Source organism: Nyctereutes procyonoides, unplaced genomic scaffold (genome assembly GCF_905146905.1).
Source record: "Nyctereutes procyonoides isolate TBG_1078 unplaced genomic scaffold, NYPRO_anot_genome, whole genome shotgun sequence".
In the NCBI taxonomy this organism is placed as follows: domain Eukaryota; kingdom Metazoa; phylum Chordata; class Mammalia; order Carnivora; family Canidae; genus Nyctereutes; species Nyctereutes procyonoides.
In genome coordinates this window covers 65,609,326-65,895,000 of record NW_026575051.1, presented here as the reverse complement: position 1 = coordinate 65,895,000, position 285,675 = coordinate 65,609,326, and the positions used below count along the sequence as shown (strand labels likewise).

Genomic DNA, 285,675 nt, shown 5'->3' with positions numbered 1-285,675 from the left:
CTCATGAATAAATAAATAAAACCTTAGAAAAATAAATCTCTAGGTTGAAGTATATTGACATCAAATGGATCTCAAACACTCCCTCTTTAAGATTGAGGCCAGCGTGCTTGGGAAGGTAGGAGGTCTAATCACTATAGAGAGATAAAAACTCAGCTATATTTTCATCTTTCTGCAGGAAGTGTTTCATATTAGATAAACAATTTGGGTTTATGCAAGATTAATAATAATCAAGGATTAGGTAATTAAGCAAATTCATTCAAAATCAGCTTTGTCCCTTGGCCTTCAATCCACTGATTTTTTTTCTTTTTCCTCATGTCATTCTCAGTCCTGTGCTTGGGGAGTGATCTGTTAATGCACCTGCAGGAGTTTGGGGGCAGGATTGTTGAATAAAGATTGTTGTAAACGTTAAAAAAAAAAAAAAAGAAGTGTCAGTCATGGGGACGCCTGGGTGGCTCAGGGGTTGAGCATCTGCCTTTGGCTCAGGGCATGATCCTGGGGTCCTGGGATCGAGTCCCGTATCGAACTCCCTCCATGGAACCTGCTTCTCCCTCTCCCTGTGTCTCTGCCTCTCTCTGTGTGTTTCTCATGAATAAATAAAATCTTAAAAAAAGAAAAAAGAAAAAAGAAGTGTCAGTAATGCCTCCCCACTTGGTCACGATGGCTGGGGCAGCGCTGAGCTGTGCAGTCTCACATGATAGGATCTCAAAGCAGGGAAGAGAGGGGCAGGGCCCTCTCCAGGTACATCTCTTTATGCAGGAAAGGGGAAAATTTCCCAGAAGCTCTTTGGGTGTGTTGTCCTCACATCTCACTGTTCAGAACTGTGTCACATGCTCACACAGCAGCCCCTGCCAGGGATGAATGGATTACTCTTACTATGATTGACTTACATCAATCACGGTTCACCCCTTGGGATTTGGGGGAGGATTTCATCTTCTCTGCACACTTTGCTGCTGCAACCTGAACCAAACTGAAGTTCTTTGCAGCATCTGTTGGGTAGATGCTGACAACATCCACCACGATGGTCTGGGTGAATGTAACCTAATGAAGAGTGTCTCGTAATAAGAGATTTTGAAGTCAGCTCATTCTCATTGGAACAAGAGAGCTGAAAGTAATGCCGAGGCCAAGGGCTCTAGTCTGGTGCTAACTCTCAAGACCATGTCCATGGTCCATGGTCTCACCTCTGTTCATCCTAGCTGCCATTTGAATCACCCAGGGAGCTTCAAAAGCCAGCTCTGCCCAGCACCCCAGATGTTCTGATTCTGTTGCAGGAGAGAAGGCCTCAGAAGAATGGGTTTTGTGGTTTTTAGAGCTGTGGAAGATGCTGGAAGGTGCAGCAGCCATCGTGGAGAGCCCCAGCCCTGCCGAAGGCCACAGCTCTCTAGCTGGAGGGCCTCAGCCAGCACCCAGCAGGAAGCAGAGGTGTAAAAAGAGTCCTTGGGTTTCATAGAATAGGACTCTGCATGACCCAGAGATGGAAAAAAAGGATCTCACTGACTCTTGCGCTATCCTTGACCTCCCTTCTGTTCCCATGCCATCTTGGGCCCTTTTTGTATCTAGTCTCCAACTGGCTCCTCAGACCCCACTCTATTCTCCCCCTGCTCTGAGGCCACCCTACATTCAGCAACCAAAGGAACTGTCGCAGACCACCTTCCGGGACGTGCCTGCCTCTGCTCAGCGTCTGCCTGCAGACCACCAAAGGAAATCCAGATCCTTCCTCTGCGGTCTGTACTACAGCCTGTACTTCCACTTTATTATAATAACTAGGATCTATCTGAGAGATCTAACAGACCCTGTGCTAAGCACCTGGATGACATTAAATCAGTAATCTTCCAACACTAAAAGCACAGCTATTATCCTCACTTTACATGCACGGAAATTGAGGTTTAGTGCCCTCACTAGGTCAGGTCACACAGGTGGTAAAAATGGTGGTTCTAGGAGTCAGGCCCAGCTAGTCTAAGCCCAGAGGCCGCATCCCTAAGCAAACACCACGTGCTCAGCCAAGCCGACTACTGCCGTCACCTGGACTCTCCCTGCATCTCCCCCCTTCTACGCTTTCCACTCTGGGTGGGGCCTTGCCCTTAGAAAGTCTGGGTGCTCAGCGATGATGCTTATGGAACCCTAGAACAATCGCAAGGAGGCATCTACCTTGGGGTAGTCCACAGGAGAGAGAAGATGAACTATACCTGCCCACCCCCTCCTGCCTCCTGTCTCCCATTGGTCAGGCTCATGGTGGATCGAGTCTGGATGCTTCTGCGGCTTTTTAGACAGTGCCCCACAGCCTGGAAAGAAGAGCAGTGCCTCGGACTGAGGAGGCCCAGAGGCCAAAGTCGGAAGGGACAGGCTGCAGGCCTGGGCAAAGTAGAGGGAGAGTGGGCTGGGGGTGAGGCTGGGGTGGAGGTCACTCAACGGCCCAGAGCAGGTGAGGGTAGTTTGAGGCAGGAAGTGAGAAACGTGCTACGGTAGACAGAGTCCTGAGCTGGGAGTTAGGACACCTTAACTCAAACGCTGCTTCTGCCACTGTTCCCCTGGGTGCCTATGAGCACATCACCTGATAGCTGCCATGTTCCCACCTGTGAGATGTGGAGGTTGAACTGAATGACCCTCGAGAGACAGCCAAGCTCTAGAATTTTCCAGAATGGGAGAGGCTGTGGTCAGAGACAGGGGGCTGAAGTTTAGAGATTTTGAAGGTGACTCAGTTGTGACAGCCAGATAATGAGGTCCACGGTGTGGCCTGGTGGGCTGCTGCTGGGGCACGTGAGGGTGATGGGGGTTACTGACAGAGCGGGGAGAGAGGGAGAGAAGAACCCAACCTGTTAGTATTTTGTTCCTCAAGACTCCTGTGCTATGCTAACAACACTTGTTTGCTGGTGTCACCCCCACAGAACCTGCAGCGCCAGAAAAGCCTCTAACTCCCAGAGGCTCGAGGCTGCAGGACAGATAGGCCTCCTGCTTCTCTTGCGTGGTGAGAGCAGGGAGTTGCCCTGAGAAGCAGCCCCCCAACTAGTCTGGAGACCCTGTGGGCTTGGCAAGGGTCACCCACGATACTGACTTTGCTACTTTTGGGGGCTCTCGAATTCAGCTGATTTTTTTAAACGATATATTTATGTACTATTGAGTTACCAGCCCAAGAATATATCATCTTGACGATATAACAGGAAGGAAATGTAAATGGAGAAAAGAAAAGCGGAACTTAACTGTGGGAATTCAGGTGATCAAGGAGCTATAGAGCCCAGCTTCAGGCTTACATTTTCAGCCAGAAGGAATCCTAGCAGGCCCCAAATCTAACTGAAAGTATTTGGGCTTCTAATAGCAACCTCTTTAAGGGCTAAAGATGTAATGCACGTATCTTCATTGAGATGAGATTAGTCGTGCAATTCTTCATGCTATTCAGACAAAAGATATTACATAATAAATAGGGTATATACAATATTACCTACCAAGAATGCAGAAGAAATAGCCACAAAAAAAATAAAACCTCATGATAATCACTTGTGCACTCGCAAAGCACTTTTCTTCAGCAGAGCTCGAAACACATTTCATAGAACTAAATACACCTACACCCGCGTGTACAGGTGAAGCAGAGGAAATCCGAATATGGCCTGGGACTATATCAAGGGCAACATCCTGGCTGTGATATTGTGCTGTAGGTCTGCAAGGTGTCACCTTTGGGGAAGCGGGCAAAGGGTGCGTGGCACTCTCAGAACCTCTCTCTATTATTTCTTACAACTGCATGTGAATCTACAGTGATCTCAAAATAAAAGGTCTAAAATAAACCACTTCGCTCTCTCACTTCCTATTTCAGTTCTGCAAGACTCCTCGCTGCAAACATAGAAGAAATATGAATTGGGAAATAAACAGGATGATCATTTCGCGATGCAGTACGGAAAAAACCAATTTCTGTCTGGAACTTGGGAACCAGTGGGCTGGCCTTCCCTGACCAAGGAAAGTGGATTTTAGCATTGAAAGTCTCAGCAGGGGATCCCTGGGTGGCTCAGCGGTTTGGCGCCTGCCTTTGGCCCAGGGCGCGATCCTGGATTCCCGGGATTGAATCCCATGTTGGGCTCCCGGCATGGAGCCTGCTTTTCCCTCTGCCTGTGTCTCTGCCCCTCTCTCTCTCTCTATGTCTATCATAAATAAATAAATAAATCTTAAAAAAAAAAATGTCTCAGCAAAATCACCCTGTCTTGGCATTTCCTAAGTTCACACCCAGAGATTGTTCAAATGAACAGTGTGTCAATCACAGTTTTCTTAACATTTCATTTTTTAAAATTTCAGCTTCAGTGAGGTATAATTGACTTATAATTTTTTTTTAACATTTCAGTGTCACAGTTTCGATGAGGGTATAGAAAGAAATGGAAACTTTTCCTTTTTTCAACCATATTTGATGTTGAGAGCTCAAATTAAGAGAACGAATTTTTGGCATAGACAGCGGTGTTCAAAGCAGTTCATTTTCTATCAGGAGTGGAGACCCCCTGGCTCCACTGGCCGCAGCTGCCCCGGGCCACACAGGGTTCCCACCTCCCATGCCCTTTAATTAAGCTGCAGGGGACCAAGCCCCCAGCCAACCAGGGCTCACCGCATCACCCACCACCTCCCATTTCGGCCTAGCACCCACATTAAAGCTCTGCCAGGCTTTGCACTAAGTGGCTTAAGTTCTTAAGAAGCCATGTGACCACACCTTGTACCAGCTGGTCCCCCAGAACAGCACCCAACAGAGTGCACTGCACTTCTCCAGCCAGGACCCACCCTGGCGGCCTGATGCGCTGGGAGGAAAGCTCCTCCTAGAGGGAAGAGCATCATTTCATGGCCCCAAGCGCCCAGTCCAGGAGTCCTATGCCCACACACCACCCTTGCTTTCAAGGACCTTTCCAAGAGGGAAGATTATTGCCTCTGTAGGAAACTCTGGAAGATGCTCTCAATCCTCTCTTTTTTGGTTATTGTGTTTTTTGGTTTTTGGTTTTTTTTGGTTTTTTTTTTCTGTATATTTTTTGTTTCTTTGGGTCACAGGGAGGAGACCCCTGAGGAAAGGAGAATGGGAATGCAAAGCTAAATGGAATGGTAAGCCCCCGAGAGCAGGTGTTGTCCCTCTTGCTCACCTTTGGGTATCCTCAGTACAAGCATGGGAGCTGGAATGGGCCGATGTTCACTAGCTATTTGTTGAATAAGTGAACGATTGAATGTGGGCTTGCGAAGGTGATATTCAGGGTCAGAATATTATAATATGTAACCCTTATGATCCAGGATGTCTTTCCACTGACAGTCACCCCCGGTCTCCTGCCTGTTATTTCTGGGCTGCCCATGGCTCAGCCACCTCCCTGTGCTTAGGGACGAGCCCGCTCATGCTCCCCTGCTCCCCCGTTCTCACCATCTCAGGGCCCCTTGCTGCCCCAACTGCAGGATTGTATGGTCCTGTCATCCTCCCTACTGGTGCCACTCTGGGGTGGGACAGGCTCCCCTGATTCTATGACACCCGTCTCAGTGCCCTGAGGCTCAAAACCAGTTCACAGGCCTGGCTAAGAGTCAGACTCTCCTCCACCTATCTCACTTTCCCGTCACACCACTTTTTTCCCCTCTCCAAGTCAACAAATTCCTTCCTTTCCCATCAGCCAGAGCCAAGGGTCATCCTGCAAATCAACTCCTGCACACAGGTACCTGCAGAGGCCACTGGCTGGTGGCCCAGATCTCAGCAGAGTCCTATCCAGGAAAGAGCCCCGGGCTCAGGGCCTGGGGTCCAAGGTCAAGCCTCACGTCTTTCTCTCAACCATTTCATAATGTGAGAGAACTCGTGGGAGCTCCATGGCTTCAGTTTCTGGGTCTGCAAAGTAAAATGGGTTTTAGCGGTCTCTGGTACCATGAGATTTATGAGGGAGAAGTGAAGACAAGAAACACAGGAAGGAGACCTAGTGGCCGGAAATCAACGGTTACTAGGAAAGGCATGGAAGGGAGTGGGCATGGGAGGAAACCGTCCACCCAGGAGCTCACGTAGCAAGCGCAGAGGTCAAAGACACCTCTCAGGGTAGCTTCACCACTCAGGTTCCAGGACCTTCGGCAGCTGGGAGAGCAGCTATGGCTCTTTTGTGCAGTCCTATAGGATAGCTGGCCATACTCCAGATTTTTTGTTTCTTTTATTGCTTGAGCTTTTGGTGTCATATCTAAGAATCCATTGCCAAACCCAAGGTCGTGAAGATTTTTTTTCCTGTTTCCTTTTAGGAGTTTCATAGTTTCAGCTCTTTGGCTCAATGTCTTCAACCCATTTGAGTTAATTCTCATATAGTGCTGGTAATGGTCACACTTCATTTGGGTGTACTTTTCCAGTTGTCCCAGTTGTTGAGGAGGGAGAACGACTTGGCGGCAACCATACATTGTGTCACTTAAATGTCCTTTGACCCTGGACCAGGGGAGCCTGAGTGGAGAGTTTCAAGAAAAGGGGCTGTAAGATCCCGAGGGTGTGAGCTTAATGCACAGAGGAAGCAAAGCCTGCGCCCCCTCAGCCAGAACAGCATCAGCAGACACCTGCCGCTGGCTGGCCTGAGGCTGGGGTGGGGTAGTGACAGAGAACAGGTGGCTTTGGGGCAGCAGCAAGGTCAAACCCCAGGAGGCAGCAGCAGTGGTAGCCTCAGGCCACCAGAGGGTGGAGCAGAGGAGGCTACCAGGTGCGAGCACTGGCACAGGCCTCCGCTGCGCAGGTTCCCTCCAGAGGGGCCTCTGCGAGCAGAAGAAAGGATTTTGAGGACATGAGTTCCAGCATTTCTATTGGTGGGCCCTTGGAGCCAAAAACTATTTTTGTTACTTTTTGCCTGTCCTCCCCCAGGATGGCACAGCTTGGAGAAGCAAGAGTTACAATTAATTTCCCTTTTCAAAATGTGGTTCAAAAAAGAACATTCTGTTTCCAGGACCCCGGCTCTCTGTGAGAAATTCTATACTAGCATTCAAAATTAAGCCACATTTGCCAGAATGTAAGTTTCTTTCAATGGCTAATTTTTTTTTTAAAGTGACTGCTTATGTCTATAGCAGAGAAAATAACAAAAAAAGAGGAGTAATTTATCTGAAAAATAGCAGTTTTAATTTTGGAAAGGGATTTCAGAGAGAACCCTATGTAGTTCTGTAATATTAATCTATTTTAAATTTTTCAAATGTCAAAAATAGAGTTTACATTTACTGCTACAAATTTGGTGAACGTTTTTCATTATGCACTAAGCAGAAAATTTGAAATTAAATGTACAGCAATGTTCAGGCAAATGAAAAAATCCCCTCCCCCAGGCCATCCCTTGACATAACTAGGACAATCCAATATAATAACCCTCTAAAAGGATTAATTCTGCCTAAAACCAGCTCCTGAAAAAAAAAAAAAACCACATGGCACTGTCTGAAACATTCTTGATAATGTGCACATCCTTATTACATTTGCAATCCACGAGCCTGGTGCTGACTCCGTCTTGGAACACTCTAGACAATACTGAATGAGGGAATCTTTACACTCAGAATCATAGGAGAACCTCAATAATAAAGTATACAAAATAAAGTGGTAATAAGATTTCATTTTGCTTCTATTAAATTAATTAAATATTTAAAACATATTCATTGCTGGAGGGGGTGTAGTAAAACTGGTCCACACCAGACATTGCTGATAGCAATGCAAAATAGCAATTCCAGGCCAATCCATTCAAAATATTCATATGATTCAGTGATTTGCATTATCCAAAAGAAGGACAATGTTTTACACTTGTTAAATACAAAATTAATATAAGAATATTTATAAGCTGGCAGCCTCCTAAATATCTAGTAGGGGTGGTTGGTGGTTAGGTAAAATATGTTGTACCCACTTAATGAGTATAAAGGCCCAGTCGAGATATGCAAATAATGCAATGTTAAGAGGCACAAGCAGCTCTGTCGAGGCAGGGGGAGAGTCAGAATTGTAAATGCAGTTCCTTCTGTTATTGGAAGTTGCATTAATGTTTCCATGATGGGTTTTTTTTTCTTTTTCTTTCTTTTTTTTTTTTCCTTAATAAAAATGTGAAATAAATTGCAGGCAAGGTTCATTTCCTTTTAGTTATTTGTAGGAGGATACAAAATTAAGCATTTACAGTATCTCATTTTTTAAACCTTTTTATTTATGCTTGGCTGGACTTGGCCAGACTGGTCAGTGATTTTCTTCCACGCAGTATTGAGTTACACCCACCCACTAGGCCAAGGGGGAAAATTCTCAGGGTTTGAAGGCAATTTATTGGAATGATGAAGGAGAGCAAGAGGAAGAACAGATTTTCAGAGAAAGGTAAGAAAGTCCTTGAGCCATCCCAAAGGAAGCCAGGTTTGGCAACAGGACACCGATTCTGGGGCTCCGTTCACTTTTTCTTCTCTGTATTGGGGGTGCACTTAACAGAATACAACCCAATGGTGCTTTATAACGCCAAGTACCTACTGATGCCCTACCATGGTAGACGTGGTTTTGCCTACCCGTGGCACTTTCCACTTCTTCCTTGCTGAGTTCCTGGTTCCAAACAACAGAACCAATTCAAGCTAGTTTAAGCCAGAAAAGAATTTATTTAGGTGGAACTAAGGAACTCACAGAATCCCACAGAGGGCTAGAAAATCAGGTCTAAAAGCTACATAACCTGGAACAGTACCCAAATTATGCCACCAAACTGCACCCATGGAGACCTGCGGCCACTGCCACCTATAAGGTGGGTGCTATGTGCAGAATCATACTGCACAGTTATCTCTGAAAACCACATGATCTTTCTGCAATGCTCCTCCACCTTCTTCACTGGAAAAAGGATTTTGCCTGACACTTAATTCCTTAACTTTGCTCTATTCTAAATTTCCGTCTTACGTAGATATGTCTGATTAGTGGAGTCCAGGCAACATACCTGCAGCCGAACATACCTGCCTGCTGGTGAGTTTTACTTCCATCCTGGGTGTATCCAGGCCTCATAATGTGGGAAATTTCTCAGTATAGGGAGCCACAAATATGACAAATGTCTACAAAAATTTACCCAACTTTGTCCAGGCGGACTATATATAGATAGATAGATAGATAAATAGATGATAGATAGTTGTTGTTGTTAAGCCAGTTACCGAAATTCCATTTTCCTTGATGCAAAAAAAGGCATGTGACCCAATTCTAACCAGTAAGGTACAAAGAGACATCTGCTGAGGGACTTCTGAGAAAAGTTTCTTAGCTCTTAAAAAGAGACACAAGGACACAATAGTCCCCTTGTTCTGCCTCTGGATGATGGTGTGTGGGGCTTTGAAGCCTAGAGCTGCTCTAGCCATCTAGTGACTGACACAATTAAAATGGCAGAGCAGAAAGATGGAATTCATCTAAATTCTCGATAGCATTACTTTGCTACTGACTCAATCAACTCATCTCATCTCCACATTATTTGTTAGGTGAAAAATACTTTTCCATATTATTTAAATCAATGGAATTCAGGTTATCTTTGCAGCCGAAGGACCCTGAGTTATGTTATGTCTGAGATAAACAGGAGCATAGGCATGACTCTTTCCCTCAAGACTTTACATCTCCAACCAAGTGACTCAAGGATCGAAGATAGCAATGGGTGCTCATTCATTCCAGAAAATCCCCACTCCAGCCCTACTACCTGGCCAGGTCAGCTGAGTTGTTCTGACTGTCTGGTTGCCCAAAGCTGCCCTGGAGGAAGATCTGTTCTGTTTCTAAAGCCACCATGTTCCCAGGAAATAAGAGATTTCAAAACTCTTGGTAGGCTGGCCAGAGACATTCCAGGGTGAAAGCTTACACACTTGAAGAAAATCTAAATTAGAACCTTGTGAAAAGTCAGTTCTACAGTTCCACTTCTTTCTCTAAGGATTGCTTCAGTGAATTTTTATGGAGACTTTCTTTATACATAGAACCCATTTATTTCTTCTTGCCCTCACCCCCAAATTGGGGTTTTTAAATTATGAAATAAAAAGGCTGGCATAAAACAGGCTGCAAAACATAAATTCATCAAGAAGTTTTTACAGATGAATCAACTATTCATGAAACACTTATGTTTATAAATTTCAGAAAATATTGATATCCCAGATCTTCGCTTGTTGGGGACTTGACAATTATTTGAAGTATTTTTTTTGAAGTGTCTTATTTCCAGGAACTGTTATAATGAGTACCATGTGACATCTAAGGGTAAGAGAAATAAATATTGAGCATGTGGAGGAAAAAGAAAAACATTTCATTCCTTCATTTGGAACTTTTTACTTACATAAACATTTTCCAATTGTGGTAAAATACATATAAAATTTAACATACTAACCATTTTTAAGTGTCTAGCAGAATTTTAAAAATTAGACAATTTAATGTTTTGGGTTTATCAGACATATTCTCATGCAGTTTGCTGGCATGAAGACTTGTGAATTTTCTAATGAAATCAAATTTTTGAAGCTGTTCTCTAAGGAAATGTTAGTTATAACGCTCAATACACTTCCTCGTGGGGTTTCAGCTTTCTCGCTTCTATTTCTGAAGATTGAAACAAATGAAGATGATCCAAGAAATAAAGAGAAGCACATTCCTGGTGAAAGCCACTTAATTTCTCATTTTTAACCTCCAACTAATTAAAAATACTAGATAATGTTCAGTGGATCTTGCTATAATCGAAAGGGATTACCTATCGATTATTATATTTTTAAAATTTATTATGGAAAATTTCCAATGTAGACAAAGCAAACAGAACAATACATGAGCCCCCGTGTACCCAACTCCCAGCTTCAATAATTGTCAGTGTTGGGACGCCTGGGGGGCTCAGCGGTTGAGCGTCTGCCTTTGGTTTAGGACTGATCCTGGAGTCCTGGGATCCAGTCCTACATCGGGCTCCTGCATGGAGCCTGCTTCTCCCTCTGCCTGTGTCTCTGCCTCTCTCTCTCTCTGTCTCTCATGAATAAATGAATAAAATCTTTTAAAAAAATAATTGTCAGTGTTCTGCCATTATGGTTTCAGCAGCATCTTCAACACCCTCCCCTACACCCAGTTAGTATAATTGTTGCTGTTGGTTCCTTTAGGTCATCTCTACACATTAAAATACACAAATGTCAAATGTACAATTTTGACAAATGAATACTCTCACACAACCTGCACCCCTTTCCCAATGTAGAACATTTTCATCCCCCAGAACGTTCCCTCATGTCTCCTCCTAGTCATTCGGAGATAGCCACCCGTTTGATTTTTTTCACTTCTGGTTATTTTTGTCTGTTCTAGGATTCTACATAAATGCAATCATATTCTTTTGAGTTTGCCTTCTTTTGTTCAGCACAATTTTGTGAGGCTCTTGCATATTTTTGAATGACTCTTTATTATTGTTGAGCAGTATTCTCCTGTGGGAATATGGTTTTTATGGTGGAAGAATCACTGTAAGAAGGTTCTTACTATCTGATTGTGGACACTGACTTGCTTCCAGCTTTTGGCTGTTGTGGAGAAGGCTGCTATGAACATTCTCGTACAAATGTTTGTGTGTGTGTGTGTGTTGTGTGTGTGTGTGTGTACGTGTATGTAAAGTTTTCATTTCTTTTGGATAAATAAATACCTAGGAATGGATTTTTTGAGTAAAGGTGCAGTTCTATGTTAATTGTATGACACCGCCAAGCCATTTTCCAAGTGGTTGTACCATTTTATAGTCCAACACATACATCCAACATTATACATTAACACATGAGAATTCCAGTTACACCATATCCTTGCTAACATTTAGCTTTATCAATCTTTTAAATGTTAGTCATTCTGATGGATATGGATGGTATTTCATTGTGGTTTTAATTTCCATTTCCCTGATGACTAATGAGGTTAAGCACTTTTTCATATGTTATTGGTTAGTTGTGTGTCTTCATTTGTGAAATGTCTGTCCAAGTACTTTTCTTTTTAATAAACCAAGTTGTTCATTTTTTGAATTATGGAGTTGTAGGGATTCTTTTATATATTCGGATGCAAGACCTTTGTCAGAACATGTTTATGAATATTTTCTAGTCTGTTGCTTTGTCTATTTACTTTATTAATGATGTCTTTTGACAAGCAGAATATTTTAATTTTGATGAAGACTAATTTGTTAATTATTTTCTCTCATGGTTTTTATTTTCTGTGTCCTATCTGAGCATTTTTTTTGCCAAATCCGAGGGTGTAAAGATATTATCTTGTGTTTTCTTGTACATGATTTTTTATTTTAGCATATATATATATGTATATATATACATATATATATATATAGTCCATCTCAAACCAATAATTGTGTATTATGTGAGGTGAAGGTTCGTTTCTCAAATGTGCATATCCAATTGTACCAGCACCATTTTGAAAATACTATCCTTTTCTCATTGAGTTACTTTGACACCTTTCTGAAAAATCAATAGACTGAATATGTGGGACTCTATTTCCTGATTCTGTTTTGTTTCATTCATTGCTATGACTATCTCTATGCTAATACCACACTGTCTTTATTACAGTACTTTTATAAGGTATGTCTTTTATAGTAACTCTATTAGTTTCTAATGCTGCTGTAACAGATTACTATAAACTTAGTGGCTTAAAACACAAATTTAGTCTCAAAGTTCTGGACTTTAGAAGTCTGAGGTGACTGTTAAGGGGGTAAAATCAAGATGTTGTCTGGGCTGGTTCCTTCTGGAGGCTCCAGGGGTGAATCTTTTGGATTCACCTCTTTTGGCTTCCAAAGGTTGTCAGCATTCTTTGGCTCATGCCTATGTCATTCTCATCTCTGTTTTTGTTATGATATCACCTTCTCTGACTCTCATCCTATTGCCCCTCTTATACAAACTCTCGTGTTCATCCTGCCAGAGTAATCCACAATATTTTCCCATCTCAACATTCTTAATTCATCTGCAAAGACTCTTTGGCCAAATAAGGTAGTATATTCACAGGTTCCAGAGACTAGGACATGAACCAGTTCAACCTACCACAGTAGTCCAGTCCTTCGTTCTTATGCAAGAACATTTTGGCTATTTTAGGCCTTTTTGCATTTTTATAAATGTTTTAGAATCATTTGTCAATTTATATAACAAAAGCAGAATCCTGCTGGGATTATGGTTGAGAGTCATTGGATCTATTCATTAATTTTGAGGATTAATGAGACATCTTAAAAATATTATATCACCCAGTATAGGAACATAGAATAACTTTCTGTTCATTTAGGTGTCCCTTAATTTCCCTTAGTAATGTTTCAGAGTTTTCAGTGCAGAGGTTCTGTACCCATATAGAAGGTCTTTTACTAAATTTAGTTCTAAAATAATTTATAATTTGTTACCATTATAAATGAAGTAATTTTGGGTTTTCATTGTATTGTCCAATTATTTTCTGCTAGTATATAGAAATTATCTTTGTTTATAGATTTTTATAAACATCTACAAATAGGGATAGTTTTGCTTCTTCTTTTCCTTATGTTTATAACTTGAATTTCAAATCTTGCCTTATAATGATGGCTAACACCTCCAGCAAAATGTTGACTAGAAATGGCAAGAGCAGATATTCCCCAATCTTAGAAAAAAGTATTCATCTTTACAACAATAGATATGGTATCAGTTGTAGGATTTTCAGAGATATCATTTATCAGATTGAGGATGTTCTCTTGCGTTTCAAGTTTTCAGAGTTGTTTTTTAAATCATGAATGAGAGTTGAGTTCTGTCAAATGTCTTTTCTATTGATCATCTTTTTGTTTTCTGTTACTACAGAGGGATACATTTGTTGAAATCTTAAATGGTAACCAATCTTGCATTCTTTGGATAAAACTTTGTCAGGATGCATTCAGTTAAGAGTTCAACTCTTGGGGCACCTGGGTGGCTCAGTGGTTGAGCATCTGCCTTGGCTCAGGTCATGATCCCAGAGTCCTGGAATCAAGTCCTGAGACAGTCTCCCAATGGTGAGCCTGCTTTTCCTTTGCCCATGTCTTTGCCTCTCTTTGTGTGTCTCCTATGAATAAATAAAATTAAAAAAAAAAAAGAGTCCAAATCTTGTTTTCGACTTAGCGCATGATCTCAGGGTTGTAAGTTGTAAGATTAAGCCCTGCACTGGGCTCTGTACTGGGCATGAAGCCTTCTTATGATTCTCTCTCACTCCCTCTGGTCCCCTCCTCCCTCCTTCTATTAAAAAAATAAAAATAATTCTTGTGTCTAATATTCATGAGGTATATTGATCTTTAATTTTCTTTTCTGTTAATGCCTTTGTCAGATTTTGGTATCAGGGTTATGCTGGCCTCATAAAATTGTATTTTTCCACTTATTTTTAAAAGGATTTTGTATGAAGTTGTATTATTATTTTCACTAAATGTCTGATAGAATTTACCAGTTTATATCTTCTTTCAATTCTTTAAATATTATATTCCATTGTCTTCTAGCTTTTCTTCTTTCTTAGTATAGGAAAATGTAATTTGTATTATTGTTCCCCTGCGTGAAATGTTTTGTTCTACTCTGGAAACTTCTAAAACTTTTTTTAAATCTTTGGATTCCATGAGTTTTTGTATAATGTGCCTAGATATGGTTTTCTTTTTTTTTAAATTTATTCATGATAATCACACACACAGAGAGAGAGAGAGAGAGAGGCAGAGACACAGGCAGAGGGAGAAGCAGGCTCCATGCACCGGGAGCCCGACGTGGGACTTGATCCCGGATCTCCAGGATCGCGCCCTGAGCCAAAGACAGGCGCTAAACCGCTGCGCCACCCAGGGATCCCTAGATATGGTTTTCTATCCCACTAGTCATATATTTATTCCACTTAGAGTTTATTCAGCTTCCTATATCTGTAATTTTAGATTTTTAAGTAAGTTGGGAAGTTTTTGACTTTAACTTCTTCAGGTATTTTTTTCTTCTTCATTCTCTCTCCTTTCCTTCTGGGACTCCAATGGTATATTAGATGATTTGATAGTATCCTACAAGTCTAAGACTTTGTTTTCCTTCAATTTTTTTCTCTCTGCTCTTCAGAGTAGATCGCTATTGAATTGTCTTTGTTATCGACTTGCTTTTCTGCCAACTCCAATCTAGTGTTAAAGCCACTGAGTGAATTTATTATTTTAATTTATGTGTTTCTGCTTTATAATTTCCACGTGTTTAATTTGTACAGCTTATTTATCTGCTGAGTTTCCCCCATCTGTTCACTTACCATGTATTATTTCCATTCACTCCTTGAACATAGTTATAATAGCTGCTTTAAAGTCCTTGTCTACTATTGCAACTTCTCAGCATTAGAATTTATTAACTTTTTTTTCTTAAGTGTGGGTCACATATTCCTATTTCTGTCATATCTAGTGACTTTAAAAAATGCAAGTGGATATTGTAAATGATTCAGTGTGAAGACTCTAGATTCTTTTATGTTACTCTAAAGAGTAATTTTTGTCTTAGCAAATATTTAATATTATTAAACTCAAACTTTAAGCTTTATTTTCCCTGTGATGGGAAGCAGATGAAATATAGGTTGTTAATTTTGTTTCTAACTGCTGTTTTTCCATCAGAGCTCTGAGATCTCTTCACAAGTACATCATCCAATGGTCAGTCTAAGATTTTCTTTTTTTTTGCAGATTTTTTCTTATTTACTGCCTCTGGGCCTCTTTCTCTTCCTAAATCTTTTCTCTCCCCCAAACTCTGCCATCTGACTCTTCAACTCAGTGTGATTGGATTTCTGCTGCCCCTGGGAGAAGGTTGCACACAGATTGAAAGTTATCTAAAGCAAAAAACTCCTGCATGGGGTGCCTGGGTGGCTCAGTCAGTTCAATATCTTTCTTTGGCTTAGGTCATGATCCCAGGGGTCCTGGGATCGAGCCCTATGATGGGCTCCCTGCTCAGGAGGGAGCTTGCTTCTTCCTCTCCTTCAGCCCCTCTCCCCACTCATGCTCTCTCTAATTCTCTCAAATAAATAAATCTGTGGAAAAATAAAAAAGCTGCCACCAATATATATATATATATATATATATATATATATATATATATATATATATATATCACCAGGGTAGATTCTTTTCTGGTTTCTTTCAGCTTTGGTCATTCTTCAGTGCTTTTTTTTTTTTTAAGATTTTATTTATTTATTCATGAGAGACTGGAGAGGCAAAGACATAGGCAGAGGGGGAAGCAGGCTCCCCATGGGGAACCCGACATGGGACTCAATCCCAGGACCCCAGGATCATGACCGGAGCCAAAGGCAGACATTCAACCACTGAGCCACCCAGGCACCCTTCTTCAGTGCTTTCTAATAGTCATGTCTATAATTTTTTTTCTCCCAGATAACACTAGTATTTGGGAAGGCTTATCTAAACAATGTACTCTGTCACTGTTAGCTATGATTTTTAAATACGTTCAAAATAAGGGGTGCCTGGGTGGCTTTGTTAGTTAAGTATCTGCCTTTGGCTCAGGTCATGATCTCAGGATCCTGGGATTGAGCCCCACGCTGGGCTCTCTGCTCAGCAGGAAGTGTGCTTCTCCCTCTCCCACTCCCTCTGCACTCTCTCTCTCTTGAATAAATAAATAAATTCTTTTAAAAAATACATTTGGAATAAAAAGAACAAAACAGAAGTATCAAAATTCAAGATTCAAGATAACTACAAAGCTATAGTAATTAAAACAGTATGGTACTGGCACAAAAATAGACACAAAGATCAATGAAACAGAATAGAAAGCCCAGAAATAAACCCACACTTATATAATCAATTAATCTTCAACAAAGAAGGCAAGACCATGCAACGAATAAAAGACAGTGTCTTCAACAAACTGCATTGGGAAAACTAGACAGCCACATACAAAAAATGAAAATGGACCACTTTCTTATACCATACACAGAAATAAACTAAAAAATGGATTAAAGACCAAATATGTGAGAACTGAAAGCATAAAAATCCTAGAAGAGAGCACAGGAAGTAATTTCTCTGACATCAGCCCTAGCAGCATTTTTCTAGATACATCTCCTAAGGTAAAGGAAACAAAAACAAAATTAAACTATTGAGACTACATAGAAATAAAAAGCCTCTGCATAGCAAAGGAAACAATCAACAAAACTAAAAGAAAATCTACTGAATGGGAGAAGATATGTGCAAATTGCATATCCAATAAGGGGTTAGTATCCAAAATACATGAAGAACTTATATAACTCAACACACCCCAAACCCAAATAATCCAATTAAAAATGAGCAGAAAACATGAATAGATGATTCTCCAAAGAAGACATCCAGATGGCAAATATGCACATAAAAATATACTCCACATCACCAACCATCAGGGAAATATAAATCAAAACCACATGATATATCACCTCATATCTGTCAGAATGGTTAAAATGAAAACACAGGAAACAACCGATATTGGCAAGGATGTGGAGAAAAAGGAGCACTTGTGTACTGTTGGTGGGAATGTAAACTGGTACAGCCACTGTCGAAGACATTATGGAGGTTCCTCAAAAAAATTAAAAACAGAATTATCATACTATCTAGTAATTCCATCATTGGATATTTACCCAAAGACCATGAAAGCACTAATTCGAAAAGACATATGCACCCCTATGTTTATAGCAGCATTATTTACAATAGCCAAATTATGGAAGCAGCCAAAGTGTCCATCAGCAGATAAATGGAAAAAGAAAAGGTAATATGTACATATACTCTAAGTAGATACAATGGAATATTACTCTGCCATAAAAAAGGAATGAAATCTTGTCATTTGCAACAACATGGTTGAATGTAGAGGGTATAATACTAAGTGAAATAAGCCAGAGGAAGACAAATACCCTATGATTTCATTTATATGTGGAATTTTAGAAACAAAACAAATGAACAAAACAGAGACAAACAAAAAATCAGACTCTTAAATATAGAAACAAACTGGTGGTGGTTACCAGAGGGCGGGGAGGGGGATGATGGGTGAAATAGGTGAAGGGGATCAAGAGTATACTCACTGTGAAAAGCACCAACTAATGTATAGAATTGTCAAATCACCATATTGTACACCTAAAACAAATATAACATTGTATGTTGATTATACTGGAATTTAAAAAATAATGAATACATAAAGTATGTTAAAAATATTGAGAATGTTTATTGAGAAGTTCAAAATTACCCAGATGCTCATATCTGGAACCTGGTTATATAGAGGACAACCTAAAGGAAAATTTGGATCTTGATATGAAAAAATACAAGGATATATGTATCTCCACAAGCTGCTGTCTCTTGATAATTGCTGCTGATAATCCCATTGTAGGTGACATAGGACAAAGCAGCCTGGGGAAGGTGGCACAGGCCACCTTGAATGACAAGCAGTGGGTACCCCACATCTAGCCCCTTGGCACAAGTAACTTGCCCTCAGGGTTATAGCCAACACCAGTTGGAATGATTTATGTGGAAGTGGGACGGTGGAGTGATACACGAGCAGACACTGTAGGCTGTCCAGAAGCAGAGCAACTTTGGGAATGGTGTAAAGAAAAGTGCTTCAACTTTAAGGACACCCAATTTCAAGCATGTTAATTGGGTTTACATTTGCCAAAGGGCTGAGGGAGGGAGGATGAGTGATAGGAAAAGAGGGAAGAGAACGTATTCCTATTACTTTCATGTCCAAGTTTCCTAAAATGACTTCTATCATTATTCCCTTTATAAATTAAGATCAAAGCTTAGTGAGGTAACTGGTTTAAGTGACTCCAGTATGTGTCATGTACCACTAGGGCAAGAGTTGTAAATTTTTAGAAGTTGGAGGTCAAGTTGCTAAATCCTTTGCCTCTGATGGATGACAAAGTGGTCCCTACACTGTGCAAGAGACACAGAGATGGTGTCATTGTCTTAACATCTCTGATTCTGCTCTCTATACTCACCATCTATTAATCAATCAATCTTCTCGTCAAGTAATTAGAGTTTTAAGTGGGCTGAAAAGCCACTCTTAAAAATGTTCTATTCCTGGGAGGCTTATATGTCAGTCGTGCACGTCATTGTATTAATTATTTTACTTCCATGGCTTTCCTCCTAATGGCTCTCTGAGAGAGACTGTGTCATCTTTTCTCCTCTTTGGGAAAGGAAGAGAGACAGTTGGGGAGTCAGGGGGCCCCGGCAGAGGACCCTGAGAGAAGCACACCCACACCGGGGCTTTCAGCACCAGAGAATCTCCTAGTGTCTGGAGGGCAGAAAGAGGAGAGATGGCAACTGTTAAGAATATGTTCAAGACTCTTTGGCCCTTTTTGACTTCTCTAGGATCTTTCTGGGTGTAATTCTCACTACTAGGACCCCTGCTGACAATCCTGCATGTGACAGCGACACTGCCACGGAGAATGAGTTCTTCTTTCTGACCTTTCTCACCAGTTTTGTTGGGCTGACTCATGAAAAGAATGGGTTGCTGCACAGCAGGTTATTGACCCCCCCTCTATCCTACAGTTTCAAACACATGGTGGTTCACCATGGCAGGCACCAGAGTAACTAATCGAAATGGAGAAAACCACTGAGAAGTGGGGTGCAGTATTTTGCATCCAAACACTAAAGAATTAGGTTTGATTTTATTTTATTTTTTAAGATTTTATTTATTTATTCTTGAGAAACACAGAGAGATTGGCAGAGACACAGGCAGAAGGAGAAGCAGGCTCCCAGCGGGGAGCCCCATGCGGGACTCCATCCCAGGAGCCCAGGATCATGAGTTGAGCCGAAGGCAGATGCTCAACCACTGAGCCACCAGGTGCCCCAAGAATTAAGTTTGATTTTGAAACACACCGTGAAATTCATCACCAGTTGTATTCCCTTCTTTGCTTTGGTCCCCAGGAAACTCAGATTCAAACTGAGAGGTTCAAGAATTTTTTTTTGTAAGATTTTATTTATTTATTTGAGAGACTGAGAGAGAAAGAGAGCAGGGGGAGGGGCAGTGGGACAACTCTGCACTGAGCCCGACTCAGGGCTTGATTCCATGACCCTGAAATCATGACCTGAGCTGAAACCAAGAGTCGACACTTAATCAACTGAGCTACCCAGGTGCCCCCTCCCCAATTTTTTTAAGTAGCCTGCATGCCCAGTGTGAAGCCCAAAGAGAGGCTGAGATGACCCTGAGATCAAGACCTGAGCTGAGATCAAGATTTGGATAGTCAATGGACTGAGCCACCCTGGCACTCGGACAAGTGCAAGAACTTTGAACATGCACGTCTGTGTACTAACTTTATCTTTATCTTACTATTCCATCTTTTTTCTCCTTTTCCCCTATCTCTGTTAGTTTTTAGTTTGCTATATTGTGTATATTTGTATAAAGCCAACTCAGATCCTTTTGGGAGTAAGGTGGGGGAAATAAGTCCTCTTCAGATTGTCTTTTAATAGCCTGAGTATGCATTGTTATTTGGCACAAAGAACTAGAGCTTTTTGGTACACTTTGTCAGAGGAGTTACAGAGTAAGCCTGGCTTTTAAATAGGAAAACGTTTTTAAACGTGCCCCGTAGTCTCTTGCCCATCTCAAAGCCCAGTCTCCTTTGGGTTTTTTGGTTCCTTCCTATTCAGATCAAATTGCTCTATTAGCTTTTGAAAATCCTGATTTAACATCGTGCTCCAACTTTATAAAGTGTCAACCAGCATCTCCCTAACTCTTTGAAAGTTAAAATTAGAGAAAATAAGAAAAATTGCAGAAACATTGTACTCCAGCATGCCAAAGTCATAAAAGCTTGCTTTGAAAAGCGATTAAAAGGTGGGCTTCTCTGGCAGGTTGTGGAACTCCGACCCCCTATGCCTTACACAATTAGCACAGACGGTTTCCATGAATCGTTGAGGTGCCACTTTCTTGATAATGTCCTTATAAAAAATTTGACCCACCACCAATCAACGTGTATTTATCAAGAGTTAGCTACGTTCAAGATATTATTCTCGGCATCCCAGGAGTCACAAAGATAAGTAACGTCAGTTCTTGCCCTCCAAGAACCTACAGTGTAGGAGTTGCGAGGCAGTACAGGTGGAGAGGTAGACATAAAAATAAGTAAATACACATATTGCAAGATAGAAGCAAAGAGATGATAGGAAGACAGACAGCATTTGTGAATGTAGAAGAGAGGGGTTGGTTTGGGAACTGGAATGAGCACCGGCTTCATGGAAGAAGAAGTTTCATTATTTCCAGTTGGGGAGCAGAGAGGAAGGATCAACGAGGCCCACTGAAGCCTGCCCTTGAATTTAGGACTAGAGGCATTTACTCTCCATTTTGCCAGAAGTGGTGGGAAAGGGGACACTAAAGAATTTGCAACCAGAGAATTGTGTGCTTGACAGCAAAGAAATTTTCATTTCATTTTATTTACACCACAGACTTCCAGATTAGGTTTTGTGGTGGCTTATGACAAAACCATAAAACTACTTTAAAAAAAAAAAAGAAAGAAAGAAAGAAATGGAATGAAAAGCCTAACTCCTAACTTACACTTCTGCAAACTGATACTGAACCAGTTTATTCTTGAGCCCTCATGGCCTTGTTTTGATTCTACACGGTATATAAATAACTTGAATCATGGACAGAAGTAACCAGAAGTCAAATAGCACGTTGGGGGCGGGGGGGGGGGCAGCTCCCCTTAGCTAAGCAACCTGACGTTTTAACTTGCCTGCCTTCATTTGGACTGCTGGGGTCCACCTCCAAGAAGAGGGCTGGCCTTCCAACAGGATTGTTACACAACAAGCCTCCTTTGATTTTATTTTATTTTATTTTATTTTATTTTATTTTATTTTATTTTATTTTATTTTATTTTATTTTATTTTTTTAAGCCTCCTTTGATTTTAAAGAATTCTTTCTCTGACTTGCAGCTTTCCTGACGCGACTGGATTCCCTGTCAGGACTAGCCCTTAAATTAAATTGGTTCCTTCACTTCTCTGGCCCCTAAAGTTAAGCAAACAATATGTCTCTAATTTCTCTTTGGGGTTCTCATTCTCCAGTCAGACTTTCTGCTCTGGTTATATTATTGATGTGGCATTTTATGTTCCCAGAATGCCTCCGTGGCTGTCCTATAAAATAAGACCTCTACTACCAAAAAGGATGATTTCAGTGACATTCCCATTGCAGAGATTTTATTAGTGGAGGGGAAGTTAACATAGAGGTAGAGGGGAGGTAAGGGGTAGGAAATAAAGCTGGGAGTTTCGTACAAAGAAATCATTAAATGTGATCTAAAGTGCTGTCACTTGTATGATGAGGTATGAATCTAGGAGTCTGGGCATCAAAGACCTGCAAGGCAGGGACAGGAAGGAGGTGGTCTGCCTTTAGGTCAAGAAGTGAAGGTGAGCATTATCCTCTCACTGGCTTTTTTGGGATCAAACTCCATCCTACCTGGGCCACCCTTAGGCTCTGGCTCCTTATGCCAGGGTTCCCTGAGGGCCAACCAGTCACTACACAGGCCTAGGACAATTCCAGGGGCACTTATTGACCTAGGGCCATTGCCTCTAACATGGAACATCTCCCCTCCTACCTACTGAGACCTAAAACCCCATTAAGGAGAGAAAAAGCCTTTCATTTCATTTAATCATAGAAGGCTTAAAAACGCAAATCCTGCAGTTGACGACGATGACGACTCCGACTCCTCCTCCTCTTCTTCTTCTTCTTCTTCTTCTTCTTCTTCTTCTTCTTCTTCTTCTTCTTCTTCTTCTTCTTCTTTCTTCTTCTTCTTCTTCTTCCTTCTTCTCCTTCTTCTTCTTCCTTCTTCTCCTTCTTCTTCTTCTTCTTCTTCTTCCTCCTCCTCCTCCTCCTCCTCCTCCTCCTCCTCCTCCTCTCTAGATTTTATTTATTTACTTGAGAGAGAGAGAAAAACAGAGAGCACAGAGGGAGAAGGAGAAGCAGACTCTCCGCTGAGCCGGGAGCCCAACTCAAGGCCCGATCGCAGGACCCTGGGATCATGACGGAGCCAAAGGCAGATGCTTAAGCAACTGAGGCACCCAGGTGCCCCAGGGTTAACACTTCTTACAATCAAGCAGGATACCTTATCCTTCCCTCTAGCCAAAGGTGGCAGCAGGGGACTGGAGACTCACCTGGGGGTGGGCCACCTACAGAGAGGAGGGAGCATTTGGAGAATGAAGAGTCGGCCTCTGAAGAGGGACCTGGAAGGCATCACAACTCCGGGGAGTCACCCGGTTACCTTCCCTGGACCCAAGACAAAGCACGCCGTGCCTGGGGTTGGCCCAAGGAAGGCAGCGCTGGGGCACACGTCCCCCTCTTTACTTGGTTACACAGATCCACCCACTCATCCTAGCTAGCCTTGTGTCATACGGGGGAGCGTCTACGGGTTCTCAGTCATTCGCCAGTTATCTGATGGCAGGCTTCACTGGGTCAGCACAATTGGGGGTGTAGGTCCAGGCACCGCTGGCTGCTGTTTCACACAGGAACCTCATCTCTTCGTCTTGATTTTGCCAGAGAAGCAAGTGTACTTGGTGTGCAGGTGGATCTCAATTTTCTTGATCATTTTCCTGAGAGAGGTGCCCTAACCGGTCCTGGGCCTGTTGACAACTCAGGTACCCACCCCCGGTGCGTTCAGCTGTGTCTCTGCCAGCTGCCTGGGAGCCCCAGGAGGGAGGGACCCCCTTTTACTGTACTGTCGGCCAATCACTGTTTAAGTTGACTTCATCCCCAAGGACGTTTGGTAATTGAGGTGGCATGAAATTTGCTATTTTAAAAAAAGGCTCATTGGCCAATCAGAGTGGTATTTCAGTCATTGACACATTAATAAACAGATACAGAAGGAAGCAGAAGGTGGGCTGCTGGGGAGCGGGCGGGGCTGGGGCGAGAACTCTTGGGGAGCAACGGGCCCCCCTCCTGCCGCCCTAGCAAAGGGTACTTCTCTCCTCTCCCCCCCCCCAGCCTTGCTGCCTCACAAAGGAGAGGAGCTGCTCACTTCACCAGAAGTCTCCTTGGCCATCATCGCACCCCTGTGGAGCGTGTATTGTTCCGGTGAGGCCATGCTCTAGGCCCCTGCCTGAAGCCACGCCAGTGCTAAGGACAAGGACGGGGAGGAGGCCAGGCCCGTGAGACTGTGGAGCCCACACTCCTGGCCATCCCCAGGACCTCTGCTGCTCCCCCAGGGCCTGTGGAGGCGGCATGGCCACCTCTGGGAGGACGTCTCTGTCTTGTACCCCACCCCACCCCACCCCTAAGATGTTTAGCTCACAGGTAGAGAAGAGTCTAGCTTGTATCATCTTGAATATCCATCTGTTCCCCTGAGCCAGGAGACTTGCCAGGGCCCGAATACGGCTGGGGGCAAAGTCACTCTGCAGCCAGGGCTGTGGTGGGCAGCCTGACCAGGGCCCAGAGGGAGAGGGTGACAGGGACTCAAAGAGAGGAAGGGGACCCAGATCCATGGGGAGGGGCAGTGGGTCCCCAAATAGGTTGGGAAAGAATGGACCAGAAGTTTGTAGGCAGCTGAGACCAAGAGGACACCCAAGCAGCCCAACCACAGCTTGGAGGTCATGGAGAGTGTTCATACGTACAGACCAGCGTGAGACCAGGGGAACCTCCCTACCTCCAGTGGCCATGACAGCCATAAAGCCTTTTCTGTCACCCCCTCCACTAGATACCTTCTAAGAGAGGAGCAGAAGACAGAGGGGAAAAGTCCAGAAAACTGAGCAACTGAATGTGAAGGAGCCCTAAAGACAGTGTTTAAATCATTGCATCTAAGTCTTAAACTAGTCAGACTCAATCTGGCTTCTCTTTATCACCAACCAGTGGGTAGGGGCCTCGGGAGGACCGAGATAGACATTTTCTTTGCACATGTGAGTGCAGTAAGTAAATCAGAAGTCATTGCAATTGCTCCCTCAGTACCACCTAGGCCATACTTGGCAACCTCGTCCTGTTTGTTTTCCATAAACTATGTCACATGCCCCTTCTACAGGAGGCCCAGCAGACATCTGGGCCATGGTGTGGGTTGTCAGGCCTTCTTTGGTGCTGTCCACAGGACTTGGGGGGATGCCCGGCTCTCTCAGGGTCCTTGTGTTCCTCCCTTACCAAATTATATTTTCAGAACATGGTCTCATCTCGAGGCACGAAGGCCTCTGTGCTAACCTGCCACTTGGGGTTCCAGAGGGCGGAGGGTATAGAGCAACTCCAGGTTCAAAAGCACCAAGAATCCCAAACTTGGAGGTTCAGAGGCTTAGAGCTCATTTCCAACGCTCTCACTTGAAAAAAATGCTGGCAACTGAGGCTAACCAAGTGATAAGTCAAGACTTGAACCCAAGTTTAGTTGCTCCCTGTGCTTTGGGACAGAGCATGAGTGGGGAGGACCACATGGAAGAGACCAATTCTGCTCACCTTTTTTTAGTTCCCTGCAGGCCAGGGAACCTGCTTACAGTTCGTTTATTCTTTTTTTTTTTTCTCCTTTAATCAAAATTTAAAATGAACTTTACAATGTTAATTAACCTTTCCCACTGTTTGGCATCTTCCTCATCCCTGTGCTCTGTATTCCCCTGACAACAAATCATACCGTTTGCCTATTGATCAGCTGTAAATCAAACCTTTTATAGCCTATTAAATCACACCAGATCGACTAGGTTGGTTTCACAAAGTCAGCGTTTTGGACAAACATTGCTCCTTTCTGACTACCAGCCCTAGAGAGGGGACAAGAGTTCTCTGTGCAGGGCCCACAGACATTCGAGAGCCGACCATATTGAAGGCTCCAAGCTAAATTTAGCCCGCCCAGCTGGTTGTCATTCCAGCTACTGAGTGTGGGCTTGCCAACAGCTGTATTTTAAGCTGAGCCCCCAATTTCCCTCTCTTTGGCTTTGTTGTGTTCTACAGGATTTGGGTTTAGCTACCAAAACCATAAAGAGTTTCCTTGTGGTCTTTTAAGTAAGCTCACCCAGAGAGAGGAAGAGCGAACTACCTAGTGCTGACATGGGAATTTGTGGTTTTGGGGGCCTGTGCGGCCAGTTGGAGGACCTTCTCTGATCACCTGAGTTAAGACCGAGGAAGAAGGAAGGCCATGACTACAAATTCACACAACCAGAAAACTTACATTTTGCATGTCAATTATTCTTAATAACCTGAAAAAAATTTTTAAAGGCCTACTGCTAGGGCACCTGAGTGGCTCACTCAGTTGAGCGTCCCATTCTTGGTTTTGGCTCAAGTCATGATCTCGGGGTCATGGGACCCAACGCTGTGTGGGGCTCCCCACGCTGCAGGGAGTCGGCTTGAGATTCTCTCCCTCTCCTCCCTCTGCACCCTCACCTCCGCTCTCATGTGTGCTCTCTCTCTCAAATAAATAAATCTTTTTTAAAAAAATAAAAACAAAATAAATAAAAAGGCTTACTGTTAAGAAACACTTCCTCAAATTTCAAAACTCTATGCTTATGTACAACACACTATACATAGCATGCCACCAGCTGGGTAGGGAAATAGGAAATATATGTTTGTATATGCAAATAATGTCTCCGGAAACATTCGCAAGGAACTGGCAGTCCTGGTTGCCTCTGGAAAGAAAAACTGACAGACTAAAGGCCAAAAGGGTCCCGTTAAATTTTTTTCCTGTGGGTATGGATTACTTACAGTTTCCATGCTTTAAAAATGTATTATTTGGACAGTGTGCTCTACCTGGACATGTAAAGTCACGGCTTCGTTATTCTGTTATTGCCACAGTGGTTTGTAATGTAGCTTTTTCCAACTCAGAAACTCTGGGGAAGACCAGGCAAATGCCACAGATGTGTGAGCATGAACTTGTGGGTTCACACTGTGCACACACACGGAAACACTTTGTATTTTTCAGGACGTCGTTGCACTAACGTAGGCTTTAAAAACAGAGTACTGAACGAAAAAGCAAATATGTCCAAATTTAATAGTCCTTAATTCTGCATGGTGAGAATATGGGTCATGTCCATTTTCTTCTCTATCTTTCAACCCAGAGTTTTCTCTTAAAAATAGAGCCTGAGTCTGTGTCTTTAAAAAGCAGTGTCTTTTCAGAGCACCTGGGTGGCTCAGTTGGGTAAATATTTGACTCTCGATTTCAGCTCGGGTCTTGATCTTAGGGTCATGAGTTCAAGCCCTGCATTGGGCTCCATGATGGTTGTGAAGATTACTTCAAAATAAATGGATGGATGAATGAATGAATGAATACATAAATAAATAAATAAAATTTTAAAACCAGTGTCTCTTTAAAGCAGGAAGACAGTAAAGGAATCCACACAGCAGCAACTCACTAAGCATGGCTATTAAAAAGCACCAGGATTTCTTTTCATTTCCACTTATTTGATGTCATTCAGGGGTAATTTGCTACTATCATTCAGATTTGCTACTATCTCACCCTTAGAGCTGCTCATTTCAGCTCAACAGACGCTTCTTTTTTTTTTTTTTAGGATTGTATTTATTTATTTGAGACAGAGAAAGAGAGAATGAGCAGAGGGAGGGACAGGGGAAGAGGGAGAAGCAGACTCCCTACGGAGCAGGGAGCCTGATGCGGGGCTTGATCCCAGGACCCCGAGATCATGACCTGAGCTGAAGGCAGACGCTTCACCAACTGAGCCACCCAGCTGCCCCTCAACAGATGCTTCTTGAAGGAGAATGTAGGGCTTGCAATGGGCCGGGTGATGCGGGTACCAAGATGAATGAGACCCAACATAGCTCTCTTCATGTGGGAAGTAATTATCCTTTCTCTAAGACTTTTCTGAAACAAGAAAACTTCTACACTGACTCTTAAACTTTAAATAAAACACTTCTCAATCACCAGAGTTACATGTAGCCAAGAGCTTATGTTCTCCTCCTGAAGTCTACCCACACAGGATTATTATTTCTGCTACCGTCCTTGCTCAAAGCTAATTCAGGGAACCGAGAATGAAATTTCTTACCAAACTAACCAGAGTATCTTCTACTTACTTCAGCATTTTCACCTCTTGAGCAGTTGTGACTTCAAGGTCAAGGTATTGACTTTCAATAACTCCCTTTACACCCACTGGAACAGGGCTGACCGCCCAAAGGAGCTTGACAAACACTGGCTGAGGTAGAGGAGGGCACAGGTGAGAGAGGTCTTGGCCCTTGAGAAGGCTTGATGAGAGCCCCTGGAAGCAGCAGGAAGGTTTTGGAGGTAGGGAGGGGACTTGAGGGCCTCCAAGTTGCTTCCAGAGAAGTTTCTGTGTTGCATCGTCCCCAATGAGGCAGCCTGCAGCCACCTGACCCTGCATCATGGCGGACTGTTGGCCCTCACAGAGCCAGGCCAACCTGGGAACCACACTTACCTTGGAATAGCTGGCGAAGCAGAAACGTGGAAGTAGGAAATAGAAAAAGGACTCTGAGCCACTTGAGTTTTTTCTTACCAGCACCATAAAGACTCTTGATCCTGAACTTTAAACACACCTTTTTAATACGCACCTGACCCTGAATTGTCAGCATACCCAAACCTGGGCCAACCCCTCCCATTAGTTTTCAGACTGAAAATAGGGCACCATCTATTGCTCAAGCACGTCTCGTCATTGCCAATTGGCTCCAGAGCAAATCCACACTTTCTAATCCAGCTGGCCCCGTGGCGCTCTTCAGGAGCCACCGACCTACAGACTCCCCTTGCCTGTCACATACAGTTTCTCCCCCATTTTGGCCTTTTCTCTCTAGAGGGGTGACACCATCTCTTTTTTCACTAGAAGAGGGGCCCTCTATTTTGTTTTTGCTTCCTCAGTTTCCCTTCTTTGTATTCAAAAATACATTTCACCCACTTCTCCTTGTCACAGACGGACTCTAGAACAGCTCCCAATAATCCTTTCCACCTGATACTCAGACCCTCGTGACATTACCTTCCCCTGAGCGTGGGTGGGGCCTGTGACTTGTTTCCAACTGGTGGAATATGGCAAAGGGGATGTCACTTCTGTGGTCACGTTACTTCACGCCATGACTTCCTTCTTGCCTGCAGACTCTCTCTATTGACCCTCCTTTGCAGGGAGTTATCCACTGTATGGAGAGGCCCACGTGGCCAGGAACCGAGGGCAGTCTCCAGTGACAGCCAGCATGAAAGGGAGGCCCTCAGTCTCATGGTCCACAGGGAACCGAATGTCGTCAACAGCCATGGAAGCTGGGAAGGTTCAGGAGAGACCCTGAAATAGAGGACATGCCCAGATTCCTGACCCAAGGAAACCATGGGATAATAAATGTGTGTTGTTCTAAGTTGCCATGTTTGTGGTAATTTGTTACACAGCAGAAGATAACTAATACACTCCTCCTTCCCTCCTTTCTCAAAATCATGAATATCTCCCCAGTTCCTTCCTAGTCCTGCAACCCATCCCCATCTGCCCTTGATCCTACTCCTCTCTCTCTCTCTAAGGTTATTTGTCCACCTTCTGAGTTATTTAAATTCACATCTCCACCCATGCTGTCCCCTCACACCCACAGTGGAGATTAGCTCACAACCCTGCTGATCACTGAAATTAAGGCCACTGGACTCAGGGTACGTAAGGGCTGGCCTGACACGTCCACTGTTTCCCCAGTCCACATGTGTTCCTCCCTTCCCAAACCCCCAATACCCCTTCCTCCATTCTACTTTTCAGCTGATGATCTTGTTTCTGATTTCCCAGGGGGAAAAAGAAGCAATCGGTAGAGGGGCACTTGGGTGGCTCAGTGGTTGAGCATCTGCCTTTGGCCCAGAGCATGATGCTGGGGTCCTGGGATCGAGTCTCACATCGCGCTCCCTGCAGAGAACCTGCTTCTCCCTCTGCCTGTGTCTCTGCCTCTCTCTGTCTCTCATGAATAAATAAATAAAATCTTTACAAAAAGAAAAGAAACAATGGGTAGAGAATACCCACATTTAACCATTCCTGCCACTGCTTCTGCCAACTTACCTTCACCTGGGACCACATGCACTGCTCCCCTTCTGCTTCTCCCAACTAGGGATGGAGACCTCCTCTAAGAGCAGCCCCTCTCTGTACAACAGATCCCACGCACTTGCATCTCCCCACGTCCCTAGCACCGACATCCCCGTCAGCTCTCTTGCATCACCAGTTTGTCCCTCTCCAATGGGTTCTTTCCATCAGTACTCAAACCCCTATCATTTCTCTCATCTTAAAAAAAAAAAGCAAAAAAGGAAATACTTTCTTGGTCTCACATCTCTCTCTAGCTGCCATTCCATGCTTCCTACTCATCTCTGCAGCAAAATTCCTCCCAGAAGCTGTTTAAATGCCCTGTCTCTCACTCCTCTCTTCTCATTCTCTTTTGAACCTCCTTTGGTCAGGCTTCTCCACCCCCTCCCCCAATCTGCTCCATTGCTCCCCTCTGATCACCAATGACCTCCCCCTGGCTAAGCCAGCGGACACTTCTCAGCTTCCTCTCACTTGACACTGTGGCAGCAAATCCTCCTCTTTGAAACACTTTCTTCTCTTATCCTGAGGGCCTCTGGCTCTCCTCCCGCATTGCTGATTATCTTCCCCTCCCTTGCTGGTTGATCTTTTTCTCCCCTGCTGTCAGTGCTGGGGGCTCCAGAGCTCAGTGCTCAGATTCTCTTTCCCACGGTAGTTATTTCCCAGCTGATCTTCTCCATGCTCACAACTTAAATACTTCTCCCCTGCAGAAAACTCTCAAATGATTGTACCCAGCCTGGCAGACTCCCCTGAGCTCCAGGCTCACGTTTCCAATGGCCTACTCCACGTCTCCACTTGGATGTCTAAGGCCATCTCAAAGTCATCCCGTCTACAACACAACCCCTAACTTCCAACCCCAAACTGCTCTTCCTGCGTTCAGCAACTCCATCATTCACGTTGCTAAGGCCAAACACCGTGGAGTCATCCCTGATTCCTCTCTTCTCTCATAGGCCGCATCGAATCCGTGAGTAGATCATGCTGGCTGCAGTTGCAAACTACGCCCAGGATCCAACTTCTCGTCACCTCCTCCTCTTCCACCATGCCAGTCCGAGCCACGCATCACCTCATACTGCAATAACTTCCTTCACGTTCACCCAGCTTCTACCCTTGCTCTTTACCCCGCTGTGCTCAATGTACTAACTACGCTGCTCAGTTTCCAACACAAGTCAGGTTATGTTATTCCTCTAATGAAATTTCAGGAGCTTCCCACATCACTTGAAATAAAAGTTGAAATGCCTCTACAGTCTGCCAATGAGGTCATATGTGACCTGTCCACCGCCCCTCTTCTACCGCTCATCATCTCTCTGAATTTTCCCACCACTGACACCCCTACTCATTCTGCTCCAGCCACTGACCTCCTTGCTATTCCTCTACACACAGGCATGTTTTCCCCTCAAGGCCTCTGCCCTTTCTGTTCCCTCTATCTGGACTGTTTCCCCCCAACAGTTATAGGTACTTTACCATCTATAAGGTCTTATGCTCACATATCATGTCTTCAGCAAGGCCTACCCTGTTGAAAACTGCAACACCTCCCACCCAGTGTCCCCTTTCCCCTTCCGTGTTTTACTTTTGTCTTTATCACTATAGGATACTCTCTATATTCTCCTTATTTATTTTGCTTTTGGTTGTCTGCCTCCTGCCATTAAACATAAACTGCTTGAAGCAGAGACATTTTATTTTCTTGTTTAATTCTGTACCATGAGTACCTGGCACATGGTAGGTGTTCAGTAAATACTTGTAGAATAAATGTTGTCGTTGGCCAATGTCTGGACTTGGGCTTACAACGACGATGGGTGGCAGAGGGGGACTAGAGAGAAACCCAAAGCCCATGCTCCCTCTCTACATTCACTCGACTAATCACCTCTGTTTGGATGAGGCCCCCACATCTCTACCTCTGATCTCCAAATTCATATTTTCAGGTCTCATTTAACACATCAGTGAAAAACTCCAAATGCCCATATTCTGAGTTTGTACTCCATGGAGTACTGTCTTCGAGTTTCTGATCTCAGAAACCGTGCACCAATACTTGCCATTCGTCCTGTTATCCAGGTGAGAAGCTGACCGATTACACTCGTATAAACATGTGAGTACCCCTCCCGCGCCACCCGGTAGGTCAGACCTAGTACCACAGGCAATGCACATAGCCCCTTCCTTCAAGGAGCCAAGTTTGATAAATAATCATTGTGATAGAGATCCTACTGTGTACAGGATGCTATTGTTCATTTTTCCAAAGTGGAAATACCTCTCTTTTTATGATTATTAAGATGGTATATGTTCAAAAAAATAGTACATGTGCATTATAAATGATTTGATCAAAGAAATAAGTGAAATGGAAACTCTAAGTCAACTATAATCTCACATTTAAGTCAGAACTTGTTAAGTCTTGTTAACTCGAACTTGCTAACAAGTTGGTGTATATTCCTCAGACAGGTCTCTGTGCAGATTTAAAAATAACAAACACTCACTGAATTCTTATTATGGACTAGGCACCATGCAATGTGCTTTAGGATGAACTCATTTTAACCTCACAAGGATCCTCTGAGGTAGGTACTATTATTATCCCCATTTTATAGACCAGGAAACTGAGATTTTGAAAGGTCAGATAAGATCCCATAGGTTGTAAGGTACCTATCTGTCAACGAAGGCTGAGTTACACCACGGTAACAGCGTCTTCAATATCTCAGTGGCTGACATTACAACAGGGGGTTGTTTCTTGCTGATGCTAATGAGCCTTGCCAATCATGTGTGGCTCTGCCCCATGCTGTCTTCATCCCAGGACACAGGTGTCGGCCAGAGAGCATCTCCTATCAGGGACTTAGCTAATCATCAGAATACAGAGAAAAGAGAATATCATAGAAGCAAACAATGGCTTGTGAAATGTCTACTCACAAGGGGCATGCGTCACTTGGGCTCTGATTTCGTTAGCCTGAACAGGTCACATGACCAGCCTGCTATCAATGAATGGGGAAAGCAAAACCTTCCCCTGGGGAGAGACTGTAAATATTTCCAATAATAACACAATCCACTGAAAGTACTGGGCTTACGTTTTAATCCAGCCTGCCTTTAGAGCTTAAAAGCCCAACTAGTATGCATATATATATGTATTTTTTAACTCTAAAAGTCAGAATTCAATGCACATTGCCACTTGACCGTGTTTATACATAGTCTGTATCAGACCGCGTGCTCTATGTGTTGATGGAGACTTAGAGCACTCCTTTTTTAAGGCAGCAGAGTTTCATATGGGAAATCTTCCACTCTGCCTATTGAAATCCTCTTTATCTCTAATCCAACTCAGAGGCCTCCGTCTGGGAAGGAATCATTGCCTCCAGAGCACTCCTGTTCATTTGGTTTATACTTCACTTTTGTCACGTATGTGTGTTGTCTTACAATTATTTGTATACGTGTCTGTTTCCTTAGCTAGATTTTGAGGCCTTAAAGCAGAAATTTTGTCTATCTGGAGATAAAGATTTTTATCCTCCTGTGTCTGGGCATGCTTGACCGAGATGAGATCCTGTCCGTTGATTTTGCAGTATTGTGGAATTAGGCTCTTTGCTATCTCCATCACTTTATTACCTAAATTGCTTCTTTTGTATTATTTAACATCAGGGGCCCCTGCAGAATTCATGCAGAATTTGCTACTAAGGGGTCCTTGAATAGTTCTGCTTTCCATACTCGTTAAAAATTGCAGCAGCAATAACCACATGAGAGAACCAAAATGGTAAATAGATATTAATGTTATTAATACCTCCCTTCTCACTCTCAAAGGGAGAGTGGCGCAAGAGAAACACAATCCAAATATAACAATTGCTCTGAACTCCTCATATCATCACCAAGCTGTGCCCTCTCCTCTCCACAGCAAAAGTTACTAAGTGAACTGTGGCTCATCTTTAAGAATAGAGCTATGGGGGGAACAAAAAAATAGAGCTATGGGAACGGTGCTGGGGGAGGAAGGAAGCACGGAACACTTGCAAGTCCTCTGAGACTCAGGGTCTTGCCGTATGTACTCGAACAAGCACAACCCTCTCAGGGTTGACAAACTCCTGTTCTTGTGCCCAGAATGTGGTTTTTTTGGTTTTTTTTGTTTTTTTAAGAGTGGCAAGCAAGAATGGATTCCTAATCTGCATCACAACCAGGAGTGCCAGACTTTGAAGGAAAGCCCTTCTCCAACAAGAGGCCATGGCCATCTGAAAGAAGAGCCACTGTCCTGGGGGATCCCTGGGTGGCTCAGTGGTTTAGCACCTGCCTTTGGCCCAGGGCGTGATCCGGGAGTCCTGGGATCGAGGCCCATGTCGGGCTCCCCGTGTGGACCCTGCTTCTCCCTCTGTCTGTGTCTCTGCCTCTCTCTCATTCTGGGTCTCTCAGTAATAAATAAATGAAATCTTTAAAAAAGGGGGGGGGAGGGAGGGCACCGTCCTAAGCAGGTGGGTGGAGGTTCCATCTCTCTGGGGCGGGTTTGCCCAGAGACAGGTCTTGCAGTTATTAACGCGCCCTGTCACCAACAGGAAACAGGGTGTCCTCTCCACCTCGTTCTTTCTGAGCACCTGCAGAGGTGGCACGGTGTGGCCTCTCCCCCGAGAGACCCTAAGGACAAACATTGCATCCCCTCTTGTCCCCAAGCCAGCTTCGGCTACAGCAGGTGTTTCGGAAAAGTAGGTGTGAGCAGAGCCCCCAACACAACCAAACATGCCACAATTTTGGAAAGTGTGCTGTGTATGCAGGTGAACCGTCAAGTCCTTGCCGGTAAGAAGATCCTCTCAGGGGCCTCCCCCTCCTTCCTCGTGGCCTGTCCCCTGCCTCAGCCTCTCAGGGGCATGGCCAGATTTCCGCTCCGACTGCAGTCCCACCAGGCTCCGGCTGCAGGGTCTCAGGCTGGGGTTTGAAACCAGCTCCCTGCCCGCCCCGGGGGCTGTTATCTCCACTCAGCACGCTGCTTCCCGTCACATATCCTGTGCCAATGCTGTGTCAAGCCCATGTTACATTTTTCAAAATGCCTTTAGCATCATTTCCTGAGCCTGGACATTTGCTCATGCTGCAAAACGACGTCCAAGCTGAGAGCTCTGTTTGCAAGTTTCACGCAGGGTTATTGGGACCACAGACTTTCAGAGGCAGGAGCAAACCCTTTTCTCTTATCAGGGCGAGAGACGGCCTAGTTTTCCGGTGAAACCCAAGCATTGCAGACCAGAGCGGGTTTGTGTGTTCTTATCTAAGTGGAGACCTGTTCTTCCAGTTGAAAAAAAAAAAATCATGTAAGTATATAATCTAGCATCAGGTTATTTTGTGCAGCCCTTCTTCCCTTCTGGAGGTTGGGAGGAGGCAGCGTGTGGGGCTAGGAGTCTGGCTCAGGGTGCAGGTGGCCGGGTGCCTTCATCCCTGCTCAGCCTTGGCACAGCTCCCCGTAAACAATGCAGCCTGGTGAGATTTCTCCTTTCCCTTACCTTTTCCTCTAACCCTTGTGGCTCAGTTTGCCTACATCATCCTCGATGGGTTTAAATGACCAATTGTGCCATGCTTTCCTGGATACAGATGGAGGCAGTGCCCTCCCCCATTGGCTGGCCTCTCACTACTCAAATGCAAGAGGTAGACCGTGGGGGCCAGGGGCTGCCAGAGGTCAGCTGTTGCTAAGGTTCAGTGGGTTTTCTGTCTCTAAGGGAGGGAAAAAATAAAAGGCCTGTCCTGAGCATGGCAATACTTGCATGCCTGGATGATGTACTGTGGTGTGCTAATCTTCCTATGTCCAGGGTATTAAAGGAAAAGATCATGCACAACCTTTATTCCCTCCTGTTGAACTGCAACCAGACAATAAAATCAAACAAGGTGGTTAACTGATAGAATAATTTCAGCTCAAAGAAAAAAAAAAGAAATAAAAGATGGATAGGAAATCTCTGGAAACTGCAGCCTTTCTCTTTTCATTTTATGGATAAGTTAGCTATATCCTTGGGGCAGTAAGACATTGCATAAATATCAAGCTGAGTTTAACTTCACTGTGCTCAATAACGAACGTTTTTAATTATTTTCATAGTTCTTTTTTTTAAAGCAATGAATTACGAGTTAAGCAGTCTGCTAGGCTATAGTCTTCAAATAATTCTTGCGAAGAAAAAGACTAGAAGAGAAAACTGATTGAAGGGGGTGAGAGTGAGAGTAATGTAACCCACTGGAATCATATCATTCTAGAATTTTAATTAAGTAAATTTAAAAGCACCAGAGAGCCATCTACACAAATAATAGGCTGAAAGTTAGCAGGCTGCGTTTAATACAGCAATCATCTTTCAAAGGAACACTGGAAAACCTTAACCCTATCCATGCAACCTGCAAGTAAAGTGAACACATGGAGCAAGGGATGAGCAGAAACAGAACCCCTAGCTTCCTACTCAGAAAAAACATAATTTAAATCTTTGTAGAAGAAGTGAGGTCTGCAATAAAGTATAATGGAAATTACACACACACCTATACCGAGAGATTAAGCCACAATCAATTTAAAAGATAAGAATATAATTGAAGGCTCATTCTGTTTTATAAGGCACAGAACTACTGCCCATAGAGTCACTTACTCCTATGGCTGGATTCTTGGGGTAGACTCTATGTGGTCCAAGTAGTTACTTTTTAGCTAATTCAGGTCTCTTTCCAGTCTCTTTCCAGTCAGGCCAGGCCTGGGCACTCCTACTGCTTAGGGGTCAAGCCCCAAAGAACTACATTCAAGAACACACAGGTGATGATTTAGAAAAAATAATCCTCTTTGGACATCCCTGAGGCCACTAGATGGAACACATTTACCATCCTAGCAGCATCTGAATGCAGGCTTCCATGTCTTAAAACAAAATTTGATCACTTCCTTATCCCAAATCATTAATGTATGACCCATGAGTTAGTGGCTTTACACTTTGGGGTTTCCTAAATGAAATGTCATTTTCCTTGCTGAGATGAAATAATGCTGGATAGAGTGTTTGTCACATTAACCTTTACACTTTTTGCATATTTAAACTATTTTGCAGTTCTGAAAGTGTATATACCATTTGATCCAATAATTCTACTGATAGTAATATTACTCTATAGATATGCTTATATATAGGCATTGCTTGAAATAAGGAAAGATTGCAAACACCCTAAAAGTTCTTTAAAAAGGGCATGGATCCGATAGGGGGAAATCATGTTGCTCGTCAAAAGAATGGGGTAATACTGATTGTATAACTTGGGATCATCTCCACAATTCATTATTAAGAAGATGAAAGTGGGGCACATGGGTGACTCAGTCAGTTGAGTATCAGATTCTTGGTTTTGGCTCAGGTCATGGTCTCATGGGTCATTGTCTCAAAGGTCATAAAATTGAGCCCTGCCTCAGGCTCCGGGCTGGGCCAGGAGTCTGCTTGAGGATTTTCTCCCTCTGCCCCTCCCCCAACTTGTATATATGTTCTCTCTCTTTCAAATAAATGGATAAATCTTTTAAAAGAAGAAGAAGAAGAAGAAGAAGAAGAAGAAGAAGAAGAAGAAGAAGAAGAAGAAGAAGAAAGACAAAAGTGAGGAGAAGAGCGTATAAAATACTACCACATGTATTTTTTTTTAACAAAAGACTTTAACAAAAGTACATGCAGGGAATATCTCTGGAAGGCTACTCCCCAGTTCTACCTCCCAAAAAGATAACAGCTGTGGCCTCCAGGGAGGTGTAGGGGACAGGAATGTGAGAGGAACTTGCTTTAATATCATAGCCAGGTTTTTTTTTTTCCAGTTTAAGTCAGCTTCTTTGAGATATATTGGATGAGTTTTGACAAAGGAATGTTATGTTCTTCTGTACTCTTTGATTTTGTCCATGTGTTACAAAAAATAATTTTAAGGAAAAATATCTGAGCTAGATTCTTCAGAAGTGCTATGGAATAAAATATGTATATAAGATACCTTCTTTGGTCTGTGAACTAGTAGTAAAAGTGGCCACTTTGGGAAGATAAGTTATTCTGATCTTATAGGTAAATGTCCTGTATGGTAGTGAATCACCTGAGAAGTCATGGAGGTCCCAACAGTGAGATAGTGGGCGGTGGGTTTAGGGAGGTGACAAGGAGAAGCCAGAGGGCTGTTCTCACTTCTATGAGCTAAAAGTATTTGCTCCTATTTATGGTCTGAATGGTTGTGTCCCCAAAACATATATGTTGAAGCCCTAACCCCCGATGTGACAGTTTGGGAATTGGGGCTTTGGGGAAGGGATTAGTTTTAGATGAAGTCATGAGAATGCAGCCACATGACAGGATTAGTACCCTTAGAAGAAGAGTGAGAGACATCAAAGCTTCCTCTCTATCCTGTGTGAGGACACAGCAAGAAAATGATTGTCTACAGACCAGGAGGGGACCCTTACCAGAACCCAACCTTGTTGGCATCCCAATCTCAGACTTTCCAGCCTCCAGAAACGTGAATAATGAATTTCTGTTAAGATACCCAATCTATGGTATTTTGTTATGGCATCCCAAATTGACTAATACAATGCAGTTCAGAGGATGAGACCAGAACTCTATTTTATAATCACTGTATCAAAATTCAAAGAGTTCTTTTTGAAATGTTCAATTATGGCTCAATGCTTCCAGATCCTTCTGAAGATATTTGTGAATTAGTCTGTGTGCTAAATCCGAGGTAATGTTCTTATTGTACCTTCTGTCACCTTAGGTAGTGGAATTCCATTTCATCTCCAGTGGTTTGAAATTTGTGATGCCAACTTGGTTAGGGTACTTTGGCCCCTGCTCTATCAAGAAGGCCCTATGAGGTCCAAGCAACAGAGGAGGGAGGAGTGTGGTAGAGTTAAGCGGTGGGCTGGGAAGGCCACAGAGCAGGGACATGGTACATTAACACCATCAGAGGTGAGGCTAAAGGCCAAACCTGTTTGAGGAAGAGGCTGGAGACATTGACATGGTCCTGCTTGAGCTACCTAAAGGGTCATCAGCTTGTGACCAAACACTGTCATGTCATTCTTTAGTTGTTTCACATTTATGCAGCCTCTTCTGACCTACAATGCAAGCTTCCCAAATGAAGAGAATCTTTTTTCCTCTGTCTCCTCTTCTGTTTCCCTCTCTTTTTACCCCTAAGCACTCAGCAAACATGAAGAAAGGAAGAGGTGGGAGAGAAGGAAGGGAGGAGGGAAGGAAGGAAGGGTAGTATGAGCAGAACTATTGCCTAAGTGCCAGGGGAATTGTTAAGATAAGTATAAGGTAAGTTCAAAATTGAAATTAAGCAGAGCTAAAATTCTGAATTTCAACCTTTTGGACAATATATCTAGAGGTTTTACATACTAGATTGATAGGTGGAAGCTTGGACACTGATTCTAGGAATCACTGAACAAAGAGGAGTCAGTCCTCTGCAACTTTGAGTCTCCCCACATCCATACGGTAAAGGCAAGACAACTTTCCTGATGGATCCAGCTTCACCACTGCCTAGTTGTACAGTCTTGAGCACTTAACCCCTATGCTTCATTTTCCTCATCTACAAAATGGGTCTAATAATAGTACTTCTCTCACAGACTTACTATGAAAACTAAATTTAATATATATGATATATAGGGGGCTTGCGCCGCAACCATGGTGGACATCATGGAGTTGTCCAAGTTGCACGTCAACGACAGCACACTAGCTCAGTTCATCGACAGGCCGGTCTGCTTCGTGGGGAGGCTGGAAAAGATTCATCTCACTGGAAAAATGTTTATTCTTTCAGATGGAGAAGGAAAAAATGGAACCATTGAGTTGATGGAGCCCATCTTGGCCTTTACAATGAAGCTGTGAAAATTACCCATGAATTTCCTCAGTTTTTTCCTTTGGGGGTTGTGCAATATGATTGATCTTGATGAGCACATTGAAGACTGTCATAGGAAACCCCTGATATTTGAGGGAGATTTCTGTGATTTTTAATATTTAACATGTTCTCTTTTTTATTTCATTTACCTAACCTTATGAGATATTGCAATATCCCACTTTTAATGAAACCTGTCTGTATATTGAAACTTAAGTCCTCTTAAAGAATCACGTCTCCAGTAATATGGTCAGGTCAGATGCAAGAACAAAGCAGTTGCCTTGAATTTAGTTTTCTGTTTTATTAATAAAAGCTGAAGTGGTAAAATATATATATATGTATATATGATATATAGAGAGATGTATTAATATATGTCTGCTAAGCAAAATATCAGATACACAGAGACCATATGATAAATATTAACTATTATGTTTATTAATATCACTAAATTATTTAAGTTAATAGCTTAAATGGCTTAGTAATATTAACAATGGGATCATTATTGGGCCTATGGCTCAAGCATTAGATCATGATGACGTACAATAGTGTGTTGCAGCTCATAGGTGAATCAATCTTGTTTAATAAAGAGGAGATTTATTCCACATTCTGGTGGCTGTACCCATCCATGAAAAAACCCAAATACATTACACATATAGGGATGTTAGTCACCAACATGTGCTAACAGGAAAAAAAAATCCCTTTTCCTGTCATAATTATCACTAAGGAAAGAATTCATGAGAGCAGCCTAGTAAAGGCAAAATCTGCCCTCATACCCTGAGCACGAGGCAGTCTCATCTTTTGGAGATACTGAGTGCCCCATCAAAGGCAGAGTAATCCCTGCAGCAATACAGTATAGTCTTCCAATGGACTCATCTATCTAATATGAATTCAATTTAGAGGACACTGTCAGACAGAATTAAAAATCTTAGTATGAAAAATCACAAAGAAAGTGTGTTTATAACAGTTCCATTTTGATTAAATCCATTTTTAAGCGTTTATCTTTTAAGAGTCCTAGAAGTCTTGCTTATAAGGTGTGCATCCCAGATAGGCTTTGCATGACACCATCTGCTGCAAGAAAGGACCCAACAATGTTTTATCCTGGGCCTTCGATAGCTGTCCAAGGGGACTGCTGCAGGAGAAAGTGCGTGAAATATCACTTACCACAGACATTTCCATAAGCAATTATTCTATCCCTTACCTAGATTAATTATTAATTTGTGTATTTTAGGGAGATCAGAGTTACAGCAAAGGGTTATGATGGGACATGACTAATGAGATGATCTCAAATACTAAATGGGGATAGCCCACATAATGGCACCCATTCTGATTAAGATTCTGACACAAGAAATAATACTCCTTTATGAAGCGCTTGCCAGTAGCCAAACTTTATATATATGTATGTATATATATATATATATATATATATATATATATATCTTATCTTTGGTTTCTCATGTTGATGCTGATGGGTTTATTTTACAGATTCTGAGATTAAGATTCAGAGAAAATCAGTGAGGTTAAAAGAAATTGCCCATGTCCCACAACTGATTAATGGCAAGCTGGCATTGAAACCCAAGTTCAGCTGACCCCAAAGTATATGGTTTTTTGCATCCTACTGATCTGTCAGGTTCAACAGCTAAAGGTATAAAATATGTGGTCTTTCCCCCAACTATTTTCAGAGATATTCCCCTAGCATAGGTCCAATCAATTAACAAATATTTATGTTAAAAAAAAAAAGTATAGCCACTGTAGGACCATTCTAAAAGGTATAATTGGAGAAGGTATAGTGTCTTTGTGGGATTTTGTTCCCCTGAATGAAATCTTAGTCCTCCTTTTCAGATTTAATATTCCTTTTTGAGGAGGGTTAATCCTCTTATTTTGTATTAAATCAAAAACCACAGGAAGGAAATAGAATATAGATCCGAAAAAGTATTCAAAGTGTAATTCAGAATGAGATTTTTATAAGACAAAAAGAAAGATAATGAGAGAGTAAAATGAGAAAGTATATTCACAGGAGTTCTAGAAAGAGACTAAGGCTACCATATTTAAATGGGAATAGCTGAGAATATTCTAGAATTAGTAAGAAAAATAAATCCTCTGATTGAAAAAGCACAACAAATGTTGACTAGAATAAATAAAATAGGGCTCACTTAGATATATATTGTAAAACCGTAAACCTCAAAAATAAACCTTAGAGGAATGTAAAAACAGCGAGTAAAAGAGGTATATTGTCTGCAAAGGAACAACAATTAGGCTGAGAATTTACATCTCAGCAGCAGCAAAAATTGAGACCAAAATAAAATAGGAAAACATCATCTTAAGACCTGCTGACATAGTATTCTATACCCACTTAAATTACAATTCAAGAATGGGGATGAAATAAAGACAGTTTCAAACAAACAGAGAATTTTCCACTCACAGGCTAAATGAAAGAACTACATAAAGAAGTACTTCAGGGAATAGGAAAAATGAACCCATGAGAAAGGATTCAATAAGTAATAAATTAGCAGTGCACAATCTAAAAATAAAATTAAGAAAAAAATTCCATTTTACTAGCATCAAAAACAATAAAATACTTAGGAACAAATTTAACAGAAGTACAAAAGTACAAAACTTGTACTTTGAAAACTATGACATTTTTAAATGAAATTAAATAACTCCTAGATGAATGGAAAGACATCCCATGTTCATGGATTGAAAGATACTATTGTCAAGATGACAATATTCCTTCATTCATCTACAGATTCAATACAGTGCTAACAGAATCTCATCTGACTTTTTGTGCAGAAATCAAAATATTAAAATTCACATTTAAGTACAAGGGACTCAGAATAGTACTCTGAACAAAGAAGAACAAAGTTGGAAAACACACTTCTGGATTTTGAAACTTATTACAAAGTTACAGTAATAAAGACAATGTGATACTGGATTAAGAAAGACATATATATCAATGCAAGAGAGTCCAAAAATAAACCCTACAGCTATGGTCCATTGATTTTCAACAAGGGTGCAAAATATTCGATGGAGAAAGAATCATCTTTTTCAACAAACGTTACTAAATAACTGGATAAGTATGTGTAAAAGAATGAAGTTGTACTTCTTCCTCAGTCTATACACAAAAATTCACTCAAAATTAATCATAGATGCAAAGGTAAGGGTTAAAAGTATAAAATTCCTAGAAGAAACATAGGGATATATTTTCATGACTTTTGATTAGACAAAACCTTCTTAGATATGATATTAAAAGCACAAGCAACAACAAAAAACATATACATTGGATTTCATCAAAATTAAAGATCATTGTACTTTAAAGAACACCATTAAGATAATGAAAAAAAAACCTCACAGATTGGGAAAATATATTTGTAAATCATATATCAAGTAAGTGACTTGCATCTATAGCATACAAAGAACTCTTACAACTCAATAATAGAAAGATAAACAACCCAATTTAAAAATGAGCAAAGGATCTGAATTCCAAAGAAGACACACAAATGGCCAATAATGTATGAAAAGATGCTTACCATCATTAGTCATAAGGGAAATATACACCAAACAACAATGACAACAATGATACTACTTTACACAAACTAGGAAGGCTATAATAAAAAAGACAATAACAAGTGTTGGTAAGGATATAGAGAATTTAGAATTCTCATACATTGCTGGCGAGAATGTAAAATAACACAACCTCTTTGGAAAGCAGTCTGGTAGTTTGTCAAGAGACTGAACTGAGGGTTACCATTTGACCCAGTAATTTCATTTTTAGATATGTACCCAAGGGAAATTAAAGTCTGTGTCCAGGCAAAAACGTGTACACATGTTCATAGCTGCATTATTCGTAGTAGCTGAAAAGTGGAAACAACCCAAATGTCCATCAATCGATAACTAGATAAATAAAAAGTGGTATAGCCATACTATAACATTCAGCCATAAAACGGAATGAACCTTATAGACATTATGTTAAACAAAAGAAGCCAGACACAAAAAACCATATATTTTATAGCTTTGTTTTTATGAATGCTTAGAATAGACAAATCTATGGATATAGAAAGCAAGATTAGTGGTTTCCTAGGACTGGGAAGGTTGAAGGAAAATGGAGAGAGACTGCTGATGGATATGAGGTCTCTTTTTGGGGTCATGAAAATATTCTAAAGTTGATTCTGCTGGTAGTCACAACTGTGAATACAGTAAAAAACACTAAGTTGTAAAGTTTAAATGGATGAATTGTACAGAAGGTGAATTACAGTTGACCCTTGAACAACATGGATTTGAACTGGGTGGGTCCACCTATACATGAATTTTTTGTTTTTGTTTTTAACAAATACGGGGTAGTATTATAAATGTATTTTCTCTTCCTTAGGATTTTCTTATTAACATTTTCTTTTTTCTAGCTTACTTTATTGTAAGAATATAGTATATAATACATATAACATACAAAATAGGTGTTAATCTGTTTATATTATTGCTAAGGCTTCCAGTCAACAGTAGGTTATTAGTTTTGGACAGTCAAAAATTATACGTGGATTTATGACTATGTGTGGGGTCCGTGTCCTTAACCCCGGTGCTGTTCAAGAGTTGACTGTATATTTCAGTAAAGATGTTTTTAAAAAAGCAATAGAGGGTAAAGAATTTGGAAAGTATATGGTCAAATCTAAACAACCATTGAATGTATTAAATAGTAACAAAAGCATCCACAGATGTTATAAAAAAAAAAAGATGGAACTAAACTACTGCAACAATAATTGGAAACAGAGGAAGAATGATTAAAGCATCCAAGGTCCTTATTTTGTTTGAAAGGAAAGCAAGGGCTACTGATCAACCGGTAAGATTATAGAATAGTATGCTTGATAAATTTAAAGGTAAATAGGAAAAAATAGCAATAGAATCACTTGAAGGAAAAAATTGGTTAGTTCTATAGCGGAAAAGGAGAAAAAAAGAACAGCATGGGGAACAGGGAACACACAATAGAATAATAAATCCATCACAATATGTAATCATAAGAATGTAAAAGGACAAAGTATAGAAGTTAAAAGACTGAGATTCAGGTTTACATAAACCCAGCTGTACCTACTGGGTTTTTTTTTTAATTACATATCCTGGTAATTAGGATGAAATTGCACTTGAATATTTTTCCTTGTCATGTTCCTGACTTCAAATGGGATGCTCTTAGCATTTCACCATTAAGAATAACATTTGTTGAGGGATGGGTTAAATGGGTGATAGATATTAAGGAGGCACTTGTTGTATTGAGCCCTGGGTGTTATATGTAAGTGATGAATCACTAAATTCTACACCTGAAACCAATTTTACCATATATGCTAACTAACTAGAATTTAAATGAAAACTTGAGATTAAAATAAAAAAGAATAGTATCTGTTTATGATTTTGGTACTCTCTTTCAGGTTAAGGAGTTTTCCTTCTTAGTTCCCTAAGAGAAATTATATTCAGAAGCTGAGAGAAAATAACTGTCAACTTAGAATTCTACACACAGTTAAACTATCATTCAAGAGGGAAGCTGAAGTCAAAAGATTTCAACGCTATAAAAGAGCTATATGGTGCTTAGATGTAAGTCTGACGATACATGTGAAAACTTTTATGGAGAAGGCTCTGAAAGTTTATTGAGAGACATAAAGGATAACCTAAATAAATGGGGCAATAGGACCTGTTCATGTATGGGAAGACAAGAGCTTACCAATAAGCATTCTCCTAGATTGACACTATCTATTTAATAAATTCTATTAAAAATCTCTGGAGAGTTTTCTTTTTTACTGACCTGGATAAACAGATCATAAAGTTCATGCAGAAGAATAAAGGCTCAAGAACAGCCAAAACAATTTTGAAAGAGAAAAAGAATTCACCCTACAAATATCAAGACTCATTGTAAATTAATAGTACTTAAAATTCTCTAGTATCGGTATCTGAATAAACAGATCAATGGGACAGATTTTCTGTAAAACCTAGAGACATTACCATATACATAGGAACTTGGAATATGACAGAGGGGACATTGTGAATCAGTAGGGAAAGGATGACTATTTCATAAATGGCCCTGGAACTACCTGCTAACAACATTTTTAAGGGAAAAATTATATTCACACCTCACAGCATGCACAAAAATAAATTTCAGATGTGTTAAGGGAAAGTTGTAAACATTTAGACAAAATACAGGAAAATATATATGACATCCTAGTCAGGCAAAAAAGCAAAAATCATGGAAAAGTGATAAATTGAACTACATAATTTTTAAAAACTTCTCCATGACAAAGGACACCAATAACAGAGTAAAAAGACAAGCGCTTAGAGAAAATATCTGCGACCTACGTTTCCAACCAAAGTATCCGAAATGTATAGTCAGTTCCTAAAAATAAGCAAGATGAAGAGAAATAACAAAACACTAAAAAGGCAAACGATACGAAGAAGCAATTAGCAGAGGATAACCTTTGATGGTCAATAGACACAAGAAAATGCACTCGACTTCCCTAGCAGTGGAGTAAAAGCGAATTAAAACAAATAGATATTATTTCACAACTATTAGAGTGGAAAAAAAATGTTTAACGCTGACATTACCAACAATACCAGTTGGTGAGAAGAGAGAAATAAAAACTTTCATCTGCTGCTAGTGGGAGTGTAAAATTATATAACCGCTGCAGACAGCAATCTGGCGATATCTGGTAAAGTTAACGTATAACCTATGAACAACTCCACTTTTATGTACCTAGAAGTTCCTGAGAGATACAAGGGCCCAAGGAGATTAAAAAAAAAAAAAAAAAAAAAGAACATTCTTTTCAGCACTTCATGCCATAGCTGAAAAGTGAAGACAAGCTACCTGACCTTCAGAGGTAAAATGGGGGATTAAAATGTGCATTATTAGGGCACCTGGGTGGCTCAGTGGTTGAGCGTCTGCCTTGGGCTCAGGTCGTGGTCCTGGAGTCCCGGGATCAAGTCCCGCATTAGGCTCCCTGCATGGAGCCTGCTTCTCCCTCTGCCTGTGTCTCTGCCTCTCTCTTTCTGTGTCTCTCATGAATAAATAAATAAAATCTTAAAAATAAATAAATTAATTAATTAAAATGTGTATTATTTATACAATGCCACACTGTACAGTAGCTAACATGAGTGAACTACATCGATGTCACCTGCGTGGATAAATCCAAAGTATACAATGATAAGCTAAAAAAGATGCAAAGTGAATATTTACTTGTGATATTAATTCATAGAAAATTTAAAATAAGTGAAACAATAGTACCTACCTATCATTTACAGATACGTTAAAGATACCAAAATCTTACCAGGTATTATTCACACCTCTGAGGAGGAGAGAAAGGAGCCTCCTAATCCTGGTGTCCTGCTACTACAACACCTAGAGAGGTCCTTGAACTTACACATAAAAGATAGAGGATTTTTGGAGAACTGAGCCACCAATGAGCACTATTTGTGTGCCGATATATAAAGAACCCTGAAGACATTCGGTGGATTCCAGGATCAATGGCTAGTTCCTCTTCACTAAGGAATGAATCAAGGATAAAAACCCTCCACCAGCGGGGCTAAGAGGATTGCTCGGGCCGAGCTCCCATCTTCCCTTGCAGATTCTGGGTTGTTTGCTCTGCAGCACCTGCTCTGCTTTGCACTGGGACATCTCCCTGTGGGTTTCCTTAGCGTCCACCAAAAGTACAGCCTGACACCCCAAGCTTTACCTGCTGGCTTCTGTAGAGGATTCTATAGCTCAGCTCTGCCCCTGACCCATGCCCAGGGCCTGCCCTTGTGCTCTGCTGGGGGGGGGGTAGGGGGTGCTGCTTCCCTGGCTGGGCTTAACTTTCCTCTAGGAGCTGCAACTCCAGGACAGAGGACCCTTAAATTCCCCTTGGCCTGGAGTTACAGGACGGTGATCCTTCCTCCAGTTCCTCCAGTCAAGATGTGGACACATGCATGCTTTCATATTCACACGAACACATTTATGTACACATGTACACACGTGCACAAACTTGCACCCACAGAGAAGCACACACGTACGCGACTACACCAGTCCCCTCTCTGCAACAATCCCTCAGAATCCAATATTGGGTAAAATATTGTGTGGCAGGTCTGATTTTATAACGGAGCACAATGAGAATAATAGAATTTACTCTTTATGGACACACAGACCTCAAACACCAAAGGACAACCGTATGAGACCATTGAAGCCACTAACGCATGATACACCCCCTCCTCTCAATGAGCTCAAATCCTGTGAATTTTCTTTGTCATTTTGGGAGCAGAGTTGATTCAACTATGCCCTCCAGTGCTTAGCCCATTACCATGACCCTCCCGGGAGGCTCCTGCCTAGTTCTAGTTGACTTTACTTCTCCCCCTCCCCAACCCGCAGGGCCTGATTCCACTCTCCCTGCCCTCATAGGCATCCTCCTCTGGAATGTGCTCGATGTTTGCCCAATTGTTAGGTATCCTATTGCTTGTCTGCTCGGATGGCCCAGCGAGATGAGGTTGATCTGATTCATTACCCGGATTCATTTTTATTAAGCAGCCGCCACATGTCAGGGGTCGTGCGGGCGTGGCCTCTGCTGTGCACCCAGCAGCCAAATGATGTGAACGCCTGTTTAACCTGATGGTGGGTCCAGAGGTATCTGGTCCATGATTTTCTTTAAACCCACAACTCAGCTCACAAGCTCAGGCCCTTGCAGGAAAGCAGTGCTCTTTAAATCGGGAGGCTGCGCATTTGTCACGAATGAGTGTATTTGTCCACAGGCGGTGGGTGTGCAGCCTGTGCCACGAGGACCCCCTCCTTCTGCAGGGGAGATCGTGGCTGGCCCAGCCCCACGTGCGTGCGGGCTCCCCTGGAACCTGGCCCATAGGTGGCAGTCTCCCATCATCGTTCCTGGACCACAAACCTCAGAAGGGCAGACTGCAATCTAGGTTCCTTTGCTCTTTCCTTCCGGTTTCCTAATAGTTCAGGTGCCCCCCACCAACACCCCAGCCCGCCAGCTGCCCCTCCGCCCCACAGCGGGTGGAGCCCAGAGCAGGGGAGGGCAACAGGGAGCAACCTCACCTGGAACCGGCCAAAGTCAGAAGGGCCCGGTTGTGCCACCTTCTTTGCGACTGTTTCGGAATTGCAGGGAGGGCCTCCTGCAGAACTGCTCTGCAAATGGCCTGAAGGAGGGCCTTTGACTCCAAACAGAAGATAAAGCCTTCTCAAATTGTCATAATTTTTTACAAAGCAGTCAAGCTACTGCAGGTCTTTATCCGCCCTGCTTTGTCTTGCCGCTCCCCTCCCTGCCAACACCTGCCCACAGATCTGGGATTCACCTTCGGGAATGGCTTGTGATCATTCTCCCCCAAGTAGGCCAGCCTCTGTGACAAGACAGAGAGTAGGCCCAGGCAGAGAGGAGGAGTGTGTGTGTGTGTGTGTGTGTGTGTGTGTGTGTGTGTGTGTGTATGTGTGTGTGTGTGTGAGAGAATCCTATCCCTTTTGTGCAGGTAATTCTAAGTAGGAAGTCTGAGAGAAACCAAGACACCAAGCAAAGGGTAGCACATTCTCACCTTCCTTCTACCTTGTTCCACACCAGAGACCAGAAGGCAGGATAGGGAAACACCAGCCCAGCCACAGGCACTTTTCGGAGAGCCTGCCCACAATCAGCCAGCCCCACAGGCCTGCCACCCACTGTTTATGGGGCCAAAGGGAGTTTCAAGCATTAGCAAGTGTTGGGACGCCTGGGTGCCTCAGGGGTTGAGTGTCTGCCTTTGGCTCAGGGCGTGATCTTGGAGTCCCTGGATCGAGTCCCATGGGCTCCCTGCGTGGGGCCTGCTTCTGTCTCTCTCTCTCTCTCTCTCTCTCTCTCTCTCTCTCGCTCTCTCTCTCTCATAAATAATAAATAAATAAATAAATCTTTTTTAAAAAAGGCATTAGCAAGTGTCAAATCGCCTGAGGCCAAATGGAGTGGTTCATTAGCATTTGTAAAACCCCCCTCAACAAAAATGTAGACCCCAGTGCTGGGGTGGGTTTGGTGTATTCCACTTGAATTAGCAAACAGAATGCTTTCTTCTTATTAACACCTGGCGCAGGAAAGGACTTGCTTGAAGTGGCCTCTCTGGGCTTTCTAGGTGCTTCTCCTCCAGGACTAGAAACCTAATTAGATGCCTCGTCTCCCCCTCCTTCCCCAGAGGTGGGTAGGGCTCAGCGATTGTTGGTTTGGTTTGGAGGAATGAAGATACAGGAAGTCCCAAGTGTTACAGAAAGCATTCCTGAGTCAGAGGGAGTCAGTGGCCAGCCTGCTCTAAGGGAGAGCAAGGTCGTCCAGACCGGAGCCTGGGGGAGGTGGTGTGTCCATGGTGGTAGAGGGGCTGATGGAGGAGGTGAAGGCAGAGAGGGGAGACATAGAGGGGGAATGGGGGGGAGACGGTTGAGGTGGAGGGTCAAGATGGAAAGAGTGCAAGGGGTGGAAGAGGGGCTAGGAGAGGCCTGCCAGAAGCCTGGTTCAAGCTGCAACCTGACAGAGCCATGGCAATGGGAAGCCTCTGCCACCACCAGAGTCCTCTGATACTGTCTTAGATGTTTGGCCAGTCTGTGGCACGCACCTGGACTCCCCGGGGCTGGTTCTTAGGAACCAGAGCTCATGTCTCCTTGCTAGGCTGACTTCAGGGGAGACGTCCCTGCAGTCTAGCTGGGGGTGTCAGGATGTCCCTGGTGGCTGGAAGCCTGCGAGGGGGCAGCCAGTCAAGAGTGCTGCCCTCTGGGCACATGCCCACAAGGCAGCTGAGGTCACGTGGTTTTCAACCCTAGTTGAACATTTCTGAGATGGGAAGATCCGGTTATTTAGGAGATAGACTCTCTCAGGAAGGTCCATTGTCTCAGCGGCTATATTCACTTATGACACAGGAAATCATTTGTTGAAACCAACATTGCAAAGATACTGTGGATGGAAATATTGCAAAACAATATCATCATCATCAACAACAACAACAAGATTTCAGGTTAAATTCTTATCTGGATCAGACCTTAGTCCATCATACTTCCGTGATGGTTCACCATCCTGCATCTGCCTTGACCTTGGGGGTGATATCAACATGGGAAATGAATGCAAAATATTTGAGAGCTTATGATCCCTCCTCTCTTTAGACCCTTTCCCTTGACAAGCTCTGTGAATTTGGCTTTTCTCTCTCAGGAGGAAAAAGAACGGCCTGAAAGCAGCTCCAATCCTCGAACTCTGTAAAATGAAGCCTTAGCAGGGTATTTAAATTCTGCTGGGAACATGAGCCATGCGGCCTTCCCACTTCATCTCCTACCACTGACCTTTTATCAGACTCATCCCAGGTGTCCTTGAAATACCAGGAGCATTTCCACACCTCCCCGTGTCTGCTGGGCCCTCTCACCCTACTCCACCTGCCCAGAGATCCTCCTTATCCCTCAAGGCCTGTCTCAAATTTCACTTCCTTCCTGAAGCCTGATTCCTCTGGAGTAAGTTACCTAACCCCATTCAGTGCTCTCTTGGGCTCCTGGAACCTCCAGGGCATCTTCCGTGCACACAGCCTGGTGGGGCAGGCTGCGCATCTGGCCTGCTTTCTCCTTCACCATCTTAAGCTCCTGGGGAGGGTCATCCATGTCGCGGTGTATCTCCTCTAATACCCAGCCCAACGTTACCCAGTTAGAAGAGCTCAACAATTGTTGGTGGAATTTGCAGTCAAACCCTATTAGCTTACAAAAATAAACACAAATGTCAGGCCTGATCCTTCCCTATTCAATGTGAGAGGCACCACTAATTCACTTTTAACAGAAGAAAATTAGTAATTTAAAACTAAAAATGAATTAGCTAATGAAGAGAAAGACAAAGAATGCTCAGCCCCTCTGAAATTCAAAGGCTAGTCTGTGAAAATAAGGAAATGCCAAATTTGGCAAATTGAATTAACAAATTTAGAAGAAATTACAGTGCTTATTGTAATTTAGAAGAATTACAGTGAGACATACATTCTCAGGGCTGCTGGCAGGCCACTGAGGACAGCCTTTCTCAAAGTAATTTTTAAAATGTTTCAAGAACCTTAACAATCTTTATTCACTTTGATCCAGTAACTGCAACGAGAATGTTTTGTAAGGTAAAAAGCTGTGACGCAAAATGAAGAGTTGTGTTTATTCTTACATTCATTGCAACCGGCATGATTTCTGACACTGAAAAGTTGGAAATAACCTAAACATCTGACACTATGGAAATGGTTTAACAAATAATGGTGGATCTGTATAATAGTATGCTGCTGGGCATTAATATGATTTTTTAAAATATCATCGTGGGAAAATGCACGTGATACAGTGTAAACTGAAAAATGAGACATAAAACTGAATATATATTAAGATCTCAAATGTGATGTCACATATATAGGTATATACATATTTATATACCTATATCAATATGTATATCTATATACCTATATACCTATGTACACCTATATACCTATATATGTGTATATAACCTGTGTTATCTACTATGATCACATAGTGGCTAGTGGGCACTGGAAATTTGGCTAGTGCAAAGCAAGAGATGCTGGATTGGATTGGATTTCAAAGACTTAGTATGAAAAAAATAATGTAAACTACCTCATTAATAATTTTTTATTGGTGACTTAATGAATGACAATATTTTAGACATATTAGGTTCAATACACTCTATTGTTAATCTCACCTGTTTCTTTTCACTTTTTTTTAACCTGCCACTAGAAAATTTAAAATTAGACATATAGTACACATTCTATTTCTTTTGGACCATACTGTATTAGATGATTGCATGTCTTAAAACAAAGAAATGTCCTAGTTGAGGTTATCCCTGGGTTCTGGAATTACAGGTGATTTTAGTTTTATTCTTTAAACTCAGGGGCAGCCCTGGTGGCTCAGCGGTTTAGTGTCACGTTCAGCCCAGGGCATGATCCTGGAGACCCGGGATTGAGTCACACGTCGGGGTCCCTGCATGGAGCCTGCTTCTCCCTCCGCCTGTGTCTCTGCCTCTCTCTCTCTCTGTCATGGATAAATAAATAAAATCTTAAAAAATAATAAATAAATAAATAAATAAATAAATAAATAAATAAATAAATAAATAAACTCAGTCTGTTCTTTCACTGTTTTCTGAACGAGCATCTATCTCTAGTGTTTCACTTCTTTGGGGGAGCTTTCTCCAACCTCCCAGAGCGGCATTAGATGCGTGCATGACTTACAACCCTTCTGTACAGCACTTACTAGAGTCTGAAATTACATGCTGTCTGATTCATGCCAGCCTGCTTGGCCGACCATAAGGTCCATGAGTCTGGAACCCATGTCTGTTTTGCTCACCTTTATGTCCCTGGCACTTAGCAAAACACATAGTATAGAGTAGGTACTTAATAAAATACTGGTTGGATGAATGAATGAATGAATGAATGAACAAATGAGTGAGTGAATGATTAAACAAAAAAGCATTCAAAGCCAGAAAAGCTCAAGTCACCACAACGGTAACATCAAAATGATTCATCATATAAGAGACATATTTGCAACCTTGGACCAGGCAGGAATGGTCAGAACAGATTTTGGAGCTGCTGCGGCCACCCAATGTGCTTCGGAGAGCACAGTGATCGAGAGCCTTAGCTGCTGTGCTCTGAACCCACCAACAGTCCTGAGGATGCTTTCCCAGGGGCTCCCAGCCAATGACTAAGTGTAGTGGGGAGACTAAGGCACACCCATTCCTGAATGAGGTGGGACTCTTCTGACCGGCAGTTTAGCTCAAGGACTCCCATTGGCCTCGCCAGAACTTCCTTCCTTCCTTCCTTCCTTCCTTCCTTCCTTCCTTCCTTCCTTCCTTCCTTCCTTCCTTCCCTCTCTTCTTCTCAGGGGTCAGACCCTCATCACCATCTGAGGGCTCTCCCTGCTGCCTCTGACTGCCTCCCCATCATCCCCAGGAAACCACTTGAGCATCTTATCTCATCTGGGGTTTGCTTCTCAGAGGACCCAAATAATGCGTTTGCTTCCAAAATTTAAAAATCTATGTTATTTACTTATTTGAATGGGCAATCCAGACACATTCTACAAAACTCGAACAGCATAAAATTTACAAGGAGGGTGTATTATCAAAGGAAAGTTGTCCCAACATCCATTTCTTCCAGCCACCTAATTATCTTCGAAATTTCCCATTCCACTCCTAGAAGTCAATCTCTGTTCTATTCTTCCGGACTATAGCTACACCACTCGAACATTGCCTTAGTCACTTGAGGGTGGATCTTGACCAGTGCTCCACGACTATATATATATTATACCTCATTCTTTTTATGGCTTTATCGCATTCCTTTGTATTTGCCTTACAACCCCTCTGTACAGCACTTAGTAGAGTTTGCAATTACATGCTGTCTAATGTACAGGCTATATTTGCCTGTTTCCATATTGATGAACGTTTAAGTATCTCCAATATTTCACCATGATTATTGTACTGTTGTAGTTTGTCTTTTAATTTAGGGACAAGTGTACCTGTACATGAATTCCTCTAGAAAATGTGCAGAAGTGGACTTACTGAATCAAAAGAGGTGGATATGCTAAATTTTCTGAATTGCTCTCCACACAGGCTAGACCTATCTATACCTTCACCAGCATGGATTCACACCTTTGCCAACACAATATGTCATCAGTCTTTTCCTCTTCATCAGTCTGACAGGTTTAAATGTAGTTTTGCATTTATCTTATTGAAAGCAAAGTCAAGGGGCACCTGGGTGGCTCTGTGATTGAGCATCTGCCTTCGGCTCAGGTCGTGATCCCCGGGGTCTTGGGATGGAGTCCCACATCGGGGTCCCCACAGGGGGCCTGCTGGCCTGCTTCTCCCTCTGCCTGTGTCTCTGCCTTTCTCTCTGTGTCTCTGATGAATAAATATATAAAATCTTAGAAAGAAAGAAAGAGAAGAAAGAAGAAAGAAAAGAAAGAAAAAGAAGAAAGAAGAAAGAAAGAAAGAAAGAGAAAGAAAGAAAGAAAGAAAGAAAGAAAGAAAGAAAGAAAGAAAGAAAGAAGAAAGATAGAAGAAAGTCAAGAATCTCTTCATACCTTTATGAACCATTTTATTCCTTTTCCATGTACTGTGTTTTCCCATCCCTTGTTAATTGCTCTATTGAGTGTTTTTGCTCTCCTAAGATTGATTTGTCAGTGCTTTTTATACTTTAGGAAATTTACACTTTGGTTGAGATTACAATGTGCTAGATTTTTCCCTGTTAGAACTTGACTGGTCTTTACTTTGTTGATGGTGTTTTGTTTTGTTTGGCTGAGAAGAATTTTTTTAAATTCTCAAATTAGTTAAATTTATCATTCTTTTCCTCTTAAGACTTTGACATTTTGAGTCATACTGAGAAAGGCTGTCTTCACTCTGAGATTTTTAAAATAATTCCAGAAAATATTTCTGCAACTTATTTTTTACATATTTTTAAAAAATGGGTAAAGTTCGTCTATGTTTCCTTCTTCTTCCCTTCCTCTCCCCCTCCTTTCCTCCCTTCTTTCCTTTTAAACATTTACTCTTTCATCATAATTAACATTTTTTCATCATAATTAACATTGATATAAGGTGTGAGTTAGGAATTTATGCAAAAGACTAACTAGTTATTAGCCAAATCCATTTCCCCCTCTTGGCTACAAAGCTAGACTACATTTTTCCTCTTCCCTTGAAGTTAGGTGTGGACATGTGACTGAATCCTGGCTAACGGAATGTGAGAGGAGGTAAAATGACCTCCTCATCATCTCTCTTTTCTTATCTGTCATGTTGATTTGCCATGGAGAAGACTCTGGGGGATCTAGAGCAGTTCTGTCCATAAAAGTGAGACATATTTGTCATTTTCCATTTTCTTTGTGCCATATTAAGTAAACAAAAACAGGTAAAATTAATTGTAATAATACATTTCATTTAACCCAGTATATATCTAAAATGCTATCAGTTGAACAAGTAATCACTGTAAGATGTATTAATGAGATGTTTTACATTTTTTTCATACCAGGTATTCAAAATTTGATGTGTATTTTATACTTATGGCTCATCTCACTTTACATTGGCCACATTCCAAGTGGAATCAGGCACAGTCTAATCAGGCCAGTGATCAACGTATTGGGCTGCAAAGCTCTAGAGAATATCTACGTGAAGAGAGCTTGGGTCCCTGAATAACCACATGGAAAACTGTACAACAGTAACCGCTAGTTGTATTACATACACAAGAACAAACCTTAATTGTGTTAAATCACTGAGAACTTGGGGTTTGTTACAGCAGTAAGCATGGCTTTCTATAACTATCTATAATATAGGATCCTAATCTACTTTTTTCCAGGTGGCTACCATTTTGTTCCAGTGCTACTTATAGAATGATTGATTACTCCCATCAACTACTTGAAGATCATCTTTCTCATTTTTTTTTTATCTCTCTCATTTTCTATGTATTCACAGTTTAGGGTTTATTCGTGGACATTCAACCCAGGTCTATTCATCGATCAATCAGTATTGACCTATTTACTCCCTAGTATCCTACTGTTTTAACTATTACAGATTTCTTGTTCCCTGTGATTCTAAGGGGGATATTCTTTTTTTTTATAAATTTATTTTTTATTGGTGTTCAATTTGCCAACATATAGAATAACACCCAGTGCTCATCCCGTCAAGTGCCCACCTCAGTGCCCGTCACCCAGTCATCCCCACTCCCCGCCCACCTCCCCTTCCACCACCCCTAGTTCGATTCCCAGAGTTAGGAGTCTTTCATGTTCTGTCTCCCTTTCTGATATTTCCCACTCATTTTTTCTCCTTTCCTAAGGGGGATATTCTAAGGCAGAATTCTAAATAGACACTCAAGATTCCTCCTGCCTGGCATATATATCCTTAATAATCCCTAGGATTTGTGAATTATGGGGTAGCCACCCCCATGATTAAGTTATATTATCTGGCGTAGTTAAGTTTAAGCGGTGAGATTATTCTGGGTGGGCCTGACCCAATCAGGTGAAACCTTAAGGAGAACTGCGTTCTTCCTGGAAACAGAGGCAGAATATGAAGGAAATCAATACCAGGAAATCCCTCACTTCTGTCTCTGAAGATGGAGGGGGCTCTGTGGCCAGTAATAAGGGAAGCTTCTAGGAGCTGAAAGCTCTTGCTGACAGCCAGTGAGGAAATGGGGTCCTCAACCTTACAACCACAAGGAACTAAAATTAGACAACAATGGGATTAAACTGGAAGCAGATTCTTTCCCAGTCCTTCCTCTAGAAAGGAAAGCAACCTGGTGGACACCTGAATTTTAGTCTCACTAGACTCTGGGCTGAGAACCCTGTTATGCCATGCCTGGACTTCTGACCTACAGAACCGTGAACTAATAAGGAAGTGTTATTTTAAGCCACTAAATTTGTGGTAATTTGTTTTGCAGCAATAGAAAACAAATACACCTGTTGTATCTGTTCTTTTTCAGATCTTTTTTTTCTGGTTACTAATCATTTTTTCAGATAAACTATAGAATCAGCTTATCTGATTCTAAAAGAATATTCTGTAGTATTTTTATTGTCATTGTTTGGCACTTAGACATTAACTCAGGGTGAATTGACATCTCTATGATGTGGAATATTCCTACCCCAGAACATAATATGTCTTTCCATTTTTTCAAGGTCTTCATTTGCATTTGAAAGTTATATCTACATAGTCCTTGAACAATTTCCCTTAAAATTTATTCCAATTTACATTTTTGTTTCTATTGTTATGAAGTATTTTTTCCATCACATTTTTAACTGGCTATTATTTCTACATAATTAGATTACTAATTTTCTAATGTTAACTCTGTACCAAACTTCCTAAATAAAATTTAAAGATTTTATTTATTTACTTATTTGAGAGGGAAAGAGCATGAGCAAGGGGAGGGGCAGAGGGACAAGCAGACTCTGTGTTCAGCAAGGAGCTGACAGGACTCGATCTCAGGACTCTGAGATCATGACCTGAGCCAAAGTCAGACACTTAACCAATTGAGCCACCCAAGTGCCCCAAATTTCTTTTGGGCACTTCGGTGCCCAAAGGTAAAAAATTACTTTTTAAGATTTTATTTATTTCTTTTTAATTTTTTTAAAGATTTATTTATTTATTTATGACAGACAGAGAGAGAGAGAGGCAGAGATATAGGTAGACGGAGAAGCAGGCTCCATGCAGGGAGCCCGATGTGGGACTCAATCCCAGGACCCTGCGATCATCCCCTGAGCCAAAGTCAGACGCTCAACTGCTGAGCCATGCAGGCATCCCAATTTTATTTATTAAGAGAGAGCACACTAGCAGGATGAGGGGCAGAGGGACAGTGAGAGGGCTCCCTGCTGAGCAAGGAGCTGACAACATGGGGCTCAATCCCAGGACCCTCAGATCATGACCTGAGCAGAAGGCAGGCAGTTAACTGACTGAGCCCCTAGGTACCCCTCTTACTAGTTTTAATAGATTGTTAATTTAATCTCTTAGATTCTTCAGGTAAATCCTATTACCTTCAAAGTGATAATTTTGCCTCCTACTTTCAAGCTTTTATACCCCTAAGTTATTTTGTCTTATTCAATTATGTTGCCTGGTGTTTCCAATACATTGTGAAATAATGATAACAATACTTATTTTTATCTATTTCTTGGTTTTAATAAAATTATTCCTTTTATTCTGAAATTTTACAGCAGTATTCATGGGCAAGATTGTGCTTTGATTTTATTGTTTTCAGGGTATCATTTTTGTTGGGTTTTAATATCAATGTTACACTGGTTTCATTAAAAAGAACATGCACTTTGGATTCTTTTCCCTTTTTTGGAAACATTTTAGCTTGCATTGAAATTATTAGTTCCTTAAAGATTTTGTAGAACTTGCCCAAGAGGCAAGGCCTGTTGCTATGTGTGGGTTAGTTCATTAATAATTTTGTAATTCCTTCATGTTAAATGGTTTGTTTAGATTTTCTTTCTTCTCTGACCAATTCTGGCAATTTATATTTTCTAGGAAAACATCCATTTATCGATTTCATTTTCATAGAGTTAAGCAAAGCAGCCATTTATGATTCAATTTCATATAAAAATTTTTCATATTTGTGTTTTCACCCCCATTTCCTGATTAGATTACCTGATATCTAGCTATATCTTATGTTTTTCCACTGAAGAAACAGTTCTTGATTTTCTTTATTCACTAGTATTATAATTTTTGTTTTATATATATATATTTTTTAATTTTTATTTTATTTTATGATAGTCACAGAGAGAGAGAGAGAGGCAGAGACATAGGCAGAGGGAGAAGCAGGCTCCATGCACTGGGAGCCTGATGTGGGATTCGATCCCGGGTCTCCAGGATCGCGCCCTGGGCCAAAGGCAGGCGCCAAACCGCTGCGCCACCCAGGGATCCCTAATTTTTGTTTTTTAATGTAATAAGTTAAGCTTTGATCTCTAGTATTCTTTCCATCTGCCTGCCTTGGTTTTATTATTCTTTTACTAACTTCTAGAATTGGATCTCTAATTTATTTTTATTCTTTATTGTTTATCGATATAAATTTATAGGATTTTGAATTTCTTTCTGAAGCTCACTGACTTAGCTATATCCCATAGTCCTGACACATAATATATGTATTATCATTACTTTGTAGATTTTCTATGCTTTAATTCCCTCCTTGATCAAAGAGTTGCTGGAGAGTTTAAATTCTCCAAATGATAAAGTTTTTAGATTTGTAATTATTTAAAAATGAATTTCCAGTTTTATTGAAATATTGTTAGAGAATTTGACCTGCACTATTTCTTTCTTTCTTTTTTTTTTTTTTTTTAGATTTTATGTATTTATTCATGAGAGACAGAGAGACAGAGGGGCGGCGGGGTGGGGGGGCAGAGACACAGGCAGGGGGAGAAGGAGGCTCCATGCAGGAAGCCCGACATGGGACTCGATCCCAGGACTCCAGGATCAGGCCATGGGTTGAAGGTGGTGCTAAACCGCTGGCCACCCAGGCTGCCCGACCTGCACTATTCCTATATTTTTCAAGTAAATAAAATATTCTTTCCATCTAATACAGAATCACATTTTTGTGACTATTGCATGGGTACTTCAAAGAAGATGTCTTCTCTAATACAGTGTTTGAATATATATTCATGAGCTCTATCTTACTAATTATGTTATTTAGGACTCTACTATTTTTATTTTTATGTACCTGTCTGGGCCCAGATATAAAAAAAAATTAAAATCTCCTACCATTAATATTTTTCCTTTAATTCTCTTTATGTTCAGTAGGCTTTGCTTCATGAATCTGTGGTATATTATTTACTACATATTTATAATTGTTAAATGTCCATTGTGATTTACACCTTTATCATTCTAACACAGCATGCTGTGTTTCCAATGGTTAATTTAATGTTGAACTTAATGCTTGTTGCCTTAAATTCAACCTGGTTTGATGTTTGGGATGTCGATCCCATTTTTCTGTTATTTGTCTTTGTTTTGTATGATTTTACCTATCTCTTTGTTTTCAAGTTTCAAAGACACATGTAGTTCACATATATACATTTATCCATATCTCATTGGGGTATTTTACTTTGATATCTAGTTAAGTCTGGCCATTTCTAACCACGGGGATGTTTTCCTCCCTGCTTTCTGCCTCTTGCCTTCCATACCAGCTCCCCTACATTCATTTCTTGAGCTATTTCTGTTCTGCCTCCACGGGAACTAGCCTATTAGCCTCCCTCACCACAGGCATCATACGAGACCACAATAAACACCCTCTGAGCCTAAATCAAAATGCAGAACACTTACTTAAAAATTGGGTATGAATATGTTATGTGTATACTTCAGACTCATGAGTAATGTTTATATAAACAATACAATATAAGTGTACACATATTTGGCTATTTTGGGTAGAGGCCCTAGAAGGAATATTGTATTTAGGAGATTTCCATTTGAGAATCCACTGAAATTGACATCATTTTATTTAAAAACCATCAGATGTATTTGAAACATAAAAGCAACTGTTTGTTCATGATTAGAGTAGTTACTGAAAACCATGTTCTGATAAAAGTTCTGGTTAAATATCTACGTTTGGGTAACAAGCTATTCCAAAATTCAGCAGTAAAAGACAATTACTGTGGTACAGATTCTGTGGGTCAGGGATTTGGAAAAGGCCAGGCAACAATAGCTTGTTTCCACCTCAAAATGTCTATAATCTCAGCTGGGATGCCTTGGAGGTGGAGCAACTCAGCAATTTGGGGTAGAAACCATCTGGAGGCCTCTTCACTCATGTGTCCAGTGGGCCCTCAGTTGGGCCTGTTAGCTAGAACACCTACATCTGGGCTCTCCATGTGGCTGGGATTTCCTCACAGCTTGATGACCTTGGACTTCTTAATGCAGCTCAGAGCTCCAAAGGCAAGAATCCCAAGGGAACCGAGCAGAAGCTGCATTGCCTTTTATGGCCTAGCGCCAAAAGACACAGAGTGTAATTTTGGCCTTACCCTATTGGCCAATCAGCCACTAAAGTTGATGAACTAGTCACAAAGGCCCAGATTCAAGGAAAGATAGTCACTCTAACTCTCAATGGGACAAACATCAAAGAATTTTCAAACATGTTTTAAATTCATCACATTGGCATGGCCTATCACTAGGCGCGCGCTCTCTCTCTCTCTCTCTTTCTCTCATACACCATCACACACAATCACATCCATTCTCACAAACTTATATAGCTGCTTATAAACGCTAGCTGTCAGTACCGGTAACTCAACTGTAGTGGTAGTTTTTGTGGCACTTGGTAAGCCAAAATGCCAAAACTGAAAAAGTAAAATATATTGCCTATTCACAAATAACAAATCCAAGATCATTCCTATTCCCAAAATATCTACAAAACACAAGGACAGAAATTTTAAGTGGAGTTACACAAGGTAAAAGGCCAGAGTCATTGCAAAACTGTATAACTTGCCTCCAGTCCAATGTGTTGGACTGGCTTCAGAGCCTCAGTGGCTTCACCTTCATTAATTTTTTCCACAAACCTGCCAGGTTTCTTTCTTCCTTGACATTAGGATTATGTATCTTTTGCTAAAATTTACAGATGCAGTGTTTCCTCTCTCCGTGATTCCATGACTGCTACATTTGCTGTACCCACACCAACTTCCCATCCATTATTATTACTTTGTTTGTGTGACTCTATACTTCATTTAATGGGCATTTATCAAGCACTGACCATGTGCCAATCTCTGCAGTAGATACCCAAATGACAGGTAGACAGAGCCTGGCTGTACCCGACATCTGCAGGCAGCTGCTGAGGTTCCAAGTGCTAGTGACCAACACCCCCATTGATAGAGAGGGAAGAGTTAACAAAGGCATAGAGGTAGATGGAGCAGGTGGCATCAACAGACTAACCAAAATGATGAAAGAAAGGGAAGGAAAGGGAAGGCTTCAGCTATAACAGAGGAATGGTTGGGACTCTGGCAGTGGCAGAAATTTTATGCGATCCACTCCTCTTCTTGCTCAAGGGTTCCTAGAGCCATGCAAGGGAGGGAGGGACATTGCCATTTGGATGATGGGGGCCTTTGATTCCAGTGACACCAAATCACATTATTAACCTGATCCACTTTAATAAGAGTCCTCAAGCTGGTGAGGACTTATATCTTATATCTTTTTGAGGCAAATGTAATTTTTTTAATCTCAAAAAGAATTAAGTTAAACAACCAAAGAGAAGATACATAACAACTAAAAAAAAAATACACAAGACAAGCATGGAGCAGTTGGTCCTCAATTTCCCTATTACCATGTACATTATCCATGAGCCGTGACTTAGACTTTGTTAATTGCAACCAATGAGAAAGAGCTCACCACCCTAAAGATGGGCTCTTCCTGTATCTTTGACTTTTCTGTGTTGGTCTTCTTCTCTGGTTCCTCTTTTTCCCTCATCTATTGATAGTTCTTATGGTTTTTGTGAGGTTCACCTCTCTTCATACTCTACTTACTCATCAATAGCCTTGGCTTCAACTACCATCTACCAGTTGCAGTCTTTGCTTAGGTCTCTTCAAAAACAGAGCCTGAGGCAAGGATTAAATACCAATGCTTTATTTGGGAAGTGAGGCGGGGAAGAACGGGAAGCAAATGCAAGATGATACATCACCACACTAGTCATTGCTTCACAATGAACTGTGAAGAGACACACAGGTTATAGCAAATATGTCTACTTGGCCACATGGATATTTCCAAATGGGCTATCTGGATACACAATACACATCAGTTCACAAGACATAGGCAATCCCTTTGCTCTCCTATTGCCCCTTGGTCCTCATTCACTCCATGGGGAGTTAGCTCCCCTACACTTTCAGATTACATCATTGGCCTCTTTGGTGGCCCTTTGGAAGGCCAGGGCCCACGAGTTGTAATGAGCCATTTCATCTGAGTCTGGAAGTGTCAGGAGGAGCCAGAATCTAGTGTGTTGTCATTTGTCTGAGGAGGCACCTAATATGTATGTCCCATATACATGGTAACCCCAAGTCTATATCTCTGCTTTGATTTCTCTCTTCATCCCTAGTCCTACATCTCTAATAAGAGGTCCCAATGGCAATTCAAAATCAATGTGCCCCAAACCTAACTCATTATTTTACCCCTCCACCAAAGCATGCTTTCTACCATGTTCTTTAACTCAGTGAAGCGTGCCGCCGACCACTGATAATTATTAAAATTATATCTAGAATTGTACTTCATTCTCTCAGAAGTCCAATCCCCCTCCAGTCCTGGTTGCCTCAGCACTCCTCCATGCTGTCAAACAGCTGTAATTTCAAGGACAGCTTTTATGGTTGTTCTTGACAGGAAGATAGTCTGTTAGGAGTCACTCCCTTATAGCCAGAAGCAGAAGCCCTTTGCAAACCTTCCCAATACAATTCAGTGAAGAAGAAGGAGGAGAAGGAGAAGAAGGAGAAGGAGAAGGAGAAGGAGAAGGAGAAGAAGAAGAAGAAGAAGAAGAAGAAGAAGAAGAAGAAAAGAAGAAGAAGAAGAAGAAGAAGAAGAAAGAAGAAGAAGAAGAAGAAAGAAGAAGAAGAAGAAGAAGAAGAAGAAGAAGAAGAAGAAGAAGAAGAAGAAGAAGAAGAAGTTGTTTTATTATAAGAAATCTGTATGACAAACACTCTGTGGATAGTTTATGTAGAGCTAAAATCTTACTTTATGAAGCAGGAACCATTTGACTGCAGTTGAATAAAGACCCTAACTGGGTTAACAAATAAACAAAAAAAAATTTTTTTGCTCATATAACTGAAAATTTCAGGAGGAAGATCATTGTATGCAAGATATTAAATGAAGTGTATCAGGATCCAATTTTACCTCCATCTCTCCTCTGCTTCACGTAGAACAGTAAAGCCATTTTTAAACAGTCTTATGACATAAGATGGCTGTCAGCAACTCGCTGAACGATACCCTTCCGGGTCCACATCCAGCCAAAGAGGAATGTCTTTTCCTGGTATATCTGGGAAAATTCTCCTTGGCTCTGATTGGGTCACTGCCCATTCCTAAACCAATCACTTTGCCCAGGGACATTTGACAGAGTGATTAACCGAAGCCAAGGTCAGTATCTGATTCCCAGGCCAGGGCTAGATACAGTTCCTCCAGAAATCCATAGACTGAGAATGGAGTTAGTGGTAGTTCCCAAGCAGGAAGTTAGGATGTGGTCATCAGGAGAAAGTGAACTGATGTTGGGCAATGGAAAGAACAGGTGTCCACTTCTCTGGCCAAATCCAGTCTCTAAATCTATATTGCCTAACATTACTTGGAAGATCATTGTCTTCCTGCTTTGGTCCTCTAAGGCCATTCCCATGATCCTGCTTCTGGATCTGTGACCCCACTCCCTTCACATTGCCATGTGCTTTACTCCCATCCTCTCCAGGACACACACGTAGCTCTTCCAACAGTAGCATGTCCCTACTTGCTGTTACTCTGAAGTCTTAGCAAGACTCTGCAGTCCCATGTGTTCCCTTCTTGCTGTTACTCTGAAGTCTTAGCAAGAGTTGGAACAGGAGAGCAGCAACAGCAGGAGGTTGACATGGTTTTATTCCCTCATTGTCACCATCTCCCTTTTTCTCCCTATCTAACAGAATGAGAATCAGATGACCGGATTTCGTGCTCTAACTCTGCCACTTATTACTCTGCTGTAATTCCAAAAAACTCACTTCACCACACTAAGCCTCAATGTCCACAATTGCAAACAGGGCTGAGGATGTTCGCTTTACCCCTTTCCAGGCAATCTCTCTAAAAAGAGTCATATAAAAGAGGAAGAAGGCGACAGGTCTAGAGACTTCATCCTTTTGAATGGCTGTCGAGGATCTTGGCGATGCTTCTAAGAGAGACATCATAAAAGGTAGGATTTTTCAAGCATTTCGATCACTGTGAAGGTTAAATGAAATATTTTGAAAATGTTTATAGACTCTAAAGCTCTTAAGAGATGCTCAATTGTAGTATGGGCCTTGGATAGATCATTGAAAAGCTCTTATTCCACCTTAAGTGTTGTTTGTATGTAGCGCTTGTCAAGTGTTTCCACCCTAGAAAACAAAAGCACAAAAGTTTCACTGAAGTCCTCTGGCCTAATCCTCTTAAGAGTCATTGAAGCCTCTCTGAATTGATCCAAAGGTAGTCAAGTACCTTCTTAAAACAGGAGGCTCTTTCAAATTTTCTTGCTATTCCTATTTCTGACAAGTTCACTCAAGAGTTCCTTGCTGCCCATCACCATTGTTAACACACACCACTCTGCAGCCAGAGATTTTGCTGAAGGTCACAGTGCCAGGAAGTGGCTCGACCAGAATCTTCCTAGAACCTGCCCTATCTCCACGTGTCCAGGGGGAGCTAAGACTCGTAACTACAATGGATGCAGGCTGTGGAACATCTGGAAAAAAAAAAAAAGATCTTTGACCACATCTTGGGGGAAGAAGGGGAAGAAGTGTCTGAGTAAGAGTTGCATGCACAAGGGGTGGCAGGTGTGGAAGTGGAATCAGGAAGATTAACTCCTAGACTGACGGTACAGGTGCGTGACCCAGAATGGGAGCCCAAGGCCAAGTGTCCTAATGATCTTTGTGTATGCAGAGCCAAGCACAGTATCTGACTGAGTAGATGTCCACTGGGACTGGTGGTTGGGCTGGAAAGGAACAGACAGATTGAGGACATGGTCTGGATAGTAGGCAGATAACGTTTGTGGGTGGTCGAACATGAAGGACAAAGGGTTAAAAAAAGAGCAAACTATGGCTTTGGGTCTGAGGGACCGGCAGATAAGAGCCTTGTGGGCAGGATGATTAAGAAGCCAACATATGGGGATGCCTGGGTGGCTCAGTGGTTCAACGTCTGCCTTCAGCTCAGGGTGTGATCCCAGTCCCGGGATCGAGTCCCACATCGGGCTCCCTGTGGGGAGCCTGCTTCTCCCTCTGCCTCTGTCTCTGCATCTCTCATGAATAAATAAATAAATAAAATCTAAAAAAAGAAGAAGAAAAAGAAGCCGGTGTATGGCTCTCATTTGAAATGATGGTAAGTCAGCTGTAGAAACCCTACCAGAGATTTTACAACATTATGTGAAAAACTTATGTGAAATTCGAACAGGCTTTGACTATAAAATATTAACCCAATAGGACGTTTCTCATGGAAATGTTTCTTTAGACATAGAGCACAGACTGCTGGACACCCCCTCCTCACTTCTTTTCTGCTAATGGAACTGTAATTTTGTCTGAGGCAGCAATGAGCCAGGCTTAGGACTTCCACATTCCCACCTCCCTTGCCAGATGACCATGGAACTAAATCTAGCCAATGGGATATAAGTAGAAGCTATTGGGTGGGACCCAACTAACTGGCATGCACAGCGTGCTCTTGGCTCTTCCCCTTTCCATTTGCGATGAGGACCTGATGGCCAGCGTTCCAGTAGCCATCTGATGTCCATGAGGATGGAAACCACATGCTAAGGATGGCAGATGGAAGGAAACTGGGCCGTGAAGCTACCATACCAAGCCCTGGATGCCACCCTAAGGTTTCTGTTTAACAGAAGAAATAAAACCTCTAACTTTTTCTGTCTCTGTTTTTCAGGTCTCTGTTACTCATAGCCAAATGTGATTTCTTGCTGATACACCATTGTCTTGAAAATATAAAAGAACTTCAATCCCAGAATGAGTCTTAGTGTTTTGCAAAATTAAAAACAAGAGTAAGGCATTATTATCTGATTCCAAATACTGAGCTTCAGCCCTATAAGCATGTCTAGCACTTAAAAAGAAAAAAAAAAAACCTCAAAAGAAGCCCTTGAGGAGCCCTGTGAGATTAGTCACTAACACAGCCCCTGGCCCCTAACCTCTCAAAGGTTAAGAAAACAGCATGTCTCAAACACAATTTGAGGTTCTAACACCTGCTCGTGACTATCAGTTTGAACTCAAAACCACCTACGTGTACTTCCTGTGACAAGGAGGGTAATAAATCCCAAGAGCACCCGGTTCTTATTGTGGTGGAATTAAACAAGCTCACTCTTAGCAATCACATCTCAGGGAATTCACAGTTAGTGAGGGGAAGGAGGGGGGCACCCACATCCCCATGAGGCTCTCTCTTAGCTCTTATACCTGAGTGGGAGGTTTTTGTTTGGTTGAAGGCACAGGTCAGAAAGGGCTGGTTCAAGCCCGGCTCCAAATGACGCCCAGCTCCAGCCAGCCACCGGCCACCTGCCTGGCCTGGCCTAATGCCACTTGCCGGGATACAGCCTCTGCTTAGTCCAGCCCAGTTTGTAGGTGGGCTCTCTGCAGTCAAGGGTGGGGCAGGGCCTTTGGGTGGCTCAGAACCACATCCTTGGCTGGGGGGTGGGGGGGGTGGATAGGAGCAATTCTTAGAGCGAGGGATGATGGGCTAGGGGTGGGAGGGAGTCCAGATGAAACCCAACTGTGGGTGATGAGGAACAAACAGCATGGGTGTGCATGCTGCAGATATTTTCCTACCAAAATGCAAATACACCCTCCGGATGGTGCCATGGGCAGAAGCCTATCTGGTTTCACCCCGAAGCTTTGGGCATCACTTCCACAGCGTTCTCCGCCTAAGAGGTGAGCTTCATTGTGCCAAGAGCTTTCAGCTCATTACTCGTGCACCTCAGTAGTTCTGTTTGAAAGGTGCATTTCTTTTCTCCACACTTGTTCAGCTGATCTATTAGGTAACAAAACAAAACAAAACAAAAAACACCTCTGAAAAGAAAAAGAAAACCCTTCATTCTCCCCCTCCCTTACAGAAAGGATGCCCCACTAAATTCCCATTGCCCCACTAAATTCCCATTCACAAAGCTTCCAGCTTACTCAATTTACTTGGAAGGGCCTCACGCTCAAGGATGAGCTCTTGTAAGAGCTGCCTCCGAATTCCTCCCCCGCCCTGAAGATTTTGGAACGTCAACGTCCTCAGCGGTGAAATGGAAATAAAACAAGACTCGAAAGTCTTGTCTAAGCAACATTATTGTCTCCAGGCACGTTCAGAGGGACGCGCAGAGCATAGCGACGGACTCTAAGACTAGCGAGGAATAATGGAAAGTGTGTGTTGATGAAGGCAGGTGCAGCAGCCTCTACGGCTCCTCTCTCCAACGGTGCAGCCTGCACAGGACATTTATACTTTGTGTCACACACATTCTCTCATTTCCCTCATTGCTGGTGCCAGTCAAGTGACCTCCCTTAGCTCCAAACCCACGTGGTACGGGCAGCCGCATGCCAGTCCCTGCCAGGAAGTCAGGCTGTTGTACATCTGATGGGAAGGAGCTCACTGCCTCACCAGGCCTCCTGCCCCCACCTTTACAGCTAAACTCTGCATCCCTCTAGTTTCCATTCACTGGCCTAGCTCTGATCCTGCACCTCTCCACATAGACTCTGCATTTTTCCATCTTCCTGACCATTCAATTATATCAAGACCACCATCGAGTCCCCCCAGGGAGTATTTCCCTCCAATTTGTCAATGATTCTCTCAAAGAGCATTCTTTTGGAGCCCAGTGCTCACAGGGCTATGCGTGCAAACTCAAGGTGAGTCCTTCTCTAGGCCCTACACCTCTGTCATAGAGCCTATGGTTGCACTACCTTTGTCAACTCCAGTCACACTGAGCCTCCAGTCAACCAAAACTCATCAACATTCTCCAGTCCAAGCGTATGACTTTAGCTTTCCCTAATCCTTTCCAAGAGGAAGAAAGTTGTAGATCAAGAACACATGCTGCCACTGATGCAATTATTGTTCAGCCTGAGTATGGTTCTGCCCATTTGCCTTGGAGGTTTTATCCCAATGTTCCAACCAGTCTCAAGATCTCCTAGAAACCTGAGCCATCATGTGTCATTATTAGCTACACTTTCTGGCTGCATGGCATTTGCAGACTTGGTGGGCCTGCCTTTTGTTTCTATCTTCCAGCCATAAATACATTGCAATAAAAGTTGGCTAAATAAACCAGGGGGGTGAGCAGATGAGATCAAATTTGTCTTATGTGGGGTTTGCTCAAAGTCACACAGCTGACCTAAGGGCTGTGAACTGGCACTGGAATTCCAGTCTCCTGAAGCCCAGCGTGGAGATTTTTCCCACAGTGTCATGGGGCTGCTTACCTCCCACAGGCCCTGCTGTACCTGAATGGATACTCATCATCCACTCAGCAGGTGGGGTCTCCACACAGATTTCAGGACAAGGATCTGTATCTATTACCTTGTGTTGGCTGACACAGAGGTCTATAGTGAATAACAAAGTAGCTTTCCGTGCACTTTCACTTCTAGACTTCAAGGGTTGTTTCTGACCAAACCCAGTCAGATCCTTCTCTTCCGTGGACCACCCTATATCTGCCTAACTTGCTGGAATGGGACAGACATGATGTGATCTAGGCATTGAAAGACTTGGGCCCTGGGATGTCTGGGTGGCTTAGTGGTTGGGCGTCTACCTTTGGCTCAGGGTGTGATCCTGGGGTCCAGGGATTGGGTCCTGCATTGGGCTTTCTGCATGGAGCCTGCTTCTCCCTCTGCCTATGTCTCTGTCTCTACCTCTCTCTGGGTCTCTCATGAATAAATGGGTTAAATCTATTAAAAAAAAAAAAAGACTTGGGCCCTACTGCACATTCCACCATCTTAAATTCCCTGACCTTGTTTGACACAGCCATTTAATTTCTATTTATCTCAGTTTTCTCACCTAAAATAGGAGACCACTCCACCCTACTTTACGGGTTGAATGGAGCATCAAAGGGAAAGAATGAATATAATTTTTTTTGGAAAAGTATCCAGTGCTTTGCAAAGTTTATTGTTATCAAATGGGTACAGAGACCTCCAAAATGACTCAGTACCACTTAAAATTCCTTTCTAAAGCAGTTCATTGTATCCTAACCTATTTATTCATTTCTTTCTCTTAAAGTCCCAACAAAAACTGAATATTAAGAATGCATGCAGGGAGAGCACTGAATACAAATTAGCTATGCAATGTTCTGTAGTCACTTTGGCAGGGAAATGATACACCTATTAAAATACCCCAGTCAGAGCTGGCACGTACTCTGCTGATAACCCCAGCAGGCAACGACCTTGGCACCATTACAAGGGCAATATTTTCAAATGGATGAACTATTCCTGAACAAAGTGTCCAGTGTACTAGGAATAAACAGGCTTTTCATCAACCAAGCATGTGCGTTTTCTGGTTCCAACAATCTTTCCCAGAGACAGTGCTGGAGAGTGGCGGGGGGCAGGGAGGGGGGCAGGAAGCAGCACCTCCTAGAAACCTGCCCAGTCTTGCTCATCTCTCCTTAAGGCTGTGACTGAATTGGCCTCCAAATCTCCATCCTCTCTTCTGAAGGTTTCATGATTTTTTATCTGCACTTTTTCAAAAGTAGAACCCATTGTTCCCCTGGTCAGATCTCAAGGTACTCCCCGTAGAACAGGTTGAGGGATGAGCACCTCCCACCCCATCCCTCCACCTCCCCTCCCTTTGGTGTAAAATGGAGCCCTGGAGCCTCATGAGCAAGAATCTGTGCTGGAGACTCACACAGGATGTCACCAAGCACTGTGAGGCTGATTCTAGGAGAAGATAGACAAGTCTCCCAGGACAACTCAATGTAGAATATATAAGAGGCTTTGAAGACAAGATTCTTAAGACAAAATTTTCTGGGAGAGCAAGGAAGGGCTCCAGATTCACCAGGAATGAAGCATACATGCAAAATTTAATTGGTGAGGTTTGCTTCCTCACCTGAGCCAATAAGGCTATAGCTGACCATTTAGCTATTCATCCTTTCACCCATTCTACAATTATTTACTGAACATTTACTGTATGCCTAACATTGTTCCATGTCCTGGGGACACCGAATAAACAAGGTTCCTGCTCTCCTTACATTCTGGTGGAAGTGGGGAAATAATCAACAAATAAATAACTGAATATAGGGTATGCCAGGTAGTGGTAAGTGCTAAGAGGCACAGGGAGTGTAGGTGTGGGTGAGCATGAGTTTGAATCAGGGAAGGCAACACCATTAAGGTGACCTTGACTGGAGGTCTGAAGGAAGCGACACAGTGAGCGACAACTCTCTGGCCAAGTGTGTTCCGAGCAAGAGCGTGCATGAAACTGCAAAGAAGATAGCGTTACAGGAATGGAGCGAGCCAAGGACGGAGTCAGAGATGAAGTCAGAGAGGTAATGGGGAGACAGCTTAATGCAGGGCCTCAGATCCATTTTAAGCTTCAGTTTTCATACTGGATCTGGGAAAACACTGAGTGTCAGGAGAGGGGGAGAGGCTGGAACAGAAAAATGAGATAGTTTGATTTATGTTTATAAAGCTCTTCCTGGCTGTTCTGCTGAGAACAGAATGTCGGCAGGCAAGAATGTGAGCAGGGAATATATTAGGGGACCGTGCAACAACATAGATGAGATGATGGCGGTGGCTTGCACCATGATGGAGCACCATGGGGCAAGGGGAAGAACTGGGTATTTATAAAGTAATACCTATAGGAATTGATCATAATGGAATGTGGGAAATGAGAGACAGAATCAAGGATTAGTCCATGGCTTTTGGCTTAGGCAGTTGGAAGAATGGAGTTAGCATTTTTTTCTGAGAAGAGGAAGATTGTAGGTGAAGCAGGATGAAAGGCATCAGTAGAGTGCTTTTGGATACACTACGTCTGAGGTGTCTGTTAGATGTCAAGTGGAGAGGTTTAGCAGGCCGTTGGATTAGCAAGGCTTGGGGCCAGGCAAGAGATGTCAACTTGGGCATATCTCTGTAGAGAAGGTATTTAAAGCCAAGAGCAAGAATGATATTACCAGAAAAGTGAGCACTAATAGAGAAGAGGTACAAGGACTGAGCTCTGGGGTGAGCTAACACAAGGGAAGATGAGCCAAGGATTTATTAGAGGGAGTTAAGAATAAAGAGAAAGAAGAAAGAAAAGAAAAGAAAAGAAGAAAAGAAAAGAAAAGAAAAGAAAAGAAAAGAAAAGAAAGAAAAGAAAAGAAAAGAAAGAAAGGCCTAAAGAGCATGTGGAGAAAATTTCTCAAGAAGGAACCACTGATCGACTTTGCTAAGTGCTGCTACTTGGTCTTACATGAAAATAACTGAGAATTCACTACTGGATTTAGAAATTTGGAGCTCACTGGTAATTGTATTAGGCTAGGCTTATTCCTATTAAGAGATAATCACCAAATCAGTGCATTAACACAATAAAAACTTATTTATCCTCATCTTAGAGTCCAATCAAGTGTTTGCTCGATGGTCTTCCATGTGGTGATTTGGGGACTCAACTTCTCTCCATCTTCAGTGTGTGGCTTCAAGGGTCATCTTGGAAAGGGAAGGGGTAGTCAAATGGAAGGCTCCCATGCCCAAATGCCTCAGCCTACAGCTGGCACATTACCCCCACCCATGTTCCTATGGCAAGAACTAGCCACATGGCCTCATTTAGATGCAAAGAAGTCGGGAAACACCATTATTTGTGTGCCCTGGGAGAGGAAACAGTTTTGTGAGACCATCTGGCCAATTTCTACCATCACATCCTTAGCAAGATCAGTTTTGGGGTCTGGTGGGAGCAAAAGACTGATTGAGGGGGGTTCAAGAAAAAAAGAGAAGTGGAGAAACCAAATGGTGGCTAAGTGGGATTTGGGATCAAGAGAGGTTTTTCTTTTATTTCCAGCATGTTTATATGTTAGTAGAAAATGATCCACACTTCGGCCCAGCGTGTGATCCTGGAGACCTGGGATGGAGTCCCACGTTGGCCTCCCTGCATGGAGTCTGCTTCTCCCTCTGCCTCTCCCCGTGTCTCTCATGAATAGAAAGAAAGAAAGAAAGAAAGAAAGAAAGAAAGAAAGAAAGAAAGAAAGAAAGAAAGAAAGAAAGAAAAGGAAAGGAAAGGAAAGAAAGAAAAGAAAGAAAAGAAAAGAAAAAAAGAAAAGAAAAGAAAAGAAAAGAAAAGAAAAGAAAAGAAAAGAAAAGAAAAGAAAAGAAGAGAAAATGATCCATGGGGGAAGAAGGTGAGTGCAATGATGCACAAGAGAGGACATCCTTGAGCAGGTGCAAGAGAAGAGGATCCAGCTCGGTGCTTCTTAAACTTCATCATGCACAAAAATCACTTGGAGAACCAGTTGAAGCACAGATTCCCCTATTCCACCTCAGAGATTCTGATGTAGTGTGTCTGGAGCGGGGCTGATGAATTTACATTTTGGGGGACCTCTGAGTGATGTTGATGCTGCCAATCGGTACTGAGGACCAGGTTTTGAGTATCACTGATAGAAGCTTGGGGAGCTCATCCCATCCTTGGCAGGAAGGCAGTATGGACAGAGATGGGGGTGGGTATGGGTGGGCGGCGGGGGGCGGGCATGGAACTTCTCGGTTCATGGTTCTCTTAGGTTAGGAAGCAAGGCCATCAATTGAGAATGAAGATCAGGTGAGGAAGACTGGGGTTCAAATGGGGGAAGAGAAGATACGAAATCATTGAAGAATGGGAGGACAGCAGTGGAGGGGAGCCAACAGGAGGGCAGGTGAGCGCCGAGGACCCACCTGCAGCTGCGGTGCTGAATTTAAAGGCCAGGCAGCTGTACCTGGGTGGACAGGTCCACACGTGGTGGGCAGAGTGTAGACCCAGCCAAGCGCATGGTTTTGCCAGGAAGGTACAAGGAAGGACTAGAGGGATCAAAAGGAGTCAATTGTGGATCAACGAGTTGGGGGGGGGGGTAATGATGACCACAGAATCCAAGGGGTGAAGGCCGGCAGTGAGGACAGTGGTGGGCAGTGAGGAACAGTGAAGGTGGGAAAGGAATCAGTTGTGGAGCTCAGCGGGGTTGAAGCCTCATCAGAGAGGGCAGAGGACTGGGCCAGAGGGACGAATCATGACAGGAGAGCAGGATGCTTGAAATCAAAATTATGGAGGGAGCACAATTGTTGGTAATGATGAGGCGGGGGCATGGCCAGGGGTGTGAGTGGCCACAGTACCATAAAGGACAAGATCGCTGCAGGAGAGGCAGTTGAGGGCCTGACTGAAGTCACCAAGGATTGGTATCAAGAGCCTCGTTGCAAAGAGTACTGAGAGCTATTGTTTTCAAACCTTCCCACAGAATCTTGGTGCTCTATAAAGAGGGGGAGAAGTTATAAACTATAAATTCTGGGGCCCCCCTCAAGCAAAAAGTTCCCCCATGAGTCTCCTTCTAGGACTAATTGCAAAATAAACATGCAAAGCAGCAGGGGCTGCCTGGGGAGAGGCTGAGCCAGCAGAGGAGGCTCACTAGCAGCTGGTGTTGGCCTTCAAAGACACCGGCTTTCCCCGACTCCTTCCCTGCTTCATTGGAAGAATGAGAAGTGATGGTGGGAGGCTAACAACCTGGCGTGATTCATCACAGCCCCTGAATGCTCATGTCTCTCCACACACTTGCTATGGAGTAGTAGGCTGCCGGTGTGTGACGTCTTAGATCTCATATTTAACTACTATGTGTGTTCTAGGGCAGAAAAACTAAATATAGGTTCTGAACTCAGGAATCTCAAAGGGATACTGAAGTAGCATCAGTGGTGAGCGCCGGAGGAACTGTGAGTTGGAGAGCTGGGCACCGGGCCAAGAGGGTGGGCTCCCCGCCTGAGGACCCGCTCCACGACCAGGGTGTGCCAAGACAGAAAAGAACAGCTTCGATAACTACTGAGAATGAGCATCCTCCCTCCCTGCACTGTCTGAGCAGAGCTGCAGTTCGGTCCTCACACCGAGTTCCATCCAGAACCGTGGAGGGCATTCCTCTCCCCGACCCCAACCCCGGGATCAAACACACCCCTGAAGCAGAAGGGCTGTCCACTCCACTTACCCTCCCGGCCTGAGAACCCAAACACAAAATCTGGCCTCCTCCCGACATAGACCGCTGCCGCAAATCAATGCAGGGGGTGGGGTGGGGGGAATGGTCCAAACCAGGCCACATATGGATCCCATCTGGGCCCTTCGGCATGGGTATGCAGCAGGTATGAAGCCAGAGCTAGAGAGAGAAAGGACGTGCAGGGAGGTTTTAGATCTAAAACAGACTGCGGTTATCCCTGGGTAATAGGGTTATGGATGACTTTTCCATGTTCTCATCTGCAATTTCTAAATTTCCTAAAAGGAGTATATGTTGCTCATGTGTAGACTGACGTATTGTGGAAAAACTAAAAAACTTGTCTCGCTGTTTATAAGATATTTCGTTGGATGTGCTTACCTTGATAAGGACCACACCAACCAAGACCAAACAGCGAAGGACTCACCTGGCAGGCAGCTGGAGCTTGAATCCAACACACGGTCCCCAACAACGGCCACGTGTAAAAGAGCTTGGTGATTCGGTGTTAGCTTCGCCGGACAGGCACGCCCTCTCACTCGCCAATTACAAACAGCCAGAGCCCTAAAACCCAAGAGGATGGGAGAGATGAGAAAGCATAGAAGGCAGTCGTGGTGGTGTTCTCATGGGGGAGAGGACACTTAGTGGCCCCTCCAGTCTATGATTCTCCATCTGGAGGATGGAGCGTCCTCCTGGGATTTCCCTGTGAGCAAAAGGTGACGTGACATTGGGGTGGGCCCATATCTCAAGGATCCTGGGCCACCCGCCGAACACATTTCATTTTTGACACTTGGTTCAGGCTGTCGAATTTGAGTGCGGTATCCAAAGTGCCACGCGAGCTTTGACCCGAGCTTTGAGATCATGTTCAAAGACCTCTGGTCCAGGATAAACACATAATGACCTCCGATCAAGGGCAGGGCCTAGATAAAAAAGTTAAACAAATGAAATGGATCTTCCGACATCTCCCTAAAAAGGAAAGAGCAGCTACTTCTTACCACGGGACCCCATTTAGCAGAATTCCATGCAGGTACCCGCTGCCCTCCTCCTCCCCCCTGACGTCCTGTCTTTCAGGACTCCGCCCCTGGATGGGCTCCTTAATCTCAGTGACTCATGCACACGCTGAGGAGGTAGCAGCCCGGTGTGCTCACACCTCTCACCATATTGAAACTGCATCTGAGCTCGGACCTCTTTCTAGAGAGACATGGCCTTACCCACATAAACCAGATGCTAATGATAGACATTTTAGGTTGACCTGTAGGATGCTAGTAAAGGAGAATTTGGGGGACAGGGTAAAAGGTCAGGAGTCTCTCTAGAATAACAAGACTTTACTTAAACATGTCAACAAGAATGTTGACTTACTGGAAGAGTAAGCCACCTTAAATCCCTCGTGGAACAAAACTTTTAAATGACAAGGAGAAAGGAGGGAAGAGAAGAGAAAAAAAAGGAAATAAGGAGTTAGTAGGATGAGTAACTGATTCTTAAAACACATATTCACATTGTTTTGTTTGCTTTTCTCTCTTGTTCTTTGCAAGGGGCAAGATAAGACTTAGGCCCATGATAATGCGCTTCGAGTCTTATTTTTTAAATATTATTTTCTAGGACAGCAGTTCTCAAAGGATGTTCTAGGGAACCCAGAGTGGGGGAGGCCTTAGGCCACTTTTGGACATTGTTGAGGTCAAAACTATTGTCCTAATCCTAAAACCCAATCTGTCTTTTTCCCTCGATGGAGGTTTCCAAAGGCCTCATGATACGTGATGACACCATTACATCAAAAAGGATTCTCTGGTCCAAAAACTTTAGCACATGCTTTTAGACATTCTTAAGAGTATTCACAATGTCCACTAGCATATTAAAGGCTCTAGGAAGTTCTGTAGTAAAGCAAAAACAAAACCCTGTTTAACATGCTTTAATACAGTATCGCAAATTTATTTGACCATGGAATTTATTCCTGTTTTTGTTTCGGTTGTTTTAATACCTGTTTCTATCATGTTTTTGGCAAATGCTCTTCCAGGGGTAAGATATTAAGCCAGTAATCCTCTGGCCAAGGAACTTGTTAAAGATCCTTCATCCAGACCTGGAGCGACTAGTCAAGGACAGGACATCAGTACGTCAGTACGATGTAGCGGTGGAGAACAACGCCATGTTGCCTGAGTTCAGATCCTCCCTCTACCACTTACTAGCTGTGACTTTGGGCAGGTTGCTAAATCTGTGCCTTATAATCTTCATGCATGACATGGGAAAGATATGCACGCACAAATATGCGCGTGCGCACACACATATCTTGCAATGGACCTTACACATAATAAACATTATATAAGAATTCACTATCATTTGTTCCCGTGCCAAACATGCTGGCCTAGGGCCAGGACCTCAGCCAGCGATGTGCCCTGACACAGGTCACCTCTCCGCCACGGACTTCAATTTATCCATGTGTCCAATTAGAAAGTGAGATGAGGCAGATGATCTCAGAGGCCGCCTCTACTGCTGATATTCTCTGATTCCACACATTTGCTGCAGAAGGCAGCACTAACCTGGAGCATGACAGGAGAAAGGATGTTGGGAGGTAAAGGGGTAGTCTAGGAGCCCTCAGGCCCCCGGCAGTATCATCGGGGGTGGGGGGGTGAAAGGGTCTACAAATGATGGCAGGCCTTTGAGGATGAGGTTCATCTGCTCCAGAGTTCTAACACCCCCGACCTGGCTTCTCAGCCTACCCAGGTATGAAGCGGAAAGAACGGGGGTTTGCTATTTCTGCCACCACCACCTCCACGGCACCACTACCACTTAAACTGGCTGCTTGAGATGAGAGCCTGGCTACAAAGAGGCGTAGGCTCTTTAATAGGGGGGTTCATACCAAATGGGGCTTCTGGCTTTGTGGGCAGCCTTTTCTGGCTTCTTCCGAGGACCCTTCCCACTGCCCCTGCCCCAGAGAAAGCTTTTGGACACCTACTCCTGGTAAGACACCACAGTGACGGCCCCTGTAAAAGCTCCTCCAACGTGACTTCACCACAGTTGGGAGTGAAGAGAATGCACAGACCAAAATCACTAAAAATGTCTGTAGAAAAGAGAGCTTTGGATTGCTGGCAGCTGTGGGCCAAGGTAGAGGCGCCCAGCATTATGCTTAATGGGCTAAATTGGGAACATTTGAATGCTTGGTTTTACTTGTGCTTAAAAAAGCAAGTAGCATCTCAGCTGCCAGATGTTGGAGAACTTCAACGTGGAGCTCATGGCCATGGTGTCAGCAAGGCTTCTGCAGGTGACTACACGTCAAAGGGAAATGATGACTTGCTTTCCTAAAACTGCTTCTCGGGAGGGAGCCCACTGGCTTTCGTGTTTCACTTTCACTGAAGAAGCTAAATTTGGGAACACCAAAAGGGATGTCACTTAACTCAGAGAAGATTGACACTAGGGCTTGTCAGCAAAGGGAAAAATTCTGAGAACTGTGGCTTCAGAAGAGCTCGATTCCCTTTAGCTAAGGCCTTTGAGTATCACTGAACCACCTTCTAATTTGGTGTATCGATTAGGATTGCATCTGGCTGCTAGAAATGGAAACCCGTCTATAGTGGCTTAAACGTCCAAAGGCTCTCCCCACCCTCCCATACGTCACGAGAAAGGCAGATTGGCTAATCACTAGTTCAATCAAGAAATCTGGAAAATCAGGCCTGAGTCTTTCTTCCAGTCTTTTCTTCATGGCCTCAGTATGGCTGTGGCAGCTCCAGCCATCAAATCCACATCCCAGGCAACAGGAAGCAGGTAGGATGGAATGGCAAAAAAAAAAAAAAAAAAAAAAAAAGCTTTCACAGTAGTCCCATCCAACAATTTCTGCATCCATCGTCTACAAGCGAGTAGAGAAACAGTCTTTTCCCTGGACACGTGCCACCTAGAATGGCACCGGGACTCTGTGACGCAGAAAGAGAGTAGAAGGCACTAGAGTTTCCTGGCACTCTCTGCGTGGGGCTTCCTAGAGAGACGTGCTAAGACAAGAACTTGCTGCCTGGCCTGAGCCCTCTGGGGTAGCTTGTTACGTGAAAAGGCAGGTATGTGGGGGAGCCTGACTTCACCCAGGAAACCGAGGCTCCTCCCAAGGCTCCTTAGCCAGGACAAGAGGATTCAGAAACCAGGGAAATCTCTGCAAAGTGGTGGCCTCACTCCTTGATCAGCGACAGCCTGGGGGGACAGAGGGAGTTGGATGTGCTTGTAGACAGGTAGGCGTCATTTGTGGATGGAGTGGGGTGGGTGGCACATGCAGAGCACATGGTTCCGAACCGCCACGATCCTACAGCTTGGGAGAGACAGAAAAACACGGGCTCGGTCAGAGAGGCTGCTGGTGGTGAGTATTTGTGCCCTGTGCCCCAAATTCATCAGTCGCAATGTAGCCCGCTAAGGTGATGGTACTAGGGGTTGGGGCCTCCAGAAGGTGGGATGGGGTCCTGAGACTGGAGCCCCCAGGTGGAAGGAGCGCCCTTATTACCCAAGGCAACCCCCAGAGCTCCCGTGGCCCTTGGGTCTGTGAGGGCACAGCGACAAGACAGGCCGTCCACAGGCGGTCCACGGACGTGGAATGGGCCGGCACCTTGATCTTGGACTCCCCAGCTCCCAGGCGTCCTAAACGGGGGGGGGGGGGACTCTTACACCTACGTGTAGGGGGATGGGGTCAGGGAAAGGGGATGCTTCGTCCTGAACTCTCTTCCCTCCTTAGATCTGGGGGCAAAGACGGCTTAGCAGGACAACAGTGCTGCGGGCTGCGGGCTGCGGGCTGCGGGTGAGGCGGCCAAGTGGGGAAGCGCGAGTGGCCGGTCTCACTCCGAAGTCTCCAGTTTCCAACTGCCCTTCCGTGCTTCCAGCAGTTACCATATGTTCACAGATTTTTAAATCTCAGCAAACAGCAGTGAGCTGCTATGGAATCATTCCCACCTTTGTTCATTTTCCAGCACCTCCCATCAGATCGCATGGCCTAAATGAGGGCTGACTGCTCCCCAGCCCCCCACCCCAACCCTGACCCCCACCCCCGGGCTGGCACGCCAAGGTCACAGCCCCCCTGCGTTCACGGCAGTGGCGATGGCCAGTCTTCCCCGGGTGGGAAGATAGCAGGCTTGCGCACTGACCGCTGAGCTTTGGATAGGTCGTGACATGTGTAGTCGCTCAAAGGACTTTCTCCAAGGGTCAGAGTTTTAAAATATCTCCCCTCTCTGGAGGCATCTTTTAATCGGGCAAACGATCACAGGCTCAATAAGAGCGAAGACCGAGGCCATCGAGTCCTCAGTGCTTGGTTTGCATCCTGAGACGCAGGTGACTCGGGAGGGAGTTGGGGCAGTGCGCTGGCCGGGGCCTATCCGGGTGCAAACCCTGGCTCTGCCACTCATCCGCCGCGTGGAACTGGGCATCTTGTGGAACCAGCCTCTGGCCTGAGTTTCCCATTTGTAAAAGGGACCTGATAAAAACGCCCACCGCAAAGCACTGCGAGGATGAAGGGAATCGACCCACGTGAAGTGACCAGTGCCGGGACCAGAGGCCAGTTATTATTATGGAATGACTAGCCCTGAACTAGGCACGTGCTTGTTTACCTCTGCGGCTTCTTCAAGCTGAACTCCTGCAGGGAACTGCAGTGTGTTCGCCCAGCTGGGTCCTGGACCAGGAAGAGGCCTGGCCCTCTGCATACGTCCCCTGAGCCTTCCCTTCCCAGCCCCAGCCCCAGCCCCAGCATCTTCGGTAGTAGCTGGAGGAGGCCTGCTAGCCAGGGGCAAGTCACTGGCTCACCTGTGCTCAGCAGCAGGGGGGGATAGAAGAGACCCAGGGACGGCATAGGACTGAGCGGCGAACAAAAGAAATGTCCTGAGCAGAAATGTCCTCATGCAGAGCACATGGTTCCGAACTGCCACGATCCTACAGCTTGGGAGAGACAGAAAAACACGGGCCCGGTCAGGAGATTTTCTTTTTTACTTTTCTGCAAGCCTGCTCGAGTTGCCACCTTACACCATGGCCTTCTGTCCGAGGCATCCGATTATTTGTACATCTGTTTGCAAAGCAGCCTGCTCTTGGGGGCAGGGACGAGGCAGCCTGGCCCCGCTCCTTGTGACACCGAACGGACTAACACTGCTCTTGGGATCCCTGCCCAGTGGTCCGGCCTTGGAGGAGCTGCCAGCTCCCCGGAGAGAGCTGGATCTTTTCCACGTAATGAGATTGACTCAAAAAGAACAAAGTTGCTCTCAACACCTGCTCACCCTCTCACAGCTAGGAAGGCCAAGGGGGGAATGGGGAATGGCGGACCACAGGCAATGAAAGACAAAGAAGGGAAAAAAGAACTAGCAGCCCGTGGGTTCACGGGAGGAGATGGATGCCGAACTCGCCGGGTCTGCCCCTGGGTGGAGAGCTGGAAATGGAATGGCTCACAGGGCAGCAGGCAGAAAGGATGGAGGGATCTGGAAAAGGCAGCCCCAGAATAACCTCCTTTTTTGCTTAAGCTAGCTTGAGATGAGTTTCCATGACTTGTACCCACTCTCATTTATAATACACTTGGTAGAAATGCAGCTAGACCCCCTCGGCATGAGCAGGATAGCCACAGGATCTCCAAGGCGCCCCATGGGCCTCGCCTCACCCACGGATGGGGCCCTCCAACTTTGGCCTCAATGCCCGGCCATGGCCAGCTTCCACAGAGCTCACATGTTAGAACTTACAGAAGACAACAGGGACAGGGACACCATGAAAGGTCTCCCTTAAAACCGAATCTTACTCTTTCATTGACTGTTGTAATCCTATCACCAGGTTTTGCACAATGGTTGTAGAGGGCACCTCTCCTGGAACCTGCCCAGCTCATCCTCACAGTGATGGCCAAAGGATAGCCGAGTTCATCACATGTGACTCCTGCCCACACCGGTGACTCTCAGACAAGGGGTGAACCTCCAGCCCAGGCTGAACCAATCTGAATTAGGACCTGATATAAATGTCCTGGCTCATGGCTTGAATGTAGGGTGTGCAATCACAGTGCCACAGGGTGACCATATTTGGGTCTGTGAGCTAGAAGTACAAAAACCAGTCTGCAGAGAGAGAGAGAGAGAGAGAGAGAGAGAGATGAAAGCTGGGGGAGCCAAAGGGAGTGAGCTGTCTGTGGTCCCAGCCCTCCAGACTCTATTTCTGGATCCAGTCTTACTTCCTGCCCAGTATCCTTCAACTCAGCACCTTCCTTTTTGTGTGTTTATTGGGTTTCTCTTACATGTATCCAGAAGAACTTCCACGAAGGCAGACAGTGATTCACAGTTTACTGAACGCTTTCACATGTTATCTTGTTTGGATTTTGTTTCTCATGCTGCTCTAGGGAGAAGGCAAGGGAAGTATCATCATCTGCATTTTATGGCCAAAGAATCCCAGGTGATGACAGTTGAAGATCTCCCGGGCAGGGAGGTACGTCTTTGACCCAGACCCAGCATCACCTCCACCTTGAGACCTTGACATTTGGCGGTGTGCTTCCAGGAACAGGGACTCTGGCCTCGAGGTATAATCAAAGGTGAGGTGCTGCATTCCTAAGCACATCAGAGATTCCAGAAAGGAATGGGAGCTTCAGCTTGATCATTAGTTGCCACACCTTCATGAGCCTGTACGGGCAGAGCTGGCCATGCCTCTGACTTTGAAAATAAAGTACATTCAGAGAGCAGAACTGGGCATGAACTTTTTGGTGGGGAATCTTCCCTCTTGCAAAAACATGTGGAGCCTGTACTATTATGGTGTCACTCTAGTGTTTACTGTGTTTTATGTCTTTCTTCCTCTAGGGCTCCTGTGAACAATAGGCAGACAGGCTACATTTCTCATCCCTACCTTTGTCTGGTCCTCACAGACATTTTCTCAGAAATTGGCAGTCTCTCCTGTTGCCACACATGTGTGCACACAAACACACCCACACACCCACACACACAGCTTGTGGATACCATTTTTTAAAAAACAGCTTTTTGACATTTAAATTCAGATACTATATAATTCACCCATTTAAAATATACAGTTCATTCAAACTGTTCGAAAAAAACAAAACAAAACAAAATAGGAAGGGAAACTTCCAAATTCATTCTGTGAGGTCAGATTTACCCTCATAGCAAAACCAAAAGCAGTTCATCTGATGAACATAGATGCAAAGATCCTTGACAAAATATTAGCAAACTGGATCCAACAATACATTAAAAATATCTTTACCCATATAGACAAATGGGATCTATTCCCGGTATGCAGGAGTGGTTCAATATTTGCAAATCAATCAATGTGATACATTACATCAATAAGAGAAAGGGTAAGGACCATATAATCATTTCAATGTATACAGAAAAAGCATTTGACAAAGTAGAATGTCCATTCGTGATAAAAACCCTCAACAAAGCAGGTTTAGAGGGAACGTACTCACCCTAATAAAGGCCATATGTGAAAAACTCACAGCTAACATCATATTTAATGGTGAGAAACTGAGAACTTTTCCCCTAAAGTCAGGAACAAGACAAGGATGTCCACTCTCACCTCTGTTATTTAACAGAGTACTGGAAGTCCTAGCCACAGAATCAGGCAACAAACAAAAAAGAAATAAAATGCATCCAAATTGGTAAGAAAGAAGTAAAACTTTCATTATTTGCAGATAACATGATGCTATATATAGAAAACCCAAAAGGCTCCACCGAAAAACTGCTAGAACTGATAAATGAACTCAGTAATTTTGCAGGACACAAAATCAATGTAAAGACACCTCTCGCATTTCTATACATACTAATAATGAAGCAGCAGAAAGAGAAATTAAGAAAACAATCCCATTTACAATTTTACCCAAAATAATAAAATACCTAGGATTAAACTTAACCAAGGAAGTGAAAGGCTGGTACTTTGAAAACAATAAAACACTGATGAAAGAAATTGAAGACACAAACAGAAAGATATTCCATGCTCATGGATTGGAAGAACAAATATAAACTATTGGAACTATTTCAAAATAAAAAGCTTCTGCACAGCGAAGGAAACATTCAAAACTAAAAAACAACCTATTGGATGGGAGAAGATATTTGCAGATGACATATGCAATAAAGGGTTAGTATCCAAAAATGCATAAGGAACTGATACAACTCAATACCCCAAAAACAAATAATCCAATTAAAAAATGGGCAGAAGACATGAACAGACACTTCTCCAAAAAAACATCCAGGAGGCCAACAGACATGTGAAAAGATGCTCAACATGACTCATCATCAGGGAAATGCGAATCAAAACTACAACAAGGTATTACCTCACACCGGTCAGAATGGCTCAAATTAAAAACACAAGACACAACAAGTGTCGGCAAGGATGTGGAGGAAAAAAAGAACCCTTGTGCACTGTTGGTGGGAATGTGGGGTGGTGCAGCCACTGTTGGAAATCAGTGTGGAGGTTCCTCAAAAAACTAAAAATAGATCTGCCCTATGATCCAGCAATTGCACTACTGGGTGTTTGCCCAACAAATACGGAAACACTAATTTGAAAAGATATATGCACCCCTATGCTTATTGCACATTATCTACAATAGCTAAACTGTGGAAGCCGCCCAGATATCCATTGATAGATGAATGGATAAAGAAGATGTGATATATATGTACACACACACACACACACACACACACACACAGGAATATTATTCAGCCGTGAAAAGGAATGAAATCTTGCCATTTACAACAACATAGATGGAGCTAGAGAGTATTATGCTAAGCTAAATAAGTCAGAGAAAGACAAATACCATATAATTTCACTTATATGTGGAATTTAAGAAACAAAACAAATGAGCTAAGGAGGAAAAAAGGAGACAAACAAGAAACCACTCTTAACTACAGACAACAAACTGATGGTTACAGAGGGGAGGTGGGGGGGGATGGGGTAATAGGTGATGGGGATTAAGAGTACACGCATCGTGATGAGCACCGGGTATGGTATGGAATTGTGGAATCACTATATTGTACACCTGAAATGAATAGAACACTGTATGTTAACTGTACTGGAATAAAAGTAAAAAATCTTAAAAATTAACATAAAAATGTACAGTTCAATGAATTTTGGTATAATATTTTTAAAATTGTGGTAAAATATACATAACGTAAAATTTTCCATTGTAACCATTTTCAAGTGTACAGTTCATGGCATTAAGTACATCCACAGTGTTGTGCAACCATCACCAGTATCTACTTCTCATGGGTACCGTTTTTTTTTTTTTTTTTTGCTCTTATACTCCTCTCTCTCTCCCTTTCTCCCTTCTTTCCTTTTTATTCTTTTTTTTTTTTTAAAGATTTTATTTATTTGTGAAAGACACAGAGACACAGGCAGAGGGAGAAGCAGGCTCCATGCGGGGAGCCCGACGTGGGACTCGAACCCAGGTCTCTAGGATCACGCCCTGGGCTGAAGGCAGGCGCTAAACTGCTGAGTGAGCCACCAGGGATCTCCTCCTTTTTGTTCTTAAGGAGAGAAGGAAGCCCATCTCGCCCAAGCCCTGGCTTCCCCAAGCAGGTGATTCCCCACTGAGCAGCTTCACTCTACATCCCTCTACTGAACCAACATAGAAAAGACTCGAAGGCAAGATATGGACTTGATCATAGGTGAATTTCTGCTGCTCCCAAATCTCCATGACTCAGAGAGGACATAATTCTCCTGGGACACTTCTGACCCCCAAGCTCCTCCACCTGAAAGGGAACTGCTTGAGTGGGGGGCTATTTATCCTCAGTCTGAACCCCTGAATTCACCGTAGGGGCTCAGCGAAAGTCTGCAGAATGGCCTTGGGCTCCCTGAAGCCTTCATCATGTGGCCCAGATGCAAGCATCCACAGGGACTCCTGAAGGAATTTCTTCCCAACTGAATGTTAGAGTTTGCTCTCCCTCTCCTCTTCAGCACCTTTGCTTGCCTCCTGTTAACTTCTTGCTTGTCCTAGCTGGTATGAGAAAAGAACCTTCTAGGAATTTGGTCTATTTGGATGTTAATGAGGGCTCAGCATTTTGAAACCCTCCCCTGTGGCTGATAGGGGAAGGTGGGCCCTGAATGGGTATTGGGTGCTGGATCCTTCTTTCTGGGTTCTGCGGAAGGTGCACCCCCTCCTATCAATCTACTGGGAGGGGAAGAGAGAGAGGAAGGATGGTGGCTTTCCGGATGGGAAAGCACGGCTCTCAAGCAGAGCCTCGAAGTCTCTCTGCACAGGGCTGACTTGTGGACCTGTCTGGAAGGCTCCCAATAAGCCCCCTGTCTGGCGCTGCTGCCAAAAGCCATCCTTTGGGGGATGTCAGCGTGCATATGGGCAATCAACAGCCGAGTCTCTTGTGAGGAGCTTTTGTGTAATTAAATGTACTAGGCTGACAGCCCCCAAAAGAGGGGTAGCATCTCCTAGAGGTAAAATGGCTTTTCTCTAATCCTGAATGACGGCATGCTGTTGCTAGGTGCCTATTTTTCTGCCTTTCAAATAAAAAAGTGACTAATGGGGTATATTTCATAACACATCTGCAAGTATGTAGTTATTCTTATACTTCAATGCCCTTTAAAATATTATTATCTGCCAACACTCGGACTATGTGCTGGTATGCAAATTAGACATAATAAAGGAAGAAGGGAGAAGTTTCTTGCTCTTGAAAAATCATATTTATAAGGTTAACGAGATTTATATATTACATCAGGGAACTGGGGTTAGAAAGCAAGACTTTTAAAATGTAAAGTTGGCAACTCTAAAGATCCTCTGGTGTTTTTCCCTGTACGAAATCAAAACTTTTCATCCACGCCGAGGTTTAATGAGATGAAAAAAATTCCCACAAAATCAAAACACACAGAATCCAACTTCAGGAACAAGGCAGACATTCTAAGTTGAAGGTTTCTGACAGGCAGTGCCGGGAACAGGAGCGGTGTTTTAAAAACATATGACTTTGCATTTAAAAAAATCAAGTTAAATTAGTCATTTCAGTGAGTTATCCATTTAAGCCAGAAAATGAATACGTCTATTTTTTTTTGATAGAAAGGAAAATTCAATCTAGTAAAAGAAAATATACAAAAAAGTGGGAACAACTCACACACACACATATACGTATCCACCTTTTGTTGACTTATGAATTATTTTGCAAACAAACAGAAAAATGTTCTGAACTCAGTCTTTCAAATAATGCGTTGTTAGGATTTAGCATATATTCTGATGATAGGGAACCACTTCGGTCTCAGAGCGTGCATCTATTTAGAGTCAAGATAGAAGCATAAGGAAGTTTGTCCTTGCTAAACAATCGGATACCAGCAACGTATACTCAACGCTAAAACAGTTCAGATGATTAAGTTATTAGCAGTGACTCCAAAGGCATGCTGGGATCTTGCAGCAATTGGGACCATTATTACAAACACGAAGCTCTGTCTTTGTAGTCACGCACCGGTGGAGAATAACAGAGTTCCAGCTGACAGGATGTGGAAATAATAAAATAGAGATATTTCAAGAGGTTTCAAGAGGCCAGCATGTGGGGGACCCACCCAGCGTACCCAGAAGAGGGCTGAGCCCAGCCCAGTTTTGCTCCTTCCTGGGCACATTGGTACATGCTGGGCGATTGAGGAATACATATTATGAATGAATGGATTAGTGAATACCAGGAAGTTAAATTGGAATGTTTCTGTTGTTTGATGCCTGAAGCTGAGATAGATAACAAGGGACCCCATATTCTAAAGAGATGCAGCTTTCATCCATGTTGGACTTGTTAAGGGAGTTCTAGCAAGATGTATTGGGCATTTTTCTTTTCCTCTCAGGTTGGAGGAGGGGAGGGAGTGTTCATCCCATCATCCAGCCAAGTAAAGATAGCCCCAAGAGGACCATTCAGCGAATAGGGGAGCGTACCAGGAGCGGAGACTAAAATCTCCCTTCCTGGTAGATGCTCGCTCAGCTGCATGGTCTTGTAGGCCTGCCCTGGCTGCCACCACCCTGGGGAACAAAAGTCCTCTGGCAAGGCCTACACTTCCAGAGTTTGCTGTGGCAACGGGTGGAAAGCTTCTCTGTGGGCCATGTGGACTCTACAGATGGTAGCCAGACTTAAGTCCTCTTGATACGACCAGCCAGTGGCCTTACTGCCAGGGACAGGTGCGCCTGGCTTTAGATGGCCATGTGGAGGATCCCAATTGGCACCAGAGCTGAAGGGGAGTTATAAGAGTCAACCAGGGAGGGCATCATTCGGAGTGCAGACATTTTAAGGCACCGGCCCTTGGCTGGATGGGGGGGGGGGCACATCCGAGGGACCCAAACTGTGTCTTACAAGAGAAAATCCAGTATCTGAGCATCGGTATTTAGAGGACACCAATGGCTGGATTCCAACAGGGCCCAGCTAAAGAAAAAGCCAATTTTGCTTCTTTTCCTGTTCTCCCCACTTTCTGCCCTACCTGGTGTGGGGTCAGAAGCAGCTAATGAAAGGCCAGAGACAACGCCATGATAAAAGGCAGACAGTGCCACCTTTCTGAGCTGGGGGAAGGGAAATGGCTTTGGGTTCGATGGGAAACAGTTGTAAATGTATAGTGGACTGGGGTTTTTAATATTCCAGCATGCGAACAGTTCGCTAATACCTGAAAGGGGCTATTATGGGATCTGCCTGAGATGCTGACCGGTGAAAGACTGAACAGAGCAGTTTGAAAGGACAGCGATGAAAGAAAAAAAAAGAAGCTACTTCCTGTTATACCCCAACAAGTCCAGCCCATTGAGTACCATAGTTGTAACCCAATGGAAGGATGCATGCGTGCACGAACAAAAGAAGTCATTTCGGTGAAGCTTGGTTGGCTCCGTGCCCACCATCCAGGGCCCGCTCAACATTCACCCAGATGACGTCCTCCCCTGAGCTGCCAGCGTCGGAGAGGATGAGACCTGGGAAAGGTGTGGCCGGGAAAAGCCACGACGTCGGTGAGTCACGGAAGGCTGACCTCCCGCCACCCTTGGTTCTCCCAGGTTCGCTGTGGGTTGATCATTCACCACCCCCTTATCAAACACTGTAATTACTTTAGTGTGACTTTGGCCCCAATAAGAAACCATTTTCAGCGGGCAAGTGAGCAAGGTGCCCAGGTGTGACATCACCTTCCTTGGGTGCACTTTGGGTTGCTCAGCACTCTCTCTGTACAGCAGGACTTGCTCTGAACCCTACAAAAGTGTACTAACCTCTCCCCTGGGGCTCTGCATGCTGCAGAGACCAGCCCTGTGTGCGAAGGCCGAGTGGTTCTTGCTTTCACCACGTCTCCCTAAAGAGCACAGCACAGGCTCTTCTGCAGAGGCGGCAGGGAAATTAAGGTGGCCAGAAGGTCCCTCCAGTCTCTGCTATTGGAGTGCAGAGCTCATGGTGGCCTCCGTGGCTTCATCCCATTTTTCTGTTGTAACCTAACCGCACTGCCCTGCAGCTGACCAATCACTTGCTTGTGTCTTCTTCTAGGGCAGAAGTTTCCTTCATTCATACCCCTACCCTGAGTGCCAGGCACAGCATAGACCCTCAGCGAGTTGGGCTCAGTGGATGGATGTGATTGGCTCTGATGGGTCTCCCTAAGACAGCTGCAGTCACAGAGCACACCCATTTTCCCGAGGGAATAGCTGAGGCACAGACAGACAGGTGGTGTGCTTTGGCCGAGGTCCCAGGTGTAGCAGAAGGACAGGTGAGACTAGGACAGCATGAAGCGCCTTGAAAAATAACCAGGGAGCCAAATGTCTCCGCGAACACCTGCCAAAAGCAAGTCGCCTGGAAGCCAGGGCCCTTTCCCGGGGCCCAGACCCTTACGCAGAGCCCCAGATCGTCATAAGGCCACCCACCTCTGTCTGAGAACATTTGACAAGTCACCGAATGCTTTCCTGGCCATGGACCCTCTTCTCCTCCCAGCGATCTGCAGGGCGGGAGAGCTGATGTTATCCAGACCCCACAGGTCCAGGGAGGTTGGGTGACGTTCTGAAGGATGCGCAGCTGCTACAGGAGGAAGGGCGGTGACCCCAGGTCACTTGGGCTCCTCCCCAAACCTGATCAGTCTCCCCAACTGTGCAAGGGCAATGGCATGAGTGGGCCCCTCGGGATGCTCCTTGCACGGCCCAGGCCAGTGCCGGGAGCTATGTGTCCCCGCTTCCCAGGCGGGTCCCCCTGGCGCCCCCTGAGTGGGACCTCCGCAGCCTGCGCGGTGTCCGGGGAAGGACAGCTCGCCGGGGTCACCGGCCGCAGACGTGGCTCCGGAGCCAATGCCCTTGCCCCGTGCGGGACATGAACGTGCCAGCTCTGTCACCCTCCACTCCAGGATGTCGGGGGAGACATGAGACCCGCAGCATCCATGCAGGGGCCTCCGTTCCTACCCGCCTGGGCCGCCCAGGGGTCCCCTTCTTTCGGGAGCCGCCAAGAGACCTCCCGACATTTGGCATCTTCAGGGGTCTCGTTTACAAAGCTGGCATCAAGAAAACGGAATGGCTCTCGAGGTTTTGTTCAGACCGTTAGAAGAGATGCCAAAAAATGTCTTTTTTGCATCCAGTTGGCATCATCTCTTAATGCCAGTAGCAGCTTCGTGCTGAAGGTACGATGACACCCGGACCGTCTTGCCCGGTGACTTTTTAAAAGCAAATGGAGGGGGAGGGCCTGAAATTACTTTCTGCTTGTTTTGCTTTTCGGGTTTTTGTTTCTTCATTGCAAAGCGTACTTAGACAGACTAAATGTGGCAAAATAAATACGTAAACACGAGTTCAGAGACTTCAATTTGCTGAAGCTCATTTTAAAAAGCCAGAGGAGACGGGAAAGGCAAAACTTCCACTCAAATTCAAACAGTTTCCAAGGAAAATTCCCGTAACCTTGAAGAATAATAAAGGCTCACGGATATATTTGGAATTTCTGAATGGTAGGACTGTTTCCCGAGAGCATTTTAAACATCCCAAGTGAAAAATGAGAACAAGGCCTAAATTGTTTGGTAAAGAGCAAAAAGAACCCTTTGGTTTCAGAAAAAAAGAGAGGGAGACTGAAAGAGTCAAAAATGCTATAAAGGCCTGGAGCTTCTCATGAAATATGAACGACAGTAGCTTTTTGCCAGAAAACATTTTATTCTACGCCATATGCAAAGAATGTATATTACAATTTTTTTTTTCCAATCCATCTCATGCCATCTTGCACCCTGTGGGTTTCCCTTTGCTTTCTGGTCCTGCACAGGGTATCGGGATCTGGGGCTCCGCTGGTGGTTGGGGCTGGGGCGGTGGGGAGCTTTGGCAGCACACACAGCCAAGCCCCCCTCTCGCATCTTTGTAGGACTCCAGGCACCGGTGGTTAAAAGGCCCATCCCTGCCCAGATCCCCGCCAGTCTCGGTAGTTGAGATTTTTCTGCCATTATCATTTATTCTTGCCCACATTTCCCTAAGCCCCTCCAGCCTCAAAATTGGCCATTTTCCTGGAGCCAAGGACTATTCATAGTGGGGACACATGGTAGACTGGGGACACCGTCTGCCCTCCAGTCACTTGTCCTCCATTGGCGTGGACAGATATCGCATGACACAGAAGGTGACGTCCTAGCCGGCATCAGATGATGAATATAGGAAAGTCCAAGCACTTGGAAGTTGTTAAGAAGAGAGCAAATACTTCCAGCTGAGAGGGCCGCAGAGGCCCTGGCCCAAGCAGCGTTACAAAGGAAAGCTGAGAGGTGGCTGGGGCAGGGGCAGGGAGGGCAGGTGGCAGGAACGCCCGCCCCCTGCCTGCCTGTGGCCACAGCACAAGGAGCTAGGGAGGGAGGTGGGGGCCCTGCTGCGGGAGGCTGGAGCACCGTGATGGGGACTCAGAGTTGATTCTGGAGGGGAAGAGAGGCCAAATCTTTGAGAGCAAAGGAATTACGAAGTGCTCAGGACCCACGGGTGGGCTCAGGGAGCCAGGAAGCCCCTGTATACGTTCCCGTGCTCATGCAGCTAGCTTCCCTAGCTGTTCTGAGGCCACAGTCCAGGGCCACCACCTGTGTCCCCTGCTTGCCATCCTCAGCCCAGACACTGGGCACACAAGTCACTTGGTCGCCTCCCTCCTTGAACACAGATCAGCGGTTGAAACGGAGGCCCTGGCTGCGGCCCTGGGCTCCAGAAGCAGGTGGCCCCATCGGGCCTCTGGGACCTTCTGGGTTACTAGGTTTCCAAACTACCCAACGGTGTTTATTTACACACACATCTTAACGTCAAACAAGTGGAGAATTGCCGAATAACTCCTGCCACCAGGTTCAGATTTCAAACTTTCCCCTTTTGGCAACATCATCGTAATTGTTGAAAGCAAAGCAGCAAACTCCAGCCGTGATTTCCGGCTCCTCCAGCGGCTCCAAACCGACCCTGGCCCCTCGGCCTGGCCTCCGCCCTCACCGCCGCCCGGAGCGACCAACGGCAGTCCACTGGGCCTTTAGGATTTTTCTTTTTGTGAGAGTAAATGTGGCCTCCTCCCCTTCACCCTACTCCTCTCACGCTCCTTCTCAGCCGGCCAGCCTGTAAATCTTGTCCTCAGATCCCTCTGCTCCACAGACCACAGTAGTGATGGACTTCTCCAGAACAAAGCCCATGCCCCACCTGAGATTAATTTTGGCTATTTTACTGCCACCACTGCCCATGGTTGCGAACAGCAGGCCTTGGCTCATTAGAAGCCCTCTGCCTCTGGAGCTGTGGGCCAAGAATCCCCGGCCACGGGCTGCGGGAAATGGGAAAGAGGTGCCACAGGATCTGGGGGAGGCCGAGGGCCTGTTTTGGGTTCGAGTCAAGGCCCCCATGAAGACTGGAGAGAGAAGGGGCTCGTCCAAGTGCAGCTTCTAACATGGGTTGGCTGATTTTTGAAGTAGAGAGGCTAGAAACCGGAAACACCCTTCAGGAATCTTAGATTGATGGGACACCTGGGGGGCTCAGCGGTTGAGCATCTGCCTTGGGCCCAGGACGTGACCCCGGGGTCCCGGGATCGAATCCCGCATCACGGTCCCTGCATGGAGCCTGCTTCTCCCTCTGCCTGTGTCTCTGCATCTCTCTCTCTCTGTGTGTGTCTCTCATGAATAAATAAATAAAACCTTAAAAAAAAAAAGAACTCTTAGATTGAAAACATGCAAACTTAACAAGCAAGTGTTTTATTACCATGCGGATGTGTGCGCATCCGTGTGCACCCGACGGCAGGCGTCATTTCTGCCCCAAGTGTCACCTGACTATGACTTTGCAAGGTGTGGGTGCCGAGTCACCGGGACACTCCTCCTCCCCCCACAAGCAGTCCTAGGTATGGGCCTTGCACACAGTAGCCATCAGTGACTGTTTGTAAAGGGAATTTGCTCATTCAGATGCTTGTTGAATTCTCATTATATACTGGACACCACATCAAGCCCTGAAGACCGACGTAGATAAATAAAGCCAAGTCCCTGTGCTCCAGAAGGCTCTCTAATCATGGCAGACGTGAAGAAGAGAGCTAACATTTAGATAAAATGACCTAAGACCTAAACAAAGGAGGAAGCAAACAAACAAGGAGGCACAGAATGGGTCTAGCCAAACTTTGCCTTGACTGGCAGGGCTAACCTGCTCGGGTTGCCTGGGACTGAGGGCAAGGACCTTCTCTGCTTACTTCCTCTCCTTCTGGTGGAGCCAATGGGGAAGGAGAAGCACGTCTTAGCCCCAGCAGGAGGCCGTTCCTGGACACCAGCCCCTTCCTCTCTCCCATCCCACCTTGGTGGCTCTGGCAGCTGGGACCCTCACCATCACGGTTTTGCTCAGAAACACAGAAAGGTCAGGACACCCAAGTGTCCTGGGAACAGATTCATTGGAACAAAGAACACAGGAGGAGGTTGACTGGCAGAGAAAATTCGGAGGCAGAATGGCAAATTTTTAGAACTTTCCCAAGGTTAAACACACACACACACACACATACACACACACACACACCCTCTTATCTGTCTGTCTATCCACCCACCCATTGCTTTTTGCTTTTTAGAAGTCAAAATAAGAGAAAATCGAGAACTAGAGTATTTTGGGGGGTGGGAGGAATTGGGGCGGGGGGGGAGCTTCCTATTTAATATAAAGTGTAAATGAAGGACCACAGCTCTCTCCTCACACTCTCCCTGGGAGCACATCCCCCCCTTTGCTCTTCTTACGAAAGTCCCTGCCTTTTATGAGAAAAGCAAAACAAAACACATATTACAAAATCTGTACAATCCCATCTAATTTGAGTTTCTTTCTGAGTAACTACCATCGTTCCTACACTCGTCACCACATGCCCCCCTCCCCGCAATACTTTCTAATTTTAGAGCTAAGAGCATGGAACTTGACACTGGATATGTTTCCATTTACCATGAAAGGCATGTTTCTCCACAAACAACTGGAGGGCAGGCTTGGAAAACAGGTTTAAAGACCAGACTTGTGGAACTTTGGCACGCCAATTCTCTGGAAACGTCTACCATCCCACCAAGAGGCAGGAAGCATCGAGAACGAATATGTGTTCTGGCTTCTTTCAAATGAAATGATTTGATTTTAAGAGTTTCAATTCATAAAACAGCCCCAGCTAATTTTCTAAGGAAAACGAGCATATTTTGTTTCTCCTCACCCTCTAAAGAATATTGGGGCCATGAAAGGAATTTATACCGAAGACGAAATTGGGCAATGTCGTCTTTGAAGGAATATAGAATGATGAAAGAAAGCAAGTCTGATGGGGAGACAAACTTTTGTGATTTAGAAATTAGAAGTCAGTTTAGCTGCCAGGATATTCACAAACAAAAAAGAAACCAGAAGAAAATTCTTTTGCACGTTATAGTTCATTTCCATCGTTGCATAGAGGTATGGTGCTAGGAGTTATTTCTACAGAAGGAAAAGCAAAGTCTTTATCTGTGAAGCAGATAGTTTCATACCTACATGGATGTCCTCTCTGCCCCAAACTGTCAACTCCTTTTATTGCCACATATATATTCAAATTATCGATATTTCCCATTAAACATCACCTTATCGGAGTCAGAAAGTGTGGTCAATGCAGTTAAAAGAAAAAAAAAAAACAACAGGACTCCTACCTGTTCCGTCCCCCTGTCACCTCCCTCTCACCTGCCCACCCCCTCCATCACCTGTCCTTCCAGGTGGGCCACACATCTCCTGGTACACAGGCCCCAGGCACTTGACCTGCTTTTCTTTCCATTCCAGAGCTGCTTACAGGACAAAGAACACTTTTCTTCCCCCATGACCAGCTCCTGGGCAAGGCACAGTCTCCTCAGCTCCTCCCTTCTGCCTCACTCCTCAAAACAAGCAAATCAGCCATCAATTCCCCATGAGGCTAAAGAACTTACTTGCTAACCCCACTGTAGAAATGATGGTGGGCGCCCAAAGTGACAAGCAGGAGGAAGCCACAGCAGCTTAAGGGATCTCCTCAGCTCTCTAAGGAACGTCCCTGATTGGAGCCTGACTTGTTCTTTTCTATGCGGCCTCCAGGAGCTTCTTTCAGGTGATGGTGGATGTTGGGCAAACCTGTGGAGATTGGAGGCCAAGTTAAATTTGATCTGGCTTCTCTGCTGGAAAAATCAATTGGGAGAATTCTTGGCTATTGTGTAAGGTACACCAACCCAGGATGCCAGATACTGCTGCTCCTTCATCCTGAGCCCACAGCAGACCCAACCGAACAATCGCAGATCTGTTTCCTGGGAGCCTGGAGGATGCTCCCAGAATCCTTCTTAACAAGGTGCTAACATGGCCATTAGCGGTTCTTTAGGTTTGGCTGTGAGACGAACTTATTTGTCATTCCCATCCCACCCTGTCCCATACCCTGGGTGCTCCGAGTGAGATACATCCATCAGCCAGTTACAAAGGCTGGGCCCACCTTGCGGGAAAGCTTGGCCTCTTCGCCTCTCAGTCTTAAGGGTCTTCCAACAAATAGGTGTTTGGCCTTCTTGCTTCCACTCCCCTGCCTGGGTGTGTCAGGCCTGAGGTTATTAGCAAATCTTAACATTTACCAAAATAGTGCATACAAATTAGTCAGGGACTACTTACCGCCTACGAGAAACCTGAGACATTTGGTCTCAGCATGAAAAAGGAGCTCACCTGATTGCAGAAGGAAGAGTTTATTCACATGAATGGAGAAGGCAGCTGGGCCCACTTCCTGCTGGGGCCTCATCAGAAGACGTGAGGACCTGGGAGTCAGGCTCCTTGCTGGTAGGAAAGGTTAAGGAAGTGATTAAGGAGGTGAGTCTCCTCCACGCTCATGGCCCCCACTGCAGCCAGTTATGGGACACTTGGAAGAAGCGAAAGCAGGGTGTGCACATCCAGTCTATTCTAATGCAGGCAAACTCGAGAGATTTACTAGGTGGCTTCCCTCAAGATCCAAGTGTTGTTAGCATCAGCATCCTCTCCTGTGGCCCATGTGGTTGTACCTGCCTACGATGATATTAATGACCCGAACGTGCAGCACTGAGGCCGCCGGGGGAAGGAGAGCATTCCTAACGTGAGCGGGCAACTACACAGGCTTCCAGATTCGCGTGGGCAGGTGGTTCGAAGAGCAAACCGGAACAGCCTTTCTCTCCCATTTCTAAACTGCTTCGGGTGCCACAAAGTGACAGACTCGAACCACTGCAGAGCTATTGGGTGGAAATAAAGTCACAATTTAAGAAGAGAGTCGTGGATGGAGTGATGTGAATCATGCTTAGGCTTCTCTCTCTGCCTCTGGAGTTAATGCGCGGGCGTGTGGCAATATCACCAAGCGTCTATCGCATGAGGACGACTCCGTTTCATTGGATTGACCACCTAGATGACAGCACAGTTCCAAAAGCTTGAAGATACATTGAAGAACAAACAGTACTTGAACCGTCTGCTGTGAGCCAAACTCTCTGCCTCATGTATATCAGAGAGCAGCTCGAATAAAGTCAAAACTCACCACTAGTAACGTAAATCGACATCCAGAATTGAGATTTTTTTGTTTAATACATCCCATAGTTCTTGAGGATAGTCTTCTAAATACCAATAATCTCCTGACTTGGCCACATCTGATTAAAGAGTAGCTCGAGGCTTCTAAACTGTATAATATGATCTGAAGAAGTGCTTTGACGGTTGTGTTTCTGATACATATCTACATCTCTGACTAGATAAAACCATTTACCATTAAGACATTTTATGCAGCAGCATGCATTGCGTATGGATTTCTGATAGAATGGCTTACCAAAAAAAAAAAAAAAAGAAAAGAAAGAAAAGAAAAATTTAAACCTTTCTCTCAAAGTCATGCCTGGCCTAATTTTTCTGGATTTGATATATTCTCAGTGTGTTTATTCTTTTACCTCACTTTTCTTTCAATTTCCAGCCAAATAATTTTTATTTAAATTCACTATGTCTTAAGGCTTAGGTTCCTGATTCCAGTATGGAAAGAAAAGTCCTTATAGCTTCACTGCCATGTGCCAAGCTGGAATGATTGACACATCCTGTGACTAAGGAGGGCCAGCCTTTCCAGTTTCAGATCCTTAGCCCCTCCTCCCACCCGGGGTCCCCTCAGGTTTTCTAGAATGACTCACTCTCTTCCTCCTCTTATTCCTCACAGGCCCTTCTTCTGGAGGGCTTCCTCTCCTCCGCACAAGTGATCCTCTTAAATTACCTTTTAGTGGATATAAATAGAAGGAAAAAATGAACTTTTCTACCAAGAGAAGGAGTGTCTTTTCAGCATATCTTTAAAAAAAAGGGGGGGGGTTGAGAGAGAGAGAGTGTGTGCATGCGACCAAGTAGGGGGGAGAGCAGAGGGAGAGAATCCCCAAGCAGACTCCCCATGGAGCACAGAGCCCACCCTGAGGCTCAGTCTCACGACCCATGAGATCATGACCTGAGTGGAACCAAGAGTCCGACGCTCAACCAACTGAGCCACCAGGCGCCCCTTCTCAGAATATCCTTAAGAGAAATACCTCAGTCTTTATTCCGAAGCTTCTAAGGACTTGGAAAAATTCCACTGGTTCATTCCATCTACCCTCTGCCATCTTGCCCTCCATTCCTGGACCCTACATGAGTCCTGACTGGCATTGTCCATCCTGCCAGGCAGAGTTCTCTGGCTTTTCTCCAATCCCTGATGAAGGGATCTTGAGCCCCTAGAAAATATGGCACCTTTTCCCATTCTTACGTATAACAGGAAGAATGGGGAAAAGAGTTTATTGAAAAAGAATCCCAGAGAGTACATTCCTGGCTTGCTACTAACTCCCTTGTGGCATTTAGAAGGTCACGTCCAGGGTCTCTGGTTTCACTTCCTCATCTCTCACAGGAGGTATTAGACCAGAAGACTGCCAAGGCCCCACCCAGGTCGAGCAAGATAGAATCTACCCTCGCTTGGGGAGCTGTGGAAAGTGGCCTCCATAGAACTGAACCCTCATGGCTGTAGGGATCGAGTGTCTGGTCCTACTCTGTGAATGTGGTGGAGGGGCAGTAAGAGGCAAGAGCAGAATTACAGAAGTTGGTGGGACAGCCAACAAAAGCTTTTCAAAAAAATTATTATTCATGAGAGACACGGAGAGAGGGGCAGAGACATAGGCAGAGGGAGAAGCAGGCTCCCTGCAGGGATCCCGATGCGGAGCTCGATCCCAGAACCCCAGGATCACACTCTAAGCCAAAAAAGGCTGACCCTCAACCACTGAGCCACTCAGGTGCCCACCGACAGAAGCTTTAAAAAGGGACAAAGAAAACAATACAGAGGCAGAAAGACAAATACCATATGGTCTCACTTATATGTGGAATCTGAAACACCAAACTCGTAGAAGCAGAGAACAGAATGGTGGTTGCCAAGGGTACGGGGAGGGGAAATGGATGAAGATGGTCAAGAGGTACAAACTTCCAGTTATAAGATGAGTAAGTCCTGGGGACGTAACGTACAACGTGAGGACTATAGTTAGCAATATTATATACTTAAAAGTTGCTAAGAGAGTAGGTTTTTTAAAAAGATTTTATTTATTTATTTATTCATGAGAGACACACACACAGAGAGAGAGAGAGGAAGAGACATGGGCAGAGGGAGAAGCAGGCTCCACACAGGGAGCCCGATGTGGGACTCGATCCCGGGTCTCCAGGATCACACCCCAGGCTGAAGGCAGGCACTAAACCACTGGGCCACCCGGGGATCTCCTAAGACAGTAGATTTTAAAAGTTCTCACCACACATGTGACATGATGGATGTCTTAACTAGCCTTACTGTGATCCTCGTTTCATAATATGCATGTGTGTACACACACACTGTGTATAGAATCACTACCATGTTGCACACCTTAAACCTGCACAGTGTTCAACATCAATTATATCTCAGTAAAGCTGGGGGAAATGGGGCGCCTGGGTGGCTCAGGCGATTAAGTCATGATCTCAGGGTCTGGGGTGGAGCTCAGCCTCTGGCTCCCTGCTCAGTGGGGAATCTGCTTCTCCCTCTTCCCCTGCCCCTCCCTCTGCTCATCCTCTCTCTCTCTCTCTCTCTCTCTCTCTCTCTCTCAAATAAAAAAATAAAAATCTTAAAAAAAAAGTTGGAGGAAGAAAATAAGGTTGAACCTTGGTCTGATACTTCACAGTTATGCCAGGCTTTCATTCACATTATCTCATTTAAAAGTGGAGAAGCACTTTATGGAGTACAATCCCCATTTTATAGATCATAAAACTGAGATTCAGAAGCTACGTGAGCTGTCCTAAGTCACATGAGGAGGGGATGGTAAAGCAGAGTCTAGCCTACAAGCCTGCCATGCTCTTTCCATGGGGCCAGGAAGACTGGCTAAGTTTCCCCTTGACTCTCCAGCTGTAAAACCCCTGACCCCGACCCCTGGGGAGCCAGTAACCTTCACCCTGCCAGGCCACAGGGTGCTTTGTGGAAACATTTCTCTCCTTCTCTTTTGATACCTTTTTACTCTAATTTATTATGATTTATCTTTGATTCCATTCCCCCAAGCTTCTCATCCTGTTCTTGTAGCTCAATTTCACCTCTGTAAGAAAAGTTGTAGCACTTGGGATTTGCCTTCTCCATCCCTAGAGTCCCAATTCCCAGTTATTAGGGTCCTAAAAGGGGAAGTATAAATAGAGCTTGTCTTAAACATAAAAAGTATGTCTCTCTCTGCTTAAACAAGCAAACAACAGCAAACCCTCAAGCCTCTTAGTAGCAATTTAAATTATTTTCACCAAGTTTCTTAATTGTGTCCAAACTAAATATAAGCTAGAGTCAATACGTAATCAAAACTTCTTAAATTTTATGGCTGTCAGGTTAGTGTCTGGCTTTGCTGCAACTAAATTGCCAGTGCTAGGTTAAATGTGTGGGTCTGCATTTGTTTCTGCATTTGGCCTTAACTACCACTATCAGCAGATGGTCCCCGGGCACTGGATATATTGTGGGGAAATAGCATTATTCATAACCACAGGGCTCTTTTGTGCCTTCTGGGTCCTCAGACTCCTACTTAACCAAAGCTCTGCCGGGAGCAAGCCTTGAAAGCAGCTCTAACTGCGGCCTCTGAACCCTCTGCCTTTTCCACTTGAAGATAAAGTTCACGTCCTGCTGGCCTGTTCTTGCTGCAAGCTGTTAGATAAAAAACAGGGCAAGATACGGATGTGTGTGACATATCTGCACGCATGTGACTGTGGGCTTTTGAGTCTGGCAGGCTTTTCCTGCCATGGGCTCTGGGCAGGCCCAGGTCTCCCTCACCAGGGCCGATGCCTTCACAGACACAGATGCACTCAGGTCTTGGTCGTCGACCAGGTGATCCGAAGAGGCGCATATCATTTGAAGGCATCATCTTGGCAGAAATCCCAGTCCTGCACGGACCTGTGGAGACACAGCACTCCAGGGTACAAGCGGTCACATCTTGGGTTCAAGTCCCTGCCGTGCTTTTTGATATCTCTGTCACCCGATCACAAGTCACCTAACCCCCTGCACATCAATGAGTTCATGTAAAAGACTGAAACAATAATGCCTGCTCTTCTAATCCTACAGGATTGCTGCAAGGCAGTGGTTCTCCAGGTGTGGTCCCCAGAACAGCAGAGGCAGCAGCAGCACCTGGGAAATTGTTTAAAATGCAAATCCTCAAGCTCTCCCAGCCCCAGACCTACAGAATCAGAAACTCCGGGTTGTGGGCAAGCAGTCTGTGTCTGAATGAGGCCCCCCGGGGGGATTCCAATACCCTCCGACATCAGAGAAGCGCCTGCTACAAAGCAAGGAGGTCATGAACGTGAATGGCGTCTGCCAACTGCGATGCCAACATCCTCACTTTGAGAACCACAGCTCTACAGAAATGTTGATCGCTACTGTGTCACCCAGGCTCTTATGAAAACACAGACACTCCTGAGGTGACACCTTATGCTTTAACGGGTGTCAGGGACTTGCAACAGGTGTAGCAGGCAGTGAAGAATAAACACGCTCCAAAAGAAAAAGGAAGGCTGAGAGTCTGTGCGGTGGGGGGCTTGGAGCTCTACAGACTCGGGTCAGGTTCTGGCTCTGCTGCTCACCAGCTACATGACCTCAGGCAAGTTACTTAAAGGACACCATGATCACGATAATGACCTCCACAGGGTTACTGGATGAAGTGACACAGAGCATGCAAAGCTCTCAGAACAATGCGTGGTTCATGCAGGCATTCAATAAGCGATACCCATCATCAGTAGGCATCCGGGCGACCTGAGGCTACCACCCAGGGCCAGGCCTCTCTCCCATGTTGCTCACCACCCCCTCCATACCAGCCCACCTATTATTGCTCTTACTATCATCATCACCACCAACACCCTTCTGCCCACCCCCCACCCCCCCACCCCCATCTCAGGCTTCAGACTGCACCCTAAGGTGTCCTGGAAAGTCCAACCTCCAAGCTAGGACAGGCAGGGGCTATTGGCATGGCTCTCTCAAAGGGCAGCCTGGTCTCCAGAGGTGACACTGGTATGTGCCACAGTTCAAAGCCAGAAAGATGGCAGGCTACCAGAGGAACAAAGTCCTTCCTCTATGTCTGTGCCCTTTTCTGCTCTGGAGGTGTGGCAGGTACGGCCTGAGGTGGGCAAAGCGGGCAGCCTTTGTCCATTGTTAACCACCGGTGGATCCGGCCAGCCCAGATTTTATCTCTTGGGTGGCTCCAGACACCTGTCTGCCCAGGTTCAGGCCTCGGAGATGGGTCATGTGGGCTTGTCTTGTCTTCCCTAGGATGACTCAGGGCCAGGAGGCCAACAGTCGCCCTCAGGTCCCCTCCCAGTAATGAGAGGTCAGATTCCTTCAGATTTAGTAAGGGCACTCCTTGAGGCTGTCTTTTGTCACTCACCCACAGTGGGGACTCTTTAATGAGCAGTGAGCCACGCCCTTCCCCCAGAATGGGGGGCAGGTGGCCATTCCAGGCACGTGAGCAGGGCTGATTTCACAATGGCCAGCCCAAAGGTGAGGGACCGAGGGCAGGCCGCCTGAGAGGAACCCGCCTCCTGGGCCTGCTTGGCCAGCCTCCCTGGCCAGGCTGGAACTCCTCCACACCCCACCTGCCCAAACAGCTCCAGGGGGATGCTGCTGCCGGCGTGGGAGGCAGAGGAATGGTGGAAGAGCTGGGGTACTGAGTGCTCAGTGATACTTGCCTGGAAACCAAAGCTGCCACTGGCGAGGCCTTGCCCCACACCCGGGCTCTAGCCATCACCCCACTTAGAGCTCCAGAGAGCCGGAGAGGCCTTATCTTCATGCAGGGCCCTATTGTTTACATGTTCACACACTGTCTCACCTCGATCCAGACCCTCCCGACAGCAGGAAAGTAGAATGAACCCTCTCTGCAGCTCAGGGCTATTGAGGGACACACTGGGTCACATGCTGGTAAGGAAAAGAATTTGGATTCCAACCCATCAGGCCTGACTCCCAAACCTATCCATTGTCTTCTGCTACACCATTGGTTTTTAAACTTCTTTAAAAAAGATTTTTTCTTCTAGCATCTAAAAAGAACACCTCTCCGTATTATCTTTGTAACTTCCTGTGAATCTAGAATAATTTTAAAATAAAAAGTGACCAATAAAAAATTAATTTATTAAAAATAAATTAAATAAATAAATAATAAAATAAAAAGTGAAAGGCACCTGAGCATCTGCCTTTGGCTCAGTCATGATCTCAGGGTCCTGGGATCGGTTCCCACATGGGGCTCCCCTCAGGGAGCTTGCTTCTCCCTCTGCCTGTGTCTCTGCCTCTTTCTCTGTGTCTCTCAGGAATAAATAAGTAAAATCTTTTTTAAAAAGTGAAAAAATATCTATGCAGGGCTTGATATATAAAATACATCAGTGAGATACTATGACAAGTCAGAAGAGGGGCTCCCCTTTCGGGGGCAGCATTGAAAAGGAGCATGGGGGCTCCTGGGGCCTGGAGATGTTCTGTTTCTGGAGCTGTTCTGGTTCTGCAGGTGCGTGCAGTTTGTAAAACCCCACTAAGCTGGAGCTTTATGATCAGTGTGTTTTTCTCAATAAATGTTAAACTTGAAAAATTAAAAATCAAAGTGGAGGTGCTCTGGTTGAGAAGGAAGGGGGGCTGGGATCTGCTCAGCTCTCCTACCGTCTCCCTTCCCATAACCTCCTGAGGCCCCCAGGGTTCTGCAGAACCCAGTTTGGAATCTGAGTCCTGGTTCTTCCTACTATAATGTGAATGACTGGGTCAAAGGCCCTCAGCTCCCTGGGGCCTGCGCTGGCTGTTCTATTGCCATTTCCCGTCACCTAGTTACATACTGTGACCTTCAAGTTAAAAACTACCATTCAGACAAGTGCGATGAAGAGCTTCATCCTGGATGTGGACGATGCCACAAAAGGATGCTGAGTGAGAAAGGAAACAGCAGGCTCTGGGTCTCCCACAGAAAAAGCTGTGGGGCCCCTTGGGTGGGGCAGCCTTACATAGAAAGCATAAGCTTAGAGTGAAGGATACCCAAAGAAAACCCAGTTTTTATTTTTTTTAAGATTTTATTTATTCATGAGAGACACAGAGAGAGGCAAAGACACAGGCAGAGGAAGAAGCAGGGAGCCCGATGTGGGACTCGATCCCAGGACCCTGGGATCATGCATGACCTGAGCCGAAGGCAGACGCTCAACCACTGAGCCACCCAGGTGGCCCGAAAACTGGATTTTTAAAAGAGGCTTTATTTGACAAAAGAAATGGGTTCAGACTTTCTCTAATTACAGGAGCTGGGAATAATAGCCATTCAACATTTTCTGTAAGTAAAAGGCAACCGACAACATAAAACTAGCAAATCTCACTCACGTTCAAAAAGTTGGCCACATACTTCATTTCCACTTGATTTGGCTTCGATGAGGATTTCTGGGGGGATCGTGCACTTCTGATCAGCATGCCTCAGCCAGGTTGTTTGTTCCCTCCCGCTTGGAGGACATGGTTAACATTCTTTCCTGCAAGACCCTAAGTTAGTTGCCATTGTTCCCTGCCCACTACTGTACCTGGAATCAGCGGCAGCTGCCAACACACAGCTAAGGGCAGAAGTTAGCCCATTGTGAGGTTAATTGGACCAAAATGAAGCCATTACAGTTTAACAGACCCTCTCAGAAGCCTATGGGAGGATTGCTTACATGGGCTCCCCCAAGACTTCCGAAAGTTTGGAAGTGAACTTGCTCTCGCTATTTACAGTAGTAGGGTCTGCTGTGTTTGTGTCAAACGGCCAGTCTCTGGGGCTGCTGTGCGATAAAGCTGTGAGACAAAGGGAAATCCTTTATGAGCTCCTGTTTCTAGAAGAGGCTATTCTCTGAGGTGTGAGGAAATGATAAAAACAGTACATCAGACCAGTGACCCAACCTCGGAGGGGAGGGGGTGGGTGAAGAATAATGCATGCAGGTGTCAGGGTCTTCTTGGTTTCATGGTTTTTCTGTGAGGTCCTCTTAGTTCAATAACACTGCACCGAGCCTCAAAGAACACAGAGTTTTGTTTTACTGAATTTTCAGGATAAGTGGAAAATTCTTGGTGGATATTGCATTTGTCATGGGAGAGCCAGGTACTCTGTGATTTCTGCCCAGAACACTCTACCTTGGGACTCCTCCTCTGCAGGAGAATGGCAGGGAAATCCCAGTTGGTCAAAGTATATAAGCAGCCAATTGCAGCACCTAACACTTAGTATCCAACCCCACTTAGACAATCCATCAAAGGGTTCATCTAACAGAGTAAGGTAGGAGTGTGGTCCCTCTAAGCGTTCAGGACATTCGGTTTGTTGGGTGCAATTGTGGGAGTTTATTTTAATGGTCACATGTTAGAATTCTTCCAGAAAAGAGACCAGTGTGGTAAAGTATCTGGGAGCTGAGTCAGTTGAAGAGAAGGGGAAGAGAAGAGGAGAGGAGAGGGGAGGGGAGGGGAGGGGAGGGAAGGGGAGGGGAGGAGAAGAGAAAGAAGAGAAGAGAAAGAGAGAAGAGAAGAGAAGAGAAGAGAAGGGAAGGGAAGGGAAGGGAAGAAGAGAAGGGAGGGGAGGGGAGGGGAGGGGAGGGGAGGAGAGGAGAAGGAGAGGAGAGGAGGAGGGGAGGGGAGGGGAGGGGAGGGGAGGGGAGGGGAGGGGAGGAGAGGAGAGGAGAGGAGAGGAGAGGAGAGGAGAGGAGAGGAGAGGAGAGGAGAGGAGAGGAGAGGAGAGGAGAGGACTTATCTGGGCATGGGGTAGTTCCTGGGGAAAGAGCTAGGACTCTTCTGGGTAATGGCCATCTGAGTGATTCTAATGAGGGCTTGTCCAGGACAAACTCCTAGATAGGGTTTCCCATGACCCAGTCACTGATCTGAACACTGGACATGCTATGAACTCATTTGATGCTCCCGACAGCCTTATGTTGTTATCACCCTCATTTTACAGATGTGGAAACAAACACAGAGAACTAAGTGACTTGCCCAGTGTCACACAGCTATAAATGACTGAGCTGGAATTTGCACCCAGCTTTCTTACTAGTTCAGGATTTTTCAACCTTGGTGCTACAAACATTTGGGGCTGGGTGATTCTTTGTTGTGGGGGGATGTCCTGTGCGTTGTAGGATGTTTAGTGACCTTCCTGGCCTCTATCCACCAGATGCCGGTAGCACCCGATGTCGTAGCAATGGAATGTCTCTAGAAATTCACAAATATTTCTTGGAGGGCGAAGTTGCCCTCAGTTGAAACCTAGTGTTGGGTTGGAACAGCCGACTTCGTGCAGGACGGGATCTATGCTGCTGCCTTCCTCTTCCATTCAGTTATGGGGGCTGTGACTCGGGAGGCTTTATCATGCTCCTCCTAACTGTTCAGAGGAGCTCCACCACTGCCTAGGGACATCCTAGCCCTAGAGGTGGTTTGATTTTTAACATGTCCAATATCTCCTAATTTTACTACTATCTGCCTCAGTGTCCCAAAAGTCAAAGGCCAGAAAGCAATTGCAACTCGCTGGGGCAAAAGCTGAGGGAAGGTGTAAACCAAAACCCATACACGTTTTTACAGGGTGCAGGTGGAGGCTCTCAGAGATAAGCTCAGACAAGCAATGCTCACAGTGACACACAGGGACATGGGTAGCCTGAGTAGGAGGGGTGAGTATGAGGACAAAGGGTAGGAGGCCTGCTGTTTCCACCCTCCTGGGAGATAGCTTAGTGTCCCAGGCTACTGTGACAGGGTCAAGGACAGGATTAAGGTACACACTATCCAACTCAGGCCCTGGCCCACTCTCTCCTGGGCCATTAGCCTCCTCTGCCTTCATTCTCTCTCCTTGAGATCCCAGAGCAATCTCTTAAAACCCTACACCCGACTATGTTCCTAAATCCTTCATTGCTGCCCTTCTCTCAGAGAGCCAAAGCCCAAATTGTCCAAGGCCAGACTCATCCAGCCCTCTCGGCTCCCCAAATCCCCCTACGCTCTCTCCTTCTTGCTGTTCTGGAATTCCATTTTTTTTTTCTTCTATGTCTCCATGTCAAATCAAGCTTTTGAATGGACTGTTGGTGAGTATATCAATCTCACCTTTCTTGTTCACGCTCCAGGTCATCTCCTCCATGATCTAACAGGTAGAGTAAGTGCTCCAACTTTGTTCTTTTTAAAGTTAGTTTTGGTTGTAAAGTACATGTCCACATACATTCCCAAATAAGCTTATCAATCTTCACAAAAGATCTTCCTAAGTTGGGTTTTTTTTTTTTCCTAAGATTCCTAAGATTTTTGACTGAAAATATGTTGAATCTGTAGATCAGTTCAGGAAAAATACTGACTCTTCCAATCAATGAACATAGCAGAGTTTCCCATTTAATTATATCTTCTTTAATATCTCCCAGCAGCAATTTGTAGTTCTCAGCCTGGAAGACTTGGACACTTTTATTAGATTTATTTCTTTTTTTTTTTTTTAAGATTTTATTTATCTACTCATGAGAGAGAGAGACAGAGAGGCAGAGACACAGGCAGAGGGAGAAGCAGGCTCCTTGCATGGAGCCCGATGTGGGACTCGATCCCGGGTCTCCAGGATCACACCCTGGGCTGAAGGCGGCGCTAAACCACTGAGCCACCCGGGCTGCCCCTAGTAGATTCATTTCTAACTACTTTATGTTTTGTGGTACTATTGTAAATGGAATTGCTTTTTAAAACTTGCATTTTCAAGTTTTTTGCTGCTAGTATTTAAGAATACAATTGCTTTTCCTGTAATATCTTTGTATCCTACAACCTTATTAAATTCACTTATTAGTTCCACTAGCTATATTGTAGATTCCTTGGGATTTTACATATAAACAATCATATCATTTGCAAAAAGATACAATTTTATACGTTTCTTCTTGGTTGTTATGCCTTTTATTTATTTTCTTGCCTGATTGCAATGGTTAGAGCTGCCAGTACAGTATTAAATAAAAGTAAAAGCAGGTATCCTTGCCTTGCTTTTGATCCTAGAGAGAAAGGATTTAGTCTTTCACCATTAAGTATGATATTAGCTGTTGGTTTTCTGGAACTGCTTTTTATCAACTTGAAGAAGTTTCTAGTTGCTTAAAGTTTTTGTCATAAAATGGGTGCCGAATCTTATTAAGTGCTTTTTCTGCATTGATTGAAATGGTGAAATGGTTTTCCACCTTTACTAAGGGTCTGAGTCCATTCAGGCTGCTATAACGGAATATCAGATTGGCTTATAAACAATAGAAATTCATTTCTCGAAGTTCTGGAGCCTGGGAAATTCAAGATCAAGGTGACAGTAGATTCGATGTCTACTGAGGGCTCACTTCCTGGTTCATAGATGACTGTCTTTTTGTTTTGTCCTCATGGCAGAAAGGACGAGGGAGTTCTCTGGGGCCTCTTTTAGAGGGATACTAATCGCATTCATGAAGGCTCTACCTTCACAACCTCATCACCTCCCAGAGGCCCCATCTCCTGATATCACCACATTGGGGATTAGGTTTCAACATATGAATTTGGGGGGTTCACATACAGTCTGCAGCACTAAGACAGCTAAAATTTTACGGAAGTAAGACAAACGTATGGCATGTGAGATCCTGCCATCATGGAAAGCTCCAGACTTCTTGGGGAAGAGGTATGAAGATAATAGAAAGATTAAAAGGATCATAACTTTTCAGTCAGCAGACCCGGCCTTTGAGACCCAGTTCTACATGCGACTATAAGCAAGTTGACTGAATCACTTTTAGCCTCAGTCTTCTCAGGTGGAGAAAATAATCCATATGTGGGAAAGTTGTGGTGAGGATTAAAGCACACCACGTAGCATCTAGCACATTTAAACAATAGACACTGAGGGCACCCAGTTAATCATGTGACTCTTGATTTCAGCTCAGGTCATGATCTCAGGGTCAGGGGATCGATCCCCACCTTGGCCAGGGGGGCAGGGGGTCTGGAGTGAGGGGCTAGAGGGAGTGGTGGTCCGTGCTCAGCAGGGAGTCTGCTGGAGATGCTCCCTCTCCCTCTGCCCCTTCCCCCTTCCACTCACATGTTTGTGCTCGTTCTCTCTCTCTCTCAAATAAATAAATAATTCTTTAAAAGAATTGTTAAATAAATTAACAATAGACACCGTTGCTCGCAAATGCCACTAGATGTGAAACTCTGAGGCATTGATCCTTGAGAGTGAAGATCAAGGGTGCACAGCCCTAATGACAAACACCCCAAAGCACCTTCAGCTCAGGGCAGAGAAAAATACATACAGGAATATTTGGATAAAGGCTTCGCTATTTCTTTCCTGTGTGCCTTGATGGTCCTGAGTAGCAGGCCAATTCGATAAAAAGCCATTGACATCAAAAAGTGACGTTGTTTTCGATTAAACAAAATGCTCAGATGCTGGAGTATCTGAATCCATAAGGTGCCAAACCCATGTTTTGCAAGAAGGCCGTCTTTTTAAATCATAGATTAACGAAAATTCCCGATGACCAAATATACAGAACACTCCCACTTTGGATTTTCAATTCAATTCAAACTCTATCTTTAAAATTATCACAGCAATTAGTGTCATCCAATCCTTGCAATAGCCTACGCTGGGAGGAGGGTAATTTAGCACATCGCGAAGCATTACATCAAGTCAGGGATATTAACAGTGTGACATGAAAAAAGGGTCCTTTTCTTTAAATGGTCAAATAAATGTGCAAACGCGGAGTTAACCGTAGTAAAACATTCTTTTTAAATCACGGGACTTAAAAAAATAAATAAATAAATCACAGGACTTGAAGATACTAATGTGCAATGCCAACTTCCAAGAGGAATATATAGGCTGCAGTTTCCCCAAGCATCACATTTGATTTCAGAACTCTTTTGCAATCACCGTCTCTTTGGTTCCAAAAGCACAAACTTTAGGAAAGCCTCGTGTAATTTTACATACGTCTTAGTAACATTATACTTCAGAAGTTTCAACCTCCAAATCAAACATTTTTAGAAAAATTCATGCACGTTCACTCCTTGCAGCTTCCCACACAACTCAACCCTTAGGAGGCTGTTAATAAGTAGGATTATATTGTCGTCAAGTATTACCACCCCTACTTTACAAGTGAGAAGACACTTAACAAAGAACGCTAACCACGTGATGTATTTCATCTAAGTGAATCGGCTCAGCATCCGGGTCAGGTAGGCATCACTATCGCCAGGTGACAGCAGTGGAAGGAAATTACGTGACTTGTCCAGGGTCACACAGCTAGTGGCAGACAGTATGAAAAGGAGTTATTGTTGCCTCCATCCATCCACCCGAGATGAGTGGGCCACTGGGGCAGAAACGGACACAGACGCAGATGCAGGTGCTGCTGACTCACCCCCACCCAACACCCCTCCAGGTGGGGCTTTGGGGAGAAGAGAGAATGAAGGTGTAGGTGTTCAAGAGCTTTGAGCTATCGGAACAAGAGGGCTTTGTTTCCTGCAGATCCCAGATAGTAGCAAGGAAACCATCACTCAGATCTGCAATTTTCAGATTTGTAAAGCTTTTGTTTGTTTATTTATAAAAGATTTTATTTATTTATTCATGAGAGAGAGAGAGAGGCAGAGACATAGGCAGAGGGAGAAGCAGGCTCCATGCAGGGAGCCTGATGTGGGACTCGATTCCAGGACCCCGGGATGATGCCCTGAGCCAAAGGCCTATGCTCAACCTCTGAGCCCTCCAGGTGCCCCTGATAAAGCTTTTAATGCAGCCCTCGTTGACCTGACTGCCTAGACTACCTGCCTGGGACACGGAGGAAGGAGGTACGCAGAAGGCCATCACCACCGCCAGCCCTGCCCGGTTTTCAGCTGAGTAAGGAGAGGAGAGAGAAGAAAGCCCGGGCCTTGAAAATTCAGGAAATTGTGGGTGAGGAGAGTGAAGAAAATGTACAACTTGATATTTAAAATGAAAAGTTGTTCACACGGCGGTTACTCAATTGTATTAACTGGCAAGTAATTGCCAGGGTGCGGGGAGGAAAAGTCCTCGTCGGGGGGAGCTGAGTGTAATTTAGTAATCCCACCGAGACACGAAGCAGACACGGCCCTCGGATGTTTGGAAATGTGACTTTAAATGTAATTTGTGTGTGTGTGTGGGGGGGGACTCGTGTTTGCCTTTATTTTGAAGACACCGAGTGAACGTGTCCACACGATTCCAGGTTTAGACGGGAACATTTTAATACTGGGCGGGGGAGGAGAGGGAGGGCAGTGAGGTGTTAGCTTCCCAAACACACGATGCAGTTTCTTTCTAAGCTGCAAGCACAATTTGATAAATCATCCAGCAGTTTTCTTGGGTCCAGATACCAGAGCCACCCAGAGTAAGGGGACAAAGCTGAGATGAAAATAGAAAATTAATCAGAGCTTATAGAAATGGACCTACAAGGTGAACGGCACCAAACCCCCAGGTAGGCGTTTCTATCTTCTGTAGGGTCATGGATCCACATGGGAATCTGATGATCATTGATAGAAATGCGCAGAACTTTGTGTAAACCTAAGGCACTCACGGTCTGTGGCCTCACCGTGGACCTCTTGGGCATGTAGATACTAGATGAAGAGGCCCTAATCTTGGCAGAAAGCAAACTTAACTGGCAAGTGGCATTATGACTTTCTCCTTTAGTTTTGAGATAATTAGCTGAGACAACTTTTAGAGCAATCTCTGGGACCACTCCAAGAAATCATTTCACTTAATCATCTGAGGTAGTCTATTAAATATTGGCTGTTCTGAAAAATTGGCCTGCAATCTGCCAATTCTGGTGACTTATTAGAAATGATAAGACAATCATCTGTAGGGCAGATTTAGATTCCATTAACCCCTGCCTGGATGTGGTGCAAATATTGACCAGCGTGCCCTGGTTTAACTGAGATGGGGTTTGGGATGGGATCTTCAAACACCACCAACTATTGATTGCTGGGGAATTGATTTTGTCCTTGGCAAAGCACACAGCAAAATAGGATGTGAATTCCTTATACTTAATTTGAAAAGAGTCTTCTTCTCCCATACAGGAGGTCATCAGCAAACACTGGGGGGCGGGGAGAGCTCAGGCTCCAGGGGAAATGTTCAGGGTTCTCCTCCTTAAAGTGGAGCTGATTTCTCCCTCCACTTCCAGGCCATGGACCTCACCCAGATTCCCCACCATGGCCAGGTTGGAAACCTGAAACTGATAAGCTTTTTTTTTTTTTTTTTTTTTTTAAAGGGAATTATCTTTTCAATTTTTTTTATTTACGATAGTCATACAGAGAGAGAGAGAGAGGCAGAGACACAGGCAGAGGGAGAAGCAGGCTCCATGCACCGGGAGCCCGACGTGGGATTCGATCCTGGATCTCCAGGATCGTGCCCTGAGCCAAAGACAGGCGCTAAACCGCTGCGCCACCCAGGGATCCCGAAACTGATAAGCTTTACCAATCCACTCAGAGGGCCTGGCTACCTTTTGGGTTGGTGTAAAGAGTGATGGAAAGAAAGAAAACATTGACCAGCAACAGAGTCTCTTTCCCCATACCTGGGTAAGGAAGGCATTTCCTATATCCTTCCAATGCTTCTAGGTCACTCCAGAACAATGCCCTCCAAGATGTGGGTGGGTCATCCTACCTGGAGCAGGTTCCTCCACCAAGAGGCAGGCTGGGAGGACTCCCGGTCTGGTGTGCAACAGTAGATGTGGAGGGTCAACGAACTGGGGCCGGGCTAGTCTGGGACTCTGGGAGTCACCATAACCGCCCCTCACCACGTCTTCCCTCCTACAATGGAATCTGAACGGCACATACAGGCAGGCGTCTTGGCACGCTTCTGAAGACAAGGGTTTGTGAGCTTGTTTTTAGGGCAGAGTGACTGGAGCCCTGCCACTCAGTGGCACACCTTCAATTATTCCTAAGGAAACTCAGGATAAATCAGATGGCACCTCACGCTGCCGTCTAGATCCTGGCCCACATAAGCATGGCAGGCGATTTGTAAAGAAGAATTAAATAAGAAAATTCTTGAAAATGAAGGAAATTATGCCATGAATCTAACTTCCCACTTCCTTCTCCCTCTCTGACCCCATGAATCAGGAAAAGGCCCAAGTTGTTTGCCTTGGGAACAAATCACCCCAATCCAGCTTGTGATGCATGAGCATCAGCTGGGAGCCATTGGTTTAAGGTTTTAAAAGAGAAGTGAAGGAAGAAAACAGAAAGAGAGAGAGAGAGAGAGGAAGGGGAGGAGAGAGAATTATCTGCATTGGTATTACATGGATTAAATCTAAAATTGCCTCATTTATAGCAGGCATTTCCTTTCAGCCAAGCTTCTCACGTCTCAAAAAACCATAGTGTTTCACCCAGCTTGCCATTCGGCTTAACAATTTAAATCTGTTTCCAGCAGTCTGGATGGAAGTCTGGGGTGGACTCCGTGAGATTTCTTTCTATGCAGATTTTCTGGAAATACTTAAGATGAGAATTTTTTTTAAGCTCTATAAGGTTATTTACGCCTTCCTAGCAATGAGGAGGTGGCTGCTGGGTAATTGGGGTGGTCAGAAGCCACCCCCACCCCAAAACTCTCCTTCCACTGGCTTCCCACACTGCCTCGAATGTTTCCCAACATGTTGCCCAAGCAAACACTACGGCATATTGGAAAGAGAATAGGCTTGGGGGAGAAGCAAACAGATTCACATCCTCGCTGGTCCACCACTTATCAGCTGGGAAATCTTAGAAACGTCTATCTGTAGCCTCTTAGACACTCAGTTTTCAGGGCACCTGGGTGGCTCAGTGGTTGAGCGTCTGCCTTTAGCTCAGGGCATGATCCCAGGTCTCAGTTTTCTCTCTACATATGCAAATACTCTCTGCATTAGTGTGGGTCTGAATAGTAAACTGATGTTATATGAAATCAGGAAAACATAAACCTCCTTCCGAGGATATAAAACAGGAGGAATTTAATGCAAGGAATTGATTTCAAGGTGATAGAAAAGGTGAAGAGGTCAAAGGTGGGGGCAGCAGGGGGCGGGTGATGCAGCCCAGAGATCAACTACAGCTGGATGCCACCAACCCCTGAGGCTGGAGTGACACAGGCCGTAGGCAGGCTCTCCAGGGGCAAGCTCGAAGGTCACCCGAAGGAAAAGTGGAGCCACGGCGGGAACCAGGGTCATAAGAGAAGCTCATGTGCTGCCAGGGACGGCACCCAAGGCTGAGGAGGAGGAAGAGGAGGAGGAGGAGGAGAAGAAGCAGCATGCCTCCTCCTACCCCCAGCCACCCTCCCTTCTCTTGCCGAAGCTCCTGGCCACTGACTGGCGCCCCCGGGGTGCCGCCTGCAGGGCCTGCTCCCTGCCTACAGAGCAGAGCTGACCTCCCAGGAATGTGCCTGAAGACAAGCGGGGGGGGGGGGGCGCGAGTCCTGACATCCTCGGGCCTCACCCCACAGAAGCCCTCAGGGCTCAGGGCCACGTCCCCCTGGCTACAGGCCCCAGGCATCACCCCTCTCTCTCAAGTTGTCACCACCGTCCTCCTCTAGACAAGCTCCCGGCAGGCAAGCATATGCCCCCCACCCCCGCCCTAACTCAAGGTGTTGGGCCAGGTAGGCAGGGTCAGCCAGGCCGCAAGCACACCGGCTTTGGCCGGTTCCCAGGCACAGTGCTGCCCTCGGGCTCAGGCTGGGGAGCCCCTGCTCTGGCCTCATTTTCAAAGGCCAGGATTCTTTTTTTTTTTTTAAGATTTTATTTATTTATTCATGAGAGACCCAGAGAGAGAGAGAGAGGCAAAGACACAGGCAGAGGGAGAAGCAGGCCCCATGCAGGGAGCCTTAGGTGGGACTCGATCCCGGGACCCTGGGGTCACGCCCTGGGCCCAAGGCAGGTGCTCAACTGCTGAGCCACCAGGTGTCCCAAAGGCCAGGATTCTCTGGAGCCAAGGGACACTGGCAGCTCCGGTCCCCTCCCTTGTTCTGGGTGTTTAAGACATCAGATTGCACCCCACAGCCGGGAGCACAGTTCCAGGGCCTGACTGCTCTTCCCTCCTGCTCTGTCCTCCTGGGGATGGAGCAAACCTATGGTGCCAGCAGCCTGAGAGCCGAGGCCGCTGGTCATGGGGGACGGGGAGGGACGGTTACGGTGACACACATGGGCCACACTCCGCACGCCTGGCCTGGCCACACACCTGCCTGCAAAGTCCCTCCAGGTGAGGGATGCGCCCCGGGCCGTGCCAGGAGGGGGACGGGCTGCCTGCCAGGGGCTGGGAGGCCGGGGCTGCGCCAGCTCTCCACCTGCCACGATGTCTGCTCTAGAATTTGCAGGCGCTCCCCCTCTGACCCCGGCCTTCCGAGCTGCCTGAAGGTGTGGCCCCCGAGCCCCAGGACAGAACTTACTCCCCTTAGAGGTTGTCGGCTTCATGTGGGACTCTTGTGTATTGGGGGCTGCGTGCATCCTCTGGCCGCCATCCCCACACTTGCTAAGCGTGGGCCTGGGCCTGACGTAGGCTGGCTCCCTACCCGGAGGGAGCTCAGGGTGTGAGGGTGTGGGGCTCAGGCGAAGAAGGAAGGAGAGGGCTCCGACCCACACGTGCCCACAGGCCAGGGGTGCACACGGGGCTGTCCACGCACACCGGGTGCCAGGCCGGGCCTTGTGCCCCTGGCACCTGCAGCGCTCCTGAGCAGACTCCTCCCGGCTCTGGAGTCCCGGCAGCACGCCCTCTGGTATTCCTAAGCCAACACTCACGGAGTATGGCACATGTTGTCCTAAACACATTCCACATACTGTCACATCATCCTCCTGTGAGGCAGATAATATCATTACCTCCATTTCGCAGATAAAGAGACAGACAAGGAGGCTGAGCAATTTGCCCAGGGCACAACCAGGATGCGGGTCCATGGGTCTGAGTCTCAAGCTGGACTCTTAACCACACCCTACACTGCCTCCCACTCCATGAAAGCGTGTGTGTGCGTGCGCGGGCGCCCAGAGCTTCACTGAGTGCTTAAAGAAGTCTCTCCCCCTCCCCCCTAGACAGTGAGGGACCCCCTGTCATTCTCCCAAACATTGAAGGATAGCTGCTGTGTCCTTGGCCCAGCTTTCTCTTCCCTGGCTGGACATCCCCATCTGTTTGCCTTCCTTCCCACGATAGAACATCTAAACCCTTTACCATCCAGCTTGGGGGGCCCTCCATCCTGTGCCATCGCCTCTTTTGAAGTGTGGGACCCAGAACTGAAATCTGTACTCAAGTTGGCCGATCTTCCCTGTGTGAGCAGAATTTAGGAAATCATTTCTTCCCGTCATTCTTGTACAAATGTAGCAAGAGGTGGGATTAGCCCTTGGCAAGACCCCGTGCACAAGCGTTCACTCTGTGACTGAGAGAGCCCTCGTCCTCGAGGAGTATATAGTCCAGTGCAAGCGACAGACAGGGGAATTGGTCATCTGAACAAAATGTGAATGTCACGAGGGGGCCCAGACGAGCAAGCGTTCTGCGACAGGGGTGGTTGGGAGATGGGCGTTAAAGAGTAAATGAGAATCCATCAGGTGAGCTAGAGGAGGTGGGAACAATGGGCGCAGAGGCGGGGAGGTGTGCAAGGACACGGCACATTCCAGAACCTGTTGAATGACTTGGTAGTCAGACCACATCTCGATCTGATCCTTTGGAGGGATCTGACCTCCTGAAGGTCGAGGGGAGCCATAAGCCTTTTACTGTGGCTTGATTTCTATTAATTCATGGAGCTTTTTAAAAGTCCTTTCACCCTGCATCATTGATTTGTTAAACTAAAGCCCAGAACTTTCCATCTATTCCAATTCGGTTTCATCTTATTAGATCCCACCCATTGTTTCAGTCCGTCTGGATCCCATTTCTGCATATCCAAACTGTTCGTCCTCCTTGCCAATGCTGCATCATCTGCCCTTTCTGATATTGATAACAGTATCCAAAACAACAGGCTTGGGCAGAGACTTGTTGCCCACCCCACTACGGACTTGCTCTGAGTTACCCTGAGTCAACATCCCTCAGGCTAGGAGCTCTTCTAAATAAAAGGCACATCGAGCTCACAATTTTCCACTTTTGTCTACAAGGAGGTCATGAGAGAGATCCTCAGCTGGTACCTCTGAGTTCTGGATATACCATCATCAACATCTCCCTGGCCTACCCGCCCAACGACCCCATTAGAGCAGGAAATGAGTGAGACCAGTGTGACTTGTTTCCCTGCAGCTCCTATCTCTAGGGTGTGTAAATCATCTGCTTAATTAATAACGTGGACCACAGTTGTGGTGGGTTCTTTGGTGCTCCCCCTCACACCTGCAGGTATGCAGTTTGCAGAATCCGAGTCCTCCCCCTTTTGAGAACGAGGACTTTTGCCCACCCCAATCTTTGGGTCACTCTCACATTTGCTGCGGTCTATGAACGATCAGCAACCGCCACAGAGCGAGCTGGGCTCCTGTTCTCCCATGGGCATGGCCGGGGCTGAGGAGCGCTAGGCGGGCACCTGGACTCTCCTCCAAGCCTGTCATGGGCATCTTTGCCCCAACCTTCGGCTCCAATTCCAGCTCAGTAGGGTTACTGTTCCCTTTCCAGACTGAAGATCATTCTTGAAAGAGAAAAGAGCAATAGGAGTTTGGCATTTTGTCATACTCTCTCTCAGGCTCTGCTTTGCAGGCGGAAGAGTTTGAATTTGATCTGGTAAGTAATCGCTGAAGATTTTTGAAAACAGGAGTGATGTGATCCTATTTTAAGGGGAGGGTTTTCAGGTTTGAGCCTCTTTTGCATCAGAAGTACGTTGCTCTCGGCACCAACATTTAACACTAGCAATTGCCTGTAAGCGCAGCAGGCAGAGCAAAACATACTAGCCAAGCACAGTCGTAGAAGATCATTTCATCTTCAGTGTGAGGCAGGAAGGGGAAGCAGCGAGTAGAATTTGCAGCCTGACAGCCCTGGGTTTAAAGTACCAACTCCATCATTTCAAAGCTGGAGGCCTTAAGCAAGCACCTCTGCGCCTCAGTTTTCTCCTCTGTGTAATGGGAACAATAATTATACCCGCCAACTGGAGTCAAATGTAAAGTGCCTTGCTCTTTAGACAAAGTGCTCAAGAAGTGGTCCTTTATCCAAATCCACCATCTCCAGGTGTTAAGATTACACAGTGGTCGCCTTGCAGGACCCCCAAACTCTCCCAAACCAGGGCACATCCTCCCGAAGTAGCCTGAGGACAGTGGGGTTGTGAGCTCTGTGCAAGGAGATGCCTCCCAGACACAGAGGTGGCGTCTGCTTGCTGCACGGCTCTGAGCTGCCTGCCGAGGCCCCAACCCCGAGTGACCTGCAAGGGAGGCTGGCACCAAATTCCTAGAGTCCTGAGTGTGCATCCCACCCTAATTAGCTCCACTTCCCTGTGTGTTTTTGTCGGGAGTTGCAGGGTTAATAGCTGGAAGAACCGGTTTTAAAATACACCCTCGGGAGCTGGTCTGGGTGATTCTTCAGAGGAAACTGGAGCCTGGGTGGGAGATGCCAAGGCCCAGAAATGGCAGGTGTCCCTCAGTCCCGCCTGAGGTGCTGGCAGCTTCCTGCACGTGTGGCGCATCCCCTCCCACGCACGGGGCCGCCCCACCCACAGGAGGCACAGTTGGGGAAGCACTGGCCACCTCTCTGTCCCGCTCTCATTCCACCCTGCCCTTCGGCTGGCCTCCCAAGGCTGAGCAAAGTGGCTTTGGATCCTGCACAGTGCCACTCTGCCCTCTGACCTGGGGGGTAGCCACATCTTCTTTCCTTTTTTTTTTTTTTTTTAAGATTTTATTTATTTATTCATGACAGACACACACACACACACAGAGAGAGAGGGGCAGAGATACAGGCAGAGGGAGAAGCAGGCCCCATGCAGGGAACCTGATGTGGGACTCGATCCTGGGTCTCCAGGATCATGCCCTGGGTTGAAGGCAGGCACTAAACCGCTGAGCCACTCAGGGATCCCCACATCTTCTTTCCACATGTCCCCCACAGAGGCCTAGTTCTGCAGACGCAGATGGGAGAACACAAATTCTCCCATCCATGCTTTGACCCTGCCAACCCTGACCCTCCTCAGCATTAACGTAGCACATCAGGCAAGTTTCAGGGCTTTCGTAGGATAAGTGTTTAGTCCTCACTCACTATGCTTATGATGCGGGTATTACTGCCCACATCTTACAGATGAAGAAACTGAGGCCCTCGAGAGCTCAGGGACATTGCTGAAGGCTACATTGCCAAGTAAATGGCAGAGGTAGGATTTGAACTCATGACAGCTTGCTCGGCATGATATTCTATTTCCTCTCTTGTGATAGAAAGTTGGGGACTTGGAGACCTGGCAGGGACAACCACCAGGCCATGGGCCCCAATTCACTTTGCCTGGGGCCTAGTCCAAGTACATATTGCCCCAGACTCTCTAGAGACCAGGCTAATTTCAACTTCTAGGACCTCTGAAGCAGGATGGAAGCAGAGCAGAACCCAGTCCCCGCCTGCCCCGAGGACCCTGCACACACACACACACACACACACACACACACACACACACCCCTCTCTCCTTCTTTTGGGTCCAGGAAGAGATCACAGCCCTTGGCCACTGGAGCCTTAACTCTTTTTTTAAATTGTGGTAAATATATATTATATAATATGTTATATATATAATAACATTTAATGTCAATACTTTTAAGCATCTATAGGGTTAAGCATATTCACACTCTTGTGAAACAAAACCCCAGAACCATTTCAACTTGCAAATCTGAAACCATACCCTTTGGACAGCAGCTCTTCTTTTCAGTCTCCTTCTTCCCCAGGCTCTAGAAAATACCATTCTCCTTTCTGTGTCTCTGAGTTTAACTATTTTAGATCATATAAATGGAATCATACGGTATTTGTCGTCCTGTGACTGGCTTATTGCATCTAGCTCAAAGTTCCCAAGGTTCATTCGTGTTGTATAGTATGGGATAGGGATTCTCTTCCTTTTTAAAGGCTGAATAATATTCCATGGTCTTTCTATACCACCTTTTGTTTATCCATCTGTCGCTTGGAGGACATTTGGGTGGCCTCTGTCCCTTGGCTATTGTTAATAATGCTGTTATAAGCATGGGTGTGCCAATATCCCTTTGAGATCCCATTTTCGGTTCTTGTGGTTGTAGATCCAAAAGTGGGGATTGCCGTATCACATGGTAATTCTACTTTTAATTTTTTGAGAACTTGCAGGCTGTTTTCCATAGCCATGGCACTCTTTTACATTCCCACCAATAGTGCACAAAGATTCCAATTTCTCTACATCCACAATTTGATATTTTTTGTTGTTGTTTATTTTTGTTTGTTTTGGGTAGTGATCATCTTGATGGATGTGAAATATGGAGTCTTACCTTCTGAGCACAGGGTCCAGCTCAGACTGGCAGCGGCCTTGGGCCTCCCAATGCCAGGATTGAGACTCACCTGTGACAGCAATAGGTCCCCAGCAACATTTTTCCCCGTGGCCAGAGAAGCCAAGTGATTCTTGCTGACTTGCTGAAAATCCCTGGGCAGGTTACATCTTCGTCTCCGAGAATCCCCGAGGAACTGCTATGGTGCCGTGGACTATTCCCAGGTGAGCAGTGTTTTCAGTAGGTGTTAAGTAGATAATGATCTAGTAGGATATTAATTATGATTTTACATTCTACGATCATTATGCTATGAATGATCTAGATCATTATGCTATGAATGATCATTATGCTATGAATGATCGTAGAATGGTAGCTCCATGCAGGCAGAGACATTTGTCTTGGCCATCTCTACACTCCCAGCACTTGGCACACAGCGCTCAGAAAATATTTGTTAAATGAACAAAGAAAAGAATGAACGAAGAGATGAACAAAGAATAAACAAAACAGAGAAATGTATGCTTAGCTTTCCAAGCGTGTACAAAGCAGTCCCTCTGAGCTAAAGTGGCCCAGTGGTGACCGTTAGAAGACCGCCAGCTCCTACCTTTGGTGGCTTGCAGACTCTTTTTCATAGAAGCCACAGATGTCCCTCCCTCCTTGCGGAAGCATCATGTACCTGGCTTCCAGCCACCAGCCCAGGCCTGTCACTCCTCTCTCTCGAAGGACTCGAGACTTTGTTGTTCTGATGGGGCTGTCAAGGAGAGGGTTTAAAATATTTGAGAAGTGATGCCTTAGCAGAAGATTTTGGCAGGCAGTGATAAATTGTCAGCTTTGCTTCAGGAAAAAACAAAATGTATCTCTTCTCGCTCCTCGCAGGGGAGATTTTTAAGGATCTCAGCACTTTTTTGTGCAAACACTGAGATCTAGCAGCCCACCCACCCCACCTCCAGAGAGAAGACACTTAGTGGAGAATGAGAATGAGGGTTTCAAGCGGACACAGGCACAACAAAACTTGTTTTCTCTAGTGTGGCATAAGGAGAGGGCCACAATCATGAGGAGAGTGTGCCAACCCCAGTGCCACACTCTGATGTCACAGTCTGGAAGAAAGGCAGGGGGATAATACTTGCTATGTGCCTGGCACCGTTCTGAACCCTTTACTGACTTGTTTAATACTAACTCATTTCATCCTCTCGTTGACCTTGTGAGATGTCGCACTCATTGTACAGATGGGAAAACCAATCTACTGAGAGGTAAGCCCCTGGCCTGTGGTCACATAGGTCCTGGGATTTGGATCCAGGCTTGGGTTCCAGAGTCTAGGCTTTTACGCTGAACTGTACTGGATCTCTTTAGTCATTCATCACCCTGTTTGTTAAGCCAACAGCATTCATAGAGAGCCCACTATGTGGCAGGCTCCACCCCAGGAAGTGAACAAAACACAAGCCTCACCTCCAAGGCTTTTAATCTAACAAAGATGTTCATTCCATCTGTGTCTTGTCTGTAAAACTCAACCAGGGTAAGTGGGAACCCAGACTCACAAATTGCCCAACCAAATTCAAATTCACTGAGTGGTCAAGATTCCTGACAAACTACTTCTCAGGAGTCACAATTTAATCTTTTTTTTTTTTTTTTTTTTTTTTGCAGAAAACAGTTCTAAGGGTAGGTATGTTTTGGTGACTCTGGCTTCTGGAAGGGCTTTTGGCACATTTGAACCAATAGGAAAAGCTGTTGATACCCTTGCAGTGCCCTTCACCTGGGCACACACCTATCTACCCAAGAACCAAGTAAAGCCAGGGTTTTCCTTATGAAAATAAAGCCATTAGTAATATCAAGTGATACTAATATCAGCCAAAGTCCTGCACTGGAGTAGGACCAGTGGAGTTTCTGGGGCTGCCTCTGCCTTCTCTGGAAAACCCAGCCAAGTAGCATTTTCTTGTTGATTCAAATAAAGCTATAGATTCTGTGTGTGTAAACTTAAAAACCAGAATGACAAACACCCTGTGGGCCACAGACATACTGGAGAGAGACGGAACATTTATGGGTCCCTCTGGTTACAGTGTAGTAGGCAGTTCGGAGCTTAGGCCTAGATGAAATCTCAGCTCTGCAGCTCACGCGGGCAAATCACCTTCTATCCCTCTGTCCCCACATCTGTGAAATGGGACTAATAACTAATAACCCCCCTTGTGCATGGGGTGGATATAAGGATCAAAGGAGGGAATCTTGTGGAGTACTCAGCACAGCGCTGACCAGAGAAATGCCCCCGAAGCGTTAGCTATGGTTCTATGTGGAAAGAAGATGTGGGTTCAGTTGACCCTCAAGCACCATGGTTGTACGTGGATTTGGTGGGATAAATACAGTATAGTACTATAAACGTACTTGCATCAGTCGACTGTTCACGTTATCGACAAGGCTTCTAGTCAACAGTGAGCTATTAGCAGTTAAGTCTGGGGGGAGTCGAAACTCATTCGTGAATTATAGACCATGCAGGGTGCAGAAGGCTGGGGCGAAGCCCTTAAACCCCGTGTTGCTCGAAGGTCAACTCTATCTTATTACAATTATCCGCAAATGATTAAATGATGAAAATTCATTACATTTAAATAAAGGTGCTGTGAGTACCTTATGAGACTATTTTCTCTATGTTGCTCGAAGTTACACATTATCCTTGTCAGACACAAGGTAAAGCTGAGGCCCCTTTTGGGGGTTTTCAGTGAGGTGACGATAGTAGCATGACCCTACCCTCCAGTGTGAAGCTCTCCTCGGTAGCTCAAACTTCCTTTCTTTCACCCTGACTTCAACCCACCTCATATGTCCAAAATGGGAGCACGGTGCCCACCCCACTTGTCACACCTTCCAGGCCTGTCTTTGGTTGGCTCCCCCACACCCCAGAAAGCAAATCTGAGGCACAAACAAGTCTCCAAGGCAGTGCTCCCGGAGGTAACCAGTGAGGGTGTAGGGGCCTCAGAACAGGGGAAGGGAGAAGACGGAGCAAGAGTGAGGTCTGAGCAGTCTGACAGAGGCCAGCTCGGGCTGCCCCGCTGGGGGACCTGGAGCACGTGATTGTCCCCACCTGAGGGGCAGGGGGGGAAAGAGGGCAAGCAATGGAACGGGAGTGGCCCTGTCCCCCATCATCCCGGGGACCTACTTGGGAGAAGTTGTGTTTCCCACTTGCCACAACTCCCTCAGATCTGTGGGTGGTCTGGACGCCCTAATTCCCAGAAGGGAGATGCCACAAAAAGAGTCCCACTAGAGCGAAATCTGTGCAACCACTTGGTCATTTGGAGGCTTCTCAGGCTGGCAGACTGGAGAGGAAAGGAGCTGCCGTCCTGGCAGGGCTAATTATCAATGGGGACGAGGCCCTGTCCCTGCGGGAGCCTGTGGAACTCGGGGCCAGTGTCAGCGGTGACCCATCGATGGCAGCGAGCGAGTACAGCACGGGAACAGGGGCCCTCGAGGATGAAGGGCAGGGTCACCCCGCCAGGGACCAGCCAGCGGAGGTGCCAGGCCTCCCCAGGTGAGGCTGGAGGACGGCCACGTGACGGTCAGGTGCTTTTCCAGGCCAGCTGGGCATGGGAGGCCTGCGAATGACCCCATCGACCCTCCTCCTCCACGCTTTCCGTGGACTGTGGTCAAGTCCCCATCGTGGAGGCTGTGAACTGGACTGTAGGATGCTAGCGGGACCCTCTTCTTTTTGGTTTGGTTCCCTCCTGGCTTCCGCGTGCTCCTCTTCCCAGCTGCACTCCTGTGAGCAGCTGCCCCTGTCGGGTCCCCCCGAAGCAAGGCCCAGACAGGGTTGGCACCAGTCAGGGCTGGGGAGCCTGGGGCCTGTGCGTGTGCCTGGCTCTCCCCCAGGCAGCCAGGGCAGCTCTGAGCCCTGAGGCCCATCTGCCAGAAAGAACCATGGGGCTGCCTTGGAAGCAAAGCATGCCCAGGCCTGGGTGCACAAGAAATGGCAGAAAGGATCAGGGCAGGGGGTGTGGAGGGGGGTGGAGGGTGGGGGTGGGCACTGGCACTTTCTGCTTTCCTGCGGAAATGCTCTTGGAGTTGCTTCACCCTCATGGCAAGCACGACTTCAGGCCCAGGACAGGGCACCCGGGGGGGAGAGCAAGTGTTTCAACAGAGCAGGAGACCACACGTGCCCGGCCTTGCCTCTGAGGACCCGGGCTCAAGGGAAGGTGTTTCCATGGCCCTGCCCTCCAGAATGTTCCCTCCAGCTGCGGAGAGGAGAAGGCACCTACAGGCTTTTTAAGCCCCCGGGCGGCCTACTGTGACAGGCCAGAAGGGAAGTACGTGACCCAGGACATGACAGACTGGGCAAGGTCACTCTGAACCCAAGAGATGAAAAAACAAATAAAATAAAGAATTGGCATTGACAAGTTCATGACACTATTTGTTTCTTCCAATTACACTTCCTCAAGTCGGATTGGAGTCATTTTCCAGCCAGGCCGATTTCCAAGGGTCAAAGCTGTTTGGAGAGCAACCGTGCCCGTCGGTTACTTCACTGCCTTTCCTTCAGGACACACTGACGCAAGACCTGCCCCACAAGCAGGCGCTGGGCTGAGCGTAGGGCGGCCGGAAAGGGACACACTGGCCCTGCCCTTGTGGAGCTTATGGTCTAGCAGGGGGCAGTTGCTGAGTGAGTAGACACACGCACAGATATGGAAGTCCCCTTGGGGACGGGTGTCTTGAAGGAAGTGTGGGATGCCATGGGAGGGAACAGCAGGGTGAACTAAACAAAGTTGATTTTGTCAGAAGGACCCCTCTGAAGAAGCTGCATGGAAGTTGAGGCCTGAAGGGTGAGTGGGAGTTAAGCCATTTCCAGAAAGGAGCCTGGGCGTTGGGTGGGGTGGCCCACTGGAGCAGAAAGAGCAGCCCATACTACGTAAGGCCTGCAGTTGGGAAAGACAGGGGCCGACTCGAGGATGGAATCGAGCAGAACAAGCAAGCGAGTGAAAGCACCCCATTTCCCCCAAAGGATCCAAGCAAAAGTTTGAGCGTGTTTCTGTGTGTGCAGTTGGGCCGTGGGGTTCCAGGAGGGGAGTGGGAGCTTGGAGTGGTGATAAACTTTAGGCCTCAAACATGCTCTGGGTCAGATTCTTAAAGCAGACAGAAATAATGAGCCTTCTGAGTCAAGACAAAGTCACGTGGCCTTGGCTCCCAGCACTGCACAGCGCAGGGGGGCCGCACACACTGCAAGCTCCATGAAGAGGAGGACCCCCTTCCCTGGTACTGGGTAGTGCCGCCATACTATCCATTGGAAAGAGAGCTTGTGGGAAAGAGGCTCTTTGGAGATCACTGGGGACAACAAAGTTAGCTTAACAGTTGAATTTTTATTTTCTGAAGAAGCTGGAAGCCAGTGAGGCAGGACAGCAGAAATTACAAGGGCGAGATGTATTGAGAAGATATTTTTTTTTCCTACAACAAAAAATATTTGGGAAACGTTTATATTGAGTCTAATAGGCAAGGCCCTGCCGTCCCCCCTGCCCCAACCTTGTCGTCTAGTGGGAGGAGAAAAGACATTAATTTAAATCATACAAAAACAAATGTGTTGGGGCACCTGGGGGGCTCAGTCAGGCGTCTGCCTTCGGCTCAGGTCATGATCCCAGGGCCCCGGGATCAAGCCAGTGTTGGGCTCTCCCTCTGCCTCCCATTTCTCCCTCTCCCTCTGCCATTCCCTCTGCTTGTGCTCTCTGGCTATATCTCTCTGTCAAATAAAATATTTTTAAAACAAAACAAAAACAAATGCGTAATTGTGGGTTGAGAAGCAGCACGCAGGAGAGGCCCGCGGTGGCAGGGGTGGTTGGATGTGTGTCAGGACAGCTTCCCTGAGGAAGTGGAATTCAAGTGGAGATCTAAAGGTTGAGCAAAGTTTATTTAGGCCAAGGGAGTGGAGTGGGGGCCAGGTGAGAACATTCTAGGCATTGGGAAGGGCATGAGTGAGGCACTGTCATGGGACATAAATCAAAGAGCAGGCCACAGAGAATTAAGCACAAGAAGAAGTGATAAGAAGGTTTCGGGTCGGAATCAGACTTGGATCCTAAAAGCATATCGTACTTGCTCATGAAAGGTGGAATTGAAAGAGTGGGAGAGCAAGCAGGGAGACCAGGTAGGGAGCTCTTAGAGGGGTACAGGGTGGCCTGGACCAGGGTGATGACCACAGGGCCTCAGAGAATGGGATGGGTTGGAGGCATATTTAGGTGTAAATTTGGCCAAAAAAAAAAAAAAAAAAAAAGCAAAACAAAAAAACCTGTGCTTAGCTGAATGTGGAGGCAATACGGGATGCAGGGGAGAGAGGCATGAAGGTTTCTCCCTGGGGAATTGGGTGGGTGCTGGGGCCGTTCATTAAGTTAAGGAACCCTTGAAAAGAAGGTACTGATTTTAGACCTTTCGGACAGAGTAAGCTGGAGACGCCCTTGAGACCTCCAAGTGGAAGTAATGGGGTGACTAGATCTGAACCTCAGGGGAGAGGCCTGGAATAGTAGTATCAGTCTGGAAGTTACTGGAGTATGAGGGTTATTGAGGTTGGGGATATGAATGAGGCCACAAAGGCAGAGTATGAAAGTACGAATGTGTCCAGAGATGTGGCTTCGTTGGTCAAATTTGTCTGGAAAACACAGGGTTAAACATACTTAAACTGGATTCTTTGCAGCAGGACCTCTCAGGGGCCTTTAAAAGGCTATGATGGGGTCGGGCACCTGGGTGGCTCAGTCAGTTAAGCGTCTGCCTTTAGCTCAGCTCGTGATCCCAGGGTTCTGGGGTCGAGCCCCACATCAGGCTTCCCGCTCAGTGGGGAGTCTGCTTCTCTCTCTTTCTCTCTCTCTCTCTCTCTGCCTTCCACCTCGTGCAAGCTCTCTTTCTTTCAAATAAACAAAATTAAAAAAAAACAAAAACCTAATCACTGTTTGTATTTCTGGAGGGGATAAGAAAGACTAATGAACACTGGGAATCTCTAAATGCCAAGACACCTTAATCCAGAGATTCATGAACTTTTTTTGATCACAGAATCCTTCAGTCACAGGGCATCTTACTGCACTAGAAAACTCTTCCTGACAGTAAAGTACGGCAACCAGAGCACTATCTTTTATTTCCTTTGAGGATAAAACCAATAGCAACCCTCACATTCGAAGTGTGCCACCTTTGACTGAGTGCTTTCATATCACTTCTTATTCAACTCCCAAAATAACCCTGTTCTGGGGGGCGGGGGGGGTCTTAGGACCCCAACCCACAGACGAGGTTCAGCTGTGTTACGTGGCATACCCAATGCTCAGTGTCTCAGGCTGGTGAGGGGAAGACCTGGAATTAAAACCAGGACAACCAGGTCACCAAGTTCAATGTCGTGTTCAGCTTTATGACCTTGGCTGTTCCCACATGAAAACACATGGGCCTATAACGATGTCATGAATTTAATAGTTGTGAGGCTGATGCTTGGATCCTCAGAGCCTTCATCTAGTAGCTGAAAAGCCTCTGCTTCTGAGATGGCTGCTGGCTGGCTTCCTCTTAACAACTTAGGAATGGGGGCCCCTGGGTGTCTCAGTGGTTGAGCGTCTGCCTTTGGCTCAGGTCATGATCCTGGAGTTCCAGGATCGGGTCCTGCATCAGGTTCCCCACATGGAGCCTGCTTCTCCCTCTGCCTATGCCTCTGCTTCTCTCTGTGTGTCTCTCATGAATAAATAAATAAAATCTTAAAAACAACAACAACAACAACAAACCTGAGAATGGCTACACTGAATCAGACCCAATGTTCACTGACAGTAGAAGCACCTGGTTGTCCTCAGGAGGTCAACTTGCAAGGCCAGAGCCATACCTCCAGCATCCCGGCTTCTCTTTGATAGTCAATTATGGATCTAACACCCATGAATTTATCTAAAATGTACAAAAACCTATTTATTATTTTGATCTTATATCACCACTTGAGATGATGAGGTCTCCAAGTTCATCCTTCCTGCTATAAGACCTTTTATTAATCTTTCGTATGTTGATTAAAAATCAGGCTATGAGAAGAAATACATTTCTCCAGCCAAGACTACCGTTCGAACATGAACACAGGACTCCTCTTTCCATAAAATTAAATATATGCCCCTACTAGTGATGTCCTTAAATAGCATCCAGGAGTTACTCCTCTGCTCAGCCAGTCTCTCAACAGACAGACACGGGACTCCTCTTCCTGGCGGAAGTCTGTGCTGACTGTAGTGGGGAAACATAGAATATATTCCCCATTAAGGAATTTTTGGGATTTTTTATTATATAAATTTTCGTGGAAGTATATTTTCAGAAAGGTACACAATCATAAATGTTCACAAAATACCTATGCTCATGTAATCACCACTCACGTCAAGAAATAGTGTTTATCGGCTCCCCGTAAGCTAGCTGGGTCCACTTCTCAACACCACGTCTTCCCTTCTTCCTAGAGGTAACTGGTCTTCTGACCATGTATTAGCTTCCTATTACTGCTCTAATAAATTAGCACAAACTTCGTGGCTTCAAACAATATTCTCTTATAGTCCTGGAGAACAGGAATCCCAAATCAGCCTCGCTGGGCTAAAATCAAGGTGTTGTTGGCAGGCTTCATTCCTTCTAGAGGCTCTCGGCAGAGTATTTCCTTGTCTTTTCCAGGTTCTGGAGGCCACCTACATTGCTTGATTTACGGCCCCCTTCCCACATTTCCAATGCCAGCATCGTAGCATTTTCTCTCTGACTGTGATCCTCCTGCCTTCCTCTTATTAGGACCCTTATAATTAGATTAGGCCTACTTGAATGATCAAGGAAAATCTCCTCATCTAGAAACCTCTAATTTAATCACATCTACAAAATCTCTTTTACCGTATACAGTAATATACTCCAAGGTTCAGGGGATTAGGACACAGATATGTTTGGGGGACCACTGTTCAGCCTACCACAGACCGTAACACCGTAGACTCATGGTGCCTATTTTGAACCTTACATCAATAGTCCTACACTCCTTTCACGAGGTCTTTTGATTTTAAACAGTCTTCAGGTTTGGAGTAGTCTAATTTATCAGTCGTTTGCTTTAAGGTTAGTGCTTTTGTGTCTCTTTAAAGAAATATTTACTTACGTACCCCACCCCCCAAAACGAAGATACTCTATGTTTCCTCTGCTTGTTATGTTACCTATCATTTTTAAACCTACAATCCATCTAGAATTAGTTTTTGTGAATGCTGTGAGGTAGTAACTAAGGTTCATTTTTTTCCTGACGCGGATACCCATATGATCCAGTAGGATTTTAAAGACTACCTTTCCCCCACTGGTCTGCATTACCCCTTTTATCTTCAACATCTGTTTAGGAACCATACCATGCTGTCTTAATCATGGTAGCTTTTAAGTAAATCCACATAACCACTGGTGCAAGTTCTCTAATTTGGTCATTCTCCAGTATTATCTTGGCCATTTCTGGCCTTCTGTGTTATCATATAAATTTCAGAATCAGTTTTACCAGTTTCTTGGAATTTGACTGGGACTGCATTGAATCTGTAGATTACGTGGGAAAGCATGTTTATTGTAATACCTACATCCTCTAGTCCTTGAACATTTATTTGCGTCTTCTATAACTTAGTTCAGTGACATGATACTCTTTTTGCACAAAGAAAGGGGTTGCACATCTTTCCCTGGATTTATTCTTAGGGGTTTACTGTTTGTTATGTTATTAGAATGCTGTATTATCATTTAAAAGCTTTATTTTCTGATCTTAGTATATATAATGCAATTGATTTTTCATATTGATCTTGTACTCGGCTATCTTGCTAAATTCATTCGCTAATTTACATAGTTTGTAGGTTCTTTTGGATCGTCTCTCAATAGGTATAGCTATATAAATATGTATTACATACATACTCATATATTTCTCCTTAGTATCCATGATGCTGATGAATAATGGCAGTTTTCTTTCTTTTTCATTCTTATTTTTCTTGTTTTATTGTACTAGCTGTGAATCTCCAGTGAATAGATGTGATAACAGATATCTTTGTCTCATTTCCAAATTAGGGAGGGATTATGATGTTTGCTGTGGGGTTGTTTACAGATGTCTTTATAAGATTAAGGAAATTCTTTATACTTCTGGTTGGCTAAGAATTTTTTTTTAATCATGAATGAACACTGGATTTTTTAAAGATTCTTCATTCATTTGAGAGAGCAAGTGAGAGCATGAGAAGGGGGGAGGGGCAGAGGGAGAAGGAGAAGCAGGCTCCTCACTGAGCAGGAAGCCTGATGGGCTCATTCCCAGGGCCCCAGATTCATGACCTGAGCCAAAGGTAGACACTTACCTGATGGAGCCACCCAGGTGCCCCAATATTGAATTTTTAAAATTGTTTTTTCTATATCTATTAAGATAATCATAAGATTTTCCTTTTTATTTTGTTCATGTGATGAATTTACATTAATTGAGTTATCTTGCTTTTTAGGTTGAAATAATTTTAGATTTACGGAAAAGTTGCAAAAACAGTACAATTTCCTTATACCCTTCTCCCAACTGCCCCAAATGCTCATTTATATAATTATAAGACAACTGTCAATACTTAAATAACATTGGTATATTACTTTTAATCATACTATGTCCTTTATTCAGATTTTACTAGTTTTTTTCATGAATGTTCTATTTCAGGATGGCATATTGCATTTAGTTGTGGTATCTCCTTAGTCTGCTCTAACATTTGACAGTTCCTCAGTCCTTCCTTGTCTATCCTGACTTTGACACTTTTGAAGAGAATTGGTCAGGTATTTTGTTAGACTATCCTTCAATTTAGGTTTGTCTGGTGTCTTCTCACAATTAGATTGAAGGCTTTCATGCTTGAGAAGTTTGCTGTAGAGGTGATGAGGCTCAAACTCAGAACCCCTGAGATCAAGAGTTGCATTCTCCACTGACTAAGCCAGCACCACCACCACCACCACCACCACCACCAACCCACCCCCCGCCCCTTGTATTCTCTTTAAAGGTATGATCTTTAGGCAACTGGGTGGCTCTGTGGTTGAGTGTGTGCCTTGGGCTCAGGGTGTGATCCTGGGATCTCAGGATCGAGTCCCACATGGGGCTCTCTGCAGGGAGCCTGCTTCTCCTTCTGCCTGTGTCTCTGCCTCTCTCTGTGTCTCTCATGAATAAATAAATAAAATCTAAAAAAAAATTAAAAAATAAAAAATAAAGGTATGATTTGTGGTGATGTGCTCTTTTTCATTCCTGATATTGATACTTTGTTTCTCATCTTTCTGGATTATTCTTGGTAGAGGTTTATCAATATTACCAATCTTTTTGTGGAACCAACCTTTGGGTTTGTTGATTCTCTCATTGTACATCTGTTTACTATTTCATTCATTTTCTGTTTTATGTTTATTGTGTTTCTACTTTCTTGGCTTTAATTTGCTGAGTTCCTCCTTACCCACCCAATTTCTTGAGATAGATTCTTAGATAACTGATTTCCAGCTTTTCTTCAACATTTGCATTTAAAGCTACAAATTGCTGTCCCTACTCAAGCACAGCTTGAACTGAATCCCACATGTTTTGATATGTTATATTTTTATTATCATTTAGTTAAAATGTTTTCTCATTTTTCTTTGATGCACAGATAATTTAGAAGTTTGTTTTCTAAAGATGTGGGGATTTTTCTAAGTATCTTTTGCTATTGACTTCTAGCTGATTTTTACTGTGTTCATAGACCAGAAATTCTCCCAAAGAAATAAAAGGTAAGAACACTTACACTCATTTTATGAGAACAATTTAACGTTAATACCAAAACTGAACAAAGATATTATGTGGGGAGACAAAAGGAACGGAAAAGATGATTTAAATCCTGTGAAATTTAGGGCATCTGGGTGGTTCAGTGGTTGAACGTCTGCCTTTGGCCCAGGTCGTGATCCCGGGGTCCTGGGATCAAGTCCCACATCGGGCTCCCTGCATGGAGCCTGCTTCTCCCTCTGCCTGTCTCTCTGTCTCTGTGTCTTTCATGATTAAATAAATAAAATCATTAATAAATAAATCCTCTGAAGTTTGTTGAGATTTGTTTTACAGATCAGCATACAGACAGTTTTGGTGAAGATACCATGTGTAATCAAAATTTTAAAACTGTCTCTTGTGGAGCATTCTATACATAATAATTAGGTCACGTGTGCATTTGTTAATTGTGCTGTTCAAATTTTTTCATATTCCTGTGGTTGGTTTTCATTCTCTGCTACTTCTTCTGAAAGTTACTGAGAGAAGTGAAATTTCTATTAAAATCTCCCATTTTTCCTTTTAGTTCTGTCCATTTTTGCATTATAAAATTAGAAGATGTGTTATTAGGTACCATTTAGAATTGCTCTATCTTCTAGATGGATTGACATTTTTATCTTAATGAAATGTATTACTTTATCTCTTGTAAAGCTTCTTGCCTTAAGTATTGTCTGATGTTGGTATAGACATACCAGAGTTCTTTTATTTAGTTAGAAATTTGTTTTTCCTCCTTTTACTTTTATTCTTTCTGTATGCTTATATTTGGGTACAGTGATATGTTTATTTTTAATCCATCCTATATTTATCTTTTAATTACTTAATCTGTTTACATGTAATATACTTACTGACATATTTGGATATAAATCTACCATCTTCTTATTTTTTAGTTGTTACAATTGTTCTGTTTTCTTTTTCCCCTCTTAACTTCTTTGGAATAAAGTATTTTTATTATTATTTCATTTCCCTCTTTATTAACTAGTTCATCATTGATTCTTTTATATCTTTTTATTGGTTATCCTAGACCTAAAGATTACAACATGCATCCTTGACTTACTAAAATCCAATTAGTTTTTTTTTTTAATTCATGGATTATCTTAAGAACATTGGAATACTTTAACTCCTTTTTCCTACTTATATTTTGTGTGTTGTTATGTACTTTAATTCTACATATACTCTAACTCTCTCAAGATATTATAATCTTATACAGTCAATATTAATTTAGATTTCCTTATATGTTTACTATTTACAGCCTCTATATTCCCTTCTGCATCTTCTTGCTTCCATTTAGAAATCTTTTCCTGCTACTTGAAAAACTAGTTTTTGGGGATCCCTGGGTGGTGCAGTGGTTGAGTGCCTGCCTTTGGCCTAGGGCACAATCCTGGAGACCCGGGATCGAATCCCACGTCGGGCTCCCGGTGCATGGAGCCTGCTTCTCCCTCTGCCTGTGTCTCTGCCTCTCTCTCTCTCTCTCTCTCTCTCTCTCTCTGTGACTATCATAAATAAATAAAAATTAAAAAAAAACAAAAAGAAAAACTAGTTTTTCCTTTAGTGTCTGTCAGTGAGCTACAAATCATCTCAGTTTTTGTTTGGCTGGAAATGTCTTTTTTTCACTTTCATTTTGGAATGATACTTTCTCTGGGTATAGAAGTTTAGGTTAGCAGTTATTTTAGCCTTTTGTTTTTATTTTTTTTAATAGAAAGCTATTTATTGGCCACTTTATTTGCAATAAAGTAAACAAGATACAGTTGGATAACATTCTGACTCCTACAAAGTTAATTGTTTTTCCTAGTTTCTACTGAACCAGGAACTCAAATACTGAGAAATTGAACCTGCATGTCAGGAATAAGTTGCCATAAAGAAAAAACCTGCAGGTCAGGAATTTAGATTATAGGAGTTTGTTCACCCATTTATTCCAGCTGGTCCTAAATTGCAAACACCTCTAACCATCTGATTATGATTAGGTTTCCATGAAGGAAGTCCTAGACATTCCATAAATCATGATCTTTTAGTTAATACAGAACAGAGATTTCAACTTCTTGAAAAGGAATGGTTCACTAAGAAGGAATCTTTAAATATCCGTTTAACTAAGTTTTGCTTACCTAATTAAAACACACCAGGACTCGTCTACTTTTCTCATTTGGGTGGGGTGGTTGTTGGTAGTGATAAAATTTTCCTTTCAGGGATCTTGCAAATAAACTTGTATATGACTATAGATATGGATATGGATTCTGATACGGCTGCTTTAAATTTTCTGATTTAAATTGTTTACATTATATTTAAATTTTCAATTAATTACAACATTTGAAAGGTTAAGGCTTCAAGAAAAATTTCAATTTACTTCAAGTGATTTATTTCTTAGGTTGCTAAAAATGATGGCATCTCAGAAACATGGGCTTATCCATGGTTATGAAATGCCGTTTATATTTTGGTGAATGTTTAAAGAAAAAAGAAAAAGAAAGAAAGAAAAAGAAAGAAAAACCATTTATGTATGCATTTAAAAAAAAGATTTTATTTATTTATTCATGAGAGACACACAGAGAGAGAGGCAGAGACACAGGCAGAGGGAAAAGCAGGCTCCATGCAGGGAGCCTGATGTGAGACTCAATCCCAGGTCTCCAGGATCACACCCTGAGCTGAAGGCGGCACTAAACCGCTGAGCCACCCGGGATGCCCATATGTATGCATTTTTATGTACACACAGACAAAATAAAATAAACAAAACACCCAGAATAGTCCTTAAGGATCTAGGAGTTAAACACAAATTCTGATTGAGTAATGATTATGAAGATTTCCCCCAACATTGAGAACCATTAGGTGTTCTCAAATGCAGGGAAATAACATCCCATAGTCTCAAATAGTCTCCTATGATAAAGGAAGCAACTACAGAAAGCTTTTATTTGTTCAAAGTAACCAGAGCTATAGATGCAAAAAAAAAAAAACCCCAACAACTCTCCCAATAGTTCTTCAAAAACAAGCATATCAAACTTGATTTTCATTAAAATGTTATTTCTTCACACTAATAAATCAAAAAACAAGATCCATATTTTATTTATACATATATAAATTATTGGAAATGGAAATAATTATTGAGATTCATCTTCTGGATGAGAATGGCAAATTAGTCTCCCTTCATAAGAAACAATCACCCCTCAAGGACACTCCCCACTTGCCTCTTGTGCCAGCACCAGGGAGGCCTCACCTGAACCTTTCCATTTCAGGACAGACATGAATTCTCCACCACTGCCAGTGGCATCACTTACTCCTTCAGGATCAAGAGCTCTGGCAAAGCTCCTGGGGTTGTCCGCAGGGTCTCTTTTCTTCTTTGATTCGCTATCGTCAGATTTCCGGTCAGATAGAGACTGTCTTTTTGTACCATCTTTTTTTTTTCCCCAGCTTTTTGAGAAGTAAGACATGCTTCAATTAACTCTGGACAATCTAAATTTTCTCCAGGTTCCTAAGTATTGTCAGCAAGTCTCTTCCACTTCAGGGAATCCTCTGCCTTCCCATTTACTATCCCTTGGTCCAGTACATTCCCCCACAAATTCTTCAGACTTTGCCTCTTCTACTTTTTTTACTCTTTTCTTTCTGTTTCTTCTTCATTTTTTGCAATGTCTTTTTATGGGAGGCCTTTTTTTTTTTTCAGGTTTGAAAAGCTATTATTCACCAGCCCAGGGCTGTCACATCTCAGGCCCTACACACCTCAAGCTCCAGCCACATCCTTCTTTGAGCCTTTTAAAGATATCCTTTCATTGCTTGGCTTCCATCGTTTTCAGTGAAAATTTGGCTCTTATTATTGTGCCTCTGAACAAAATGTGTCTTATTATTTTTTGCACTAGCTATATTTACAGTTTTTATCCTTGATTGGTTTTCACCTGTTTTACTCTGATGGCTCTACTTGTAACTTTCTTTGTATTTATCTGTGGCTCTATGTCTTTTGTCAGTTTTTAATTCTCAGATTATTTTCTCTTCAAATACTGTTTATGCTGCATTATCTCTCTCCTTCTCTTCCAGGACTCTAATTACACAAATGTTTACACTGGGTCCCATGTATCTCTTAAGTCTTCCTTTTCTGTATTTCTTAAAATTTTTATCTTGCTGTAATTGTAGTGAGGTCTATGTGTGTATTTTCTTCTGGTCTACATTCCAGTTCATGAATCATCTCTTCAGTTGAGTCTAATCTGCTTTTAAATCCTTCCACTGAGTTCTTAATTTCAGTCCTAGAATTTTTATTAGGCTATTTTTAAAAACTGTATTCAGCACGTCTCTTCAAATGACAGCATTTTTTTCTCTTGGTTTTCAGTCATTTGTTCCTATCTCTTGGTATGATATGCCCAGTTTTATTGTTGTTTAATGCCAGACACCATGCACGAACAATTGTAGTGATAATCTGAGAGTCTGGATGATATCATCTTCCCCCAGAGAAGATTTACTTTGGTTCAGGCAGGCAGTTAGCCAGGAGAATATCTCCTTAGTCTAATCTGAGACTGATTTGAATCATATCTGAGTCTCTGTGAGTGCTGGTCTATTTTCAGACTAGCTTTATTACCAGGGTGTGGCTCTTCAAGGTTCCCAGCTAAAAGACTGAGCTGTTTACCAGGATCCCTCCTTCTGGAAAGCTTTGAATCCTAATTTATGTCTCCTAACCCCTAAGACTGCTGGTAGCCCTGCTCAGCTGCTCAGCATCTCTCCATAAGTATTCCGAATCATCAGATGCCTCATGAAGGAAAGTAGCTAATTATGTTAAGCTGCTCACCTCTCTGTATTTCCTTTTTCTCTAACACCTTAGAGATAGCACAAAACGTGCCAATCCCACTCCAACTTCAGCTCTCAGCCAGCCACTTTCCAGGGCCTGGTGCTCCTCACCCCTTTGTATCTTTGAGCCTTGGTAATAAACAATGTGAGCCTCCTTCTTGCTATTGGACGGAATTCTATCCAGCTTCCTCTGTACTCCAAAGAATTTTGTTTCCACTGGTGGAAGCCGTCTGAGGTGGGAGACACAGAGGCTGTAAAATAAGTCTGCCTTAGTTCAAGTCTTGGCTATCACTGTCACTTATGGGACTTTGGGCAAATTGTTTAACCTCTCTGAGCCTCGATATTCTCATTGTGAAATGGAGAAGATGATAAAAATAATCAAGATGACATGAGACAATGTTAGTGGAGTGCTTAGCAAAAAAAAAAAAAAAACAAACAAAAGCAAAATAAAGGTTGGCTACGGCCATTATTTAACTTAATTTAGGGTCCTGGAGTGTGTAAGAAGGTCTTAGACGATTGTCATTGGATTCCTCAGTTGAGAGGCAGCCTCATGAGTGTTGTGGGAGGGGAGCGAAGAGGTGGAAGACAGGAGGTTCTGTGGTTCCACGGATGAGCAGGAGTTTAATCCCACAGTGATGGCGCTCCTAAAGCTGGGATCCAGACCTTTTGGGAGAAACGTTGCACAATGTATGACTATGGGGAGTCATTGGCCAGGTTTCCGTTTTGCGCTTCTCCTTAGCAAGAAACTGGTTCTATTTCAGAGACGTCACAGGTCTCATCTTCCCTGCAGCTCCTCACTCCAGAAACACTGCAGCTGCCACGGTCCGAGGTTGACCATGAATGGATGAGGCCTCCCACCTCGTGTGGTCAGAAGAGCTCCTCCACGGGGCTCAGGGGTCTCCTACTCACTGAAATGTCTCCTTGAGAAAGTACTAAACATCTATTATTTAGCTCTTCACGTGAACCGAAGTCATGTGTCATTCTGCCCGAGTGTATTTGCATTCTACACCTATTTTTGCTCCGGAACGAAAGCCAAGAGTCAGCAGGAAGAAGGGGAGCCCTGGAAGAGCCATCTTCCAGGCAGATCCTCTCGCCCCATCCCCACTTCCGGTTCTCATTAGGCTTTGGGTAATTTATTTTTCCTATTGGCCGTGACATCCTCATTGAAGGGTCTTGGGTTTCCTTCCAGCTCTGAAAACCTTATCCATGATAGTGGTGTTAGGTGGAGGACCTGAAGCCGGCCCAGAATCATGCACAGTCACCCCATACCCGGCCTGACCGGGTGTGAACACCCCCCGTGTGCCCTCGTGAGAGCACACTGCTCCTCCCCCACCCCCAGGTGAGTCTTCCCCCTCCTCCCTGAGGACAGGCCTCCCCCCAGCCAGGCTCTGAGGGTGGTGGGAACCAGCCCGGCTCCCAATCCCCGGTTCCTGTCTAGCAGATTCACGAGGCAGTTCAAAGAAGGAAGGCTGACAGAACAGCTCTCCTGCTCCCTCCCTCCCCCAACTGGCTGAGTCTAACTGGCCCGGGGCCCAGTGGTTTTGTTCTCCACAGCCTCCCATAAGTAAAAATACTCCAGGCCGCAGCCTCCCGCCCGTCCATGGCGTCAGCTCCCCAACCCACTGGTCAGGCTTTCGCTCGTGGGCGGGAAGGAGGCAGCCCTGTGCCGCGCTGGAGTCTAATTACGTGCTGAGGAAATAAACCATGGGCTTCAATTTTAGTGCTGAAAATAGCTACGGCCTAGGATTCCTCTCTCTGGCCTGAGCCGGGAGACGCGTCCCAGGGCTCGCCCTCGGCGCCCGGCCTTCGGGGTTTGCCACGGGACGCTAGGCGGTGGGCAGGGTAGGACAAGGGTCCGAGGAGCGGGGGCGGCCCCCAGAGGCCCCGGGGTCCGAAGTCTGTGGAGAGGCACACTTCAGGGAGACGGGACTCGGGCCCAGGGCTCAGGCCCCTCCACACCCTGCATCCCTACTGTGCCTCCTAGCCCCCGGCTCTAGAATGTTCTCGCTCTCGGCCTGCAGGACATCCAGGACTTCGGGGTCCTGCTGAATGCCCCTCTGGAGCCTCGTGTGGCTAAGAATGCGAAGCTCTGGCCAACGCTGAGGTAACTGTCTAGGCCGTCATAGGACACACGTCACGGTTTCGTGTGTAGCCAACCGTCTCGGGCAAGGAGGATGAGGGAACATCGGCAACTGGGTTTGTGGACATCGAAGCTTCTGCAGGTCAACGGAATGTCTAGGTGGCTCAGTTAGACTGGATCCTGAGCCCCTTCCCGCCGCCTCGCTGCCTGGAAGGAGAGAGCCGGCCTGCTGGGGCCACAGGCCACCCAGCCCGGGGAGACGAGGGGGCACACCACGTGAATGGCAAGTCCAGAGGGGGCGGCGGCCTTGCCGTCCGGGGATCCTGGGGACCCTGGGCCGTTGGTCCCAACCCAGCTCTTCTCACAGCTCCGGGTCGTCATGAGCTGTCCACGGCCCGGGGGAGCACGGACAGGGCCCCCTCCCGTCCCCGCCCTCCCTGTCACCCAGCGCACGGCAGGGCCCGGCTCACGTGCTTCGGCTCCTTTGCAGGCGCCCGCCCCGAGCAGCCAGCGCTGTTACCTCAGCACCGCAGGGCCAGGCCTGAGGCCGCGGCCAAGGACGAGGTCAGCGCGCTCAGTGAACAAGCGTCCCTGGCCGCCCGGCCGACTGGAGGGGACAGCAGAGCTGAGGGGAGGGCCTGGCCCGCCGTGGCGGCGGCGGCGACCAACATGGCGCGGGCCCACGGCCAGGCCAGTCCGCCCTGCTTCTGGGGAAGGGGGGTTTCGGGGGAGACCACACTCCAAGGACGGCGGGAGCAAGCGCGGGCCCTACCTGCCACTCCGGGGAACGCAGAGGAGGCCGGCCCTGCTCGGAAGCCCCGGGCTCCTGGATGCCATCGGCACACGCCTCTCATCTCTTCAGAGTCACTCGGCCTCTCCAGCGTGTCCAGAGCAGCTGCCATAGCTGCACGTGGCAGGTGCTCTGGGGGCGCAGCCAGCCCCGCGGGGTGACGAGGGCTGCACGGAGGAGGGGACACAGGGCCGAGGGCGGGCAGGCCGGAAGAGGCCTTGCCTGTCCACCCCTTGACCCCTTGACCCCTCGCCCAGCGGCCCTTGCTGTGGGGACAGGCAGTCAGAGGACCCTGGCAGTCACCCTGGCTCCCTGGTCTCCTGCTCTTGGCTGTCAGGAGGCTGCTGAGGGCCCCGCCTGTCCTCCAACCCCCCCCCCCCACCCCCGCCCCGGGCCGGGGTCTGAGGCCCCAACACAGGCTGAAGCTGCTGGGAAGGCGGCAGAGCGACCCCGCTCTCCCCTCCAGCCGCACCCTGCGGGGAACCGTCTCAGCCCCCACCTGCGCGTGTGGAGGCGCAGCTGCCTGGTGGCCAGACCACAAAGTCCCCATTTGGAAGATCCCGTTTCCTAACCACCTTGGCCCAACATCAGTAGCAATATTGCCCCACGAGGAGGGCGAGCCATTTACTGCGGGAACCACCAGCGCCAGGGCTCGAACACCAAGTTCAGACACGAAGGCCTCCCCTCTGGAGTTAAGGCCGGGTTCAGGAAGGAGAAGCACAAAGCTTTCGGCCCACGTCTCCTCCACGGAGGCCGCTCAGGCCCCCCGGCCCCCGCCCCCCTCTCCTTATAACCCAGGGGTCCCCAGCTGTGCCAGCTTCCAGGCCTCCTCTTTAACCCCTTGGTTTCCCCCATCCCTCCCAGAGAAAAGTTAGGCCTCAGGAACCCCGGGGGGTGAGCGGGGGCAGAGGGCACCCACCACGCGGTGCCTGTGGTATGCGCGCTCTAGAGTCTCTCCTAATTAACACCAAATTAATAATAATTGCAGCCACTTACGGAGAACCTGGTATGACTTACCCGCCGGCATTATTAGCTCGTCTGAGACCTCTCAGCTTTGAGCACTAACGAGGAGGGAGGAATTGCTTCATCCGTCTTGGGGGAGCATCAAGGCCAGCAAGCCAAGGTGGGACTGAAACTCGGTTTTGCTCTCTTTCTGCCCACCCTCCACTTTGAGCAAGAGTCGGTTGTCATATGTGCAGATTAAAGACATACTCACTGCTCTTAAAAAAAAAAAAAAAACAAAAAAACAAAAACTTTAAAACCAGAAAACACTGGATTGAGGATTGAGGATTGGAAAAACCACAGTTTCTCCCTAACCAAGGGGGCTCATTGACTTTGGACAAGTGCCAGCTTCCTTGAGCTCCCACAACCTTATCTTCAAAATGGTGCAAGTAAAAATATCTTCCTTTCTCCCCTCTTGGGCTTGTTGGAAAGTCAGATAGATCCAGCTGGGCAAAAGCATCATGAACCGTAGAGAAAGATGCTTGATGACTGACTCTGCCATGGGACACAGCATCTTCTAAGACAACAGAGGTCCACCCAGGTGATCTCACAGTGACTTCTGGAGCCTGCATGCCAGGAGCCTATCGTCTCATTTGTCAGAAACAGGCTCTGAGGCACTCTGTAAGACCCTGTTATTTTTATGATTTGGAAGACCAGAAGGTTTATCATAACGACAAACAAGTCCTCTATGACTGAACCTGGCCCATTAAACAGGTGACCCATGGGACGCCTGGGTGGCTCAGCAGTTGAGCGCCTGCCTTTGGCCCAGGGCATGATCCTGGAGTTCCAGGATCGAGTCCCGTGTCAGGCTCCCTCTGCCTGTGTCTCTGCCTCTCTCTCTCTCTCTCTCTCTCTGTGTTTCTCATGAATAAATAAATAAAATCTTAATAAACAAACAAACAGGTGACCCACTGGCAGGAGCCAGATGTGAGCCATTGTCTTCAACCTACTACCCTCCCTTATCATAGGCACCGTTTGAGACTTTTTTACTCTCCCATGGAAAAGAATCAGTTAGTTAAACTTGGATCATTGAGTTTATCACCAAAGCCCAGAAACAACCCCAAAGTCCTTGGGTTGGGAGGATAGACTTATGGTACATTCACACCGCAGAGTATTAGCAGCAAAAGGATGAAAGACTTTTACATGCAACAAATGCTTTATGCAAAACGGAGTCAGACTGCAAAGGCTCTGTATTGTATGATTCCATTTATATGACATTCTGGAAAAGGCAAAACCATAGGACGAGGAACAAATCAGTTCCTTATTACCAGAGGTGAGTTTCAGGAAGGATTTGACTAGAAGGGAGTGACACAAACGAGTTTTAGGGGGTGATGGACAGGTTCTGTGTTTTGATTGTGGTGGGGTTAATAGGACTCTTCACATTTGTTAAAACTCCTAGAACCAGGGGCACCTGGGTGACTCAGTGGTTGAGCATCTGCCTTTGGCTCGGGTCATGATCCTGGGGTCCTGGAATCGAGTCCAGCCTGCTTCTCCCTCTGCCTATGTCTCTGCCTCTCTCTCTGTGTCTGTCACGAATACATTTTTCTAAAAATCTTTAAAAAAAAAGAGGAGTTTATTAAAAACAAAAACAAAGAAAACTCAGAACCATATACCAAAAGAAGTGAATTTTATGGCAGATAAATTAAACAAGATTTTTTTAAAAGTTCACAGATAAACTACTCAGAATCTTTACAAATGGGTCACCAAGAAAGTAGAGCCATTTGGCAGGGAGTCCCATAGTATAGTGTGAGGTAGAGTAGTGTAGCCTAGAATAGTGGAGAAATCTGGGGATTTGGTCACCAGTTCTCTGGCTTGGGTTGGCAACAACCATCCGGGTGGGTGTTAAGAGGGCCCCATTCCCAGGTGACCTGGTTCTCTGGTAAACCCTGGAGTCTACATTTTAAACAAGCTTCCCAGGTTGTTTGGGTTCAGGTGGCTGAGGGCCAACATTTAGAGGCCCACTATTCAGCCTTTCTTCATTATTTGGGAATTAAATTCTTTTGTGAGCAGGAAACTCTTTCTATGCCTTGGAGTTTCTACCAGTAAGATGAAGACAATTAGCCTGTCTCCTGCTTTACGGGGACTTGGGCTCGAACTCACGACCCCAAGATCAAGAGTCACATTCTCTTCTGACTAAGCCAGTTAAGTGCCCCTCCCCTTTTTTATTTCATCTTTTATTGAACAGACCTACATTTCCCCATTTCTGATGCGTAAAGCTAAAATAGGACTTAAGGGGGCTGGCTCTGTCCATACCCACGTTCAGTATAGAGATTACTTAAAAACAAATCTTGTAAAAAATAAAATAAGACTTTAAGAAGGGGATCCCTGGGTGGCTCAGCAGTTTAGCGCCTGCCTTCATTTGGCCCAGGGCGTGATCCTGGAGGCCCAGGATCGGGTCCCACATTGGGCTCCCTGCATGGAGCCTGCTTCTCCTTCTGCCTGTGTCTCTTCTTCTCTCTCTCTGTCTCTCGTGGATAAATAAATAAAACCTTTTTTTAAAAAATAAGACTTTAAGAAGGTCGAATATTGGGGCACCTGGGTGGCTCAGTCGGTTAAGTGTCTGCCTTCGGCTCAGGTCATGATCCCAGGGTCCTGGGATTGAGTCCCATGCAACGGGGCTCCCTGCTTAGCGGGGAGACTGCTTCTCCCTCTCCCTCTGCCCCGTCCCCTGCTCATGCTCACTCACACATGCTCTCTCTCTCTCTCAAATAAATAAAATTCTAAAGAAAGGAATGTCGAATAGTAAAAGGGGGGCGGTGAAGCCCTATTCACACATTTAGTGAGTAGGCAACTAGGAAAATGTCATAGCAATTTGGGATGGGAGAGCATTCAGGTGTGTGTTGAGGGTGTTCCAAGTGGCAGGGGCTTGGCAGCCTTGACGATCTGCTCCTCTGGGGCCTGCACCCCGAGGATCTCTTCCAGGAACCTAACATCCTGGAATTTACCCAACCTCTTGGAAGTGGTAGCTTGACCTTAAGGGAATAGTGTTAAGATGAAATTTTCTCTCTCTGAAATGCTTTGAGTTTTTTCACAGAATGAGATTCAAAGCCAGAGGCACGCCTTCTGGGATCACCCTAGGACTTGAGGGCAGGGTGAGAACCTGGGCTCAAGGCTCTCAGTGCCATTGTTTATGGTCTGTGTGGTTGTGGGCAAGTAATTCCATTTTTAGAACCTTAAATTCTTACATTCAAATATTTCAGGGGCTGATAGCTGTACTGGCTTCACAGGGATACTGTGGAATTTGAGAGACATGCACTGAGGTATGTAGAGGTGTTAGGATGGCTCAACTGCCCAAAGATTTGGCAAAAACAAAACCATATCGAGGGCCTGGGTGGCTCAGTCGGTTAAGCATCTGCCTGCGGCTCAGTTCATGATCTCAGGGTCCTGGGAGGGAGCCCTGCTCAGCGGGGAGTCCGCATCTCCCTCACCTTCTCCCTCTGCCCCTCCTCCTGCTCCGGAGGCGGCAGGCAGGGAGGGAGCAGGGAGGGCTGTGGGCTAGTCCAGGGCCAGAGGAGCTCAAGGAGAGCAAAGGGGTGCCAGAGTCCGGGCAGTGCCCACTCTCGGGGGGCGGTGTGGGCGTGAGAACCACCTTTTGTGTTCCCATCTCCAGAGAATCGGGGAGTGGGGGAGAGGAGTGCCCCCCTCCACTTGGGAGCTCCTGCATGTTCTTTTCCCTTCCATCAGGGTTCTGGGCATATGCAGGTGCTTCAGGCTCTCCTGGGTGAGGTTGTAAATGTGAGGGGATCCCCTGGGCCTCCGGCTTGTGCGCCCCCACCTGCACCCGAGCCCTGCTCCATAGGCGTCCTGAGCACCAGACAGTAAAAGAGCCATGGGGACCGCCCTGGGCCGCAGCACTGGGCCCCTTCCTCGGGCTCTGCTCGGTCCAGGCGTCCCCTCGGGCCCATGCCCGGGCCTCACGGGGCTTCCGGATGCCCAGGCCTGCATCCAATGCGCTCGAAGAGGCATCCAACATCTGCCTTCCTGCTGCTGCTGTAGCAAATCACCGTAAACTGGGGCCTTACAGCAGCACCAGCGATGATGAGCCTGGAAGTGAGAGGCCCAGAGTGGGTCTCACGGGGCTAATCCCCAGCAGGGCTCTGTTCTTTCTGGAAGCTCTAGGGGAGAACCCGTTTCCTCACCTTTTCCAGCTCCCAGAGACTGTCTACGTTCCTTGGCTTGTGGCCCTTCCTTCACCCTCAAAGCCAGCGGAGTCTTCCTCACGATGCCCTTCCACTGGTTCTGACTCTTCCTTCTCCCTCTACTCCAGTTACAGACCCGTGGAGTATGTTGGGCAATCTGCTTGTTTTAAAGTTCACTACTAAAAAAAAAAAAAAAAAAAAAAATTAAGGTTCACTACTTAGAGCCCGAATTCACCCCTCTAACCCTGACACATTCGCAGCTTCCAGGAACTGGAACATGGGCATCTGGGGGGTGGCGCATGGTTCTGTCCACCGCAGAGAGTGCCCCTCGGTAGAGGAGCATGGTGACCTTTTGCCCCCAAGAGTTTTCTGACTTTAGAATCATGAAAAACATTTGAAAAGACAGAAAGTCGGGCCCCATTGGAGGCTGATTCCACACTTCTGAAATGGACCCAAGGAATTTTTAGCAGACTCCCTTCACGCTTTCCTGATACACATGCTCCAAGGGGCACATTTTGAAAGATCTGCTTTCCTTTGTCATTGGAGGGGTATAGAGACTACATTTTAAGGACCTAATTACAAAAATCTATGGTCGATGATTTATTGGGTGATTCTGATGTATTAATAAATATAACTAAGTTGATCTAGCACTTCCCCTGTGCCGGATACTAAGCACCATCGTGTATCATCTCATTTAAAGCTCACCGTAACAGGGCCAGGCAGGACAGTTGCAGCCATCGCCACCTTGCATGGGTGTAGGGGTGAGGTGACCTAACTAGGTTACACGGGCAAAGCCAACTGCCCATCCATCTCCCTTCTTTTCTTTTTCTAAAGTCTGAGCTCTTTTTTCTCTTTCTTTCTTTCTTTTCTTTCTTTCTTTCTTTCTTTTCTTTCTTTCTTCTTCTGCTTCTTTTTTTAAATGCAATATTCTATGGAGCAGAAGCTCCATGGTGATGAATCACTAAAATGAAAGACCTGAGCTCTTGAACACTAACCAGTCCAGTGCTGCCACATAGTAGGTTCTCAGTGAGTATATGTTGAATTATAGGGTAAATAAATAAGCAGGTGTTTATATGAGTTAACGCTGATCGTCCTAAGAATCCTAAAGAGGGCATTATTATTATCACCAGGAAACAGACCAGGACCCAGGAGACGAGTGGAGAGGATCAGCTCCATCCCTGAGTCTGAGTCCACTGAGTCACTACACCAGGGGCCTTGCAAGCAGCAGTCCACAGGCTCCCACAAAGCAGTATTTTCAAATCCTGCATTTTTTATTATAGAGACTTCTTACTCCTGTAAAAGTTCAATTTGCTTTGGGGCATCTGGGTGGCTCAGTGGTTGATCATCTGCCTTTGGCTCAGGACGTGGTCCCGGGGTCCTGGGATAGAGTCCCGACAGGGCACCTGCTTCTCCCTCTGCCTGTGTCTCTGTACTTCCCTTTATTCTCATGAATAAATAAAATCATTTTTTTAAATATATGTTCTCATTCATTTGGGGAATATAAATAATAGTGAAAGGGAATAGAAGGGAAGGGAGAAGAAATGTGTGGGAAATATCAGAAAGGGAGACAGAACATGAAGACTCCTAACTCTGGGAAATGGACTAGGGGTGGTGGAAGGGAAGGAGGGCGGGGGTGGGGGTGACTGTGTGGCGGGCACTGAGGGGGGGCACTTGACGGGATGAGCAATGGGTGTTATTCTGTATGTTGGTATATTGAACACCAATAAAAAATAAATTTATTTAAAAAAATAAAATAAATACATGAGAAAAAAAATAAAAAGTTAAATGTGCTTTGAGTTCTGTAGTTAACAATGGCCTCTATCAACAAGCACCTGAATGTACAAATCCAGGCCCGAATGGCAGCTCCAGCACTGGGGAAGCTTTTGTTGTTGCTCTCTGTCCCTCCATCGGAGTGGGGCTAGCCCCAGGCAGAGCCAAGCCTGACGGAGGAGGCCCAAGGGAGGAGGCCCGAGGGAGGAGGCCCGAGCTCTCACACACAGGGAGGTACAGGCACAGAGATTAGAGGCTTCAGACCACAGGGTAGGTTCTCTCTAATTCAGTTCTCCAAACGCCGGGCAGGGCCCCCCAGTGCCCTGGGCAGGAAAGGGTCTGTGGAGGAAATCTGGGGACAGCCACTCAGAGGCCTCTTTCTCCACACACACACACACACACACACACACGCACGCACGCACGCACGCACACACACACACACACACTCAGGCCCCGGGACAGCTGCCCTTCCTGCAGGCCGCCCCCTCTCCGCCCTCCCTGCCCTTCCTCCCGGGCCTTGCGGGCCCCTTCATCCCGCCCTCTCCCCTGTCTCCAGTTCTTTCCTCATCTCCTGAGGGTGCTCTGGACCCCCCCTTGTCCCCCCTCCCCCGCTCTCCCAGCCTAACGTGTGTGGCCTTGGAGGCCTCGGGTGGAGACCCGGGGTTGTAGCAAGAGACCGGAAGCCTTGACGCCCCCTGGGGCTCTGCCTCGGTGTCCCTTCTGGAGACTGAACGCATTCATGTTCACTGACCTCCGACTCCAAAGAGCACCTGTGGGGCTGGTCCCCGGCTTTGTGCTTCGTCAGAGGTGTGCTCCGCGCCTGGCTGCATGGTGACAGCCCCACGACGTACAGGATGCTGGTGACTAGACGGGGAGGGTGGGGACACTGAAGTCCAGGGGGCGGGGGAGGACCCCCACAAGGCCACACTATGTTTAGGGGCCGAGCCAGGCCCCAAAGAACCAAGCCTTTCAACACTCTCTTTGTGATAACGATGACGATTCCGTGGTACCCAGCGTGGGCCACGCATGGACCGCCAACAGCTCCCGAGCAACATCAAAGATTATGAGAGCAGGACAGCCTTACACGCTGGTTACCTTTCAGGTGTAATTACCACGCCATCTAATTACACTGAGGGGGGGTCATTAATACGTCACAGTTTGTTTTATGTTTCTATATGATAAAAACCAACACACACCCCCCCAACAAAGCAAATGAGCAAACAAACAAACAAAAAGCAGAATCAGACCTATAGAGACAGAAAGCAAATGACGGTTTGCCAGAGGGGACAGGGCGGGAAGACAGGACAGCGGGTGAGGGACAGCGGGAGGCCCAGGCTTCCAGTTGTGGAGTGAGTAGGCCGCGAGGATAAAAGCACAGCACAGGGACCACAGTCGATGGAACTGCGGTAGTGTTGCTCAGTGACAGGCGGTAGCTACACTGGCGGTGAGCGTAGCGTGACACATAAACCTGTTGAATCGCTGCATTGTACACCTGGAACGATTGTAGTATTGTGTGTCAACTATATTTCAATTAAAAAAAAGGAATCCCACATCCCACAGCGTTTGGGCCAATGAGCTGAGTGTGAAGAGACACTACGCTTGGCCAAGGTCTTCTGCTGAGGTGGAAGCGTGCTGCCGAACTTCACTGGCACGCTCTCAGGGGATCCGCACAACTCACAGCCACACTGGAGGCCTTGTTCCCATTCCACAGAAGAGAAAACAGAGGCCCAGGGAAGCCAACTGACTCACCTAGCATCATTCAGCTAGAGACTAGACAGGGCTGGGTGCAAATCAAGATCCGTCCCGTTCCAAAGTTGAGTTTCCTCTCCTACTCCATGATACTGGCTCCCCACATCAAGGGCTTAGTCATCAAGTGACTCAGTTTCCTTTTGTGTAAAAGCCTGCTCCTGGTTTCTGTGTTCACTAAGGAGAGCCCCCACCCCTCCCACCCCAAGGGCCCACCTGCATGGTAGGGCAGAGGGAGGGCTCATGGGGCACCAGCCTGCAGGAGTGTTGGAGCTGAGCCTTCCTTCGGAGGAGCAAGTTCCTTCCGCTTAGGAGGACAGGCCAGTCGGCCCTCTGAGTTTGCCAAACCCCCCAGGGACAGCCTTGCTCTGAAAGCTGGAAGGCCAGCCTGGGGCACCGATGGGTCAGGGCCTGGCCCACACGTGGCCCCGCCCTCCCTCCCCATGCCCAGCCGGGTTGCCCTCCAGCTAGTTGTGCAACCTTGCTATGAATAGGTCTAGGTGTGTGGTTTGGTGCCAAAGAGACCAAACTTGTTTCCTTCGGGTGACAGCTCCCTTCTGGAATTCTGGGAGGTGAGGGAGCACAGCTGTGAGGTCAGGCTGCTGACCCTCAGGCTGGGCGGTCCAAGCTGGTGGCGTGAGGGGTGGAGCCTGTGGCCAGACTGGATGGGCAGGTTGGCAGCACGATCCCCAGCGTGCTGGCACCAGGATGGCTGCTCAGCTCTCAGTGCCGAGAACTCCTCCTCCCTCCCCAGCGGTCGCCAGGCTGCCCGAGTCTGCCTCCCTGAGCCGCTCCCACCTCCCATCCCTCCTTGTCACCAGGCCCTCACTACCTCAGCTGGGACTTAAAGAAGCTTGGAGGGGGAGAGGGGAAGACAGACTTGTTTGTTTGACTTTTTAAGATTTTATTTATTCGAGAGAGAGAGAGAGAGAGAGAGAGAGAGAGAGAGAGAGAGAGAGGCAGAGACACGGGCAGAGGAAGAAGCAGGCTCCATGTGGGGAGCCGACGTGGGACTCGATCCTGAGTCTCCAGGATCAGGCCCTGGGCCGAAGGCAGACGCCAACCGCTGAGCCACTGAGGCGTCCTGGAAAAGACTTGTAATTTCATTCTTAAGACCTTAAAAAAATATGAGAAGGTGGGCAAACAGGAGTGCTATATTGTTGGTGACGTGACTTGGGAACTTGGAGGGCAATTTGGTCAATCTTGGTTAAAATCGCAAATGTATGTGTACGCTCTGGCCCAGCGATGCCAAGTTTGGCCATTAATCCTACAAAGGTTCCTACATGTGTAGGTGATATACGCAGATTATTCACTGCAGATGCTGGTAATAAGAAGCAGCGAGAAACAATGTTGTCTGTCAATAGGGGCCCATGGTTCCCTGAGCTACGATACAATAATACAATGGAATACTACGTAACTATAAAAGTGAGGAGGCCTCCTCCCGACTGGTATTTTTTCCATGTGTGACAAAATCATTAACAAAGTAAGATGCCTGGATAGTGTATATGATGTACTTCTTGTGTAATATAAAGGAGAAAATAAGAATTTGTGCTTTTTATTGCTTGTAGGTACAGGAGAAATTCTGAAGGGATGAGCAATAACCTTTGAGGGGAGAGGAAAGAGGCTGAGAACCAGACAGGGATGGGAAGGAAACATCCCCTGTGTATCCATATGCTTTTTGGCTTTTAAATCTTGGGCCTGAATTACCTTTCAAAGTATTTAAAAATACAGTGCAACAAAAGGAAAATAATTTTGACAAAAATTTTCATGACCCAATTGCCAGATACAATGGACATTTGTCTTCTGGGGACAGGTCCTTCCTACTTGGAGTGACCCAACAGGTGCATCTCAGTGGGAAGAAGGGCCCCTCCTTGTCTACTGGAGCAGGACTCGGTTCCCGATACCCCCTGCCAGTGGGGCTCCCACCGCTGATAACTCAGGTGCCCTCTGACTTTGACTCGGTTGGAGAAACTGAGGAACAGTTCGTGTTGGCAACGGTTGAGGTCCTAAGTGCAGCGTTGAGGACAAAAATGTCCGGGACACAAGAATTCTTTCAATTTTTCCTTTTAGGACCTCTCCCCAGCCATAGCTTACACTGGCAGCACTACTTCTATTCTGCTCTTTATTTTTCTTATATTAATATATAAGGTTACAAGATGACAGCAATAATTACATTTCTAAGAGCGTATCTGATATGAGCGTTTTCTATATATATGAATAGCTTTCATAATTACTCTTTTAATTGATGCATAATATTCCTTTGTTCTGACGAGGTATTTCCTCTACTCATATTCAAGATGTTAATAGGATGAAATTATGGAAATCCGAAGTTATGGAGACACTGTTTTGCAATGATACTATTCACTTTTCGGATTCCTTTGAAATAGTACAGCGACCTCGTTATCTCCACTTTTACACCCCAAAACCCTTCTCCCACCTTATTCCTCATTCTTTACGGTCTTAGAAGAGGAATCAAGGCCGGGCTCTGGCCTTTCCACCTTGCCTCACGTGAATGCAAAATGTTTACCTTCCAAAATATTTAAAATTACAATGCAACAAGATGAAGATAATTTTGACCAAAAATTCCATAACCCAACTGCCAGATACAATGGATATTTGTCTTCTGGGGACAGGTCCTGACATGAAACTGTACATAGTAAAAAAGAAGAAAAAAAGAAAGAAGAAGAGGGATCCCTGGGTGGCGCAGCGGTTTGGCGCCTGCCTTTGGCTCAGGGCGCGATCCTGGAGACCCGGGATCGAATCCCACGTCGGGCTCCCGGTGCATGGAGCCTGCTTCTCCCTCTGCCTGTGTCTCTGCCTCTCTCTCTCTCATGTGACTATCATAAATAAATAAATTAAAAAAATACTTTAAAAGAAGAGAAGAAAGAAAGAGAGAAAGAAACTGTATTTATCTTTATAAAAGTAACACACTACAACTTTGATAAAGTAAAATCGCACAGAAGGTAGAGTTGAAAGCCGAAGTGCCTTGCCTGCATCCCACAGACTTAACCAAGGGGTGCGTGTGCGTGTGTGTGTGTGCTTGTGCGTGCACTAGATCGGGGCTCTGCCTCAGTTGCAGGGTGCAAGGGTGCGGCGAGCTCCTGACCCGGCAGCCCTTGGGTGGCCCGGGCCTGCGGTGTGGGCCGGGACCTGGGCGGCCGCCCGGTCTTCCCAGCGGGCAGCGCACATCATCATTTTCTGCGGGCGGCACGTTGTGGAAATAGGTCCAGAAACACGCTGAGCCCCGTCTGCTCACCATCCCCCGTGCGCCCTCCGAGAGGCCCCTCTGAACTGCCCCGGGCCCAGCTCTCCCCTTCCCCGGCCCGGGGACTGGCTGTGCCCGCAAGGGGGTGGGGTGCCCGGCGCACTGGCCCGCGCCCTACCTTCCCCTGCCTCCCAGCCCCGGACTCCCGCTGTGGTGTGCGCGACTGGGCTGCCGCGGGTGGAATTTGCTAGTCGAAAGGCTTACCCTCATTACTTGAATTTGATCTGCAAAATCGAATCCCTGAGGCCTTACAGAGAGGAGAGCAAATTCTCCCTCTTTCAAGCAAGAAGCTGAAGCGGGGAGTCAGCAAGAGCCCCCCTTTATTCGTCAAAGTGGAGCAGATACCTGAGTACAAACTCATGGGGGCAGGGCCCGGGCCTCGTCCTCCTGGTGCTCATCACAGCTGGCCCACGGCCACCCTTGGCTTAGTAATTGTTGATCATTAACTTTAATTAGCTTTTTGGTTGAATTTTGACGTGGTTTGGGAGAACTCTGTGAATCTTATGATAGCTAGGATTAGATTTCCATCTTTAATCTTTTGGGAGAACAAAATCAAAACTGGGGAGCAATCTCGAATGATACACCTTCTCCCAGATGGCTTTGGTGTTAGAAGACGGTGAGGTTTTTACCTTCGTAGGTAATTAAAACAAGGACACTTCTGAAAGCATGACTCTCCACCAATATAAAATTCAACCCAAAGGGCAAACCTTTATTTTCCAAAGGGCACACGTTAAAATACTTACCTGATCTGAAATGAGTCCATCACGTTCCTTGGGACTTTGAACCCGATCCTAGGGAGTCTCTAAAACTGAATTTCTTTTGTGTATTAAAATGAAAAATACCACCCAGGCTACGAGGGCTAGTTTTACAATAGGGCAGAGCTCCCCCTCACTTCAAAGAGAGGCCCTAAATGTACATACCGAGGAAGTATGTATTCCGTTGCCGCGAGAGGCCTGATTTCCAATATGCAGGGGCGCTCGGTCGAGGACCCATGTTCACCTGCTGCACTCACACGAGGAGGACCTTATTAGGGCCAAAGCTTTGATAGGTCAAAATCCGACACTCCGTGAAGGCAGAGTCTACATCCCGCTCCCCTCCTTAAAAGCTCCTCCAGGGCAATGTGCCTCCATGGACACCAAAGTGACTATCAGCTACCATGAACAATGCCATAGATCTGATCTACTTTTATTAAGTTGTCTGGTTGTCTGTGGAGCTCAAAGATTGGCTGGAGACAAAGTTTGCTAGATCATTCGGTTTAGAGAGCTCATGACAGAGGCTCTAGGCTGCCTGCCTCGACCAGCCCATGAAGTAATTCCACACCAAGACCTTGACGTAAATGCAGCCCTTCGACATCTGAAGTTAAAGGGGGAGGGGGAACAAAAGACTTCTTGGAGTGAGACAGAGTGTCACTGATGCTTTATTTACATGCGTCACCATCTCTTTTACAAACTAGATTACGGTTTTAAATGGAATACACAAGGCAAAATCTACAAACACCAAGGAAAGTTAAGTACTGCATCTCTATTTCATTTGGAAAGGGGAAGATTCCCAAATCAAATTGGTTTTGATTCTTGAGAAGAAAGGCGGTAGAGTTAATTCATGGCAACAGATGGTTGGACAAAATCCTCAGTAAGAATGCAATATGATAGTGTTCGCTTGGAAAGAAAGGATGAGGTGCTTCAAACCAAAGTATCAACTGCTTGACTCTTAGGTGTTAGAATATGGCCATGCACCATATTTAATTCTAGTCTGAATGGGGTATGAGCAAGAAATTGAAACAGGTAAAGACAATTTTACAGATACTGTATACAGATTTTTTTTTCCATTCATGCAACTTTTTTTCTTAAAAAAAGTTAAACATGTGAAGCCAAAACGCACAATATATTTTTTTAATATTAACTAATTTTTCTGGTCCTTCTTCACATCTGTTTACATTTCCCGGGTACATAATGTGCTAGGACAAGTATACGAGAGAAGACTGATTGCCAGGCAATGAGATAATTTTAGAGAAATAAGTGACCAAACACACAGTTTTTTAAAGCGGCCACACAAATTAATTCCGGAGTGTGCCAGAGGCCTCAGAACCAATCACTCATCAAAGAAAAATACACAAATAGAAAACAAGAGGAAAATATTTCATTCATTCAAACTGCGTAAAATCTTATCCACCGAAGATTTAGATCAAATAGAATATACTCTTTTCAGTTACTTGGCTGTCTGCGTTAAGATCCTACATGCAGATGGGACTTCACGAGGGCCCCACTTTCCCCTCATTGTGCCTGCTGCCCCCAGTCTTCAGGAGAGGCTGGCTTTCTCGTACCTCTTTGCCAGTGATTGCATTTCTACAAAAAAACTCTGCTAAATCAAAAAACAAAAAACACAACAGTAGGCCTAATCGTACAATGTTTCCCCAAATACATCGAGAAAAAGGAAATCAGGTATAGAGCTATCAGGGTTCTGCTTCTGCTTTCAGAAAGGGTGACATCTGTATTTCCCCTCAGCAGCCCATGGCATCAGCACACGACACACGACTGGCTGTTGGACTGCTTTCCCCTGGACAGTCTTCCCAAGAGATCCAAACGGTCCTTCTTCTGTAAGCGGGGTCCACCGGCTGTAGGCACAGCCTGTCCCTACCGTCTTTAACCAGATCGCAGCCACCTGAAACGGCATCCTGAGACTGGACAGCGCTGTCCTGAGCTGTGAGCCATGAGGTCCTCACCTCTGGGTGGTGACGTGAGACACACACAATACGCAAACTCAACACCAAACACACACACACGCACACACACACACAAAGCCCACCTTGTGCCACGTGTGTGTGCACAACCCTCCTGTTAACAGGAAAGACAAACTTCCGAAATTTTTAAAAAATAAGTGTTTCTGCACTCATTACATTGCAGGGGATGCAATAAAGGAGATGGAGCTCGGCTCCATTCACAGTTATCGGGTGTGCTGAACCTGGCAGGCGGGTCTCATGCCAGGACAGGGCAGGCTTATGATAAAGCTCTTTTCTAACTTTGGTCAAAGGTGTCTGGTTCTGGAGCTCGAAGAGAGATACAAGAACCCCAGAGCGCATGTCACGTATTCAACATTAGTTACTCTTCTAATTTCCCGGCAAAAAGAGGAAGGCTCCCTAGAGCAGCGTGTTTAGAGGCTGGGGACGGCCTGGAAGAGTGCTCACCAGGATGCAAGCCTTAGAGCTGTCGGGCCCCTGGAGGCTACCGAGTGCTCCAGCTCAGAAAACTTACTGAGGGACCCGGGACACTCAGAATCCACATGGGGGCCAACAGCTGGCCCTCCTTGAAAGCAGGGTCTTAAATATCAGAAAGGGAGACAGAACATAAAGACTCGGAACTCTGGGAAACGAACTAGGGGTGGTGGAAGGGGAGGAGGGCGGGGGGTGGGGATTAATGGGTGACGGGCACTGAGGGGGGGCACTTGACAGGATGAGCACTGGGTGTTATTCTGTATGTTGGTAAATTGAACACCAATAAAAAATTAATTTATTAAAAAAAAAAAGAAAGCAGGGTCTTGGTATAAGAGACAGAGGCCTTACACTGCACCTCGGCCCTGTCGGACCCCTGCAACACTACCTGGTGAGCCTAAGGGAGCCTGGCCTCTGGGCGGATGGCCAGCTGGCAGTAGCCAGGCTCCAAGTGGCGCTGCTGTGACCCTGCATAGGCCTACTATTCCCTTTTTGCCGGACTCCCTCGAAACTGAGGCTGGCACTTGCCTTTGTCCTGATCTCGGCTCCCCACAATGCTCTCTCTACGTGTAGATGCTACTGGCATTATTAAAAAACACAAAGCCAACACATTTAAAGCTGCCCCCCCCCCACCGCCTTCATTTTCCTGATGCACTCACTCTGTGGCTGCCCTGCTCTCATGCCTCCTCTGTCCCTCCCTCAGCTGTTTTAGATTAAATTATAATCTGGTTCTAGGACATTTTGTAAGACATTCTGCCTGAAATCTAACAAACACAGAAAAAAGGAGAATAAATGAGATGCCACATGTCCAAAAGGAATTCAACATTTTAAAGTTGAAACATATTTGAGAGTTGCTTTTCTGACTCCCAAAGTAGCTCCCAGGGTCTATAAAACTGCAGAGGCAAATAGCTAATTTTGTTAGTTTGCTTGTTTCTTTGAGTTCAGGAGAGAAATTCTCAGGGCCCTCACACTGTAAGCGCTCCGGGTTCTCCGCATATCTGACCTCCCTCCACCCTTCCATCCCCTCAGCTGCTGCAGCTGGGTCCCAACTGCATCCCCCACCTGGGCAGCATCACCTAGGAACCCAAGAGGTAGCCTTCTTTCAGTGATACCAGACAGTTCCTGTGTACAGCGGACTACTGAAGAGTCAAGGAAGTGGCGAGCATTATCATAAAGGAACACAGTAAGCAAAACGTCTGTCTCACTGACAAGCAGACCACGTGAATAGAATACATACTTTTAAAAATTATACATACTTTTAAAATGAAGATTATAAACGTGTAGCAGTTTAGAAAAGGCAATATGCTACAGGTCTACTATAACCACAATTGCACGACAATTTACAGATTCAGTAAAAGGCAGGGTGAAATCAACAGGGCCATCACTCAAACAGGACGACCCCGGCGAGGCGGGAGAGATGTGTGACAATACCAAATGGAACTTTCATTACGCTAGGAGCTGTTATCACCACCAATATCACCCCCAGAGGAATTATAAAGCAAAGGTGCACAAGGGGGCCCCTGGCGGCGGGTGGTAAGTGCAGGGGGTCGGGTGGCACGTCTGTGTTGGTGGAAGGGAGTCAGTGCCCACTGCACGGTGCAAGCGTCAGCGAGAACTCATGCAGGGAAGTCTGTGCTGAAATACTAGCCTGTATTCCTAATGTCCATGCAGAATGTTCCATTTTTGTACTGTACATGGTAAAATTTATTTATACATTTATATACCTAATGCTTTTTATGCAAAGAAAAGAGTCTTCATATATCACTTTGGAGAAGTATGCATACGCTGTGCTAATCAGAGCTTCATTACATGTACCAAAGGTGTTCCCAACTATTCGGTCTACCAAAGAGAGTAACTAACATAATCACACTTTCCAGGTTAAACAGAAAGCACCTATACAGCACCATAACTTCTTGAAAACAAAACAAAATGAAATCCACAGAAGCAGAAAAGTGGGGGAAAACAAGTCAAAACTGCCCTACCTTGTACTTCCATTGTGTCATTTGTACGATTACAATCTAAGCTTTTATATATTAGATTGTGTGTGTATATATATATAAAAATCAGTTTGTATGCTATTGCCTCTCACTCACACATGTCTAGTAGATCAGATTATACACAGCAAGGCTGAAAATAATCAAGGGTATTTTAGGAAAATAGTGACTCTGGTTTGTACTTTTCACACATTGCTCGCTGCAGGCTTAATGCTCACCTGTAAGTTCATTTCTTCTGCAAAGCAAAACAGGACTACTTTTTTTTTTCTTTTCTCCTTAAAACTAAATCCTTTAGTGGCATTTGGCAATGAGTGGGTAGCTGAGCTGATTTCTTTCTTGAAAAGATCCTAATTTCTAACCACCATACACCTTCACTATTCACTGCATTAGCTGAGGATATTGCCAGGAGACCAGAGGCCCTACTGATCTGGCAACTGCAGACCAGGTGCTGGGGGTCTCACCGTCGCCCCCCACCGCCCCCAACCACCTGGCTCAGAACGAAAACACGCTGGGTGGCATGCTGCACTCCATTCATTGTGCCTATGCAGGGGTCAGTCCTGGACTGGTGTGCACGGCAAACAGTGTGCCATTGTGCAGTTTTTAGAAAAGGATAGTTTTTCTACCAAACAAAAGAAGAAAGAAAATCCCCCTCTGGTTTATGTAATTTGTTAGTTTATGGAGTTCCAAGGGCTCAAATGCTTGTGATGCCCAAAGCCAGAATAGTAACTGGTACAACATTTTCCTTCTGTTTTTAAATTTGCCAGGGGAAGGATGATTAACATTTTAACATAAAAATACTGCAAGTTAATGCATGTGAAAAACTCAGAAAGTCAAAGGAAAACAAACACAAAAACGACACTTAAAACATCCCATAAACCATCGTGATATGAATACACCACAGAATTGCCAACAGGAGCTCACGGTGTGCTCTGAATGAGGGTGGGTGGTGCTGACAGGGTGCTGTCCTTCGCTGGCAGGTGGCTCATCACCCTGTACAAGGAAGATTTTGCATACTTTATATAGAGTTCTGTTCCAAGGGTAAGTGCTTCACCCGGGGTAAGGGGCCATTAACAGTCTCTGCTGGGTTAGGAAAATGGTGCGGGATTCACAAAGGTGTTAAGCTGTAAACGGTATCACTGTCCACTTGCTGAGAGCAGATTTGGCAAAGGGTTTCTCTGTAGGTCTTGTGTCAGTTTGAGGGTCTGCAGGAGGAGAAAAGAAAACCAGAGATGATTAAGGACATTCAAACAGCAATCGTGGGCACCACTAGGTCATGCTTCACCAGCCTCCTGTCTCCTGTCCTCACCTTCGAACTAAGGGTACTCACAGTAAAGCTGTTCTGCTACACTAGCTTCAAAAGTCTGAAAACCTAAGCACAAAGCATGGTGACTACTTACCTTATTTCTGGGCTTGATTACAAGATGCCCTCAAGTTGAAAAAGTCTAGAGGAAATGAGGTCATTTTGGGAGGGGGTTAAGGCAAGTTAGGGGTGTTTTAGTAGGCCCTTTTTAAAAATCTTTTTTTAAGGATTTATTTATTTACTTAGAGAGAGAGAGAGAGAGAGAGAGAGAGAGAAAGAGAATGCAACTGGGGAGAGGGAGAAGGGGAGAAGATGAGTCTGTGCTGAGCACAGAGTCCAATGCAGGGCTTGATCTCACTACTCTGAGATCATGATCTGAGCCAAAACAGAGTCAGATGCTTAACTGATTGAGCCACCCAGGTACCCCATTAGTAGATTCTTTTAAGTTAGGGAAGTCCAGGGTGCAGATGGGGTTTTGCTCTAGACTTCTGGACTGAGGGGTGTCCTAGGACATGGAACTTTCGTGATAAAACCAGAAAAGTGGAGCACCTGAGTAGCTCAGTTGGTTAAATGTCTGCCTTTGGCACAGGTCATGATCCTGGGTCCTGGGATCAAGTTGCATCAGGGTCCCTGCTCAGTAAGGAGTCTGCTTCTCCCTCTCCCTTTCTCCCCTCGCTTGTGTTCTCTTTCTCGCTTGCTCTTGCTCTAATAAATAAATAACATCTTTTAAAAAAAGTTTTAAAAACCCAGAAAAGTTGGTCACCCTAAGCAGACCAGCTAAGCTTTTCTGGCTCTCTTCCACTGGCTATACAGACTAACCGACCTTGTTCACCATCAATACCAGGGGAGGGTCACTTTCCACAAAGGCTTATTAATCAATCTACATTCCTGGGTGGAGATCATCTTGACTTCCCTCACTACTAAAGGAGTAAGCAATCTCTAAGTGGTCTTAGGAATTTTTTTTTTTAGATTAAAAGTCTGCAGAGAAAAAAATTATATAACACACACACACACACGGCCAAAAAACCCTCCCACAAAACATCCCTTTAACAGTTAACAACTTATTATTATTTTGCCTTCAACAGTCTTTGATGGTGAGACACAAAAGAGGTCCTCTCAGACCATCTGAATTTACGTGTCTTAGCAGACTTCACGTGGCCTCTGAGCCCAGAAAAGGTAAAGGATTTAAAAAAAAAAAAAAGTATACTCAGAGATGTACCTAAAGGAACTGACAGACTTCAAGACATAAGACCTTTTGTTTATGGAGACAGTGTCAGTTGTCATGGTAGGGGAAAAAAATGGCTCTAGGCAGAGAAATGGATAGAAAAGTGGGAGTGAAGCAAGCTGGACCCTACCTTCTCATCAGAGAGGGTAAGCAAGTCATGAAATGTGCACCAGAAGCTCACATACATGTTACGCTCATCTGTCCCCTCTTTAGACCAGATATTACCGTGAGTTCATTTGGAATTTTCACAAAATGTACTTATGACTTCAAACTCTTCTGTGGCTGGACTGCTTGGCAACCTTACCTCTCACTACCAATATTCACAAAGACAGCAGGGCTTAGTATTTGTAATGATACATACCCACGGCCACAAGTACCCTTGTTATAGTTCTAAATAGAAGTACTTCGGTGGTTTTATCAGAGGCAGTGACAAGAAAGAAGGAAAAAAAGGCCCCCCTCCTGCCCGTCCCCAGTAGATAGTTTCCCCGGCTGATGGGGATTTTTTTGTTTTGTAAAGGTACTAGACAGTATTATCCTGAACTGGTTGATTTCAGAGCAAGAAAAAGCTAAAACAGAGGTTCCCGGCTGCCTCAGTCAGTAGGGCATGTGATCCTTGATCTCAGGGTTGTGAGTTCAAGCCCCATGCTGGTGTAGAGATTAGTTAAAAAAAAAAAAAAAAAGCGGCTGAAATAGATACCAATCTAAGTATCCGTGAAGAATTGGCCTCTAGAGCCAGCCAGTGCTATTCTAGCTGGGACCCTCTGAGGAGTGAATGGACAGGGGTACAGACAGACATGGTTCTTTGGAAGGGTAGGATTTTTTCCTTCACGGTAACACTTCATAAGCCACAATCTAACATCACTATGCAATTAGTCATCAAGGGACTACGGTCCCCAGGTGCCAAGGGAGAAGCTGTAAAGCATTACCTAATTCAGGCCCCATCCCATCCTGGTTCCCTCCGGTATTAATTATTCAGCCATGGAAACCAGTGCACACTGGGAAGGTGACACACTTCATTCCCCAAGTACAGAGGCAGAGCATGCTGAAGCTGGGTCAGCATAGGAGAAAAGAAGGCAGAGGGCACCTATAACCCCCTACATGGCATCATCCTAAGCAGAACAGGGCAGCAGCCCTTTAATCAGGGGCAAGAGGCCCACACTGGGCAGTCTGGAGCAACAGCCAACAACAATTCCGAGGCCAAATACACATTCCCTCATCAAAAGGCCCCAAATCTTCAGGGAATATCATCATTAAAAAGGAGATGCACTGATCAGGACTCCTTCCATTTCTGCAGAATGGGCTCAGGGCCCCTGTGGCACTGAGTCCTGGTGCTCCCTGGGGGTCTCTCAGGCCATGCCTCCCAGCCTGCTCAGGAAACCTCATGTGCTTAGAGGGGAGCCAGGAAAGGAGATGCTCCGGTTCAGAGGCAGCTCTCCCAAGGACAAATGTAATAAGGAAATCCCACTCCATAGGACAGAAAGGTGACCTGTTTTCTCTGCAACAGAAAGCAAACAGACTGTTAAAATATTGTGAAAATATAAAGAAATCAGATAAAGGCTGAACAGAAATACAAATATTCTTCCAAAAGGAACACAAGAATCACCATTCAGTAGGAAGACCTCATGATTAAAAATAGTCACAAAGAACCCAGCTCCTTATCCGCCTTAGATTTTCAGATTTTCAGCCGTACTTTGGTGGCTCGCTGTGTGCACATGTTTATCTGACTCCGTCAATGACTGAGAGAATAGAGGGAGACTTTAAATCATGACACCAGCTACTGAGCTGGGAACTTAACGATCCTCAAGATAGGGACAGGTTTCAATGAAGTCCCCCATTCTTAAACGTTATTGAAAGTTAAGATATTTAAGTAAACAGAAGTCTAAGTATGCCGATTCTAAGTTTAAAAACACATCAGATTAAGCAAAATTTCTGGAAGGAAAAGAAAGTGTACAGCTGAAAGGAATTATAGCTATCACTTTGCAGTTACTAGGCAATAGGCCAACTAACAATAAATATGAAAATGTCCGAAAAGAAAAGAAAAGAAAGAAAATATTGTCTTGTCCCATCAGTGACTTTCATTACTAGGGAAAAGATCCCTTCCCTTCCCCCCCCCATGCCCAATAAATAAATAAGTTTGAAATCAAACTGTTGATGCAAGGAAAATGAAATGGGGAAGCCAAATGATGAGACCCGTTCTAAAAATATCTATGGATGCTGTCATCTGGTCTCTGGTGAGAGTAAGTCCCTCTATAATCTTGGCATCTGTAGGGAAGACAAGTTTCTGCCTAATTATCACCACTAAATCACATGATGTTCTAAGAAAGGGCAACGCCTCCAAAAAACTCTACACAAAACATAACAACCCCAATCAACTTTAATCTGGGAATAAAACATAGAAGTTCCTAATGCTGTCCTCCCACAACTTAACTCCACTGTGACAAATGTGGATTTCTCAGCAGTGTTTTTATCTTTTTGGCACAGAAGAAAGGAACAGGACCCTAATACCAAATATGACATGGAAGGAAAACACGCCAGTAGCACATAACTCTCACATCCACAAATTCATGAAGGTTATCCGCTGCCTTCCTAGCTAACTAACGATGTTTGGAGGACGTCTGCCTGAAAAACAAAATTAAGGTGAAACATCACTTTCCCTACTCTTTAAACATAAAGATAATTTAAGCCAAACTGACAATCCCCAGGACAAGCTGGGGACTAAATATGGAATATCCAGGACAGAAAAGCTAATGAATCAATGTTCACTCAATCTGACAGGGAAACCTCACGTGGAGTGCAGAGAACAGGTGTGAGCTCCAGACTATGAGTGTTTCACCCCTGGAGAGAGAGAGAGAAAAAAAAGAAAAATGCCGGCCTGCCACCATGTCTGCTTTGCCCTCAGAGGGTCCTCTGGGACACCCAATCCATCATGAGCCACAGCCATCTGCCACCATCCACCTAGGCTTTTGTAGCTGGTGTCACCCGGGGAAAAATAGCATTTCTGTGGGTCCTGGGTTGGGCAGCCATGTCTAATTTTGGAGCACCACAATGGCAGCAGTTCCCTTCGCAGCCAAAACATGGAGCAGCTCAAGAAAACACCTAATGGGTGCAACACTTCAGCCTAATTTGGTAATTTTTCAGCATCTTCCAGGTGGAATGGAAGACAAAGATCTAATGGAAGCATCTAAAAGCCCGCCTGGTGGTCACTGTGACAGTAGGAGCCTGAAAGATTAAAATCTAGCCCTCTGCCTGCCGTGCTGGCCAAACAGTACCATCCTCCAGGACTGCCAGAGAAGGGGAATTAGGTGGTGCAGCTCTATAAAAATACATTTTGACAAATGTTGTCAGTTTGCCACTTCGGACACTGAATAATAATTCATGACTGAAACAGAGTAGGCACGGAGGTTTTGGCCAGGCTGGAGGGCAAATTTGTGTTGAGTTTGAGGAGCTTTAGCAAAGGGAAGTTTCTAGAAAATGCAGTCTATGGGCTCTGATGCCTTTTTTTCCTAAAGATTTATTTTATTTATTCTAGAGAGAGCATGTGTGCAAGTGAACTTGCACACATGAGCAAGGGGTGGGAGGGGCAGAGGGAGAAGGAGAGAAATCTCAAGCAGACCCCACCCCTCCCTGAGGGCAGAGTTGGATCTCACAACCCTGAGATCATGACCTGAGCCAGAATCAAGAGTTGGACGCTCAACCAACTGAGCCACCCAGGTGCTCAACTAATGCAATTTTTAAAAAATTAAAAAATTTAAAACAGTATTTAATATTTACTTTCTCTGTATATCCTACCATATGCATCTCCTTTATTACCCCAAATTTATGGTCTTGCTACTCTCTCAAATTGCTATCATTGCTTTCATGATTCACTACATACAAACAAGAGGTAACTATAGTACAGGAAGAAATGCACAGAGCCATAAACCATGACCTGAATATCCCATGTTTATGTTTGCCTGTGTGAGTCTTCACTGCATTTACTGGCTGAGGGAGGGGAGATTGGGAGTGTGGGGCTACCTCTTAAGGCTGGGGACACACTAGATTCCTAGGACTTGGGACTGCGAGTGTAGGTCTGGTGTGCCAGCCCATCTAAGGGTTCCACAATCAGGTACAGAAGAAAAGGGTCTCCAAAGTCTTCTTTTCCTGCTTTAGATACACAGGGTTTTGAAGACAATTTAATTTTTCCAAAAGTGATTCCGAAATTGAAAACACAAAATAGGCTATTTTAGTTCTACCAATAGTCCAAACCACTCGTCCACCGATAAGGTACGACGAGGACATACAGGTGACACAGGTGGTGGCCAAGAAGCAACAATCATACCAGTGCAACAGAAGAAGGAAACCAAGAAGGGAACTGAAAGGAGGGTCTCAGGTGGCTCCAAGATTGACAGAGACAAAGAACTGACCTGAGGTCAGCAGTCTGGCTAGGAGTGTAGACTCCAGGAGCGAGGTAAACCGACACTTTGTATGGCTGTGGGAGGCCCTCATGTCCCTGGCTCAGCCTGGTTAAGGGCCTGGAACTCCCTTCCATGGGGCCCCCTACCCCAGCCAGCAGGCAGCCTGAATTGACTAGGACTGGACAGAGAATGCTTTGGCTTGAGGCATTCGGGCAGCAGGCAAAGGGACACCTTCTAACAGTACATATGTTGGGCCGTACTGCTTTCTGATTATTTCTGAACATAGAATGACCAATGGAAGCTCCAATTAATTACAGTGGCCTGTATACATGGAGACCCACTGGAAAGTAAAATTTCAACCTCAGAATCTCTGGCCTTCTCTTCTTGGCCATTGAATTTCTTTAAGGAGTCAAACAGTCCACAGACATGAATCTTATGATCCAGACTTCCTTCATCAGAGAGAACGAGATGGAGGAAGGAGGGGGAAGTGAGGAAGGAGAGAAGATAGACAGATATGCAAACCTTCAATCAAGCCAAGACTGGCAATTAACGTTTTATCCTTTGGCAACACTGGAATTACCTTCTGGGGCTTCCATGACTAAGTAATTCTCATCATTTAATAAATGAGTATTAGAGATTTTAGCAAAAAAAAAGAGGTTATTAAAAAAAATAGAAAATCCAGAATTACAGAATACAGTCCACATCTATCACTGGGGGAGAGGAACAGAGCACAAGACCCGCACCCAAGTGCATAGCAGTTCTTCAGGGACTTCAGGGTGTGCTTCAGTTCCAAGCCGAGTCCCGCTTCTTTGGCAGGAAAGCTCCTAGAGAAGAACAGCCCATTTTCTCTGAGTTTTCACTGAACTTATAATTAGAAGAGATCTTAAGGGCACAGTGACCACAATTTCTGAATTCCAAACTGTGTCACATTGGCCAGTAAGGGGGTAAACCACCAGCCCCAGGGGTGGGGGTGTCCGTGGCCAGACCACTGCCAGCATCAAGCTATTTATTGTATGGCAACCTTTCGGCTCTCAAGAGAGCCCTAGGACCCTGGAACAGCTCTTTATTTCTCGGCTTTATTTCTGTGGCCTGGGATGGCTGGCAGTGGGAAGGGGAAGATCAGATTTCCAGGCTCCCTCCCAGCAGGAAGAGGCCACACTATGGGAGCAGGGAAGGGGCAAGGGGAGGCCCTTCCTCAGCGCGTGCTACCAGCCTTCTGCATACTGACAGGCGGCCCAAGGAAAGCCGAAGCCAGACAGCTAGGACTTCTCAGGCCATCCTTTAAAGACGCTAAGGGAACGCTTCAGGCACCACATACAAACCTCCTCGTTCCACAGAAGCTCCCTGTCAGTGAAACAAAGTTTCTCTGGTGGATACCTCCAAACTGGTAGGCAGGACTTCTAGGGGACATCAAAGGTTTCACAGAGCAGGCAACTGCTATACCTTTTTAATAAAAAGAAACCAGACTAATTCTAGTTTATTGGGGAAAGTATTTGCTCTCTCCGCCAACAGTGTAAGATTGGCTTGGTTGCCTCCTTTATTCTGTATTAACCTCTGGAGCCTCTCTAAGTGACAATAAAAATTAAATAACTTTTTTAAAACTTGCCAAAGGACAGTAGCCCATAGAAGAGTTCTGTGAGGGGTAGGTTTCCACTTTAACTCCATTTCACAGATAAATAAACGGAGACTGAGGGAGATGAGTGACTTGATTCTGACATATAGCCATGAAAACGGCAGCCTTCTGCTACAAATCCCACCGCTCCTCTGCTGTACCACATGGATGGTACTCAACTTGGAGTGGGTTATAGGGAGAGGCTTTTAAAATCCACGGTTCCCATCAGAGCAGAACCCCAGGGACAGTGAGCTGAAGTGGGTAGCTGGCTCATGTCTTTAGGGGTTTCTTTAGACCACTGGTCCTATGGTTTCTTAGAGAAAAAAGATTTAACTCAAGATATCAAATAAATTTAGGAAACACTTCAATCCTCTCCCAGAAGGCTCATATAACATCTATTTAACTTTTAAGGCTCTGAGAAGCCCAGCTGGCAACAACCCTATTTCCCTTTGTTTACCATGGTATTCACAGAATGCATTTTCTATTTAATACCCACGAACACCTTGAGGATCTACTGTCCTATGAAACGCTTTGAGACACGCTGACTTACGGGACCTCCAAATATCAGAAGTGTCACACTAATTTTCAAAACAAAATTTTAATTCATTTTAGTTTTTGGAACCTTAAACTTCAACAAAACAATTTGGAAGATGAGGGAAAGCAATATTTTACATCAAATGAACACATCAACAAAACCTGGGTGAAGTGGATGATGTCTGTTACAAGATGGGGAATCTCCATCTTGGAATGAAAATCCAGTGTTGAAACCTGCATCTCCAAGTCGGGAAGAGAAAGCGGTCCGCAAACATCCTTCTACCTGCCCCAGAAACAAGGCAGGACCCTGGCCAATCTCTCCAACGACAGCACAGAGGTAGATCCTGACAAGTCCCTTTCACCCATCTCTATAAAGAAAGGGAAGCCTATGAGAAGCATAGGTGGCACCTGGGGGAAGACTATACTTGAAAAAACGTTATTTATAATATGTCAAATGCTGAGCATTATGAACCCTGGAAAAAGAAGCATTTAATGGGAGTTTACAAGAATTTCCAGCAGTAATTCAGGTGATTTTTACCCCATTTATTCATGCTCCCACTAGCTCTGTGGCCAAAGAGACCTTGGAGAAAGCCAAGTACAAATGCAACTGCTTGAAGCGAGAGTCACTCAGGCAGAGGTCTCTCCCTGTGTCCCGGAAGAGCAGCCTCAGTACTGGATAGCACTGCTTTCCAGGGAAAAGAATGTAAGTAAGAAGTGTACCAACCTCTACACAGAAAACCCCTTTTCACAGCTGTGTCAATTTTCCTTTACTGTTGTCAACACTAAAAAGATCCAGACAGCCATTCTCTCAATGAGTGACGGTTCAGACTTCAGGCTTTTTTTTAAAAAGAATGAAGATCCCTGCAGATGCAGAAATTCTTGAGACTGGCATATTGTAACCACAGACTAGACTATAGCCACAAGTGCAAGTAATTGAGTATATTCTCCATGCAATACATACAGATTCGTATTTATCATACCTTACACATTGCCTAACACAGATATTTCTACATCAAGAAAAAAAATGACACAAATAGCCTACATTGCCTATATTTGGTTAGAATTAGTCCTATTCCCCAACATGAATACAAAATAGAATCACAGCATTCAAGTATCAGTTCAACAAGTATCAAAAATTTGCTCCTTTTGGAAAGCAGCCTAAATATGAATTCTAAATGGCCTCCAATACGAGATCCTGCTGTTTCCACATTACTATGCCACTGTTTCTTAATAGTTCTGCATCATCATGTATCTCTAATAGGGCCACTTCCCAGACAGAATGTTAGGTTTCGGGTTTAAAATTACATATACTATGCACTTTTGAAAGCGCATGATTCTCCGATTCTATCCTCATTCGACAGATGAGAAACCTACCATTGTGAGATTCATTGGTGGTGTAGCAGAAGCAGGAAGACTACTGCCCCTCCGCTCCCTGAGCCTTTTCCGGTTGAGGTTTTCCAATCTTTATCACAAAGTGGTTTAAAACTAAATAATGGGCTGCTTGCTAATGGGGTCTCCCAATGCCAAAAGATGAAGATGAATGAAAGAGCTTGTGAACTTAGGCAACTTTTGACCTCAAAAGAATGAGACTAAGGCTGCTTGTCCTCTGAGGAGACACACATGAGACATGGGAGGGCTCACCAGAAGCTTGGTGTTGCAACCGCCATACCAGCTCACAGACATCTCTGCTGCCAATTTGAAGGTACATGCATCAAGCTTTATGACAGAAGACAGTGCCCTTCACACCCCAGTAGCTGGCACTCATAAAAAGGTACGGTTATTTTTTTTTCTTTTCCAGATAGACCCATGGGTCAAAGGATTTTACACATGGTCTAAGATGAATGACGTGTGTGAAACACCCAGCCCTCCAGAGAAGCACCTCTCCACGGCTCTCTGGCAAGACTGTCTGTCAACTGGATAGAGCTGCTCCATTAACTCCACAACTAGAGGGTTCTAATTTAGGATCATATGACCTTCTGTTAAGTCAGGAAGGGAGTCTGGAGAATACCATGACTACTAGTTTAAAAAAAAAAAAAAAAAAGCCAAACCACAAAAGTCATTATAGAACAACTCTTGGGAAGCTGGGGTGCTTAATTCGGGAGAAGGGCGGTCTGAGGTTGTGGCCTCAGGTCGTCTCTTTTGTTAGTTTAGGGGAGGCTTCAACATGATAGCCACAAGCTTAAAAGTAAAGAATATACTTCAGGCCATTTGTGCTCCTGGCTTTTTAGAGGAGCAATTTATTCCAAAGCAATATGGAAATCTTAACCCCAGAAACCAGACTCCCTCAAAGCACCCCCCATTGTCTTTAGGATGCTTCTTTTCTTGCTTTAATCACACAGAGCTGGTTCACTGTTAGGAAATTTTGGTTACTTTTCATTTTTAAATGAAGAAGTTATCTTCTCAAAAAAAATCTACCCCAAATGTTCTGAGAAAAAGAACACGACCCTATGGTTCCATTAGGGCATAATAATAAAACACATTATCCCAAAAGTAGTTATTTATCATACAAATAATAATTCATTAAATGTGGTTTTAAAATGTAAGTGTTTAAATATCCCTTAAACTATTTTTACACAATCTTTTAGAATCATACATATACAAGAAAGGTATGCTATTCAACTGCACTTGAAAAAGCAGACAAGAATGGGTAGTACATTTTCTTCAGAATTACCTCTTCTCAATGAATCAGAAAGTGGCCTCCTTACAACTACACCAAAATTAAAACTTACTTGTGCCATTAGAAGACACAATCACATTCCACTTTTTAAAGGAAGACAAACTATTTGTTCTTCTAAAAGGCAAATATCTAAATTTCTCAAGGCAAGTCTTCCTGAGTCTGAGTTCTGTTATGGTACTGAACTGGCTGGCATGCAAGTGTGTCACCCTATTTAGCTTCCATTACAGTCTTTTTACCATCTCAAGGGCTATTAAATGACTGAAAACAGATGTCTGAGTTCCATTAGGGGCCTGCGTATGCCTGAGAAAGCTGAGAAGCTTTAGCATCACAACACTCTTGACACTCCCCTTTCGACAACTACCCAGTGAGCTGTGCTGAGCTCACCATAGGAGACCCTTGTAATTCCTTCACTGGGGCAGAGGGTTAAACAAGGCTCAGGTCTGAAAGGCTTTGAATCCCATTTCCCTTTTACACCATTTAAAGAAGGGTGTAAAGGGCTTGCTGAGATGTTTTTAAAAGAGGAGCTGGGGCACAGAACACAGCCCTTGAACATGGGTAGGGTCTAGGGGTACAAACCTGTCCACAAAATACCCCAGTGCTCACCTTACTTCTTAAGGAGAGTTTCAGGGCAAGCCGGTGTATTTTCTGCGACACTAGCTCCAGTTCAGAGCACTTCCTATTTTTTTCCACCCTGAGAAAATTAGGAAAAACTACCACAGTTCAAGCCATTCAAGAAATATGGATTCTAGGTCCAGCTGTGTGACGTTTGGCAAACTACTTAACCCTCTTGGGCTCCCTGCTTACTCATCTGTCAGTCAGTATGTTTACCTAATTACACTATACATATTTCAGCCCACTGCAGTTTTACAAAGTACTTTCATATACTTCAGGGCATTTGATTCTTATAATAATCCTGTGAAGGAACAAGGGGGCAATTATTCTCTCCTGATAATTTCTTGACAGAAAGTAGTAGCAGTGGAACTGAACCCCTGATTTCCTATTCCAATAAAATGTTTCTCTTACCACATCATGTTGTATGATCTTTCTGGTTCCAACACTATTAAAATGCCACAATTAAAAAAAAAATCTCTGCTCCCAATCCATGTCACTGTTTGGAACCTGCTATCACGTGTACTTCAGGGAACGAGAAGCACATGAGCAAATGCTCTCCTTCTCACATAAAAACTGTTTTCAACTCAAATCTTTTGCTATTTTATTTTTTTCTTTTGCTATTTTAAATGCTTAAATGCTGAACACTTAAATCAATAAAGATTAGGACTTTGGTGAAGAATCTAACAATCTTGCCTTTGGTGGAAATACTCAATGTATGAAAGAGTCAGAATATATTTTCTACAGTTAAATTAGAAGTACCTATGAATTATTACTTTACTGAAAAAAAGATGAAGAAACCACAACATAGAAGATCAACAATGGTAGTGTTGGACCTGAGGGTCTGAGAATGTTCTCTGGCTGGGTCCTTAACCTTGAAGTTTGTGTGACTTAAGGACCCCTCCCTCCCCTTCCATCCATCCACATCCATACATCCAGTAGGGAGACCTGTGTCATGGGTAAGCAAGGGTGACTGGATACAAAGAAGAATAAAATCTCTGAATGTGTGTATGTTCTTTTTACTGGCAGTAAAATTCCTGAGCTGTCAGCAAATTGTGGGGAGGGCACTTGATGGCCCCATTTGACTTGGAGATGAAATGGTTGGGAGCCACATTTCTGTGTACCACTGCTCCATGGTCCTCTATTTCTCAATGTGGAGGAAAGTTCAAAGTAAATAAAAGTCAACCTCCCCCCATCACCCACACTTTGTTATTAAATGCCATAGCACTGGGCACTGACCTGCTTTGCCCACTTCCCCTTTCCTCAGTGATCCTTCAGCCTGGCACCCAGCTCTGAGATGAGGCCTGCTTAGCACCAGTGAAGTTCCCCACGTTCAAACCAACAACATTCTGTGTGGAGATGAGGGAATCAAAATTAAAATCCAACCCATCAGCATCCATGAGTTCGCTACGGATAATGGACTCCATGTCACATTCCAAGCTCCCATTGAACATGTCCAGGTCCAAGTCGCTGGGGAACTTCTCATGGCCCATGACGGGAAGGTTTGCACTAGTTGAGTACAAGGAGGAGCCTGAGAGAGAGTCCGAGAGGGTTTGCATAGACTGGCTGACAGGAGACTGTTGCTGGTGTTTAACCGACCCAAGGCTGCTGGAGTCGCTCAAGCCCATGTTGCTGACAGAATTCGACAAGGCACGGCTGCCACCGAGAGCGCCCTGGGTTTGGTGCTGGTGGTGGAGCAAGTTCTGATTGACCAAACTCCCCTGGTTAGGCTGGGCGGCAAAAGACATCATTGGGTCATTTCGAAGCATCACGTTCCGGCGGGAGTTCTGGGCGGACACAGCGGTGCTGGCCTGAGACATCAAGGGGTCCGACTGGGTCATCATGACATCGCTGTGGCTGAGTGAGTCTGAAGTGAGCAGGTCCTGGAGTGTCTGGTTGCCATAGTGTGACATGGAAGAGAAGGTAGCTGGCTTGTTCTCTTGGATGGTCTGCATGGGAGACTGGCGCAGGGAATTCAGAGACGAGGGTCCGAACACCGTGCTGTTAAAGGAGCTAGTTGGAGAACCCAGGCCGGAGCCCTTGGTGGTATATGGGAAGCTAGAGCTCCGCTGCATGAGCCCTCCAGTGGGCGATGGCTGGGACGATGGGAGTGTGATGTTATCCAGCAGGTCATCCATGAGGTTGTCAGAGAGCCCATCATTCAGATTCATGGTGCCTGCCATGTCGGTCAGCCGTGGTAGCTCCACAGTGCATGGCTTACTCACAGAGGGTGAGAGGCTAGCTGAGCTGCTGTAGAGCATGGGGGAGAGTGGTGCGTCATCATCCTGGACGTCATCCAACTCCGTGCTTGCCAAGATGGGTGACAGGCGGCCACTGACGGTGCTGGCATTGGAATTGGTGCGCGAGCGGAAGTCCGTCCATGCATCCAGCTCATCGCTGCTGCGTGACGTGGGGCTGCCGGGCCACTTGGAGAGCTGGGAGGGACTGTCATCTGCTGACTCAGGGGCTGTCTGCAGGGCTGCCTTCTTCTTGGCTGCACGGCCACGGCTCTTGGTATACTTGTTGCTGTTGTCCATGGAGACAGCCCGCCGCCGGGGTGCCTTCCCGCTCTTTCCCCCATCAGGGTTGATGATCCACCAAGAGCTCTTGCCAGTCCCCTCATTCTGGACTCGCATGAACCGACTGTGCAGTGACAGGTTGTGCCGGATAGAGTTCTGTGGAGAGAAAGGAAAATGCAGAATATGAGATAAAATGGCCCCAAGGTAGGCACCCAGAAGAAGTAGTCAATCAGAGTCATTTTTGGGGGGGCCTCCGTAATTTTGGAGATTAAAAAAAAAGATAAACATTTGTATGATATGCCCCCAACCAGGTTGGAATTCAATGACAACACTGTAAATACACACCAAGTTTGAGGTTTAGGAGGTGGGAGATGGTTTTGTATCCAGGAGATGCTGGAATGTTTAAGTTCAATGATGTTGTTTTCCCCAAATTCCTAAATTTTGTTGTCCTTTCTGTAATTGCATTTCCTATACCTATACTAAAGTTCACACTTATAATTTATTACCACTGCACTCTCTCCCTGCACTTTGCAACAACCTCCCTGGCTCTCTAAGGGTAATTAATCACTTGGCGGGGGTGGGGGTGGGGTAGGGGGGGCATTTTATTCTCTTATGGTTTTCTCCTCTGCTAGTATAAAGGCAGCATCCACCTTTTCTCAACCACATCTAATAAACTCAGAACTGGTGTGAATTGTTACCAATCCCTTCTTTGACTTCATCTCTTCCTGCCATAGTTTCACACCTGTCCAACAGGCATAAGAAAAAATGGTAGAGTAGGATTCACTGAGTTGACAGAATAAGTTAAGTCTCCCACTCAGAACAATTCTGAATTGTTTATATAGATACCCTCCCTCGAGGCAATGGTCTGAGCATAGTAACTTCCTTCCAAAGAGTGTAGTATAGAAAGGAGAGGGAAAAGTAACTTTACAGCAGAGAAACACACACTATCTCCGGTCATCAAGATCAACATCATTAAGGCTAAGTCATGTTGATAACATACATTCTTGACATGATAAAAATGGCACCCTCGTTTGTAGTCTTCGTTCCAAAACCCATCACCCCAGTCTAATTATGAGAAAAAAACATTAGACAAATCCCAATTAAGGGACATTTTAAAAATGCCTATTCAGGACTCCTCCAAACTGTCAGACCCATGAGGAATGTAAGGAAAAATGATGACTAAAGTAAGGTGTATCCTGGATGGGATGCTGCAACAGAAAAAGAACATTAGGTAAAAATGAAGGAAATGTGAATATGGGTTTTGGTTAATAACAATATATCAATTTGGGAACATTAATTGCGACAAATGTACCAAATTAACCATAGATTAAGATAAGATGTTAACACAGGGGAAACTTGATGCTGAGTATATGAGAACTCTGTTCGAGTCTTGTAACTTTTCTGTAAATCTAAAACTATTCTATATTAAAGGGTTAAAAAAAGAAATTGGCAAAATATCATCAAAATCCCAACAAATTGCAGCCACCTTGCAAGATCCTCCTCTTGGCTTGGCAGATAAGCTTGGTTGGCTAGGATGACCCAGATCCAGTCCTATCTCTGCTACTGATCAACCATGTGACCTTGAGCAAATCATTTAAGCCATCTGCAACAACTTTACTTCTCTATCTTCATTATTGCCATAATAACATCCAAACCATCCCTCCCTGACAGGTATGATGTAAGAATGATATACGATGATATACTTCAGGAACCAGTCATGCTACCAAGTCAGGGAGTTCTTATTGCTATAATAAAACAGAGTCCATGGTGGGAAGAACTCATCACCTGATGTGGGCTCTTCTAATCTATAAAATGCCTCAGGTGCAGTAAAAGAGAGGAGTTGGTGGTATTCTCCACATCTGCAACAGCACCCACAGGCCAGATCAGTTTTTATTTGCAGGTTAAAGACAAAAGGGTATTGCCTGATGCTATATATTAAATACAAACAATCCTAAAAGTTACCATAGTTTTCAAAAAATTGGCAATCACCAACTGTATTTATATAGAAGATGCAAATACATGTGTTCTACCAGAATGTTTCTAAAACACAGAAAGAGAGCAGAATTTTACCAGAAGTAATAAATCAAAATACTCAGTATTTGCCATGTGTATGTTCCCATGCAAGAAGGGCCTCCAGTTCAGGCTGGGCAATGAACATTAACAACCATGGGTCATATGTTGGCACTTCTATGATGGCCATAAAGAGACATCTGAGAGAAAAAAAAAAAAAAGCAGGGAAAACGGTGAGTATCTGATGAGACAAATGTTGCCCAGGAGACTATATACTCTGATTTCCCTTTACTCTTATGGTTTTTTGAAAGGATAATGGGATCTCTACTAATGGTTCAGAAATCACGTTTCTTTAAAAAAGCAAAATACTTTATAAAATAGATATGAGGCATGCTCTTAAAATTCACTCTGCAGGGTTCAAAAAGCAGGCAAGTGCAAGGTGGTTCTACTGAGTACTCAGATGACTAGACCTATTAAATAAAAAACTTAACCTCAATCTTCTTGGTGAAAAATCAGGAAGGTTCTGAAGCTATGGGGGAGTAATGTGCAACCCTAGGCAGTCCTCTTTGCTCTAGATTTTGGAAAGAGTTCATACCACCAACATCTAAGATTAACAATGACCAATCTTATGTATCTGGTTATCCCCCTTTTAAAAGCATTTAGGGAATAATACATCTTTTTTAAAGACTGTATTATCTGTTTATTTTAGAGAAAGAGAAAATATGAGCGGGGGGGGGGGGCAGAGGGAGCAAGAGAATCTCAAGCAGACTCCCCACGGAGTGCTGAGCCCAACATGGGGCTCGAATGCCTGGAGCCTGAAATCATAACCTGAGCCGAAATCAAGAGTCAGATGCTTAACTGACTGAGCCATCCAGGTGCCCCAACAATATATATTTTTAAATGTATTTTTAGTTTCACTAATTCCAAACCAACTGGAAAAAAAAAAGTAATACTTACAGAACTTCAAAATGCCCTATGTGGATTTTCTAATGGTCATCTATCTATTACTATAACACTAAACCTCAATGTATATGCATAATTTAATAAAATTACAAGCTGCAATTGGTTTAAATTTGGAGACAGAAATTTAGCTTCTGGAAGGGCACATGGTAAAGGGTCTAAAAAACCCACATCCAGGACAGAACGGCAGGGTGTCAGGGCCCAGGACCCTGATCACAAGGGTAAAGAAAATGAGAGCCTGCCTGATTAATGCAGTGCCAGTTACTGGGCCATAACTTTTAGATTCATGGTCTCTAATCCTCATAATAAATCTGCAAAATTGGTATCAGTGCCCTCATAAAGGCTCATGCTGAGACATATTAAATAACTTACACTAGACCACACAGGTAATATATATATATAACCCGAAGTAAAATTTGTTTTTCAAACTCCAATGTTTTTACTGTAACTTTTCACAGCTTTGTCACCAATTTATTTAGAAGTCATTGAGCTATTTGTGCCAACATTTTAAGAAACATTAAAGAAAGAAAGATATAAAAGCACAACCTTATTCTGCTCAGATAAAAAGATTCCTTTTGTGGCGCCTAGGTGGCCCAATCAGTTAAGCGACCAATTCTTGATTTCAGCTCAGGCCATGACCTCAGTGTCATGAGATGGAGCCCCATCTCTGGGCTCTGTGCAGGGCATGGAATCTGCTTAGGATTCTCTTTACCCCACTCTCCCCCTGCCCCTGCAGGCTCCCACTTTCTTCCTCTCTTAAAGAAAAAAAGGAAAAAAAAAGCACAACCTTTTACTATGACTTTATGAAATAGGGATGACTTGATAGGTCTTTCCTAAAGTAAAAATAAAATTCTTTTTTTAAGAAAAGTCTTTCAGGGGATCCCTGGGTGGCGCAGTGGTTTGGCGCCTGCCTTTGGCCCAGGGCGCTATCCTGGAGACCCGGGATCGAATCCCACGTCGGGCTCCCGGTGCATGGAGCCTGCTTCTCCCTCTGCCTGTGTCTCTGCGCCTCTCTCTCTCTCTCTCTCTGTGCTCTGTGACTATCATAAAAAAAAAAAAAAATTTCGGTGCATGGAGCCTGCTTCTCCCTCTGCCTGTGTCTCTGCCTCTCTCTCTCATTCTGTGTGACTATCATAAATAAATAAAGAAAAAATATTTAAAAAAAAGAAAAGTCTTTCAGAAGAACCAACCTGAAAGTGAAGGCCCACACAGTCCATGTTCGAGTTTCTTTATTAAGATGGCCATAATAGCATTCAATCTAGGGAGAGGGCATTAGCCACTATACAAACCAATGTTAACTTGCCCTTAGACTCTGAAACAAAACCTGACTTCTAAAACCGGTGGTTCAGTTTCCAATCTTTGCTCTACTCTTATTTTAGAGGTTATGAGTAGTAGAATGCATGCCCTAAAGCATATTACCTACATAACACTCAGACAGGTTTTTCCAGTTACATTACTAAGACAACACAAAAACTGCCACCACCATTGTGACAGTCCCAGATATCAGCAGCTTCTATCCACACAGCCTGGCCGACTTTCCGTTTATAAAATCCATAATCTGAAGTTGGGCCATTGACAGAAGGCCAATTAATAAGGCCCTTCTACTTCCAGTTCAAATGCCCCGCACCCTAACAAGGTCAGATGCCAGGAATAATAACCCTCACTGGGAGAGAGTTGAAAATTATTTGGTAGATTAGCTAAATCAGTAAATTAGATTCTAATGTAAATGATCAAGGCCACAGAGATAAGTAGGATCCCAAAGTGAGTTTAGGAGAGGAGACCTCAGAGGTCATGATTGTAATCACTAGTTTCTTTACCGAAATTTTGGTGAAGCAGGAAAAGGTAAATAATTATAAATGCCAAAATAATATGTCAGAACTGCAATGTTTCCCCACACCTTACCTAATAACAAAAGTTAATAGTGATATGATTTCTGTAAGGTTTCAAAGTGCCACTCCCTCATGTCAGTCCCAGGAATGAGAAGTGGGATTTATAAAAACAGACAAGCCAACTGTAAAATTTTCTTATGATCAGTAAGTTAAGTTCTCTAAAGACCTCTGCATCAGGGTCTGTAGTTTCCAACGTACTATGTATATTTTAAACTATAAAACCACTATTAAAAATGTTTTATGGTTTTTCCATTAATTCATATATCATACCTGCCTATATTTCTAAGATTGAACATTAGTTTGGCAATTGAGAGCTGAAGTAAAGGAGGAATGGTTTGACAGGATTCCAATGAATTTTCTAATATACACTTTTAAATACCTTGTGAGGCAGGCCATTGTTAATTGGCTCAAGCACTAGTGATATGTTTTCATCAATGCTAACGTGGTAAGGTAAATATTAACAACCAGACTCGAGGACAGGCCATCCCGTCATCACATTTACTTATTACTAAATGAGCCAAGAAGCTACTACAACCTCAACCAAAATTATGTGAATAGTTCCAGTTACTTAAGTCCACTACTAAAACATCTAGATACTGATGAGTTATAAAGAAGCAAACATCTTCTAAGAAGAAACTTTAGTGTCAGGGACAAATACACCCAGTTTTTCTCCAACCTGGACCAAAGATTTAGAAAATCCTTGAAGCATCTCTAACACAACGTGTCTGAAGAGAGAGCAGAGATAAGAACACTCTTCATCCCATTTTCTGTCAATGCTTTTTCACAAAATGACTTACACTGAGGCAAGCCCTGTACCAGGCAGAAATGCTTCAGATACAGTCAAATAGTAACAGAACCGGCAACTCTGTGTTCTGTGCGATCATAGCTGCATTTAGTGGCCTAATCTTTCAAGGAAGTATGTACAGAAGGTGTATGAAGGAGGTAGCATGAGGGAACTCACACTTCACAGTCCTGTTGAAGGGGGACCACAGCCTAGAGATTTCTTTGCTTGGGCCTCCTCGAAGAAATTAGCATAAAAATGACTGTACTTATCAGAATCTGTTAATTATTTTTCTTGCTATCCTGAAAGACGATTTTCTACTGTAAGATACATTTATTGCTAATATTAAAGTGCACACGGTCACTACAAATATGCCAGCGGGTTGGGTTGTGAAGACAGACAGACCCGCAGCAGAGCAAATTAGGCGTCAGAGAGAAGCTGCCTGAAATGAACAAGGTTTCTCCACTGACTTTACAACCCGGATAATTCACACATACAATGTAAGGTGGGCCGGGGGGGTAGGGGTGGGGGACAGTGGGATGCTGAAGGGAGATTACAAGCTTTGGTATCAGTCGGGTTCAGGCTGGAAACCTGGCTCTGACATTTGTCCAGTGACCTTGGGCAATTGAGTTAACCTCGCATGCCTCTTTCATGAAATGAGGATAAAATTACCCTCTCTGCCTAACTCTAGGATCTTCGGGAAGGTTAAATGAAATTACGCATGCAAAGTACCTGTTGGAGTGCCAAGCACAAAGAGGCTCTCAACTGTCAGATCCCACATACGGAAGCAGTGACATCACAAACGTTCACTTACTGTTTTCCGAGCATCGTATAATTTAAGCCAAAAGGTGAGAGGTTGGCTCCTTCCAGGAAAAGATCTCAAACTCTTAAAAGTATTTCAAAGGTGCCATGTCAGTCAGGAGTGACTGGTAATTTCCTAACTGTTGCTGCCCTGTGTCCACTCCAGCCCCTTTCCAACCCGTGTTTACCTTGTGGAGACTGTCCACTAACCCAGACACCAGCTGCATGTGCTTCCCCTGGAACACAGAGAGGGTTTTGTCTGGAAGCAACATGTGGTATCAATTTATCTTTCTCAGCAACGGCAACAAGGAATCCACTGACTTTAAAAATAAAAAGGGAGTTGTGTAATTTAACTCTTAAAGGCCCCTGCCCACTCTCCTTTTTTTTTTTTTTGAAGACAACCCCTCCCTCTCCCTCTTTTTTTTGTGCTATGTCAAAGCAGAAAAATGAGGGTCATGGCTGTCAGCTCCTAAGCCAGACCCACTGCTTCCCACCAGGCAGATTGCAGGCATCCACCTGGTCCTTCCAAGGGATTTCAATGGGGACAATCTGCAAAGGATTGCCTTTAGACACAGTACTCATCTACCTTGTACACGGGACCAGCATTTCAAGTAGGTCTCACTGCTTTGACTTGTGGGCAAATGACACTTCAGGATGAGGCTGCCAAATGCCGGAATTCTAATATATGCATCTCCTGAGCAGTCGATGATAGAGGTCACGTGAAAAGCCCAATGCAAACCACAAATCACGAGGAGACCCAGGGGGCTGTGTGCCACTGCAGTGTAATGCGAAGATATAGCTTCAGGAGAGGGCCTGGGAAGCTGTCTTTGATTTATAATGACAGGCTCTTTTAAAGGCAGTTCTCTGGACAAGGCCCTGACTTCTCTTAAGTATTAATTCCTCCCCCAGACTGCCCATTAGAATCACCTGGGGAGGCTTTACATACTCCTGCCTCACTCCTAGAGATCTTGATTCAATTGGTGTGGGTAAGGCCTGGGTAGAGGCCAGATTATTCTAATGTGCAATTAGAGCTGAGAATCACTGGAATTTCCCCCTTACCCTTCCACTGACTGAGACTCTAAGTCCAATCTAATGGTCCCTAGTCTTCCTGGATCTAGTAGTACAGCACAGTTGATGTTGTCTAAGTCCAAGTTCCTCCTATTTAGAAAATAAGGGCAGGAGCCGGGGCTACAGATTCAGGCCAGGATTATATGTGCAGAGTAAAACAGAGCAAGTACTCAGGCCACTGGGATCCAGATATCTTAAAAAAAAAAAAAAAAAAAAAAAAAAAAAAGGGCAAGGGAAAGGATGAAGGGTCCTGGACCTTGCACTGTCTTGTGGGCAGTCATCTCATTCTGTCCTGTGTCACTTGTCCACCCAGCACCAACAGGTATGGAACAGAAAAGAGGGTTATGTGGACATTCACAAAACTAAGGATTGACATAGGCTGAAGAAAGGATGACCTGGGACAGTAACTGACCCCTATAATTTTCAGGAGCCTCCCTGAATTAGCATGCAATCACAATCCCATACAATCTCTTTCACAGACTATCCTTCAAGCAAAATGCCAAAAAGATAGATTGGGTAAAAATTACTACTGAAAAAGCCATACCCTAATCCTTTTTTTTTTTTTTTTTTTTTTGCCATACCCTAATCCTGAGGTACTTATTAGCTCCCACTGTTAAGAATACAGCAAAGTATTACTTAATGAACTTCCCTGAGGACATATTCAGCCTCAAAAATAACAACCACATACTCCTGTTTCTCATTCCTTCTCATTCCTCAACTGTGCAAAAACACTACAGCATTACATTCGGTGCAAAGATCCCTGGGTGCAAAAAGCCAAGCAGTGCCACCATTTGAGGGAGAAATGTGAAGCTGGTCCTTCCTGTTAGATACCAGTAGAGTCTAGGTTTTAGCTGGCTTATCTTCTTCCACTAGATTTTATCTTCTTTGGGGCTAACTTGCTCAAAAGCAAGTACAGAAAGTATGATAGCACAAAACAGACTTGAAATCAGAAACAATTATTATTTCTGACAATATGGAATACCAGCTGTAATAGCCAAGCAAGCCTTTCAGACTGAGAAGAAAACTTAAATAAACATTCACATAAAGGATTGCACAATCAACCCTGATGTGTAAGACAAGTTCCAGGCTAGCTCTACTCTTTCACTTGTCTAAAACACTAAGTTTAAACCATTAAGGGACTTATTTTAAAAAGATGATGTTCTAAAATAAATATTGTCAGGAACTTGGCTGAAGGATTAAATTTCCAGCTAGAAACAAGATTTCCGTTAAATTTGCTAACAATAATCCTCTACCCACAGAGATCTCTTTGAAAACTAACATTTGTTTCAAGTTTTCATGCAGTAAGTGACAGGTTCTGGTATCTCTTTAGAAGAAATAAAATAGGGGCGCCTGGGTGGCTGAGTCCCTTAAGCATCTGCCTTCGGCTCAGGTCATGATCTCAGGGTCCTGGGACGGAGCCCCACATACAGCCCCGCACATCAAGCCCCGCATCGGGCTCCCTGCTTAGCAGGGAGTCTGCTTCTCCTTCTCCCTGTGTGCTCATGCTCGCTCTTGCAAATAAATCTTAAAAAAAAAAAAGAATAAAATTATAACACTCATCTAATAAATAGCATAATGAACCCATTCTCTAAGCAAAGTAAGTGAGATACATGAGGCTCTCTTAGAAGAGGAAGGGCTGGGCAGACTATCTGTCCTGCCCCCAGTGATAAGAAGAAATTTCTCTTGAAGAGCATGAAAAAGATGGCTACCACTCCACTGCAGTTTTGCTGGGTTTTCTATGTGGGTTTTATTTTCATATTAATTTTTTTTTTCACTTAGTAATCTTCTTCTCAAGCTCTTCCACAGCTGTTTCTGTTCTTGGAGGGCAAGAGGGAACATTCCATTCCTTACAGCCAAACCTGCACTTCCGGCACAAAGAACCCTGGCAGCCTTGCAACCTCTGCCCACACCCACTCCCTGCAGCACCCTACCCCTCCCCACAAACCCTCCTACTTCCAACCCCCTGCCTATCCTCAGACTGAGGGAGAAGGACAAGGCATGCAGTCAAGAGAATGATAGTCCCCAGAAAGCAGGTTAAAGTTACAGCATTTGGCAGCCCCTGCTCTCTTCCTCCAAACTTCTTCCCCGATGTTACTGGATCCATTTCCCTTTCCTATGAGGGGCTCAGTAAGCACATGCTAAGTAAATTCCCTGGTAAGACCATGCATGATAGCTACATGGACTGGATGCTTCAGAGGGTTAAAGGCCATGAAGCTGCAGAACAGACTGCCAAGTAGAACAAAGTAGAACAGAAATAGTTTTACTATTAACATAATTTTCATTTAGATTTAAAAAAAATAAGGTTGTAAATTTTTCCAGTTTGAAAATTTATTGTGGCTGTAAATAAAATAAAAGGGCAATGGAAATACATGACCATAATTCAGGAATACATTAGAGAGTTTAATCACTTTCATGGCATCACATAAGTGATCAGAGCAGAAAGTTCAGTAAAAAGTAAACTAGGGAAAATGGAGAGGACTGTGAAACCCATCTAGTAACAAGCAGCCTTAACTTCATAGTGAAAGAAACAAAGGACCAAAGATGCAGGGGAGTACCTGAACTCAGCTACCAAGTGGACTCCAAGCTGAGATAAACTCCAATCCCCCAGCCTTAAGGTATAATACCTTACCACATCAACTGAAGGGATGAAGTGCAGGGAGCACAAACCTGGGGAGTATCTCCCACCAACCCATCCATCCATCCACCCACCCACCCACCCACCCACCCACCCACCCATCCCATCTACACATTTACCAATCCAACCTCAATCTGCCTTATTTTACAATCTGAGGAATAGAGGTCTGTCTCCCCAAACACGTATCAAACTCTGTACAATCTGTCACCATATTATAGCTTTAGCATCTAGCACGGGGCCTGGTACATAGTAGGTGCTGAAAAAAATGTTTGTTTAATTAATGAATTGGTGGGAAGGGAGCAGCAGTCACAAAATAAATGTGAATTATACTTTGAAATGTTATAAAACATAATAAGCTCCATGAACAATCCTCAAATGAGTGAAGATGGAAGTAAGCATCCATTGTGAAATGTGAAGTAGCAAGTCTCTCCCTTGAGTATTAACTTCAATTATACAATCCAATTTCCAAAAACAAGACGATAGTCTAATTAGTAGACTTAAGGTTTTCTTTAATAAGAGATGCTAAGACAAAATGACAGTACGTGAGCTACCTGGTAGAGCAAGAGCTTGGCACAAAAGTCCCATGTCCATCTAGGGAGAAGAGCTGACTCCTTACCTGTCTTGGGAAGCTTTGGAGCCTCATTACTTGGTAATGAAGTTGGCCCAGAGCCCTCAGAGGTACACTCAAAATCACAGATAACACACTCTGGTACTAAATCTCCTCCAAGGCACATTCAAAGAAAAACAAGAACAAGAAAAATCCAAAATAAGAGTCTATTTCACCCGCAATCTGAAAGAATTTAATGTACTTGATATGTACCAGGACCAATGCTCTGTGCTTGACAAATCTAATCTCATTTTATTTTCACGACAAGCCTGTCAGGTGGAAACTGAGGTACAGAAAAGTTAAGTAACTTGTCTGGTAGGTGGTGGTGCTGGTAATCAAGCCCGAGGCTAACTCCAAAGTGAAGCTCTCGCCACTGTTCTATGTGTTTCCCTCTGATGTCACTGAAGTGCCTATGGAGAGAGGCATCACTAACTAGTGACCAAGGAACATGTGAGAACAAGAAAAAAAAAATCTATGTTATTGAATTACCTGTACCCATGTCTAAGCCTCTGCACATGATCCCTAGGATTACAAAAGCAAAAGAAAGAGTGGAAAAATGACTAGCCATGAAGCGAGCCTTGTTGAAATCAGATCATCTTTAGAAGTGACACCTTTTTTCTCAGATACACCCCAAAAGAGACACTACTGGCATGTCCTAACCTGACCTGGGATCACCACTCTTAGAGAACAACCAAACGTGATTACTGCCACGTTTTAATATGCTATTAAATACCCAGGCCTTCCTCAGTGACGTGTCTGGTGGCTTCTGTGCTCAGAAAATATTAACCGGTGAGTCAGGTCAGTACTACCTGGCTATCCTTGGCAGATGTACCCCAGCCTTCAAACAGCTGGCACTATACTATGGGTCCTCAAGCCAGAGACATCGGGCAAAAGCCAGGCAAACGTCTGCTTTGTCCTGACCTTGCTATTAGGAGGCTTAATCTGAAACAGGGACTCAGCTCTGTACTATTTTAAACATATAATTAGTTTATTACAGAGCCAGAAAAGATTAGCTTTCTTTAAATCTATGTGAATTTTAAAAAATGCTTTTTGCCTGCCAACGGACAGCATGATCAGAATGCTTCTGTTTAACCTCAATCAAAAACTAGTAGAACATTGCTTTCAGGTTGTATATGCACACTATTTTATTATTTGTCTTCTGGCAACAAAACCTGCAGAAACAGAAATCACTGACAATGCATGCAAGCACATTAAAGGGATGGCTGTGGAGGTGCTAAGTGGGTGAGTTAAACAGCTTGAGAGTTTGTCATCTGAAATCCAGGAAAACGGCTTTTCTGTTCTTAGTTTACAATCCCTCCTTCCTTCTTCACATGAAATTCACTGGCTTTAGCATCACGCATACAAACACAACTGTTTCCAGCTCTTCAGATGTTATGGCTCAGAAAAGCCATTCTTTTTTGTCTCATTATTTCGAGGGCAACTGATTTCTTCTGGGTGGCTCTGAAATATATGCCAGCGTGTGGGCACAGTCACACAGCTAAGCAGAGCCCACACCCTGGAAAGACTGGGAGGGATAGAGGCACATTTTTCAGCTAGGGAAGGGAAAAGTTTGGCCTAGGATTTACAAAACAGACAAGCGTGTATCCATTTGGAAGCAGGCTCTATTCCAGATGTCAGTGTTAATTATTCTAACAGTCATCAAAACTCAAGATGATACTGGTTAAAAGCAGAAGACAAAAACATAAATGGCACATAACAGAATATCTCTGTTGGCTACCGCAAAGAAAACAACTGATGGACTTTCTCTTTATAGGAATAAAAAGCAGAGCAGTCAATTCTGAAAAATGACTTAGGCCTACAGTACCCTTCTTTTTGCCTTCTACACCCTAATGTAATTCAGCTAAAAACGAAGCCTCCTGAGGAACTGCTTTCTCTACCCTGTAACCTCACCTGCATTTGCAGCATTTCGCTGTACTGGTTTTGCAAGATTTCTCCTTGTTTAAAACCACAGGGTGCAAAAGTGGCTGATGACCAATGTAATGATATTGCTAAATGCCAAGTGAATCAACTATTCATTCCAGGGCACTTCTGGGTGCCAATTACACATATAGATGAGCACCACACAGCCCAAAAGTCCACATAAAATGATCAGATACAGAGAGAACACTTTCCTCAACTAAGGAATCAGGCACTCATGCCACTGTTCTGGAGGAAAAAACATTTAGATACCCATGCATTTTTAACTTAAAATCTAGGATGTTCTTCCTAAATGTACAAGTGAGTAATAGCACCACTCTCCTAACCATAATGAATTAAAAAGGCTGAATGTACATGGGATAAGTCACAGTTTTTCTAAAGGCCACGATAGGAACGCAGTCCTTTTGTATTAATATGTACTCAGCTCTAATCTACTTTGTGTGTGCAGGTGAGCTCAAAAGCACTTTAGAAACTGGCAACAGGAGCATCAGTAGTATAGTATCTATCACCCAAAGGGCAGCAGGGATAATATTTACTGGCTAGGATAAACACGTAAAATATGTCTATCTCAGTATGGTGGAGAGTTAGGGGGTGAGCCCACTCCTCACCCAGCAGGTGCCACAGGGCTCCAGGGTTCACTGGTCCCTGCATACCAGCGGTCTGTGATTCCAAGGCCATTCTTGAGGACACAGGACCCCTGGCCTTTTACCTGCCTTTTTGGCTGAGTCTGACTTGGTAAGTTTAGTACACAGATTTTCTCCTGAACGTCCAGGAACCCATCACCGGGCTCCCTGAAGTATTCAACTCTTTCCCCTTAGATTGTCCGTCTGCTAATAGGAAATGTGTGTATGAGCTCACAGAATGATCAGATACTAGATATTCCCCTAAAGCATAACAAATCATTGTACGTACAGGGGCCTCTGCGATTAATCCCCTCAAATCAAGACCAAGGAAGAAAAATACACAAGGACAGATGTGTTGCTGAGCTATTTTCAGGTTCAAAGGTACCTTCAAATAGTCCACTTCTAACTCTCTGAGGCATTATCTGGAGCAATATCACCCTGTATTAGCTTTCTCCAGAAAGTTCATCAGGTTCTTTCAAACAGCCATGATCTCAGTAGCCTTTCCAAGTAAGAAAGAGAGCCGAGTCCTGATGTTAATTTGTGGACAGAAAGAGAAGTCACTCAAGCCTCTTATAGGGTTAATAAATCCAAGTTGAGAGACAATTCTCCAAAAGGTCTCTGGTGTTTCTGCATGTCTTGCAAGTGAAGTACTAATGGTCCTCTCTTCTGGATTATATTTCTAGGATAGCATCTCCCTCCAGAGTAATGTACAGATACACTTACTGCCCATTATAAAAGATAAAGGATCCTAAACTCAGGGTTCTCCTCCTGTTAACAGAAACGCACCACACTGCAGAGGCATAAATGTGGGCCCATCTGTGTCACTCCTATGGGACTTGGGGACAAAGAGGAAACTGATGCAAAATCTGCTGCTGCTTGTGCTGTTTGCTGTGCCGTCTGTAATTGATTCCTTTGCCTTGGACCTAAGAGTCTCACAGCTAGTGGGGTCAAATGCAAAAGATGCAACTTGGCAATTCATCTCTAGCTAACCTTCTTCTCTACCCCTACGTAAATGAGAAGGAACACAAGACAAGGGGATGAAGAAGGAAAATGAAGTCACAGGAAGGGGAGGCAGACATGCGTAGCTTCAGCATTTTGAATATTCTAATCCAGCTCTGCTGAGGACCCATAAGGCTTTATGAAAACAAGCCATTAATAAAAGGGCAGCTCCCCAGACACAGTCACTTTGCAGTGTTTCATCTGCATCAGGTCACCATCTTTTTCAGCTGTTGCTTGATGCTGCTCTTTGCTTGTGAAGGGCAGAGCTGAGTGGGTAGCAGTTTTTGGTTTCTCTTCTTGCCTTTCTCAGCCAAACACGAGAGCAGATCATGTTATGTCCACTCTCCCCATCTCCCTGACAACAGACTGCCCCATCACATGGCAGTCCTCTAGGTAACATCTGTTGAGTTTCCACAGGGTCCAGATCTCCATTTTGGAGGCCTGGGCCATTCTTGGGAGGAAGGAGCTTCTTAGTCCCCTATACTTGTCTACGGGCTGCCCCAAATTTAATCCTGATGAAAACGCTTTCGGGCCTTTCTCCTTCCAACAGTGACTTTGTTGTAACAGGTTACACGTGTAGAAACCTAGGATTCCCTCCTCTTGCCATTTTAGCTCTCCCATATCCATTTTCTTCATTTCTCTGAAAGTATGTAGCAGCTTTAGACCTGTAGAAAGGAAGATGAACTAGGCAGTGCCCGTGAGCCAAAAGCAAACACATGCATATATATATTTATATACTTTCTCCAAGTTTCCAGAAGAGAGTTAATTTTCTAGCTTGTTAAATATAAACCAGAAGCCTCTACTACAAAATACAAAAACTTTACGAGATTTCATGCTCTACAGTTTAACTAACTGATTTAAGCCAGGCCTGTTCTGGTACATAGGAAATTGATATTTTCTTTTCCCTACCCTTTCCTCTTGGATAACCTACTTCCATTCTTGGCAAAAGGAGGCATATATTTACTACAGTGTTCACATGCACCTACACGTCCATTGCCTCTGGAATAATACTGAATTGTTGCCACACGGCCAAATAATGTGCTCTTTGAGAAATAATTATCAATTAGAGTGCTATAACATGGGCCAGCAGTTTTACTCGGCTCGCACTGTGTGGTATTTTGGCCACCAAACACAACAAGCTTTCTTTGGTTACTCTTTACATCCATCAGAAAATTACATTAATTTGCTGTGACGCTATTTGTGGACAGACGTGGAAAAGAATGCAGACATCCAGGAGTAAATTAGAGCCAACTCACTCTACTTGGGCAACAGGTTCCTCACCCCCCCCCCAACTCCCCCAGTTACCGCAGATACTGACATTTTACAGGGACCCCAGCTTGGGCTGGGTGACAAGGGCTGCATAAAAAAGGAAACTATTAGCAACAACTTGCAAGTAATCAATTTCTAGTACTTTCAGCCTAGAGTAGCTGCCAAAAGAATTTGGCAAAAGCCATCATTTAAAAAAACAGCAATTTAAGCTTACAGTGTGGTATTCTTACTATAGTAAAATAGGTTTTACTTTATCTCAATCTATATATGAGGTCTAAAAATAGAAAAAAATAAAAGTTTAAAATTTAGATACCACTCGGACATTAAAAAAGCCTTCTGGCTTTTCTTTCTTCCTGGCAGTTCTCTTTTATGCAGTATTATGTTTAGTGATGATTATTAAAATATTTCTTGGAAGGAAAAGGTGCATAAAAACATGAATAACTATATGCATTTATATAAGAAGGCAACTAGGAAGTGTTAAATTGCAAAAGAATGCACAACTACTTCTTATTACTGCTAAAGATGCCTGATATATGAAAGACTCTCATTTCTTGAAATGAACTCCTCTTTTATTTTCTCTTTTGAATTAAACTGCACTGAATAAAGTTAGCACCTGCAATACAATCCAGGAAGTCCAGCTTTAAAGAAATAGACTCTCTTTTCCCAAGTTCTTCATCTCCAAAGAAATCTAGGTTCAGCATTGAAAGTCATTGTAAATAAAGTATCAGATTGTAAAAAACTAAGCTGTTGGCCTTAAACTTCAGAAGCAATTAGAAGTTTATTATGTGGACATTATTTGTTTTATTAGAAATCCTACTCACGCCTCCAAAGGACAATATGATTCAAATACAGGAGAAGATAACATTTTATTTTTAATTATGATTCAGGATTTTTTTTTAACTTTTTCAGGATTTTTTAAAAAATGTTTATTTAATTCAAATAAACATTTGGATTAACTGGCAAAAGTATTAACTGAATGCAAACTTCAAAACAATATTGATACCTACTGATATTAAAAATGTACATAACCTCAGACTTAGTGGAACAGACCATTCAATTCTTCTTTCTTATTAACAGAAAGCTGATTTGTAGCTGGGCACATGACCGTCCAGAAGAAGAGAGACTAAATTCTCCACCCTTCCTTGAAGTAAGGTGTGGCCTCACAACAGTTCTAGCCTATGACATATAAGTGGGAGTCCTACAGAACTTTCAGGAACACTGTTTAAAAGTAGCTGACTCAGATGAGACATAGTCCCTTTCGTTCTGCACACTTCTTTTTTCCATCTACATCTAGATGAACCATGAGGGGACCTTGAGAATGAAAACCACCTGCAATGACGGAACGGAATCTCAGAGACGAATCCTCAATCACTTCTTAGAATTACTCTAACAGTCCTAGACTTCTTTTACATGAAAATAATTCACTATTAAATTTGAATTTTCTGTTATACATAGCCCAAACCTAATCCTAATTGATAAACCTAAAAATTCTATTTTTAGGAATCTTACTGATATGCCCTTCTACATGTGTTATCCATGTGTTTTCTCTTTCTCTCAACTTCTGCATATATTGATAAAAATAGTTGATTACAAAATTCCAAGTATTAATAATGGTAATTAGAGGTTCCTATTCCTAATCACATCAAATAAATAATGCAATAGACACACACACTTAGCAAGAAAGGCTTTTCTGTGCCAGTCTCCCATCTACCTTGATGTACATGTCATCAGGCACTTTGATAGTGCTTTTCAATGAATGACTGTGTATGTGCTGGACACTGTCATCCTCGATGTTACAAGGTTGGCAGGGTGAGTAGTGATCCTCCTGGCCCCAAAGAAGCTTTGATGTGGAGACCACTGAGGATAGGGACTCAACACATTTGAGTTGAGTGAATGAAGAGGTGTATTATCATGAGGCTCTTAAAACTTGTTTTAAGTCAACCTGGATTTCAGGAGAAAAGCATTTTGGGAGCCACAATACATAAAAATGAGTTGTGGGAAAAATGGCTGAGAGAGACCTATGGCCTTAAAATGCTACTTCTACCAATCATGGGAATATGCCTGGGCCACTGAGCCAGCAACAATTTTCACAAAACTATCAGAAATAATATCAACAGCCAGTGAGCAAAGAATATATAAAATATACCACAATGTCATAACTTGTACAAAGGTTTACACTCTTCTGACTCCGGAGCAACAAGATATGAGCAGAAAGTAAGGCAGGCATAGTGACGTATCAGTTTTCCACTCAAGCCCAGAGCATCAATTCTAAAGAATAAAAATGCTATCCAATAAGGAAACCAATGGCCTCATATCTGGACAATGTGGGATAGCATCCAGTAGGAGTATTAAAAATAATTCTATATTCCCACTGAAACAAATTGTGGTTAGTTATCCTTCCCTAAAATGAATTTTCAAAAATCAGGAAATGAGCAAATGAAGAAATCTGTCAGAAAGCCATTCCAATATTCTGAATAATGAACACTATACAAGAATAAAAACTATTACATTAAGATACCATTCGACTATCTCAATTTTTCATGTCTAAAATCTAGATACTAAAAACTGTGTCTATGTAGGCCTAGTAAGCAGTGCAGCACTAGGAATATTTAACTACACTGCCCAATTCTGTCAAAATGTAAGAAAGAACATGCCAGGGAAACAGTCCTAAATATTCCTAGTTAGGTATATGTACCTGCTGGGTTATAGTCACTGACTATTAGTGACAAGGCCATCCCCAGGAGAAGAAGAGAAGATGGGCCATTTACTCAGAGGAAAAGGGGTTACTTAGTAATGGATATATTAATTTTTTACTGATAAATACAACATAGTTGTTCTCTAAGCCTCTGTGGAATGAAAAGGGTTTATTTCAGAGTTCAGCTGTCCTCTTGACACCTCTTAAACTCTTGTTATGCTATTGACTCCACTTCTGGCATGTGATAAATAAACCTGTAAAGTCTTGGTTCTGAAATGGCCCCTAAGGCACCAACATCCTTGCCGAAGTGTAAGGCCACTGGGCCAGGAGCACCAACTCCTTTGGTGTCTCCCATGAAACTCCTCACACAGGACTGGGCACAAATGTTCTTTCACTAAACTTAAAACCACACCAAAGGAAATGTTAAAGGGGGAAAATCCTACAAGTCACAAATGTTTGATGAACTAACAGCTAATTTTGGAAAGTGATGTTAGTTCATTAATATTTTGTCATCAGGTATAAATGCCCTGCATCAAGTTCTGAATTCCTTTTGCTTAGGGATTTCAGCAAACCACCCAGGATGTTCCATCCTAATTGCTTCCCAAGAACTAGCACCTGGTGCTTCTTTTAGTCTTCTGATCATTAACTTTGAGGCTTCTAAAGGAAATGACACAATTCCATATGACTTCCTCTGACACAGAGGTAGATCTACATTGGCACGGAGTAGAAAGAATAACAACAAAGGCTTAGCCTCTCCCCAGTCTCATCAGAACTGCCAGGGCTGGAGCCATGGGGGAAGAAGCAGAGGGGCTTCCCATACTACACAGTATTCAAACAGGTGTTTACTGAGGTCCTTCTATGTACCAGGTATATAAGAACAAGTGAACAGACTTGTTCTTGGTCTCATGATAATTTTGTGGGGTGAAGTTGGAAGTGAGGGACAGACATTAATTACAATGAACAAATACATACATAATTACAAACTGTAAAAAGTACTCTGAAGAAAAACAACAGGGTACCATGAGAGAAAATAATGGGTAGTTTGGATGGATCTAAAACTTAAACTGGAAAGTCAAGAAAGACCTAAGACCTGGAGAATGAGCAACCAAGTAACAGAAGTCATCGGAATGGATGAGTTCACCTAGAGGGAAAAAGGGAGAAGACAAATCTGAGTTTTCTTTGAAATCATGCAACATGAGGTCATGTCAAGATAAGGACCAAACAAAAGAGAAGAGGAACCACCACACAGGAGGGGACTGTGGTGACCATGGCCATAAGACCATAGTACTTCTAAAAGGAGAGAGAAGTCACCAGTGAAAAATGTCAAAAGAGGAGGAGATGAGTGTCCCTGAGCTTTGGCAACAAAGAGGTTATCACTGGTGACTGAGTGCTAGTGGCAGAAACTGGGAAGGTGCCAGCAAGGAATCACAAATCATAACAAAAAAGCTAACATTAATTGAGTGCTTATTACGTACTAAGCATTATTCTAACAATGGGGGTAACATTATCCTTCATTTCACAGATGAGAAAATTGAAGCTTGAGGAAAACTTGCCAAGACCACGGGATATGAGTGAAGGATCCAGGACTGGAACTCAAGAGGTCTAGCTCCAGAGCTTAGCACCATATAATGAAGGCCTCAGGGGGTGAGGGAATAGGATCCAGGGCCTACAGGCAGGGACTGGCACTGTCCTGGCCTTTGAGTGACACACAGGACTTTCCAAGCAGAGATCATGAGATGAGGTAAGAAGATTCTACAGGCAGATTTTACTGGTGCAATAGCCATGGGATTGTCCTTTCATCTGGAGAAAATAATTACTGTTTAAGGGCTGGTACATCCCAGAACACACACTATGGCAACTTCCAACTTGCTTTTCCACCATTAATCAGTGAGGGATTTCTGAAAATAATTTCAACCTAGAGATGACCTACGGGGCACATAATGCTGCACTCCACACTGAAGTCAGCTGTTATGGCTCCTGCCCCATGGCCTCAGTTCTCTGCAGTTCAGCTCTGAACAGTTATTACTTTTAGTCTGTGGGCTCCACTGCCAAGGCTGGGCAGGAACAAAGCAAAGCAAAACACACGGCATCGTTCTGGCCATGTGTCCTTTCCTTACATGGTTTAGGCAGGAAGGAAAATGGAGCAATGAGAAGAAAGTGACGGATTGCTGTGGAACAGCTTTTCATTCCATAACAAACACAAAACAAAACAGAGCAGCTGTGCATTTCTTCTGAGGTCTGCTCATCTTGTTTTCAAAACCCAGCAATCCCACGGCCTTCACTTCCACCTGGAATAGTTTTTAGGTATTTGAGAGGGGAGTGCTAGTTTCCGAGGCAACCTCAATGGTGCAAACCAGTAATGAAAGTAAGCTACGGTCTCTGCGTGGCCTCTCTAAGCCTTCCCGTTCCCCCGCCCTGCCTGTCCTTTCTGCCTTCAGCCAGTTTAATGTACACTAAGTCCATACAGGTCAAGCTTGCCCAGGGTAAAGAATTTATTGTTTATACAATAAAATTGTAAGAATAAACAACAAAAAAAAAGTCATCTGCTATAGAACAGCACTGCATAAGAACCAGGGTGAAACCCAATTCCTCCTAAGTAAAGCTTCCCATATATTACCAAATGTATTACCAATATGTAAAATATATTTAACATTTAATAAGTTGGTCTCTTTGGATTAGGAAGTAGAGAGCACAGAGAAATTCTTTAGCTGGGAAGCTTAGGCCTGTACTTATCATGTGAAATCCACATTATGTTTAGATTCTTAGAAATGAGCTCACTCTGTATGCAAAGGATTAGAAACAAACTATAGCAATAACAAAAACTGAAGTTGCAGTAGCTGGGGATGGATTAGCTTTCTGGGACCACTAAAGAGGCTGCATGCTACTCAGCGGGAGGGGAGTCAGGCAATCCTATCCATGACTTTTCTAGCAATTGTCCAAAATGATGCATGTTAAGGGTTAAAATTCTCACCCTAGTGAGAACAGTAATATAGAGTGCAGTAATTTAGACTGCCATACACAAATTATTCTAATTTTTCAAAATTTTTTCTATTTGCTAGCCTCAAATTGGGTAAAAGTTGCTGAACTTTTGTTTTCAGTCTTTAACTTTCCTTTGATTACCAAAGTAAACACATGCTTATTCTAATAATCGAGCAATCAGAAAAATGTGGAGACAAAAAAAAAAAAAAAAACCCCATCTAAAACCTGAATTACTAAGGCTTAGTATTTCAGGTTTTCTGTCTTCTTGCATTCTTCTTCCTCAATCCCGCACAGAATGCCTTTCCAGCTAGCCCACCTGTGTAGACAGGTCTTAATACAATGAATGGCAACTATATTCAAAGTACAAAGGTTCCCCCCCAACCCCACTAAAAAGTTTATCCTTTACACAAGAGGGATATTGATTATAGGGTAACTTCTGAAAAGGGGGTGAACAGCTCTAAGCCTATTGCACACACCATACTTGAGGTTGTCCCTCGCATACCTGATACCTGGATTTTAAGGGTTGCCTCTGTACTCCCCAGTTCCCATGTTCCATCCTGTCTCCTATGGGACAATCAGGCCACTAAAGGGGGAAAAAAGGCCCAAAAATGGGTTAAGGGGAATTACACCTCACATCTATATCAAGTAGTCATCATAACTCTGTCAGTTGCTAAGTTAAATGTTATTACCTTATTTAATGCAGAAGAAAAATGGCACAGGGAAGATGAAGCAGAATTCTGGAATGGGAAGAGACATGAGAGATCAACTAACACTGACACTCAAACTACTTAGTGGAGCCATGGAGGTTCTTTAGGGCTTTAGGTGAGGGAAGCAGATCAACTCATTAAAATCAATGTGCTAAATGTACCAAAATCATTGCTTTCAAAGCATTTACAGAGATCTTTTAATACCATTAGTAGGAATTTTTGGTTTTTGCTGTTAATGATGAAATATTTTAAAGTAAATTAAATCAATACCTTAAATTCAAAGGCATCACAGGGAAACCAAAATGAGCTAAAACAATCCCATCTCACTAAAACGTTGAATTTTGTTTCTAATCAGTAACAGCATAGAAGGGTCAAATAGATACTTGTTAAATGAACTTATGAATGAATTCCCATCCACTCATCCATCAACTTTGTAGAAAAACCTAGCATGAAATGGTAAAATAATTCAAAGTAGTAGAAAGGAAGTCTGGAAAGTGTTAATGAGCTGTGTGATTAAGAACTCAAATTCCCTATCTTCCAATTATACATATGAAATTGTGCAAGATCAAAAAACCCAAATTAAATAAATGTCCTAAACATGTTATATAACGGATGCTAAAAAGTTTACACAACTGAAAATGATGGATAAAAAAATTTTAGACGTCAGAATAAGTGGAACAATATCCACATGAGATACTGACATTTCTTTTTTTTTTTTAATTTTTTTTTTATTTATTTATGATAGTCACAGAGAGAGAGAGAGAGAGGCAGAGACACAGGCAGAGGGAGAAGCAGGCTCCATGCACCGGGAGCCCGACGTGGGATTCGATCCCGGGTCTCCAGGATCGCGCCCTGGGCCAGAGGCAGGCGCCAAACCGCTGCAGAGATACTGACATTTCTGTTACTGATGAAGCATTCCCTGTGAATTTATTTAATATGTGCTTAGTGTTCATAAAAGTCTAGTATGCTGCTGTTAAAGCACTCAGTGTCCTAACACAGAAGCATATGGCTACCTTGAGGGCAGGGGTGAGGAGGAGGGGTACCTCCATTTCAATTCAGCCTACGTGTATTGCTGTCCAAATTATGTCACCTGAAATATTCTATCTTAATGCCTACTGTGCGACAGCTAATCTTTTCTGCAGTCTTGCATGTGTTTTCAAAGCCTCAATCCCAATTATCACATGATGACATCATATCTACCTTTCTTCTCCAAGGAAAACTGCTTGCTTCCTTCCATGAGTCTTTCCGGGAGCACTGCCTCTCCTCCTCCTCATGCCTGTTACTTCCTTCACATTCCAACTTTTAAAACTACTTGCAGTAAGACTGGCTCCATCCCATTCAAATCACGGCTGTGCCCCTCTGCATCTGGAAGCAGGTACCTCATTTTTAAAAGCAGAACTGTCTTATACTCAGTGCTTTGCAGTGTTGAAATAGTTTCACAGATGTAGGTTTTTCTGGTTAATGCTGCTTTTCCGAGTTGATTGTAAACGGAGACCAACAAGCAAGTTTTCTACCTTTCTGCACCTTGGAGTGAATGACACAGTCTGATGCATGCAGTGTAGTGTTCAATATATATTCAGAAAGTAAAGCCTATGGTTTTATGCCAATGACCAAGACCTCAATATACTGATCATCTAGGTTCTGTTCTCTTAAAATGGATTATATTTTTCAGGGAGGGTTAGTCCACACTTATTCAGGTTAAATAGAAAAGGAAGGTGCCTAAGTTGTTGCAGTAGCTGGATTCTGGAGTGGGGGTTGGGGGAGGAGTGTTAAGCTCAACCTGGGAGCAAAGTCAAACCCACCCAAGACAGGTCCAGCTCCACTTGCTCCTTTCTGAAGGGCCTCTGTTGTTGCTGTCACCTGGGGTCGCTGCACCCATGCTTAAGCAGGGTTTTCTGTCCCCGGAAATGCTTTCTGAAGGCAGAATATAGTAAGAAAACCATCTCATTTGGCTCTCATTTCAGTCCATTGCACTTGTGACCAACTAACTGAGCTTTTTGATTTTGTCTACAAACCACATACTTTATGTACAAGAAGATGAAAGCTTTTCCCCAAATTAAAAAACTAATGAGTGAATTAGTGTAGCAACCAATGGAGTGCTTGTTTCCTTCCCCAGAGGCATTCTGGTGGACTTCATGCTTTGCATATGAAAGGGAGCAGGATCCAGGCCTCACCTGCTGTAACTGTGAGAGGCAAGGTCTAAAGGGGAATGCCCTATCCTCAGGTTAGAGGAGCTATGGGGCTCTGGATGCCAGGGCTCCAGGCATCTCCAGGGAAAAAGGACAGATCCCTGAGGTCTACTACCCTTCCTCTTGGTCTATTAATGGGAAAAGTCTCCTGTTTTAGACCTGGATGTCAGGACAGCCTCCTCACATCCATCTATGGCCATCTAGATAGCACTGACACAGCAGTGCGCAAAGATTCTGGAAATGGACACCCGAGACCTCTTAGCCAGGACAGGGTGCCATTGTTCTGGCTCCTTTCCTACTGTCGATTTGGCATAATTTTAGGATGAGAGAAATCACTGTCCACTTCTAAAGAGCCTGGGCCTCTAATCTAAACCAATAAGTCATCTTTAAAAACAGCAATGCACATTATTGTGCTGGCTCCTATCTCCCCTTGTCCCAACCACATACTCCTATTAGAAAACAAACCACAAGTTAAAAACCTCCAGATGGGGGCAGCAGGAGGAGCCTGGGAATCATAGCCCTCTTTTCCTGGAGTCATTTATTTTTTAACATCATCTGAATTTAATCCTAAAATGTCAGAGCTATAGGGGACCTTCAGACATCACTTTACCCTAACCTATCACTTCAAACATGGGAACACCAGAGTCCAGAGACCTGAAGCAACCTGCACAAAGTCATACATTGCTGGTTAAGGGTTGGGCCAGGGCCCACGCCCAGGTTCCCTGGCTCTGATGCCAATATTCACTCTTTTCTCTATACCAGCTTAGTCAAACCTTGACATGTAGTACAAATCATAGTAGATATGGTCTGGTTAAAGGGGGGGGGGGAGAGAAGGCCCAAACCCCCCTTCTAAAGCCCTTCCATCTTCCTTCAGGGTCCTGCAGCTCCCTCAGGATTTCCGGGGTCTCTTAGGTCTGCATTTGAAAACAACTCCCCTTACACCACACCCCTTTATACTCCACAGTCCCACACACCTAAAAATGCCATATTGATTGGGGGGGGGGGAGTGGGTAAATATAAGCACACATATCATATTACTGAAAATTCAAAAAACAGAGTAAAAGGTTACTCAAATTCCAACTACCCTGCCTTTACCATTGTTGACAGTTTGATATATTCTGTTTCCATTTTTTTCCTTCTAAGCATATTTGTTTTACAAATTTGAAAACATAATTTTCTGTCCTGTTTCCCCAACTTGACATTGGACATATATTTACTGAACAAATTAAATTTTTATTAACATTCATGAGGATTTCAGGATGTTCTTTTTGATAAATGGCTATCTTAGGAAATTTGTCAGAAAACTTGGACATTATAATCATGCAACAGAAGTGAGCGGGAAATTTTTAATAAAGATAATATTAGCTATAGCAGAAGATAACCAGAAAGCTGCTGGGGACTGACGAGCCCAGGACAAGAGGGAAGGACATACACTGCTGACTGTCACGTGGGGAGAAAGACGGGGGGAAAGAAAGAGATGCTAAGGAAATTCTTGCTGGAAACACAGTCTAACTACAATTCTAGAAAAGGAACCATCTCTATCTTTACCCGGAATCTGATAGGTATGGTAAGCCCATACAGATTTAACTTCTCTATCTTACTTCCATACATCCATGAAAACATTCACAGGCTAAATACAGCATTGTTATTAACCAACTTTGTCCCTGCTATTCTGGAGAAAGAAGCACTAGATTTAGACACTTCAAATCCATAACAAGGTCAAGCAACGTGAGACTTCAGGACAAAGCCCTCTGCCGAGTTCCTAGGCTGGTTTCTAGCTAACTTTGTGGTCTATATTGTGTCACTGGACCCAAGAGCACCTCAAGAAGCTACTGATTCACATGTTCGTATGGAACTCATTAAGCTTAAATATAATTTTTTTCCAAGTGGTGCTAAAGTAGCCAAGCGATTAAGGAAGACAGAAAATAGGTAACAGAAAAATAACCTCTCAGTCATATATGTGTATGTTTTTAATGCCTCAATTAATTTTATTCTTTGCCAGCTTTGGGGAAAACCATGATAAAGGAAGACATAAAGCTGAAAACTACAGTAAAAGCCAAAGGCAATGTAACCGAACCCTGCCCAGCACTCAGAAGCCTGCTCACCCTGCAGAAATCTGTGCCTCTCCCCAGTTCCTTCCGGTATATCAAAAGATCTTCCAATCCCTTTACAAGGCTGCTCACTGGGAAGAGCTGGGATTTAAACATGGGCAGTGCAATGGGAGGAAGCTGCAGAGCTCCCTGGGTCTGAGAGCCTCTCAAATTCTTCCAGGAGATGCAAATAAGCCTAGAGAGGTGCAGAACATGGAGTGCCCTCAGAAACAGAGCTTCCTCAGTGGCTGCCAGGGCGCATGGTCTTTACTTCTATGGCTTCACACTTGCCATACACCAAAGGTCCCTTCCCAACTGGTGAGCTCACTCCAATCCTCATCCTCACAAACTTCCAGAACATATGCCTAGAGGCCCCCATCCCTACTGAAAGGAGGAGGCCACTTCCAGGACACATAGCCGTGAAAGGCAGGGCTGGTCTTCAAGTCACTGGCTTCCTCAAATTCTAGGATACTAAGAAGCACTCTCTAGATGCCTGGTCTCCTGCCCCGTGCACCCCTTTTCCCCAGCCCAACACAGGCTCAATATAGGGTGTGCTCTATTAGCAGAATGTTTCACCTGTAAGGCATGTGGGGTTTATGCTTTTTCCCTGTTAAATGAGGTCTCTCAAGCCTAGGAAACAATGATCTCCGTGAATAAAAATACCAAAGAAGTATCTTACATCTGCAATTCCCCAAGAGATCAAGTTAACATTTTATGTGTGCATACTCATATGCTCACTTCCTCCAACATCTATAAATATATTAAATCACACAAAATGGGACCTGGGCACAAGGATCACTCCAGCCTTCAAGTCTTCAGGCTGGGAGGCACAGAGGCACTAGCCCCGTTTTGGAAGCAAGCCATGAAGCCAGGCCAGAGAACAATTGGTCTTCTTACTCCCCAAGCTGAGGGCTTGCCTCTCTAGCTGAGGGGTGACACAGCTTAATCCCGCTTTGTGTGGGAAGGCTGACGAGATTACACATGGACAACCAATCAGTAGTAGAAGTCGCTTTCTTTTTTTCTGGTAAGCCTTATCAAGGGAACCAATTATTAAATTATACACAAAAGCTATGCTTTAAAAAAAAAAAAGTCTCCATTTTTCTTGTTGTCTCTGAACACTGGAGTCATTATAACCAACTCATCCCCCATGACTTAGCCCAAACCTTCTGATGAAGGCAATAGGTCAGCATGTTCCAGAAAACACTAACTCTGCCATGGCTAACTTGTCTTTACTTCTGACTCCCCTACTACCATCTCTCCTGACCCATGAGGGCTCTTCTCCCATTACGCAACTCCCATTAGGGTCAGTATGGAGTAACTGGCCATTTCATTACCCCTGCCAAGTGAAATGCCATGACAGGATGTGACTCTCTCACAGAAGGGGAAGGCACCCCTCCCATCATACCTCCTTCAGCTTGGCTCCTGACATACCTAAAAACACTAGTTGCTATAGAATCATGGCATTTTATTATTCTTTTTATTGTGATAGATTTTAAACACAAAAAACAAATTATACAGAATGTGACACATAACCACATACCCACTACTCAACTTTAACCCAGCTTAGTATTTGCCATATTTGCTTCAAATAACTTGTAAGGAGAAATAAAATATTAGAGAAACACACCATGTGTTCCCTTCTCATTCCACTTCTCTTCCACTCTCCTCATGGGCAATGACTATTCTTAAGTTAGTTCGTATTTTTATAAACTTTAACATTTTTACTACATAAGTATATATGCATAAACAATGTATATTCCTTGCAGGATTTAAAACTTTACATAAGTGGTATCACACTATAGCTAAGTAACTTGCATTTTTTACTCAATTTTTACTTTTTCTCATAAAAGTTTCAAACATATGCAAAAGTTAAAAGGTTATAATAAACCCCTATGTATTTATCATCTAGCCTCATGACCAATCTTATTATATCCATATATATAAATTACATCCAACTCCCACTCACTCATCCCCTTCCTGGCCCCCCAACCACTCTGAAATAAATCCCATATAAGTAAAACTTTTAAAGGTCTATTTTCTACTGTAGCTTTCTTTTTTTTTTAAGAGAAGCCAAGGCAGAAAGGGGGACCTAGGTGGTTTCAACCACCCTAGGAATTATAGCTTAAATCATTAAGCAAATGGATCCAATAAGGCAAAAAGGAATGCCAGCTTTGGTTAAGGCCCAGGAGTCTAAGCATGAGCCTCTCCTTTCCCAGTGGCTTTGAGGCAGGGAGGTCATCTGTGAACCTTTCCACTGCCTACCGTCTTCAGCTCAATCTTCTCTCTGAACACCTTTAACTTCCCAAGATAGTATCTTCTTGACATCTAGAGAAAAACTCCATCCTCCTTCACATACTCAATACCTGAACTGTATCTCCAAATACATTTACACATACATACATGATGGTTAGTTGCTAATGTTTATCATGTGCTTTGTGCCAGGCTTTTTTTTTTTTTTTCATGCTTCAGGTTGCACTATTAACTCATTTTACAGATGAGGAAACTGCACAGAGGAGTTAAATAATTTCCCCAAGGTAGCTAATAAGTGAAACCCCATATTGAACTCCAGTGGACCAGCTCCAGGGCCCACAGAACAACCCACATTGCATCCTAAGCAAAAAAAAAAAAAACAAAAAAAACAAAAAAACAGTTCCCAGTGGAACTCAAAGAAGCCACATACTTGATGAATGTTTAGAAATCAAAACTCCACTAGCAAATATGTGATAAAAATCTGAGTAACTGAGCCAGATTGAAGGTTGGCAATGGATGCTCTGGGCAATTGGTTCTCAGCTCTATGACATTCTTCAACTTAATATTCCTTTTAAGAGGTCACAATCAAATTGACTTCTGTGTAAGAAAAGTAAAAAATTGTACAAAGGTAGACAAAAGCCATTCATTAGCCATTCCCCTCTCCACAGCCACTTACAACACAGAACAGAAAAAGATCATGCTCTTAATGCCCCAAAACACGTGACCTTCCTTCATCTTGAGAATGTGGTATCTCCATATCAAAGAACTCATTGTACTGCATGCACAAAAAGGGGCAGAATTATAATGACCTAAGTATTTGACCTTTATGCAGTAGTAAATGCATCAAAGTTTAGTGTCTAACAATTTTTGGTCATTTATAATAAAAATTGGTTCCTCAGGAAGAAACGTCACTTTTCTTTCAAGAACAAAATGCAAAATCTTACTCAGCAGTTTTTTAGGCTGTGTATATTAAATGCTATTTCTTTTTATCGACATATAATCTCAAGAAAAAAATCACTTAGCAGATAAATCTTATTTGCCACTGTGCTACACACACACACACACACCTCTAAGCAACCCTGAATGCTTGAGCCAAAGTTCCTTTACCCAAGGTGGGCTACGGATTTTTTTCATGATCATATTGTTTTCTTGCAATATCTAAGCAGAGTAAATACTATTGCCCCAATGCCTCACTTTATTTACTCAATCAGTATTTATTGAGCACTGAGTATCCAGCACTGCATTAAATGTTGAAACATATCAATGAACAAGATACTCCTCAGGGAACCTTTATTTTGAATACAGACAGGAATTTCCTTTTGCTTAAGTTCTTGACTTATGAATCTTTAATTGAGAGGACATCTTAGTTGAAATTTTACTTTCTTATGGGAAATAAAAATTTACAAGGGGGTGAGGATTGGATAGAGAAGACACGGTAAAAAAAAAAAACAAAACTATGCTATGATAACATATTCTATTTCATAGGTTTTTAAAAGTTTTATAAAGTCCACATAAACGATTTTAAAGCTTCAGCTTTGATAGTGTAACCTCTCCATAATATCTCTCCAAAAGAAGGGAAAAAGGGAAAAGAAATACTAAGGTAGGTGTTCACTAGAAAGTTGGAAGTTTCTTACACTGTACTATTTGCATGCTCTAAATTAACATAAGTCAGGCAGGCAGAGATGCCAGCTGACACTGATGCATCACCAGTTCAAACACGGTGCCAGTTTTCTCTTTTATGGTGAACTTCACTTGCTTTTTGTATTCCAATGACGAGATATGGGAAGTTATAGGGATGTCTGCAGGTCTTATCCTGACCTAGGTACACTTTAAAAAGCACCTATAACAATGTTCAAATACTTTGAATATGCCTAATGGGTTAAGGAAGAGATAAAAAATATTCAAAGAATTATGTAAAACTGTCTATAGAAAGAGCATAGCTGCTATTATAGACAGAGAGTTATTTCTTTTCTGTATTAATAACTTTTTTGGAGTGCTAAAATTTCAAAGGTTTCTTAGGCAACCTCTCTTGATAAGAGCTATTTACTTACTAGTTAACTCTTGACTTCCTGGTCCCTGGCTACAATTTTCTTATGATCTGTCATGCTGTTGGTCATGGTCAGCTTCCAAAAAGAAATTCGAGGCAACTGGGACTATACTTTCTTCATCTCTGTAGTCCCCAGACTGCCTAGCACCATGTCTAAACCAAACTCTGTGTTCAGTCATAAAATTTTATTTAATTAAGGCAGCTTTCCTTGGTGTGAAGCAATGTGAAGGACATAGCACTATGCAACTAAAAAGCCTAAACCTGTATCTAATCAAGCCTCTAGAGCTAATTTCCAGTTTCAGGAAATTCAGGCAATAGAGGAACAAGATAATGGCACTACAAGAAAACAGATATATCCATTCTGTAGGACAAACTGACCCAGTTTCCACAACAAGTCAAGGCATGAAAAAAGAAAGGGGGAGCGGAACTGGGGACTACTCTTGATTAAAGGACATCTACACCCCATGTGTGGACCTTAATCAGATTCTTATTCTAACAAAAAACACTGTAAAAAAAAAACAAATATTTTTACACAATTGAGAAAAGCTTTTTTTACTACAAACTGGATATTAGATAATACCAACAGAATACGGTAGATATAGTTATGAAAATGGCACTATGGTTATGTAAGATTATGCTTATGTCTTTTCAAGGGGGCACTCTGAAGTATGCAGATGTGAAATAACAGGCCTAGCATTTGCTTTAAAATCCTCAAGGAAGGAAAAAAGAAAAAGAAAAAGTAGATTAACCAAATGAGGCAAAATCTTAATAACTGTTGGATATATACTCCATATTACTAAATTTATGTGCTTGAATTTTTTCATAATAATTTTTAAACTTTCAAAAGCAGTAATTCAAAATTATTTTATACAAAAAAGCAAATATTTTCAAACCTAGAAATGAGATATGTTCATTACATGAATAAAATAAGCTTTCTTCTCTGGATTACCTCTACCAAATATTTTTTTTGCAAGAGCGTGACACTTTACATGCTATCAGATGAATAATAAATAGTAATGCTATAAGTAGTGTCCATCCTTACACATGGTGTCTTCAGCAGACACTGGCATTTCCTACACCAAGAAAGACAGCAAATATACCCAGGCTTCAGTGGGGCAACTCAAAGAGAAATGCTAAATACAAAGCAGAAGAAACTTAGGCAGGGTGAGAGAGTGTCACAGAAAGTAGTTTTTCCCTCCTTTTAACTGAAGTATAATTGGCATAGAACATTTTATTAATTTCAGCAAAAGGTACCTTATTGTAGGCACAGCACCATACTTTTCATGGGCTTATTATTTAAATTCTTATCAAAGGTGCTTAATGACAAGTGCTACTTTATTCATTAAAAAAACCTTGGAAAACCACATAAAAACTAGTAGATTCCATACTTAATGATTTCTGTAAGAAAATATGTGTGTTTTTTAAAAAAAATCATTTAGAGTATAAAAATCCTAGACCAATACTATCCTGTTTTTATGCAGATCAACATGTGCCCTCCTCCTTATTCCCTCTTGCTACCCCTAACCCCAAGAAATAAAATCCCAAACTGCATATGGACTGAGGGACTAGGTGTTTGACCATATATGTAAGATCCCTAAAAAGAGAAATACTCCTGTTTACCTGGAGGCAGCCTGACAAAACTGGCACTTTCTACCTTATCCATCCACATCATCATTCAGATATAGACTTAAACTCCAACAGTGCAGGGATGGTGTCTGCTTTGTTCACCACTATATCCCCAGGTGCCCAGCACATAATACACACTCTGATGAAGGTAAGTAAATATATCCACAATCCTAACTACCTCAGCCTCCTCTTTTCTCAAAATCAGAAGACTTAAAAAATATTGATGTCCATGATGATAAGCTAAGTTCCAGAGATTCAGAATAAAAAAGCAGAATAATTTAATACATTTTAGAAAGTTACTATTAAAATAGAAAGTTGCTATTTTCATTTTTTAAACTTCTAATTTTTATAAAAGGGCTGGGGCACTTGCATATGTTTAAAAACAAAAACACTAAACCTTTATTGAATGAAATGCATGATCCTGAAGTTCATGATTACCTTATGCATTCTAATCAATTTATTAACATACACAGACTTTTTGTAATGGCTCCCTGAGAGGGAGTACGGTGACCCTTTGAGGCAACAGGAAGACAACAAGGGAAGAAAGGGTAGCAGAACTTGGGAAAGTCTATTCAAGTTTCTTCTTCTTTAAAGTGAAACAAGTCACAAAGAGTGACAGAGAGAAGTGGCAAGACTTACGCATGAGTTGGTCTAACTTGGAGAAAGGAGGTGGAAATGTAGAACTAGCTGACCCAACAAAGGCATGCCTGAGTCACAAGATCACAAGAAAACTAACATAAAAGGACAGGCAGAGCTGCCTTCTGCTTCCACCTCACTCCAAAGCACAAAAGTTCAGGTGATCCCATTAGACACAAATGCCTAAGCACTGCCTTGCTCAACCATGTTCTGAAAATCACCCTGAACATCCCCCAACTGTGCAAATTCCCTAGGAAGCCTCATGACTATGAAGCATACCTTGGGCACTGTCTCCCGCAAACCTAACATGTTCTCCTTTCCATGTTACCCACCTCTACTCTTTCATTTGAACTTCACCTCTACCATTCATAGCTTCTCTTCCTCTATTTTGGCCATCCTATCCCTCTTCCTCCCTTTCTCTTGCAACCTGTTCTCCCTCTTCTTGATACCTTTCTTACTCTGACAATGGCTCCCACTTTTACTTGCAGCCCCCAAAACTTTCTGTATCTACCTCCCTTTACAGTCCACACCTAGAAGCCATTTCCTGAAGCTAACTGCGTCTGTGACTAATGCAAACACACATACATACACACACATATGCACATACACAAACACAGAACAAAATAAAAAAATTTAGAAAGGGCAAACATGGAGTTTAAACTAATAAAATATTTTTAAAAGTTGGTCATATTAAAAACCGGCTTAAGCAATATCAAGGTTGACCTGGAAAGTAGTAAGCAGGCCCACAAAGCTTCAGGAGGGCCTTTCCTTTCTCAGGGCCAGAAGTGCAGAGTTTCTATAAACATGAGAATGTATCTAAATCAGCCTCTGGTCTGTATTTCTAATCCTTTTATCACAGGTTCGTTATCAAGGCCACAGGGACTTACAGATGAAAAAGATCTTTTTTCCCTGGTTTATGATTTAAATTCCTATTCAAAGGTGCCTAAAGACAAGTGTTACTTTATTCATTTTTTAAAAGCCTGAGAAAAGCACATGAATAGCAGATATCTCGATTATTTAATGTCTCCCATCAATTAAAAAAAAAGGTTTTTTTAAGATTATAGAATAAAATTGCTGAAAGCTTTTACTAAGAAGCAAAAATATTATCTAAATAAAGTGTCAACCCCCTCCTAATCCCTTCTGAAAAGATTACTGCTTATAATATTACCCTTTGACTCTTCAATGGCATCAGAGTACAACATGCTGCGTAAGACCATAAGAGGAGAGAAGTTACAAAGGACTGCCCTCCAAATGGATACTGCAAACTACTAAACCTCTCCCTGCTGCCAGTTCTCCCCCTACCCCTACTAAGTCCCACTGGGTCTCAGATCTTAAGAGACTCAAAGGAAGAAGGTACCAAAAAATTATGCAACCCTCATCTTCAACTTTAATTGCCTTTTCTACAGAACAGAACTGAGAGAGGGTTTTAGAAGGGTCCTTCATAATCTAAAAGGCGATTTTGATCTCTCATCCTTGAGAATGCTGTTTCCTGTTCTATCTGTCCTCCTTGGCGCCTCTGATTATCACTGGTGATTACTACGATTACCACCGACACTAACAGATAAGTTTTCACTTATTATGCTAGAAACTATGCTAATAAACCCTTAATATGTATACTTTCAATGTAATCCTCAATTGGGATTTTACCTATGAGAAACAGGGGCACAGAGACGCCTGGGTGGCTCAGTGGTTGAGCATCTGCCTTCGGCTCAGGGCATGATCCCGGGTCTGGGGATTGAGTCCCGCATCGGGCTCCCTATGAGGAGCTTGCTTCTCCCTCTGGCTATGTCTCTGCCTCTGTGTGTGTGTGTGTGTGTGTCTCTATGAATAAATAAATAAAATCTTAAAAAGAAAAGAAACGGGTACAGAAAGCTTACAGAACTTGCTCAAGCCAGTCAAGAAGCTTCAACTGAAACCCAGGTCTGGTTCTGAAACCCAAACTTTTAACCATGACATAACCTTACCCAAAAAGGACCCTCTATACTTCTATCCCAACTCCAGAAATTTGAAGCCCCCCAGAGATCAGAAGACCATCCACACTCACTAGTAAAAGCCTTTACACCCACCCGAGGTTCCTCCCATCTTTTGTGTCCCTTCCTCGCAGGGCCGATCAGGGGAAGGAGGCGGCCTCCTCATCCTGCCCTAGCGTCGAGTGCTATTCCACTCCTTCCCTATTATATCTGGCTGAGAGTGTAGGTTTAAACTCTTTTAGCACCATGGAACCTGCCTAGATTAGAGCTCTGATGAAGCCTGCTTTCCTATCTCCGTCTCTACCTCACATTCTGGGTAAAGCCAGTGGACCTGGAGGAGAGTCACACAGCAAGCCACAAAGCTCTAAGGTGAAACAGGGCTCTTCCTCCCCACCTCCCCAGTCCCTGTGGGTGACATTCCTTTCAAGGACCACCAAAATGTCCTGTCACTGCTAGTTCTTCTCCTGTGTGGGAGAAGAAGATGGAGAAAATAAGTTACTGTGGATTAGCCACTGAAAGCCCCTGCTGAGCTCATGCTTTATCTCAGTTAAGACTTAAATAGGCAAGCCCGAGACTTCAAGCTCATAGAAAGCTTCCGGAGAGGGAAGAGTACACGGAGGTAATCTTGTCATTTTTCTTAGCATGGAGCAGCCCGGTAACAAATGCATATTTTGTACTAAAAAGTAGATTCTGAAACCGAAAGCAAAAATAGATGACTAAAACACAGTCTATCTTCCCATAACTCTACAGAGGGAGAACCAAACTTAGAGCACGCAGCAAGTCTTGTCAGACTCTGTGCTAGGTGCTTTAAGAGAATATTTCACCCAACCTTCACAATCCGGTGAAGCTCTAATTATGAGGAGGAAATGGAGGCTTAGGGACTCTACCCCCAAAGCAATTATATAGCACTTACTGTGTGCCAAGCTCTGTTCTAAGCATTTTAAATATGCCTATCTTGACTCACTGAATCCTCACAACAGCCCTATGAATTAGGTGACACTTTTAACAGATGAGCAAACTGAGGGAGGGAGTCATTAAGTCACTTGACCAAGGTCACATGGCTGATAAATGAAGGTAAGGATTTATTAAACCTAGGTACTAAGGAGCCAACATCTGTGCTCTTAGTCGCTGAGCTTTACTACAAATATACACTCCCTGTGTTTCTGTTTTACCATTTTGGGGGGGTGGGTACTATTTCTCCAACAAGAACGCAAGTTCTGGGAGGACAGGGAGCTCTTTTCACATCCCACTCAGCAGTCAGTACTGTGAACCAGCTAAGGCAGGGTTATCAGTAAATAACCGAGTCTGGTGCAATCTACGGGAGGGAGCTTCTCCCCGGCTCAGACCCTAGTCCCTAGCTCCTCCCACCCCAGCAGTCCCCAAAGCCTCCTGGCCAGCCTAAGTGGGTCCACTCTGGGAATATGTGAAGGCTGGTAGAGATGGAAAACAGTCTGATATCAAGGTTGGATTCCTCTACTCCTCCCACTTCCAAATCACTGGAGAGCAAACACAGCCACAAGACTGCTCCATTCCCCCTGCCCAATGTCCACACAGCTCAAAGCCCCACTTCCTGTAGGCCCAGGAGTGAGTGACCTCAGGAGCCACCACTAACCAGCACATCGGCCTGCAAGAGGGCAACTACCAACCACCCCTGCCTACAGTAGAAAGAACAAAGCCTCTGGTCTGACACTCTGGGCCTCTCACAGGCTCCAGTTTACCTTTGGTTGGTCTGTCCCCTATCTTCCCACCATCCAGCCTTACCTGGGAGTCCCACCACACCATCATTTACTCCTTGGACAGCTCTCAGGGAGTAACCACCGTATGCCAGGGTCTCTGTTAGGGGCTGGAAACACATGTGAGCAAGAGACATGCTTGCCTCATGGACCTTATCCATCCTGTTCCACCTTTAAAAAGGTGACATTCAAGGCTCAGTCACCTCCTATGGGAAACCTTTGGAGATACTCCTAGTTTTAAGTATCTGGATGAATGCGAGTTATATCAGAGTTTACAGTAGATTTAAAAATCACCTAAAATCCTAGTAAAAATCCTGGCATAGCTAGTTGAGGAACATAAAATTCCAGATTAAAGATTAGTAAGATTATCCTCACAGGACATTTCACTCTGAAATATGCAGAACGGTAAAGGTTAAAAAAAAAAATCCATTAAATCGATGATGCCTGGGGGCGGGGGGGGGGGGGAGGAATCTGAGAAGGCAAAGCATCCTGAACCACTGTAACTTATAAACTGATTTTATCTTTCCCTCTCTGGCTGTATAGTTGTTCTTCATCTCAAAAAAAAAAAAAAAAAATCAATGACCTGCCTGTCTGTTTATCTCTGATATATGTGCTCAAGTCATCAAGTAACCCAGGAACATGGATTAAAATATCATGGCTTGCCTTAAGGTAATGGCACATATTCCCGAAAACAGGGACCACTTGTTGGGAGGACAATGTGCCACAGGTATCAGAGTTGAGTTCTGACACCTCTGGAAAGAAAACTAGCTTCTTCGGAGATCACACTGGTAACCATGATTCAAACTCTGCCCAGGCCAACTGACACACCTTACTTATCTTCCACCACAGGAAAATAAGGGAATTACACATTAGTGAAATTTTCAAATAACAAATGCTTACTTTTCAATGCCAAAACATTAAAATACTAGTAATTTTAAGAGTGTGGACAAAATTTAACGTTTTCTGGGTGTCCAGGATCATACTAAAGTGTGCTTCACACTAAATAGCCCCAGACTACTTCCTCTCTTCGGCACCTGCTGTGAGCAGCTTCCTCTCCTCACCCTCAGCCCCACCTCCCTGTAACCAGCTGTGTACCTAGGAAGAACTGAAAGGAAAAGCAGATAACTAAGCTTATGCAACACACCAGCTGAATTGAGACACAATTCTAAACAAAGACGCTCTGGCTCCCCCCTTTACAAGGGGGTTGAAGGCAGGGAAAGAGCCATAACATACTTAACACCTGCACAGGGGAGGCATCACATCAGTATTCCATTCTCTCCATCCTCCCACTGACACAACCCAGCCCATAGCAACACTATCTCTACTTTAAAGATAAGCTGCTGGCTCACCCAATGTTGCACAGATGGTAGGTGGCAGGGTGGGGCAGGGTCCCAGCCTTCTGACTCCAAGGAGCATCATCCTTCCATTACACAGAAGCTGAATCACAGAGGAGGGAAGGCCTCACCAGGAGACCCTGAAGCAGCTCAGAGTGCTCACCACAGTCTTCCAGAATAAGGATTTCTTTAGTTTTTGAGAAATCCATCTCACTATTACACAGGCTTCCCCCCTTCTTATCTAAAGTTTATTGGTTAAGTGCAAATAATCGCCATAGTGAAAACTATCTCATATGAGACAAATGCACCTTTAACAACTGTGAACAACTTACATCTTCACTAGTTTTCACCAAGAAACCTAAAGAATGAAGTAAAGTGTTATGACAACCCAAGAGGGGAGACCATCCACCTAATGATCCAACAAAAATCAGTTTTTCGATCATTATATCATGATTAAACACTTGAGCAAACTTGCCAAAGAGAACAGAGGGGCTGGGAATGGAACTTTTCACAAGAAACTGACAATTTTAAGAAAACCATTAAGTACAAGTTACAGTCACTATGTGTAGTTTTATCAGCACTCCAGCTTAAAGTATAACAAATACCAAATAAAAAGTTTAATCTTGTGCACATGGCATGTGTTCACTGAATAAACTTTTTAATCTGAGTTTTTAAAAATATCAGGTAACTGTAAAAAATTATATATGTGAGAAACTCCAGTACCCACTCCCACTCAGTTGAAGATGGTCTTATGATTACCTCAGCCTCTCCTTTTTACATGGGGGGGAAGTTCATTTTAAGAAATATAAAATACATCTAAAGCTTTACCAAAATGCAATACTAACTTTAATTTTTTACATTTTGATTATTCCCCGCAAAAATCAAGCAGCAATCTAAATTCTTTCCAAGCCCACATACAGGACATGCCCTACAACTACAAATAATATTTTCAAAAAAGTCTACTCATTCTGCACCCATAGGCTTTATTTTTTGCTACTATTTATTACGCAAGCAACCTACTGGTCTGAAAAGCTTGATACTTTTCCCCTCTCATCTTGAAATAGAATTATAAAACCTAATTCTCACTTGTACGTCCTCAGATTTGTGTCCAAGGAGCTTCCTAGAGTAAAATCTAGAGGTTTTTTTTATTTTTTTATTTTTTATCATTAGTCTATCCTATAGAAATGTCTCATCAGAACAAGGAAAGGAGATACACCCTAAATTCCATCATCTGTGGGCTTCCAAGTCTTTGGCTCAACACAAGTCCTTGAGAAGCCCCAGGTACAACATGATCTGGATTGAAATTCTTTTGCTTGCTCACCAAGCAAGTAAAAAAATTTCCCTCAGAACATTCCCAAAATATCAAACATGTTCATGGAAAGAATGAAATTCCCTTGTCCTTGTGGCCCCAACACTATCTTACAATGTTTTGTCACCATCTCTATACAATCCAGATGTCTGAATCTTGGTAGCACGATGACTCCTATCCACACTATTTGACACCTATTTTTATTAAGGAATATATATTTCTCTATTACTTTTAAATCCATTTAATGAGGGAGCCAACACAACCATAGGTCTCTATTTTTTAGCCGAAAGGTAAAAAAACTCTTGTATCAACTGTTCATAAAGGAAACATTAAGAACAGTTAGCATCATCAAATAGGGAAATTTCTCATGTCAAGTCTAGTTTATGAACCCACAGCCCAAGACCTGAATTTCCTTCCTTCCCACATCATTTTAATAGCCGCAATTCTTTAGTCTTTAATCAAACAGTATAAACTGGTAAATACTTTATTACAACTTTGTTTCCTACAAAGGTTGGTGGCTCCAGAGGGATATATTCCTTTCCCTTCCCCAAAACAGACTGTAATTTTATATTGTAATGACATTAAAAAAAAAATACCCAGGACAAAAAGTCTGAGAAGGCCTGCCCAGGGCAAAAAACAAGCTTTTCCACAACTGAAGGCCAGGCCCAGGAGTCCACAATGGGGCTGAGCCAGTGTCTATCAGTCCTGAACCTGTGACAGTACTTAATAACCCTTAAGAAGGAACCTAGAGGTGAGACATTAATGAGGAAAGGTTTCACTAAAACCTACCTGCCACGAATATCTTCTACTCCACAAAATATCCCATATTCACCAAGCACCCAGAAATCATGAAAGAAGGCCAGTGTATAAGCTCATTGCAGAAGGCTCCCAAGACATCCAGGACTCCGGATGTCTGCCCTGACCCCTCCTGAGAGATAGCCCTGATAACACTCCAGAATCTTCCCCTAAACCAGATGCTAGAAGCCATAAGCAGATTCTGGTAGGCTTCTGAGGCTGCTCTCGGTCCTATGACATGGCCAAGATAAGAAAGGGAAGCGTGCCACAAATGGAGTTGGACACAAAAGCATCTGCCCGGGCTCAGTCAGACCTTCTTCTGTGTCCTCTTCTGTGTCTCTCCCACTGTCCTGGAAGTAACTGACCCTCCTGCTGCTTCCATTGCAGTGCAGGGAGGGGAACATTTCCAACTTTAAAAAAAAGGCCCTCTTACACAGGATTCTCTAACTCCAGAGAAGCAAGTTCCTCAAAAGAATGCCCGAGTGGGAGACACAACACAAAGGAGGCCCTGGCTCTCACACACATCATGCAAAATGAGTCACTTCATCTACGTATGCCACTGCTGGTGCTGCTGCCACCCGTCCCCAGAGTAAATGAGTAAAGCAGATGGATCCACATAGATCTATGGAAACTGGACATGTAAGATTATCACAGCAACAGGGAAGGAGGAGTCCAGTGAGAATGCCTGCTGCTTCAACACATGCTGGCTCCTTCCCTACAGGAGCAGAAAGGACCTTCTCAATATCTATCTGGTTATAGGAGAGGAAGAGGAAGACAGGGAACATACTAGGAAAGGTAGAAAAGAGAGATGTTAAAAACAAAAAATATCCCAAAGTGTTTGTATGTGTTTGAAAAAAATCTCAACTCAAACAGCTCCTCATAATTCCCCAAGGGGCAGGGACTCTGTCCTCTGATTTTGTCCCAGGGGGAAATTAGTCTGGACAAGATCCGTCTTCCTTCCCTCCACTACCTTCTCCTGGCTGATTCAAGTGGATTGTCAGGTACAAAGCAAACCAGGACAGAAAGCTTCCGCTCTCCTGGACTCTCTTGCTCCCCAAGAAGAATTTAAAGAGAGATGCCTAACCACTCCTCAAAATTTCAGATAAACACAACTGCATGAGACCCGAGGTCAAATTCAGGACTCCTTCTAGCATGTCCTGCCATTAGACACTGCCTACCTGGCAAGCACTGAAGTGGCCTGACTTGGAGAACCAAATACCACTTACCTCCCATCTTCTCCCTAACAAATTGTGGGATGACCTGTACCCTTCACATTGAAGGCAAGGTTTCTCAGCCCTGGCACTAGTGACACTTTGAGCTGAATAAATTTCTATTGCGGGGAGTCCATCTGATATGGTTTAATATGTTTAGAGCATCTCTGGTCTCTACCTACTAGATTCTAGCAGCAACCACCCCCCCCAATCTGGTGACAATCAAAAGTGTCTAAATGTCACCTGGGGCAAAACCATGCACACACACCACACATACCTGCCCTGCCCACATTGAAAACCAATGGCTTAAGGTATCAGCTCTGCATATTCTCTTTGTAAAGTCTCATATTCTTAGAGGAAGAAGACATGAACAGCACTCCTAATGACTAAGACTTCGGTATGAATTAACCTATGCTCTGAGAAGAATACAGCTTCATAAGGATATGACTGCACTGAGAGGGCTCGGCCTTTGAGGCAGGGCTGAGTAAGGGAGGGGATGGGAGGATGTTACCAATAGAAAATGGTACAGGAAAGACCTGACCCACCATTCACAGCACAGGACCTGAAACTGCCTTTCCCCCTATCTATGAGGGAATGGAACTTAATTCAAATCTGTCTTACCAAGGAATATGGACTTGACACTTTAAAAAGTTACAGAACCGCAGAAGACTGAACCTCACCAAACACCCATGACTAAAGGGTCAAACTCAACCTGGCCAATAAAACGAAGCCAAAAATTCCACCATCTCTGCCAGAGAAATGTCTCTAGGAGCACTTGACAAGTGCCCTGGTGCTCCACATAGAAAAACTAGAATAGCTGAAGACACATGCCTTTGATGTAGAATGATTCGGGGACTCAAGAGCACACTGAAAAAGCAAACAACAATTATTATTCTAGGCAATCTACATGATACACGAAAGAATAAGACATGGTTCCTGCCCTCAAATTGCTGACAAGTGCAGAAAAGATTAATTACACATTCACCAACATCTACACCATCTAATAGCAACAGCTAGTTATAGGAAGCTCATAATGCGCCAAGAGGTATGCACACTTCATATCTACCAAGTGGTATGTGCATTTTATATCCATTATCTCTTTTAATTCTTACAAAAACCCTTCAACATAGGGATTATTACTATCCCTATTCTATAGCTGTAAAAAAAATTGAGGTTCAAAGAGACGAGGTGACTTGCCCAAAGTCACAGAGCTGATTCACAGTGGAGCTGGAATTCAAATACAGATTCCTTCCATTCCAGACTCATTTCATTCAATGCTAAAGACCACAACACTGCAGGAGTACACAAGGGCCAGAGTGCTCGGTACTTGTAGACCACTGGAATTCTCAAAGGAAAGCCAAGCCCTAGGGTTGGCAAAGGAGAAGAAAAGTACTTCCAAGGCAAAAAGTTCTTTAAAAATTAGCTCCATGTCTCACGCAGTAGCCTACAGCTATTGCAAACATTATTGCCCACAAAGGAAATCAAAGTTCTTCCTTAAAAGGATTCAGGGCTTGGAGTGGGGTGTTGCAGGCAAGAACAGATGAAGGTCGATAAATGCTCCTTTTTCTTCCAAGGAGGAGTACTGCACTTTCTATCAGATTTAAAACTTTAACTTTCTTTTTACAACCATACTCATCACTCTGGGTCAATGGATCTTCAACGTGTGGATTCCTCTGAAAGTCCAGTGAATGCTACGCATCCACTTCCCAGAAAAACACCCATGCACACATCCTCAGCATACCATTTTAAGAACACTTAAAAACTTTTACACATTACAAGGCCGGAAGGATATGAATACCTAATTTGGCTCCAGGTTTGGATTTCATTTTTTCAGGCATTTTCATCCTGATAATCCATCTAATTTTTCCAAAACAGGTTTATACTGGACTGATGAGGAATTGGCCAATGTGGTGAGAGATTCATTCCAATGATCTTTCACTGCAGTAGCTGAGGTACATCACGCACTACACATATAATTACATTTTTTCTTCTGGACATTGCCTTACTAAATAATTGTATTTTGAATGTGATTCCTGTTGTGGCCTTAAAATGGCCAAGGTAGGTCCTGCTGTGGTTTGATGGCATCTGATGCCTTTGCGACTCACATCAGCAGTCAGTCAGCAAGGCAACTGGCTCATTCACGTGAACACAGGCTCAACGCGTCACCCCAATGACTACAGCCCAGATGAATTGCTGCTCCTCATGGGCAACTCCTAGCTTTTCAGGCAGAGCAAGAACATACAAGCCTGGTTTCCAAAATGCTTAATGGCAATTACACTGGGTTGGTGATTCACTAAGCAGTACAGGATGTGCCCAATTATACACTCTATTTTTTTCCAATCTTATTTCATAAACTCTAATTTCACAAGAACGTAGATTCTCCATCCAAACAAAATTATCCTAAACAATTGAAATACTAGTTATCCTCAAAATTCTCTTTGGAATTAGCAGTATATAAAGTATAATTTTAATAAGCATTTGAATATTTTTGGTTGTGTCATCCACTCAAACATTTAAGTACCTACACTTTGGATACTGTGGGAGGTTTTCTGGATGTGTCATTCATTCAGACATATAAGTACTACATTTTGGATATTATGGGAGGCCACAGGTACAGAGAGGGAATCATTTGCTGAGTGTCAGTAATAAAATAGTATGCAATAAAGACACCAGTTGTGTCAAATAAAGCAACTTTTATCAAGTAAAAACATTAAAGGTATTAATTTTGTTCTCTCCTAATCCCACCCCAGATTAAAGACTACAACTTGAAATCTTTAGTAATAAACTGCCAACAACAGCTGCTATTGAAAAATAAAATTCTTACTATAAACAAATTATTCGTTCTCTCCAAGATAAATAACAAGGTGATATTCTCATCCTTAGTCTCAGAAACATGGCTTCATAATACAAATGATCCTAGCTCCTCCAGAAAAGCATCACACCTTCAAACATACACAACCCCTTCCATCTATAAAGTACTATGGGAGAAATGCAGGGGTCCCGTCTGCAAAAAAACACTTAACTTTAGTTCTTAGGGGAAACATCTACATACCATATGATATAAACTGAGGCCATTTACCATCGTATATTTTCCTCTTAAACTGTCACCCTCCTATTTAAGGAACGGACAAAAAAATATCTACGTGCTAAATGTGTTAAGAAAAAAATGCTTCACACATAAAAACAAATCAAAAGGCAGCATGAAACCATGTAAGACCTCTAAGAAAGTAATTAGTCAATGATGCTGTGTATTTCTAGGCTCCTGAGTACAAGCATGGTCTGTTTTTCTGACTCCAAAAAAATAATGAAAGGATTTAATTAACTTAAAGATTTAAAAGAGGACACTGTTAAAACTGGGTTTAGGAAATGAACCATGCTCTTAGGCAAAGAATGCTACTTAACTATTCTGTTCCAAGAATGATCTGTGAAGATTTCCTATGAATCCTTGCAAGCTTGGTCCTGTAATTTAACCTGTACAGAACCCAGACAGGCTTAGGAAATGAGGGCCCAAGAAGGCAGTGACTTGTCTTAGCTTGGCATGTATAGAAGACTCATTTGTAAGGCTTTGCAACCAAGCTTAAGTGAGATTTAGGAGTAAGACATGCCAAATTAAAACTCTTAAGGACCATTAATCACACCCTCATGACTTCAGATACAGCAATACAACATATGCTTATGTAGGTCTGGTCTTTATTCTTAATCAGAGGTATTAGCTTCCTACTGCAACAGCCCTATAGGAGGAACTGTTTCAAAAGTGGGGCAAGCATGGTTCAGCCCATTCATTATTTTAAGTAATTAAATAATACAGATATGGCTATGAAATTTTTGTTATTCTTGGAGACAAACAAACAGATGGCCAGTGAGGAAATGAGATCAACTTTAAAGCTGAGAATATACTATATTCCACTCTCCATTTCTGAATGTCAAAGCCTGAGAGAGAAATCCAAGAATCTAACTGGTGACCAGAATAGCAAAATTATTTTTATTTCATTTGTTTGGCATATTCCAACTGCTAAGAAGTAAGAATAAGAAATACTGCCTAGCATAGCACCAACTACTCTGTGGACATTTAATAAATATTACTTGGACGACTACAAGGGGCAATTTTTAAACAGTGACTACTGTGTTGAAAATTCAGGTAACTCTTCTTTAAATTACAAATGCCCTAAATTAAAAAGTAAAGGTACCATTTCTAGTATATAGGCAAAACATTGGCTACCTTGGCCCCACAGTTAACACTATTCCTCTTTTTCTCCCTATAACAGGCTCTACTTTAAATGGTTAATGTAGTGGCAGACTTTGGCACTGACATCACATTTATCATGGATTTCAGCTATGATGGAGTAACAGTTAGAAAACCAGATAATATATGAAACCATTATTTTCAGGCACTGAGCAACAGGCAATATAGGACTTAATTCCTGAGGAAAGTTAAACAAATGATCATGCCCTATGATTGCCTGACTATTGCCAAGAGACAGTTTCCAAACCACAGAACAGAGAAGGGAAAACTCAGAGCATAGCACGGTGGCCATACTGAGCTGGGGGGCAGAGATCACTATTTAGGGAGGCTGCACTGGCTAGAATTAACAGGGCAGCACACTTAGGAAGGGGAGGCAGTGCAAACATCCCTTAGAATCTTGGTTGAGTTCTGATCTATGTTAGAGAAGACCATCTAAAATCAGGGAGAAACGCACCAAAAGCAATTTGGTCTAAATCTCAGAGCTCAAAAAGAGCTAGGAAAAGTTCATGTTTCTACCAGCAAAAGTAGAAATAATTCATAATATCCTCAGAAGAGTATTGTTTCAGTACTGGAGCTAAATCATCCCTAAACTAATGGCTGCTCTGGACCTTCCCTAATAAAGCCTAACAGCTAACTTCAAAAATGATACAATGTATTTTCAGTAACTTAACTGCATGCCAGAACAAAGACAAGGACTATTTAAGGGAATACAACAAAATCTAGCATTCAACAACAGCATCCAAGTCAAAATTACCAGGCATGCAAAGGGAAAAGAAATTATGACCCATAATTAGAGAAAAATCTAAAGAAACAGACCCAAAAATGACAAGAGATGATGGAATTAGTAGACAAGGGCATTAAACAAGTTATTATACTAGTATAGCTTCTTTGGAAAACAATTAGATAGTTCTTCAAAAGGTTAAACATAGAATAACCATTAAACCCAGAATCCCACTCCTAGGCATATACCCGAAAGAAAATGCATGTATTATTATGAATAATACAAATAATACAAAAGTATTATTCATAATAGGCCCCAAACTGAAACAATCCAAATGCCCATCAACTTTGAATAAAATGTGGTATATCCATACAAATGGAATATTATTCAACCATAAAAGAATGAAGTACAGATACATGCTACAACATGGATGAACTTAAAACCATTATGCTAAGTGAAAAGAAACAGTTACAAAAGACCACATATTGTATGATTCCATTTATAAGAAATGTGCTGAGTAATCAAACCTATAGAGACAGAAAGTAGATCAGTGGCTTTGTGAGCTCAAGAGGAGTGAGGGGAATTGATGGGTGAAGAGTTTCTTTATAGAGTGATGAAATGTTCTAAAATTAGATTGTGATCATGATGATTGCACAACTCTGTTAATATACTAAAAGCACTGATATATATACTTTAAATGGATAAATTACATACCAATGTGAATTATGTCCCAATACAGCTGTTAAAAGTCATTCTGAATATATTCCAGGTAGAAAAAGGAAAGAGAAAGGATAGATAAAATAAGCAAATCCAGTGGCACCTCCAGTGAAGAAAAATATAATATCTGAAATAAAAAATATACTAGATAGGATTAACAGATTAGACATTGCAGAAGATCAGTAAACTTTAAGACACAACAATAAAACTATCCAAAATGAAGCATAAAGAGGAAGAGGCTGAAAAACAAATTAACAAAGTATCAGTGACCTGTAGGACAAATTCAGTTGTTTAACATATGTGTAATTAAGGAAGGGGAAAGGAAAAATAACTGAAATATAAGGGCTAAATTTAAAACATTTTTGCTAAAAACTATAATCTCACAGATCCAAGAAAACTTAAACCCCAAATAAAATAATTATAAACAAAACCACACAAAAGCACATCATATCACTATTGATAAGGAAAAAAAAATTAAAAGCATTCAGAGAAAAAGACACCCTAGGAATAAAGAATACAAAAATACTTTAAAGAGATCCATGCATCCCTATGTTTACAGCAGCATTATCTACAGTAGCATTACCTAGGAATTATGGAAACAGCCCAAGTGTTCATAGATTGATGGATGGATAGAGAAGATACAGTGTACACATACACACACACACACACACATACACATTCACACACGCACAATGGAATAATTACTCAGCCACAAAAAAGGAACACAATCTTGCCATTTGCAACAACACTGATGGAACTAGAGAGTATTATGCTAAGTGAAGTCAGATAAAAACTATATGATTCCACTCTTACATGGAATTTAAGAGAAAAAATAAATGAGCAAAGGGGGAGAGAAAGAGAAAGGCAAACCAAGAAACAGATTCTTAACTATAGAGAATAAACTGATGGTTACCAGAGGAGAGGTGGGTGCGGGAGGAGTTAAATAGGTGATGGGGATTAAGGAGTGCACCTGTGATGAGCACCGGATGACGTATTGAAGTGCTGAATCACTATATTGTACACCTGAAACTAATATTATACCGTATGTTAACTATACTTGAATTTAAACAAAAAAAAATTTTAAAAAGGAGTAAAGAGAGAATGACAGCAAAGTACTTTTCATAAACTACCAAGATAGAAGACAATGGAGGAACACCTTTAATAAAAGAACTAAGGAAACAGAAGCAGCAGCATCTTAGAATTCTATATCCAGTAAAACTATCTTTCAAAAATGAAAAAGTAGGGATCCCTGGGTGGCGCAGCGGTTTGGCGCCTGCCTTTGGCCCAGGGCGCGATCCTGGAGACCCGGGATCAAATCCCACGTCGGGCTCCCGGTGCATGGAGCCTGCTTCTCCCTCTGCCTGTGTCTCTGCCTCTCTCTCTCTCTCACTGTGTACCTATCATAAATAAATAAATAAATAAAATTAAAAAAAAACAACAAAAATGAAAAAGTAAAGACTTTCAGAAAAACAAACTATAGAAATGATCCCTGAAAGTATAGTCTTGACTTTCAGAAAAACAAAAGCTGAGAGAATTCACTGCTAGCAGAGTTGCACTGTAAGAAATGCTAAAAGAAAGTTCAGCAAGCAGAAACAGAATACCAGATGGACATCTGAATTTAAATAAAGGAATGAAGAGCCAGAAATTATCAGCATATAGGTAAATGCTTTGTTTTTCATTTTTAATATTTTAAAAAGATAATGACTATTTAAAGCAACCTAATAATATATTGTTTATAACATGTTTATAATATATAGAAGTAAAACAGAACTAAGAATGGTATGGGAGAAATGGCAGCTTATTGTTTCAAGGATCTTACACTATAGGTAAGGTCTTACTTGAAGATTGACTACAATTGGTTAAAGATATACAAACACTAGAACAATGGTTATAAAATAACAAAAGAGTGTGGCTAATAAGCTAAGAGTGGAGGTAAATAGGATTCATTGAAATAACAACTTAAAAGAAAGCAGGAAAAGAGGTGAACGAACACAAAAAACACAAAGGACAAATAGAAAACTAATAATAAAACAGCAGATATAAATAATAATTATATGAAATGGTCTTTTTAAAAGCCTCCTAATAAAACACAGAGAGTGTCAGACTGGATCAAACAACAACAACCAACAAAAACAAGACCCAACTATATGCTGTCTACACACATATAAGACAAAGACAAGTTAAGTCTAAAGACCCAGAGAGATTACATGTATAAGAGGTACCATACAAATACTACTAAGAGAAAGAGTAGTTTACTAATTAAAAGTAGCTGGAGTAGCAGTAGTTTATATGAGTTTTATTATACAGATTTTAAAAAAGAATATTGCCAGTATAGGGATCCCTGGGTGGCGCAGTGGTTTGGCGCCTGCCTTTGGCCCAGGGCGCAATCCTGGAGACCCGGGATCGAATCCCACGTCGGGCTCCCGGTGCATGGAGCCTGCTTCTCCCTCTGCCTGTGTCTCTGCCTCTCTCTCTCTCTGTGTGTGTAACTATCATAAATAAATAAAAATTTAAAAAAAAAAAAAGAATATTGCCAGTATAAACGGGGACATTCCATAATAAGAAAAGAGCCAATGTATCAAGAGGATATAGAACAACCTTAAATGTTTATCTGCCAATAACAGAATTTTAAAATACATGAAGCAAAAACAGAAAAGTAGAAAAATTCACAATTACAGCTTGAATTTCAAAATTCATTTCACAGTAATTAATAAAACAAGTACTCACCAAATAAAGTTGACCACCTTGACCTAACTGGCATTTACAGAACAAATCACCCAAAACAGCATATGAATATTCTTTTCAAATACACAAACTATTCACAAGAAAGATCATATTCTAGGCCACAGAACAAGTCTCGATAAATTTTTAAAACACCAAAATCATACAAAGTAGATTCTCTAACCACAAAATGATTAAGTTAGAAAATAGTAAGAGATGGGCACCTGGCTGGCTCAGTCTGTAGGGCATGCGACTCTTGATCTTAGGGACTGTGAGTTCAAGCCCTTGATTGGTGAAGTTTACTTAAACAATAATAATAATAAAAAGATATCTTGAAAATTCTCCAAATACTTGGAAATTAAATAATTCATTTCTAAATAAATTATAGGTCAAAGAAGAAATCACAAGGTAAATTGGAAAGTATTCTGAACTGAATGTAAAAACAAATACTGTCAGATGTAGCTACTAGAGCAGTTGTTTGCAGGAAATTTATCTTTCAATATCTGTATTAGGAAGGCCTCAAATATATGACCTCAGCTCCCACCCTAAGTTACCAGAAAAAGTGCAAATTAAACCCACAACCAGCAGAAGAAATAATAAAGAACATAAATTAATGAAACTAAAAACATAAAAATAAAGAGAAAAATCAATGATACCAAATGTTGATTCTTTGAAAAGATCAGTAATATCCTATGGCTCTAGCCAGACTAATAAGGAAAAACAGAAGATAAATTATCAATATTGGGAATGAAAACAAAATCACTACAGGTCATACATGTGTTAAAAGAAAAATAAGGGAGTAATATAAACACCTTTATGTTAAAAAGTTTGAGAACCTAAGATGAAACAGACAAATTTCTATAAAGACACAAACTATTAAAAGTCACTCAACCAAAAAATTTAAAAGCCAATAACAACATTTTTTTAAATAAATTGAATTAGTAATTCAAACCTCGCAAAGAAAACCCCAGGTTTTTCAGGATTAACTATTGAATTCCACCAAACATTTAAAAGAGAATAAAAATTCTACCAGAAAGCAGAAGACAACGATTTCTAGCTTATTTTGAGACTATCATTACCTTGACATCAAAACCAAATATACTATAAGAAATTTATAGATCAATACCCATCATGAAGACAAATACAAAAGTCCTTAACAAAATTTTAGCAACTTGAGTCTAGCAACACAAAAGGTAACACACATATCATGACAAAGTGAGATATACTCCAGCAATGCAAGGTTGGTTTAACACTGAATATCAATGTTTCTTCATATTAAAAGACTAAAACAAAGCAAAAAATATCAATAATGTGGAAATCAATCTCAATAAATGTGGAAAAAGCATGTGATAAAAATCAATACCTGTTCATGATTTTTTAAAAAAGAAAAAAAAAACACTTGACAAATTAGGAATAAAAGAAACTTCTCCAATCTGAAAAACTCACACCTAACATCATACTACAGTAAAAGACTGAATGTTTCCCTTAAGACTAGGAACACACAAGTGTCTCTGCTGTCACCACTCCTATTCAACAATGTGTCGGGAATCTTGGCCAGTGAAATAAGGCTAGAAAACAGAAATAAGATCTCTCTCTCTCTTTCTCTCTTTCTTACACACACACAGAGTACAAAATAGATACAATAAATGTTAAATATATAATAATATATATAAGGAAAGGAATATGTATGTGTATGTAGGTAGGAAAGGAAAAGGAAAACCTCTATTCACAAATATGATCATCAGGGACGCCTGGATGAAGAAGCAGTTGAGTGTCTGCCTTCGGCTCAGGGTGTGATCCTGGAGATCTGGGATCGAGTCCCCCATCGGGCTCCTGCATGGAGCCTGCTTCTCCCTCTGCCTGTGTCTCTACGTGTGTGTGTGTGTGTGTGTGTGTGTGTGTGTGTGTGTGTGTCATGAATAAATAAAATCTTAAAAAAAAAACAAAAACTAAATATGATCATCAAAGTAGAAAATTCTAAGGTATCTATAAAAACAATATTAGAACTAATTGGTGAGTTTGGCAAAGGTGTAAGAGGTAAGGTCAATAAAGAAAAACCAAATGTATTTCTACATATCAAACAATTAGAAGCCATAATTTTAAAATACTATTTACAAAAGGTATCAACTTTACAAATGATGTGCAAGACCTGTGCTCTGAAATATATAACACACTGCTAGAGAAATTAAAGACTGAATCTAGAATAGTCCAAATGATCTTTAAGGAAAACTAAGTTGTAAGACTTATACTATCTGATTTCAAGACTTACTATAAATTCAGAATAATGGCACAGTATAAGAAAAGATATACAGATAAATAGAACCCAGAACCAAAAATATACTAAGGTATCAAGGTAGTTCAATAGATAAATGAACAATATACTAAAACTAACTCCAAATGGATCATACTTAAAAATAAGAGCTATGCAGCTTGTTGAAGAAAAAACAGGGAAGAGATAGTTGTTGTAAACTTGAATTAGACAAAAATTTCTTAGAAAATGCACAAACTGGACTTGACCAAAATTAAAAACTTGCTCTTCAAAAGACACTTAATAAGGAATCCACAAACAGGAAAAAGAATATTTATAAATTTATTTCTGAAAAAAGATTTGTATTAAAAATGTATAAACAACTCTTATAATTGAATAGTTACGAACACAAATATTCCAATTTTTTAAAAAGGCAAAAGATTTCAACACTTGACCAAAGATACACAAATCAGAAATAATTACATAAAAAGATACTTAACATTGCTCGTTAAACAAATGCAAATTAAAAGTACAAGATAGCTACCATTACATAATCTGTATATTTTATAGCGGATTAAAGTAAAATGACTGATAGATCATTCAAAAGTTGGAGAGGATGGGGAACAACTAGAACTCTCTTATACTCTGATGGTCTGGCAATTTGGCAGTTTCTTATAAAATTAACATACACTGTACATACCACCCAGCAATCCTACTTCTAGGGATTTATCCCAAAGAAATGAAAAAATGTATCTCAAAAAGACCTGTATGTGAATATTCCTGGCAACTTTATTTATAATAGTCAAAAAAAAATCTGGGAACAACCCAAAGGCCCATCTACTGATAAATGGATAAAATACTGTACTATATTTATATCATCAAATATTCACAAAATGGAATACTTTATAGTAATTCCTGATAAAAGACAGGAATGAATCACACATGCACTATGCTAAGTGAAAAGAACACAAAAAGCTACATACAATATGACTCCATTTATATAAAATTCTAGAAAAGGCCAAAGCAGCTCAGATGTTGCCAGGGGCCAGGAGCAGGAGGAGAATGACTGAAAAGAGGTACGAGGGCACTATCTGTGGTGACGTAAATGTCTGAAATGTTTTATATGATTATGGTGTTATACAACTGTGTATCTTTACCAAAACTCAAATTCTGCACACAAAAGAGCAAATTCTATCATATTCAAATTATACCATTCGATAAATTTAATTACTTTTCCCCCACAGGTGAATTTCAAAAGAAATCACCATATATTTTTTTAAAGAGACAATTTTAGTTCAGGGTAAAATTATCCAAATGCTTTAAACAGCAGGGCTGTAGGAAAAAAGTCTTTATCCTCCCTGGGTCTACAAATCAGAGGTGAGATGGGGAGGGAGGAGCAGGAACAAAACCATAAGAAAATGTAAAAAAAAAAAAAAAAAAAAAAAAAAAAGCACAAGAAAAATGTGGGGGATGCCCTCTGGACTGTTTAAACTGCACTTACAGGCTTCAGATTTTGCCAACCCCTACCCCTATCACTCACATTTACTTGTAAATTATAGGCCATAGAATGGAAATGTGTTCTATGGCGCTCACAAAAACTAAACAGACAGACACACACACACACACACACACACACACACACACACACCTCCGTCCTTTATTCTTTCCTCCTCTTTGATGCAGAGCACAGAGGTGCTCCTTAGAGGCTCAGCCTACCGTGCTGGGCGGTCCAATCTCATGACTCATTTGTACACACTTATGAACACTGAATTCTCTGTTTAATTCTATTTTCTTGTGGCCAAATTTCCCTATAGTCAGTTTACTGTGAGTTCCTGACCAGGAGGTTCACATTTAGAACCTTAGCAATTTACATGACTTTTAGATGCAGTCCTTTTTATTCTAAAAGTATAAAAAAAAAAAAAAGTAACTATATTACAAAATATTGAAATAAAGGAAAAAAACAAGTGCTCTCCAGCAAAGAAATCGTTAAATAAATTATAACTCCATCCAATCCTTATTCTTTTATAGTAATAAATTATAAAGCCTATGCATGGATAAAAACAAAACACAGAAAATAAAGAACAGAAAATTTCTTAATGAACCTAAATAAACAGCTCACGTGCAAATGACCAAAACTACAAGGAACGCATAAGGAGGATTATAACAAGTCTTCTCCAACTTTTTCCTTTTCAAAACTGTGTGTACGTATGTATATATCTTTTTAATCCAATATGCACGTCTCCTGAGTTTAATGAAAGGACTCTAGCCTAGGGAACAAGCAGCCCTGTTGTCAAGTTCAATCCTCTAGGCACATTACCAGCATGTACGTATCGTGTGTTTCAGGTTCTAAGCTACAAAAGAAGGACCAGTGATGATGTGTACCACTAAAGTAGTGTGACATAAAGGAACAGGTAAGAACAACACTGCTTTCCAATTTAATAGATCACTTTGTGGTCCCATGTGGCCAACCCAGAAACACAAATACATTCACCCTTAAAGGTGATCCACAGGGGGACACCTGGGTGGCTTGGTCAGTTAGGTGTCTGACCCTTGATTTCAGCTCCAGTCATGATCTCAGGGTCATAAGATAGAGCCCCACATTGGGCTCTGCGCTCAGCGAGGAGTCTGCTTGTCCTTTTCCCTCTGCTCCTCCCCCGACTCAGGCATGCACTCTCTCTGTCTCTCAAATACATAAATAAATAAAATCTTAAAAAAAAAAAAGGATGATCCATAGCATTATATATAGAGAGAGATAGGGAAACAAATTCACTTGCCTGTTATATTTAGCCTTCTGTCCTCTCCCCTCCTCTTAATAATACCACCTTCAATCCCAATACTACATCATCACCACCACCTTAAAAGTAGTAGACAGGACATATAGTATTTTGGTTAATTTTTAAACTAAAGAGATCAAGACCCAGAGTTTACAACTCTGCCCAAGGTCACCCAGCTACTGAGTAGCTAAACCTGGTACAGACAGAAGCAGGACCATGGCACCTAACTCCCAGCGCCTCTCTGCTGGACGTTACCCCGAGTCAGCACAACCGTTCCTACCCACTGCCTTCTTCTAGGAGTAACGCTGGGGCTCCATCTTGTCTCTACGCACTCACTGAAACAAAAGCTTTTGGGAGAGACGTGACAATTCACCATTCATTTTTGGGGAAAGGCTAAAAATAGTAAGGCTTAGAGATAATCCATTTACTCAGCTTACCAGTTATAAACCACTGCTTTACTGAATGTGAATTACAGTAGGCTGATCTCAAAGACATTTAAGAACTAACCTCCAATAACCTCTTCTGCATCATGTCCTCTGGTAACTGTCCATTTGGATTAAGGCAAAATTCTTGAGGTCCAGCTAACAAACCTCTGCAGCTGGTGGAAGCACTCTGGCTACCTCAGTGTTAACAAAAGGACGCATGCTCTACACAGTTGAGCGTTAACTGCTTAAGCAGCTCTCTTCAAGAGTGAAACAAATCTGTCCAGGAAACTTAGGGCCAGTTTTCTATCGCGGGGTAGGAGTAAAGAAAAAAGAAAAAGTTAAGATTTTTTTTCTCTATAATCGCGTATTCCTCTTCAAACTCTAAAGAACTATTAGAAATGCTAAATGTCATGAAAAGCACCAAGGCCAAAAAGAAGAGCTTTTAAATTGTTTTCCACTTATGATCACACTGGAGTTGTTTTCAAATAAACCCAAAGACAGCTAAAAGGGATCTTAAATGGTACACTCTGTTCAGAACCCATTGATTTGGCTAGCAGGTAGGATATTTGGTTTCCTGATTTCTGTCAGAGTATTTTTGTTTCTGGGTTTTGTTTTTGACAGAGAAATTACAGCAGCATCAGAAAAGGATTAGGGTTTGGTTTTTTTGTTTTTTTTTAATCCAACAAGTTCTGAAAAGTTCTCTGATCATTCTTCTACTTTGGACTGTGTCTCTAATCTAGTCCATTGTGTATATACCTCTAGGAGAAAAAAGATAATTCCCAGTTAGAATAAGCCTCTTTGGCAGGACTACTTGTAATACCAGAAAACAGATCTGTGATAATCAATTCTCAATCATCTTTAAATAGGATTGTCAATTTAGTCACCCATCAGTTTTTCAAGGGGTTGAACCAGAGGTTTCACCCAATTCAAGCATTCTAAAATGATTCTCAGTATTAAACAGGCACTTACATTTAAACTAGAGAAACTCCATGTGTTCTTGAGACCAACTAGAGTGTACATATGAAGTTCTACATTACTCCTAATCAATCAAATGAGGGAACTGGACTAGAATGCCTACATATGTATCTTTCAACTCTGGCATTCTTTAATCCCAAAGTCCTTGGAAAACAGCACCAAATAGGACAGGAATGAAGGTCAGACCTGCCATCGATGTTCAGAATGCTGCTGTGCTAAATTAAGAAATGATAACAATCAAGATTAGTTCTTCTAGGGTAATCCACTGTTAAAGAATACACATTTCAGTGCCTCGCACATAGTAGGCCTCAATAAACATTCATTGAGCAAATGAATAAATTTATTCCTCAGCATTTGTGGTAAAGCATCCAAGGAATTTAATCTGTGAACCCTCCCAAGGATGTTTATGTCTTACTAAGTATCAGGATTTTCAGAAAAATAAGAATGTGGGGACTACTTTGGGTTTTGGAGACTGAGCAGAATTTATCCATAATCATCTAAGGATCTGAATAAAGCAAGATCAACAGGGTTAAAAATACATTCCATTTTCAAGACATGTCATCTTATCAGAATTAGAAAACTCAGTATTAGTGAAGCAGGTATCTGAAGAGAATGTAGGAAACATTATTCTTCTGTAGTATTTCAATTTGTGATTAAAAAAAAAAAACACCCTTTTCTTTCATGTCCTAAGTATGCCCTTCGGGGTATGCAAGACAAAACACACAAATTAATAATTCAAAGTCTAGTTACAAATTCTGTGAGTCTAAGAACCAATCAATGACAACACCTTGCTCCTAAATATTCAAATATCCCAGGGGTCTGTTTCTTAAACATAACAAAACAAAAAACATGGACACCTGCTGGTTGAGCTTGCATTGCCTCCTTCAACATACTTTTGTTGAGCTATCTTTATTTATTTGAGAGAGAGAGAGAGAGAGAGAGCCAGAGAGAGCATGGGGGCAGGGGGGGTAGAGAATCCCGAAGCAGACTCCCTGCTGAGCGCAGAGTCCAACATGGGTGCTCAATCCCAGGACCCTGAGATTATGACCTGATCTGAAACCAAGAGTCAGTCACTTAACTGACTGTGCCACCCAGGGCGGCCCCTCTTTATGGGACTTTTATCCCTACCCCTTTTATCACACAGCAACAAAAATGAAAACTGCACACAACAGTGGCCAAAGGGTCCATTTTAAAAACAATTAGGCGGGGTGCCTGGGTGGCTCAGTCAACTAAGCATCTGATTTGGGCTCAAGTCATGATTTCGGGGTCCTGGGATTAAAATCCATGTCAGGTTCCCCTCTCAGTAGGGAGTCTGCTTGTCCCTCTCCCTCTGCCCTTCCCCTACTAGTGTTCTCTAATAAACAAAGAGAATCTTTGGGGAAAAAGAACATTTTAAAAAAATAAAAGTTATACAAATTAGCACGCACTAAAGGTGGTCAAAATATAAATTCTAATCATTTAAAATGCACACACTGATCACTAAACCCTTGGTAAAAGTAGGACAGGCTGGTAAATGCAACAGAAGTAGTTTGTTGGCTCCCTGGCTTTCTGAACCTGCCTATTCACAAGGCTGCTTCATGGGAAGAAGAAGAAAGTTTTTAGTGGCGTTTCCTTAACCACAGGATGATGGAACTATGCAGACAGATCAAATTCTAGATTTTTTTTTCCTTTTCTCTTTGATTTTTGTTCTACCAGTGGCATTGCCACCGTGCATCAAGAACCCAAAGAGTTTAGGGTGAGGGGGAGGAATGTCACAATTGCAGAGGCCTGATTACTATGCAGAAAACACCGCCCTACCAGACAGACGTGCCAATGAACCGCCCTTGGGAAGAGGAGCCAGGGTACAGTCTGTGGTGGTGAACAAAAGGGGTGATGTACTGTGGAATTAGTTTCAAAAAGAATTCCTCATCCTCAGAGTTTCTGGATTTCTGGGCAAGAGCAGCAATTAGTCATTAACTGAGAACATTATTGACAACTAAGGAAGACACTCTGATCAGCCTCCTGTCAAACTACCAGAACTCTAGTCTTCAAACTGCAATCCCAAATTAGTTGTTTTTTGACCCTGTCCGACCTCTTCTAAATGTATAATTGTTCTGTTTCAGACCAAAGTGGTTTTGTGGCACCAACTGTCTTATTTTACTTGTAAGAATTACATTTAAAATAATCCAAAACTTTTATCAATGACAATTTGCTAAGCAAGTAATTATTGCTCACATTACAAGATAGATTTTGTTTTCTGTGGGTTTTTTGAGTGATGTGAAAGCACCATATTTTACAAAATAAATGTATCTTGTGACTTCTCCCTTTAATCAAAGTTTCTTCTAATTTGCTGTCTTACTTCAATCTCATGCTACATTCCCATGTTCACTGCCCTGCCCTCACCCATTCCAGCCTGGTCCCTCGTTTTACCAAAGCAGGTTATCAAAACAGGAATCATCCCAATATTCCCTGTGCTAAAACAAAACAAAAACAAATCTTTTTCTAGAGTCATTCCAATCATTCTCGAACCATCTGTGACATTAAGATAATTTGATCTAATATTCCTTTTTTTTTTTTTTTACTAGAAGGTCAATTTTCTTATTGATCCAAGCTTCTGTTTCCTATTTTGAGAAATGAGTACCTTTTAGGGTATAGATTAGAAATATGTATCTGATACATACAGTGTGCACAAAAAATCAGTAGTAAACAAAAGGACCCCCATAATACAAATGCAACTATGAATTTTCACTTATCTCAATTAAAAAGCTTATTATGCCCCAAGGAACATTTCATGCTTAAAAATAAAAATTAGTAAAGCTGAGAAGCCATGCTCACATGGAGCAGCGTGAAGAAAATCCGCAAAACAGAAGCATTTGGCTTTACATATATACCCATTTCTCTCTTCTTGAGCTGTCATCTTTCACAGGTGAGCAGGGAACAAGAAAACAGGAGAAGTCTCAACCAAGATAGCTGTTTTCTTTGGCTGAATTCATAGCTGGCTGTTCAGTTCTAACACAGACCCTACAACTATAACATTTATTTGTGTTTCAAATACAGTAATGAATGATGAATGTAAACTAAATATACTTTGTTCACAAATAGGTCAATGTCAAACATAATATTATGTATTAATAAATCATATGAAGCCTCCACACTTCAATACAATTTTAGGTCTCTTCATGCAATTTAGGCAAAAGCAGGTCTCTGTTGAGTGTTACCTAATCCAGAAAGGACACAAAATATGTTGGGAAGTTCTTCCACACAGTCACACAAAGGCATAATGATCCACGAAAACTTAAGCTGCCACCAAAAATGGCAAATGAACCCAATGCTTTTTACCTCATTCATCCTCCAAGAAATATAATGCTATCTTTCACTTCTCTTTACTACTTTTTTTTTCTCTTTACTACTTATTACATCCACTGTAATTCTAGATTTTCATGAGCAAATCTTTCCTGAATAAATCTTGTTTGCTTAAAATATGCTTTACTCTTTAGCACCTTCTGACTCCCTGAGTAAACTAATTCTGCATGATGCTGACTGGTCTCCTGACAACCACTCAGATCAGAATCTAACACCATTTTCATCAAAGAAGTCTGAAGGTTCGATGCTGTATGCATTTGATCATTCTCAACACCACGCTCTTTCAGAGTTGCTTAAGTCATCATTCTTGGGTCAAATTCATAACCAAAAATTCTTCCAGGAGTTCTCAGACCTGCAGATATTTCCATGATTATTATAAAAATACTTCTTCTGAAATTAAAAAAAAGTCTAAATATACCACATAGAAAAATTTTTATTTCAAAAACAAAATTAAACTCTGAGCTTCAATCAAGTTGACAGATTCCAGGACACTTCTACAGCCCAGAAGGAAAATTCTGATAGTCAGTTAGGGAAAAGCTATACAGGCTGAGCTCAAAGAAAATGCTGCATCTAAAACTCCCCAGTGATCTCTCCTCCATTAAATGGAATTCCCTTCCTGCATGCTCTTTAAACCTAAAGAGTGACATTTTGGAAATATGCTACACCTGGATATAGAATGACCAGCTTGATGTCTGATAAAATACTCTCCTTCCTAGGCCTAAATGTGTGTGAATGTTCTAGATACTCAATGTTAAGACCACTAGTGCTGTAAGAATCATGATGAATTGGGAACAATAAAGAGAAGGTTTTCTTTATCATACCTGGGAAAGTGACTACTTTTCATGGGAAAGTGACTAGCTTTCATGGATGATGCTTTACTCCATCTGCTCATTTCATTATATTCATTCTTAGTCTCCAGCTACAAACTTGCAGAAGGTATTTAAATGGCCGAATAAGAATTCATCTAACTTTACAGAGAGAAATACCAAATTCTGCTAGCCTCTTTAATTTGTCTATTTGTAAGAATGGGGTCTTTGTCCCAGGATGCTGACTGAGCACCAAACAAGTTAGTGAGCACAATCTCTTCTGAAATCATCCAATCTTCTATAAGAGTGATTTGCCATTCTAACAATAAAGCAACTGAAATCAGCCTGATTCATCTCAAATATGGTACCCACATATAAGGAAAACAAATTACATATCTGAAAACACAAAGAGAAAAAATTACATTTGGAAGGAATGTCAGTTTGCCATATGCTACCAGAAAGTAATTTTCAAACCAAAGATTCCATTTATCTCAGAAGACAAATACAGTTTTCAGGTTTTGGTAAATATTCTTCACCCTATATTATTCCTTCAGAATCTCTGCCTAGTCACTCTGAGAAAAACACCAAAACACTTTAGTGTAAGAAGGGAGAAGAAAAGCATCTACCACTCCACTTACTCTTAACAGTTCCATTAAAGGACCATACACTTCACTCTCATCTCTAAGAGCTACAAATGGGCTACTACCCTGCGTAAGACACACACTCTGTCTCACCTATACTGTGTATATTCATCATTTTTATAAAAAGTGATTCACATCTCAAAGTGTGTCTTTTTTTTTTTTTAAGGCTGTCAGTGTTGGCTGCACACCTTTAACTAATTCTTCTGGATGAATAGGAGGTACAAAAGAGACAACATACAACAGGCAGACTCAGGGTGATTTCTTATAATTCTTTGTACCCATCTTTTTTTTTTTTTTTTGAAGATTTTATTTTTTTAAGTGATCTCAACACCCAATGTGGGGCTCAAACTTACAACCCTGAGATCAAGAGCCAGATGCTCAACCGACTGAGCCAGCCAAGAGCCAAATATACCAAATCCTCTGAGGCTCTAAAAGCCATTTCAGCAGACAGCAGAGTCTCAAACTTCATATAAAAACAGGATCTTAGTGGTACCTCTACTATTCTGAAAGATTTTCTCAGGCTAAGTGAGAATGGAAAACTAATAGTCAAGGTATAAATACATGTGGCTAGAGGAGGGTATGGTAGAGATTTACAAAAATTTTTTTGAAAGTAATAATGCTCTGTATTGGCAAGGGTATGAGAAATGGGGAAGTGGAAACTTTCATACATTGCTGGTAGGGTTTTAACAGGTTTTTGTGTAAGAAAAAGATCTAGAGAAAAAAGACTTTTTTTTAAACATCTGCATCCTAGGCATCAATTCCACTTCTAGAAATAAATGCAGATGTGCATTATGGTTTACCTATAAGATTCTCACCAGTGTATTTATAACAGCAGAAAAACTGGATGGATGGGGTGCCTGGGTGGCTCAGCTGGTTGAGCATCCGACTCTTGGTTTTGGCTCAGGTCAGTACCTCATAGGTGGTGAGGTCGAGCCCCGCTTTGGCCTCTGTACTCAGTGGGGAGTCTGCTTGAAGATTCTCTCCATCTGCCTCTCCCCTTACTTGCAATCATGCAAGCTCTCTAAGATAAATAAATCAATCTTTAAAAAGAAAGAAACACACACTGGAGGGAAAAGAGCCCTAATCCATCTAGAAATGACCAGGTAAATAAATGACATATTTATTTTTATACAATGAAAAGTAATGTCACACAAATGAAATACTATGCCATCATTAAATGAAGACATTGGGCATTTATTCCAGAGAAAAACTTATGTTCACACAAAAACATATATATAAATGTTCAGAGAAGTTTTATTCAAAATAGCCAAAAGCTGGAAAAACCCAAATATTCAATCAACTGATAAATGGATAAACAAAATGTGATTTATCCATACAGAGGAATACTAGGTAGCAATAATCAGAACCTACTGATATGTGTAGGAACTTGGATAAATCTCCAGAGAATTAGGCTGAATGGAAAAAGCCAATGCCAAAGGTCATATACTATATGATTGCACTTCTGTAACATTCTTGAAATGACATTATGAAAATGGAGAACATATTAGTGGTTGCCAGAGGCCAGGATGGAGGTGAAGGAAAGGAGGTGGGTGTGGCTATAAAAGCCTATAAAAAGGAAAAGGAAGAATCCTCAGAAATTTTCTGATGTTCTGTATCTCAACTATATTAATGACTGTAAACTGAATATACTACAGTTTTGCAAGATACTATCACTGGGGGAAACCGGGCAATGGTAGACAGGACCACTCTATTTTTTCTTACAATTGTATGTAAACTTACAATTATCTCAAAATAAAACATTTAAGTTTTAAAAATGAAATCATTAGTAATTATCTGATGACATGAAAAAGTATAATCCCTCCTCCTTTATGAAAATCAGCCAAGATATGGAATTACCAAATTCCTGGGGCTTAAAGGAGAAACCAGGTGTTAAAACTATAGGTAAATACATAATCCCAGTCAACTAAACAACCAAAATACAAGCACAAAGAAATGTTAACAATAAGCAGCAGAATTACAGGTGATTTTTATTTTCTGCATTTTTGCAAATCTACACGTTTTAATTTTTTTTCAGCAAACACAGGCATTTTAATAATAAAAGGAAATAAACTTTTAAAGGCTTTTATCTATAGAACAGCAACTTGTGGTAAGCTAGTCTTCCCAGATAACACAACTAGGTTTTGTCAGTACTATTTGAAAGTGAATGGTTTAAAGGGAAAAAAAATGCAACTGTGTGGTGATGGATATTAAACTTAATGTAGTAATCATTTTTTCAATATACAAATATACCAAGTCATTACATTGCATCTAAAACTAATACAACATTGTTAATTATATCTCAATAAAAAATAAGAGAATGGCTTACCCCTCAGAAGTCTTGAGAGACAGGAATAACTAGGGGCAAGTTGTGCTGGCTAGCAACTCAATCTTGCCCAAACAGAAGGCTGATACAGATGCAGGTGGGTCTTTAAGAAAGAACTTGCCACCCAATGCTTTCTAACTGGAACGTGGCTACAATGTATTCTATTCTATAGAAGCCCTATAATATTTGTATTTTATTCTGAAAGGAAAAGTGAAATAGGACAATCCACATTGATAGGAGTAAATGGGATGAAAAGAGGCTGGAATTTGAAGAAATGGGACGGCCCTTAACAGAAACAGCTGTACATGATAAGTGTAGATGGGTAGCTTGCTTCTCAGATACTTATTTTAAAACATTTCTAAGTTTGTGAGTCAGATTTTAATGGGTTAAGTTAGGGTTGTTTTGTTTTGTTTTGTTTTAAAGGAAAGTGAGAGGAGAGTTTTAGAAAGCCTATAATCTTAAACTATTTATAGTGCTTGACAATTAAACTGACTACTGAACACCATTCAAATAAAAGATACCTGTGTTCAAAGTATAAATCCACCAACTATGGTTCTGATATGCAGGCACACACACACACAATTCTAGGCATAGCTGAGAGCATACAGAAGTACAGAAATTAATATATTTTGGTCCTAGAATAAGCAACAAAGTTAGCATACCCAGCAGGATATTTCTCTTTTATATAATATTACCCTGTCTTAAAAGAAAATCCAAAATAAAATTAAATTAAAATTTTAAAAATCCCATTATGTTTTTTGATGGGTTGAGTACTAGGTGTTATACTATATGTTGGCAAATTGAATTTAAATAAAAAATATAATAAAAAAGGTTATGTTTTTAAAGAACATTCCCAAATCTGTTTCAGTTCAGAAGGGTCATTTATTTATTACCTGGAATAAATAACGGGGGGAAAGGAGGATGGAAGACGGAATAAAAACAACTTGCTTTTGCAGTTATTCTGATCTAGGAATGAGCAAACGACACTCATCCAAGTTTTAATGAACTCAATTTCCACCTCAAGTTTCTTTTTTTAAAATATTTTATTTATTTATTCATGAGAGACACAGAGAGATTGGCAGAGACACAGGCAGAGGGAAAAGCAGGCTGCCTGCATGGAGCCTGGTGCAAGACTTGAGCCCAGGACCCTGGGATCTCAACTGGAGGTGAAGGCAGACAATCACTGAGCCACCCAGGTGTCCCCAAGACTTCAATTTTCTTATATAACTGTTAATAATCTTTTTATGAATTCCATCTAAAAAAGAAAAGGGAGAGAAAAAGAACATGCACATATGAGAATTTGAGAAATTCCTTCAGTTATCAGGAAAAGCTAAAAGTGAAGGAAGTGGAGGGTCATATGTGAAGAGAGAGGGCCCCAGCTCTGGGTTGGAAGTCTCCAACCACCACCAGGTTACATTAACAGGAAAAGAGTCTATCAACCATCCACATCTTGCTATATAATTCTGGTTGGCATTCCTGGAAGTCATTTATCTGCCAAACCAACTCCATGAATGGGAGCCTTCCCAGAACATATTTAGAATTCCTTCCCTAAAATTCTGTTTCCATGATGGTAAATTTCCAGTAAGTCAATCACCATAGAATGTATAACACTTCTTCTGCCCCACCCCCACCACCAAATCTGGACAGCCCCAAAACCTTTTGGAATTATGCTTCTGACTCATGTCGGATTTAACGTTCAAGAGAAAGTTCTCGATTTTTTTCCGTTTCCCAGTAGGCTCCAGCACAGGCAGCTGGTTCAGAGCAATGGGTCAGTGTGTCCCAGTGGCTCTTTTGTGCGTATCCTGCGTGTGGTTGCTTCAGTTCAGTTTATCACTCAGCAACTGCTTGGTAATCCCCTGTCATCCCCACCCTACGAATGTCCCTATCAGCAGAGCTGGGTAGCAACAAGTCAGCAGAATTCGGCCAGTCAATCCATTTCTCCTCTGAAACTAAGGTGACTCAAGTAAAGATGAAGAAACTACTGAAGAACACTATTCTGAGGTGAAAAGACTGCTTCAGACAGAGAGGCACAGGGTTTTTTTCCCTCCCTACTCTGGAAGGACAGAAGAAGGAAGGGTCAGGACCAAGAAAGCAAGGATTAAAGTAGAAAAAAAAAATCTACAAAATGGTATATTATGAAGTGCATGTGAACTAGATCCTTAAAGGAAAAGTATATGCCCCACCAAGTATGGGGACCCTCAAAACTCCGTGAGAGGAATTATATTTTTAAGTTTTTTTCTTGCTTACTTTATTAGAAGGTTCAAAAATTCCAGCTTAGAATTTATGGAGTTAGAAGAGGTTATTTAACAAATAAGGCTGATTGTAAGTAGTTTTAGCAAAGGAAGAAGATCACTAATTTTAACAAACCAAAGCATAAATTCTAATTTTAGGACCTCTTTAGTACTCTAGAAGGTGGCATGTGATGGACTCTGTGATACATCTCAAGAGTCAGGCAGACCTAAGTGCTTATTAAAAATTAGAGGAAACATGAGGTTTGTTCCTGAAATAGCTCTCTGGCTACCGCACATGCTGCGGCGGAACTCAGCCACATAAAGGTCTACAGTATGAGCCACCAAAGCCTATTAATACTGCAGGATATCATGTAAAAAAAAAAACTCCTTGAAACATATTAAAACATGGGAGTACCTAACCAAGAGAATGCGGGGCTCAGGGGACTGATAGCAATGCAGAGTGGTATCAAAGCATCCCTCTGCCCTGCACTTCTAGCTTAAATTTAGCCCAAGGAGTCCCTAATTTCACATCATCATTATCCAGAATGGGTATGAATACCACAAGGCAACACAGAGATGTCCTGATCCGATTAAATATAGCACATTTTGTTTAAAAAGAAAGCAATTTTTAAAAAAAAATGAGCATCTTCACAGCTAACAAGGAAAATGCCTTCCACATTCAGAATCACAACCAATTTTTTTATGCCAAAGCCCATTAACTATTCTCAGGCTGGTGGGCTTCTGGACTTAATGGGGACAAAGAAGTTCAAAGAACACATTTCGAAGGCGTCATAATTTCTAATGGCTCAACGAGCAGTCTCAGTCGGCCTCTCTGTCTCATGTAGCCACAGTAAGAACTTACACAACCTCTGAGCTGTCATAGCCCAACAGCTCTTCCCCCTTTGGGGCAACTGAAGGCACAACTGCATGGCCTAGTTATGTTCTCACTTAGCTGCTGCTCCCTCCAGAGTGAAATCTTCTCTCCAGTCCTTTGGGATGCTCCTGCTTATTGTGGTTCAAGCTATCATCAACCCTCAGACTCTAAAAAGTAGGAAAGGACTAATATATCTAGTCCAAGCACTTCCAATTCCTAAAGTGTGTTCTGCTAATAACTGTTTTCTGAAAGAAAGAAGAAAAAAAAAAGCATCCTTTGGACCTAAAGCTGTTTTGGATATGCTAGGTTAAACCATGTGAAACAGGTTTTTTTTTTTTTTTTTTTTAAATTACAGGACTTCTCAGGAACTTCAACCTGCAGAAGCCTCTCAAGGGCAATAGCACATTAAGTATTTTTCAAACTCATTGAAACACAAATTTCTTTTAAAAGAAAATGTGGAAATACTAATACTAAGGATTCTAGATTCTCCCAAACTTCCTCTACTTCTGCCTATGAACAGATGCACACTTACCTCTGTCTTTCGCCTAAACATCCCTTCTCAGTGCTCTTATCTTTGATATCCATTTCCTGGCAAACTTGCCCACCCTTTCTCAAACATTTTCCCTTCCTGCTTACAAAATATATTTGAGAAGTTCATACTTTATCAACCCATAATTTTTCAAGTCTTCTAGACATTTCCCCCCAATACCTCTGAGTCTACATTACTACTTTTATTTGAACATTTTTTTAAATTAGAGAATTAACCAAGAGGCCATGGATGGGATTTAAAGGGTCCTAAACCCCCCAAATCACAGGCAAATCAGATGCAAAATGTCTTATGTAACTACATTTTTCTGGGGATAGGCAGTACAAGTTTTTTGAAGGGGTCAATTATTTCTCAAGATCTCAAATAGCAAACATGGTATTATAAAGATGTTTTTCATGCTAAAGGGATAATGGAATGGAGAGTAGAATTATTAAGAAGTCATGCATTTGGCCTTTATGGTAAAATAATAAATACTGACAGATTATAAGTTTGGGGGGCAATCTTCAAAGTAAGGAACATTTTAGGAAGAAAAAATAAGGATAGGTTTATATAAAAAGGACAAGAGGAAGGAAGCAAAGTCTAGGCACGGTGTGACAGAATGATGGGGAACAGGGCTGCCACCATCAAAATATTTATTTTACTAGAATATCAAAATATTCAATACTTGGCTCATTAATGCAAAATCAATTTCTAGCAAAAATATGAAGCTCATCACGAACAAGGTAAAATGATGACTTGGCATATTAACACCAGCAGGTGCTTCATAATATGTGGTCTTACAGAGGTCACTATGATTTCATGTGCCTGCAAGAACTTCCCCTTAGACAGCAAGTACAATCAAAAAGCAGGCTTTGCCCTCAAGGCTTTGGAATAAGAGACATAAGAAGGTAGAGTCTATAAAGTTTCTGCTTTTGTTACTTCTTTCTTTTCTAAAGTAAATAACCAACCTTTGGGAACTGTATTTACAAACTTGCCTTTCCTCCAAAAAAGCATATTTCTACGACAAAAGAAAAAAGATCAAATAATAAAAGGAGAAAGGGTCCCCTGCAGCCAATAGCTTGTGTTGAGTTTTTTAATAACCAAAACTTCCGTTGTAATTCATAAAATGACTATATACTTGGAAAGTTAATTCAATATAATAAGCACCAAAGTTCTTCTTTATTGCTAGTTAAATTCAGTTTAAGTTGAAGAGTTGGAGAGGTGAGTTATAATGAAAAGTATTTTCAGGGTACCTGGCAGGCTCAGTCTGTAAAACGTGTGACTCTTGATCTCAGGGGCCTATGATGAGGAGATCTCTTGAGCCCCATGTTGTGGAAATTACTTAAAAATAAAATCTTAAAAAAAAAAAAAAAAGCAAGCATTTTCACTCTACCTCCTTCTCCAGTAACATTTCCAGTATTCCTGAAAACTCTATTTGCATTCCACATCACTACCTAGAAACACTGTATGTTCACACCTCTCATAAATTCAACAAAAATAAGCAGGAGGCTTTTGGCCTCAACAACTTGTGGCTTGACGAGGATTTGCAAAACCCAGCTGCCTGGGGGAGGCATGTGTGGGAAGGATGGAAGAGATGCCTCCTTCCCACCCCCCCTCATCTCTCCTTGAGTAGAACATTAAAATACCGGGAGGATAAACTGAACTCTTGGTTCTTGCTAGTGCTGTTTGAGGAACTACTGTGAAAATACCTTGGATCATGAATGTCTCCACCAAAAATCACATACTAACACATACAGATCACTCTCACACGTTCTAAAGTGGCTTCTAGAAGCGCACAAAGGAAGAGAGAGCCACTCACAAAACCGCTCAGGTGAAGTCCATTCTTATTTCATTGCATAGGGCTGCCAGGAGTCAGTTTGGAAAGAACTGGACCTCTGCCAGATTCAACAAAGCCAGATCTGGGGATGGGCCAGGCTGTCCTGAACTCCTACAATGGTTTAGTCACTGCGACATCCCATACACGCAGACCAGAGCCCAAGGGACTCAAGGGGGTGGGGCACCGAAGCCAGGGGCCACCACCAAGGAGGCTGAGTTCATATTTGCCATCTATATTCCTGGAGTTTAGAAAGTAGTCATATGAAAACCATATGGCCCAAACGGAAAGAACAAGGGGGCCAGAGAAGGAGGCAAGAGCAAAGAGGGAAATGGGAGAGGTGAGGAAGGAAGGAAGGAAGTACTAGATGCTTCTTATCTCAGAAAATTTGGGGGAAAATGGATGGTGCTGCCATGGTCCATGAGGCCATTTCATACCTTTGTTCTATTAATAAGAAACGAAATCTCCAGTAACTTGACAGCTTTGTTTTCTTTATTTGGCATCTAAATCTTAGGAGCATGAGACATGCTTTTGATATCCTACAACTCTCCTGAGAAGGAAAAGCAGGGACTCTCCTTTTTTTCTTCTCTAAAGCTCTGCAAACTTCACCTGTTTTCATTTTGTAAAAAAACAAATGAACAAACAACAAAAAACAAAAAACCAACATAGCTTAAATCAATCTAAGTATCTCAAGTTCTCCTCTCCCTCTCATTTGAGATTAATTTGCCAACAACTGTTTGGGGATGGAGAAAATAAGAAAGAAGGAAGAGTATCAGCATATAGGTTTGTGGTCTCTCTCCTCTGTGTTAGCAGTTTTAAGAAAAGACAAAGTTAAAAAAAAAAAAAACCACAACACAAACACAAAGCCAAAAGATGTCCAAAAGAAATACATAGCAAAGGAAAAAAATATTTACTTTTCCCTTCCTGCCCCCCAATTATTTAGCTTTCCTTAGACACAGTTAACCTTCTGGCACAACCTTCACTCAGTCTTTCAAGCTCATCTATTTAAAAACAGTAAGATCTAAAATATCTGCACACCCTATTTCACAATCAACATCTTTTGATAAACTAGGAAATAAAAGAACATCTTGTTACTATAATGTGTAATCCTCCCTTCTAAGAAAAAACACTTGTACCAAATCCAGCTAACATGATCCATTAAGAACAAGCTAGTTCTTTCTCAGATGCTAACTTTGTACATGGAGGACATGAACTTTGAAAACAAACACTGAACACTATTCCCAATACCTGCATGTTCAAATAACCCACTAAATTATACATTCCTAAGCATGCATCCATTTCTCTGAGGATACATTAGAGAAATGCCCTCTCTAGTTTTTTGGTTTTTTTTTTTTTTTAAGATTTTATTTATTTATGAGAGACACGGAGAGAGAGGCAGAGACACAGGCAGAGGGAGGAGCAGGCTCCCTGCGAGGAGTGCAATGTAGGACTCAATCCCAGGGCCCTGAGATCACACCCTGAGCCAAAGGCAGACGCTCAACCACTGAGCCACCCAGGTGTTCCTGTCTCTAGTCTTTAATGGTGTTGAGACAGAGATTAAAGACTAGAAAACGGTGAAAGCACTGAGACCCTCCCTCCTCCCCTCACCCACTCTCAGTGCCTTCTCAACAAATGGCTTCTCAGACTCCAAAACCACAACAAATGTGCAACCTGAGGCCCCAGCTGTGGCAGACAAATGCCAGAAGCAAAATTCATGATACTTTTAGCATTCATACAGGAGCTTACACAGGTGTGAGGAACCACAGCACAATTATCTGAGAAACATACACCCTCTTTCTACACACATGCATTCATGCTTCCGCCACACCTCCATTCCAAAAGGCCACCAATGCTCACAGAACCTCCTACTTGAAAAATAATTTCAGGTGAATTTAAAATTCATTCCTGCTTGCTACTAACAAGGACTGTAAGTTCCTGAAAGAATTTCTATTGCTCAAATCATGAAAAGGAGGAGGGAGGCAAAAGAAGGGAAGACTCTTGAGTAAGCATGAATAAAGGAATAGCTGAAGGGGCTTTATTTTTTTTTTAAAGATTTTATTTATTTATTCATGAGCTACAAGGAGAGAGGGAGAAAGAGGCAGAGACACAGGCAGAATCAAGCTTCAGGCAGGGATCTCGATGTGGGACTCGATCCTGGGTCTCCAGGATCACACCCTGGGCCGGAGGCAGGTGCTAAACCACTGAGCCACCCAGGGATCCCCTGAAGGCACTTTAAAGCAAAGGAAGGGCCTAGCTTACAGTGCTAAAAATCTGGGCAAAATGTACTGTTCTTCAAGAAATTCCAGCCATAACCTTTCTTAAACTTTTTCTTTTTAAATCAATTTTATTAAAGTATAATTTATCTACCAAAAAAATGCACCCATTTTAAGTATACAGTTAGATGAATTTGGGCAAATGTACACACCAGTGTAACCACCACAACAATGATACAGAACATCTTCATATCCCTACAAAGTCAAAGTTCCCTTATGCCCTTTCCGCAGCCGCTCCCCTCCTATGCCACCCATGGGCCCTGGCAATCACTGATTTGCCTTATATCAGTATGGGTTAGTTTGACCTTTTCTAGAACTTCATATGAAGGAGAATGAATAGTATGTACTCTTCTATATGTTTCTGAGACTCACCCATATCTTGTATCAATGATTTGTTCCTCTTTATTGTTGAAGTATTTCCCTTGTATCAATATACCATACTTTTCCCAACTTTTTAAAACAAAAAAGACAGCAATGGTTAACTTTAAAACACATACAAAAACCAGGGTACCTGGCTAGCTCAGTAAAAGGAGCATGTGACCCTTGATCTTGGGGTTGTGAGTTCAAGCCCCATATTAGTTGTAGAGATTACTATAAATAAATAAATAAATAAATATAAATATAAATAACTGATGAAGGGCACCTGGGTGGCTCAGTCGGTTAAGCATCTGCCTTCAGCTCAGGTCATGATCCCAAGGTCCTGCATTCCAGCCCTGCATTGGGTTCCCTGCTCAGCAGGGAGCCTGCTTCTCCCTTTCTCTCTGCCTGCTGCTCCCTTCTGCTGTGCTCGGTCAAATAAATAAAAATCTTAAAAATCAATCAATCAATCACATGCTTAAAACTTTTTAATACCATCATTTCTTTTTCTCAAGGTAACTAGAATCCATACGTAACCATATAAAGTGCAGACCACAAAACCTCTGGCTTCAGAAACATGAAATTTGGTTGTATTTCACCCCCCTATATCTCATTCAATCAGATGGAAAGAAAAATTATAACCTGAGATTTTTGTTTACTGTCAGCTCAAGATGTCATTCCAAGCTGCTGAAGAACTACGAGGAAACTATCTCCAAGTAAATTTTCATGTGCTGCTTCCTGATTGCCTGACCGGAAAGTGAACTTCAGGGCTACAGTTTAATATGGTTCTGATCCTTCCGTTTTTGCCTCATTAGTGAGAATTTTGGATTTCATGCTGGCTCCGGAGTTACCCTACCACCAAAATGATGTCATGGGATTGCCCCCCAAGAAGTGCTATTTAAAAAAGGAAACATACCGTTTAAATTTTGCATAACCTAACCTAAAATCATGAAGACTAGTACCATTTCCAAGGGAATACAATTTGGGAAACACTGTTCTAACAGTTATAATATACATCCCCCACATGGTACTTAGCTTTAGGATGGTTGCCTGTCTGTAACCACCATGTTATACCCTGAATGTAAATGGACTACCCTTATGCAATTGTTGGATACAAAGATGAAAACAGTTTCTCAAAGATCTCTGGGTGAGTCCCAGCTTGTAACACCTGTGAAATGAAAAACTATAATCCCCAGAAGCGAAAGGAAATCTCTGTACCCTCAGCCCCCACTGTCCTACCCATGCCCAAGCAGGTCTTTGTAACACTTACAAAGGCAGGCAGCAGCATCTTCTAAGGGAGAGGTCCTAGACTGAGAAGACTATTTCCCAACCCTCTGCCTGATCAACCAGTGGGTGCTCGGAGCTCACCACCAAGTTCTGGGCCTCAGTTTCTTTTTTCTATCGAATGAGGCAGCTGACCTAGAATGAGCTCTAATGTACCCTCCAGTCTGAAAGCTATAATAGGAGTCTCATAAAAGAGCAATAATCCCAAGACTAAAAGGGCAAAAGTTGCATATTGTTTTTAACCATAACAGAATTTGTGAGCATGACATCCAAAATTCTGACAGAAACATCAGTCTCAGACACCTGGGTGGCTCAGTAGGTTAAGCGTCTGCCTGCACTCAGGTCATGATTCCAGGGTCCTGGATAGAGCCCCCACAACAAGTTCCCTGCTCAGCAGGGAGTCTGCTTCTCCCTCACCCTCTCCCTCTGTCCCTTCCCGCTGGCTCCTGCTCTCTCTTGCTTACATTATTTCTCTAATAAATAAATAAAATCTTAGGGTGCTGGGTGGCTCAGTGGTTGAGCATCTACCTTTGGCTCAGGGTGATCACAGGGTCCTGGGACTGAGTACCGTATCAGGCTCCCCACAGGGAGTCTGCTTCTCCCTCTGCCTATGTCTCTGCCTCTCTCTGTGTCTCTCTCATGAATAAGAGAAAATCTTTAAAAAATAAAGTCTAAAAAAAAAAAAAAAAAGAAACTTCAGTCTCAATTCTCCATTCATAATTCTTGGCTGTTATCGTCTTTAAATAAATCCTTTCATGTCTATCCATTATCTCTTTGCTTTCCTCTAATTTGAGTATTATCCCCCCTCTAAAACAAAGAAACAAAAAAACCCCACTGAAATTAAATCTTATTGGGGCATGTGGGTGGCTCAGTGGTTGAGTGTCTGTCTGCCTTTGGCTCGGGTCATGAATAAACTTTTTTTAAAAAAAAGAAGTTAAATCTTATTAATGAGTTACAGTCTTCATATTTAACATATCTGTATGTCTTTAGTCTGAATACTGATGTTTATAAGTTTTTATTATGATACCATATAGAACAAAACATCCTTTGATTAAGAATAAATCTCTAGGGATCCCTGGGTGGCGCAGCGGTTTGGCGCCTGCCTTTGGCCCGGGGCACGATCCTGGAAACCGGGATCGAATCCCACGTCGGGCTTCCGGTGCATGGAGCCTGCTTCTCCCTCTGCCTGTGTCTCTGCCTCTCTCTATATATGTCTCTCATGCATAAATAAATAAAATATTTAAAAAAAAAAAAAGAATAAATCTCTAGAGGGTGAAAAGTTTCCTTGGGAAAAAAGAAAAAATACCACTTTATTTGCGACAGTCTCTTCCTGGGCAACAAGCTTTTGATTTTTCATGAAATTGCAAAGGATCACTTAAAGCTTGACTAACATTCAGTATGAAACAGGTTGGGTTTTTTTATACACTCACAATTAGAAGGCTGGACCTTAGAATCCGCATTAGGCAACCCTGTATAATCCGAAAGCCCCTTAAATTTCCCATAAGTGTCTAAAGAAAGCACTGCTTTCCCAAGTATTAGTCACAGACTCTGGTTCCGTACAGCCAGCTACCCTGCTTCAGCAAGATCCAGCCCCTGCCGGATTCTTCCTCCTGCTCTTAAAGTTCACAGCAACTGAAGCTGAGTTCCCTCCGCTGGACTGGCGTGCAGGGGAGCGGCCTGCAGGTCCACGCTGCAGTCTGTCGGGAAAAGGATGGCCGGCTGCACTCTGCACTCGAAGAACAAAAGCCTGCCTCTTGGATGAAGCCCTTTCCAAGACAGGAACGGCAGGGCTGAGGGAACACTGGCAGGAGCGCTTGGGTAGGCGCACGGTCCCTTCTTAGTACTCAGTGTCCCCAGCACTTGGAGAGGAAGTAAACAAGGATCCGGGTTATGCAGGCGTCTGTGTGGCCCGGGGCAGCCAAGGCCTGGTCGGTCAAGACTCCCGACTCCCAGTCAGGGGACGCTTACGTCACGAAGCTCCAAAATGTGGGCTGCGTGTGACCAGGAAAAATTACCAAGGCCAGTTTAAACACAGCCTGTATTTCTCTCTACCAGTTTGATTTTTTTTTATTTTCAAAAACAGTAATTTTCTGAAAAAGTTAAGTAAAGCTGGAACATGGAAAACAGGCACACAGGCACAGGCACCCTGATGCCATCCATTTTTCTCCTCAAGACACATCTGCATCAAACTATTCCAACTCCACTAGACCAAAAACAGGTTTGGCTATTCGGTCTTAGAAAAGAGCCTCGGGAGTGTCAATTTTTAAATGTCCTACTGCAGAACCTTCAACATTATGTTTACTTAATAAATGCTAAGCAACTAAGATGCTATCATTACTTTCCATCAAAAACTGTTTAAATATTCCTTCAAGCCTTTCCATTTGCCAGTTGCACCCGAACAAACTGTGTTCTCTGTTTTTTTTTGTTGTTGTTGTTGTTTCTTTTTTTTTTTTTTTTTTTTTTTGCCTAGTTGCAGAAAATAATCCCAGCGGAGCCCAAAACATCCTGCTGAGATTTTGAGTGTGTGGGCAAGATCCAGTCAAGCTGTATTTCTCTGTTTTTCCGACCTACTACACTACATGGAGGACCAGGCCATGATTTCCCGGTCGGCAGGACACTGCATCTTCACTGACCACAAAGGCAGTCTTAGTGTGTCTTGATATTCTAAGTTTCTTCTTAGCCTGTGCCTTTGGGGTGGGGTAAGGGACTAGGGGATATAAAGATGTAAAACAGAAGCAGTGCTGACCAGAAGGAAGAAGGGAGAGAGCTTTTTCTGTGCCTACACATATAGATCTCATTTTGTATAGCAAATGTATTCTTATAAAGTTGACTATAACTGAATTTCTGAAATCTGATTCTTTAAAATGTAACAGCTCATTAATTAAAGAAATGTGATTGTACAACCTCAGTTCGTATCTTTTTGTAACTCTTAATTTTTCATACAGTTTAGTTTAAAAAAGTAATACTATTATGTCCAGGTAATGGTCCGTGCAAATTAATCAGCACACTAGCAAAAGAATAAGTCCAACTGCAGAAAGAGACATGAATTGAATTTTTAAATATATTAAAGAATAGTTCAAAAGTAATTTAAGTACTCAAAAAACAACTCACACCGATCATCTCTACCTTTGTTGTATTTATCAATTTAAAGATGATGAAATAAAACACATTCATAAATAAGGTCACAAGCAAAGCAATTGGTTAGCAGATTACCACAACAACTAGAGCTTTAAGCTATGTTAAAGTTGCCTTAAAAACTGTCTTTCTTCATTTTTAGAAGGAACATGTAGGAAGCAGGTCCCTTTTGCTTTACTGTACATGGAGGTCTTAGGAATAATGGCCCCAGCAAAAGGCTGCAGGGATCAGAGGGGAAGCCCTTCTCCAGAGTGTCCTAGTTAATGTTACTAGTTTGGAAACGCTGGTCTGAGTCATGTCAAAATGCAGGGATCCTTAATTTCTCTATAAAAATATTTGTGTTCTATGACACACTTAACGCAACACAGGTGGGCAAAAGGAAAGTTCCAGGTTTCAGAACCAAATGTATCATCAGGCAAGTCAACCAAGCTCAGATAACCTCAAAGAGAAATTAGACATTTTGTCAAGGGTTTCTGATGACAATGCAAAAGCAGGAGAGTACATTGTACTTTAAACAATGCCTTGTCTGTTTGCAGGAACGTGGATTGGCCTAAAATGGATGGGAGAAAAACAAGGGTAGCACTGAGCCACAGCTTTCACTTCAAAGGCAAACTAAGGAGTGTTTGTGTGTGTGTGTGTGTGTGTGGTGTATACATTCATGTACATACACATATGTACATTTTTTCTATGAATTGGCAATATATATGTACCACAGATGGGCACACAAAACTCCTAGCGCTGCCTGACACCCCATTCCCGTCAATCCCTACATGCAATGCCCCTAAATGGAAACACTTCACTCCCTTGGCAGTTTGGGAACCAATTAATTCTGCCCAAGAAGAAGCAGTCTCAGGAACCCTCTGTCGAGTAGAGTTGTATTCAGCTCTGAGGAGCTATTCTAAGTGATAGAGACTCTAACAGAGGAGGGGGACATAGGAGGTGGAGCAGGGCAGGCTGGGTCTGTATTCACTCTGCCCCTGGTAACCTGGGTGTGGAGCTTGACCCGCTGGGTACATACAGCAAATACCTGCTGAACCAATAATCAGGGCCAGGCCCAGCTCGGAGTCTCGGTTTTCTTAGCACTTAAAAAAATATGTGTGTGTGTGTGTGTGTGTGTGTGTGTGTGTATAATGTCCAGTAAATGTTATCACAGTTTCCTTAATGACCCTTAAGGCCCTTCCCTGGAGACCAGTCTTAGCTCACACCTCGAGCCCTCCTGGAAGCTAGACTGTGCCAGTGCACTGGTGCTGAGCACCAACTACAAACGGCTCCTTGGCATTCTCCTTGACCACAGCCCCTTCTACTGAGTCCCTACTACTCTTGGTACGGGCAATCCCTTACATCAAGACTTCTGCCTTCCGTCCACCTTTTCTGACTCCTCAGTTTCCCAGCTGCCTTGGTTTTCTCCATGGGCAGCTCTGAGAACGTTCCCAAATAACTTCATCCATACTGCCTCGTACGAACGTCCCAATCACTCCCTAGGTTTGGAGCCATGCGCACTCAACCAAACTCCTGCTACGTCAAAAAAGGATTTACAAGGCTAGACAGACGAATAAATAAACCACTGAGAAAGAACACTCAAACAGACTGGCTCATTACCCTAGAGAACCAAATTTCAAATATGAGAATGTCATCTATTAGATCAGTGTTCTGTTTACGATGTCCTAAGAGAAAAAGTTTCTTAGTAACAGAAAAAGCCATGCTTCTTCCGTGAAACTGATCTGTTTTTATTAAAGGCAGTTATGAAGTTGAAAGCCGAAATATACTTTTTTGCTTCAGCTGCTATGAAACTCAAGAGCACAATCTGTGGTCTGACTCTAATACCTGTCAAGCACTACACTGTCCTTTACCCTCAGATTCATCCTTTTATATAGCATATAGTTTTGTAAGTTGCCACTGTGGTATTATCAGAGAAGCATAAACACACATCAATTTGCAATTAATACCTTTAGGGAAAGATGGTCTTTGCTTCTCTATCAGTTTGGGGCTATTCAGGAACAGCAGATCCGCGTTGACTTTTAAAGGCAATAACAAATCAAGGAATCTAGCTTCCCTAGGACGAAACCTAAGCAGAACTTAGGCTTGTGCCCCACACCTCTCCCCCTTGCACCTTGAAGGATGGGTGCAACCAGAATGGAGGGTGCAGAGGCCCAGCACAGCATACTCCATCACTTGGTGGCAGCCAACTTTGGATGATACTGAGTCCAATGTGTATTTAAAGCGGTTTAGATTCTCCTTTGGCTAAAATCTTCGAGACTGTAGACTAATAGAATAATAGTTATGATTGCTTTTCCTAAGGTGCCCTGAATAGCTTTAGAAGCACTCTGATGGGGAGATAAAAGGCATCTCTAAATTGTAGGAAAGCAAGAGACACACCTTACAGAGGCTCTCAGTTGTCTTGGGAAGAAGAGGCCAGCCTCATTCTGCTGAAGTGCAGAGAAGTGCAGACAGCCCCCCTAGATGGTGAAGGAGCCTTGGAAGCACTGACAACTAGGCTCCAAACTCAACAGTCAGCGGCTGTTCCCCAGGCCAAGGGGCCTGTGAACCCCAACCAGCTTTGCGATCTTATCAGACTTGGGTTTAGATATCTTCAGCAGAATTTAAATTCCAGGTGGGAAACCTCTGCTCGCCATCTGGAAAAATAAGATGACACAGATTCTTCATGGCTCGGAGACTTTGCAGTCAGCAGTGCTTACAGAAAAGCAAGAGCCAAAGCCATAGATTGTGAATTCAACTTTTCATTTCAAAAGAGACAGCTTTATGACCCTGTGCAGGCTACCATGTTTCAAGTTCATCACTAGGAAATAGAGTAAGATTCCTGCCTTTTATCTCCCATTAGAGTGCTTCTGAGGCTATTCAGGGCTCCTTAGGAAAAGCGATCATTATTATTATTCTATTAGTCTATAACCTCCTAAGTTTTAGCCAAATGAAAATCTAAACCACTTTAAATACACATTGGACTGAGTCTCATCCAAAATTGGCTCTGCATCCTAGTAAATGCAAGTTTCCAGATGGCACGATTTTAGGTGAAATCATCAAAAGACTACATAAGTGCCACATATTATTACGTGCCTTCCACTCATTAATTCACCCAACACTCTGCATGTTAGGGATGAGCCAAGTTATCGCCTTTACAAAGAGCAGACTCAGTATTCTTTCACGGTTACACAAACAAATGGCCAAGCCAAAGTGAAAGGAAGGACTACTCCCTCCCTTCCCTGTACACCCTGCAATTTCTCAAGCAGGGTCTGTCTTTTATCACTTTTCCTTGAGGATTGCAAAAGTTCTGCAAGGAATTCTTTGATTACTGTAATACTCTTATCAACAAAAGAAAATGAACTCCAACAACATACTATACTGTCAGAAATTTCACTATCAGAAGTGAAAACAATGAAGGAGCAGCAGAAATACATGCCAGGATATACAGCTGGGCAAGACTTCCCTTCTTTCCAGGCAAGGTAGGTTCTGCGCCCACAGAGGCCTTTTAATGCAGTCTCCCAAGAAATAATGCACACACTTTCTGTGCACTTCCCTACTGTTCACCACACTATAAACTCATCAAAGGCAACTTCTACATCTAGATCTTCAACACATCTATACATTTGCTGAATGGAAGCAGATGAATAAATCAGATGAGTAAATAATCATGGCTGTGGTCCAGGCAGCACACTCCCATGCCCTGTCCCCAAATAGTTACTTCACGTGGGCCCTGGAGTTAAGCCTAGACCATAGCCCAGGCTATAGAAGCCAGCAACACTGCCACTGATCCACTGCCGAGGGCCCAGGACACTCAACCACTTGTGTTACCAAAATAACTCTGTTTACAGGAGTGTGACTCAGATAATTTGCAATATTTTTATTCCACCTTTAAAAGACATATAGATTAATCCACCACAGTATTAGAAATCCCATCTGCCATAAGCCTTTCAATAATCGGTGTGAAGACTGAAATTTCCTGGTAACATCAAAAGTGATGAGAAGTGGTACTTTTGCGCTCAGTGCCAAACACTGCCGGCTCCAAAGACTACCAAATTTCTTCAATGCCTATAAAAAGAGCTCAGCATATCAAGAAGACTCTAAGAGTTACTGAAAGCTGCTTTGGGACCTTAATTCCCCCAAAAAAGATATCCAAGTCTACCAAACACCATTTAATGTATGGCCTGTACAGGATCAAGACTGGTGGAACTGCAAATCTCCCTTGCAGCGAACTGCACTGACCCAGCCAACTGTGCCCACTCCTCTGGCACAAAGTCACCTATTCTTGGAAACGCATGCAATGGAATTCTTACCCCAAGTTACAACCCTTATACAACTACATAGAAAATTGAGGCCCCATCACTCTGGATTATATCTTAAAGGCCTGGAGATTTATAAGGCAGCATTTGACCATCTGAGAAAGGCTCTCACAGGTACTCTTCCAGAGAATGCCTCCCCACTGGCCATAGTGCAGTAAAAAGCCCTGGAGAATGACGTAGTGGCGTCTGAAGTAAGGAACACGTCCAGGCAGGTACAGGCAATGTTCACAGACCCTCATGAGGCACTGGGGCAGGTTGTCCTCCATAAGAGTGGTGACTATGGTGACCACTAGGCAGTTCCAAACTAAGAGTGGCCAAACTATGCATTTTCAGATAAGCTCCTTTACATCTCTCATCCATAATTTCCTCATCCCGAAAATAAAAGGATAAACCAGATGACATCCAAGGCCTTTAGTTCTGGAATTCAGAGGTTCCATTGTCAATTTAGGGTTAACTGGCTTCTCATGTCTGTCCTTCCTCTGGAAAATTCCTGAGGAAACAGCCCAGGTAAGATGGACAGAGGAATGTTGGGTACATAAGAAGGGTGCTGAGAAGGGTGCTCTAGGTACTGAGTCAGGAGTGAGGCTACTTACACCTAATACAGGTAGTGAGTAACACGAGATTGACCTACTGCACAGTTTTTTCTGGGTCAGACTTGGCTTTCCCACCTTGATACACAGGAGGCAAGAGAAACCAAATGTCAGATCTGCCCTGAAAACTGTCTCCTCTAAAAAGAAAAGAATCTCACTCCTTAACATCTTCTAGAAGGGTCACTCACATCTACATGACAAAAACCTAACTGAAAACTATTAAATTTTTTTTAAGATTTTATTTATTTATTCATGACAGACACAGACAGAGAGAGAGGCAGAGACACAGGCAGAGGAGAAGCAGGCTCCACGCAGGGAGCCTGACATGGGACTCGATCCCGGGACTCCAGGATCAGGCCCTGGGCCGAAGGCAGTGCTAAACCACTGGGCCACGAGGGCTGACCAAAAACTATTAAATTAAACAGGGTATACGCACTACCTTACAAACCACTCCTTTTAGGTCTTTCAGGGCATTTCTGTTTATGTGCAGAATGCAGAACTTTCATTTAAAAAAGTCCAGCCTCTTAAAAATATGAGTCAATGACTGAGAAAGAAATGTTTCTGTGTTCTTATAACACGATAAAAAGATTCTGACACAACCTCTTAGATAAAAAGCTGTCTCCCACTAAAACACAGGACTAGACTCTTGGGCTTCTTAGCACATGCTTCCCCTTCACTTCCACTCACAAGTTCCAGGTCAGGTCATAAGCCTGCTGGGCCTGCTTCCCACATCTGGAAAACAAGATGCTTAGGATGGTCCCTGGATTTAATCTAAAAAGCAGCTGGTAGGTACTTGATTAAGGAGCTAGTAAATAAATGGTCTATGCCAACCAAAAAAGGCTGATTTCTCCTTTTCTCTCTCTCTCTCTTATTTATTTATTCATGAAAGACACAGAGTGAGAGGCAGAGACAGAGGCAGAAAGAAAAGCAGGCCCCCTGTGGGGAGCCTGATGCAGGACTCGATCCCATGACCTCAGGATCATGCCCTGAGCCAAAGGCAGATACTCAACCACTGAACCACTCAGGTGCCCCTGACCTTTTTCCATGGGGGTTAAAAGTTCAAGGAAAATATTTTGTCTCTATATGATAGTGAAAACTGTTCATATGATATTCAAAAAATAGCCTCAACTGCTTTTAGGGCTTTTTCTTAGCGAGTGTGCAGCCTATGTTTTAAAGTGTTGAGAAACTTTACCATTAATAAAAAAAAAAAAAGATAGAGACATTTTATTTTTCATGCAGATGAGAAAGACCAGACAACCAAGTTCTTTTAACAAACTCTTGGCAGCAAGTCACAGATCATATTTCATTGACAGGGTGATAATGGGAAAAAGATGGCACATACAGTTTCCTACTCCTCTCCTCTCATTCCTTTGCCCCTCAAACACCAGAGACTTTGGGAGAACTGGTTTCCAGACAGAATGCCTCTCCCACTTTGACAAAGAAAAAATTATTCAGAATTCTAAACTCCCTGAAAGACACTGCCAAAACAGAACATTATTACTTTTTTACTATCCCAGAACCACAAATAATTTTGCTTTCCTCTTTTTCCTTCCAGAATAAGAACTACTACGGCTCCCCTTTCTCCCCAAAGGAGTCTCCATGGTTCCATGACTGACACTGAAAGCAAATTATTTACAATTTAATCATAAAATGCGTTCATTGATATTACTTCACTAAGAGTATATATAGTGTTGTTTGATAATGTTCTTCGTAGAAATTACGTAACGGCTTAACTGTCCCCAACCCAGCCATTGTCCCTAATATCTCCTCACAATCAACACAACTGCAACCCTTCCTCCAGCTTCTGCCAAGGTATGTTTACTGGGCCATCACCCATGCTCCTAGATCCCTCTTTGCCAATCAAGTCATCACCCACGCCCACTACAATTTAGCCTCCTTCTCCTGATGCTTCCATCATTCAACACCTGCTTACTTCAGCTTACCTTCTTAAACCATCACACACAGTATCCTGGGGCTCAAAGTGTGGAAAAGAAGGAAAGCTAGACCTAAATGATCCACTGGCTTCCTCCAAAGCCAGGCCACGCAGATATAGCTGTTCACCAGGTGGAGGAACACAATTAGGCTGCCTCCACTTACACAGGGAGAGGCGGAGAAAAAGCAGTCATCGCAGGGAAGTTTAGATGCAGTTCAGAGTCAGTGCATCTCTGGGTCTCATTTCTGAATCTGCAAAATAGGACCTAGGTTCACCCTTCTTGGACTATCACTTGCATCTGCTTTGCAGCCTGGAGAAAATAAGCAGTTTGCAGAATCCTATCCCTAAGAATAATTACACTTCAATATGAATGCTTGTCTACAACCTAACACTGAAGGCTGTTCTTCGTGGGCTCCAAAAGAGTGACTGGCCACGTGGAACACATCTGCCTTAATTTTAACAGACGATCATGCAAACTCCCCTCCTTTCTCTAATCTTAAACCCTGGGAGAGAGGTGATAAGGATGAACAGCCCAATGAGGTCTCAGGCAGTATTATAAAATCAAAAATCCCTAAAGTGTAGATAAATCATTGATTTTAGAGTAAAGACATACTAATGCAGGTATCTCACCTCTACCACTTGCCAACCATATGGCTTTAGCCAAGTCACTTAACCATCCTGTACCTCAGTTTCCTCATCTATAAAGAAGAGCTGGGCAGCCCGGGTGGCTCAGCCGTTTAGTGCCACCTTTACCCCAGGTCCTGATCCTGGAGACCTAGGATCGAGTCCCACGTCAGGCTCCCTGCATGGAGCCTGCTTTTCCCTCTGCCTGTGTCTCTGCCTCTCCCTGTCTCTCATGAATAAATAAATATTAAAAAAAAAAAAAGAAAAGCTAATATGCATAAAGCTCTTGACAGTATCTGGCGCATAATAAATGTTCAACTAATAGCAGTTTTAAGTTATAGCCATGAAAATGATGGCTAAACCAAAGGCTGAGACTGGACATATCACTCCAATGCAGACTGAAGATGTAACAGTTTTTGCCCTTTCTGTGGGGAGGGGATGAAAGGTTTTCAGCGTCAATGACAACTCTCCCCGTTCAGCAGCATATAGAAGTCAGGGCACAGGGACCTTCTTTTCAAAACCAAAGGCCTCCTCTACAGCCTCCTAGAGGGGATTTTAAAAGAGGGGTCAACCAGACAGATGTCCCTTATTACCATCTTCAGATCTGGGCCACAGGAGCCAAGGACTCAGATCCCTCAGATCCTTGGGCTGGAAGCCAAGACTTCTAGACTGCTGCCAGGCAGGCTTTTTCTTATGAGCCTGACCACTCCTTAAGACACTTTACTCCTCTGTAAATGCATCCTTGATGCCACCAGATTTTTTTCAAGATACCCCCCTCTCCCTGTCCCCAAAACATGGAAGCAATGACCTATCCTTTTGGAAAACCAAAATGGAAGTGAATTAACACGTTTACACATTTCATCCGTGAGCAGTGACAGCTTTGGGAAACATCCCACCAGCTGCATCCAACTGACTTCTGATTTTAGAAGTCCCTAGTAATCTCCTGGAGTCCAACTTTGAATGCTACTTACAGTATTCATGGCACATTTAGGACACTTCTCCAAACGCTGGCCCCAAACAGAAGGCTCTCAGTGCAGCTTTCTCCACCACTGTGTGAAGTTTCTGACTTCTGAAACACCTGAACCTGTCTTCTTGATCCTTCTCAAAAATCTTGGTAAATCTGAGGAAAGTAACTTGTCTGGCCTCCCCATTCCCAGGAAGAAACCTCAGATCACTGGTCCCTCTGAAGCTTAAGCACCCAAGCCCCATTGCCTCAGACAGAGCTTCTTGAAGGAAAAGGTATGCTACTAACTGCAGAAGAATTTGTAATCCAAACTATTCCTGTGTTGTTGTTTTTTTTTTTTTAATGTGTCAGATATAAGAGTATTTATGAATCTCAGGCAACATTCTGAAGCAGCTGCTAAGAGGTCCTGAAATGAACTTCCAAGTCTGGCCAACCTACTGTTCTATGCACTATTTATATTCCTAAAGCCATCAGCTATGTTTGATATGGCTGATCATGAGGCCCAACTTAATGGACTACAGAATCCAATGATACTGACAGCAGGAATAACTTGTTTTGATCTTTACCTGGCTTCACCTGGTGGGAGAGGCCGTGTGCCTTTCAGAACTCTGAGCCAGGATGGATGCCATCTCCTCACCACAGCGTCGCCTCTGACCTCATCACGAGAGCTGCATCACTTTCCCCTTCGCTTCACTCACCCTCCACACTGATTACACCCAGCACATTTTAATCTTATCTTTCTCCCACATGTCCCACGTCTGTCTGTGGATGAGTCACTGCGACTACTCTGTCTGAGGCTAGTCTTAAAACTAAGAACATTCCCAAAAGACCAAAACAAGGGGAAAAGATCACAAAACAACAAGACTCCAACTCTGAACAAATACAAATCCTCTGAACACAATTTACGTGCCAGGATGAACACTGGCATCCTCTGTGTACCTGAGCAGATCCCTCATTATGGTTATCCAGAAGGGAGGTTGGTGCCCTTGCCCTGTACAGAAAGCTACACAGCACCCAGGATCTGTGGCAGGTCTAGAACACCCAAGCGGCTAGGACCTTTGTTACATTTCAACAGATACCACAATGAGATGGCTGTTCATCTTTTCCCATTCTTGTTGGGATTCTGAGGCCAAGGTGGCATGAGAATTTTGATTTCTGACTCCTAATCTATGACCAGAGGAATTCCAGTCTTACCAAATGACTTAAGCAATGGTTCTCAAACTTCGGCTTGCAGAATTACCTGGAAGTCTTGTTACAATACAGACTGTTGGGGGCACCTAGGGGGCTCAGTGGCTGAGCAGCTGCCTTCTGCTCAGGGCATGATCCTGGGGTCCTGGGATCAAGTCCTGCATCGGGCTCCCCACAGCAAGCGTGCTTCTCCCTCTGCCTATGACTCTGTGTCTCTCATGAATAAATAAAAATCTTAAAAAAAAAATACAGATTGTTGGGTCCAGAGTTTCTGATCTAGTATGTCTGAGGTGGGCCCAGGAATATGCATTTCCAAGTTCCTACATGATGCTGATACTGCTGATCTGGAGACCACACTTGAAGAACCACTAGCATCAGAATATAGTAGATACCTCCCATCCCAGGTATAGCAGGTTAGGCTACACAAAAGGATGGTAAATTTGTGTGTCTCAGCCTCATGCAATGACTTGAACCATGACTCACGCACCATCTATTTTTACAAATTTCTGAAAACTTTAAAATAGATTAACTAGGGTCCGGTGGAAACCTGAAAAATAGGTGGGAGTTGGAAATGTTAAAGAAACCACAATCATCTATATAAAAGAAAGCAGAGGAGGAAACACGGTTAAACACAGTTAAATAATGATGCCCTTGTCTTAGAAACCAACTGTTCTCTTACAGCCCAACTAGACAGCGCTCCTTTTTACCTGGAGCTTACAGGGAGCAAATTCTACTTGGTCATCATCCCATGGAGAAGGGGGTAGAAATAGGTCTAAAAGTCAATTCTAAAACAGTTGGTAACTTCCACAGTCAAAATCTCATTTCTCTAAGACAATGGTTCTCAGCCCTAATTATACACTATGACCTCCTGGGAGCTTCAAAAAATATAGATGCCCAGGCCCCATACCTAGAGATTCTAACCTGTTTTAGGATGGGACCTAAACACAGGTGTTTTTCAAAGCTCCCTAGGGTGATTCTCAAATGCAACTGAGGATGAAAACCACTGATAGAAGAGGAAGATCACAGAGAGACAGCAGGCGGATAGGAAAAAGAGAAGGGCAGTGAGCCCCCTTTACATAATGCCTAATGACAAAAAAGGAAAGAGAAAAGAATGGGAGAGCAGGGGGGGATGACTACAACAGGTAAAAGTGAGGTTCTTAAGATTCTGAAACTGATCTAAAAATCAACAGCGTTGTTGGCTGTTTCAGGTTCAAAAATCAGAAACGGCTATATGATCAAGGAACTGCTCTCATTTGTCAAAGTCTTAGCAAGAGTCCAAAGGACATATCAGTGAAACCTTTTAACAAAATGTACTTTTTTTTTTTTTCCAGAAGGGTTTAGTAACTGGGGATTTGAGGCAAATAGCTTTCACTTCTCACAAATCATCTAAAGGTTCAACTTTGAAATCATGTGCCAGATAATTTACTCTCCTGAACAAAAATTTTTTCTTTAATTTTTAAAGGGGAGGCAAGAGGAAGGAAATTGAAGCAACTCAGAGCATTTGATAATTAAAAATTATCTTCCCAGTAACCACACTGACAAATGAGTTTTCAAAGTTGTAAAATCATGTGATTCAGATGATAAAACCATGTTATTTTCTTCTCTTCCTTCTTGACTAGCATAGATGCATGAGGTAACAAGTGGGGGAAAAATGTTTGAAAGCTTTATGATCCTGTGTAAGGCAGAATTATGAACCCAAAACAGAACACGGTATTGATAGTCAATGGATAGAGCAGGGAATCTCAGAGCCGGTAACAGACAGGTATCAGATGAAAATTATCTCTGCTCACACCAGCAGGTCACTGGGAGGAACCCAGAGAGAAAAACTCAGATGTAGTTCCACTGCATTATGAGTTAAAACCAATTCATCAATTTAAAGTTTTTGATTTGATTAGAAAACTAAGTAGGGGTGTCTGGGTGACTTAGTCGGTTAAGCATCTGGTCTGCCTTGGGTTCAGGTCATGATCTCAGGGTCCTGACCCTGCTCAGCAGGGAGCCTGCTTCTCCCCCTCCGTCTTTGCTTATGCTCTCTCCTTCTCACTCTCAAATAAATAAAAATTTAAAAATCTTAAAAAAGGGCAGCCCGGGTGGCTCAGCAGTTTAGTGCCGCCTTCAGCTCAGGGAGTGGTCCTGGGGTCCCGGGATCCAGTCCCACATCAGGCTCCCTGCAGGGAGCCTGCTTCTCCCTCTGCTTGTGTCTCTGCCTCTCTATTAATAAATAAATAAAACCTCTATAAATAAATAAATAAATAAATAAATAAATAAATAAATAAATCTTTTAAAAAAAGGGAAGGGGGGCACCTGGGTTGCTCAGAGGTTGAGCGTCTGGCTTTGGCTCAGGTCGCGATCCCAGAGTCCTGAAATAGAGCCCCTACCCCCCATCGGCCCCCCCACAGGGGGCCCACCTCTCCCTCTGCCTATGTCTCTGCCTCTGTGTCATGAATAAATAAATAAAATCTTAAAAAAAAAAAAGAGGTGGGTAAGTCTGCATCTTAAAAATGAGAACTAGAATTTTTGGTTAAAAACATCCATTTGTTAATTATTTTAAAATCATTTGGAACCCATAGTTTTCACTAACATAAGTTAACTTTCCTAATTTTATACTTCACTTATTCAGTCTGATTACCCACAAATTAGCTCAAAGCATTCCCTGGTTTTATGAGACTATCAGAATAAAACTCTCCCTCCTCCCAAAGAACACCCTAGGAAATGATACTTATGGTCAAAGTGCCAAACTTCACCTTAGAAACTAACGTGAAGGTTGGATGTGGCAAAGCCAAAAGTATGGCCCAGAACACGTAAGACTTTCAGCCTAAAATAAGGCTCTTTCTTGGAAAGGGAAAAAACTAACAGGGCTGCTTTAGAAAATTCAGTTCAGCAGAGGACATGCATCTATTCAAACAGAAGGCTGTAAGCTTATCTTTATTGGACAGGGTTGGAGATAGAAGGCCCGATCTAGGCCACTAATTTCAAGAAACAGTATACTAAGCTCACCTAGGAAGTTACCTATCAGGAGCTTAAGAACATAAGTGTGCCAAAGCAAGCACACTCACCCTGGAATCAGCTCGAAGATAACCTTAAAATAATAAGGCCCACAATTTTAATAAGCCCATTCCAGGCTTCTCAGGGTTACACAAATGGTACACCTAATCTAACTGCTCATTATTCTTTTAAACAGATTCAGAATGTTTGGGCTCAAAGTTTCAATGTTTACTTTTTAAAAAGTTAACTTACTGAAAATTTAGTCTGTGGTCTGCTGTGTATTTGCAAGATGAGTATATGCATACATAGCAAATTAATGCTCGTAATTGAGACTGAACTGAAAACTAGTGAACAAAGAAAGATATACCCCTTCTCATTCTATCAACTGGGGGGTAAAAAAAAAAAAAAGGTACCCAATATAGACAAAGATGCAAATTTATGAGGGCACCTGGGTGCCTCAGTCCACTGAGCATCAGACTCGATTTCAGCTCAGGTCGGAAACTCAGAATCATGAGATCAAGACCCTGGTTGCCTGGGCTCCAAGTTCAGCAGGGAATCACTTGGGATTCTCTCTCTTCCTCTCCCCTCCCCTCTCTTGCATACACAGGCACACTTGCACGCTCTCTAAAAAAAACAGATTTTTTTAAAGATGCAAATGGGGTGCCTGGGTGGCTCAGACAGTTAAGAGGGTACATTAGGCTGAGGTCATAATCCCGAGGTCCTGGGATGGAGCCTGCATGGGGTTCCCTGTTCAGCAGTGACTCTGTTTCTTCGTCTGCCCCTCCCCCTGCTCCTGCATGTGTGTGCGCTCTCTCTCGCTCACATACACACAAATAAATCTTAAAAAAAAAAAAGAGAGAAAAAGAAAATCCAAATGTATGAAGGGTAAGATTAACAACAAACCCTTGAGTTGGAAATAAATGCTGGCAGGAAATCCCAAGACACCTACCCTTCTGTAAGGTAAAAATTCTAGAAGACTTATAGCAACATTGAGTTTTAAATCAGCGGGAAAAAAATTTTTTTAAGATTTTATTTATTTATTCATGAGAGACACAAAGAGAAAGGCAGAGACATAGGAAGAGGGAGAAGCAGGCTCCCTGAGGGGAGCCCGATGCAGGACTCAATCCCAGGATCCCGGGCTCACAACCTGAGCCAAAGGCAGATGCTTAACTGTTGAGCCATCCAAGTGCCCAGGGAAAAAAAATTTTTAAAGAATTTATGAGAAGGACAAGCTCTAATGGAGAGATCTAGAGAAAGAGTTTTACTTTATAAAACCATTACAGTATTAGAAAAAATTGGAAAGTATCAAGCTTTTAAAAATATTAAAACTTAAAATTTTAGAGGAGAGAAATTGAGCAGGAAGCGTTAATCACTCAGCTGAGCTGAATATGAAATATGGAACTGAGGCAATTATCTAGATAATTTATGATGAAAGAAATATCATTTTAAAAATCAATTATTAGGACATTGCAGCCTAAAAGCAATTTGAGATTTGAATTATGTGAATTAATGACTCAACTATCCACTGGATCTTTCCAAAGTAGGACCAATTTTGAAAGAGACATCTAACAAGTTCTACAGGATATAATTTTATGCCCACCATAGACTTCAGGTTTATATCCAGAGTTATATCTTTAAAAGTGCACTGTGGCCACTGCCACCTTCTACTGCAACTGCCTCCAGCCCCATCAACCTCCCCAGCACCCCGCTATAGTCAGTTATCAGCCAGAAGCATTTTGCATGCTCCACATTTATCTAGAGTGTTTCAGTCTATCTTCTGGACACTACCCAGACACTGCTCACCTATCTTTACTATGAAACAGAGTTCTGAAGTTTTTTCCAATACACATAGGACTAGTATTCCGCTAGCCATGTTTTATCTTAGGGCACATGAGTACTGCATTTCCCTGACCAATTAAAACCATCATTTTAGGTCCTCCCCGTACATAGTTTCACCTTGAAGACAAAAGCAGTAAACCTCTTCAGGAGAGATAAACACTTTAACCTGGGACTTGCATTATGCCACATTTTCTGTCTCTGTCTTGGCAACCTGCCTTTAAACTCGACAGTAACTGCTTTGCAAAGAGTCAACTACCTCACAAGATATTTTAATACTTTTAGTTATGAGATCTGATTTGGCAGCCAGACTCCTGCCAGAAACTTCTTAAAGATTTTTTTCACCAAATCCGTTTTCCTTGGTGGTTTTGTCTCCATTCATCTACCCACCTGAAGTCTACAATATAATAGAAGCACAGATACCCTGTTCTCCCAAAGCAGAAGTTTGTCAGAGATAACAGCCCCACCAAAAGATTTCTACACACCGTGTATCACGCTACTAGTACTACACAGCACGCACGCTTTGTATCTGACCCAGAGCAAACCGTAGCCACGCCAAGGAAGTGACCCATCAGAAATGAGAATCCCCAAGCCAGCAGGTTTTTAACAGAATTCTCAAGCCACTTCTTCTACTCTTCCACTAAAAGCCAGGCACAGACTCCAGTCTTACGTGACTAGCTAATAAAAGGAGCCCAAACATGGATCAAGTCCACTCCCTCAATGGCACACACAGAGTTGTTAGCTCAGTCAGCCACAACTCCGAAGACAAACCCTCAAGACAGTATTCTGGAGGATTACTAGGAGGATCAGTGGTTCTACACGTAAAAACGTGGCACATAGAAGCAACTCTTAAAACGGCAGCTGTTTTCTAAAACTACAAACTTTCCGTTATCGTAAGTCACAGGAGTGGAAAGTACAACATGGTGACTAGTCAATAATGTTGTAGGGCAGGTTTGAAAGTTGCCAGGAGAGTAAATCTTAAAAGTTCTCACCACAAGAAAAAAAAAAAAAAATTCTGTAACTATGTGTGGTGATAGAGGTTAACTACACTTTTTGTGGTGATCATTTTGCAATATATACAAATACTGAATTACCATGTTATACACCTTAAGTTAATGTTACGTGTCAGATTTACCTGAATTGAAAAAACACATGAAAACTCAACCCTCCATGCCAAATGAATAATATAAATGAATGAAATGGCAGCTACTTAATTTTATTGATGTATACCCGCCTCACCCAACCCAAAGTCCCACCCGCAACCCCAGGAGGAGGAAGAGCATAGCTGAAGAGGCAAAAGTCAAAGAAGCCGAGGTCACGTCCCAAAAAAGTTCCTTGAATCATTTCCTTGTCTTTAAATTGGGATTTACATTTAAAGGCCTACCTTGCAAAATCAACATTAAATGTAAAAACCTAGCTGAGCATTTGGTACTGAGCTCAATAAATCATAGCTACTACTATTATAATTATTATAATACCTAGGCATGAAAATGTGGTTGTGTAGACTCCTTTTTCTTGGAAAAATCAAACTGTCTTTCCTGAACCCTTCCCAAAAATATCATTTTGAAATAAAAGATTAAACAGCGCAATTCCGATTCCTAAATACTTCAGAACTTACGACTTACACACCTACTAGGCACCTAGAAAATATCTGCTACTTTTTCTTAGATTTTTTTTTTCTTTTCGCAGTTATGTCTATGAACTAAATGGTGTCAATTACTAAGTGGTAAATTGTACAAGATAGGTATCAAGGTCTTTTTTTTTCCCCCATTACGGACATCAAATTACTTGATTTAATGTCTTTGATCAATTTCTTCAACATCATTTCCTCTGTTTGATATAAATCAAGCAACCCAATATACGGATCTATTTTGGTACTACCCACACTGTTCATCTCTTCTTATGCCAATACTATAGGTCTGCGGCTTTTTCTAGGAGGACAACCACTTTGTGTTCTATGCTTCAACAGGATGGCTGGTTTTTTGGACATAGAAGTGCACGGAGGAGACATGAGCCTGATGCCTCAGGTGTGAGAGACTTTGACACCAAGCACAAGAGGAGTTGAAGAGACTCCAGAGAGATTCTGGATTAGCCTTACTACCTAATCAATGACCATGAACCTGATAGGGTTCTATCCTCTCAAACCATGACAGGGAAGAAAGGATTCTTCTTCAACACTATCCTTCTGCTGAGGACCCCACGCTCCTCTCCCCCCTCAAATTTGGACTAACTGCTCCAGACCAAAGCACTCAGCCAGAACTCACGGGTTTCAGTGTAAACCTCAAGCCCACAGTCCACAGCAGCTCCAAAAAACAGGCCAAGTAATAAATTCAGTAAGAAAGGAGGGGAAGAGGCATGGCAGGGCAGGGGGAGGGGGAGAGAGGGGCAAGATGTATTAGAAATGGGAGGGGGGAACAAGTTCTAATAGTTCCAACTGGGAAATCAGGTGAATTCATGTCTCCCTTCTGTCCCACACAGCAAGATGAAGTAGAAATTTAAACTATCATAAGGCAGCCTGTGAATGATTAACATTTTAATCTGGATTAAAAATTGGAGGGGGAGGGCCGAATGGGTGAAAGTCATCGAAAGGTACAAGTTTCCAGTTATCAAATAAGAGACGAGTTCTTAAAAGCTCTAATTAAAAGAGACATTTGTAACCGTGTGTGCTGAGCAGGCTTGCTGTGCTGAACATTTGCTGCATACACAAAAACTGAATCAGTATGTTGTACCCCTGAAACCAATATTATATGTCAATTATATCTCAATAATAAAAATAAAACAAAACTTTGTGTTCTTCTCCTCTATCTGCAGCCCTCTCTTGTATCTTTATGTTCTTCTCTTGTATTTGTTTCCTCAGGCTACCATAACAAATTACAAATTCAGGGTCTTCAAACAACAAAAATGTATTCTCTCACAGTGCTAGAGGCTAGAAGTCCAAAACCAGAGGTCAGCAGGGCCACACTCCCTCTAAAGGCCCAGGAGTGGGGGGTGGGGGGGGTGGGAAGGATCACTTCCCCACCTCTTCTTAGTTCCAGCGGCTCCCAGCAAGGCCCAGTGCTCTCGGCTAACTGCATCACTCCAACCTTTGCCTCAGTCTTCATGCAGGCCTCTCTGCATCTAGTGCATTTAGCTGTCCTGTCCTTGTAAGGACGTTAGACATTGGGTTTAGGGCTCACCCTAATCCAACATAACTTAATTTTAACTAATTATCCCTTTTACCCTATTTTCAAATAAGGTCACATTTTGAGGTTCCAGATGGACATGAATTTGAGAGGACACTATCCAAGCCACCACAACTCGCAAATTAAAATAAAGCACCAAAATACGTCTCCTGGGTGGCTGAGTTGATTAAGCTTCCGACTCTTGGTATTAGCTCAGATTGTGATCTGGGTTTGAGATGGAGCTCACAAGCAGCACGCAATATGCTGGGGTTTCTCTCTCCCTCTCCTTTTGCCCCTCCCCACTACCACGTGCACTCAGGGTCACCTTCTCTATTTACTGGTCACCAATAAATATATAAATCTTTTAAAAAATAAATAAACCACGAACACCAAAATATGAGGCAAAGTGGAAGGAGATGACAAATCATAACATTACAGAAATATTAAAAAAAATTCAAAGTTATAATCATTACTGGACTAATTCCCATCTGAATTAGAAATAATATGCCCTTTGCCTTTCTCTCACCTGTGGGAAACTGTGAAATCTTGGAAAAGATCAGAAATCCCATTTAAGGGGTGCTTGAGGGGCTCAGTCAATTGGGCATCTAAGTCTTGGTTTCAGCTCAGATCTCATGGTTCTTGAAATTGAGTCCTGAGATTGGCTCCAGGCTCTGCGGAAAGTCTGCTTGAAAGATTCTCTCCTCTGCCCCCTCACTCGCACACTCTCTCTCTCACTAACATAAATAAAATCTTCACACATACAAAAAAAAGTCCCATTCAAAACAGCACTAAAAAGCAACATTCCACTGGCCCAGACACTTGACATACTCTGAAAATTTTGGTATTAAGTATAAATACTCACATATATTATCAGGAATGGAACAGCAAAAAAGATGAAAGACAAGGAAGGATATTTTTCAGTTAAAAGTGCTTTTATTTAACTATTTGGGAATGGAAAAGTAGACCATGGGTCTCAGAAGACCAAGGTTTCCTCTTAAAAAAAAAAAAAAAAAAACCTTAGGTTTTTAACAGCCACCTCCCCCAAATTATCCTTTTCTAATGAGAATATAAACCTACATGAAAGCACTATATAACACAATTCCTTTTATTTTATTAAAGGTATTATTTTAGCTTTCTGGGGGGAAAAATAAGTGAAATGAGCTTAAAGACTTGTGTACTCCCTCTGCTGGCTCTGAATTTAAAGTAAATTATCAATGGCTTCAGGAGCCAAGTCATTAATTTCACTAGACATCTAAAACACAATGAAAGATACGATGTGGACTCTCCTCCAACACACACACGCATGCAGAGGTCTTCAAAAAAATAAAAAATTCCAAAACAACTACTAAAAACTGCCAAAGGCATCTCTGTTGGAATTATTAGAAGTTTACTCCAAAGGAAAGCTAATGCATTCCGTTTGTTTGGAGCAGGAGTCATTTCTGGCATCAGCCTCGCCCCCTACAAGTGTGCCACAACCTTTCTTTGTTCTGTGCGCACCTCTCCACTGCAGGACTAGGCTACATCTGAACACCCAGACATGTTGATGTTCTATGTTGAGCCCCTAGAAGACAACCTGGCTTCTTCATCAGAGGCAATTATTAGAGTACCAAATTACTAGAAGGACCACAGCCCATAAGGGAAGTTAGTCCATTTGCTTTATAATGTTATCCTGTAATAGTAACTGAAAAACTACGAAGAAAAATTCCCAATATTAAAATCTCAAAAGAAAAAGCCTGAGTAGGAAGGAAAGACACACTCTAGAAAAGCTCAGCTGGAAACATGCACCAATCATACACCTGTGTTTTATCAAGGAATGATCCATCACAGTATTCTGCTACTGGACTTCTTCCAATTGGGGAATTTGTGATACTAAGAAATAAAGGTATTCTGGTTAAGAATAAAATGGCTAAAGATACTGAGTTTGTCAGTGTAATGATGCCATCAGAATTGGGGTCTTCTTTTTTTTTAAGATTTATTTATTTATTCGAGAGAGAGAGAGAGAGAGGCAGAGACACAGGCAGAGGGAGAAGCAGGCTCCATGCAGGGAGCCAGATGCAGGACTCGATCCTGGGACTCCAGGATCACGCCCTGGGCTGAAGGCAAGCGCTAAACCACTGAGCCACCCAGGGATCCCCAGAATTGGGGTCTTCTATTACAATCACAGCCTACCTACCTATTTCAAAAACTCTAAACTCAGAAGAGCTAGACTGACCCTGAAAAGATCCATCTCAGAGTGCTTGCTGTCTCTTCCTCCTTCATATGTGACTTTCTTTTTCCAATCCATGGATATAAAACTTCAAGTACCTCTGGGACTTCTGCCTCCAAATGCAGAACATTATGGATAACTTAGTTTTACATAACAGCTCCTGTAAGAGGTAGGTAAGTGAATTTTAGGCTGAACAATCCTATGGTGACTTTCCAGACAGTGCATATTGATGCAGCATCTGTAGGATACACACACAGAAAACAGACATGATTTCAACCTTCTCTAAGTCATTTCTAGATCAAGGTTTCCCTCAGTTTCTGTGATGGGTAGTGACTGGCACTAATGAAGTTCGCAGGGACTTCTCACACTCAGAAACAAGACACTGCAAGAAATACCTTGAATAGCAGAGTATCCTTTCATAATTATACTGTATCCTATCAACATTATTGTGAAGACGTCAAAGACTTCATATAGCTCTAAGTAGCCAAAAGGCTCTACACACGCCATCACCTCAGTCCTGATCACATCATCTCCTTTCAGTGTCAGAGTCACAGAACAAGGACATAATGATTCAACGAGCAGCTCCAAGTATCAGACAGGTTTTTGTCTGGTAGACATGTCTGTACTTTGAAGGCTCTTACCCTGTCCTTGGGAATATACAGGAGTCATAGAAAAATGACAAAAGAAATAGGTGGGAGTCAGGAGTGGGCACGGTATGGTGGGGTGGGCTTAAATCAGATGGCTTTTTCAGCAAGGTTAGCTGAGAACAATGATGGAGAACGCTAAAAGAGCAATGCAGCTCCTGTAGCATGAGCCAGCCCAGAGGAGGGAGGAGGGGAGGCAGAGGCGAGCAAATGAAGTAAGAGTTTGCAGAAACGGAGGCACTGACACGAACAGCTGTGAAACCACAATGGTTAACAGCAGGCACTACGGAACGGTGGTGCCTAGGGCTCCTGTGGACACATTCTTAGCTCCATCTCTGCTAGCTGTAGGTTCCTGAGCCAGTAGGTTCCTGCTCTTGTCCTGCTTCCAAACCTGTAAAATGAAGTATTTGGATGATCTTTAAAACCTCTTTTAGTTCTAAATTTGAGGCAAGAAGCAATGTGGATGAGTCAGCTGTATCAAGGCTCCACCTCCACTCCAGAGGGAGGCCAGTCCCACACCAGGCCCCACAAGACAGAACTGGAGACCCCAGATCAGGCTAGGACCACAGGTGTGCTCTATTCCAGCTGGCCCTGGAAATGCCCCAGCTTCTCCCAAACAGACCCAAACTACAAGAGCCATGCTATAGCTGTCTTGCATCTCTAAAGCAAGCTGAAAATGATCTGCAGAGAATTAAAAAGCAGCTCCAAGCCAGAGTTCACCAACTTTGCCTTTTGTCAGTAACTTCTGCAGAGACCTGAAGTGTCGAGGAAAGCAGAAGTACAGATATGAAAAAAGGCAAAGAGAATGAACAACAACGACAAATTCACAGAACACAGATTTGCATATTTATTTTCTGTCTTCCTCCAATAGAACCTGAATCCTGTGGACTGGAACCTTATCTGCCTTGTGCTAGTACTATATCCCTGAGGCCAAGCTGAATGCCCAGTGAACGGTAAACCTTTAATAAATATTTGCTGAACGAATAAAATGGCATGTGATGAAAATAGGTAAAAAGTTTTTTTTCTCTTCCTAATCCATAGTCACTTACTGTATCCAGCTAAATAATTTATATATATATATATGTATGTATATATACATACACACACACATAAAATTCACCTATATATGTCATTCCAGGCTCCTCCTATAGCAGCAAAAAGCCAAAGTGCTACTTCAGGACCCTTTAATTTGTGATACAGAGAAAGATCAGGAGAAAAATGAGGAATCAAGAATAGGATCAAGTCTGTTCCCTACAGGCAAGATGGGTAAGATACAAAAACAAATTGCATATTCTCTTTAGCCCTGGGAATCTAACCTGGTAAGCAGTCTTACCTTTGCATTTTTATGAAGATCTCTGGACGGACAGTGTTTGCTAAACTTTTTCCAGACCAAATAAATGACTTTTCACTGGGACAAGGACTCTTCATTAATTTCCCAAATAAAAATATCTTGCAGGTTTTAAGTAAGAATCACGCGTATTAAAAGTTTAACTACAAGATGTTCTTCTATGGTGTCATTCTCTTAAAATAGAACCCTCCCAAAATCTCCTAAAAATAAGTCTGCATAGTTTCATTTCATTTTCTAAGACGGAGATAAACATATCAAAACAAACACTTAGCTTCTTTTCTAAAGAGTCTCTGCTACATAGGGCTCACAGATCAAAGTTTAAAAGGGCTAATTTCTTCACTTCGTAGGTCGATGACACAGCTTTGAAAAAGAGGAAAAACAGTCCCCCTAGTGTACTGCTGCTGTAGGAAGAGGAAGTATATTCGTCGAGAATCACTGACGAAGACAGTACTGCCAAAGGAAATTACAAAACAGCATTTTGGCAACACGGGCCAAGCAGAAGACAGATTCCTGACACATGGCCGTAACTGGCCCTTTGGGGACTTACTCCAAAAGGTGACTGAGGCCAAAATTACAAGCCAACGTGGAATTATCACAACTTAGTAGCAGTTAAAACAGCATTTTCTTAATACAGTATGTTGGAAAGGAGCTGGATGCATGAATCTAAAGAACTAGAACAGGGAGGACATCAACAGGCATTATGTGGCAGGTGGGCCCTCATCTTTTTACCCTGGGAAGAAGCTGTAAGAGCCCACATTCTCACATGAAACACAACACACTCTCTTACAGACTTACCTCCACAGCAGCAGCAGCAGCAGCAGAGGTCGTCACACACACACACACACACACACACACACACACACACACACAAGATCCTACATTTGTGAAACTGTGAGAACGAGCACAGAAACTCATGACTGCCTAATATAACCATGTTCTAACCCCCCCGGGAGATGCAGGTGTGTGGGGTGTGAGTGGGCAAAGAGGGATAAATAGACCGAAAACCCTGGAGTCCTAGAGGTCTGTCCCACGACAGAAGGACCCGAGACAACATACCAGTTTAATTATGGGTGGTGCAGCGCCAAGCAAGCTGAGTCCGAATTAAAGGAAATGTAACCTTTTCCCCTCTTAACCACATCTGACTGTTCGTTTTTTACTTTAATGCCTGAGGTAAGGGAACCTGTGAGATAGCCATCACCTTTCTCTCTGGCACAATATGCATCTGACAAACCTAAGTTAACCAAGAACTTCCTCCTTTTGTTTAAACTCTTTCTGCCACCTTTATCACTTCATAGTTCCCCAGGACCCATACTGATAGACACGGGGTGGCTGTACAAACGTGATCAACTCACCCAGCCTGCATCAGTATTCATGTCTTTCTGATGCTAAACTAATAACCAAGACATTTTTAGATTGAGAGGCAAATACGCTTTTCAGGAAAACATCATCTACTTATGTAAGACTACTTATTACTTAGTAAAAAGGAAAAAAAAAAACTTTAGAATAGGTCGATTTAAAGAAATAGTGTGCAGAACTGCAGCTACTACCTCTCCACTAACCAGCTGTGTGATCTTAGAGAAGTCCTTACCTTGAAGAATCATGTTCTTCACCTATAAAATAAGGGAGCTGAACTATCTCAGCAAACCTCATCCTGGCTGTACATTAGAATAACCCGAGAAACTTAAAAAACAAAAACAAAACAGAACACAAAAGAAACACCAATGCTAAGCCGGAGACCAAACCAATTAAAACCGATTCTCTGGGTACTGGTAGTTTTTAAAAGCTCCCAGGCGATTCTAATATGCAACCAGGGCTGCAGACTGCTAGTCCTGATTCTGATCTCCAAGGCCTCTTTCGTAATTCGTTTATTCTCTAATCTTAGGGTGATAATTCTGGTGACAGGATCTCATAATGCAATAGCCCAAAAACCCACAAAAGAAGTAAGGTGTAAGCCTGCATTCTGTGCCTATGTGCACACAGGACTAAGAGAAGTCAACCTGACTTCTAGACATTTTAAGAAGTTTAAAACCCTAATGCATAGCTCAGAATGAAAGCAGTGTGGTTTAAATGTACATGCGTGTTCTCAAAATGACTAATCATGATAGGAATCGACTCCTGAAACTTGGACGCCTGGAAATGGGTCACAATTAGCTCCTGACCTCTCCCTTTTCCCTCTTCTTCCACCCCCACTAAACCACAAGCGCGCGCGCGCGCGCACACACACACACACACACATACACACAAAGGTTGGCTATTAGTCATAATCGGAATATGAAACCAGCCCCAGTTTCAAAGAGCTTTCTCCATCATCAAAGATTTGGAAGTCCCTGCATGGGTGCATCTTTTGATGAAGGTCATCTTACAAAAACTCTTTAAATTATATCTCCATAGTCTTCAAGGATTAGTTGCCATGTGATACTCAGAAATAGAACTAACGTAAAATCTTATTACATAAAATATAGGAATATTTTACTTAATGTCCTGTATTAAACACATTAAAACTTGAGTTTGAATTTACAATATTTCACAAGTCTTAGAGATGAAATGGAAACTAATTTAACATCCTATGTTGGCTATATTTCAACAAAAAAAAAAAAAAGAAAGAGAGAGAGAAAGAGAGAAATGAGATAGCAGAGAAGGAAAAAGAAACCATGAGACAGAAAATGGTTAAGGTCATAAAACCATGAAGTTTATGATGAGGCCTAAAATCTCTACTGGAAGTCCTGCAAGCTACATGAAAATATAACTAACCGAGTTACATTTCAAGGCGACTTTTGATACTACTTTCTCACCTAGATGCTAAAAAAAAAAAAAAAAAAAAAAAAAAAAAAAGATGTTATTTAACTCTAAATACAATAACAAGAGATGTTATTTGCAAGATTATGAACTACTTGCATACACTTAAAAATCAGAGGAAAAGTGAAAACCCCTCCAACATTAACTTTATAAGTTAGCTAACTTTTAACTAGCAGTTCTCTGCAGCAAACTCAAAATATACAGGACTAATCTCAAGTTGAGAAATTTGAAAAATATTCCAAAGCCCTATATCCATTTTCTTAGATCCTGCAACTCCCCCCTTTCTGATGCTGTACCTTGAGATTAACCCTTGCTATTCATTTTGAAACTCCGTTTTAAAAGATATCACAGTAGCACTTCCTCGAAATGCTATTCACTCTCAAGCTTTCTGTAAATGGCCCTCATACCACACAACCGGCATTCCTTTGCAAAGCTGTAAAATCAGAGCAAATGTAAGATTCATAATGTCAGCATTTATTAAAGGAAAGGGGACAGATATTTGGAATAATTTTAAAGCACAGTTTTGCTTTTAAAGTATCTCAGCAAGTCCTCTCCAATACTAGCCAATACGAAATTTTAAAAAACCAAAACAGATACTTTGTAAGGGTTTTGTTTTGGGTGTTGTTTTGTTTTTTTTTTAAGGAAATGAAGACAATCCACAAAATTCTTTAGTTTTTTAACATATAGGTTCCTCTCCAGTGCTCCACCAAGATTAAACTATTCTTACTGAATACACCTACTAGAACCCAAGAAGATACAGAACTCCCCAAAGACAGTAAGGAAAGGACAAAATGAGGAAGGAACTGCCTAATTAAAAAAAAAAAAAAAAGCTAACTTGCAAAGAGAAGCAACTGATAAGCCATATGTATCTCCAACTGCAAGCACCCTTCTGCCTGGTACTGACACATTCACGTCTTGGGGAAAGAGGCCAGGAGGATGAGGTGCCAGGAAGAGCAAAGCAGCTGGGTATCAGCAGCCCAGCAGGGGCACAGGAGTTAATCTGTTTGGATGCCCAACTGCAGGAAGTCATTACATCATAGGCCTTTCCACACCTCTCTCCCTACCACGTGTCCAGTGCCCCGAGAGGCTGAAAAGGAACAGTAGAGAGCCTCTCTTCTGGCTCATTTATAGGCAGAAGCCATTATGACCCAGCCCCGCCACCACACCTCCCTCCCTCCCAAAGGCCTAGGTGAAGCTCCAGGCCTCAGCCCTCCACACCTGGACCGGGCCTCAAACAGCGCCGGAGTCCAGGCCTCGGCGGGAGCAGCAGGTGTGGCCAGTCCTCCTTCAGGTGGCAGGGCTGGCCCGCTCCGGGACTCGAAACATCCCAAGTTGGGGGGCGGGGGGGGGGGTGCAGGTTTACTGCAGAAACATCTCTAAGGAGTAAAGGTGTCCACACAGGCAACCGAAAGAAAGAAAGAAAGAAAGAAAGGCAGCCAGGGGAGGGAAAAAAAAAAAAAAAAGGTTTGCAACCACTGCTCTTTTTAATGGGATCGCTGTGCCTGCGGGAACCAACACCCACAAGCCAGAAACTTCGACGCAAGGGGTTTTTTTTTTCTCATGCAGCTCTAACGACGACGACCATGCACTGCAAAGCACAAATCCATGCCCTTCCCCGGAGGAGCCCCAAGCACTCCCCCACGTCCTCTCACTGCACCCGCGGGGCCTTCCCCGCATCCCCACGACGGTGATTCCTGCTTCGAAGTTGGCCGCAGGCAGACCTACCTCCTCGGTGCCGTCCCGGGGATCCAGCAAAGGCTCTGCCGTCCGCCGGTCCTTCCCTCGCCGGCATCCCTTGCCCCCTCTCCTCCTCCTCCTCCTCCTCCTCCTCCTCCTCCTCACCTGGCCATGCCCGAGGCCTCCCCGGGGCGGGGGGGGGGGGCGCCTCCTTTCCCCGCCCCACCCTCCGCGGCCGACCCCAGGTTCCCCTCCTCCGGGGAGGGGAGGAGAGGGGAGGGGAGGGGAGGGGAGGGGGAAGGGGGTCACACGGGTTCCCCCGAAACCTCACAGCGGAGGCTCCCGCTGCCAACCCCTCCCGGCGCCCGCGGGCGCGCTCCGCGGGATGCAGGCGCGCGTCGCCCTGCGCAGGAGGCCCGGCGGGTCCGGCCGCCCGCCCGAGGTGGGTACGCACCTTCCACCCCGCCGAGCTGTTGCTGTCGCCCTTATCCTTGAAGTAGGGCACGCAGCGCACCATCCACTCGTAGATCTGGGACAGAGTGAGCCGTTTGTCGGGCGAGCTCTCGATGGCGCGAGTGATGAGGTCGGCGTAGGACAGGTTGCCCCAGGCGTTCCGCCGCGACGAGCACTTCCTCGGCTGCCCCGAGCCCCCGGCCGCCCCCGGCTGCGGCGGGGCCGGCGCCTGCGGAGGCTGCGGCGGCGCCTGCGTCCCCCCGCTCGGCGCGCCCGCCGCGGGGCCCGGCCCGGCCCCGGGGTCCTGCCCCCCGGGCGCCCGCAGCCGGGCCGCGTCTTCGAGGAGCAGCCCGGAGCCCAGCGCGCCGCCCCCGCCGCCGCCGCCGCCGCCGCCGAGCGCCATGGCCGAGCCGGCCCTACCGCTGCCGTCCTCGTCGTCGTCGTCGTCGTCCTCCTCGGGGATCATCGAGTCGGCGGCCGTCTCCCCCGAGGGCTTGGCCGGGCTCCCCTGCAGCTCTGGCCTCTGCAGGGGCCACGTACAGGAGCGCGGCCGGCTCTGGGGCTCGAACTCGGGGTCCAGCTCCACTTCGAGCGGGGACAGCGGGCCCGGGGAGGCCGGCGCCTCTGCCATCTTCCCCGCCCGCCCGCCCGCCCGCCCGCGGCTCGGGCTCTCGGGCTCTCGGCTCTCGGGCCCTCGCGCTCCGCTCTCGCGCCGGGGCGGGGTGCGGCGGGGGAGGCCCGGGGGCGCCGCGGAGGCTCCGCGGAGGCTCGGGCTCCCGGGAGCCGCTGCCGCTCCTGCCGCCGCTCCTGCCGCCGCCTGGGGAAGCACGGAGGAGAGAGTTGGTTACCCCGGGCGGCAGCCCAGCCCTCGGCCCCTCGGCCCCTCGGCCCCTCCGCGCCCGCCGCCGCCTCCCGGGCACAGGCAGACCTGGAGACGTGCGTCCCGCGAACCTGGCGCAGCAGACACCGCCCCCTGCCAGGCCGCGGGGAGCCGGGAGCGAATGGACGCGCTCGCGCGGGGCAGCCCCCTCCCCCCCCCCCCCGCCCCGCCGCCGCCGGGGCCGCCGGCTCGGCAGGTCTCTCCCGGGCGAGGTGGCGGGGCGGGGAGGCAGGGGGAGGGGCGGGGCGGGGGAGGGGCGCGGGCCGCGCCTTTAAAGCGGGCAGCGGCCGGGGCTGGCGCAGCCGAGCCGCGGTCGGAGCCCGGGCGGGCGTGCGTTTGTTTATGTTTCGCTCGGGCCCCGCGCGGGCGCTTCCCGCGGCGCCTTCCGCTCCGCCCCGCGCCCCGCGCCCCCGGGCCCGCCGCCCCCGCGCCCCCCGCGGACTCCGCTCTCCGCGCCCGGGGGCCCGGGCCCCGGGGCCGGGGGCCGGCGCGGGGCCAGGAGGACGGACGTGGGTCCGGGCGCGGACGGGCTCTTGTCACTTCCAGAAAAAAAAAAAGAAAAAAAAAAAAAAAGACCAGACGGGAAGCGAGGAGGGGGGGATCGGGGGTGGGGGTAGGAGGGGCGGGGCGGGGCGGGGCGGGGGGGCAAGCAGCTCGGCGGGTGTTTGCAAGGGGTCGAGCCAAGCGGGCGCGCGCGACCACTTTGGGGTTTTGTGTGCTCTGGGTTGCGGGCGGGCGTTGGACCCTCCGCCACCCCCCACCCCCCTTCCCGGGGAAGGACAGGGGGAGGGGGCGAGTCGGGACGTAAATCTTCCAACAGGTCAGGAAGCGCCAAGTCTCCCGGGCTGCCAGAAAACCCGGACCCGCGCGTTCATCACCTCCTTGCTCCCGCTGCTGCCATCTTGACAGTTTTCCCCCCTTCACTCAAGTCCTTTAAAAACACTAGCGGGAGGGAAAGGGGGGCGCGCACACCGAGTCACGGGGAGGGAAAAGGGAAGCGCCTGGCCCGGCTCGGAAGCAGATCCGGAGTCACCGGGAAGGCGACCGCCCCGCTGCACGGCTCCGGCGCCTACCTCGGTTGCTTCCCTTCAGGGACGAGGCGGGAGGACGCACGACTCCGCGCGGGCCCGGGGCGCGGCGAGGAGGGGGCGCGCAGCCCCGGCCACCGAGAGGCGCTCCGGCCGCCGCCGCCGCCGCCGCAGCCGCAGCCCGCCCGAGGACCCGCCTGTCAGCCTGCGCGCCGCCGCCTGGCACATTCCTCCTCCTCCTCCTCCTCCTCCTCCTCCTCCTCCCCTGCACGAGCTGGGCGGCCGCGGCGGCAGCACAAAGTTATAGACACACGCAGGGCGCCTCAACCTAGGCTGACGGCGGGCGGGCGGGTCCCCGCCCAGGGGGAGGGCTGGGCGGCGGGCCGGGTGTGCTGGGTGCGCGCGTGCGTGCGTGTGTGTGTGGCCGTGTGCTCGCGCGCGCCTGCGCGGCCGGGCTCCGCGGGGCTGCGGGCGTGGGTGTCGGGGAGCGCGCGGCGGGCCGGGACGGGCGAGGCGGGCTCCCGCCGCCCCCGCCGCCCCCGCCGCCCCCGCCGCCCCCGCCGCCGGGCTCCTCCTCCTCCTCCTCCCTCCCGGGAGCCTCAACGACAACAAAGCGCGGCGCTGGGCCCCCGGAGAAGGAGGGGGCGGCGGAGCCCCGGACGCCCGGCCGGCGCCGGCGCGTGGCCACGGAGCCTCGGGGCAGGGCGCCTGGCACCGGGGAGTCCCCGGCGGGCGCGTCCGTGCGCGCGGCTCTGCGGCCGCCCCGCTGTCCGGGGTCCCCGCTAGAATCGGACACCGCGCAACCGCCGAGATAAGGGCCGCCCGCAGATCGCGGGGAGCAGGACCACGGCGAGCACACGCTGCCGCGCGGAGGCGGCGGGGCCCCCGGGGCTCCGATGCACCCCAGGATGCCCTGGGGTTCCGCCGGGCACCCCGAGCCTTGCAGCCGAGCCCCCGCCCTCGCAGCTCCCTCCCAGACGCGGCGGGGTCTCACTTTTCGTGGATTTCATCGCAGATGCGGGGGACGGGGGGGGGGAGAAGTGTAACTAACTCAGGAGAAACGCACATAAGCGCCGATTTCGAGCAATTGTGAATGGGAAACAATTGGATCCTAACTTTGCAAATGACTCCAGAACGGCTCGTTGGGCTTTTTTTTCTTTTTTTTTTTTTGGAGAAGATACTTCTTTAGGTTTAGAAAAGCATCTCCACAAGTCCTCACCCTACTACCGTCGCTGCCTATAAATTGTTCGTTTGTGCACCAAGAATGCACTACGTGCGACACGCGCACCGAAAGTCTGTTCGCTCTGCTCCATAAATACCTTCCTCCCCCCCCCACTCCCCCCACCCCGCCCCTTAAATCCTTCTAAGTCCCTGGCGACATCTCGGGGTCTGGAGCTCGCTCCACAGCAACCCAATACACAAAAAGGTCCAGCCCCGGGCGCTCAGGAGTCCGCCCACCCCGCGCACTCCAGGCTCCGGGCTTTGCGCAGGGCCCGCCACCCCAGTGACGCGCCGCCCCGCCCCTGCACCAAGCTAGTTCGACGCGTACGAACAGATGATGTCATTGTGGCCCCACGCGCGCGACCGCGGAGCCCTGCGCCGCGTCCCCATTCGCTGCGCCGCCTACTCGTCAAGCCACGCCGCGCGCTGACTGGCCGCGGCCACCAGTCTCCAGGCCCAGACGCCCCTCTCCGCCCCCCGCCCCCGCCCCCCCAGCAAATAATAAACAATCGAGTAAAATTCTAAGGAAGAAAGGAGGGGAGGGAGGAGAGGGGGAGAGGGCGGACCGGGAGCCAGTCCTCCGCGCGCCGCGGGAGAGTGGGGGGCGGGGGGGACTAAGGAGGGCCGGGCGGGGGGGGGGGAGGGGAGCCGACCTGGGGCGACGGGCGCTGCCGCGACGTGGCGGTGCCGGGGGAGGAAAGTTGGAGAGCACCGTGCGGGGCGCGCCGGCGGAGGGGGCGGGCGCTAGGGCCCCGCGGCGGCAGGGCCGCGCAGGGGGGAGGCGGGGGAGCCACGCGGGAGCGGCGCGGGCGGAGCCGCCAGACACGTGCGGGAGGAGCGCGGGCGCGCGCGGGCTGGCTCGCCGGGGGCGCGCGGTGCGGTGGCCGCGCGCGCTTGTTTACCAGCGCACGTGGGTGTTATTTTTAAATGGCTTGTGGCGCTGGCGGCGCGGCGGGGCGGCGCGCGCTGGCGGGGGGACGCGGGGGGACGCGGGGGGACGGGCGGGACGGGCGGGCCCGCGCCACGGCCTCTCCGGGCGCTGCGCGCTTCCCGCCGAGCGGCCGCCGCGGCCCGGGAGCCCGAGAGCAGGTTTGCGCGCGCTGCCCGAGCCTCTGCCGGGACACGAGCTCCCGCCGCCGAGCGCCGGCCTCGGCTCCCCGTGCCCATTCCGGGAACAAAGCCACCTCTTTCTCTCCACCACCGCCCTCCCCCCCCCCCCGGGGGCCGCACCAGGCCGGGTTCCGCGGCCACGCACTGCCTCCCTGGCACACTCCACCCTGGCCGCGGGGTAGACTGCTGTCACCTTGCGTAGTTCGTGACCTCGCTACCTTGCTACCTTGCTCCGAAGGTCCCCCAGCCCTTATGCGCCCGGCACTTGGGTGGGCCTGCAGCTCTCCCAGGTGCAAAGCTTTTGCTGCCCTGGCATGTCTTTGGAAGGGAACTCTGGGAAAGGGGGGCTCTGACTGCTTCCTGGGGTGGCTCCTGTGCTTGCTGCTCGCTCGGCTCATCTCTCGTGGTGGGCCTGCCCTTCCGCGAAGCCCTGAGTTTGCATTTGGTTTATAGCGTGTGGCAATGTGGACGGTGACACAGGACCACAGTACTCAACTGCAGGTGTTCATGGGGCGTGGGAAGGGTGGATCGGAGCTTCAAAGTGCACATGGGGGGGTGCCTTCGGGCATATTAGTGGGAGTCGTGTTCAGCTTGGCGGGAGGAACCCGGAGGCCAGATCACCGGTGCTTTGCACCGTGATACAGCATAAAATCCAGAGAACTTTCAGGTGCTCCTTCTTAACACTTCTAACACCCTGTAAAAGCAACGGGCAGGCATTGTCCTCTCTGAATCTAAGCAATCCTTTATCATTAAAATGCAGACATGCAGATTTAGAAAGGGTGCCTCTACACTAGCTGGGCTCTGGGACGTTAGGTTTTCACTATGAACCTGTTGAGTGTCCCTTTACAGAATGCATATCCCCCTCCAAGGGCATTCCAAAAAAATGGAAGAGTTAAAGATTCAGTAGACTGTGACCCTCTTGGTGAGGAATGGGGGTTGGGGACGTGAGACAGCTATATCCCTCAAAGAGCTTACAGCCGTGGGGGAAAAAAAAAACATTTAAAAAGTTCCGGATTTCAAGAGTTGAAAAGCAGTACAAGACAAAAACACACGAGGTCACGCATAGTGAATTGAGGATCAAAACTTCAAATGGAAATACAAGAACAACAAAAACTTCAAATGGCAGTGACTATAAACATTCAGCTTGGTAAATGTGCATCATACCCAGTAGAATTTATCCTTGTAATTTGTCCCTATGGGCAAACCTTTGAAAACTAAGAGGTTGAACCTCAGTAACTTGTATTTTTAGCCTGCAATTGCTGTGACCTTTGCTTTCCCCTCCAAGGCCTCCATGGTCCTTCGTTTCTGCTGTCCACCTTTTTTTCCCTAAACGTTTTAGTACCTATAATCCCCAAGTTACAATTGTACGATTTAGGATTTTAGGACTTTTTGACTTTATGATGGTGCACAAGCAATTCATGTTCAATAGAAATCCTACTTACATTTCAAATGTTAATCTATGCCCCCTCAGCCCCCTCTCCCCACAGCAATAGTGATGCCGGAACGCAGCAGTGAGCCACAGCTCCCAGCCAGCCACCTGATTACAGGTGTTAGCAACCGATATACTTAGAACCATTCCGTACCCATAGGGTCATTCTGTGGTTACTTTCAGTACAGTATTCAATAAATTACATGAGATAGTCAACATTTTATTATAAGACAGGTTTGTGTTAAATGATTTTGCCCAACTGTAGGCCAATACAAGTGTTCTGAGCATGTTTAAGTTCGGCTAGGCTAAGCTATGACATTTAACAGGTCAGGTGTATCAAAGACGTTTTCAACTTAACAATATTTTCAACATATGCTGGTTTTTTCCAGGACATAATCCTATCATCAGTCAAGGAAGGTGTGTATCGGAAAGCTGAGTGAGTTATGGTTGTTGATTAAAAAGGAATGCCAACATTACCTTTGTGGTAGAATTTTTGGTCAAAGCATTTCTCACTTCTTAATTTACTTCTTGTTTATTTTACAAATGACTTAAGGTGGTGATTACTTCATTTTGTAAATTCAGTCACTGGAGAAACAAAACTTTTTTTTTTTTTTTTTTTTTTTTTTTTTACCTGGGAGTGCCTGGGTGGCTTAGTCAGTTAAGTGTCTGCCTTCAGCTCAGGTCATGATCCCCGGGTCCTGAGATCCAGCTCCGCGTTGGATCCCTGCTCTGCGGAAGGCATCTGCTTCTCCCTCTGTGCCCACCCCCAGCTCGGGCTCTCTCTTGCTCTGCGCTTTCTCTCTCTCTCAAATAAATAAAATCTTTTTTTATTTTTTTTATTTTTTAAAGATTTTATTTATTTATTCATGAGAGACACAGAGAGAGAGAGAGGCAGAGACACAGGCAGAGGGAGAAGCAGGCCCCATGCAGGAAGCCCGACATGGAACTCGATCCTGGGCCTCCAGGATCACGCCCTGGGCCGAAGGCAGACACTAAACCACTGAGCCACCCAGGGATCCAATAAAATCTTTTTTAAAAGGAAAAAAAATTTACCTGAATAAGCTAAATAAATTCACCATTTCCAACATCAAATTGTGAGGCAATTTGTGGTCAATACCAGACCTAATTCTAAGAGGTGCACTAAGCACCTGTGTCCTTGCCCTATTCTCCTCACACCTAGGTTGGCTACAGACCCCAGAGCTCTGACCCCAGAGCCTAGATACTAGGGACTGAGCATGCTGTCAACAAAGTGCTCATTTCCCTCTACGATTGGCTTCAGCCATCTAACAATGCAGACGAAAACAAATGCAGTAGATGCCTCCAAACAAATATGTGAGCCAGCTGGAAAGAAAGAAGGACCCCCCCCCCAATATTCAGGTCTCTAGCTGCTCCCCACCCTTTATCTGACACCCCCGTTAGACCCTTCCTGTCTCCCCATTCTTCAGCAAACTACTCATAGGAAAAACATATTGAACGCTATGTACTAAAGAGCTTGAACTTTGGCTTTTCTTCCAGGCTGTTAAGGAGACAGCAGGCCCAAAATGGAGTTACTTATGCTAAATCCCACATCACAAACCAAGACCTCATACCTAACCTAATTGTAGTTTCAATTGGCCCCCGTCCCACCCCCAGGAGTGTAACCTTTAATCAAACAACATGGAATTACCTGGTCAGCCACTAATGAGATAACTTTCTAGTCCCCTTAGGAAGACAACCTTGTTTGAAACCATGCATTCTTTCCTAGTAATTTCCTTTGTCCAACCCCTTCCACATTTTTTTAAGATTTTATTTATTTATTCATTTAAGAGAGAGAGAGAGGTAGAGCATGAGCGGGGGGGGGGGGGGGCAGAGGGAGAAGCAGACTCCCCACTGATCAGGGAGCCTGATGTGGAACTCCATCCCAGGACCGCGGGGCTCCATCGCAGGACCCCAGGATCATGACCCCAGCTGAAGGCAGATGCTTAACTGACTGAGCCACCCAGGTGCCCTCTCTTCCACCTTTAAACACCTTTCCTTCTCTACAGCTTGGTGGAGCTCCTGCCTATTGCCAGATGGGATGCTGCTCAATGAATCATTTAACGAAGCCAATTTGATCTTCAAATTTACTCAACTGAATTTTTGTTATTTACAGGGCATCACTTGAGGCAGGTTTCATCACCACCCTCTCGGAGAACCTCTGGAGCTCCTGTCTTCTCTCCTCCTCTCTGCCCTCTTCAGGCATGACATACCCTGACAGACCTCCTCCCCAGGCACTATAGTGCCTGCCCTAGGAGTCATTGGGAGGACAACTATGTGTGTTTACAGCAGGGAAGAAGTAGGGGAGCCACAAAACAGTGAAGATTTACCTGAAAGGTCATTGCATAGAGAAGAGAAAATGGAAAGGAGTCTCTGTTTTGGTATTTTAAGGTAATGATGATAGCTAACCTTTGTCGCTTCCAGGCCCAGAACTAAGCACTTTATTTGCAGCACTTAAGCCCTCCCAAAGACCAGCCGAGGTAGATACAGTAATGCCAAATGACATGGGGTTTCAGAATTCAGGCTCTGAGGTTAAGTGTGATCCCCCCATTTACCAGCTGTGTGACTCTGGGCTGTTACTTAATCCTGGGCCTCAGTTCCTCATTCATGAAATGAGAGTAATACTTTCTGGGGTTGTTGGAAAGATTGGGTTAAATGAGATGAATCTACAGCATTTAGGCTTAGAATACTGGGAGGGAGATGCTTGTAATATACTGATGTCCAGGCTCCATCTTGGAGCAACTGAATCAGAATCTTTAAGAGTGTGGTCTGGTGTTAATATTTTTTTCTTAATGTTTGCCAAGTGAATCTGAGGCAGTGAAAATTGAGAACACTGAATTAGAGGTCTCTCTTCTTTACACTCCAGGGTCTGTCCTCAGCTATGACTATTGGCTTCTGCTCAAGAATGATGACACAGTTGTTAAGTATGTACAAGGGGGCACGTCCCATACCCATAATATCTCAGTTTGTCTCTAGAACAATCTAGCCCAGCAGGACTGTCCCTCTCATTTCACAGCATTTTTGCCCTGGGTCATACAATGAGTGGCAGGCCCAGAATTTTAACCAAAAGCTATATGAATCCATGGCCTGTGCTCCTTCCCCAACCCTGCAATGCTTCTCCAGCAGTATTTCTCTATGTGGGCCATTTAGCCTAGAGAAACAAAGCTGGAACCAGACAAACAAACATGACCCCAAGCACTAACTCCACCAGCCCAAAGCTGGTGTTCAGACAAATCTGCACCCATCAGATTTTTTATCAATTGGCAACATTTGAAAAGGAGGATATTTCACCTGAAAGTCAGATTTCTCTTCTTGAAAAATAAGATCTGGTAACACGTGGCAACAGTTAGCTTATATGTGCTCCCCACTTTACTCCATCATCATCAGGCTCTCTTCATTTGTCTCCTGATGGACTCTAGAGATTGGACTTAGCCACCCTAACTTATATCTCTTCTACTTCTACAGGAACATGGCAGGGTTGGCTCATTCCAGCTCATGAAAAACAACTGTGCACATCCCTTCCCAACTCTTTGTTCAGTGAATCAAATTGGTCCCTTGAAATGGACTGTTATGGGAGTTGTTACTCCACAGAAATTGGTCAACACTAACAATCAAGTCTTTTGTGGGTTTTGTTGTTTTCTTTTTCCTGAGAGTCAGTTTGCTAGCACACCATTGCACCCACTCCACTCGGCCACTGTCTGGTGTTCTGAAGACAAAGATTTGTTCTGAACAGAGAGGGAAGGAAACAAAAGCATTTGAGAAACTACTTCAATCCTGCTAAGCAATTGATGATACATGTCTAACCTCTTCTTTAAAAAAAAAAAAAAAAGAGATTTGTTTATTTTAGAGAGAGAGAGCACTCGAGCATGGGGATGAACGGAGGGTGAGGGAGAGAATCTCAAGAGACTCCCCACTGAGCGAGGAGCCTAACATAGTGCTTGACCCTGAGATCATGACCAGAGCCTAAAATCAGCAGTCAGATGCCTAACTGACTGAGCCACCCAGGCATCCAGCTGACCTTATTTTTAAAGTACTTCAATTTAATATGTGGAGTAGATGCCCAGAACAAACCTTTTGATGAAAACCAAAGTTGGATGAGTTTTTTACTATTTTTTTTAAATGAGTCATTGAGCTGGCAAGAAAGTGAAGAAAGAACAAAGTCCAAGTAAGACCCCCTAGTACGTGAGCTAGCTCCTAGAACTGTCAAACTGGAGTGTTCTTGAGCTTCCACACTGACAGGTGCAGTGATGGAGACACAGAAGATAAACACAAGATCATGAGCATAGTAAGAACCGATCCCAATTTAAACTGGCATGACCACTATGGAAAAACAGTAAAGAGGTTCCTCAGAACATTAAAAAGAGAACAACTGTGTGATCCAGCAATCTCGCTTCTGGAGGTCCAAAAGAAATGAAGTCACTATCTCAAAAAGATATCTGCACCTCCCCCATATTCATTGCAGCATAATTCACAATACCCAAGGCATATTTCTCAAGGCATATAAACAACCTAAGTGTCCACTGAAGGATAAAGGAATAAAGGAGACATGGTATATATACAATGGAATATTACTCAGCCATTGGAAAGAAGGGAGTCCTGCCATTTGTGACAACATGGATGAAACTTGAGGGCACTATGCTAAACAACAGAAGTCAGACAGAGAAAGGCTGTATTATATATATATATGTAGAATCTAAAAAAAAAACAAATTAATAGAAACAGAGCCAATTGGTGACAGCCAGGGGCTTTTTGTGAGGGAAGTGGAGAGTTGTTGATCAAGGGATACAAATTTTCAGTTATAAGATCAGTAAGTTCTGGGGATCTAATGTACAGCATGGTGACTATAGTTAACAGCACTGTATTTTATACTTGAAAGTTGCTGAAAGAGTAAATCTTAAATGTTCTCACCACACACACACACACACACACACACAGATAACTGAGGTGATGGATGGGTTAACTAACACAATGGTGATAATCATTGTACAATACGTACACATATCAAATAATCACATTATACCCCCTCTTTTAAAAAAAAATATGGAACGCTTCACAAACATGCATGTCACCTTTGCGCGGGAGCCATGCTAATTTTCTCTTGATCATTCCAATGTTAGTATAGTGCTGCCAAAGCGAGTACCATTATAATCTTAAACTTACACAATAGTGCATGTCAATTATACCTCAATAAAGTTGGAAGAAAATAATTTCATATAAAATAAAACATATTTTTTTAAAAAATCTCATAAAACTGGAATTCCGAAGAGCCAAAGTAAAGATGAATGTAAAGTTGATTTGCTGTGCAGACCAGAACCCCTGAAAAGTTTGCCTGTATTGATCCTGATGCTGGAGAAAAACAAAAAAGGGATATAATTTCTTCCTTGAGAGTTCATAACTACAGTGTGGTCTGCATGGAAGATTGTGATCTAAATTCAAGATACTATGGAATTTTTAAAACTAAATAAGTCCAAGTTTGGGGTGCTCCAAACAACTGGCAAAACAAACACAAATCCTCTCAGAAGATTATCTCGAACTTAGGCCCCAAAGAATACGCACAGATAAAGCTTCAAGAACAGAAGTTTACAATCAGAAAACAAAACAAATAAAGAAGCATGCCTGTATAAGTAAGAGCAAATAGAAACAAACAACAACAACAACGAAAAATAAGATCAGATACACAAAGATATGGAGTATTAGAATAAGCAGACACAGAAAATAAGTGTGTATATTATATTTCAAGAAATAAAAGAGAACAAGAATCCAAAATAAAAAAAGCTAAACAGATTTGCAATCAAAGTCCTTCTTATTTATTTTTAATTTCTTCTTCCCAAGTAGATTTTAGGTCCTCGAAGACATAGGGGCCTGGCTGAACACTTTACAGGCTGTGTTTGCCAGTTGAAGGAAGGAAGTCCTCCCCTCTTCTTTTGAAAGTCGGCAGTAAGAATTGAGTTTGGGACCACGGTTTTTAAAATCCTATTATAAGAGCCAACAAATCACTTCTAAAGGAGAATAAGACATGAAGGCAGAGTTAATGCAATGCTCCCAGCTGACCAGACTGGGGAGATGGCATTGGGCTAGTGGTCCATCCACTCCATTTCTCATCTTGGGAAAACTAGTCAAGTAAGCCTGGGCCCATGTCCACTTGTTAGAAAAAATCTATTTTAAATGCCTACTAATTGGGGATGCCTGGGTGGCTCGGTGGTCGAGCATCTACCTGGGGCTCTGGTCGTGATCCTGGGGTCCTGGGATTGAGTCCCACATCGGGTTCCCTGAAGGGAGCCTGCTTCTCCCTCTGCCTGTGTCTCTGCCTCTCTCTCTCCATGTCTCTCATAAGTAGATAAATAAAATATTTTTTTAAATAAATAAATAAATGCCTAGTGATTGGAATCTTAAATACAAATTACTTTAAAATACTGATGTGGTACTTTAAAGAAACCAAGGCCTTATGGAACCATTCATCACTGTATTACATCTACCTGCTGCAATTCGGCATGTCCACTAGAAAGTCAAGTTTTCTAGAAGAGTCTAATACTAAAACCCCCACCGAGTGTGTTTTAGGGTTCACGAGACATTAAATCTGATTATTGCCTCTCCTACATCTACAGCTGGAAGTGGAGCAAACATAGGGTACAGGAAGATGACAGGAAACATATGAAAGTTTGACAGATTTGGCAAGTCTGAGGTAGACAGCTTAAGGTTCTCAGACTAGCAAGGCGTGAGGCCTGCAG

The 285,675-nt window shown here is 43.8% G+C and overlaps 2 protein-coding genes, 1 long non-coding RNA gene, 1 other non-coding gene and 2 pseudogenes across 7 annotated transcripts; 2 read left to right on the top strand and 4 right to left on the bottom strand.

Moving 5' to 3' along the window:
* Positions 1-39,256: 39,256 nt before the first annotated feature.
* LOC129512673 (replication protein A 14 kDa subunit-like) lies at positions 39,257-39,513 on the top strand (annotated as a pseudogene).
* Positions 39,514-133,842: 94,329 nt separating this feature from the next.
* LOC129512425 (chromobox protein homolog 3-like) lies at positions 133,843-138,313 on the bottom strand (annotated as a pseudogene).
* LOC129512324 (translation initiation factor IF-2-like) lies at positions 137,488-140,020 on the top strand. The gene is made up of 2 exons (XM_055329549.1): positions 137,488-139,102; positions 139,964-140,020. Exon 1 carries the CDS (start codon positions 138,466-138,468, stop codon positions 139,087-139,089), a length of 624 nt encoding a protein of 207 aa, XP_055185524.1. The 5' UTR covers positions 137,488-138,465; the 3' UTR covers positions 139,090-139,102; positions 139,964-140,020.
* On the bottom strand, positions 139,448-146,926 carry LOC129512325 (uncharacterized). Its single transcript, XR_008665026.1, has 3 exons — positions 146,638-146,926; positions 144,117-144,295; positions 139,448-140,195 (listed from the first exon to the last, which is right to left on the bottom strand). It is a non-coding gene; the product is annotated as an uncharacterized LOC129512325 (long non-coding RNA).
* A 5,372-nt stretch (positions 146,927-152,298) lies between these two features.
* FOXO3 (forkhead box O3) lies at positions 152,299-275,490 on the bottom strand. 4 transcript variants are annotated; one of them, XM_055330673.1, is made up of 4 exons: positions 275,218-275,490; positions 273,266-274,081; positions 169,687-171,122; positions 152,299-157,298 (listed from the first exon to the last, which is right to left on the bottom strand). In XM_055330673.1, exons 2-3 carry the CDS (start codon positions 273,893-273,895, stop codon positions 169,722-169,724), a joined length of 2,031 nt encoding a protein of 676 aa, XP_055186648.1. In that variant the 5' UTR covers positions 273,896-274,081; positions 275,218-275,490; the 3' UTR covers positions 152,299-157,298; positions 169,687-169,721. The 4 variants fall into 4 exon arrangements, with proteins under 4 accessions (XP_055186648.1, XP_055186649.1, XP_055186650.1 ...); XM_055330674.1 differs by lacking the exon at positions 275,218-275,490 and adding an exon at positions 274,193-274,277; XM_055330675.1 differs by lacking the exon at positions 273,266-274,081 and having other exon boundaries at positions 275,218-275,483.
* An 8,491-nt stretch (positions 275,491-283,981) lies between these two features.
* LOC129513176 (U6 spliceosomal RNA) lies at positions 283,982-284,086 on the bottom strand. Its single transcript, XR_008665162.1, has one exon. It is a non-coding gene; the product is annotated as a U6 spliceosomal RNA (small nuclear RNA).
* Positions 284,087-285,675: the final 1,589 nt, after the last annotated feature.

What these genes read in the sequence shown, in the direction of transcription:
- LOC129512324 (XM_055329549.1), top strand. Translation starts at nt 138,466, where the DNA reads ATGGCAAGTCCAGAGGGGGCGGCGGCCTTGCCGTCCGGGGATCCTGGG.
- FOXO3 (XM_055330673.1), bottom strand. Translation starts at nt 273,895, where the DNA reads ATGGCAGAGGCGCCGGCCTCCCCGGGCCCGCTGTCCCCGCTCGAAGTG. An exon ending in ACAGCTCGGCGGGGTGGAAG is followed by an intron (nt 171,123 to 273,265) that starts GTGCGTACCCAC and finishes TTCTCTCCACAG; the next exon opens with AACTCTATCCGGCACAACCT.